Genomic DNA, 263,090 nt, shown 5'->3' on the forward strand with positions numbered 1-263,090 from the left:
CGACCATAGCTCGCGGAAAATACGGGGTCCCGTTCGCTCCCCCAGAGTCAAGCCGCGAAGCGCCGGATTAGTAGTTGGGTCGGTGACGACCAGCGAATACCTGGTGTTGTATGTACATCTTTTGGTGTTTGGACCTTTTTTGTTTGACTTTGAACAATAAAGACATAATACCAGTGAAGCTGTTGTCAACGGAACAATGGTTAAATCGGAAGGGCTTAGTGAATGCTCATTTTCTTGCCATAGTATACGGAGAGGAATTCACCTGCTTTGCTATGTTATTGTTGTCGTGGTCTACAATGATCAAGCAGAGGGGCTTTATTATAGCAGCGACTTGATCTTCGTAGCTTATAACATATATGGAAGTCAAGCAATACTACTCACATTATGAGACATAAAGAATCAATATGTACAGAAGTCGTTCTTAACTTGAGGTGCTATTGAGTTAGGAAGGGCATAGTGTAATAGAACTGATGTTTACATGCAGGCTGGCAAGACCATTTCCCACGCCATATGTTAATTTTGAACTTCAGTTTGTTGGACCAGCTGCCTGGACCCGATCCACTATCGAAAGCTTTAATAAATGACAATGATTCACCCCCTCAGCGCGAGCTATTCTGACCATTATTTTAAACCACTTCCCTCATTTTCATCGGTGAGACTTCTCTCCTCCAACCCAAGTCAGACTGTGAGCAATTCTCCCCTTCATCCAACACTTTCTCAAAACAACACTCCGCATCGCCAGTCATCCAGAGTTCAAGGAATATCATCATTCAAGGTAAGATCATTCTCCCTTCCTCTTACATGATATCGCTTGTTTTCCTCCTGATATTTCTACATATCAACACTGCTTCATCCTCCCCGTCGTCTTCTCATCCCACCAACAACACCCTCTTCCCATCTCCATTCATCCTGATCTTGTATCATCCTTCTCCTTTCATCCTCCACTTCACTCCATCATCATCCCACACTCTACATCGCACACCTCGTTCTACCACTCAAGAACTTCTATTCATATGTTTAGCCTCATTCACCAGCGGCTGTTGACATTTTTTATTCAAGAAGACCTTCCTATCCCTCCTCGCATCATGGACACAATCCAGGTGGCGGAGGAGCCTACGAGCGTGAAGCGTGAGCGCTCCCCAAGCCCAGTGCCTGAGGGGGAGAATCGCGACATCAAGCGCCAGGCGGAGCCGTCATCTGCAGTCGTCCGCACACCTCCAGAGTTCCCGTGGCGAACCTGCCAGAAGCTCAGCGCTGTCGAGCGGCTGAAAATCAAGGAAAAGGCCGTCGCGCAGGCTCAAGTGGATTGCGAGAAGATCCGAAATGTCTTGGAGATGGCTCTCTACCGACTATCAAAGGATCCCGACACCAAAGACGCTGTCATGATGGGTCAGAACATCATCATGGAGTGGCTGAAGGAATATGGTAAGCTCAGCAATCCCACATGCCACTCTTTTGATAGCTTCTAACCAAAGTCCAGAAATTGTCTACAAGAAACACGAAACCCTTCAGATCCTCGTAGGCGTTGAAGGGCCTACCGGTGCAGGGAAATCGTCGTTCCTCGGGTCACTGCTGCGTATTCCGGAGTTGTTTCCATCTGGTCAGGAAGCAGCGGCCACCGCTGTCGTCGGCAAAATCTCCTGGAATGACGTGGATGATCCCGAATGTGCCTTCCGAGCCAACATTGTCCTGCGAAAGAAAGAAGACATCGAGAGTGATATTGAGTCACTGCTTACAGAGCTCAATCGCTATTCATCTCTTATGGCGAACACGTCCGAAGGACAGGACGGCGAAGAGGCTCTCAGTGTCGCCGATCAGAAAACAGAGTGTAAGAACAAGATTGGCTACGAACTACCCAAGATCAGAGCTGTCTGGGGCATCGAGAAGCGCGACCTAGAGAACATGGCTAGTAGGTGCCCTGAGAGGCGATCATACTCCGAGACTGTCAAGAGTATTCTGAGCAGAAACAACCGGGCTCTGAATATGCTCGAAAAGGGCACCTTGCATGTCAGCAGGCCCACCGCTAAGCAAATCTCAGCTTTGATCAAGCCTTACCTGGACTCCACTACTGTTCAGGTGGGATCAAGTGTCACTTATGCGGTTTGGCCTCTCGTTGAGGAGGTTCATATCTACGCCAAAGCAGATATTCTCAAAGCTGGCATTACGCTTGTCGATCTCCCTGGTTGCGGCGATGCGACAACCAGTCGCTCCGAAGTTGCGCAAAAGTTTTCCAATCAACTCGATGTTCGAATGGTAGTAAGCCCCATCATTCGAGCGACTGATGAAAAGCAGGCCCAGTCGCTCATGCAGAGTGGATTTGATGAAGCGCAAATGAGAATTCGTGGCAAGCTTGATGGAAATGGTTTCGGCGTCATCGTTTCCAAGATGGATGAGCTCAAGGTTGACTCGTATATTTCTGGCTGCGAAGAGCTTCGTGGTGATCAGGAAATCCTTGAAAAGGAAGCCAGAATCGATGAACTCAAGACAGAAAAGTCCACCCTCAAGTCTCAGAATGGACGATTGAAAGACAACAAGAAGCGCGCCGAAGCTTGGAAGAAGAGGGCAAAGAATCTGTACCAGAAAGCTATGAAGAAACACAAACAGACACTTGAAGGTAAGTTTATCACTTTTCTAACAGCCCATGCTGATGACCGATCGCAGTGAACCCGACCGAGAGCGATGAGGAAGTCAAGAAACTCCGAGGCACCATGGACACAAAGGACCAAGAGTTCGAAGCAGCGGACAAAGCGCTTGACCAGCACCAGTTGCGCCTGGGCCAAATTGAGAATGAGTTGGCGTACCTGAAGCACTGGCTTCATCATCGCGCGAGCCAGACTCGTAACAGACGAGTCAAGAAGCGCATGCGGGACGACTTCATCACTAGACAGGCTGAGTATGAAGATGTCGCCCCAGGTAAAACATCTCATTCTCACCAAGAATATGTGCTTCCCATCTTTCCTGTATCAACCAAGGCTTTCTGGCAACTGCAAAACAGGGAAGCGCCATTGGAAGGATTTCCCACCCCCAGATTTACTGGAATCCCTGCTGCAGAGCAATGGCTGCATCGAGCCACCTTGAGAAAGCGTGAAAAGCACCTCGACGAAACCCTGGATGGCTACCAGAGCCTCATGGCGATGATGAGAATCTATTCTCAGACAAGCGGCGGCGATGGAAACTTCAGCTTCAGCAGGTCTGAAGTAGAGACTGCACTGGCTGAGACCCATCAGATCTATGCTTCTGTAAGTTATTCCCAAAAAGGAGAAACTACTTGAATAATCCATAACAATGTGTACAGAAACTGTCCGCCAAACTGGCCGAAGCCTGCGTCATGATTCAAGAACTTGATCCCCTTGAGCATCGAGGTCGCGCCATGAAAAGATTTCTGAACGAGGCGAGAAGGATTGTTCAGCGATGGGCATACAAGTTCCCCGACGATACCACGAGCACCATACGAATGCACTGGGGCACATACTATGCCAACATCTGCCGTTATGGAGCAGAGTATAAGAGCTACACAAGCCCTAGGGTGACCTATAACTGGATGAACAGCCTGTGAGTAAATGTGCCTTCTCAGCCTGTTGTAGCAGCACGTCCACTAACCATACCTCATAGCGCTTCGCCAGTTCTGAAGACTCTTGGGAAAGACTGGGACAACAAGATGAACAAGAAGTTGCCCAAGATCCGGAAGCCCATGATGGCCGCTTTCTCCGAGATATTCAAGGAATATCTCGACCAGCTCCAGAAAGACATCAGCACAAAAGTGCCATCCCTTGAAGTGAGCTTCAACAATATGAAACCCATTCTCAGCGCTTCTCAGCGAGCGACGGCGAACAGGATTCGAGGCACCATTGACGAACTGTCTCAAAAGGCTTCCAATGTCGCATTTGATTCAGTCGATTACCTGAAAGAAGAAATGAAGCCCACTTTTCAAGAGTGTATTGAGACTGGTATGTTTTCCCATTGCTGTCTTTGAGATGGGTGATGACTGACGTATTCAGAGGGCATTGGTTCCTATCGGAGACGAAGAGAGATCATCAATGAGAAGGTTGAGCAGGATGTACAGCCCATGTGCAACGAGATGCTGAACCGTCTCGCTGACGGCCTGGCTGAAAAGAAGGCCGAGGTGCCCGGCCAACTGGTCCTCATTGCAGTAGAGGCCGTCAAAAACGTGAAGCAACAACTGTCTTTCCTGGTGAACAATCTCGTGGAGAACTCCTCGAACGGTTCTGAGAGAAACGTCCAGAAAACCGAGCTACAGACGAAAATCCGAGAACTAGTCGAAGCTTGGGAGGATTCATGGGCCGAGAAAGGAGACTACCCTGAGCACATTCTCGATCTGGATCTCAGCATTCCAGAAGAGATTCCGGCGCCCATTGCGTTCGATGAGGAGAACCAGGACGACTTCGATCTTGACATGTTCGACGACGAGGACGTGGGAGACACGGCTTAAGCCCATGATGGACTTGGGGCGAACATTGCGGCGATTAAAATTGGTGCTGGGTATGGGATAATTGGGAAGATGGGCTCCACGGGAGATCTACAAGAATGGCGTAAGGGACATTTGCTTCGGAATTTGCATGGCGAGAATGGGGTTTGGAGATGAGATATGAGGTTGATGATCCTCAACAATATCCCCCTAATTAGCACAGATCAGATTGGCAGATACCCAAATTGAAAATAGGACACTATTCTCTGTCACTCCTTTACTCTCATCGCAACTTGTGCTCAGCGTGCTAATACTCATTGAAGAATCCCCGGAACTTCAACGAATACAGGAAAGAGAAAAGACCAGATTGGCCTTTTCGATAACTGAAGTCTGGTAGCAGTTTAGAGAGTGAAGCGACTTCAGCATCGTAATACTCTGCTTAGATGGAGATGGCCACCAGGGAATGATATCAGGTTCATATGTCTGCGTCCTCTCTCAACCCTCGCGCCTGGGAGCGACATCGGCGGGGAGTTCAGTGATCGAAGTCGAACATCCTAGAGACAGAGGAAGCGCGAGCGGGCGGAAAAAGACAAATACCTCAGGTGCGAGCTTTGAGGAAGCCTTGACTCCAAAGCCTTCCTCCGTTCTTCCATTCAGATACAGGGCATTTAGAAGTGTGATACCCGCTCCCAGTGGTAGTTACGTCAATTTGGATGGTGGGGCCGTTCCGTTGGCGGGGGTCAATCATTACCCCGGAACTCGGCTAATCCATCTCGAACTCCGTTCCCATATCTCGAGCTTCTCTCAACATCGCTCATGCAATACGACGGACGTGATTATATCTACTGAGTCAATCTTCAGAGCTAATACCTCAGACATTGAAACAACCGTCAGGCCTATTTCATCTCACCCGCCACAATGTCTGGCAAGGTCAAGCTCAATCCCACGAAATTCACACAAGCGGTGCGTACACCCAATACACCTTGAGGCGCATGCATTGCGCAACCAATGGCAGCTCATACCACTCGTGTCTTTTTCAAATCTTGGCAGCTAACTCGCGGTTGTGTTCTAGGTCGTGCGCTCTTTCATGGCAGACTCGGGTCTTGAGCCTCGGTATGTACCCCAAGCCACTGATGGAGGCTCGGCATTCGTGATAAGATCCCGATACTGACTTCTCTCGCTTCAGTCTTCTAGGAAAACATGTATAGACACCTAAATCATGAGACTGAGAAGTTTATTGACATGCCGTAGTTCCGCGTCACCAGTGCCACAGAAGGCAAAGTCGACTTCGAGCTTGACATCCAAAAAGAACACACCGTCCGTCTCTCACCTCATCAAATGAGCTCTCACTGACCTCATCCAGAACCGTCTTCAGACAATTCATGGTGGCACACTTGCCAGTCTCGTCGATCTCGGTGGTTCTCTCGCCGTCGCCTCATCAGGCCGCTTCGCAACAGGCGTGTCAACCGATCTGAACGGTACGTAACTTTCTCCATCATGTACGACTCTGCTGACTTGGCAGTGACATATCTGAGCCCCGGAGGCCGCCCGGGAGATGTTCTCAAGGGCACTGCCACACTCGACAAGATTGGCAAGACACTTGCTTTTACGCAGGTGACGTTCACCAATAGCAAGGGACAATTGGCTGCGCGAGGAAGCCATACAAAGTGAGACTAGCCATTATTCGTTTATGTGGAATTTGTGTACTGACTGAACAAGATACGTTACTGGTACTATGGGTGAAGATGGTCCATTCGTTGCTCCAGCTGAGTTCTCAGACGTGGACTAGACGACATCGCAAAGTTTAAACATTCTGTTGATGCGGTAGATTTGAGATGTACTAAATATCATAAAGTATAGAAGGGTGGTATCATATCTGTAGAAGTTGTCCAAATTCATTCACGCCCATTATCTGTCATAAAACGATTCATCATCTGTCCCAGCACCCCTAATGCTTCTCCGGGTATGGCTGAGCTGGTACCTGGGGAGGAGTACCATCAGCCTGGTGGTTCAAGCCCACCGTCTCCTCGTGAGGAGGTGGTGATCTGGGCTGAGACACGGGAGATATAGCATCATAAGCCGCGTACTGAGGTTGCTGGGGTGCATAGTAACCGTTTTGCTGCTGGGGCACGGGTTGCTGAGGACCATACCCCTGAGCCAGATGCTGCTGTTCCGGCTGAGGGTAGTACTGCTGCTCAGGCATAGGTGCAGCATTCTGTGCCTGGGGAGGGACTTGTCCATAACCCCAGGCCGTGCGCTCTCCAGCCTCAACGCCCTTCACGGGCTCCTGGTCCTGCTTTGACCAAATACCATTGTTCTTTGCACGACCGATAAAGAACACCAAGCACAGTACAACGAACTGCGGCCAGATTCCAAAGACGACATCGAGTATGTAGTAAGCGTACTTGTACTCACGGTCGCCATATGCACTGCTCAGATCGGTCCAAGCAGCCGTCGACGCCATGTTGAACGTTGTGCGCAGAAGCCAAACAACTGATGCAGCGATGAACATGTTTGAGCACCAAGTAAGAGCATTGTCCCCCTTAGATTGCACCCTGATCATAATAGCTCGCGTAACGATAGCAAGAGAAATGACAAAGACCAAAACACTAAACGCAAAGCCGATCTGTCGAGACTTGGTGTAACTATCCACACCAACACTAGCATCGTTGAAGAAGACTTCATACACATATCGAATCCGAAGACCGAAGGCAGCCAAGGCGAGAGCGAAGAGGATAGTTGCTGCGATGTATGAACCGAAGCGGAAAATCTTGCCCTTTGGATCGCGTTGGCCTGTCTGGACCATGATGATACCAGTGCCGAGACGTAGGAGGATTATCATGACGAGAATATCGGTGACCAAATCGTAAATAAGCGCAAGAGTAGCGAGGACTTGCACGGTAACTTGTAGAGTCTTTGAGTAGTGCGAGTCGAATTCACTGTCGATTCTTCCACTGTAGTATAATCGCGTGTGCACGACTGAGACGACGTATGAGGCGAACTCGAAGAAGGTATAGCTAAGATTCGTCAGTTATTATAGTTCATCAAATAAGCAGTGGAGGATGTGGAGCATACCCTGAGAACACTAAGAGTGCCAACTTGAGATATGTGAATGCAGTTCTCGCGGGATCCCTCTTGCGGCGGACGAGGCAGAAACTGCAGAAGAATAGAACGACAGAGGGGATCCATGCTCCAAGAAATACCATGGCCCCATGGGCGATCCAGTATCTCTCAAGCTCATACATCGTTGTATGTTGAAGTTGTAACTGCTAAGTGTCTTGATGAATGTTGAGTCCAAGGATGTGTATAAGTTACACAAATGTTCGTATATCCCCGCCAAAACTCGGAGACAACAGTGTCGATAAGTGTCAAACCACACCACACATAAAAATAAAAGAGCCAAGATATAAAGATCAGAAACACAAACTTGAGCGACCGTCCCCCTCATATTTAGCTGCATCACCTCTTTAGCTTCCTCATCACCTTCGAGAGTTTTCAGGGCTGAAGCAATTGGATCAGCACCCTGCATCGAAGCACACAAGGCCAATGGGCGAGCACCCGCGCTGCAGGGGTCCCGGCACTGCCTCTCCGGGCGTTTTAGAGGCTTCGCTATTGGCTTGGCATACATGAGCTCTGCATCTTTTGTAATTTGCCAGGCTCTCAGGCTGTATCTCACTTTATGGTCAGGCGTAAATTTGCAAATTCTTTTAATATTTAATTAAATTATACAGTGAGTTCTGTATTGTTGTGCTGTTGGACAGTGATGGTTAACCGCCGACGTTGAGAAACTAAACTCTAAAGACACCAATTATAGAACTTTCACAGTAGTTTCGGGTGGTCCACAATATTCGTAACCGCCCAGAGGATACGATGCGATGTGATGCTGGCGCAGGAGTGTTACGTACGACTCGGTCACTGGCCCAGCCGCAATAGCGGATTGAATCGTGAATCGGCATCTCAGTGCCGTCTCAAATGGGCAATGACCGTGCGAAATGCCTTACAGTAGTTTCTCTTGGCACGTGGTCTGGAGAAATGTAAACGAGCGATGCTTCTGGGGCTGAGCAGCTGTTGTCTTTTCTAAGCACTTTATCCGAATGTGTCAGCACTGTGATTGATTATAGATGCTCGTATTGTTTGAGGATGAACTTGTTGAAACAACAAGCTAACGACTCGGACGTCGATTGATAGCGATCGCATTTGCTCCGGATATCTTCTGGCCGTAAATTCCCATAATTATGAATCAGGAGAGACTAGAGCCTCCTGTCCTTGTTCTTTTCCCGGGTGTATTTCAGCCCAACCTCATCGCTGCGATGGCCTCACTGCCAAGACAATCCAGCCCTTCCTCTCCAACTCAGCCACGCTGACACTCTCACGAGTCCAACCCGCAGCCTCAATCACAAAGACAACATCCAAAAGAGAACAAAAAGACGAGCACTCAATTAACATGTTCAATTAGTCATCTATCATCGCACTTCCCATCACATCAGCCTCACGAATTCCTCTTCGCATACAAAAACGTCGGCATCAAATCCGCCGCCGGAAAAAGATCCCTCGTCCCAGTCTTTAACCAACAATTCCCCCCCTTGACCTCATAATTCTTCGCCATCTCCCTATTAAACACGATACTATCACACTGCGTCGCATTTTCGTTCCCGCCGTTGATCTCCGTGTACATTGCGCATGCATGCATACAGTCGAATGCCGTGTAAGCCAGTATAGGCACTATATCGTTCCCGGGGTAGTCGAACCCGCAGGTAAATGTGAATACGTAGCCGTCGTTGGTGGTGTAGTCGTCTTTACCGTTTGGTTGGGAGCATGCGTCGGGGAGTGTGAGGTTTGTTACTTGATCTGCTGGTTTGGGCTCGTAGAACTTTGACTCGGTGGTTTCTATGGTGTCGCTTGCGCTGGTTGTGAGGGTTGGACAGGCGGGGGTTTGTATCGCGGATGCTCCTGGGACCTCAGACACTTGTGAACTGTGATTGTTAACATTTGTGCATTTGTTAGTATGGAAGTCTGGATCTCGTACGTTTTGCAGCTGACCAGAGCTGATCCAAGACCTCCACCAACACCTGCTCCAACGACCACGGCTGTGACGATAGCAACAAGTGTGCATAGGCCCAACATACTTAAACCAAAAGGACTCTTCCGCGCCTTGACGACCTGAACATAACCCGACATTGGATCCTTCGAGCCTTGGCTATAAACACCATGAGGGCTGACCTCTGGTGCGTGAGCTGCGCTGTCCGAGTAAACCTCGAGGCCTTCGTGATACCGTGTCTCCGACATCCTTCCAGACCGAAAAACGTTTCCAGATATTCTGATAGAAGAGCCGCACGGCGCGGGTTCAAGCCAGTCCCTTGAAGCTATGTGGGAAGGCCAACTATTAAAAGAAGGCAATTGTCAATTACAAGGCTTCGGGCTCAGGCTCGGTACCGAGCGCACAGCCAAGCCATGCCGGCAGCTGTCACGTCAAACCCTTGATGTATCAACTCGCCGGCAGAATTTGAGTCACTTCGTGGGTATATATCTAAAATGAAAGTGGCATTTCAGATCCTGCAGGATCATTTTGGTTACATCGACAAAACCTTATGAATCTGCTAACCAGATGGAATGGGATGAGTACCCACATGGGCCCGGTAAATCGGCAGTTAGATGTTGATTGTGGTAATCGCCGGGAAGCTTGGTGTATCTATAAGACAAGATGAGACTTGGTCTGGAGCTTGGGAGGAATCTCAAACACTGGTCTGTGAGGAGCGAGATGAGGTGATGTTAGTCAGCAAGGGCCTCGTTGTAGTTACATAGTCGTTATCAGTCAATATCGCGTGATGGGTTTCATATTGAGCTCTTTTGTTCCTCCCGAGAGGAGTAATAGTGAATGCACTGTCGGCACCGAGGCCGCCTCTCGTCCCATTTGCGTCTCCGGCGTTGAATCCACACGGGTTCGGAAAGGTCCCACAAATGCGGCATCAACCATCGGAGGTTTAAGTTTAATTGATCACGGAGCACCATAGCAGATGAACTCCTGTACGAAGTACTAAACGACGATCAACCTTACTGCTTGTACAAGACAATTAAGTCCATCAATCTAGCCACTCTGAACCTATACCCCAAACCTAACCATCCCATTCAAACCTACAACCCCCAAGCCCACCTCAGATCGACGATCTCCCAAAATAAGCATTCTCTGACGTCTTCCCCATTCCCGAAGAACCTAGCTTCCACTTAGAAACGGCCAAGCATCAGATCAATTAAGAGTGACATGTCCTCAACGGCTATTAGCTCACATTACCCTGTTTTCCACAAGGCTGACCGAATGCAAAACACTTCTTACCTCATCAAGACGCAATGTTTCACAAACCCTCTCTCAAGCTCGTCGCGTGGTTGGGTGACGTCACATGCACATCGCGAAATCGAGAGCATGACGACGTCACGACTTGTTCTTAAATCCAGGAACAAGAAAGTTAACAAGATAAGGTATTAAAAAGGCAGCCAAGAGCTCTCCTCCTTACAAAGCCTTTTCTCAACGAAACACAACACTCACTTCCTCGGTACCTACACAATAACAACAACAGACAAAATGGCCATCACAAGTGCTATCAGCGACCTCCTCAGCTCCATCTACGAGCTTCTCGCCTCAATCTTCAACACCGTCTACTCCGTCATCCACTCCATTCTCACCGCTATCCTCGGCTTCGTCCAGGGTTTCTTCAACCTCATCGGCGATGTCGTCTCCGGCCTTGTCGAGGTCACCGGTGGCGTCGGCAAGTTCGTAGCCAGTGAGTTTTCTCCTCCATGTTCCTATCATTTTCCGCGTGCTGACCATGATATAGGCAACGCTGCTATCCTCGCTATCGGCGCCCTCGGTGCTTTCGCCTACGTGAGGTACACTGCCCAGGGACGAGCTGTTGCGAACAAGAAGACTCAGTAAATGCTTTGATGATGGAAACGGCCTTGGGAGGTTTGCTTGGCGATGGATATACACGATACCCTGATGCACGGTGGTGAGGACCTGGTTGGTGTTGGGATACAATGGAAACTGTCTTTCGCTATTGAATTCTACCTTAGTTTAATGAGTCAAAATTAATGCGATGCCTCTCAAACTTTCGAGACCTTCTATGGTAGATCTTGTACTTGGCATTTTAAACTGCGGCTCAACCCTTCCTTGCTGGCTCTGCAGATCATGCATAGCCCTTGTGCTAATCTAGATCACCTTATCCAGTTGCCGTGCTAAATCCGTTTACTGCCTCCGATGCTCACGAGACTTGGGTCTTGTGACCGAGACGAAGGAGAGTCTGTGCATCATTCAGACACAAAATTATACGGTGGAGAACATTCTAACAAAATCACCCGAATTGAGAATAGAATTAAAATAAATGTCATAATTCGTTAATGTTGTAGGTTTTCCAGTAAATACTCCAATCCCAAACTTGTCTAGATCCTCGAAACATAATATCCCAGAATATACACCTCATTTCATATTTATCCCAGTCTTGCGATATATCCTGTGAAAATTTGGTTGCCCTCATAAGCCATCAAGGCCGTATCGTTTTCGTTCAATTCATCCGCCTTGGTAATCGATGACATGTCGTTCAAGTCAGAGTAGCAAACATGGCCCGCATGAGCTTAGGAGGAGGTCCTGTGCAGCCGAGTCAGCCACACGTTCTCAAAAGACGCGAATAACATAAAAGGCGCACCTTTAACGGTACTTAGGTACGCTAATGGACATCCTACCTTTCTTGTCCTTCTCAATACGAGGAGGTTTGCGGTGTTCAACCACCTTCTCCAATCTCTCTTCTCGGATAACAAGCTGTCCGTCGGGCAAGCGCTCGGCGCGGACAATTTCGCCGCTGGTGGAACGGCCTCGAGGTCGGTGAGCCAGCTCACGTTCCAGAGCCTTGATCTCCTTTCGAATCTCACGACCACTTCGGGACCGAGAACGAGACCGTACAACGAGCTCCTCAGCGGGATGATGGTGATGGTGGTAAGAGTCCCAGCTGGAGGAAGTGGTGGTTGTGGTGAATCGAGATGGCGAAACGTCTCGGATGACAGTCTCCTCAGCGTATTCGAAGGGTACTGGTTGCGGAGGAGGGGGAGGGCCAGGCTGGTAGAAACCAGGAGGTGGTCCAGGCTGAGCCATAGGAGGAGGCATCATCTGGACGGGTGGCGGTGGCATTGGAGTTTGTTGAGGAGGAGGCATCATCTGAACAGGTGGAGGAGGAGCTGGAGTTGCGACTGGCATAGCAGCAGGTGGTGCCTGGGCTGGAGGAGCTTGAACTGGGGGAGGCGGGGGAGTCTTGGCTGGCGGCGGTTCCGGGGTTGGCTCTCTGACCTTCTCCTTGGGCGGAGGTGCAGGCAAAGCAGCAGTAGGTGCCTTTGGTTCTCGAGAGGCGGCAATTTCAGCTTCAACTGCAAAGTGTTAGTAGCGTATCAATCTTGCAGACTGCTAACTTACCCTTCTTGTAATCCTCGCTGACTTTGAGAAGCTCGTCGATGTTGTCTTGACCAAGAGCCTTTTGAACAATGATTGTGGTGCCCTGAATATTGTTAGAGGCTATGATTCACGTTCTCAGATTGGCTACAAACCTCTTCAAAGAATGGGTATCCGAGATCAATGAGAGCTCGCTTGGAAACAAGCTTGGCAGGAATGCGAGTCTTGCCCTTCTTGGGATACTCGCTCTTCACTGTAGTGCCACCGCTGCTGCTGGAGGAGCGGCTTGAAGACGAAGAATACGAGCTGCTTCGAACAGACCGAGTTCGAGTTGATCGAGATTCTCGGCTGCGTCCGCGACGGTTGCGAGATCGAGTGTATTCTCGCTCACGAACACGCTCAGGCATGGATCGGTAATCATCGTCGCCATAATAGTCGGGCTCAGCAATCTTGATGTCGTCATAGTACTCATCGCCGTATCTGCGAGGTGGAGGCAGTCCTCGGCTCTTGGGAAGAGGAATAGGTGTGTAAGGAGGAGCACGGTAGTCATCTCGAGGATCTCGGTGATCTCGAGGACGGATATCCTCACGGCGAGCAGGAGGGGGGTACTCCTCGCGATCCTGGAAGATACGTGGTCGGCGGTCAAAGGTGTCAAGCGATGATTGTCGACGGAGGAAACCTGGTCGACGAGGTGGAGATTCGCGGCGAGGAAAGTCTCGCTCTCGTTCTCTCTCTAAAACATCTGTGCGGCGAGCCCAGGGAGGTGGCATATCTCGCTCTCTTTCTCGCTGAGGCTGATAGCGATCATCGCCGTAGTAGCGACGGTCACGGATGTCTTCTTCTTCGTAGTAACCGCGACCGGGTCGACGGTCATATCGCTCATCTGAGTGGTCGCGGCCTCGTGTGCTGCGTGTATAAGAGCGATCATCATCGAAGCGATCTCTGTTTTGTTCGCCGCGCATTCGCTCAAAGCGATCGCGGTCCCAGCGTTCGGCCATTATAACTGTGTGTGGTGTGGCTGCTTAAGCAGACCGGAACGTATAGAGGCTAGTCCTCCGGTGTTAGTGGTATAGCTGATCGCCTTTTAGCGAAAGGGTATCAAGTGCAAGTTAAAGGTGCAAAAACGATGATGGGAGAAGGATGGAGGAGAGAAAGAGAAAGAAGAGATCATGTATTGGAGGGTGGAGGGTGGGCGGGATACTTGATGAGTCGAGAGGGAGGGAAGAAGACCAAGGATTAGTGGTCGGCGCATTCAACTGGGATTGGATGGACCAAGATGGAGAGGATGGATGATGGAGGGTGAGAAGAGGCCGATGACGTTGACAGACTGATCCAAGACCCCGCTTGTCGAGACATTCCAGGGCCGAACTATCCAAGTGGATCCCTCTACTCTCAGTGGCTTGTGACTCTGTCTTAGCGACAATTACAGGGGGCTGAGCGGTACAATTGCATGAGGGAAGAGCCCTGGAGCTCTACACTGTCCAGCTGATGACGACTTGTGATGATATCGAGTTAAACAGTGAGACCGCACAGCACATGATTTACATCAATCAAATCAAGGACCCTTGAAACCCTCGAAGAACCAATGCACGAGATCGGGAGAGAAACGTTACGTGCGTAGGAGTACAGTACACAAACACAAGCTCACACAAAGAACCACCACTGTAACTTGACGCCCACTCGCTTCGATAGTGGTCTCGACGCCCAAGCACAAACCAAGTGGGCCGGCATAGCCAAAAGCCGGATTATGGCACATGAAATGCAGGGACTGGGATTAGTTGAGGCTGTGAGAAAATTGTTAACAGTCAGATAATTCTCGATAACTGATCAAATCTGTAGAACCATATGTGAATTCCCATATACGACAAGGAAACAGAAACATTGCATGTATGTCAAGTCTTGGTGTTTTACTACCAAGGGAATGATCATCCAACATGGGCCGATCCGAGTGTGCACTTCTAAAAATGGCATCTTTATCAGGTTAACCTACCCTTCTCCATCTTGACGTTAACAAAAGAGAGAGAAGAAGCCCACCGGGAACAAAGTTTCTCAAGCCTGCAGGGTCTTCCCCTGAAGGGGAACTAAACGATGGAGGGGAGAGCCTCAAAGGGCGGGCTTCGTTCTGAGACCAAACGGCACAAGCCGTGTTCTGTTTTCTTTGATCATTCATGGTAGCCCAAAGCTCGCCGCTCGGGCTCTGCTGCGTTGCATTTGGGTTCTTGGCCCGGCAGATGGAATTTCCAATGGGTAACTGCAGAATCGAGGTCTGTGCAACTTGTCCATCGGAATGACATATTCTTACCGAATCCTTTTTTTGGGAAATAGCAAACTTGTTACAGGGCCGTGTCAGCTTGAGTGGTCTCCTTGAGGCCCATCCTTGACTGAAGCTGTCGTGCAACCAAGGACCTCGAGTCGCGGGGAGATTCTCCTGTACGATGACGTCGAGAAACCAAGACACAAGCCCTGGCTCGACCCACACAAGCAACGCAATCTCCGAACCAATCATGTCTTTCAGATTCTAACCAAGAGCTGTTGGGCATTGAAACTCGAGATCTCCAGAAGATCACTGAGACTCGGCAGGATCCGACTACATTGGGCAATCACTGCTTGGTACCTGATCAACCTTGGGTTCTCGGCCTCCACGGAATCAGTTCTGATCTGGACTTCTACGGCAGCTGAATGAGATGGGACCCTTGTTCGCCCTACGACGGGGCCGCTCTTTGTGCCTTGGTCTAAGGGACGGACTGCTAGCTTGTGCCCTGCAGATGCCAGCTCAGCTTCACCGTTTTGTTCCACCTTTTCTTTCATCTTGAGTGTTTGGGCTAGTGCTCTTTCATGACCCAGCTCGCTCAGATGTTGTCGAAAGGTGCCTGCGGTTAGTCTTTGGCGTGTCAGAAAAGGTAAAGCCCTGGATCAGGGGATAGGAAATAGTCCGTCAGCGGGCATGTTGAGTTTAAGCCAAACTTATCCAAGTGCTTTTGTCACTCCGGGCCCAAGTCTTGCCTTCCGGCCATCTTTTGGCTGTGTCAAGTTCGACGAGGATATCCTTGGCTCTTCTTTCAGCACAGGTCACCCAGTGGTAACTTGTCAAGTGGCATCACATAATCAGCCTATGATCGCCTCAGACTGTTTCGGGTCGTCTTAGCAAGTTCTGCTAATTATTACTTATAATGTTTGGTCTTTCAAGCGAGTATCATGAAACGGCCCTTCTCATACAGGCATTTGCATTCAGCGTTGTTTCACATAATCTAGTGGATTGCCTATTCAAATTCCGCCTTCAAAACGCCGTCCTTTATTGTGTGCCTTATACGATCCCGAATCTCACCAACCCCTAGCTCTCCAGTTGCACCTATGTTCTCCTTACTTCGCAAGCCCTCTAACATCCCAGGCTGACAGCATTAGCGAACAGGGCATAAGTATCCGCGTGGTTGATGTTCTGCTCAGCAGTCAAGCTTTGGAGGAAGTTGTATCCATAACCGCCATAGTCAGAAGTGCCCTTAATCTGAGTAAGATGGGTCATCTCGTGCAGGTTGGTGTTACCCTGATCCTGAGCATGGCAGGTTGAAGTCGTGGCAGGAAGACGCTCAAAGTACAGATCGCAGTAGGCCATGTAGTTTCCACCAGGAACAGTATACGCGAGAACACCGTTCTGGCACGCGCCGTAAACATCGGTACAGTAGTATCGAGTATCTCCAGCGTTGGTCGATCCACACTCAGCAGCGATCTTGGCAAAGACATCAGCGACAGTCGAGCGAGTCGCAGCGTCAGAGTTCTTAAAATACTCCTCCACCTTCGCAGCAGGACCGTTGGACGCAGCCTCCTGAGCAGCAGAAGCTTGTCTAGCACAGTTCGACAGAGCAGCCTGAGTGACCTGGAGCTTGCTGCCTGAGCAGTCACTCTGGACTTGAGCGCGCTTCTGGTGGAAAGCGGTGCGGACGGAGAAGGCCTGGGGGCCGTCGACTTCGGCGTTGAGGCGGTTGGAGTAGAAGGGGACTGAGCCGATCAACTCGGTGGAGTTCTCCTGGGCGAAGGAGAGGGCGCCGGATGAGAGGACGCTGAACTTGCCGCCTGCGGAAAGATCGTGGAACTCGGCGATGTCGAACTCGACTTCATAGGAGTTGCCGGAGGGGATGCTCTGGAAGGCGGTATCATCGAGCTGGGTGGTGTCGAGGGCGATGCGAACACCGTCAAAGGGGACAGTCTTGCTCTCTGTTGGAGGTCAGCAAGTGAGTGGCTATGGGGATAGTGACTAAGCGAAGGTAGTGGCGAGGATGTGTCGAAACGTTTCCTTGCTGTGCTGTTGAGGCTCGAGTTCCATGAGCTCATTCAACACTCAACACCAAAACAGGTTACATTCTCACTCCATCCGACAGTACCTCACATCCAGAAAGTCTTACCGGCAGAAAAGACCTGAGCCCTCTCAACAGGAGCCGTATCAAGGAATGTTCCAACCTTGAGAAGCTTCAAGTTGCTCTTCCCGTTGTTGGTGATAACAGCCTTAACCTTTGAGTTCCCCTGCATCTTCAACTCAACGTTCAGGGGAGTAGGAGCGCGCTTATCCACCAGGGGCGCAGCGACAGCCATGGAGGCGAGAGCAAGACCAGCAAGCAGCTTCATTTTGAACGATAGACCAGATCGAATGAATGTTATTTAAAAGAGTGAAGAGAATGGAAAAAGAACTAACGAAGGAATGAAAGGAATGACTGCTGTGAAGAGGATAAAGACATGATGAGGGACTCGAGGTATCGTGAATACTTATACGAATGTCGAGTTGATACCCTGCGACTCGTCTGGACTCGGGAGCAGGGGACTTGCGACGATATTGATCCGTCTTGGTGTGGACCGATTCAGGGTTTCGTTTCGGACATGTCAATATGTTTGACACGCGCCATTTCCGCTCTCCAATCTTGGCGATTCTCGAATTAATTATCCGAGAATTAACTTCCAAGATCACCCACCTTCTACCGTCGCCGTACTTTTATGCGATTTTCGCTATTTGAGTTTATCTTCCGATTCACGCAATTAACCTTAACTTTCGCCATTGACTCTGTCCGATGTAACGAAATCGAAGATCTCCCAAGATTAAAAAAGGATCAAAGTCAGGTCCGGGCGTCATGCCCTTTCGAAACACACCATGTAGCATCGTCAGCCAGGATGAGTACGCCCCACAATAGGATCGGTCAAGGCTATAAGAGATCGTCGTAAACCAAGGTTACGAGATTGGAAGGGTTGTTTGTGAATATATTAAAACAAGGTGTTTCCCCGTTTGACTTGAGACGGCTTTGGGCCGTTGAGGAAGGAGATTGTGGTTTGTTGTTTGACGGGCCGTTTCTATAGCGTCATGAGTTGAGATTATTGGATAGAGGTATTGCTTACGGATTTGAGTAGAAGAGTTGGGCATGATGATGTATCAGATTGCTGACGGCATGTGATTTCAAGACGGTAATAATTGTTTCGATGGCAGCTATGATCGCCAACGCCTAAAGAGCCGAAAACATTGCACCTCACGATCTTTCGGTAAACTGATAGATCTGATGGCAAAGAATCTCAAGACGTCTTGGCTTTCCACTACGCTGCATGTCTCCAACGTCTAAACAAGCCCCTCCACACTATCACTTAAGCTTATACCGCAGCCTCCGATCATTTTCATTCTCGCATCTGACAAGATTTGCCAGGATGATCAATTCATCTGCTGCGGCCTGATAGACCCATGATACTTGAAATAACGTACAAAGATCGGCACGGATCATTGACTTGAGAATCTTTAGAGCAGGTGCCAAATCTAATTCAAACAAGCTTGCTTGGGCCAGTTTGAGAACACGACTTGCGTACTATGGTGGAAGAGTTCTATTGGTAAGACGCTCCTGAATAGTTTTGAGAAGGATGCATTCTTGCATGTGAGTCTTGTTTGTTTGCCTTGCCGCGTTTGTCGAGATATTAAGACCGTTTGAAGAACCACGGAAATGATATCGCATGAGGAATATGAGCTGCAGTGCAATTCAAGCTGTCCTTAGATCTTTTCCAGTCAGGCGGCCACACTTCTATGTTGTATTCGTCTGTTTAAGGCACCACTGGGAGAACTGGTCGCTTGTAAGATGTTTCCAGATGTTGTCCAGAGTATGTCACCATTTACCCTGGACTAGTCCGTTAACAGTAGTAGTCGCAACGAGTCCCAAGTCTCGCCAATTCCAGCGCATTTATGGCTGTTCAAGATGTACAGCACTTATCTGTTGGTAATAATTGCATGGTCAAGTGCGATTGTAAAAAGTTTACATGATTACTGTGGTATGATGCTGATATTGAGTACCCCATTCCCAGCAGTAAAGGGAGCACCGTCGAGGGGTCGACAGGCATCCATCCATCCAAACGCCAGCCAGCAAAAAGACATCATGATAGAAACTCAATTGAGAAAAAGAATGATCACGCTGGGGATCGAACCCAGAATCTTCTGATTCGTAGTCAGACGCCTTGCCATTGGGCCACGCGACCGTTTCTTGTTATTGAATTAACTCTCGAAATCGTCGCTTACGGATTCTGCACTCAAACTTTTCTCGCTAGACCCCGGAAGATTGTCCGCTCAAACTCGGTACGCCGCCCACAACCCGCGCCAAGCGAACGAGAGCTAGCGACTGATGGAATCTGCTAAAGAGTAAAAGTCTCCATAGCGGCGTTCAATAGCTCAGAGTAGACCCTGGACTAGAACTGCAATAACAGTTTCTTTGCGCCACCTTTATAAGGGAGGGTTAGGCGGCACAGCACAAAGAATGCAATGCCAATGCACGTGAGATACCGACAGCCCCTGGATCTTGCGTTAGGTTAGGGGATGCAGTCGCGTACCTTTTAGCTCAGACGTAAGGTTAATTATTATCTTAAGTTATTTTAATGGGACGTACTGTACCTACTGAGCTCAGCTCCTCTGCCTGCACGCTCATTTCATTCTCTCGGTGATCAAATCTTCATTTCATCCTCACACTCACATTCACATTCACACTCGCCTCACTCTCCTTTATGCCATCATCTACGTGATACAGGGACTGAAACAATCCCTTGTTCCTTTGACGTCAACTCACTCATTTCCAATTCTTTTTTCATTGTTGCCTTGCGGGTTCCGTTCAAAAACCGAGCTCATGCCATGGCCATCTTCGCGTCCTCAGCTGTCCGCCTACTCATCGGCCTCACAGTCGCACTCACCTTCATCGCCTTCTTCACACCAACAGGCTACATACCAGACGCCGCATTATCATTCAGGATGCCAGCTGCACTAAAAAAGCTCGACGTCTCCATCACCCAGGAGGAGAAGTATCCTGTTCTTATCCGCGCAACCGTCAGGAACAACAATGACGAGCCCGTCACCATCCTCAGCTACGGCTCACCCCTGGACCCCTTGGGCATTTCTCTTGGCATTCTCTACATCACGCCAAAGGGCGACAGCAAACCACTTGACATTATGCAGATTGAAGCATCACGGCTCTGGCCGCCTGCTGATGATGCTCTAATTGAGATTCTGCCTGGCCGAGCGGCAATTTGGGAATTCACCCTCCAAGAACCCGTTGTTCCGATGGACAAGGTTTTTGAGGGGGCGACGGTGCAGCTAAAGGGGACGTGGAATGCTGTGTGGACAAAGGAGAAGAAGAATGTGGACTACACATCATTTGAGGAGGGCACACCAGCAAACGAGACTCTAACAGGGCCATTCAAGTCAAACATCATCGACATTGAAGTCGTATAGACACGATTTGTATCATCATCATCATCATCGTTATTATTATTTGGCGTTTTGGGGTGGCAGGCATGATTAATTGGTTCACTTGTCGCTACGTTAGATGACTAGAGTGATTGACGGGTTAATTGGGAAGACAAGCAAGGGGCGAAAATATTTTTTATTAGAATACATATAATTCAATCCAACCCAACCCAACCCAACAAGCAAAGCAAAGCAAAGCAAGCATTCTTTGTGTCTCCCTGAAATGCCTGCAGTCAGCCTTTCGACGCAAGCCACATTCATACCCTGGAACAGACCATTGACCAACCAAGCCCAGGCACGGACAAGTGTCTTAAATGATATCCAGAGCCACCCAACGCCGGCTGTTGGGTCTAGCATTCATAGATCGTTAGTCTGGTCAATGATTGATAACGTCGGTATTGCTAGCTTGAAGACCGGCGTTCCGGAAACCCCCTTTTCCAAATAAGCGCTATCAACTGACAACACTACCCTGAAGCTGAAGAAGTCATGACGGGTGTTGGTTCTGATGAAGAAATGCTGGTACTTGGGATTATCATACGATGAACTGACAATGCATGCATGTGTAGATTGCCCTTGTGCTCAACCAATCACGAATGAATTGTCGTTGGCACATCCGGACTCCCAGACATGGCTATTTATATTAACCCGGTTGACAGCAACACGGTCCTTTTCCCCCAAGCCTGAGTTCATCGCTTTTTGCTGACATCAGGTTTCAATTGTTATCTCTTGAGAAATGTCACTGAAAACATCTATCTGTTGAGACAGGTTTTGTATTCCCAGGCTGATGGGATACTTGACTGGTTTGGCCCCGTCACACTTCTTCACATTTGACCATTGAATCACCGGTAATTGAAACGATGATCAGTCGACACTGTCATTTTACACGGTAATGTATCGATGCTATCAAGCCGTTGTATCCCGAAACTACAAGTTGCCGACGGACATCATCTCAGTTCCCTACCATGCTCCAGCGTCAACAACATTCCCGTTCTCAGTATCAAGCGTAGTATATCCCAATGTTCAATTTTATTTACTCCCCAATCTACTTTTAACTTTCTCTCGGATATCAATCTCTACTCCCGAACAAACAACCCAGCCATACCCATACCCGTACCAACACACATACTCACAACACCGACCTCACCTCCATCCCTCTTAAGTCCATGCAAAAGCGTACTCGTCATTCTCGCTCCCGTAGCTCCAAGAGGATGTCCCAGCGCAATAGCGCCTCCGTCAGGGTTAACCTTCTCCTTCGCCCACGCATCCTCGAGTCCCAACTCCCTCACACAGTGCAGCGCTTGACTAGCAAACGCCTCGTTGATCTCCCACCGTGACACATCTTCTGTCTTGAGACCGACTTGGTCAAGGAGCTTGGGGATGGCGAGGGCAGGGCCGATACCCATCTCATCGGGGTCGCAGCCGACTGTCACGGCCGAGACGAATTTTCCGATGATGCGGTCTTGCAGACCAAGAGCAGTTGCTGTGCTTCGGCGCATGAGGAGGGTGGCGGCAGCACCGTCGGAGACTTGGCTTGAGTTTCCAGCCGTTGAAGCACCGTCGGGCTTGAAAGCAGGCTTGAGCTTAGCAAGCGCCTCAATGCTAACACCCTCACGAATACCATCATCAGCAGTGACAGTGATACGCTTCTCCTCGCCAACCTTGTTACCCTGCTTATCGACCTCCTGGAATCTTGTCTCAACAGGCACAATCTCCTCCGCAAAGCGACCCTCCTTTCTCGCACGCGCAGCACGACGGTGCGACTCAACAGCCATAGCGTCCTGATCCGCTCTCGAAACACCATATCGCTCCGCAACGTTCTCCGACGTCAAACCCATAGGCATGATACAATCCTGCGCATGACGATTAGGGGAAGTCTTCAACTCCGGCCACACATCCACAGGAATAGCTCTGCTTCCGTAATTCCTCGTCATGCTCTCCATACCAGCCGCGATACCCGTGTCGATCATGCCCGTCTGGATCTGCGCCGACACAGCAGCGATGGCCTGCAGCGAACTAGAGCACGCGCGGTTCACGGTATACAAGCTGGTGGTGTTCTTGAAGCCGACGTGGTTGAGAGCCATGCGCGCCGCCTTGGAGCCGCCGAGCTCGGAGAGCACCACGCCGACTGCTACATCGTCGACGGGGGCCTCAGGGTGTGCTTTGAGAGTGGCCTTGAGGACGCTGGCCAGGAGCTCCTCGGGGTATGCGTCCTTGAGCTGGCCCTTGTAGGAGCGGCAGATGGGAGTGCGGACGGCGGAGAGGATCACGGTGTCGGAAGGGGATTTGGCGAGGACGCCTTGAAGGCCTTTGTGAAGACGGGCCGACATTATGATGGTATTTGGGGTATATGAGAGATTATGGGGTTACAGGGGAGTCAATTGGTAATATGAAGGAGAAAAGAAGAGATCAGAGGTTCATGATGAGAAGTGAGAGAAGTGTTTATGAGCCGGGTAAGTAAATATCCCATTACCCATTACCCTCCACCCCCGCCGAAAGCCGGAACACTCCCGTCCCGTTGCCATGAGCCGAAAGTGGATCCTCGACACCGGCTTCAGACTTCGGGTAATGTTTCAAGTGTGGCTGGAAATGTCGGAGCGTCGGGTAAGATCCCTGCGTGTGGCGTCTATGGCTGTGCATCACTCATCATGAGACATACACATTCTGATTGAGCTTCAATACTGTTGAAACTTGAACAATCTTCCCATTTATACACGAATCCCGCTGTGTCATTCTACCCTCTTTTGATCACGACAACATATATACAAACTCGCCAAATGCAATGCCTTCAACGCCCCCTCTGCCGATGCCGTCGTTATATCGTACCCCGAACTCCATTTGCAATCTGCTTCTGATCTGACATTTCACTGTCTATACTGAATCCCAAGTCCTAGCTTATCTTGCCCATCGACCATTGGCTCAACCACTTTGGACTTCTTCGCTGGACTTGCTTGATCGAGCCGTATCTCCTCGGTAGATGAATGGTTGCCACTGAATTTTCGCTTGTCGCCATCTCCATTTCGGTGGGAAAGTAATCTCTCCTGCATGCGAACTGTCTTCTCCATTGGTCCTGGTGTGTTTCTCAAGGGTTCGGCCACCTCAAAGCTCTGCCGCGGATCTCGCCGCAGCATCTCTGCAGCAGCTTGACTAGCCTGGCTATCAAACACCTCTCCGTCCTGGTCGCTCCGGTTCCGTGACTGAGATGTAAACGACTGAGCTGCGGCAACCGACTCGAGCGCCTGCCTAGCTAGCTCCTCATTATCGTCCGCTGAAATAGTGCTCTCTCGACTCCTACGGCGGCGGTCAGTCTTGGCCACAGGTGTCGTAGGAATGAACTGTCTCTGGGAGTATCGATGAGGCTCCGAGTGAGGTACCAGATCCACCGATGGAAGAAGCCCAACGTTTGTACCCACCGGCCGGTTCATAGGCGTCGTGGGCAGTGACGACATGGATTGCGAGTTGCGGTGGTGTTTTCCGACGCGTGGTGCAGGGCGGTGAGAATGCATCGGTGTCGAAGGTGCGCTGTTGTTATCCTGGCTCATAGCCTGCAACAATGCCGATAGACCATGCTCGCCTTGTGATCTAGATGTCTGCTGCTGTTGAGAGTTCCTATGCCCTTGTGTCACGACAGCGACTTTCTGTCTGGGTGTCAAAACTGCGTGAAATATACCCCCAGGTCTACAGAGCATCTGCATATGCTCTCTGTTCTCGCGTATTCGTCTCAGCAACATATCTCGCTCTTCATGAAGAGCAATGCTTTCATCCTCGCTTTGCTTGATGACTTTCTTAGCCGTTTGCACCCGGCGTTGAAGGATCTCATTCTCTTGTAGCATGGCCTCATACCGAGTCTTCATCTGTAAGTACTTCGTTTGTAATGCCTCGGACGGCTGGTCAAATTCTTTTCGAGCCATTCGGGTGAATTCTGCATTCCGGAGCGCGTCCACCTCGCGACGCATCATCTCGTGTTCCACGGCAGCACGCTTGGCATCATCGTCTGCCTGGATAGACAACAAGTTATACTGTAGCTTATGATGAGCTGTCTCCATCTTGAGCTTTTGTTGTTCTGCTAGAGCCGATTGAAGCATGACGCGAAGCTCGTCGGCGGACGCTTCAAGGACCTGGTGTGGAGCGGGAGGAATGAATTCTGTTGTGACAGGACGTTCGCGTACGTTGTTTGGTACGGTAGCTGGTGGGGAGAAGAGTGTTGACTGCTGGGAGCCAGAGAACTTTCGTTTGGAGGGACCGGGACCAGCTTGACTGGCATGGCTGTTAACCTGGGTCGAGGGGGGCGGTGTAAGTGACGATGGGATAACAGTGACGGCCGGTCGGTCCTCGTTGATCTGGGTTGTAAAGGATTCGTTTGGATCGATGGGCGAATTTGGAATCTCTGTCGAAGGTAATGTCACCGCAGCTGGATCTTGGGGACCTGCTTCCTGAGGTTGAGGTGTGGTAGGGTTCTGTCGCTCGCGAGGATGCCTAACGACGATCGTATCGCCCTGTAAGGTCTGCGTAGCCTGTGTGGCTTCCGTAGGAGAAGTCATGTTGAAGCAATCGTGTTCTGCTCTCAAATAATTCCCCAGGCAACCAAGTCGCGTCAACAGCTCTCGTCGTTCCGATCCGTCAGCTGATGAAGCCGGATCTTCGACAGCGAGTGGTATATATTGCTGGTGTCTTCAATGCGTACATGTGCTTTGCATGCGCGTATGTTTATTATCCTTTCCAAATCAAACTTTATGCGTTGTCGTGCAGCGCAACGCAACGCACGCACAACGCGCCGCGATATGGATCCACAGTAAACAGCGATTGTGACGAGGGAAAAACAATCAATAGAAGAACCTTCAATGGAAGAGGAGCAATGAGGATATAAAGCACAATATACGTAGAAAACGTTGACACAAGTGAGAAATGCTTCGGCTTGTGACGCCGTCGTTTTTGGTTGCTTCCAAGAAATGAGAAGCTAGCTGAGTTGAAGATGAAAGACCCGGGAACAAGGGTTTTTCCGTCGGGCACGCGCCTGTGTGTTTTCAGTGGAGGATGATGCTTGTTTTTAGGCACTAAACTACAAGGGGTTACAGGTGAAGTTCGGTGACCACGGCCTGTGAAACGATCCACAGGCGTTATCTGTCAGTGCCCGAGACATCAAACCAATCGAGCCGAATCAAGCAAACCAAACGAAACAGATAAAGGATGAAAGCCAGTGGAGAAATCTCTTGATATTGAAACGAATGAATCAAAGCTTCTGTCCAAGAATCTGTCAAATAGAATATCCCAATCTGCACTTCCCCAACTCCAAACCTGTAATACCAAAACACCAAACGGTTCGTGAGACCTTAGACAAGAGCAGCCTCAGAAGTCTCCCTCTCCGTTTCTTGCTTCCTCTTTACACCACACTCGGAAAACAAATTCCGAATACCTTTTCCAGCAGCCAAGATCATGTACACCGCGCAAATGACGGGCCAGAACAGAATTATAGAGACCCACCACGCTGCCACAGCGAGTTTTGCCCAGATCGAGCCGTTGGAGTCGAGATACCACTCTGGGACAAAACTACTAGCTTTTCCCCGTGCGTTTAGGACCAGACCGATTATCAAGCCGAAGGTAACCCAACCGCCTGTTGTGATTGCTGCCACGAGCCTGATGGTTGCGGAAGGGCCCAGGGCGTTGTCCCTCAGAACGTTGTTGTTATCTGCCACGTCGCGGGCCATGAGGGCGATGGTTTCTAGTAAAGGAGGCATAGCGGCGATGTTTGGTGATTTTTAAAGCCTTGATGGTGGTTCTAGGTCGTGCAAGTTGTGTAATGTGATGGTATCGTGAAGTGTCGCCTGGGCTGGTGCTCGGGCTGGTCTTGTAGTTTTCGCGCGCATGTATCGGCGTGATTGAGGGATACTCGAAGAATGTTTCACGATGTTGAGAGTAGTGATGAAGCGTTCCCTTACAGGGAGGGATATTTCCGTGCTTTATGGTTGGTGATAAAGTTCGTGTTGATACTGATGGAATCGCCACGTCCATTGAGGCTTCATGTTCACCGTGTCCAAGGTTCTTGCCCCTGATAACCACAAGCACTTTCCAAAGTTGGAGGAAGCTCTCACTACCTGAAGGCAACCAATAAAATACGTCCGTGATGTGTTAGTGAAGAGACGAAGTACCGGATAAATTCATTGGCCTCAGTATCAGATGCTTTTGCTTTTAGTTGTGCGTGACTCACGGTAACTTAAAGCCTTTGAGCTCAGGAGGATGGATTTCATGGTTCGGTCCCTCCTATTGAACCTCATACGTGTAGTAGATAGACTCAAAAATTGAAAGACTCTTTTCGTACTTCAACATTGTAGGTAAGTCAAAGATGGACCGACAATCAAGACTAATCCAGAGCCTTGTAAACTGAAGGCTCGTGGATTCTCCTCAGATCCATTGCCCTTTACTCAAGTTCTCCTCAGCATCAGATCAATAGCACCAAAGATACGGATAAGATCAGCCTGGCGTTTCTTGCCATGCTCGGCTACTCAAACTAGCCTCGAGTCAATCGTGGCTAACAGAAGCTGTGTAAATATCATCGCCTGGTTGCTTCACATGAGGACCGGCTCTCCAACTACTAGCTACAGCATGGTAGGTTTCCATTCCGAAAGCTAAAAGAAGGGCCATTAAGAAAGGAGTGCTGCGGTAAAGGGTTTTCAAGATTCCATGCTAAAGCTTAACAACAAAGTTCGTCGACTTCAGCAAACCTCGACCTGTTGGCGATGTGTTGTGGGCCCACGTACAAAGAATAGAACCACCATTGCAGACAGCGATAGGGAACCAAGAGAGGCGAGAATGTTTAGGACTTTCATCTTAACTGATGACACGCCCCAGGCAAGTTTAGTATCTCTTAGAAGACCTTTAGACTACCTACACCCTATGTTAGCATCAGAACTTCTTTGCTCCCGGACGGCAAGGGGAACAGTTATGACATGCGAACGTAACGGCCTCGATTTAATCGATGACGCAGATAAACGCTGTATTTGGCTACATGAGTATCCATAAGATGAAGAATTTGAACCACTGGGGTAAATGGCCTTTCTTTAGCAGGGTTTCTTATGATAATTGCAAGGATGGGGATGTATGGCAGGCTTGGGGCGTCTAGATGCAAGGAATCTTGCTCAAATAGGCGGCGCAACCAGGTCGAATTATATTAACAAGAAAGCAAGACGGTATATAGTCCCCAGTAATAAAACTAAAATACGTCAAAATATGTACCAAGAAGCGAAAACCACCCATAGCAAATGCACATCAATCAGCGCCAAGTCTACAGCTCATAATCAATCCACCTCAGGCTCATCATCATCTCCTTGCCATGAAGCCATATCAGCGACTGGAACACGCCCCCTGAGCCACCGCAGAGTGGCATCTGTGCCTCGTTCAATCACGTTCCATCGCGGAACTCTGAATCGGTTGCCTGCGACCTCAAAGCGCTCGAGTCCGCCTGGACCGCCGAGAAGACCAATACGCGGGTTCAGGTGGGCGATGTCGTTGTTGCTCACGTCGACGATCTTGAGACCCTTGATCATGTCTGGTTCGAGATCGACGATGTGGTTGTTACTCGCTAGCAAGACGTTTAGAACGGGAAAAGACTCCTTCAGATTTGTTGGGAGAGCGTTGACGCGATTCATCGTCACGTCAATCTTCTCGAGACTTGGTGCATGCAAGAACTGCACAAGTGCTCCAAGACCAGTAATGTGATTCGATGCCAAGTTAAGCTCCCTCAAAGCTGGGAGTTCCAATTCCTCCGTCAGGTACGCCTCGCCAACCATCTGGTTGTGAGACACAGACAGAGCAGTCAATGTTTCGGCAAAAAAGCTAAGCGAGTTGGGCAGGGTAGCAAAAAGGTTGTTTTGGAGGAATATTTGTCGGACACGGTGTTCGGCAGCGACTTTAGAGCAAACGACGGGATGGAGTGATGAAGACTGGGTTTGGGATCGATCTAGAATACCGCCAGGCTTGACGGGCCAGGTCTGGTTCGACAACGTGTGCGATCGAGAGCGGTGGCTTGATACAGTGTGAGATCGGGAACGATTAGGGCTTTGGGGAGGTGTAGCGAAATCATCATCTGACCTGTCATTTTCATCAAACATTGCGTCAGGGTTCGATTGCGTGTTGTCAGGACCCTTAACATCCGCCAGAACATTTAGGATGCCGACTTGAGAAGCTGGCTCTTGGTAGGGAGGTGGTGGTTCAAGGCGGCCAGCGAGGACCTCCTTGAGATCTTCGGTGGTGATGGAGAGGAACTTCTTGTCACGAAGAGGGTTACCGCTGAGTCGAATCATAGACAAGTTATCCATGCGAGACACCTCGGGAGGAATCACTCTGATGTCGTTGCTAGAGAAATCAGCATGACGAAGTTTCTCGAGACCCATGAAACTGTTAGGGATTCCAGAGATATTGTTCTCTTCGACTGATAATGTCAAAAGGCTTGTCCAGGTCGTCATGTCTGGAAGTCCTTGAAGACGGTTCATCGAGAGAGAAAGAGAATGCAGAACTGGAAGGTCGATCGAGGCACCCAAGGGTACGAGTCTTTGCAGTTGGTTTGCGGAAGCGTCCAATGTGTGCAACTGAGGCAGGCAGCCGATGGGCTCCTCAATCAGAGTACCCTTCAGCTTGTTCTTTCTGATATTCAACTCGGTAATGGGCAGTGTGGCAATGCTATCAAAGGGAAGAGACTCAAAGCTGTTTTCGCTCAGGTTAAGAATACGAAGACGCGACATGTTTTCGACCTTTGGAGGTAGTGCAGAGATGTTGTTACCATGCACATCAAGGATTTCCAGCTCGTTCAAGCTCGATAGCACAGGGTTGAGGGGGCCGTAGAAGAGGTTGTTTGCTAGCTTCAAGTCGCGTAGAGAGGTGACTTGTGAGAGGGTGTCCAGGCTGTTATTTGTTAAGCGATTGTTTGACTAAAAGTGTCAGCAAAGAGGACAACTAGGAATGCGTATACAACATACCAAGTTCAAGGAGGTCAGGCAAGTCAACCGTCGAAATCCCAAGGGAACATTGACGAGAAGATTGCCATGCATGTCCAATGTCTCCAGACCAGCAAAGATGTTTCCTTGACTAGCCTGGGCCTCGTCGAACGAAGAGGGGTTGCTGTCAGGGAAGATGAAGTCGTCCAGTTCTTCAAACTCGTTATCCGCGGCAACAAAGCGTGTCAGATCAACACTCTCTGCCCAGCTTCCGTCATAGGTACCAATGCTCTCCAGATCGTACATCTTGAGAACCTCGACAGGAATCTCCTTCAGGTGCAGAGCCGCAATATTGAGTCTTCCAGTTGTTCTTGCACTATTGACACGGTTCTGGAGAACTTTCTTCTTGGGATCTTCGCCCTTCCGAGTATTGAAAGGATCATCATGGTTGACGCCAAAGTCGAAGCCACTATCTGAAGGAACGATTGGTGCTTCTTCTTCTGGGTGTGTCTCGATCTCAGACGCTTGCTTCATCTGCGCACGTTTCGCAGCCTTGGCCTTGGCAATCTGCTCACGCAAAGCGGCTGAAGACTTGCGAGCCGACGGTGGTGTTCCAGGCTCGGCCGAATCCGCTGTCAGAGAGGTGTTGTGAGAACTGCCAGCTGAAGGAATTGTACCATCCCAGGAAGCAGTGGAGGCAGAGTTGACCGACACACGACGGTTAGAGGTTCCATTCAACGATGCCTTGCCAAGAGCAGGAAGTGAAGGCTTCTTGAACAAACCCTGTACGGGAGCCCTTGACTTGGCAGGTCGCAAAGCCATAGACTGCGAGCCCTTGGGAGACATCATGCTAGGCTTACCAGGGCTGGGGCTCCTCGCGTCGGAGAAGGGAGCAGGCTTGGAGGCTCCTGCTCGAGTATTGGGAGTCTTGCTTCCAACTACCGATGACCGTTTCTGAGGAGTTCCATCGATGGGTGTCAGAGGCTTTCTAAAGGCACTCGCGGAACCCCGAAAGCTGCTGTAACCGAGGTCAGACTGTTCTGAACTAGAGCCCGGTCGACTCTCGGCCCTGTAGATTCTGACCGAAGCATCTGAAGCATAGCTAGAACCTGGTCTAGAACCACCACTATCCGCCCGTGAACGTGGTCGTGAACTTGATCGTCCTTGATCGAAGAAGTTCGATGACTTCATCATAGCAGGCGAAGAGGGAATGGAAGCGAGCGTTTCAATGGTTCTCTCGCTCAGGGAGGGCCTTGGCTTGCGAGACCGAGCCCTCAATGTATCTGGTTTATCATCCTCGTCGGTCGAAGCGGTTCGTGGTCTTGACTGGTTTGGGTCGAAGATGTTGTTGGCAGGATCGTACAACGGTGAAGTTGCAAAAGTCTCTGAAGGTCTCCTTGTAAGGGTCAATTGACGAGGAAATATGTTTCCATCGAATTGGACACCCATGGCTTCTCCTGGAGGATCATATGGGGGTGTTGTAGATTGTTCCTCAATAATATCTGCCTGTCGCTCCATCGATCGATGCGGCGTCGAAGGAATCCGCTGAGCCATAGGCTTCGCCGGAGATAGATGTGTAGGCTTTGTGATGAGCGATGTGCGTCTTGTTCCAGTGTTGAGATGTTCTCTAGAAACAGCAGGTCGTAGTCTTTGCGCTCGCTGTTGAAGATCTGGTTGACCAGTTCGCAATTGATCTCTCGACATTGAAGGACGAAGCCGAGGATTCCGTAGCTCACCACCGCCCAGACTCTCCCTTGATGGCGAGGGTCGAACAACTGATGTAGGCCTTGGTAGAGCTGATGCTGGCTTTGGGATACCTGAAGTTGGTCTTGGTACAGGTAGCTTCGAGAGCCGCGGAATAGCGCTCATGCGCTTCTGAGAGGAATCCTCCATGATGAACTGGTCTGCAGGAGTGTCGTGGGGTAACAGTATCGTGTTCAGCAGAAGTCGATGTCTTTAAGAGGAATGCGGTTGGCAAGATTGCCCGAGACAAACGGACAGCTTTTGTTCGTAAGGGGTCCAGAGGGTGGACTTTGTTTATTGGGGGGCCTAGCGTTGGCGGGTGGACGACGGGACGGAAGGGCTTGCGGGAACTAACGATGAGGCGAACGATGAAGGCATCAACCTAGCACAAGCAGAGCAAGAGAGGAAAGATTGAAGATGACAAGTTTGAGACACGAACAAGAAAAAAGAAGAGTTGAAAGAAGGTGACAGTGACAGTTCGCTTAAGCTTGTTGCCAATGTAAAGAAGAAATGATATCTCCAGGGGTTGAAGCGAGTGCCGTGCCTTGGGTTTGGAGAAGAAGATCCCGTCCAGTCAATGATACCCAGTCAGTTCTTCAGTGCCAGGGTCAGTCGGGGTTGGGTTCCAGTGGGGAAGGCTGCGAACCCACTAGATTGCGCTAACCTTTGATGATGTTTAGTGGCTTTTTGCAGGCCCGGTCCGCCCTAGACACGCGTTAATAAGCTGCATTCTCTGTAATGATACACTATTAAAAGTATTTTCTGAGCATGTCGCGTGTAACAGTCTGATCGATGTTGTTTTCGTCTGTTTCCGGAACAATCAGCCATGGATGTGTTCCTGAGCCCTCCCCTACCAACTTGTGGCTAAAGCTTCCGGCGTCCCGTCTTTCATCCCCAGTCCAAGTAAGGCACGGGCGGACCCTTTCCACCGGTTAGGTTGGCCTGGCCTAACTAATCCCTGTAGGGAAGTATGCCCCTGAAGTTTGTCCACTGTGTGCGTGTTCGGAAAGCCTCATTTTTTACTTTTTGTAAACAAAGACTTGAATTTAGTGATGCTCTTTGTTTACACTCGCGTCCCAGGGCCAATGACGACATTGCATTCTCCGCCATCTACGGAATATGGTACGTTGTGGATTGATGTTGTGTTCAATATTAACATTAGGTACGGTCATTCAGGTGGGTTACGAAAGAATCCACATAGCAACCAGGTACCTGGCTCTATCTGCAGGTACAGAGTAGTATCTGCATCGATCCATTGCTCGGAGTCCCATCATCATCGACTAGCAATAAGGAGATAGACTTTAATTAGAGTGAGTGATGATACATGATTGAACTCAAACTTCGCTCTCTCAAGAGCCGTACATACAATTAGGTGGCTGCAGAGTTTTATGTCTTGTGTCTTTTGTAATGAAGCCTCTGATCTCTATCAAGTCAAACGCCGATCATGGATTATCACACCTTGTGCCCCCTGTCGGCAGACCGTATAAAATATTCCGCCACGGGTTTCGTTCTAACCCCTTAGCTTATGTTTCAAGTGCACCTCTTTTATGTATTAGATAAACTAGTATCATTCGTAGTCACAGTCTTGAAGCTTTGGTGACATGGCGTTGGGGAGGCACGAAAAGTCCTAACACTAAATGAAGCCAAAAATAAAAACGAAAGAAAAAAAATAGACAGTCCAAAAGCATTCAGCCTCTATTGTATTGTCCTACGTCTTTTTGTCATATAAGATCGTGGCCTTACGTTTTTGCCCCCTCTTTGGAAGATTCACGATTCTCATACTGGTAATACGCCATGAAGTCTAAATTGGTGATGCCCTCATAACAGTGGCATAAGGTAACACAAAGCACGCAAGCACCCAGAAATATGATGACGACAAGAAATGTTGTGTTTCTACTGTATTTGGCCACGGCCCGATTCTCAGGTGCCAACAAAGTCAATCAAGAATCTTAATTGCATCAACCAAGATAAAGTGAATCTCCTCCCACTTTCATGATGAGGAACTCAGCAAACCTCCCACATCACAAACCACCATCTCACCATGGCTTTGGAGTCCTTTCACCGTATGATGGATCTCCCACTAGAGATTCGTCATAAAATTTATCTTTTGGCCACACCAGACCGTGTTGTTCACACTCGATTACCATACCCAACACCTGGCATAAGAATAGGGCGTTCCTCATGCATCACCTTCATTCCCCCTCTACTACACACATGCTGGGAGTCTCGAGCTTGTTTGGAAAGAACGGGCTACAAGCTGGCTTTCCAGGTCACACCAAATGGGAGGCAATTCTGGTTCAACTTCAAAAGGGATACCCTATTTATCGACAGAGGGACACTGGCCTTGATGAACCAAGGCATCAATCCGTTCCCCCTCGAAGATACCCAAAAGATCCGCAGAGTAGCCTACGAGAAGGCGAGTATCCATCGTCATACGCAAGCCGTCAAGTTGGCTCTTCAGGGTTTCGGAGAAATTGAAGAAGTCTTTCTCATTAAGTGGCAAAGTAAGGTGGTAGATTTTCAAGAGTATTTACGCAATTCCAGCGAAAGCTTTCTCCCCGACACTATTCCCTGGCGACACAGCTATGATACCAGGAACCTCTGCAAGTTTACGGAGATCCAAAGAATTGATGGATATCTCCCGCAACTTCACAATCAATCATATTCGGGGCACGCACTACAGAATCACTTGTCCATTTCTTTTTTTTTAAAGCCCATACCACAAGACACAGATCTCCCAAAGCATCTCAGCGAGCCTTACGAGAAACGGAGTTACAGGCAAGAAGGTTTGGAGTTGGATTTGGCGAGCTACTGGGCAAAATTGGGGCGGCCAAAAGGGAAGATGCCCAAGTTCACACCTGTGCACCTACTCACCGACGCCGACCACCAACATATCCGACAAGTTCGACGCATCAGTTGTAGAATTCTTAAAAGTTATACATTGGCCGAATCAAGTAAGAACACATCATTACACCATGATATATCCATCTACTACAAGATTCAATGCTGACACTTTTAAACTTATCACAGTAGCAGAGCTTTCGGAACTGCCCAGAAGGAGCCTAGCAGATGTTAAGACAGATGGAAAAGACCCATGAGACAATCTCAGTTTTTGGGACTTTCCAACAACGTGAGACTGGAAGTATGCGTATCCCAAATGGAAGGCTGGATAATGTTCTAACTTCTACTCAGTTATGTACCCTCATTTTGCTTTATTGAGAGCAAATCTTACAAAGTTTGCCTGATCTAAGTTTGTTTGATGGTCAAATGGACCATCTGGAAGTATAATTGTAGGTATAGTCTGCGTCAAGCCTCTGATCTAAATATGCCGAAGGATTGGAGTATCTTTATATGCCTCTAAGGCCGGCTAAAGAGTCATCAGCTAGGCCTTTCTCTTACCAGCTTTATGCTGCAGCAATTGGTTAGTAATTATAGTGCAATGTCTAAATTGTTATCCAGATGTGTTATTTGCAATTGAGACTTGTGGCTGAGAGCTCAAATCAGCCGACAGAACCCAGGAACTTAGATCTAAACATACTCGGAGAAATAACTTTCTGAGTTATTCTGCACAGATATCACCAAATAATTCCTGGTAAAAGATCTACTGAGTCAAATTATAGGAAATAGCTTAGCATTTGCCTTTGCCGCAAGAAACTCTTTCCTGGTTTTCTTTCTGCTTAATAAACAACTCTATTGTTCCACCTACTTAGTACTTATGCTTCAAACTCCCCAGAAATAATACCACACAAGGTCGTCTAGCTTTCCCATTTCATCCATTTCCTAAACGTATAAGACATGTCTAACTTCCAAAGCCTGCCTCTAGAGATCCGGCAGGAAATCTACCTCCTGGCTACACCAGCTCGTGTGGTCCACCTCAAAGCTAAGGTATCCGGTTGCAAGGAATCTGATGGCCGTTTGTGGCTCTGGAATTTCAACTGGCTACAAGGTCCATGCCCCCCGAAACAATATTTCTACAGCAATGCTCCAGTCCCAGCCCTTCTTCACACATCTCATGAATCGCGAACGTGGCTGCAGAAGAAGGGATACCAACTTGCTTTCAAGAGCAAGACTCAGGGGCCAAGAACGTGGTTCAATTATGACCGAGACGTCTTGCTCGAAGATCTAGTATCTTGCAACTCTGTACACCTCGACACCGATGAAGCTGCGAGAGTGCGGCGCCTGGCTGTTGATTGCATCACCGATTGTCTCTACGACTCGATAGGATATGATGTGCTGCCCCCCTTACACTCTTGTGAAGATGAAGATACCTGCTTGTATCCACTTATCGAGGATTTCCGGGCCTTGGAGGAGGTTTTTGTGGTTGACTGGAAGCCACATACTTTCCCCAGGGAACTAACAAGGAACCCGAGCTATCCTGTCGAACCTCCCTCGATGCGACATTCTTACGATACAGAGAATCTCTGGCAATGCGTTAAAGTCGAGGATAGCTCGCTGTTCCGGACGATGCAGCATCACGACATCCGGCCATACAGTGGACCGAAAATTGTAAAGCCGCCTGGCTACGGTCCTGCACCCAGGATTGCAGACTGGGGTACTTTCGGCCATCGGAGTGCATATATGCTGCTGGAACTTGCTATCTGCCGGCAAAGCCAAATTCGCTCTGGCCAAAAACCTTCTGTTGGAGACTGGAGGGCGCCTAAAATAATAACTCCGGTGCACTTGATCAACAAACGACAGGAAGAAATCCTGCAGCGGAAACAGAAGATTGCTGTCGATGAGTTGCGGCAGCTGCGGGAATACTGGGCTCCTGTTTTGGAGGAAAGAAAAAGCGAATAGATGCCGGGGGTGGTGTTATTAGTGAACGTGAACTGCACTACCTTTGGGCAAATCGCTGGGAGATGACGTGCTGGATCGAGAAGGATATATTTTCGAGTCCTGAAACCGAAGACTAATTTACGAAGTTAATGGGTTGTCGGAATAGGCTCGCCATGTCACAGATTCATACTTGGCTATACTTGTGATACATGCGGAGGCACGAGCTGAATACAGTGGCCTAAGCCAGCAAGAAACCATCTGAGCTTGACATCAGTTTCTAAATGCCTTTAATCCTGGACCATGTTAGATTTATATATTTATTCTTTATAAACTTCTCGTTTATTTAGTACAAAAGTATCGACGTTTCATACTTAACTATACTTGTTCAATTGCAAGACTCTAAACTTCTGATATGACAAAACCAGACACTGGAGGACTTGGTGGATAATCCTTATGGTCAAAAGGTTCCTCGCCTCTCTCAACCCTCCATCTATTCGTCGCCTCCAGCGGCCCAGAAAAGTCTTTAAATAACCAGCCCCATTTCTTGACAAACTCCTCTGACATTTCCCATCCTGATACATCCCACGGTGGTGACCAAGCAATCAAACCACGTCTTTCCATTTCGTCATCCGGAAAGCCCTCATATAAGCCGCCAATACAATCAGCCCATAAATCATCCTCATCAAAGGTGCCATAAGCTCGAATCAGACAGTCCCGTGCCTCTGGGGAGGGAAACATATCAATCCAATCACAGTGCATGACTGTTTGTTGGAGAACTGTGGGGAGAAGGGCGGAAGGGAGGGAATCGGGGTTGGTTGGGTATGGGACCACGTGGATAACGTCTTCGTCGCCGCAGTCAAGAGGTGTGGTTAGCATGCCGGAGATGAAAGTCCTATTGACGGCCAAGGCTCGGAGGGCGTTGTATTGGAGAAGTGTGATGAGATGATCTGAAGACAGAGGGAAGGCGACATTTGACTGATTCTTCTTGGTTCTGTACGCTAGTAGGGGTTTTCTGGAGTTGTATATACTCTTGGCATGAGATGCTGGGACGGCGGACATGGATTCTTGGTTGATATCCCAGCATTCAACCACTGCTTCAGATTTGACGCCCTCGGGCTTTGACGCCTTAGCCTTCTTTTCCTGGGCCTTCCGCTTTCCTGTCCTATCATCAGCTAGAAGACTAAAGAATCATGATAAGCGACTTACGGTATGCTCTCATGTTCAGCCTCGTCTGTGCCCTCCTTCTTGCTGCAGCATCAGTTGTCCCGGTCCAGTCATCCTCTAAGCTTAGGGCCTGTACCCGGTGAGTAAGTTGTGCCGAATCATCTTGTGGATTCATACCTCAGCCAATTGCGGCATCGAAGTGAGCTGAACGCATGGATCTTGCTGATGAATCGACATGTTGAAACTATGAAGTGTTGATGCCGAAGGGAAATGCAGGCTGCTCACATTGTTGTGTCTGACGGTTCAAGACGTTGGATATTGAGGCGCAGACTAGCAAGGGTAGAGATGCGATGCGATAAGATGATTGGTTGATGTCACATAGCCCAGATTGAAATAGTCTAGCGTCATGCAACCTGCTCACTCGTCCGTTTTTGGGCTTGCATTAGTCACTGATCATGATTGGCCAGGCACTTGTCTTTATGCAGCCTGCTCACAACATTTGACATGCAAAAGGCATGATGGAATTAGCTATGGAGTTAAGCGTCGGATTTTCGCTGGGAATTTCGTCAGAAGGAACTATAAGAGGTGGTCTCCAGTATGGATTCTCAAATCTTTATGCTCATCATTCCAAAACTACTCCAGCTCATCAACACTACTCTCTCAGTTTACCCAATACTGAACTAGACATCCAACACAATGACTTTTCACCCTGATAACCTCCCTGATCTCACGGGAAAAGTCTACATTGTCACAGGTGGCAACTCTGGAATGTAAGTCTACCTTCGATGATCCTGTCCACAGATCTAGATCTCTGACCTTTCTTGCAGGGGACTCTACACAGTTTCCCATCTAGCAAGACACGGCGCCCACGTCTACATGTGTTCACGATCTCTCGATAAGGGGAACAAAGCCATTGCTGAGATCCAAAAAGACCATCCTTCAACCAAGATTGACCTATTGCAAATCGACCTGATGGATCTCGCAAGTGTCGTCGCAGCCGCCAAGCACTTCCTTTCGCTCGAAACATCCCTCCATGGCCTTATCAACAATGCTGGTATCATGGCTACACCATTTGAGATTACCAAAGATGGACATGAAGCTCAGTGGGAAACCAATTATCTTTCCCACTGGGTCTTCACGGAACACCTCATTCCAGTGATGCTGAAAACATCAAAGTCATCACCCCCCGGAACCGTGCGCATCGTTAACCTCTCTTCATCCGGCCATCTAATGTCCCCTAAGGGCGGCATAAACTTTGAAGACACATCGCTCAAAGAGGCGAGTGTCTGGGAGCGCTACGGTCAAAGCAAACTCGGCAACATTCTCCACGCGAAAACCCTCCACAACAAGTACGGTCCTAGCTCAGGTAACGAAGAAGGCGAGATTTGGACAACGTCAGTGCATCCTGGCCTTGTAGAAACAAATCTCACATCGAACGTTCAACATTCGACAGGGAGCTTGCCGATGCTGTCATTGCTGAGATGTATGAAACTGATGTGGACTGCGGATCGAGGGTCTTGGAATAGTCTTTTCTGCGCGGCGAGTCCGGGTATGGAACCTGAGCAGAGTGGAGAGTATATGGAGATCTACCATCGGTTGTTTGAGCCTTGGTGGCAGAACAGTGCGTCGAAGGATGACGAGTTGGCGAAGAAGTTGGATGAATGGACGAGGGAGACTATGAGAAAGGAAGGATGGATCCAGTAGTGGTTTTTGCTATGGTTTAATTGTCAAATAGACTGAAATTTTGCTTATAGACTTTGAGAAGTAATTTCATAATGTCTCACAAAGATATCTATTTTGTAGGGTTTTCTAGCTTTAGGATGAGCTTAGGATAGGTCTAGAATATCTTTGATGAAGTTGCCGAAACGCCTTTGAACTACTCATTAAACTGCAATTTTGTGAGGGTTGGGCGTGAACATGAAAGCATACTTGATATATAGCACGTTTCAAAGTCACACTTTACTATCTATTACTGATCAAACATCTCCAGCAACAGTTCACCAAAGATATCCACATCGGCGGTAGACAGCTTTGGATCAGTAGCAAAGGCCATTGGGTCGTCATTTATGAGGCCTGCTTGACCAGTGGCTTGCTCAGTTGCATACGACAGGCGACGCGGCCTAGCTCTTGATCCTTTGCTCCCCTTCAACAAGCAGCGTAGCCACGCTGGGAAGTCGAATTCTTCCGGCTGCCTGCCTTTGCTGATACAAACATCGACAGTCCAGATCATTCTCAGATACATACTCGGCTGGCTTCTCAGGATCTGACTCCAATCTGTCAGGGAATTGCCGCTGGCCTTGGATATGCACTGGCTGTCGACCTGGGCCAAATTGGCAACGTGCCGAACTATTCGTTTCACCCACTCTACACCGTAGTACTGAGGGAAGAAAACATTCAAAGCCTCAACTAGCACTTTCAGTCGATCTTGATTTGATGCTGGAGTTGACCCGGCTTCCACCGATTCGTTGCATGATAGTTCATTACTAAGCGATGATAATCGCGCAGTAATGGTATGAAGCGTCAATGGGGTAGCTAGGCAAGCAAGGCTGTAATATAACATTAGTTTCAGAACTCAGGAGGAAGTTCTAGTGCTTGTTCGGCTTGTTGGACTTACGCTGATACGGGGAGCCAGCGTGCCAAGCGACGTCGGGTCAACTCCTTGTAGCATTCTGTGATTTTCTGAGCAGCATCTTGCACCTCAAATGAGCTTTGCTGGAGTTTTAAACTTCGCCCCGGTCTTGCTGTATCGCCGCCACTGGATCCGGATGAGAGATACTGCCGCAGAATCTTAGAATGACAAAGAGCAATAGATGCAGTGCTATGTCATTGGTTAGTCTGTGTTGAAGGACAAGACACAGGACAACTCACTGATAGTAGATATACATGAGATTTGTCTGTAGCACAATGGATTTATCTTGATCATTGCTTTTTCCATACGAGTCTTCGGGCGCATTCTCAAAGGGGGGGAACTGAGTAGAGACCCTCAAATACCAGGCCCTCAAGGCGGTTTCGCATTTCTCGAAAGTGAGGTCTTCATCCCCAGCGGATCGCGACTTTGATTCTACAGAATCCTCAAACGGGTACACCAGGGTCAGGACATCAGTCAAAAGAATCATCAGTTCAAGGAATCTTGAGAAAATGCTGATTTGGCGCCGCTTAGTAGCTGGTGTGAATACGCTTGACCGATATATGTCGTCCTGGAGGTGTTCAGCACCCAAAGGGATTGCGTTCTTGAAATCAAAACGGTCGTGTGTGATATTGAGGCTAAAGCGCGTGCAGAGCGGCGAGATACGGTCCATGATGACACAGCACCACCATAAGCGGTGGAGAGAGTTGTGGTATTTTAGTTGTTTCGTGGGTGTCATCTCTATTAGGTCTGGCACTTCTGTGTATCGATCCGCGTTGATACTTCTGGCGTGCTGGATGGCTAAACTCAGCCAAGTCTTGTAGGGGTTTAGGGTCGTATTTGAGGGCGGTACCCAGCCCATCATGAGAAGGGCTGCTTGAGCTAGAGGGAGAGACGATGTTTCCGAACCGAGATCGTACAACAGCTGCAGGACTTCGGTTAATATAGTGGCGGATCATTGGGTTGCTTCAACACCAACCTTTGTTCTTCTGTAGAATTCGGCTCGAGCAGTTCTAAGACTCGAAAAACCAAGTTGCTTGATGACGTAAAGTGACACGAACTACATAGTTTGATACTGTTAGTTGATTTTTCTATATCAAGGGATGTGGCTACAGGACAGACTCACGTTACTACTAGCAAAAAGCATAGCCTGAAACACCAGCAGTGAAATGGTCGACTGCGGGCCTGTGGATTCCTTCTGAGAGTACATTTCCCAAAAATCGCCTTCGTTGAGGAGCGGGAGGAAAGGATGCTGGTGTCTGAAGTATTGCTCTACGAAGTTGTCCAGTATTGGCCGGCTTGGAACGTGCAAGCATCCTTGAGCCTCCATGTAGTTGAGATCTTGTTGAGCAATTGAATGAATGTTGTGAATTTTTAGATACGGGTAGTGAACGAAGAGCACCGTGGTGCTGATGTTGGGCCTCTGCGCCGCCGGCTGAGCCGATGGAATTGAAGGGACTGTCATCCTATGGCTGTACATAGATTCTTGTTCTGATGAGCTTGTTTCTGTTCGGATCTGGTTAGATACTAGGACAAAGATGCTATGGAGTAAATAGTGAGGATGGGTCATTTACCTCTCATGGTCTGACCATCACCATACCCTGATGACAATGAGTGTATCTCTGCGGTCTCTGTCTCGCTGTCGCCGAGGCGATTTTCAAAGAAGGCCGCGTCGTCGAGAGTATCACCGAATGTCAGCATCCCAGGGTCGATACTAGGCGTATGAAAGGATAACCAAGGGTGGTCGTCGAGCGCCTCAGCGGCTGTGGGAGCGGCTTCGGTGCCATTGGCGTTGCTGCTCTCATTAACATCATCATCTTCCAGATGCTCCGACAGCTGCCGGTCGTCCTCTTGATAATCATCCTCAGGCGACCAATTTGTTTCGTTCCTCGGTACCTGCTGATTTCTGGAGTCAAGGTGAGTTAGCAGAGGAATGAAATTAAATTAAATGAGAGAAAAGTGGTCAAGAAGTAAGGGCGATTACTTACAGCCTGGAAGCGCGTCCAACTACCAGACAATTCTTGCAGTCGAGGTGACAATTGGTGCATGGCTGGCCGCGCACGGAGACATCGCAGCGAACCTTTCTGAACCTGCATGAGAGACAAGCTCGAGTCGATCGTTTGCGGCGCTGAGTGCGCTTTGTTTTCTGGTGAGTGGAAAGCGGCGGTGACAAGACGGCAGAATCCATTTTCGCAGTTGGCCGAGTCGAGTCTGAGATGGAAGAGAGTAAATCCCCAGGTGAGAAATTGGGGCTCAGATGACTACCCCGTAGGTAGAGGCAAGCTAACCAGTGAACGAGGATGTGGGGAAAGGCTACCGAATGGTATTGCCGTAGAATGTAGCACTATCATGGCTAGACTAGAATACAAGTTACCTTACCTTAGCTAGATGGAGGAGTCGAGAACTGGATTGACCTGGGGTAGACTTTGCGGGGAAATGGATTTAACGGAAACATTTCCGACCTCTAATGAGTTAAAGCTCTCTCTATCTTAGATATACAGTAGTAACATGCCAATCATAGTTGACTTTAGGGAAGCCACTGGTAGGTTTCCTCTCGGGGCCCCGGAAAGAGTCAGGTTCAGCTGTGATCTATTGGGTACTTGATAGATATATCAAAACGCAACTCAAAATCTCGTACCTCTACTAGCGCCGTGTCCTTCCTCGGTAGAGCAGCTTGTCTATGCCGTGGTAATAGCTGTGGGTCCAGAGTGACACATCTACCCCATATTCTCACTTTAGTCCGATCTGGGGTAAAACCTAAACATGGAGGGACAGACGGAGGGACAGACAGGCAATATGGTAAGCCTACAGCTGGAAACGCGTTGATTCTAGCCAATATCATGATACAGTATCAGTTCAAATCACAATTGCTATCTATATAAGAGCCAATCTCTCTCTGTTTATCATGCACCAAATCCAAAATCTTCGCCTAGCTCACTTATACTGCATCCTCAATTATAAACAACTTGGATAACTACTACGACGTATGATGGCTACTAACCAAGCCTCAACCCTGGATGCTATGTAGGCAGAGTCCTTGGATAACTTTGTCTTATCAGACTAGTAACAACGCTACAGCCGTACGGACCCGGACATTCCCGGGACGGTTAATATGAGCCTTTCTGGTAAAGCATAACACCTCAAACTCTTGATTTCAGTCCCCCTAGCTAACCATATTTCCTAAACAGAGGGTCAAGAGTCGACTGCCTATGGACTGGCTCTCTATCCAGTCCCATCTGATGACCCCAACGATCCTCTTCGGGTGTGCACAGCTTTCATCTACTTTCTGTCCATAAATTCTGACCAACAACCAGTGGCCAAAATGGAAAAAGACCACGCTCTTGCTGCTCGTATCTATTTACTCGTTCCTCGCAAACGGAAGCTTGTTCGGTCCAACTGTATACGTCAACTACCTGGCTCTCAAATTCCACAAGACGCCAAGCCAGACTTCTCAGCTGACCACGTACCCAAACTTACTGTTTGGTTTCGGTACATCTTGAGCCTTTCCCTGAGTTTTCGATTACTGACTTGGAACCCCCATAGGCTCTCTAATCTTCGTGCCAATGTATCGTAAAGTCGGCCGCCGTCCTGTTATGCTGATATCCCTTGTCCTGGTAATACCTCGCTATCCACTATCGAAACAGAAGTTCTATACTGACAGAGCTGCGTTGATAGTACTGTGCCGGTCTATTGGGAAGTGCCCTCTCTAATTCATACGACACACTTCTTGGCTTCCGAATGCTCCATGCTTTCGCCTCTTCTGTCTGCGAGGCTCTTCCCGCGCAGGTTGTCGCAGATGTCTTCTTTCTCCACGAGCGTGGCAAAGCCCTTGGATGGTATACCTGTAAGCCACGTACCACTGCCTTAAAAAAATCCCTACTGATCAAGATCTCAGTTGCACTTACGACTGGCACTCTCTCTGCTGTTGCCGCCAGCTATATGCTTGCGGGGGGCCACTCCTACAACCTCTTCTTCTGGGTCGAGTTTGCTGTCGGCTGTGCCTTGCTATTTGCTGTTTTCTTTCTCTTTGAAGAAACTATGTTCTTCAGGGATAGCCACATCTCAGGCGTTCCATTGAACGCTGACGGTTCAGCGAGGCTTCAGAAAGACGAGGAGCAGCAGAACACTGAGGAGATCGAGATCCAGGCAACGCCGCGAACCTACGTTCGTGACAGTTACTTGCAACAACTCAAACTTGTTAGGAGAACAGACCCAAACTCGCCGATTTTCATGATGATGGTAAGAACTCTCAGCAACTCTAAAACAGCTTCTAACGACTTGTAGATCAGATCATTTACATACTTTGTGGTTCCACCGGTCTTCTGGGTCTGCACAACCTATGGTATGCCACATTCACATAAACTCATTACAGGCACAGCAGCTGTACTAACTACTCACCTTGGTAGGAATAATCATTGGCCTGGCTGCCCTTGCTTTCACTGCCACATTTCCCGGTATTGTAGCGGCTCCGCCTTATTCCTGGCCAATTGTAAGAGTACCAAAACCGATTTATGGACGGATACTGACATGTCCTGAAGGAAAACACAGGGCTTGTAGCCGTGGCAGCATTTATCGGCTACCTCGCTGCCGCTGGGCCATTCAGCTCGCTCCCCGATCGATTCTCCGCCAGATTGGCCAAGAAGAACAACAACATCTATGAAGCTGAGTATCGTCTCTGGTGTCTTGTCGTGGTGATTTTTGTATCTCCCGCATCTCTGATCCTATACGGATACTCAGCCGAGAAGCAGCTTCACTGGTTTGGCCTAGTCTTTGCAGTTGGGCTCTTCCAATTCGGTATGTTTGACAACAGACCATGTGTGTTCTTTGCTAATCTCGTTGTCTTGAAACAGGGGCCTTCTTCTTCTTGACGTATACACTAGCGTACGCAATGGACTCGTATGAAGCAAATGTACCAGAGATGTTGATTGCGATGAATATTGGCAAGCAAGCGATCTCTTTTGGGTTTGGATATGAGGTCATCAACTGGATCATCAAAGACGGGTATGTGACGGTATTTGCGGGAATATTCTGCAGTGTTTTGTTGGTTAACAACCTTGCCGTCTTTGTCTTTTTGGTCTTTGGAAAGCGTCTTAGAGCATGGTATCCGCGAACTCGTCTGGCCAAGATTCACAAGGGAAGCATCCATTGAATCTTAAGTAGTTGCGTTATTTGTTAGCCAGTCGCACGGTCAAGGTTGTGCATCAGAAGTGTCGAATGCGATTGTTCAGTACGGACCAGCTCGTTGTAACATAGGTAACCCGCAGCCTGATTGCCAAGAGATTCCAGTAGCTGGCTTTGATGGCCTCATTCTGAGTACTTGGAGACCTGAGAGCTCCCTACATCTCATTGACAACATTTCACATTTATGTACCAGGATTGTATTCTCCCTGGCCTGCTTCTGTCAATTGAGAGCTACATACCTCTTGTTCTCTTGCTTCCAGCAATACCAACATTCAGTCATCCCCAAGTCCCCTCGCACTGACAAACAATTCTTGAAGGAAGCCACACCTGGATATTGACTAGCTGACCATGCATATGAGGCCTTTTGGGTGTATTTGTCCCTTGGCGGTATGTGGGTTTCGGTCATCACAGTCGATGCGCTTTTAGCTTCGGCATCCTGCGTGCACAAGCATGTTGGCTTCAGAATTGGTCCCATGAGACGAGAACTTAGTACGAGATCAGATAGGAGTCAATAACTTTTGGTCAGTATTCATTGATATAGCGGTGGGCAGCTAGCCATTCAACCATATGTGCATGTGGCTACATTCAATTCAGCTCAGCTACATGTCTACCTGTAAAGTGCACTGATAGATATTCAACGAGTGCATGCGACGCTATTAATTAGCCATTGCATTTAGAAGCCCAAGAGACACCTTGTCACGTAAACCTTCCTGGATCCAACCAGGGAACCCGCGTATCATAGAAGTCCAGGCCGAGGAATTTGGTACGACGACTTGAGCTCCATACCCAGTATAAAGCTGACTCACAACACCATCAGCGACAGACTCTGCAGATATGGTGGTGTCCTTCATTTTCCCCTTGGCGATGAGGTCTGCGATCAACGGAGTCTTTACCCAAGTCGGGTGTATGATGCTACAACCTGTTAGTCACACTGAAGGGCAAACACAAGCCGAAGTATCTTACCTTGCACGCACCAGCGGAGCCTTGTAGATGTGCCTCAATTCCTGTAGCAAGCCCTCGTGGAATGCGAGGAGTCCAGACTTGGTACAACCGTACTCGACGTTACTTGCCTGGGTAGCGAAACTAGCAAGACTTCCAACGTTGACGATATGGCCATGGTTTCTTCGTATCATGGCAGGCAGTAAGTGCTTCACAAGCAGTATCGGTGCGATCATGTTTACGTCGAAAACTTTGCGGATCTTGGACTCGGGACAAGCGAGAATAGACATGGCGTTGCCAATTCCAGCGTTGTTAATGAGCACGGTCGGGTCGCCATGTTCAGAAACAACCTGCTTGGCGACTTTGGAGATTTCGACTGGGTCAGAGAGGTCTGCTGAGCAGAAAGAGACGTTGGGGGCTAGAATCTGTCAGCAGGTTGTTGAAAAGTCGTGATGCTGACTTACGAAGTTGGTAGCTCGGAGCATTCAGATCAACAACTATGACCTTGATGTGCTTCTTTGCAAGCTTAAGGACAATTTCTTTGCCAATACCACTGCTACCGCCAGTAACAACAACGATTTCCTTTGTCCAGTCCCAACTGTTGTCGGTAAGGTAATTGTTGACCTTTCTCCTGGTGAGCCATGCGTTGAATCGTGGGAGAAAGCCTATCAATAACACTGCAGCAGCTCCAGCCAATATTTTCTTGTCTTTAGCCAATTCTGCTACACGGTCCAGGGTGTCCTTGTCTATCTTGGGGAACGACATTTTGAATGGTAGTGTGAATGCGACAATTCCGAAACGGTCGTTAAGAGGGTGATGTAGATCAGAGGAACTCAAAAATAGACAGTTTTATTCGGATATAAAGTTTATCGATTACTGATGTGCATTGTTCTTCTTGAAGCCGAGGGGTGCGCGGCTCAGACGATATATCTTGCCATGGCGTTGAAATGCCGAGGGTCGATTTCCCGAGGGATATCACCATTCACAATGCCTTATGCGTTGGGCTAAGAATCATGCCTTCAACTTGGACCTTGGGGGTAAGTTTATTAAATATACCTATTTGTATGTTATTTCGCATTCACAATTCTTGAATTGACTCTATTCTGCTCGATAGACCATTCACTTAGTATTCTTCTCACTTTTCACTCTCACGCGAAAATGGCTTCTCACAAAGACGTCGATATTCTCACTTACGATGGGCTTAAACTAAAGGGGACTATGTTCTCTGTTGGTCAGAAAAAGCCATGTATCATCATGTCGAGTGGTGTAAGTCAGGCCAGTTTCGTGATTCTGCACTCCACTGACTCGCCTTTCGACGCAGTGGTCAGGACTGCGATCCCATTTTCTGCCCGAGTTTGCAGCACGATTTAACAAAGCTGGCTATGGTGTTCTGGCCTACGACAACCGGTGCTGGGGAGATAGCGAAGGTCTTCCTCGGGAGCAGGTCGATCCGACACTGCAAACACGCGATTACTTCGATGTCTTCAACTTCGCCATCACTCAGCCCGAAGTAGACTCTACCAAAGTCATCTATTGGGGGTCCAGTATGTCCGGCGGAAATGCCATCTGTGCAGCAGCTGTGAATCACGATATCGCTGGGGTCATCTTGCAAGTCCCCTTCATCTCAGGCGAGTGGATCTCTCGCATGCCAGGCGCGTCGACAAGCTTACTCCTCGGCGAACGAGCCAAGGCCACGGCAGAAGGGTCTCCCTCCAAGGTCCCCAACTTTCCTAGCTCTCTTGATGAGCTCAAGAGCGGTACTTCGCAAGCTGTTCTCAAAGACCCAGAGTCGATCCCATTCATTGCTGAAATGGAACAGCGAGGACTTGACTGGTCCAAAACGTGTACTGTGCAGAGTCTGACATACGCTCTGCTCCATGAGCCACTAGCTTACATTCATCGCATCTCGCCGACGCCCATGCTGATGATCGTTGCTGATCACGATGTTACGACGCAGTCTCATTTGCAGCTTGAGGCTTATAACAAGGCACTTGAACCAAAGAAGCTGGTTGTTCTCAAGGGCATGGGCCACTTTTCACCTTACTTTGGTTCGCCTTTTGAGGAAAACGTACAGGCTCAGATTTCATATCTTAATGAACTCTTTGCTTGATATGTCATGCAAGGATTAGGAGAAGTAGCATAGATCAAAGTAGACGAATAAATCCCGAAAATGTTATCGTCAGCGAACACGATTAATGTGTCTTGTTATAAGGGTAACTTTGTGCTAGGAGAGCCTATCAAGCATGATCAGATTCTCAAAGTTTTCCTCTATAGCTCCATCCATATTCTTCGATCAAAAGGAATGGCGGATGAGGATGCACTTCACCTGCTAGCAAGCCCATGGAGTGCTAAGGCATTATCGCTCACTTGCCGCAGCTGATGTTTCGTGTCCGCAGAACCACCTTGTACGAAGAGGATATCTATGGCTCAAACTACATTCACTCTCTGAAATATACAACCAACGAACCAAGGCCGGCGAATCATTCTAACACAAGTCCAAAGCGCTGAAAGTAATTCTTAATCGCCTTCCGTGGAATCTCAATCGTATGGCTCAATCTATAGCTTAGCCGTGGCGCCCACTGACTTTCCCTTCTCTCTTGCCTGCAAAACCCGTCTGAGGATTTTACCGCTAGGGCTTTTGGGAATGGCTCCAACAAACTCCACACCCCCCTGAAGCCACTTGTACTTTGCTTTGTGGCTTTCAACATATTTGCAGATAGCAGTCTTTATCTCTTCGTCAGACTTATTACCTGTTCCAGCATCTTTTACTACAAAGGCTTTGGGCACTTCCCCAGCAAAATCGTGGGGAACAGGGATGACTGCACAATCTGCAACGAAGGGGTGAGAAAGAATATGTGCCTCAAGCTCTGCGGGAGCCACTTGGTTTCCCTGTTGTTTCTGTTAGTCTTGCTTATGTTCAAGGTGGATCGAATAATCTGTGAATACCTTCACTTTAATGAGCTCTTTGATTCGGTCGACGACGACGACGTGCTCGGTACCAAGAGGTGACAGACGTATAACAACAACATCACCTGTTCGAAGCCAACGACCGTCCTCGTCCCACACGAACGTCTCTGCTGTGGCTTTGGCGTTGTTCATGTAGCCGAGACAGATGTTTGGAGATTGGACGAAGAGTTCGCCTGGCTTCTCGAGCTCCGTTACTTCCAATCCATTCTCATCTATAACTTTGCATCGGGTGCCGAGAACGATAGACCCCGATGTGCCGGGGAGAATGTCATGCTGGCTTGTGGAGCAAACAGAAGGACTGCTTTCTGTCAAGCCTGGTAGAGGCAATAGTGTCAGTTGTTGCCTAAGATTTATGACTCGTTGTACATCGTCTTACCATAGCCCTGTCCAACTTTCCATCCTGGCCACATCTGCTGCATGCTCTCAATGGTCTTCGCGCCGAGGGGGGCAGCCCCTGAAGTGACCCATTCTAAACTACTCAAGTCGTACGAGTCGCATTTTAATTTGTTCTGGAGTAGCTGAATGGCGATAGGCGGGACCTACAACAGTTTCTGGGTCAGTCGAATACGAAGTCGCGGATAAAAGCACAACATACAAGCGGCAAATGGTTAACTTTGTACTTCTGTATGGCTGCGAGCATGTGGCCTAGATTATATCTTGGGAGCACCACCACCTCATCACCCCGCCAAGGTAGTATGTGAGAAATGATGACTAGGCCGTAGATATGGCTGAACGGCAATAGACCCAGTCCGACCTGCGTCTCAACCCCAGCTAATTTCCGCCCATAGGTCTCATACGCGACTTGTAAGGCAATGTTACTGATGATGTTGTAGTGAGATAACATGACGCCTTTCTAAAACCACATTAGCATCTGCCCGTTTGCAAAAAGGTAGTCAATTACTGATCACAGGGATTGGGGGCTAACCGGAAGGCCAGAGGTGCCGCTTGAGAAGCAAATATAAGCAACCTGTCGTTTGCCTTGCTCCTTAACCCATCGCAAAGGCTGGAGCGGAGGCAAGTGTCTTCCTTCATCTATCAACGTAGATAGAGCAACAAACGCGCCGTTGTTTGTTTCATCAGGCATGTCTAGGATAAAAATATGATCTTTAGAGATATTCGCCGCTGCCGCTGCCTCCAAGGCCACGGGAAGGAGAGGGACGCAGGTGAACAAGGCTTTTGCACTCGTCGAACGAAGTTGATGCGTGAGTTCAGAGACGCTATATGCTGCATTTGCAGGCGATGCAATAGCGTTGAGGCGATGCAATGCGTGGGTCAATGGAACGTAATCGATCTATGAAAACACCTCTCAGTTAGTAATTCCCTTTTTCATATCTTCAAATCTTGTTGTCTTACCGTGTTCCAAGAGAAAACACAGGCCACCTTGTCCCATTCCGTGCCGTTGGCGACACTCCAATCGAGTCGTTTCGCTATGGCCCTGGCCATGTAGTCGACCCTTTCCTTGACCTCAGCAACAGTATATGTCTGACCCGTCAATCCGCAAGTGTATGGATTACGGGACAGTTTCAATGGTTTGCGGCCATGTTGATCTGAATACATGAATTCTTCGATTGTGATGCTGTCTGGGAGAGACACTCGAGGGAGCGCTCGCGCCCACGCTGGTGATTCGAAGACCATGATGGCGTTCAGCAGGATCAAAGAATAATCTGTAAGACACTGTCATCGAGACTATCGAGACTAGAGATTCCTTTGGGGATACGGCTATATTCTACGTCCAGCCTCTTTGCCTTGGAGTTATCCAGCCCGCGACCCTCGGGATTATCGCCTCGGCATTACGTTGATGCACTGTATTGACTAGCCTCGTGCAACGGCCGCGTTTCCTTTTACCTTGGGAAATTTTCGATCCTGTGATCATTATTCTGTAGTCCCTCGGCAGTGCCGAGTTAGTAGAATACAATGCATACTCCACAGACGTGGTATTTAGTTATGCTTAGTACCCCACATTCGTAGGTAACATGGCATGCAAACGACGATATTACCAATACGAGAGCGAAACTCTATCAGAGAAATACGAAATACACATTACATACAGAAAATATGATTGACGACTCTCCTAAAACTAACGGCGACCATCTTGGTCAGAATGGCTATGCTGCCACACAGATCGGTTCTGGAGAGAACCGGGCCAAGTTTACCCTTAAGGACACTCCTGTTGAGAATCAGCGTCCGATGAGGGTTGTGATTGTCGGAGCTGGTTTTTCTGGTATCTATTCAACTATTCGGTTAGTCAAGGTTGAATTCCATTGAGTAAGGGCCAAAACTAACGACTCGGATAGAATGACACAGAGACTGAGAAATATTGATCTTACTGTCTATGAGATGAATGAAGAAACTTCAGGGGTCTGGTAAAGCATCTAGCCTCCAAATCCCGGTAAACTTAATCTGACTTGAGAAACAGGTGGTTGAATCGCTATCCTGGCCTGGCTTGTGATATCCCTTGTAAGTCTCTATCTTGGGTTGTGGTCTTTTGTACAGGGACTGATGGAATCGATAGCATATTGTTACCAGTTCAGCTTCGCGCCAAACCCCTATTGGTCCTCCCTTTATGCTCCGGGCGCCGAAATCCGTGCATATATGCAAGATGTCGCCGAGAGATACGGTGCCAACCGCTTCATCAAGACGTCTCATCAAGTCACTTCGGCAACTTGGGACTCGGCAAACAAGGTCTGGTAAGTGATGCGAAAAGGACGCGATTGGTCTCAAGAAGGCTGACAAAAGGCTCTAGGAGACTTACTGTTAAGAACGTCAAGACCGGAGAGATATTTGAAGATACTGCAAACATCCTCGTCTCTGCAAAAGGTGGTCTCAATCAGATAGCTTGGCCGGAGATCAAGGGGCTGAAGCAATTCGCGGGTAAGCTTATGCACTCTGGTGCTTGGGATGAGAGGTCAGTACATGTTTAATCTGCGTCAACTGAAAATAGCTTAACAATTGGGTAGTTGCGACTTGAAAAACAAACGCGTGGGAATCATTGGCAATGGATCTAGCGCCATTCAAATCTTACCCGCGATCCAAAAACTGGAGGGCATCAAAGTAACATGTTTCGCTCGATCGCCGACCTGGATTATTCCTGCATTTGGCGATACAGCTATGCAGAAGTTGGGAATGGATCCTTCAGAGACCAAGTGTAAGCTCCTAGACAAGCCCCCTATCTGTGAATGATGGACTAACATGGGCAAGTCTCGCGCCGTCACCAAGAACAGCTCGCAAGACAGCCACAAAAGTTTTACAAGATGAGAAAGACACTCGAAGACGAAGCTGCAACAATCTATCCTTTGACCTTGATGGGATCTGATGTTCAGAAAGGGGCGAGAGAGCTTTTCCAACAGCAGATGCAGGAGAAACTAGAAGGCAGGAAAGACCTCCAGCAAATTATCCCAAAATTTGCTCCTGGTTGTCGTCGTTTAACTCCTGGCCCTGGATATCTCAATGCTCTCCAACAGGAGAATGTCACCTTCATCAGTCAAAAGATCGAAGAGATCACAGAACGTACAATCAAAGTGACCTCAGGGGAAGAGGTTGAGCTTGACGTACTCGTATGCGCGACTGGCTACGACGTCGAGGCGCCGCCGACTTTCCAAATAAGAGGCCGCAATGGCAAGGAGCTCACAGAAAAGTGGAAGCCACATTGGGAGACCTATATCTCACTCGCAGTCGACGAATTCCCCAACTTCTTCCTCATCGGCGGCCCCAACTGCGGTCTAGGCTCGGGCAGCCTACTCAGCATCTTCGAAGCACAGGGCGACTACATCGTCAAAGCGATCCGCAAGCTTCAAAAGGAAGACTACGCTACCATAGAGGCCAAACCCGAGCGTGTAGCTGACTTCAGCCAGTACATAGACGAGTACTTCAAAGGCACTGTGTACACGGATGAGTGCTCATCGTGGTATCGCGCTGGTAGGCTTGGGTCTCGCGTTGTAGCGTTGTGGCCTGGGTCTTCTGTGCAGTGCCTTGAGGTGATGAGGTCACCGCGATGGGAGGACTATAAGTTTGAGAGTGCGGATCCTACGGGGAATTTGTTGAGGTGGATGGGGAATGGTTGGAGTAAGGTGTTGACTGAGGGCGATCCGTCGTGGTTTTTGGACCCTGATGTAGTGGATGCTCCTGATGAGGGAAAGCCTGAAGAGAGCGAGTTCTACCGAAGGCGTCCATTCTCTTATTAAGATAGGGATTAGTTCAATATGGAATAAATTGTTGCGTCGGTAAGACTATCAAGCCTGTTCGCCCTGTGGAGAGCAGATCCCCAAAACTTAGATAAAGATATCAATAACTAGTAGTCTAAAGATATGCTAAGCTGCACTGATCTTATTTAAGTACTTATATTTCCTTGAATCACGGTACTGAAGCTTCATACCTCCATAAGGAAGACACCTGGTGTTCTACAGAGTTGCTGTCTCCCAGTCAGCAAGACAAGAAATGCTTTGCAGACATTTGCATATTCCTCGCAATTAACTTAACTGCTCCTGTATTACTGTACTTAAAACTTCCCAAGCTCATTTAAGTCTTTCTTTATTTAGGTTAATATATATCTACTCTTCGGGGTCCAAATGCCATGTATCTCCAACACGAAACCCTTCGGGGAAAGGGTCTGTGGAATCCAACACAACTTGTTTGAAGCTTGTTATCCATGCCTGTCCTTCGACAGAGGGATAGATCGCAGAATACTCCCCAACCTTGGTGGTTCCCTCTACCCTACCTACAAATTCCGTCCCAGTGATGCCGCGGTGATAAAAGTTCTCGCCCTCCTTCAGCTCTCCTTTTGCGTGGAGAACTGCTAGCCTGGCACAAGTCCCTGTTCCGCAGGGGCTTCGATCTAAGCGCCCGGGAGACACGACGACAGTGTTGTTGGCTGCCTTTCCATCCTTGTACTCATACAGAGGCTCTGTGAACTCGATGATTGAGACGCCGTGAATACCAGGGTTTTCGGGATGTACTGGATTCGTTTGTTCCATGACAGCTCTCTTAATGCGCTCTCCGACTTCGACAAGCTTGGCTCCCTCTGTAGTCTTGATCTTCAGACCAACCGATGCAGCATCTACCAACACGTAGATCATCCCTCCGTATGCAATGTCGGCTTTCACAGTGCCTAGATCCGGTACCGAGATCTCCTTGTCCGTAGCAAACACAAAAGCAGGCACATTATGAAACCTGACACTCTTGCATTTCCCATTCTCACACTTCGCATAAGCAGTAACGAGTCCAGCTGGCGCATCAAGCTTGACAACCGTCTCGGGCTCCTGCATCGTCACCATACCCGTCTCCAACAAACACATCACCATCGCAACGGTATTTGCTCCCGACATCGGCGGGTACTCTTCATGCTCCATGATGATGAAGCCATAGTCGGCTTCTGGGTTTGTGGGAGGCAAGACGAGGTTGTGACACATGGCGGAACAGCCTCGTGGTTCGTTTAGAAGAATGTTTCTGAGGTGGTCTTCGTGTTTCCAGAAATGCATCATCTTTTCGTACATTGTCTTGCCGGGAACATCGCGAACGCCGCCGACTACGACGTCGCAGACTTCGCCGCCGCAGTGGACGCCTACGGTGTTGAAGCTGCGCTTGAAGGGCATGTTGAAGAGGTATAGGAGACTTTGTTGTGAGCAAAAAGTTGCTGGATTGTTAATTAATGAGTTACGGATGAAGATCTACTTTACAGTCAAGCTCTTATACAGTCTCACAACTCGGAATCAACAACCGTAGGATATCGCTGTTTCTATCTGAGGTTTATCGAAACCCTCCATCATTGGCTGCTATATTGAAGTCTGGAACGACCTTCCAGAAAGCTTAGCTTCTCCGCATGCTCGAAGGTTAGCTTAGCCGCTATCAACTAAAGATTCGTGGGGTTTATTAAGGGTCTTATTTGGGGTAAAGTTGAGGGATGTCGGTCGGCGATCCGTAGTCGGATGCAACACCGTCCCGGTTCGGCTCGGATTATTCTTGCCCGAACAGAAGACGAGGAAGATGTTACAATTTACATTTAAATACATGAGGTTATTGAAGAATATCACCGAGTTGACATGTTTGTCATCAAAGATCAAGTAAATTCATGAGTTAAGGATACAAAGAGCTTAGTTCATATAAACTCATTCACCATTCATCATTCATACACTGATGACCACACAACATCACAACCCCAGATTATCACCAGATCATGCTAAAAATCAAGATCGAAACTCCCAAAACTGGCCATTTTGTTGAAGATCTCCAGCTTCACTCCTCATTCCCCGCTTCTTGATGCCTCGGTTGTGGATATAAGGTGGCATTCGGCCTTACTATCGGAGGCTTCAAGCTTGGATACAAAATGACTCGCGATAGCAGCTTTACTATCCCACGACTTCGATTGCTGTCGTTCGTGCCTACATACAGTTACGCCTGATGATTCCGCCTAGTATCTCTCATCTCCTGGCCGTTGGAGCTGGAATTGGCACTCTGGTGTCTGCTCTTGACACGACAACTGTAAAGACCGATAACGGTGTTGTTAGGGGTTTTACAGGCGCATCATTTCCCAGTGTGGCTCAATTCCTCGGTATACCTTATGCCGAACCTCCGGTTGGGAAACGGCGATGGGCTCCTGCAGTAGCCAAAGGACGATTCGGAACATTAGATGCATCGCATCAAGGCCCTGCTTGTCCTCAAGCTGAACCATCCAACAGTGGCCCATGGCGCCCTGAGTTTCTGATCAAGCCTAACAGCACAAGCGAAGACTGTCTGTATCTGAATGTTTGGACTCCGTACAAGGCTCGGGCGAGCAACAAGGGAAAGCTTCCGGTGTTGGTTTGGATCCATGGTGGAGGTTTCACTGGCGTAAGACATATTGCTTCGTTCAGTTCATCGATGAGAGTGAATTGACTGACGTATCGTGTAGGGCGGTGGTAATATTGACTACCAAGTGCCCTCACACTGGATTGCAAGAAGTCAGAAACACATAGTCGTCAGTCTCAAGTGTGTAGAGACAATCCCTTCTGTGTTTTACATGACTAACCACGCACGAATAGCTATCGTCTGGGAGTCTTTGGCTTTCCAAATGCTGCGGGTCTTGACTCCAAGGAACGGAACCTAGGACTTCTAGATCAACGCCTCGCTGTTGAGTGGGTGCGCGACAACATCTCACGCTTCGGGGGAGATCCCAAGAGGATCATTCTCTGGGGTCAGAGTGCTGGCGGCGCTTCGGTGGGATACTATCAGTATGCGTATCCTAAGGACCCAATCGCGCATGCATACATCCAAGATTCTGGTGGTGTCTTCTTGCCCATCAACAATGCTGATTTCACACACTCCAACTTTACCTCTATCGCAAAGGCGTTCAAGTGTGACAAAGACAATCAGGTCGATTGCCTCCGGAAGATACCTTTTAAAGACATCCAAAAGAAGGTCGAGAATACAGCGGGAGTGAGCTTTGTCCCTGTCGTGGATGAGAAAACCAGGTTCTCAGACTACTCGAGCCGACTTCTATCGTCCAAGATCCTCAAGCTGGTAAGCTCTCCATCAGATCATCTTACCTTAAGTGAAAGAGCACTGTACTGACATCCCCAATAGCCATCCATTATTGGTACCAACAGAGACGAATGGAACTTTGGTGGAGAGCCAGCAGAACCTCCAGTCAAACCACCACCTGAACAGGTTCACACAGACAGTACCTTTGGTTGTCCTGCACACTTTGAAACAGCTCTGCGGTCCTCAACTAGCGCCAAGACCTGGCGATACATGTACTCATCAAACTTCACCAACATCATGCCCGGAGATGAGGGTGCTTTCCACTCGGCTGAGCTTCCTTTGATCTTTGGAACTCACGACATCGCGCGGAACAAGTCTGGGCCGTTTGAGTACAAGATCAGTCATGCGATGCAGGATTACTGGTTGGCGTTTATTCAGGATCCTTATACTGGATTGACAAAGAAAGGATGGAAACCAACTGCTGGAGGGTACGATACGTTGCAGACAGGCGTGGAGTTTGGGTATGACAATGAGATTGTCACAAGGAAGTATTCGTTCAAGTCCTTTCAGGAAGGGTGTAAGAATGCGACTGCAGTTGAGCAATAAGCAGCGCCAAATTTAATTATCAGCAAATCTGAGTATATCTCAATTCAATACGATCTCCCAAGATATTTGCCAAGTCATCGCCAAGTCTTATCATTCTAAGACCATGTCTGTGGTGGATATCGGGTGCCGATCCGCAGTCGGATGGACCGGCCGGCCGTGGGGTAAGGAACGGCACCATGAACCGGCACCGACGCTGGCCGTTCTACCCCTGCAACGCCGACTTCGCAGTCATCTACCACGATAAGCATCAGGTTTATATAGCCATACCAATCAATGCTCAGCAAATATACACAGCTCTACTCTTCATCTGATTCCTCATTTGTTGTTCAACACTAAGTTCTCACTGCGGATTTAAGCTCTCAGCCACAAGTCTCATATTGTTCTGCACAGCACAATGGCCAGCAATTTCATCGTCCTTGGCGACTCCGAAATCCGAGATCTTCTCATATCTCTGTCCAAAGAAGAGGTCCTTCGCTTCAAGAAGACTCTAGAAAATATCCTTGTTGACTTCTCTGTTAAAGGTGAAGGGAAATACCAACCAACGCCAGACTTCGTCAATCGGCCAAATGGGCAAAAGACTCTCTTCCGCACATTCACTTCCCCAGACTATGTAGGCACAAAGATCGTTGTTACGCCAGCTCCAATCGAGGACGCAGATGGCAACACGGTGAATCGTCCACTTGGAGGGCTTTTGTCTTTGTGCGATTCAGCGGGTGTGCCGACGGGTGTACTCAATGCAGCTGAGCCCACGGGGTATCGAACAACTTTATCTGCCTTGATCCCGTGGACTTGGAGAAAGAATACGGAGAACATTGTGATCTTTGGAGCGGGGAAGCAAGGGCTTTGGCATACTCGTCTGGCATTAGCTCTGAGAGGTTCCGAGATCAAAAAGATCTCCATTGTCAACAGATCCGTGGGTCGGGCGAAGGATTTGGTCAAGACGGTTACAGAAGAAAACCAAAAGTACTGGAAGTCTTCTGCCACTCTGGATGTTCTGGACCCTGCTCAGTCTGATTACGATGCGGCTCTGGCATCTCTCCTATCATCAGCTGACGCAGTGTTCTGCACCGTTGGCTCAACTAGTCCTCTGTTCTCACTCAAGACCATCCTAGGTGAGGGAACACGAGGCAGATTACCTTTCGTCGGCGCCATTGGCTCATGGCAAGCGGATATGATCGAACTCGATCCAGAAATGCTTCGCCATGCTGCCTCTCGCGACGACTCATACAGTCCTCGTGGTGCGGAGGGCAGTATTCTTGTCGACGATCTGGAAGAAGCAATGGTCAAGTCAGGAGAAGTGATACAGAGCGGTCTTAAGGGTGAAAGGCTACTTCAGGTTGGAGAAATACTGCATTGGTTTGATGAGAAGTCTGAAAGGAAGCCGGAAGGAGGTGTTGAGAAGCTGAAGAAGTGGATTAGTGAAGGCTTCATCGTGTACAAAGGCATTGGTGTGAGTGTCACAGATCTCGCCGCTGGAAACGCCATCCTGGACCTTGCTAGGAGGAGAAATGTTGGAACGACTATCTCTAACTTTTAGCTCTACAGCGGGAATAGATAGAAAACTAGAGTCGCCAATATACAATGCATTTGGTAACAGATATGTTGATCTCAGAAGGTACATCCAAAGCAACATCTGTGGCAGGTAATTCCCTATTGGACAGAATTCAGTTATCTGCCAGGATCAATGATATAGAAGTTCATGTCAGTCTGAAGCAACCCTCCTCGATGCAGCCTATTTTCACGGCCAAGCATGTACTTGGTCCTTGAGAACCCTTTAGCTGCTCGGTAGATTTTGTTGCACTATACTATTCCCCCTTTCTAGACATAATAAAGAAACAAAAGGTTCAATCACAAGCTACTTTATCGGCTTACAATCACATCTGCAATGAGTTGCTGTAGGTAGGTCGACGATCGGGCTGTAGATCGATCGCCCTGGGGTGCATGTATGACGTCGTTTACCGAGCTTTTCCCGCTAAACCCGCGTCGCTAAACGCTAGCCCGAAAATAATTCATCGTGCCTGGAGAGCTCATGCTCAATAGCTTTCGTGAACTTTCAAAGAACTTCAAATCTTAGGCTTTTGGAAACATTTGACCACACCACATTCGGCGCTTAGACGACACCACGACATACACTACCGATTCTTCTACTCAAAGATCCAACATCCCTTTCATCACCCACGCGCACCGAGACAAACCTCCCCCATTCAACACCAGTCGATCATGCGATAGCACCCTTAAATACTGACTGACAGAGCGCTCCCCCCGTCGCCCAACATGTCAGTCAGCCCAGCGCCCTCCCTCCAGCTCGCGGAGTATCTCGAGAAACTCCCCGGCACGACCTTCCGAAAGCTCTACCAACAACCCTCAACCGCGTTCGCCATCTTCCGTCGCATGCTACCGCACCTCGGTTCGTCACCACAACCACTACACCCGCCCAATCTCTAACACACCCCCTAGCAAAGACCTTTGTCATGCGCATTCTCTACTCTCCCAAACCTATACTCCTCAGCGATCTAGACGACTGGGTGAAACCGAGCCATAAGCGCCAGAAGGACCAGGCGCTGTCGATCCTGCGCGTTCTGCACATCGTTTCGATCACGGCACCGTCAAAGGAACGACCGCAGGAAATGCAACTTACTACGAACTTCAAACTATCCCTTCGACTCGCGCTATCAGGCGGTGGCACACATAACTCCTTCGGTGTACCGTCAACACTGCAAATCCCCCCCGAAATCGACATCACCTTTCTCGATCGCTACGCACGAAAGAAATGGGAAGATATCCTGCACTTTGTCGTATCTAGTGTCGGCTACAAGAGCGCCGGCGAGTCTTCTGGACCGAATAAGAGCGTGAAAGAACTCCTCGTCGCGGGCCGTCTCGTCGATCGTAAAGCAAGCGGTAGCGTTGGTATCACACAGGCTGGTTTTACCTTTTTGCTGCAGGAGGCCAATGCGCAAGTATGGACGCTGCTGTTGCTTTGGCTAGAGGCTATGGAGGTGAATAAGATGGCTGGGTTGGAGGCTACAGATATGCTCTCGTTCCTCTTCGTCCTCGCCAGTATGGAACTTGGTCGCGCATACGACACGAATGCGCTGACGGAACAGCGTAAGAACATGTTACCCTCGCTTGTCGACTTTGGGTTGATTTACATCCCAAATCACAAAAGGTCCATGTTCTTCCCGACTCGTTTGGCTACAACCCTCACCTCGAGCAGCAATAGTCTTCGCAGCATTAGTGATGGCGTTGCAGCCGCGACGGCAGCTGCTCTTCAGCCAGGCCAATCTGGCGCACCAGGGGGCAGCGTCACAGCCGCTAATACCGAGCAGCGCGGCAGTGTGATTATCGAGACGAATTACCGTATCTACGCCTACACTCAGTCAACACTTCAGATCGCGGTCCTCGCTCTCTTCACCAAACTCGCGATGCGCTTCCCCGACATGGTCGCCGGCCGAATCTCCCGCCAATCAATTCGACAAGCCATTCAATTCGGCATCACCGCCGAGCAGATCATATCCTACCTCTCCGCGCACGCCCACGATCAAATGCACCGTACCGCAGCTCTGAACAACAAACCCGTTCTCCCCCCAACAGTAGTCGATCAAATTCGTCTATGGCAGCTCGAAAACGAGCGTATGAAGACAACAAGTGGGTTTCTGTTCAAGTCATTCGAGGATGATAGGGAATACAAGGATATCTCGAGATTTGCCGAGGAAGTGGGTGTTTTGGTGTGGAAAAACGATGCTCGGCAGATGTTTTTTGCGAGCAAGCACGAACAGATTAGAGATTATATGAAGATTCGCAAGAAGACGGAATGAGAAGACTTTCGTAAGATGGGAAGGGGGGGTAAGAGATCAACAGCATTGGAGTTTTTGGCGTCGATGGGATGTGTCTAGATGGACTCACTAAAACGATATTCAACTTGAAAGGGGGGCCAAGATACGGTTGGCGTTGTGTGACTGCATTTCAGGCTAGAATCAATACAATTCGGTATCAAGAAGGTTCAAATATGATCCGAGCGAACGAAGACTTTGTGGACTTTATCCGACAATGTTACTAGGATGTTGAACTTTCTGACACACAGATGTCTCGGCTTAGGGACGAGACTCAAGTCCTCTAATAAAAACGAGCTCGAATTGCTACATTGAACTTGTCCAAATACTCTAAATTTATCTAAATAGTCTAAGCTAAGGACTCCCTACACTAAAGTTATCCTAAGCTGTTGTTGAATCTTTCAGATTAAAAGAACAGTCTCGTGATTCCTTTCACCCTTTCGGCGAAATATTGACATCGAAAAGGAATTAGTCATTATAGCTACAGCATTACCTGCATTCCTCCATGCGTCTTCAATCATAATACAAACTCGACGATAAAAACAAACAGCACATGCTTCGACACCTTGCGCCTCCATCAGGAAACAAATCGCTAACATAGAGGTGTACACAATGCCAACTGTTGGCTGTAACATGTCCCTTTCAACTATTATACACTTTAAAATGATCCAAGCAATTATAAGTTAGCTCAGAACAAAAAGCAATTATGTGTGTCCGTGCTTGTCTTCTTCTTCCGACAAAGAGCATCAGTTGATGGAAACCCGCTTCCCACGTCCTCTAACCGCAGGAGCGGGCTTCGTCTTTCTGGCGATTGGTACGCGCGATTCGCTCATAGCTGGGAGGCTTCGTCTTCCTCCTTTGTTGGGGTTTGTGCCAAAAATCTTGCCCATCAGACTCTTGTCCTCCATGCGGCCTCCCTGAGGGAGGAGTTGTGGCTTTCCCACGCGACGAGCATATGACTGCTGCCAGGCTACCAATGAGCGGCGTGCTTCGCTTGTAGTACAAAGGCTTTCGAGGTGTTGGAAAATTCGCAGGCATCTAGCATCCTTACTGCATGGTGGGGTGCGAGGCTTTGTTCCAGTTAGGCTTGTAAGTGCCGATGTGGTGGTGGAGTGGGAGAGGTGAGTCGGACGGGAGTTGACAGCCACGCGATCAGTGGTCATTGCGTGGTATTGAAAAGGATGCCCAGGGCTCGAGCCCCAGGCGTTAGTCTCCCCATTGCTGTATTCTTCGGCTAAGAAACGATCATGCAGAGAAACAAAGCGCCCGGACCAATATGCAGATGGTTGTGATGTGGTGATATGGCTGGGGTCTGGTTGCACTTCTGTCGCCGTGGTGCCGGAACTGCTGCTAGATCGCGAAACTAGAGAAGCTCGCGACAATCCAAGTCGTGAGGTAGTTGATGCGAATAAGCTACTTGTTGAAGATGCAGACGTTTTGCGGGATGATGGGTCATCGGAATCGCGGGAGGAGGAGAATTTAGAGTTGAGTGAAGATCGGGAGATGGATGTTTTAAGATCGCTCAAAACGGCCAATGTTCGTGACTTTGGAAGACGACTTTTGTTCTTCTGAAAGCTGTCCTGGGGAGCATGTTCCAGGAGGACTGGCTTTTTATAGTTGGACGGGGGGACGTTCTCGTCTTGGGCGGTGGTCTCGTAGCTCAAGTCCTCATAGATAGAGTTGAATGAGCTGGTAGTCGGTAAAGGCTTGATTGGAGCAGCATTCGAAAGGCGCTGGTGCGAAGATGAAGTAGTAATGCCAGGCTTCGGGGAGCTCAGCGTTCTCTTTGTTGTAGGCAGATGAAATTTGGTTGTTGGTATGCGGGTCTTTGTTGAAGTTGAGCAAGAGGCTGCATTCAGGTTGCAACTCGAAGTCGCAGTCAGCCCAGACCTAGCGACAGTAGGAGGACTAGCAAGTGATCCTTGTGCCGAGAAGCTAGCAGAGAGTCGTCGAGTTGCTTTCCTAGCTTCAACGTTTTCTTTGTCGGACAATGACTCGTCTGAGCCACTGCAGTCTTTGATGGTGGGAACAATGATGAGGGTTTCACTTCGAGTGAAGTCGGGACCTCGAGAGTTCTTGACGGGTCCAATCGGGCCAGAGATAACAGGACGCTTCTTCTTTCCTCGTGAGAAGACATTAGACGGGGTGGGTAGACGAAGTCGAGAAGAGGATTTCTGGAAGCCAGTGCTGCTGTTTCGAAAAGCCTCCATTGTTGTTGTAGGTCGCTGCGGAAGCTAAAGGTGATGCTGGCTTTGTTGTTGTATCAGAAAACATGGACTCATTTTGGACGCGTTGCTGGAGACGTCTTGTTTGGTTTGTTTTGATGTGTGGAAGTGAAGTTTTGCCAGTGTCAGTGTCAGGTCGACGGGAGCTTTGGACTTTGCCAGTGACGAACAGTTGACAGCTGCCTTGCCTGCTTGCGCTAGAGGAATTTGTACCCCCAGGGCAGTTCTTCCCCTATCTTATAGAGGAGCTACTGCTGTTATTGTCATTAGAATAGCGAGCCGGTTGGGAGCTCATCGTGGTCTTGATATCAAGTGCCTGTCTATTCTTTGTCTAAGGCTTCTTATCCAATGCATTGTCTTCGTGACAACCATCTCAACACCGTCTACCAGTGCCCGTTCGTCTCTCCATGCATACCATTTGTGCTTCCATTACAAAACTCATCATTCCACCCATTGATCTCAAACTCAAACTTGAAATCGCCTTCTCCCTTTGGCACTGCATTGCCATTGCCATCCCAAAGCGCCCGCTCTACCATCGTGACATTACCCTCCCAATCGACCAGAACCACGGTCTGTCGCTGGGTGCCGTACATGCCAGTCTCAAAACCCATGATAGGCGTTGTACTAGGGTCCGGTCGTCCTTCGGACATCAGCTCTTCGGCAGCCGCTTGATCATCTGTCCATTCACCGGGTCCCTTCGCCATGGCCGCTTCCATTGCCTTTCGATGCTTTTCGTCGCCGATCAAGGGGATGAAGACACTCTTCTTGAGCTCGTGGATATATTCGACGAGACTGGCGTTTTCGTTTCTGGGTAGTGTGTCGTGGCTGAGAACATCAAAGAGGTCCGAAACAAAGTCGTCCTTGCTTTTCTTGTCCGACACCGACTTGTCGATAGCTTCGCGGAAGAGCTTTTTGCCCATTTCGATCTTGGGCCATTCTTCTTGTTTCCCTGTCGAATCAAAGGCAGTGTTGCTTAGACCCCAAATCTCACCGCGCTCTTTGGCGACAATGGGCACTTCCTCGACATTACCCGCCCGGTTGCTTACAATCGCAATACCTTGAGTCTGCTTCCTCAGCTTACCGCAAACCATGGAAAATCCGCCGACGCCCTTAACGCCGTCGTTCTCGACCAGTTTGTGGACGCTGTCCTTGAGGCTCTCTTCGGGTGGTGTTCCCAACCAGGCGGTGACCATACCGCCGCGGCTTTTGGCAGCATGAATGGGATGATTCTGGTCCTGAACATCTGTTTCTCGGTAATTGGTGAGTACGGCCATCAGACCGTCCTTGCTAATGCCCATCCATGTTCCTTTCTCTGCTCGTTGAAGATCCCGTGATGACAAGACTGGTCGGCCAGATGTACCGTGAGTCCACCAGTGAGGCCGCGATGTCGGCCTAAGAATGAACTCGTCCCGATTATCGATGGCGATCAATGCATAATCGGGATGCGCAGTAGTGAGAAGGACGATGCACATGACTTTGGTGGCTTTCCACTAATAAATATGTGTGTCTTGCTTTGTTGGAGTGTGTCTCGGAGATTTTGTCTGTTCCTGAAGTGACGTTGAAGGTGGTTGACGCAAGTGACATTCATAAATGTTGAACCCTTAGAATGGCTTACAGTGGGGGGGACCTCAGCGCCTTTAAGCTTAAAGACTCCCTGATAAAAAAGTGCCTTGGCGTGTTTGCCTCGTCATGACAAACACGTCAGTTTTCCCCTAATACGTGTCGTGTTCCTGAGTTGTCCCTCGGTAAGATAGCGTCCCTCACTTGAGTTAGATGCCGAAATGATCTGATGTCGCGGCTCACGGGCTGCGGCGGTCGGTTTCGGGATATCGCCCCTCAGCTCCAGCGAGTTGCGTTGCGGGGAATGGGAACAGCTGAGGCTTAACGTCAGAACGTGGGATGACAATTCCACGTGAAAGACGCCTGATACTTATTGTATGTATATAAATCCTTGCTCATTTAGATCGATCCAGATTGCCGGGGGTCTCCGGGTATCAGATCTTTTCTGTTTGTGACTTTGTGTCTGGCAATTTGTCGCCTTATTTATCGTCATTTGAGATCACACCACCCTCAGCAACGGTATACTTTTTATGTTTGACAATCGAGAGAACGAGCATTCATGGACAGGAGTGTTTTTTGTTTTGTGAAGCAGAATACAGTCCCCTCTGCAATTCAATTGCCAAACATGTAGTTGTTTTTGCTCTACAAACATCACCATTGACCCGACCGTTGCTATTTTTGAGTACAGGCCGGTGTAAGTGCTTATTATTTGAACCTCGACAGAGGTGTAATTGCATGACACCAGAAGCAAGGCATGCCGGCCTTCATGTAACACCACGCGAAATCACACGTGATACTCTAATCCAAGTGAGCTCTTTCGAAACGCGACTGGCAATCCCTCGCAATTGCAAGATAAAGTAAGTGAGGCAGCATGCGGCGCTCCTGGTCCTTGCAGCGAAGGTTTTCAAAGGTGGGCCCTGATACTCTGTAATATGCCACTCCCCGGAGCGTTCAAAGGGGGCGCTCATGAACGGCGCCAGATGAAAGCTTATAGTGAAATTCTGGCGATTCGTTGGTCAGTACCTTTTATGCTTCCGAATTGCGCGCATTTTCAGGGGTAATCGGAAAACTATAGTGAAACCATGATATCTCGTCTAAGAGCCTCAACTCAGGTAGGAATATGGGTCCCCGTCAATTTCGTATCATAGCCATGATTTTCGTATCAAATGGGACTCGGCATATTCCCATACTGAATATCGATTGTCAATGATATAACGTGGTCCGTACTACTAGTAATTGTAGTAATAACATCATGTTGAACAACAAGCCACTCATTGTTATGACCCCGTTTACTCACAAGAACAGCATGCTCGGTCAGAAAAGACTTGGCTAGGCAGCAGAAATTCGCCATGTCTTTCTAGAGGAAGTTAAATGGCTTTCCCAAAGTCTATAGATGCTCACATCCATGAATCTGTGTCTCCAGCTCGGAGTGACAAGGAAATGTACCATGGCTACCATAGCAAGGTAAATGCTCTTCTGTTAGCCAACTAAACTCGACCGCATTACCCCTAATAACTCTGTATATCCATCTCATCGTTATCAGATTTATTAGAGTGAGGGATACAAATATCTCCTCAGTCGAAGCATGCAGTAGCCATCATTTTCGTCTGCCCCTCCAGAGTGACGTTGCCAACTTGCGTATGCCCTCACCCCGAGTCAAAAGCTTCATTTAGTTCAATATTAGACAAGCTTTCACCCCAAGCATCGTAATGCAATGAAAATGTGCTCATGGCTGTATGTAACAGAAGTTTATCCCCGTAGACAGGCGAATATCTTCATACTGTAGTCCCCCCTGACTCACCGATGATCAAAAACTTGCTTCAAGAACAAGCCAAAAAGAACTTTGATCCCCGTGACGTAGGAGATGCCCAATGATCTTAGGGGACTATTCGGGGATTTATTATATGCTTTATTCAGGAAATGCGCGCAATGTGATGGCTTGCTTCTCAATTGGTGATCGCAGCTGTAGCTTCCTCTGCAAACGAAAGTATACCACTTCCTCTTAAAAATAACTTTCCTGTCTTGATGTATCTTCTCGTCCTTTTACTATAAAATAATCAGTCCTTTACCTTTATTCTCTCATTTCTTTACCCTTTATTACCTCAAAACATCTCAAGTGTCTCACTCTCACTCTCAGTCACATAAGAACATTTCAACTTTATCACTTCAAAACATCCCTACCAAACAGTGAGTCAAATCACCCTCATATTCAACTCACGTCTAACCCACCACCAGACATGTCTTCTTTTACACCAATCAACGCTCAGCAGCAGGGCGCTACATACAAACGCTGCCACTTGTGCGTTATCATAGGGTCCCCGGAGGAGCCCTGCACGCACCCAAGGGGAAGCTCTAGCAGCACCAACGGCACCAGCACCAACAGCAGCACCAGCAGCACCAGCAGCACCAGCAGCACCAGCAGCACCAGCACCATCATCAAAAGCAGCAAGGTCAACAATCGGAAGCCATGCCCCAAGTGCAACGGCAAGGAGTACAACAAGAGCAACTTCGCGGACCACGAAAAGGTCCACAAACTGGAAGATCACGGGGTACCAGCCAGTGTTCCTTGCAGATGCTGCAAGAAGGCCGGAAAGTGCATTGTGGCTCCTTATCCAGAGGAAATTGGGACGTACGCCTGCATTAGTTGTCTCAAGTCCCATGCTAAATGCAGCTTCAATGAGCTTAAGACGAAGAAGAGTGAAAGATGCAAACCTGGAGCGCATCCCGCTCTTCTGGGCCCGATAGAGAAGGCGTAATTTTGTTGTCTGCAATTCAGCAGTTGGCGCTATGGTGTTCTGGGAGTTACTGGCTCATAGAGAAAATGTTAGAAGGGATAGGAGGAAAGTGTCTTTGCGGTTTTCTTATTGCCATGTTTTATAGTATAACGCGATCCAATTTACAGACAGATCTCGGTGCTTTCTTGAATAAATTACAATGTTCTAAATTGTTTTCTTCCTCCCTCAAGCCATTCATCTTCTTGCCCTTCTAATCATTCGGTCCAATTTCTTATGTCTACACTGACCTAGCACCACATCGAGTTGGCACTGCGATATGCAGCTTCACTTTGCCGCTTGGCCTGATTCCATAGAATACACCAGCAGTTATTCTAATTCTGTAGTACAATATGTCGGCAGTTGCTCAGGTCCTAGGATCTTACTCTCATTCCATGTTTATGTAGTATTGCTACCTTCTTGATGTTCGTTCAAGAGCAATAGACCCGTACTTCCGATCTTTAAAGATTTCTGAATCTGCAAACCTCGTTTCCAGAGCATCCAGCTACCAAGACATCCGCAGACCTTGTCATAGTAAGGTAGAGTTTTATGTGCACGGTTGTAGAGTTTAGCAATAAGCAAGACGTTTCTATTCATATTCCCCATGTGCTAGACACTTTGGAGCTTGAGACATACTCTAGGAGGATTTCAACTTTATTTAGACCAAGGGGACTTACATGTCTCTACTGTAGCTAAATCTAGCACCGATGTCATACAGAGTGACCTTAACAGAAGCAATCATCAAGTGCAGAGCGGGTACATCACCTACCTACGGGGCAACTAACAGTACTTGAACCTCAGAGCAAGTTACCATATCTCAAACTGTTTAATTTCATTCCCTGCATGATTTTTGACTTCTGGGTCAATCGAGAATCACGGGACTCATCTGGCTGTCTGCCCCAAGACTCCGTCCTCTGGACAAGCTGACTGTACAGTCAACAAGAACTTCTCCAGCTTTGCTGTTACATGACTTGACTCTCGAAGTTTTTATTCTCAAGTAACTACTAACAGGTCTTACAGACCAGCACTTGGACTATAAACATCCCTTAGGAGGTATTCATTAAGATGTGGATCTTGGGGTTGTAAGACTTGCTTGTATCCCTCAATCGTGCAACTCGTGGGTCTTCTCTTGTCTATAGGTACATCACCGCCGATATGGTTGACGTCTATAGACTTTGGCCCTCAGGCATCATTCCCTTGACGTCTAGCGCATCTCTTACACAGAGTACTCTGTGATGTAGAAAAGGGGCATGGTAGTGCACCGCCTTGGTGACTGAAGCGGCCGCTTCGAATACTTATACAAATTGCCGTCGGATTTGGCGGTTATATGGATATCTCTTTACTCTGTATGTACATTCTTAGGAAGTAGATATACACACGGAGGAGAGGTGCGACATGGCTCATGTAAGTGGCCTTGAAGCATTTGTCGGCTGACTGTGAAACCTCAATTATCTTGCTATCAAACATGTCTCTCTGTAGAGAACAAGTACTGCCATTCAAAATGAAAGATAATTCGAGGAAATGTAGTGTTGAAGTTGTCATGGAGGCAGGAGTATGGAAGAGCCAACGCCACATCATCCTCAACTCACGGCCAAGACATGATTTGCGGTCACTTCAATATTGAGGTAATCAGTAAGGGCGGACGTTCGAGACTTGGCGGTGCCTGAGGTATCGCAGTCAAAGCTTCGCAGTGTCCCTTCATCGAAGGGAAACGTATGGGTTCTCACACGCTACTCCAAGGCTTCTTGGTCTGCAAAGTCCTATCTCCAGCAATGCTGATTTGCCCCTTGCCAATTCACTTGTGACTCTCTCCTCAGGACGTTGTGTCCTACGATGCCCTCACATTGGTCGACCCGACAACTGTTCAAGCCTCTACTATCACCAATAATCTTCAGTAAACCTATTCAATCGTCGACTGCTTTACATATAACCACTATACCAACCTCCATTTCAAGAAAGGCGTGTCAATATCACGGATATCAGCCCGGTCTTCCGTCCCATTTGCTGACATCGCCACCATTCACCAGCACCGTGAATGACATTTCACAAGGCTGTGCCTCTTACCCCGCGGTTTTGTATTGGCTCTCGACATGTGGAGTGCTTGCCTCGCGCGAGATATTGCCTGGCGCGACACGTTTCGCGTATCAGGAATCTGAGATATCGCGTGTGCGTCATCGCGAGCTCCCTCTTGCGCGTTGCTGCCTATCACATATCCTGGCACATTAGGACTCTGCTCAAATGACTTGTACCAAGCAGGAGGTAAGGCAGTTGATTCGATGGTCGGTTTGACATATCGGTGTGGCTGTGTCAGGGGCTTCCATGATGTGCTGGCCAACTATTCAAGTTCACGAGCGTTTGCGATAAAGTGTGACTCATTTGTGTAGGCTTGTCGATAACGATTGATTCTTGAGAAAAGAATGAATGGTTGAATTGTTGGGGATTTTGTCAGGTCATGCTAAACGGGGGGCGAAAGATGCCCAATCGCCAAAGAAGCATTGGATGTAAATTGGGTGGCGGGGGAGTCGTTGATGAAATGACAGGATGGACCTGATTTAGGCAGCAGGGGACACGGTCATTCTTATCAGTCACAGACGAGCAATAATTGTCATTCGAATGATTCACTTTTGAGGTTTGATATCGTCCTACGTCACTTGAATTAATTAGGGTCACAAATTGTCACGTCACGTCAGCCCGATGAGAAAATGGAGATGTTCGATGGATGGGGCCGAATAAGGGACCCAGAAAATCGGGAACCACGGGGTCTCATGCAGGACCCATCACATGCCTTCCCTCCCGCCTGCCGCTGCCGGACTCCAGTCCAAACCCGAATCGGATCCCGTTGGCGGACCCGGTCGAGTGGTTGTGGCTGGACCCTCGAAATGCACAGCCACATCCCACGTGGCTAGTACTGGTAGTCATGCAATGGAGGGGTGCGTGTTGAACCAAAAAAAATCACCACTATGATTTTGAGGCCTGCTGGCCAATGTTACTATTCTCACGAGCAAATGATGTGTAAGCGCTGAGGTGGTAATTACCTTGGCAGCAGACCACCTCTTCACATGCCATACTGAGGGATCATGATGAATATCACGAACTAATAGACCTTATCACGACTTTCTCACTTCCTCCTCCGCTCGCCCTGTCATTTCGATTTGCGAATATTCATTCTGTGGTCTAGGGTTGGTTACCTACTGCATAAACAACACAGGGCTTCATGTCGACCCCCCTTGCTCTCCTCTTTGCCATGCCCTAATCTCGCCATTGGTACATAGCCTATGCTTTTCCCAAAACTGAGATGTGATGTGACGTGTGAAGGAGCGGGAACATGTCGTTCTGGTTCCCGAGCTGCAGATTGTGCTAATGCATCCATTGGCCGGATCTTATTTGTTCTACGGCCGGACCCGAAAGGGCCCAGCATCCAAGAGCATCCATCATGTACCCTCGAGGCATGGACAACGCAGACAACACCACCTTCTAGAGAACCGCTGGGCATGAACGCGCCTGAGCCTTGAACTGGAGGGGCTCACCTCACGTATGACTCTTCTCTTCTCCCCTCTCTGCTGTTCTTCTTGTCCACGGGACTACCGGGATCAGACTATTCTAGGCTTCTATTTCGTCACCGACAACTGGAAAAATCTAGCTATAATACTCCATCGTGATGCAGCACAGCAGGGCGTTGGCGCTCCAACAGAAGACATGTCAAAAGAGACCCTCTTTTAAAATATGCAATGCATGCAGCTGCGTGTCTTTGCCCTAATGGCCTCGCTGCACACCTTAAGCGCTCTCATGCATTTGGAGAAGAGATTTTTCCAGTGTGAAGGGAAAAAAGAGAAAAAAAAAAAAGCAATATAGAAACAAGAGTGATCGCCCTTGTCAAGCAAAGTGGAGGCTATAGCGGGCACTGCATTCTAGTTCCGCGATCTTTAAAACGGCGGTGTTGCTGCGGTGTGCTTTTTTGATCGTCGGCGCTTGATCTTGTCTTGTGTTAGCGGAAGGTTACATCTGCAACGGCTTGAAGTCTAGTCAAAATGTAATGTAATGTATATGTAAATGTATGTATATATCTTGAGCATTGTAAAAACACTAGAGAAGCAACTTTACTGCACGCCATGATACTGCAACATGCAGATTTCCTACCGTAGTACACACACAGTTTTTCTCTCTGAGCCTTCAACAACAACAACGTTTCACTGAGAGCCGCGATGGATCTGTGGGATCCTGCATACGTCACTATGCGGCCAGCTTCTGGTCCTTGTATACCTTCAGCCTTGGCCGTTTTGCGTCCACGTCGTGATCTAGGTCTCGGGGAGCTGCAGGGCGATGGAGTCCGTCTTTTTTTTTTCTCTCCCTCGAGTCCTGTCCTTGAAGCTCTGTGCTCCCTCTGATAGCGGCCCGTCTTTGCAAAAGGGCCCCGCGCTGGTGCATCCCCATCAACGGCACGCACCCGAGCAACGGGCACCGTCTTTTGCAAGAGTCGGTGAGGAACAGAGAGAGAGAGAGAAAAGCTGAAAAAAGACCGCCTTGTTGTTATAGCGTCCGCAGTAGGGTTGGCTAGACTGTTGGAGGGGGAGGGGAAACCTGGAAAACTTGTTGCCAAGGACCATTTATTTTTTTCGATTTTATTCTTGGAGGGGCATTGGCTTTGTTGTTTGGACATCGTCGCTTGACGCAGCGAATAGAGGAGAGCTGTTGTGTAAGGATAAGTCAAAAAGCACCAGGGTTCTGCAGACGCATATCCGCCATGCAAAAGTCCTGATCGAAAGAAGAGAAGAGCTCATTCTGTTGTTCTATTGTGCCCCTCCATCACTTACACGCCGGGGGTAGTACCCTCTCCCGCCGCCCCTCTATCGTGAAGCTTGATTGATGGTGGTGCACACAGCAACGTGTCTGCGTATGTATGTCCGCGTCTGCGTCTGTGTCTACTAGACCAGGCAGTGCGTGTGGTGGATGCCAATCGGCTTCTAACTTGGGGTGCATGGCGGGACCGATATGACGGGGCCGCGGGTTTGTTTGGACATCAATACAGCAAACCAGAGGGTATATGCATCGAGCTGCAGACACTGTCAGCGCCAGCATCAAGGGAAGGGATAGCTATGAGTCACCGGCTCATCCACTCGGAGGGCCATTGAGGACAGTACTGGTATCGGTCAAGAAAGATGATGGCGATAACAACCGACAGCGCCGGATGTCGAGCAATGGGACGGATTAGTCATTTCAAAGTGCGGCAAAGCTGTTGGACAGAGAGCAAGGCTGTCGTAGACTCCATCAATAAAGGAAGGCATCTCGCGAAGAAAATTTATCCTTGAAGTAAGAAAAAGGCAAAATATTCATGTTTGACAAGGGTGATCGAGGATTGCATGGAACAAGGATGGCATTGGGGATTGGAAGTCCACCTCAATGGCCGCCAACAACAAGACCGACGACATTATACGCCGCGAGGGCGTGTGCGTCTAGATGTTGAACATACATACCCATCCATATCCATCCATGCATCCGTCAGAAGCTTGAGAAAAAAAGATGCAATTCTGAAGCTCTTTGAAACAATAGCTGAAGAGCAAAACACACCGACCAAGACATACATACTCCAAACTTTTCAGACCTTCAGGCCAGAGACAAACTGTTGATGCCCAAAAATGTCCATCGCAATAATCTTCCTCCTCTGTTGCTCTGTCAAAGCCAACACCAACACCATGTTTATTATCCGTATTCTGAGATAAACACAACAGCAGTCCTAGATAATTTTAAACCTGGACTCGGCTGTGCACCACATGCCGACAGGGAAACTCGCAATGACAAGGGCAAGGCTTCTCTTATTATTAGCGTATGAAACATGGTGCCCAGCAGCAAGCACAGGATAGCGTTGGGCCGCGATTTTTTTTTAATTCATTGCCAGGCCCAAAAGGGGGCGTGTGGGGGGAGTGTAAGTTATAAGTGACCCATTGTCTCTGGCCTTAATCTCGGGCCCCAGGTCAAGGCCAAGGTGAAGGAAGCTCAGACCGAACGCCCGGGTCTCTCTTGTTATTGAGTGTCGACTGTGTACACACTGTACAGGCGCATTCTTGTTGACCCTTTTTCCTGAAGGGTTGTGCTGGCTTGCGCTGCGTTGTCGTGGGTGTTTTAATGTGTTGGTCTTATTGCCAGGACCAAGTGCACAGCCCATCCCGTGTAATCTGGTGGGAAATCCTTGTCTCAGAGCTGCACACTGACCGATTTTTGCCAAATATTTAAGATTGTGGGCACACGCACACAAAAGAATTTTGTCAAAATGGAAAATGTCATGAAAATATCATCAGTCCTGCAATAATATTAGCAACACCGACGACAGACTGGGGTTGAAGCTGGGCAATGTTTGACGCAGACTCCATCCGGCTGTTGTCCGCCATCCGCGAATCCACCAGCAGAGAGCTTCTAGAGAAACTCTCGAGCCTCTGAAAGGCCAGAATCGTCTCCCCGCGTACCCATTACCCATTTGAGGACTCCGTCCTCGTGTCTGGATCGCTCAGCCTCTGTCATTGTGGGTGCCATTAGGGCAAATGTTGTCGGTGCAAAGGCCGCTAGACTTCAGTGACCGAATTCTGGGACTCAGGCACGCGTTTTGCACCATGACCAGGGGGAGTCAGTAGTCTGTCTAGTCAGTCCTCTTGGACGGGAAGTCAGGGTCCCCCTAGACACGCCCGTCCAGACTCTATCCCCCCTGGCAATGACCACAACTGCAAGCTCCGAGGCCTGTTGACTCCGGCTCCAGGAATTCTTATCCACCCCCTGCTTCGTCCGTCCCATCGCCGGCCATTATAACCTATCCATGGTCATTTCAAGGATGTCTGATCAATACCCTTGTCCCCTAGCCCCGGGGCACAGGTAATCTTCGGTCCGGTCATCCCAGCCAGAGTCCATTTTGGTGAGAACGACAACCGGATAAAAGCCTTCTGGGATCCTGGGTGTTGTTGAAAGTAAAGGAGGCCAGAGCGTTGACACTCGCAATCAAACCTCTGATTTTCTTCGGTCCGGATGCGGAGGACAATACCAGGACTTTTTGAATCATTCAACAGTCAGAGTCAAACTGATGTAAATGTCATGAAATGTTGAAACTGTTCAATTGTTTTGTGTCGTATGTGTCATCTTTGTTCAGCGTTCTGACTCAAGGCGTAGAATCGACGGCAGGGGTTTAAATGGCTACAAGCCAGCTGAGAAAGAATCTGAATCACGGACGCAAGATGTTTAAAAGGAGTTGACAGAAAGATGCCGTACCTGCCAGATCTGAGACGGAAATGAACGATCAAGGTATGGGAATCTAAGATGTCAAGAGTTAGGCTCTGCCCAATCAATACCACAGACCGGAAAGGTGCAGACAGAATGCCAGCCGTGACAGGCAAAGCACGGAACTAGGGCCGAGGCCCAATCTCGAGTCTATCGGCATGAAGAAAGGGTAAATCATCAAAGCGACGGCCTCCCTTTTTCGTTCGGCGCATATCGGGATATGTTTCTAGATATGGGAGGCGGATCAAGGGCGAAATATGATTGACATTGCGGCGTAATTTACTATGAACAAGGTATTCGAGTTAAAGGGTGATTCATGCCAAGTATCTTGTCTTTCCGGAAGCGAAGAACTGCAGCATTTCAGTGTGACACAAAAGTCTCGATGTGGAATTGGAAATTTGGATCCGACGGAGTTGAACAGGATGGAAGAATGGAAGGCCTGGAGAGTGAGTGACAGGCGGGCTAGAGAGAGACTCGCATGGGACGCTTATCCCTCCTTGGGTAGAAGGCCTCTTCTTGTGGTCTTGTTTACCACTTGGTTCCGTCAGCATTACCTTAGTGCCGTTGCAGTGGCAGGCCGCATATCGAAAGGAAACGACCCCATTCGCGAGCCACTTCTCCGGTGCAGGGTTTGACATGTGTCGACTCCGCTGCCGCGCTTGCGCTTCCAACTCGTCCAGTACCGAATGCACGATCTTTCCATATCCGTCTTCCGTTTCTCCATCTCCCATCTCCATCTTTGTTTGGCCCCCGCCCGCCGTGCCGTGCGTGCGGAGAAGAGTTGACAAGCCGATCCACTGGTTTTTTGTTCGTTCGCTCGATTCTTCTTTCGTCAGATCACTCTGCCTGCATTGGTGGCAATCACAGCTTTGTTTTCGAACCGCCAGTGACTTTCATGTGAGGGAGCTGATGTGATTGTCACTAATGCAAGGGGACGACTCTTCCCAGCCTCTTCGTTTTCTAACCGCTGTATTTGCCGGCAAATCTAGGACTCGAAATCAATATTACAATGAACAGGGTTGTAAAACTACAAAACTGCTCAAAAAGGAAAGTTGTAAAAAGAAAGAACGAAAAGAAACTCCGTAATCATCCGTATTCGTAAGACGGAGGAACTCATCACATGCACATTGTAGCAACCTCGATGTGCAACCCTCGAATCACTCATCACATTGTTTTCTACCGATTGGCGGTTCCTCAAATTCACGGTGGCTATTTGTGATGGGTGATGCGGAGAAGTAGTGGTAATGATTCCTCCAAGCCTGTCCAAGGCGAACCTGTCACAAGGGAGAGAATCTCATGCATGAGAGCCCTTGGGGGAAAATGCACGACACCCATTTACTACTGCTGGTGATGTATGTACGCGCACGCTGGAACCGCCCAATGAGAAAGTATTGGTGGTAAGCGTGTGATGATAAATCATGATGGTGTGAAGAGCCTCAGGCTGATTGATAAAGGTCGACAGCCTTCCCTGATTTTCCAACAGTGTCATTGTCCGTTAACTCCATTCTCAAGGCGGCACAGCTTGCGGAGTTTTGCCATTCAACCCTCCGCTTGTTGCTTTGTACGAGGCCTTGTTGTTACCTAAATACGTGCCACGCCGTATAATTGGAGGCCAGGCAACATATCACCGAGTCGAGTATCCGTACCAAGGCCCCAAGGCTCGGAAACTGTCTTGTAACTATTGTAGCGTACAGTATGTTTTATGATTCGCCATCCATTCCAGCCTTGTTGACATACATAGAGCCCTAGCAACCAGTGGATATCGTCCTCGGCTGCGCTGCCTTGCGACAAGACCAACCAGGTTTACTCACTGGCTGACGGCGCAACGACTCCAGGTGGTAGCCTACCGGTAGCTTCCAGTCATCGCCAGCCTCGCGTCGCACTTGTGTCAAGCAAGTGATTAAGGGCCAGGCTGATAGTCTCTTTTGCATGGGTTACGAGGGCCACATTCACAAGCTCCAGGCAAAACGACGCGCCTCAAGTCCATCATCATCCTTGCTGGCCGCTCCGTTGCGTCAGCATCTCGTTCGTATTTCCGTATCCTCAGGAAAACTTTCCCATCCATCCCCTTACCCAGCCAGCCGAATACCCTAATTAATCTAAGTTACTTTAATATTCCAAAGCGTGTCCAGGGGGTTGTAACGGTCTACTGAGCGCCCTGGCCAGGCTTGAATCACACCGAGCGAGCTTTGGAGCTGGGCCCCCTGTTGGTTCGGTTGCCGCCAGCGCGCCTAGAAGCCCAAGGAGAAGGAAAAATTTTCACCGGAAGAGAATCGCGGGCATCCGGGCCTGCATCAAGACGTTGGGATTCTTTGGGATTTGGATCCAGGCCGTCAATCTCGCTTACTCCCCGCCGGTAAATTCAACTGGCTCTCCAGTGGGACTACACGCCCTCTGTCTGGATATTCAAGCCAATTTCTGGCCTGGCTGTTGCTCGCTGAATTTCGGAACAAGGGGAATTTGAGAGGTGAGAAAGAGGCGTGCGAGACGAGACATTGGTGTCAAGAAGAAGCAAGCAATATTCGATCAGGGAGCCCGGTACTGCACTGAACCCCGCCTCCCGAAAAGTCCGTCAGGTAAATAATATTTTATTTTTTGGTTCATTAAACTTTTCTGTGCCCTCGTCTCGACTCGTTTTCCTTTTTGTCGAATCCGCACACTCTTCACTCATCCCAGCATTGTTTCTCCCTGCATTTGGTGGCTGGATCAATGTGATACAGGAGGAAACAAAAAGAACAAGAAAACCAGAAAAAAGAAAAGAAACGAGGCTCTGGAGAAAAGGGGAAGTCGAATTGTGTGCGTTGTGTGCGAGTGCAGTGTCCCTCGTGTTGCTGCTTGTCTTGTTGTTGAGAGACAAAGAGGCACCAGTGCACTCAGTGCGCTACTATATACACACCCTGGGACAATTACATGACACTCAGAGCTGAATTGGATGGGAAAGCAGTCAATCAAATTGGCCTGTCAACTTTTCATGCTCTTTTTTGCTCCTTTTCACATGAAAGGCTGCCTCTTTTGCCTACCTATCACAACAATTATCTGTTATCATATTCTGCCCCCTATTCCTTGGATGTGCTTTTTCGCCTCTTGGTTCATGAGCATATTAGCTGACGAGTGATCCAAGACTGAGTCATAGTTTGCGCGTGAGAAGTCGAGTTGAATCATAATTGATCGAACCCGAAAATACCAGTACCCAACCAAAAAAAGATAAAACTGAATTGGGTTGCGGAAGCGGTAGGGCGTTTAAAAAGGAAAAAAGAGACATACATACACAGCCATCCACAAAATTATCGGAAAACCCAGCAAAACTTGGCCGCATTGCAGCGTCTGGCCTTGCAGCGGTGGTCCTGGTAAAGACTGCGTCACCGTTTTGGTTCATTTCGCCAAACAATCAAAGTTGAGGCCAGTGCGCGGCGCACGTTGACTCGACTGGTTGGAGAGAAATTGGCTGTGCACACGTACAGTATGCGCTTTTTGACTAAGCGTCAAACTCTGTCTCTTCTTACACCCTGATTAGCAATACGATACGATACGATACGGTGCTGTACTCGGTCGCAATTAATCGATCAATCAGTCAAGCAACACTGCCTCTTTCTGAGTCATATCAGTCCGAGGTGATTCTAGCACTCGCCAGCGACATCGAATAAAAGCACGACTTTGGACTGATTGACAGTCAAGAGAGCACAAGAGATTCTAAATTAATCACCAAAGACTCACTCAGCATTGCGCAGCAGCACATCACAGCACGGCACAACACAACACAGCGCTGCAGTCGCTGCAACCACTGGAATCAAGTTCAGCGGCGGGAAAAGTGCAAATGCGAAGCCTACATAAGCCAGGTTGCACCCCTGTCTCGCTGTTGGAAGAGTCACTCAATTTCTACCACACCCTCACAAAGCCTGCCTGCGGCTTTTCCACCCCCTGCCCCTATCTGATACCCCCTGTCCTCGCTTTTTTTTTACTCAACCCCCGGTCGGGCCCCTCCTCCCACTAGCGTCCTCCCCTGCCATCACCCGCTAAGGTAGTGTAGGCAGGTTTGGGAGTCGGTGCGGTGCGTGAGGTGTCCACACCCAGAGGCACACACACAAATCTTAGAATATATATCTCTGTTGCGTCCCGCTCACCCTCCTTTCCTCCTCTCTTTCACGTATCTTGGCGATTGCCAATCACTCTAAATCCCCAAACAAGTTCATCAAAACTTATCCAGCACGTCGTTGCATCGACGTCATCGCTCTTTTTCTCAATCAATTACTCATCCTGGCTTCTGGACCCTCGAAGCGTCCAGCGTCTTCTCGACACTACTACCAGGTTCTACGGGATCTGGTGCCTATTCCTCCAAGTTGAGGAGAGATATAATACCCATCGGTCATGTTCGCCGTCGCAAAAGAATCTTCTAACCTCTTTTCCTCCGACTACATACCGAGGTGACGGGCCTACTTCCATCACCTCCCCTTGGGCGTCTCTTCCCCGGCGCATCTTGATCTGTTGAATCTGTTTGCATGCAGTCTTGACATTCCTGACAAGCCAACTCAACTTACTCACTAGAAAAAGAACAAAAAAAAATACACGAGAACAACTCCGAAATTCCGCGAGCGACACGACAACCCAACAACTGCGGGTGCTCGGGAGGAGAGCAGTTGTTTGAACCCTGGAAACAGCGGATGTCAGTTGGACATCGCCACACAATAACATGAGTTACAAATCTCCACGAACTCCTGGATCGACGCCGATCCACGACTACGACAGCGTCTACTCGAGGATGTCGTCCGCAACTCCCACCCCTTCCCCGAGGCCGAACTGGGCCGACTCGACTCCCAGGCGGCCAGCGACGCGAGCGGCTCATTCGCGATTCAACAGCTACTCTCAGGCTAGCGATTTCAGCCCGCGTCCTCCAAAGGACTCGCCTCGCTACAACAGCATTGGGCAATATAGCACGGCAGATGTGAGTCACAAAACTTCTTCGTCGCGCAGGCCTTCCGAGTCATCTCCGCGCTCCAAGCGCGACCGCCGGTTCTCATTTACCTATGTCCGGGCTTCCACCCCATATGGAGAATCCGACGAGGACGAGATTATCGAGGCGCTGGGACATACATATGTGCTTCCAGCACAGTCCCGCTCCAAGATCAATCATCACCGCAAATCCGCTTTCCTACCTCGAGACTTTGATGATGACCGGGGACGGTACACTAATTACGACGACTACCTGCAGGGTGCTACCACCGCCGCTGTCTACGATGACTACTACACACGAGAGCAGGCTTCCACTTTCCAGTCGCCTCAGCCTCAACCTCGACCTCCTACCAGCTTCGGCCACAGCCGTCGATCCTCCACCGCGGTCCCCCCTCCCCGGCCACAGACTGTCCGTCCCGCCAGTTCACACCGCAGCAAGCCCGCCTCTACCCCTTCTACTCCCAAGGCCACTGATGCCGATGCTCGCAAGCACCGCATTCCTGCTGGATACTCACTCAAGAACTGGGACCCTGCCGAAGAGCCCATCCTTCTCCTAGGTAGTGTCTTTGATGCCAACAGTCTCGGAAAGTGGATCTATGACTGGACCGTCTATCACCAAGGTCCTGCCACTCCCATCTCTGATATGGCTGGTGAGATGTGGCTGCTTCTCATTCAGCTCGCTGGCAAGGTCAAGCGAGCTGAGGAGACAGTTGGTCGCGTCCGCACTCCTGACAACCGTGACCTCGTTGAGGAGTTCATCGAGGCCGGTGAACGCCTCACTGAGAAGCTCCGATCCCTCCTCAAGGCCTGTGAAGCCCCCATGCTCAAGGCTGCCAAGCGCAAGCAAGCTGGCCTCGGCAAGAATGCCGGTGTCGAGTTTGTTGAGACCCTCTTTGGACGTGACCGAGAGCTCGACAAGACGGAGAAGTTTATGCAAAACGTGAGGCTCTTCAACCTTCGCTTTGACGCCAACTGTGAAGAAATTCTCCGGAACCCTACCAAATAAGCGGATCATCCATTGGACCCCTGGAATGTTTCTGTTTACCTACCATACCATACCTATGCCTGAGGATCCTATGATACCGGCCAGTGACATTTACCAAAGCTCGCCGGACTGGATACCCATATCCGTTGTATACTACCACTACTACCCGGATCTCCTGGACACACTCATACCCATGACAAGGATTTCCATCTATCTTTTCTTTTACGACATCTCTACCTCGTCCCAAGGAAGCGATTTCTTTTTATTGACTTGGCAATCGAAACAAAGACACCAAGACTCATGGGGCGACCTGTACCACCAGCAATGCACACGCGCGCGCGGAGGAGGGGATCGATATCAAGGGGGCTTCTTTTTCTTCCAATTCGAGATACCCAGTGTTTTTTCCGTTCGGAATGACGCGAGCAGTTGGCGAGGGGGAGCAAGCAAGCAAGCGAGTCATCTTGAGTGATGACAAGGAGTGACAGACTCCGATTTTCTTTTTTCTACTCTTTTTGTTTTGGAGCTTGGATATTATTTTGCGTTTTGGGATTAGCGCGCGTTAGGATAACAAAAGTGATTGACACTTAGAACGGAAGGCTACTACACGGTAATCTGGAGGATTTGACGTCTTTAACGTTCCTCATTGATGGATGGAAGCAATGTCCTCATGCATTAGAGCTATGAGGAGGGGTTGGGGGCGTTAAGGAATGGTTATACCACTTTCAAGATGGATACTTTTGATTTCGATTATTTTAATATTTAGGCAAAAAAATCGCAAACTATCTACACAATTATCTGTTCTCGTGATGTCTGTATGACTGACACTCTCAATATCCCTCCGTGCGTGTACAGTACCGCACTTGGTGAATGAAGTTCCTGATCCTGTTTCGACATGATTATCCCCTTGTGTTTCCGTTTTAACGAACCCCGCGTAGAAGCGAGAGGGGTATAAACGCAAATGGCTTGGTTTGAGGCACTTTACTTCTACAACGTGGGTTAGTGAATGGACGATCCGGCATGAGGTCATGGCCAAGCAAACCCCTGGACAACTAATGCGTCATGCAGTTTCAAGAGCTCTTGAATTGAAGCAAAGCAACAGACATTTACTTTTGTAGGATTGATTAACATGCTTGTGATGTAATTTACTAAGATATTCCAAGATTTGGCGATGAACACCTGACCAGCGATCGTTGCCGTAGACTTGAGAGGCCTTTGTTTCAGCCGGTTTGCACGACTCGCGTTGGGGGGCTTGGGCATTGGAATGTGTGAAACTTTGAAGAATGACTTGCAGGTGCGTGAAGTGGAGGGAGCTAGACGTTGGAATCAGTGGGTTTCAGATCATACAAAGGTGGAGATGCCGTTGAGAAATGGTGTTGGGGACTTTTTGGAATGAATCCCTTCCCTTGACTCGTATCTAAAGTTGAGCCGACGAGAAGCTGAGGCGTTAGACGTACGTTGTTCCGGGAATGCCGTATCTTGAGTTTCTGCTAGACAGTAAACTCTGCCAAGTATGAAACCGTCACAATCAGCCATTTTCTACTTAGTAAAAGTTTCTTTCGCGGGTTGAAGGCTGTTACTGAGAAGGGATTAGTTAGTGGTGGTGTGGGTACAGCGAGCGGCTACAAGGCCAATGAGTGAAGAGGTGAATTACCTTGCTTTTTCCTTTTTTTTTTTTTTTCGCGGTTTTTACCACGTGTGGCATATGGAGGGTAGAGGAGGGGCTAGAGGGAAGAGAGGTTGGGGGCCAGATTGATATGCTGGATCTTGCATCTGAGAGGCACATGTGATCCAATGTGATGTGATAAGACGGAACCTGAGGGGGGGTCTCGATTGAGGTCGCAGTGAGTGAAATATCCCATCCTAGTCTAGAAATGTTTGCATGTTGGGGGTTCTACAGAGCACATTTCCATCCTGTGAACAGCCCCCAATTGTAACTGTAACCTTGATACCACACCACGACGTGATGTGATGTGCGCCGGCGTCTAAGACGCCCGTCATCCCGTGAGGGAGGTTGGGATTATTGCAATGCGTGCAGCCGTGATTACATCCTGGGATGACAATGACAGGTGTGTAACACCCACGGGCTGGATTCATACCTAAGCTGCGAGGCTCAGCCTGCAGAAGGCATTAAGTAAGGTAACCCTGACAAAATATGCACAGCGTAACGTAAGCAGTGCATACAAGGCTGAGCGTGCAGTAAAGAATTAATTATAGAATGCTAGGTTCAACCTCTTAAACAGCAAGATATACCCTGTTGTAGAACTCTATGACACTTGTATGTCTCGGCCCAGTGCCGTGGGATGATTATGTACGACATCGGCTGAAAAATTGCTAAACGTTGCACAAAATGTTGCACCTGTCTGATTTGTTTGTTAGACGCAGCATGTTGTTGTAAGTGAGAAAGTCGGGAACTATCCTGTGAGAGACGGACACGTTTGACGGGTGTATCGATTGAGCTACATATGTATGTATGCGGGTAGATTCTTTCTCAGCCTTGTAACGCTGTGTTTTTTGTCGACGGACACGAGAATGTCTCGTCTCAGGCATGTGTGCGTTAGATGAGCTTGGCTAGCACCTCGAGCGAGTTGATGCTGGGAGGTTGTAGCACAAGTGGCACTGTTTGAGCTTCGTGTAAGTGAATGGCGAGTATCCCCTCTTTTGTAGCGGGCTCAATATCGCGCTCCTGCGAGTCGCCGATGTACACGATATCTTGCGGTGTGATCTCTAGATGATCAAGTACCTTGCCGAAGAGTCCATCGATCTTGGCCACACCGAAGAAGTTTGTGGTCGCGAGAAAGTCGATGTAGTTGTCGATGCCTAGGTCTCTCACTGCTCGCTGCTGTGCATCCTGTGGTCCTTCTGTGATCACCGCGATCTTTCTTCCAGACGCCTGGATTGCTTCAAGGAGAGAAATAGCTCCTGGTTTGAGTGTCAGGTTATCCACAAGAACACGCTCGTAGTCCTCCAGCAGCTCATCGACACTATCGTCACTCAATCCGAAATGGCTCAATGTGGCAGCGAAGCGAGCACGACGGTAGTCATGTGAGGTCTTTCCGTCGGTGAATGCATCAGCGGTTCCTTGCTTTAGAATGATTCCGTATTGGGCTTGAAGCTCTTGAAGTGTGGTTGATGGGTTTCCTCTAGCGATGCGTGTCAGAACGCTCGTGGTTGCTGTACGACTGGCTTTGCGAAATTCATGGAGAGTGTCGTCTAGGTCGAATCCAAACCAGGTTTTTGTCTGTAGAAGGCTATGTAGCTGATCCCCATCCTTCTCGGTCGTAGAGGACATTGCAGTGATATTTCGCGGCGTTGCGAATGTGTGATTGCGAGATTTGAGTTGATTATTTATAACGCCCGCATGAATGGACTGTCAAGACGTGATAAACAGGCACAGGTTTCATCCACTTTGAGTCCTGATCGAAAGTAAAAGTCACTCAATTGACAGCCATAATTAATTCTATATCATATGTCCCCCAATACTTCAATGCTTCCTACTCTCTGACCACCTGGTGGATTGACACCTGAAGGTGTAGACAAAGTATCGGGTAGGTAACTTTTCACTGTAAAGATGATGTTCAACATTGGGTCAATATCATCCTCTCAGGGTCTGTCCTTGATCATTCTCAGGCTCTTTTATGAAATCCGAAGCTATCTTCAAGTCTTCGTCTTTTTTCCCCTCTGTTGATTGTCATGACCTTCAATTGTGTCAATGGGGGTCTTTTGAGGCAACATGTGCGCAAATCCACTATCAAAATCCACAACATTCCAAAGTGCTTATCATTGAACTTATAGTTAAAGAAACATGACCCCCTCTAGTACTTCAATTCCTACTAGCTATGACATTTCTAAAGCATCTTGAACAATTCCAAACAGTCCGCTTCACTCAAGATCAAATTCATGTGAATGCAGCGGTGATGACTAAGCGTGCAGTAGCTGGTCAAAATTCCCCATCACCCCATGCAAGCAAGAGGTTGGGTTGATCAGCTCAACCCGAGGTTCAATAAACAACAAGAACGGCAACAGTTACAACGCCTGGCAAGTCAATTGAGGTCAAATCAACACAGAGATACCCTGAACTCTTCTGAGCTATTGAAAGACTCACCACATCACAATGCACTATGTCAGATTTCTGGGGCCACCCAAGGTGATTAAGAACCGCCGTGGGACCCTGGTTCAGCTACTCTTCACCATCACAACAGACCTCGGCGACTCATTTCTCTTCCCGGAGAGATTCCTAGATCTTCAAGTCGTTGCCATCGCCGCTTCACCCGAAGGAAGCTCAACATGGCTCCTCTCAGATCCCGGACACCTCGACTGGGAACCCGGCATGCGCGTTGCGAAGCCAGCATTGGAAATGCCCGTTGCTCTTGAACGAGCTCTTGAATCTGGAATGAGAGTCCATGTCTGTGTCCGGGCATCAGAACCTTTTCATACCGCGGAGAGCGTCCCACGCATTCTGGCCTTGTCGGCCGAGAAGATGCGGTATCGGAAGGAAGCGGCAGAGAAGGGTGCTGTCATGCCAGCTTGGGTGCCCTTAACTCTCACACCAGCAGACAATGCTGTGTCTATTCGGAGACTTCAACTGAACGACACACCTGAGGGCCTGGGAACTATTGAGATTGAGGAGGAGATCGGTGAGAGCATTGCGCGTCACATCTGGGATGGAGGTATGATAGCTACGTGTGCACTTGCAGGTATCGAGACTGCTCCCGATAGCGAGTCTAGCCAGAACCCCTGCATGAGAACAATGAAGAACATCTTCACCCGCCAGAAGTCGATCCGTGTGTTGGAATTGGGTTGCGGTGTGGGCATCTTGGGTGTTGGGCTCGCCGCTGTGTACCCCCGACTGCAGCCTTCAGGTGGCGACTGCACCATTCTCATGACTGATCTACCAGAAGCTGAGGAGCGCGCCAGATCAAACATGAAGAGGTTGGAGAATTCTCATCTACGCTTCCAAGAGAACCCTGTTCGAATGCTCTACGAAAATCTTGACTGGGAGGAGGGCAGACAGGGTCGCTTTGGACCCGAGGTTCGATCTGGACCTTGGGATCTCGTGATGCTCAGCGACTGCACTTACAATGTCGACATGCTACCAGCACTCGTTGAAACACTCTCAGCCATTCATGCAGCAAATCTGACCTACTTTCCGGAAGGCGAACCATTTACTACAAAAGTATTCCTAGCTACCAAGCCTCGCCACGAATCAGAGGACGTTCTGTTTGAGCTTATGGACAAGGAAAGCTGGTACAGCGTTCACAAGCAAGTCTTGCCGAAGCCTGTCCTTGGTGGTGTGCCTCAATCTGTCGAACTTCATCTATTCGACAAATCTGGGCTCAGCGATGGCAGGGGTGAGATGAGGGGGGAGGACAAGAAAGAGGAAGATAAGGGCAAGAAGCACAAGGGAAAGAAAGAGAAGGAGAAGGAAAAGGAAGCACAAGACTAGGCTGGAGCTGCAAAGGGCCTCAGGCAATTCATCGCAAGGCGACCGCATACCAAAACGTCGACAGCCAATTGTCCAAACAATGCACTCACCGTCACACAGCAACAAACACCTCAATAGGCTACTGCGACGACTTTTGCTCTGAGGCTCGACTCTGCAGACGATGATGGTGCCGAAAGACTCAATGTCATTGGGGTTACCCCGCGTGTTGTGTAACGCCCTCCAGCCCTGATATTTCGAGGATTGGACACAGCGATTGGAAACGAGCCAGTAGGAGGAATGGGCGGGGTGGAAGATGACTTGCTTAATTGACCGGTGTGGTGGTGTGCTGATGAGTTGTCCCTCAAGCCCACGAACGGACCATGAGGCTCTGCGATGGCCTCAAAATTGAGAACCCCCGATCGTGTATTTAGCGACGAGTTTAAAATGTCCACCATTTCTAGCGATAAAAATTGATACTTCATTCTTCAGGCAATCATGGCAGATACAAAGGTCAAGGTCAATGGCCATACCAATGGCAATGGCACGACCGACAAGACAACCACCAAGAACACCAAGCTATGGCAGCTCCTCGCTTTAGCGAAGGAAGTCTCCAAAGATGCCGGCTCAATCGAAGACTTTGAGAAGTCAGCTGAGGAGCGTGAAGCTCTAAAGCAAGAACTCGAAGCCAAACAGGGCGAGAACAAGCGTCTCCGCGAATTCAACGACAAGATCGTGCGAGAGTTCTCAGACCACAAAGCGCAAGCCAACGCAAAGACAGAAACACTCTTTGCAGAATTTGAACAGAAGTACAAAACTTATGAGTCTAACAAGGCAGCCGTTGAAGCCATGGAGAGAGAGGTCAAGGAAGCGAGGGAGAAACTCGCTGCATCAGAGGTGAAGGAGAGAGAGGTTGAGAATTTGAAGCAGAACCTGGCGGCTGCAGAGGCGCATTTGACGAGCCACGCTTCGGAGATTAGAGAGATGAATGCGGAGTGTGAGTTGCAGAAATCGCAGATGGAGGCTCATATTGAGGAGTTGAAGGGGTGTAAGGAGAAGTTGACGCAGGCGCAGAGTGATCTTGGGGAGGGCATCCTGCGAGACTTTGGAACTGAGGAGGTCAAGAAGCTGTGAGTAATCTTTTTATGAGTAATGGACTAAACTAATAAGGATAGGCGATCTGATCTCCAGGAGTTGTCAAAGAAGGTTCACGATTTTGTCAATGAGTATTTCAACGACCACGATGGCGCACAGGTAGCTCTCCACGCTTGAGTTCTCTGAATCATACTGACAATTGTTAGGACTCTGCGAGTGAGATCCAGGAACTTCACGCCCGTTTCCCCAAGATCCCACTCTCAACCCGCACCACCAAAGCAAGTGCCAAGATGCGCTGTGCTGTCGCTGATGCTGTGATCGCGGAAACACTCCTCTCTTTTGTCTTTGTCCCCTTCTACGTCGCCAGTGACATGAGGGCCACTGCATCTAGCATGCTTGGCTTCTTCAAAGGGGATGAGCGACGAGAAACAGTATATCGCTCTCAAATCCTCGGATTTCTCTCTGATTCTGAGCAAACTGAGACGGTTCAAGAGGACATTGTGCGCAAAGCGAGCAACGAGGTGCGAAGCACACTGCACCCACTTGTCGTGGCGTACAAGCAAACTGGCTTCTACAATGCTGTCCCGGCGCTGTTTAGACAAGCTGTTGCACTCTGGGCCGATACGCAGCGCTCTCGCGATATGATAACCGCAGAGATGCCCGATGAAGAAGATTCTCGCGGTGCGCGCCAGTATGATGACTACGACGTCGGCAACGCGCGCAAGACAAAGGGAAGTCCCAAGCCGACGGTCCTCGCGATTCTGTTCCCGCAGTTCATCTGCCGCGATGAAGTAATCGCAGAGGGCGTGGTTCTCAGATCTGATCAAGTTGCTGTTCTTGAGGCGCTGGAGGAAGCAAAGGATAACGGGGGTGTGAACGGTGATACGAAGAAGAAGCCGGGCACGCGAAGGAGATCTTCTGCGGAACCAAAGTCTCCGCTGCGCAAGTGACTCTCACGGCTGTTCTGTATACGGAGGGAGGAGGAGGTGATTGATGTTCGGGTTTGAGTATGATTGTACATGAGGGGGAAAACACGAGGAAACTGGGACTGCATACGTTTGAACTTTGGTGCATTTTGGATGTAAATAGCAAAAAGAAGAAGAAAATCAACCAAAATTTGCGATAATTGCTTTGTTTATATATGTCTGTGATTTTGGTGCAAACAGCGAATAACGCAGCTGTTATGAGCCCAGAGAATGGTGATGTTCACTTTGCTCTCTAGTGTTTGTACTTAGTTCGAAACAACAAGACTGTTCCATATGGACAAGGACGAGGCAATAGTTGAGGATTAATGGTTCATCAGAGAATAGTCAGTGATTTATTCCTGAGCTAGATAATCTGACCCCAGTTGGGTGACTTTAAGCGCATTCATCAACACCAGCTCGCACCTTGCTCCGCCCGCCTCCGATGTAGAACACGCTCTACTCCAGTGTGAAGAGATTCTACCCCTCATCATCCTCTTCGTAGTAGGTGACTTAATTCTCGGTTTCGTTCTTGTCTTCGGCAATCTGGGAGGCACCTTGATTGTGACCAGCAAGGCCTTGCTGGTGTTGCTCCACAAGTTGCTGCATGGTCTTCTGCTGTTCATTGATGGTCTTCTGCTTTTCCTCTATAATCTCCTGTTGTTCGTTGATAGTCTTCTGCTTTTCAATGACAGCCTCCTGATGTTGAATGAGAGTCTCGTGTAGTTGAATGACATCCTGCTGCAGTTCCACGATAGTCTGCTGCAGCTTAGAGACCCTCGTTGCCAGTTGGGTCAAAGGGTTGACAGCTTCGTCGCTGAGGATCATATCATCGTCTTTGTCAGCTACCTCGATAGCGGTAGCTGGTGTGTTCTCGGGCTCGGGGGCAGCCATCTCGTTGCTTTGCTACGATTTGTTAGCAAATATTCAGTAGGGCACTTCCGTGAGATGGAAACTCACACAGTGCAACGCAGAGTTGTATGTGATCTTTCAAAAAGGAGGGTGAAATTGTAAAGTCGGTCTTCCCGTGCAGATTGTATAAGTGCTCAGAGAGAATGAGGTTGTTGGTGGGCGGTGACGATTGTGCTGATTGCTGGCATCAAGGTGCAGGAGTTGTTGACACGGGAGAGTTGCGGTTCTGATGTTTGCGTGCCAGTTTGATTTCTCCGCCCTTCATATTGTTATCATGCAGTAGAGTATATTTTATTCAGATTGTGTGAGGTGTGCCTTCTATTGTGTTCCAAAAAGCTCTCTTATTACAGATACTGCAGTTGCTATGCACTCCTGACAGCTGTTGACAGCTGCGTGCACTAGCAAATGTCTGAGCTTTCCATATAAATAATATGCTATGCCACACCTTCAGAATTCTCTCAATTTTGCTTTTCTTTCTTTTCATCATTATTACTCGCATCGGTCACCCCAACATATCTGATAGGGGTGACCAAGGAGTGCGTGCACCAGTAAATATTACTAAGGTTTCGATATAAATTATATACTATATTCTACATGGAGGATTTTCTTGGTTCTGCTTTTTTCTCTCTTCATCATCTCATCCTCTCTCCTCGCTCTGAATTCCCTCAGATCAATAACCATCCTGTCACCCAACATGTCCGACGGACCTCCTCCCACTCCCTCCAAGAGACAGCGCGCGAAGGCGCTCGAGGACCTGGGCATCCCACAAGACGCCCAGTTCGAGAGTTCTCTGCCTTGTATTCGATGCTTTGGCTCGGCGCTCACCGTAGCGTCGACACTCATCGCAACCAATCCAGAGACTCCTATCGATGTGCCTACCTTCGGTTGCAAGTTTCCCTTCATCAACTCCAAGAAGTGCACAAACTGTGACAAAAACATTTGCATCCGGTATTTAACTTGAATCAAGCTCAGAGATGCTTTTACTAACTGGGTGTAGCGTACCTGCCATGATGAATGGCAACTACATGGATATTTTCTCCATTTTCAAGGCCATCGACAAGATGCTCAAGGACGGGACCGCTCGCTTCCAAGACGCCCACAAACTTGGTATCGCCAAAACAACCGTGCCAGACTCGAAGGAATCGAATTTCCACCAAGTTCAACTCGACTACCCTGCCCAAACTCGGTCAACGCTCTGAAGTCCTTGTCAACACCCATGCTCTCACGCACGATGATATTGTATGAACTTAGGACCTGTTGTGATGAATTTAGGGTCTCTTATGATGAGTTTAGGATAGAATTTACTTATCTACTCTGCCTCTCGTCAAAGTTTAGGATATCTCTCTCCATACTTTTCCAGGGGCCATTGCCTAGACAATCCCAATGCCACTCCAAGCCTCACTTCTGCCTTCTCATCGCACTGGGGCATCATCACAAAACTACAAACCCGTCGCCAGTAATCTTTCCCTCTATGTGAACAAAGTCTTCAAGGATGATTACATTATCTCCCACGCTGGTCTCCTCTGCTGGACAGCCATCCCTTCTCAGCTGACAAACTTTCTGTGTTTGTTGGTATAGTGATTATCTTCTCACGATCTTGCGCGCCTTGGCCATTTCCTCGTCACTAAGAAACCTGCTTCTTCGTTGCCCGGACGAGTTATATCTTGACTCAAGCTCATCCCATTCATCGTCTTCCATATTCGCAAGTGCAAGAATCTCTTGCAAGCGAGTAAACGGCTCTCGAAGGGCGTAGTTGTCCTTGGTGATGACACTTATAATGCCAGAGAAGTCCGACTCCAACCGTAAACTACCAAGTGCAGTCACACGGCCAGAGAAACTCCACGCACGCTTCTCTAACACTGTTGCTAGCTTGTTGGCTGTTAGGCTCATCAATGCTGCGTATGTTCTCGGCGTCATGATGCGCTTTAATGGCCTTGTCAAGGCCAACCACTCGCCTTCGAATCGCGCCGGCACTTGCTCCATTGTGTCTCTATCGACGTCCTCTTCATCCAAGGACTCTCCTTCAGACATATCGTAGACTGCATCTTGGAAAGAGGTTGTAAGGACTAGCCTGGTACTGGGCCATAAGAGCTCGTCGAAAAGTGCTCGGATGCCATCATTCAGAAGCTCTTTAGCTTTGGCAGATAGTGCAACCTTCATAGTATGGAGTCAATCCGCTACTGAATCGGCATCTCTGAGAAATGGGAAGGAATCCCTGAGTGTTTGTGTAGATGCTGTAGCCACACCGACACGTTGAGTTTCTGAGACGTAGCCTCTAGAGCTCGCAATACGCTCTATATATTCTTTAGCCAGGTCGAGAGTGTTCATCAGAATCATGAAGCTCAAGACTTTTTCCTCTGGTGGAAACCCACCCTGAGCCGGTGGTTTGGGATAGCACTCATCCCTCATGCGCCTATGAATGATCCCGATGAAATCCGATTCGAGGACCCTGCTGATAGCCAACATGACAGAGACTGCCAGCTCTCTATTTCCCGTAGAGATGACATGCTGTATTAGATTGTCCACCACGTATATTATGTCATCTACGGCTTGCAGAATGAACGGTGGACTACCATCGTGCGGTTTAGACAGTGAGAGGCCACTTGGTGTAGTATCAATCTCAAAAGCCCGTTCTACCGACCTCCGGAAGAGAAATGTTGCCGTAAGTCTATATGGCTCGATGAGCTTCTCTGAGATCTTTTCATGGAGATCACATTGATCAAGAAATTTCGGAAGCGGTAGCTTTTCTGCTTGGTTGAGAACGCCCTAAAGCCAATCGTCAGTAAATGATAGCATATATATCTTTATTCCCTACCTTGCATTTACTTGCAATGAATCGTTTATAAAGCGACCAACTCCTTAGCATTGTTGTCATTTCCACAAAAAGCCCCTCAACTTTCTTCACATCCAGGTCAAATTCATCTTTTTTCAGCTCGTTGCCTCGAAAGGCAAAACTGGTGCCTCTCTGTACTGGCATCATGCTTTTCGAGAGGAAAGAGAAAGGGTAGCTCTTGATATCGGCCATAATCCTGTCGACCGCCCGCTCGTCATTCCACAAGTCCAAGATAACCCCGCCCTGAACGTCAGCCTCTTTTTGAAGTCTTTCAATGACCTTCACGACTTTATCAGCGCCGTAGTGCCTCTCTACCAGACCACTGTGGCTGTTGATGATCTGTAAAATGTGCTCAAGCAGCCGTGTTAGGTTATTTGCATAGAATAAATCTTTCTGTCTGCCACGTTCCTTGTGTGGCCCCCTGAGAGTTGATCGGGCTATTTCCGCCATACCTTGGCAGATATACTGTCCATAGGCCTCCAGTCCCTTTTCCTCCTCACCACCTCCAAGGAACGGAAATAGTTTGAAGAAGCGTACGACCTTTTCTCCGTCCCCTTTCTTAGTAGCCTCTTCGAATTCCCTCAAGAATAGAGCGCTGAGGCTCTTGCGAGCAGTCTGGATTGTAGCCCAAGGGGGATCTGGAGCCTCAATGCTTGGTACAATGGCTAGAGCGAAGTCTCCGTGAATTACCTCCTCGGGTATATCCGATATGCGTGAGAGGTAGTTGGCGGCAGCCTCCCAGTCTTGAGGAGCACCCATGCTGCCTAAAGACCAGCTATACACGCTTTGAGCTCCAAGACTTGTTCGATCACGGTCAGCGTGGCCTCTACCCTTTTCTTCTCCATATCTAAAGCGCGTATCGTGGTAGATAGTCGCTCAGCGGTGTTAACCGCCGAAGATAACATCGCACTATGAATGCTTCTAGTTGCGATGAGCTGCATATCCAAGTCTCCATGAAGGCTATCCAGGCCGCCAAGCTGTCGGTCGAACTCTTCACTTCCCTTTATTGGGACATCAAGTTTGTCGATGAGAATATCTTCCCGCTCATGAAGTTGGTTCAACACATCTCTGAGCTCAGCCTCCGATGAGACAGTATTCAAATCATAGATCTTGGCCATTGTATAGGGGTAAATTCTAGGCCCAAGTTACCAGACAGGCAGGAGTGGTCCTCGGGCAAGTTAAAACGTCTGAGTTGATGACCGTAGAATTGGCACACGTAAGGTAGCTCTAGCTAATTGTCGGTGAACCAACACAAATTAACAGAGCCCATGCAACCATGTTAGTTGCTTGAATGAGACGTACGCATCACGTGATCATCTTCCATTGTTAAACAGAGGAAAACATCGTCACAGGAGGGGAAAACGTTTGGGTTCGAGCATCGTCTGACCCTGGAGAACGCTTCTGAATGATGTTTGAATAGCTTTTTATCTGTCATGAGGGTAAAGTTATGTATTAAATGAGGTAACTGCTGTTCCTCTCTATATATAGTCTATGGTCAACTTTTAATCGTACCCGTCACACATCCTGCAAAACCCATCACATCGTCTATAATAAACTTCTTTACCCTTTAACGTCGGTTGAAGTTGAGGAAGCGGCTCTGAAACATAAGTTAGCAATCGTTCTTCAAGGTGGTGCTTATGCAGGGCTACTTACCGCCAAGATAATGATAATTAAGTTACTTGCGATGAAGCAAGCAAAGATACCCAAATCTCTCCAACGATCGTTGAAAGAGAGATCAAAGGTGCTGTAAAACTCGTCGCCCACCTTGTACGCGCAATACTCGCAGTCTCTTGTGTTGTCATTGACAAGATAGCCACGACCGCCATTGGCGAAGAAGGGCTCCATGTAATCTCCACAAGTACTGTTAGAAGGCGAAGTGAAGCGGTTGAGCTCGCTTTGCTTGCAGACAACCTCAACTCCGTGCAGGGCAGTTGTGACCATTGAGCTGATCAGACGGGTGAAAGGGTCCAGTTGGTACATCCAGGCACGCCAGAAACCAGGGATCTGAGGTTTGGGGATCGTAACACCACAGAACAAGGCGAAGTTGATGATGATGAATGGATCAAACTGTGCTGAGATGAAGGGCGAGGGGGTGATACTGGCGAGAGCCTGTCCAAGGGTGACTGAGAACAGCTCAGTGATGAGGATAATGAAGAACTGAAATCCTGCTCGAGAAGGCTCGGTCTGGAATCCGGGCATGAAGTAAATTGGGAGATCTGAAACGTGTGAGTAATGGCTCAATTGGATTGTTGGTGTTAAGAACTTACAGAAAGCTACCGCACACATAATAGAGTAGGGCAGTTCAGCTAGGACAACCGACGAGGAGAATACGAAGGGAGAGTACATCTTGGAAGACTGCTCTCTGAAGAAGAGAGCTCGCTTGATGTGGAACATGACTTCGACTTGAGTGATGATAAGAGCGGGCAGAACAGTAACTTGGAACATGATGAAGACTCGGTTCTGCAGTGAGGAACGAGAGTTGTCAAGGTTCAAGTACATCAGACCAGTGACTTGAAGAGGTTAGCTAAAGTATAATTAAGATAGACCCAGGGCAAAACTTACTAAGGGCGACAGCAACGTGGCTGAAGATTCGGGTGAAGATGTAGTCAGGGGATCGCCAGAAAGACAGGAACATGCGCTTGCACACAACCATCATCTGATGCTTGAAAGGAGAAGCATATTCCTTCTCCAGCTCAGGATCGTTGACAGTGACCGCGGCACCAGCAGCCTGACGCTCGCGCTTCAGACGAATGATGGTCTCCTTGACGTCAGCAAACTCAGCACTATCCTCCCAGATATCGGCCCAATCACGGTCTCCAACGCGGGGAGCGCTACCAGCACCAATGGCTTCAAGCATGTACTCAGCAACGTTATCAGTAGGACCAGCTTCAGCACCGTGGCTCTTGAGATAGCTTCGCAGAACGTGAGCATCCTTGCCAATGTCGCCGAAATAAACGGTGCGACCACCGCGCTGGAGCAGAAGAAGGCGATCAAAGTTCTCGAACAAAGCGGCGTTCGGTTGATGGATAGTGCACAGAATAGCCTGGCCTGAAGCAGCGAGCTTCTTGAGGAAGCGGACGATGTTGAAGGCACTCTGACTGTCAAGACCGGAGGTAGGCTCGTCGAGGAAAAGCATCAGCTCGGGCTTGGCAGCAAGCTCGACACCGATAGTGACACGCTTTCGCTGTTCGACCGTAAGACCAAATTCAGGGGTTCCAATAATAGCATCGGCAATGGACTCCATCTCAAGAAGGGAGATGATCTCTTCAACATAGGCGTAGCGCTCCTCCATAGGCACGTGGAATGGCTGTCGGAGTTCAGCAGAGAAACGGAATGCCTCGCGGACGGTCTGAGTAGGCTCGTGAACATCGAGCTGTTCGGCATAAGAAGTAGATCGCTGGAAGGTCTTGCCTGGCTTCATAGCGTCGATGAGGATATCTCCAGAGATAACACCAATGTTCTTGCGAGCTGCGAGGACATCCAGAAGAGTAGTCTTTCCAGCACCAGAGGCACCCATCAGAGCGGTAAGCTCACCTGGGCGGACGTAACCGAAGACGTTGTTGAGAAGTCGGCGTTCGCCTCCTGGCACAGGGACATCATAGTTGAGGTTCTCCCAAGTGAGGACTCTCTCAGACTTGATGGTAATTTCGGATCCCTCTTCGTTGGACTTGTCCTTGGTTCGGGCATCCTTCTTAGCGGTGAGTTTCTCATTAAGAGCCTTCCTCTCCTTGTTAGGCTTAGCATAGACCTTGGCAGCGTTTCCTCCCATGCCAAAGTTGACGAACTCTCCGAGGACGACGTTGAGAATCAGGAAGAAGACAATAAGGGACATGACAATACCCCAGTTCCTCCAAAGATCTCCAACATGGTAAGAGAAGCCTTGGGCAACGTAGTCGCTGCCAGAGACGAGGGTGGTACCAGCCTTTGAACCAGCAAGCGTGCAAACTTGGTGATTGATATCGGTATATTCGGGGCCAGCGGGAATCAGACTGTCTGCTGTGCAGGTCATTTCCAGGGACTTGAACTCATTCATCATCATGGCGGAGAAGCTCAGTCCGAGGGGGTTGATCCAGAAGATCCATCGGAGCCAGACCTGCTCTTGTTCATATTGGATGATATAGCCAGATGTGACTACGAACAATGTGATTACAACAACAGCAAACTTGATAGCCTGATCAAAGCCCGGCGATATACAACCAATGATTCTGAAGAACAGAGTCATCGCAATGTTTCCCGATAGAATCATGAGATAGAATGTAAAGAAGGAACCGGCGTCTCGGACGAGATTGGTCATGAAATACACGATGATACTGAAGACCAAGATCTGCGAGGCAGCAAAAACCTGGTCGACGAAGATCTGAGCAATCCATAAAGCTGACGGTCTGTGGAACGCATAGGCCTTGTGCTTGTTCACAATCGTTCTGCCGGTCATGGTACTAGCGAGCTCCGAAAAGGCCTGGAAAGCGTTGAACAGAAGGGCGACGAAGAGCAGACCTCCCTTGCTGAAGGCACTAGCTGAAGTCTTTCCGAGATTGAGGTAGAGGGTTCCGAGGACAATGGCGATAACGATGCTGCGGAACCATCCGACAAAGAGGTTGAATCGATCCTGCAGCTTGAGAGTAAACTGGCGCTTCATAAGGGCCCAGACCTGCAGATGGAAGCCAACTTGGTAGACTGAGCGCTTGGATGTTCCACGCTTTCCCTCCTTCACAGCGAGCTGGAAGTTATTATGCGTTTCCTCTTCAGATGCGAGAGAAGCCTTATACTCAGCCATCTCGGCTTCCAAGGACTTGAAAGCATCAGATTTCTTGAAGGCCTGCTCAAGAGTCTCGGGGTCGTGAGGGGTGTTCTCCTCGGAGCGTCCAGGGGCGTACTCTCTTTCGAAGGCATCCGTGCAGCCGGTCAGGTAGTCGGCGCTGGTCTGGCGGGGACGAGGGGCGAAACCAAGGCTCTCGAAGTAGCTGCGGGCAGAGGCAGCGGGACCGAAGTAAACCTCCTTACCACCATCGATAACCATAACCTTGTCGAAAAGGTTGTAGATGTTCTCGGAGGCCTGATACAGGGAGACGAAAGTGGTGGTCTTGTACAGGTTGGTCTGGATTCGAAGGGACTTGGCGAAGTCGAGAGCAGTACTGGCGTCGAGACCTCGAGTGGAGTTGTCCCATGAGAAGACGGCACCGCTGCAGATCATAGCCTCTGCGATACTGACACGCTTTCTCTCACCTCCACTGACTCCGCGGACGAAATGGTCACCAACGATGGTGTGGCGGGTATGCTCAATATTGAACATCTTGAGAAGCGTGGTAATAACGCTCTCCTTAAACTCCTGCTTGGACATGTTTCCAGGTCTCAGCTTGGGCATCTTCGTATCAAGAGCAAAGCCAAGAGTCTGCTCAACAGTAAGGGTAGGGTGGTGAATATCGTCTTCGGCGGAGTAAACAGCTTCACCACGGTACTGGTCGAATTCGGTGTTCTTCCACTTTCCGTACAGAACCTCGCCCTCAACTGCGGTGTAGCCCCAGCGCTGGTTGGCGATGGTCTTGAGGAAGGTGGTGCATCCTGAGCCGGGTTTGCCTAGAACAAGGACCATCTCGCCGGGCTTGCAGACACCCCTGAACTTGTCGAGAAGGGCGACCTGCTCAGGCTTGGGACCAAGACCAAGCATTCGAATAACAGGAGTGATAACGTCGAAGAAGTTGACAAAAGCATCGGGGAAGGTAGGCACATAATTCGACATGCCACCATAGCCCTTAACAGTCAAGTCATTCCAGTAGACACCAATGTGCTTGGACTTGATGCCAACCTCCCTCTCGCGATCAAGACCGCCGCGAAGAGCAGCCTCAAGATTAAAGATGGACTCGACCTCATTGTCTTCAGCGTGAGCATTCTTTTCAGGGTCGCCAACACTGGCTCTGCTCTTCCTCCTACTGGCTCTTGAGACGCCAGTAAATTCTCGCTGAAGCTCAGCGAACTCAGCCTCAGCTTGCTCAATGGATACGCCACCGTTGTTTTGCTCAGCTGGGCCGTGGCGTGTCGAGTCGGTATCGATAGAGTTGCGATAAGCAGGATCAGCCTGCTCAGTGTGGTGGTTGGCAGCAATAGCCTCCTCAGCCTTTCCAAGGTCTTTTTCCGCCATGGTGACTTATATCGGTTGGGTCGTGCGTGTAAGTCGTTTTTTTAACTGGGAGCCCAAAGTCACCCGTCGCGAAAAGGAGTAGTACACTGAGATGAGCTCAGTTAAAATGGCGTTTTAATTAGAAGAATTATAGGAATAATGAAATAATGATTATTAGACTAACTTATATGATACAGCAGCCAATGTGTTTGATCACAGGCTCACTGTTAACAAAACAAGAGAGGAAGAGGGCGCATGGGAAAAAGATGCCGACATCCCGCACTATAAAGTCAACAAAGGTGCAGCCAAGCCAAAAAAGTTAAAATGGGTCTATATTCTCCTTTGGAACAATTTGATCCGGCATTACCAATCAACAATACGAAGCGTCCGTTGAAAAATGTCCGCCGGTAGGGGTAGGCAGGGGTAAAGTCGGCTCCACCAGCTGGGAATTGCTTCAGGGAGCTTCCACCTGAGTCAAGTGGACGAGTAAGTCAGCGCCGTGGGGCAGATGTGCAGGATTTGACTCATCTCGGCTAAGAACCCAAGGCAAGGCCGAGGTGGGAAAGAGTCTGATTGGTTTGGTGAAATAAGGTAAAGGATTGACGGGGAAGCTAGGGGGACTATTTAACTTTGCTTACGACTTTTAGGCGTGTATATCCGAAAATCTCGGGTTGTGGGGGTCTCTGAACTGATGAAAAGAGCTATTCTCAACATAAGTTAAATATGATAATAAGTTATTCTTCTTGTTCACAGACATATTCGGATCCAAATGCCGTGTCAAACGCTTTTGAGTTCATCGCTGCAACGCAACATTGAAACCCAACCCTCGGGTATCATATCCACCCAATCTCGCTCTGTGGATCAAAAACAGTGGAAACGCCAAATGCTAAAAAAGGGCAACGGTTAAATCTCGTCCAACTCTCGCCCGGCGCGGTCCCTTAAGTCCGAGAATACAAGTTCTGAGTGGCTGCTTTGATTCAGCACTTTACGATCATTTCGACTCATATCCAAAGATGGAATAGTACAGATATCGGCAAGTCAAGAGGTTATAAGACATGCATCGGCATGACACATTAATTCTTTGTTATATTGCAATGCAATCAGAAAAAACAGAAGTGAGTGATCGGATGAATCTCCCCGCGATGAGATCATCTTACCAAGATCGTTTGGAGATTCACGTTCACGATCACTTTTTCATGATATGATATCTCAGCTTCACATGGCGACGGATCCTTGTCATTCCTCTAATCAATCTGAACAGGGATTAAACGGCGCGACCCACCCGTAAGCACCGTTTCAGGGGACAGTCTTGTAGAGGTCTTGTCCGGTTTACTGCGGTTCTCGACGATCTCCGCCTCTTGTCCGGTTTCTAGTCCGTTCTTCGTCCGCCGCCATCGGCCGAGTGAAACTCGGCCTCCCTTGTCAAAAGAGGTACTGCCGAATAATTTAGAAGATTCCTGGAGTTTTGTGGAATTGCTGCTGTAATTTTTAACTCTGATCTAAACTTTTGTACACAATGGCAGGATCTTGATGATGAAATGCCTGTTCAAGGTTAGTGTGACTATATGATAAGATCTTTAATTCTGGCGATATACGTACCTTAGTACGAGGCTTCCATCATCGTACTCGGTTACAAGCCTCAGTCAGCGACTGTTGCCCTCCTCGCTTCAACATATCTTTTCGTCTGGGATTCTCGACGAATCTTTGGACACGTCCTGAGCTTGGTTGCTAGTGCTCAACCTAGGCCTATCAATTGGGGACTGCTACATTCAGAGCCAGCGTGTGACGTTTGGTGGCATCTAACTAAACAGGTACGTAATGGACTCATATGAAGCAAATGTACTAGAGATATTGATTGCGATAACCTTAGCAAACAGGCCATCTCCTTCGGGTTTGGATATGAGTTCATCACCTGGATCATTAAAGACGGGTATGTGACAGTAAAGACTCTTTCAAACAAAGCTGAAATACTCGTTGTGGTCAATCTACGCTTTGTACAACAAGAATAGCGCAAGTTTTCAGAGATCAAAGTTCATCAAAGGAAGCATGAGACAAGACGAAATCAATCGACCAATCGTCGCGAACAAAGAACGGATGCGTCCTAAAAAAAAACTGCTCGGTTCGTGCTTGATGCACTCAATCTCAAGGTATTTGGAGCCGGTTTCTGGTGACTAATTTATTGTTGAACAGTATATGAGCCCTGTTGCCTTAGGCCCTGATGTAGGGACCTTACGTTTTTGAGGCTCTTGGTACAGTAAGGTAGTTTTGTACGACATCTGGCCAATCGTCGATGGTTCATTACCGACACCGTTCACGATTCGACAATTAACAATGCGTTTCCAGGCTACGATTGGAAACGCAGCTTTGCTTCTATGAAATGCTGACTCCTAGAAATTCGTAAAGCAAAAGGAACGGTGTAGTGGAGAGAAAGTCAACATAATATCACATCATTACTGTTTATCACGCGTTACAAAGGAGACGTAACAGCCGTCTACTGGAGCCTCATGATACGCGTCGTTTCTGGACATGGGACAAACCTGAACGTCTTTGAGGCATTCAACTTTCGAAGTTGCTTGTTGTTTGCCTCTTTGAAAGCTCGACGGTTGGTCGATTTGCCGAGTAAATGTAGCAAGCCGTAGTTTATGCCTTGCATAGCATGACCAAGCTTTGTGTCAGCGGAAGGTGATATGTTCTTATATTCAAGCTCTGAACAAAATGGAAACATGAAGATACTGGTGCTGATGTACGGAAGGTTACATGCGAACAACGCATGGCATGGCTTAGCACGGCTCTCAAGTGGTACGGACAATAGCATCAACATTTGTCCAAAGAAATCTTTTCAACGCAAAAGCATAATAAAACAAGATAAGGGATTAACAGATGTAGAATAAGAGGAGCAGATAGGAAAGATAGGAACTGACAGGACACAAGACCTATAATAAGAACCGGTCAACAATAGCACTTCGTTTGGTAACAAACTGTCGTTTGAGAGAAGGTTCAGGGTTTGAAGCAACATAAACGCAAAAATGGCACATATCGAAACACTTGGACAAGAAACTTCTGGTTTTATCTGCTGCCTAGAATGAGGCTTGTATTGTAAGTCAGTCATGATGATGACCGAAAGACCTGCAAGTCTGAGCACAAACAATGGCGTTGCTGGAGTTGTAAGAGTCACTGATTCTGCGAAGACAATGGCGATTGTTTGTAGGCTTCAAGCTACGCCAGGGACATCGTTACCCTCTTCTTTGCTGCTGAGACCAGGCTGTGTTTTTATGTAAAACAACTCGAACATACTGATATGCTTCTGGGTATCTCATTAGCTTGAGCCGGCTTAGGGGTGTGAGAAGGCTTCGGAGGTTGGGGGCCTGGTGATGTTGGTGAGCGATGCAGCAACTGGTGGTGAATTTGAGTCGGTATCAGGCATCGTCGGCTTTCGGCTGCACAACCTACGAGCTTCGCTTGTGCTTGAGTGGCAAACAAGATTATGGATGTTGTGAATCAGAGTGAAAAAATGGATAACAATAGGAATCAATTGGAAGTGAAAACAATGCGCAGTTGCCAATCAGTCACAGTGTGATGCATCCGTCACCGATTTCGTTTGTGGCAGTGAATCAAACAGGACAGCCACAGTGAATCAGTCTATAAACTGAAGAACAAGAGGCATCGTTTGAGAGTGACTCAATGTGAAATCACCGTTTGGTGCCAATAACCATGGGCCTGAGATTCTGCCTATAAATACCGAAGCTCCCACACCTCTGCCCTTCTCTCTTCTCTTCCCTTTCTCCTCAGCCTTCTTTTCTTCTATTACCAACATCCGCAAAGTTTTCCTTGGCTACGAGCACCTTCTCATTTGACTTCAGGCTTGGTGCCTTTCTATTACTCCCAAGTCAACACCGCTTTGACTCACCACCAGTTCTTACCCCTTCGACACCCATCTCTGCAAGCCAACGGGCTTTGCGTTGAACGACCCGCAGCTCGGATACAAGTTTCACTGGTTCCTTTTCGACCCTTTCTCTTAGTCAGTAGAACTCTCTACTACAGCGTTGTACGTCGCTAGTAAGTAGCCCTTGCAACTCACTCGCAAAGCTAACAAGACTCTGGGACAGTCGTTGCCAAGATGGCAACAACTACCTCGATCGACCGGCTTCTACTCACGCAGCTCCCTACCGACCTGCCGTGGCCCCAAGGAGCGGCTCGCCAGATGTGGGCTGTTGAGCTCAAGCGTGATTGGAAATATCTCGACACGACAAACGATGTACCCGGTGCTTGGAGGGGCAGGATGCCACCAAACCTATTGGTAAACGGCCGCCTCCCACTCTTCAAGAAGGAACCAGGTTATATGTTCTTTCGGGGCAAGTCCACTGCCATGGTATTCTTTTTCAAAGGCACCAAAAAGATCCCAGGTAAGCTGCAGTTTATAACCTGGTGCTTGCATTCACAGACTAACGATCTAATCTAGTGGTCCTCCCTCTTAGTATCTTGAACATCGGGGCCAAGTTCCGTACTTTGGCTGAGCAGACAGTCGAACTACTTCCGGCCCCGGTTTCTTCTTCTTTTGTACCTCAGACACAGAGCGTCACCCACAACAACGGTTCGATACTTGAGCGATTCATCCGAACACTTTGGTCGACATTTGCGACCGTGCCCAATCAACTCAGAGCATTTGGATTCACAGATGAAGACCTCACTCTTTGCTTCGGTGGACAGAATCTACGACACAATGTTGATGCTCTGTGCGCAGCTTTCATCCCTGACGTCTTGAACGTCCTCAAAGACGGACGGTTCTCTCTCAAGAACATACTGGATCTCCGACACATTTCGCTAGACTGGCCTAATCGTCCCACTATCTACCTACGAGTTTATACACACCCCCGAGACCAACCTAACGGGACATACCGCGATGCCTCCCAAGCCGACATTAACCATTATGTGGGCTTCTACGTTGGTAAATCTATCAACCCATGGTACCGACACCTTCACCATGGATATGTCACCGATTCCGAAGCTCGGCGTTCTGGAGGGGGGCACTACGCAATTGCACGAAAGTCACAAAAGGAGCATCGACATATGATCCCTCTTATGACTTTTGATGAAGGCACTCCTCCTCATCTTATCAAAATGGCAGAGCAAACAATGATAATTGTACTTCGAACCTACCACAATGCATGCTTTCAGCCAGTCGACATGAACTCCGAGGGAAGTTGGGTTCAAATGCAGTGCAAAGCTCAATTCATGCATTCTATCTCACGTTTCGCAGTATCAGCGACAGGTTGGCCCAAAATAAAGCCCCGTGGATGCAACTTGAGCTCCCCCATGTTCGAAAGTGCCACTGCGGGACGAAATTATTTCGACTGTTTCCCTATGGTCCCAGGCAAGGCATCAGCTCCTGGTGACGTGTCGGCTCGCACCTTTACCACCTATCGAGTCCGGAAAACGCCGAACACGCTGAACGTGATCCCCATACGTTTGGTCAATGAGCAAGGCACTGGTCGCAGTGTAGTGTTTAGATTCCACGGGGCGGTTTCTCAGTTACCAGGCCCAAAGCCATATGATGCTAGATATGGTTACCTCGTCTTTGAAGTGATGGATGATCATAAGCCACATGATCATGCTTGGCTTGGCGTCCCATCCGTAGGCCAGTATGTCAATTTTGATGAGGCATCTTGCTTTTCCGTCGCATACGAGTGGTTCGACCAAGGACAACAAACGTGGCTCAGTATGCCAATGTATCGTTCGAAAAAGAGCACCAATACGATGGCTGCCTACGTTAATAACCTCAACATTGAAGGAGTTTTGAAACCCTGGCGTGTTGCCATGGATATCCTTCAAGCTTTAGAGGGGCGAGTATACACAGAACCACTCGAGGGGTTCCCCAAGAAATGGAGCATCGTGAATGCCAGAAAGTTGGAGACCAATCACTTGGCCCAAACGTATCGATGGGTCTCTCTGGAGTCGAGCGCTCCTCGTCCTGTACCAGCGTATGCGACTTGGGATGACAATTTCCGATCAGTCAGACGCCTGTTCGGCACGGATCTAACCCATATTGCAACCACGGGGCCCTTCAAGTTCACTTCCGATGTCATGAATCGCGTGGCTAGCGATAACCGACAGAACACAGTGGTCGCACACCAGTGTGATACATGCATATACATCGGAGCACGCATCACATGCGTACGCGATGAGAGCAGGACTGATGTCTGGGTTTGTACATGTTGTTCTCTCTTCCACAGGCCTTGCACGTTTACAGCGTTCAGTGATAAAGAGCAGCTTTGGGGAACTGATCTGCCACACATTCCCGACTCCAGGCTTTCTGAGCACCCGACAGGCCCGCACCGCTTCCTGGCGTACCACAATTCTATGACTGTTGCGCAGCTGTGCGAGGCAACCAGAGTGCCTATCCCTCTATCTGAGCATCTCTTCGAGGAGGCGGAAGGGGAGGAAGGTGGTGGTGAAGGCGAGCAGGATGACGGCGATGTTGACAGTGGGGAAGAGTGAAGTCGATTTGATATTCCTTACGCGGACCCGATTACATGTCAACAGCAATAATACTGTTGACACCAGAGGCCTACAGACAGTTGAAAGAGCTTAGCAGGAAGTTTCATTGTTGATACAGTCAACTTAGATAGTTAATGCCACCAGAATTCAACTGTGAAATGACTTGAATTGCAAACGTGAGATGCGGACTTTCGCTTAATTATTGTAATCGCTGGCGAAATCATATTCTTCATGCTTTATTCCAAAATGCTCGATGATTGCCTGATAAGACGTCAAGCCGTTCGCAGAGTGCTGTTGTTCGTGTGTGTGCGATATGTATCGAGAAGACTGAAGATGGTTTCTCAACGCTCTGACAACAAGGTACTGATACGTTATACTTACGACCAGGGATATCATATGAGCAACTTTCATGCCTAAAATGTCCATTACACTGCACACACTAAGGTTAAGCCCTTTTGAAGCTCGACCCCCTTCTTCATGGTGGCCCTGATCCTAAAAGGGAAGCTAGGATCCTCAAAATCAAGAAGCTGAGATTGAGTGGGATTTATCGACTATCAACAGTTATGGCGGCATTTCCATCATGTACATGGGCTGATGAGGGTCCATTTGTAAGGGAGGTAGGCAATGATACAGCCCGACCGGGTCGTGGGATGACATCCATCGGACCCCGGAAGGTAATTGGTGGGGTTACGGCTCAGAGCTTCACGTCCTTTTACTGTAGTAACGTAATTTAGGTTCTTATTTACTATAAGCTGTTACTTTTATTAATAATTTAATTAAAACTCTGATTTTATAATCTAGTTGTAAAACTTTGGCTTAAATTTGAAGAGTACTAGAGACAAATGGGACAGTGAGTTCTCAACACTTGAGCTCCACCGTCCGTTCGCACGGCCCGGCCCGCACCCGCGATGAAACCTTAGAATTGTTGTTTATTTTCCCAACTACATGAGACCCTCGTTGGATTGACCACAGAACCCCTCGACTTTTAGAGCGTCAAGCGGCCGATTATGAGTGAAGTACACGGGCTAATCAACGATGCTTCTAGTATTCTTTCATACATTGCCATGCATCGAAAATATTTCAACACTTCACATAGAGGACGCGAAGGGGGGCATCATGAATGAAGAAGATCTGAGAAATTTGCCAGTTGGTGGGCCGTGTCTGAGCATCCGGTTTACAATGAGTGCACCTGCGAGGCCTGGCAATGACCGATCGGAGGGCATAACATTGGTTTGTGAACAAAGTCGATCTGATAATCGCAGCAGATGATTATTTATTCCATGATCCAGAGCAGTCAAGCTTGCAGTTCGGGGGGACCAATAGCATCGATATCCACACACTCAATAAGAACTTCACAAATTTGGGGGCCGTTGCGTTCTTTCACATGAGAAGGGATGCAGGAATACATACGTTTCCACAGATACTCGGCAAATTTGGCGGCCAAGCCTTCTCTGTCATGGTGTTCCTTACCAAACACGCAAAAGACACCGACATCTTTGCTCTTCCCCAAGACATATCGGCCAATGCCGTGGAAGGGGAATGGAGGATTGACATTTTAGACACTTGATGTTTTATACACTGAAACAGTGCAAAGAATAGCGGACATTCGCTCGAAAACGCATATAAAAAAGAGAACATATCTGGAGTGAAGAGAATCAGACTGGCCAGTCTCGAAGGAGGAACAGCAGTCTTGTTAACAATAAAGCTACAGGAACAGGGCTTTGGATATTTGATGATTATATAAATACTCAGTATCAGCGTTTTATGTTTACTCGTGCCATCGCGTGTTCTTGACCATTACGAATTTCCTCGAAACTTCCTTCTGTTCCCAAAGAGACCCCCCTTAAGCCAGGGTAAACTCCAACATAATCTCAATTCTGGTGCCTTCTTGACTAGATCTTTGCAGCATTTACCCCTAAATAGAAATTAACAAATCTCAAATAATTGTATCATGGTAGAAGAGGAAACTGTCAAGACGGAGGTCAATATACTTTATTTGTCAGTATTCCAACGATAGAGTGAAGTGTTTCGGATCAATTTCGCTATCACAAATCAGAGTGACGCGCGACGCTTTACCTGGGATCCGATACGACATTTATTCTTCACGGAAAAACAAAGATTACTTCAAGTTATCTCTCATGAATGTCTCCCAAACATGAACTGTTATATCCCATTGGCGGCAACCTGAGTTTCCGGGCGTAAGTGTGAGGCGGGCCGCTCCTTCCTTCCAAAGAATTGACCGGTGTGCCTGCCACCTTCGTCGTTCCTTCCACATGAGCGATGCAGGAGAAATTTGAGATTGGGTAAGGTACCGGAAGACACAAATGTACCTAGGTACCTCTGGTAGGTAGTCTAGAGAAATTGAAACCATTGAGATGAGCCTTGAGCTGGAACTTGTCACCAATTTTACCAGTAATTGTCCATGATCGTACTGAGATCATAGTACCAGACTTTCTTTTATTTTCACACCTATTTTACTATCTTACAATGGCAACTCAATCATTGGTCAATGACCTCGAAGAATGGAAGATTGTCGACGAATCTTTGGGGATGGACCTTCCTGATAATGATGAACCAGACATGTATCAACCACCAATCCCTCCACCACCTCCTTCCTCGCCACCTATCCCAAGTGAGTACTTACTAACATATATCTATAAGCTTATAATAAGCTTATATTTGCTTATTAAAGGGAGCATGGCGCTAATAAATATTATAATAGTGAGTGAGCTAGTGGCTTCAATTGAAGCTCAAGCCAAGCGAGCTGGTGCTGCTGCTCGACGGCATCTTCTGGGGCCCGAATACGCCCATCTCCCCAATGTACAACTTGACTGGTCACTCGTGGGCCGGGATATTTGTCGTGTTGTTGGCATGACATGCCATGGCAAGAGGTTGGGCTCTGGTCATCTGAGGAGGCATGTAAGAAACAAGACACACCAAGTAAGTTTCAAGTCATCTACTCTGCAAGTTACCTAGTTATGAATACTGATTAGGAATTGAATAGAAATACAATGACAAACTTCCTGCTGCGCAGACCGAGCCAGCCTCATCTCTATCTGCTGCCAAACCACCGACCCCTGTCGCGCCTGCCCCTGAGATGGTGACACCAGTTGAGTTAATGGATGTTGAAAGCGGAATCCTCGCAGAAAGAGCCATAAATACCACGCATTCTGCAAGGGAGAAGGGGGATGGAAAATCTGGTGGAAAAGCCACTAAACGTCCCAGGCTGGCCCTGGGAGCTACAATTCCAGATTCGGAGGGTGAGGACGAGGAGGATGTTTTCTACCATGAACCAAGCCCGAAAAGACTTCTCAGTTCCACGAGAACTTCAACGAAGCGACTTTAGTTTACCTCCGTACGTCGCGCCAGATCCGACTACTCGACCTTGAGGCCAAAAGCCCACTGTAGTAAGTTTTAGTTTGCTACGGACCGAGAACGGAAATCTGACTCTTCTAGTACGCATTTCACGGACACAATCAAAGGTGTTGCAACTATTCGGGCCTTTGGGTGGCAACAATTTGACATTGCCCATAGCAACAAACTTCTCGACACATCCCAGCGCCCAGCGTACCTCCTGGCAATGATTCAACAATGGCTCGCCACATTGCTTCACTTCATCGTTACAGGCACGGCCGTTCTTCTCATCGCTCTTGCAACTCAGCTTCGAACCAATGCAGGTTTGACTGGCGCCAGTCTTATCTCTCTTCTGACCTTCAGTGAAGCCTTGTCGAACCTCATCACTAGTTACACTTCCCTTGAGACGTCGCTAGGCGCTGTAAGTCGGTTAAGATCCTTCAGTGAAACTGTTGAGACAGAGAACAAACCTGGGGAAGTTATCAAGCCCCCCGAGACCTGGCCTCAGAGCGGCAGCATACAAATCCAGAAGGTCTCAGCCTCTTATGAGTCCCCCAATAGTGAGCAACAAGAAGCTTCTTCTAGCTTGGCACTATGTGATCTCGAGCTGGACATTTTGCCAGGTCAGAAAGTCGCTATTTGTGGCCGTACAGGAAGTGGAAAGTCAACCCTTATTCTTCTCCTCTTACGTCTCATCGATCCTCTCCCCTCTTGTGATTCGAACATGAAGATCGACGATATATACCTACATCAAATAGACCGCGCTACCTTACGCAAGCGCGTCATCTGCATTCCTCAGGACGCAGTGTTTCTCCCGGATGGCAGCTCTGTCAAAGACAACATCGACCCTTACAAGGCAGCCACAGACGCAGAATGCTTCAACGTTCTCAACACGGTGCGGCTAGCAGGCTTTGTCCAAGATAAAGGCAGCCTCAACGCTGGTATGAGCGCCGATGATCTCAGTGCTGGACAAAAACAGCTGTTTAGCCTTGGTCGAGCGATCCTTCGTCGTAGGGTGCGCGATCGCTTCGCTGGGGGTGAGAAGCGAGGTGGATTGCTGTTGCTTGATGAAGTAAGCAGCAGTGTCGACAAAGTAACTGACAGGGCTATGCAAGAGATTATTCGTGAGGAATTTGAGAATTATACAATTGTCATGGTGTCTCATCGACTTGAGATGGTTATGGACTTTTTCGACAGAGTTATTGTTCTAGATAGGGGTACTGTTGTAGAATCTGGTGGGCCAAGGGAGCTCGTTGAGACGCCGGGAAGTCGATTTGGTGATCTTTGGGCTGTTGAGCATGACGGCAGGTCAGAATAGTATTTGTTCTTGTGGTCGCTTGAGGATGCCATATGGATGGGCCAAGTCACAATATCATGATCCAAGATTTATGACTTCAAGACTGCTGCAGACCATCACATACTAAGTTTGCATGATGTTAGCTAAAATGGAGAACTCATGATTTATGATAGTATTTCGCCGGCTGTATATTATATCGGCTGCCTAGCCATGAATGAAAGGAAGGGAAATTTCCCAGTTACGCCTTGTAAGCAATGTTTCATCACGGGCTCTAGTTAGCCCCCTTATGCAATCCGTCAAACGCCAGGCCATGCTCCCATGTGTGTTGATGCTTTCTTATGCTAATGGTGTTGTATCTCGTCCAATCGTTATGTGTCGTGTATGCTATGCGTCATGGTGTCCCCAGGAACACCCGTCTCACGCGTCTTCCCTAATCGGCCTTTGCGAGTTCAGGGGTTTCCGGGCGTGAATGTTTAAGTAAGGGAAATAAGTATGGAACTTGGGTAAGCCGTTAACTTCCTGAGTCAATGACTTTCGGACTTCGACGAGGAACATCTCGATCTGGAGCAACGTCCAGCCAAGACCATCGCGAAGCGGTTTTCGAGATAGGCCATGAAGAGACAACATAACGACATCTCTTAAAACATGACCACACTCTTGTAGTCGTTTCTTCTTTGCCCACGGACCAAGTGGACACTTGTAGGCTTTGGTTGTGATGTTTTCGAAGCCTGCTTCTTGTAGTTCAGGTCCCACGTGAGTAATGCCGTGCAGATCTGTGCCGAGGGCCATCATTCCTTCGTAGAGATATTTGCAATAGTCCCTCCAAGCATATGGACCGTCGCATGAGTCATCGTCGCAAGCTGCGATGTAGTTAAACTCCTGGATTTCGACATAGCCCCCTGGTTTTAGGTGTCTGCGTGAGAGTCAGCTTGCGAACAGATAAAAGCGAGCGAATGTCATACTTCCAGATTCGTTCCCAGAGCAATTCTCGGTCTTTGATAGAATGAACTGTGTGGCGTATGTGTATGTAATCAAATGTCTCGTCTCCATAGGTCCAGCCAGCTTCGTGCTCTATGTCGTCGACAACAAAGATGGCATTCTCTGGGACCCAGTCTGGCTGTATGGGTGAAAGGTCCATGCCGTGGAATTGCGATTTGGGGTATATATCGGCAACTATTCGGGTCAGCAATGAGACTCCCGACTTGGTATGAAGTTTCTTGAGGTGGATCTCACGGTCAATGCACCATTTTCCGATGCCAGTTCCGAGGTCTAACACCTCTGCCCCTTGTTCCAATAGTTGCTCAATTGGCGCGAAGAAGAGTCTGTCATCACAAAGGTACACAGTCAAATTATGCTTGAGCTCCTCCCGATCCTGCTCGGCCTCGTCGTTGGGGAAAAGGTATTTCCCTGCATGGTAGCTGTGGTCTACTGTCAGCCATTGAGTAAGGACGGTTCGTATTCATCCGTACCTATGGTATCGCAAACCACCCTCTACAATGTGTTGTCGTATACTGTCGGTCAGACTTCGTGTTTCGTCGTCGTCGGTCGCATATTCGCCTTGCTCAATGCTATGTATAAGAGCCGCTTCGTGGGCCGAGCCTACAGCCAAAGGAGATGTCGTCGAAGACGCCGGAGATGGGGGCACCATATAGCGGGACTGATCTTTACCGGCGCTATTTCTGGGGTTGGAGGATGGAGAATCGTCGGATTGACGAGAGAATGAGTTTGGGGGCGAGTTCATTATCGTGAGCGCAGTGGCAGGGGTATGCGCATACCGCGGGTGATGATCGAGGGCCGACACAACAGAGTTTTTATGATGTTGCAGTCAAAAACAAACATTAAACAGAGAGAGTTTGAGCCGTTGAAGTAGGGACAGGAGATAGTCAGGGAGTAGAAGACGCTAAGGTGAGATTGAGCGGGATGGCGCTTTGCTCCGTAGATCGACCTGACGTCAGTAACCTTATAGCGGACAAGGCGCTATAAGCTTAGGGCTGTAAGTCAATGGAAGACGAAGCTAAGCTAATGTATGGTGATGTATTGGCTTTGGTGTTGATGACAATGAGACTTGGTTGGCATCGATATATAAAGAGCCAAAGATGAAGAGAAAGACTGATCAAGGGATCAGGGCAAGTAGAGTAGAGTAGAACAAAGGTCAGTTGAGTTGCTTTTTAAAAAAAAAAGAGACGGTAAACGGTAAGACCAGGCCAAGTTGGGTTAGAGAGAATCCATTCCGAAGAGACTAAAAAGCTACTCCATACTGAGAACGATAGCGAAAGGGAAGCTATCAAAGAAAAAAGAGGAGAAATATGCACGTCTATTAATGAAGTTGGGAAAGGATTGACACTTTTTACAGTTGGTTGGTGTGCTCATGACTAGTATATAAACCTCATAATATCATATCATATCATCACTTCTATAACAATGTCTGTTTGTCTGTGTATCACTGTGATTGTGACTGTGACGGATGACATCGCTACCGAGAATCTGGAAAAATTACTCTCCAAAAATACAGTACAAGAATGTGGCTGTCCCCAGATGACCTAAAGAGGGGACCAGTTCCAGTCTGTTGGTACCGCTCAGAAGCCTCCAGGCAAATCATAACGCCTCAATCCACATTCAAGTCAATCAGGAGCAAGGGTTTTCATGCAGTCGAGTCTGGCGGTCACAGTCACACACACACACACAGACACAACCTCCACCTTTTTTTCCGTTTCCTTTTCGACTCCGCATCAAGGGTTACACTGACATGAGGGGTCTTGGGCATGAATTATTCTGAAGAGAACCTAGATTCGACATTGTTTATCAGGTCAATTAACGATAAATTAATCAGATAAAATAAGATTATTTATAAGCAGGTATTGTTAAGACCACTTGTCATCAAGATCCATGTATACATAACAGCCAAGGCTCTGGGTATTCCAAGCTTGGGTACTGTAGCCAGACCTTGTCCATGAAGCCCATGTCAGGCATCTTGCACCATCCAACGAGAACAAACCGAACCAATCAAGGATCTCGGGCCCTGGCACTTTGCTCCGAAAAAGAATCTTGCTGTTTCTGGACACTAGACAAACAAAAATATGCTGTGATTCTTCAAGTCAGTCTCATTCATATATCCAACTCTGTAGCTCTCTATCGGCTCTAAATGAATGGTATGGTTGAAACGATGTCAGCACGATAAAACACTATCAAGATAAACACCTCGTAAGCATCTTCATTCAAGCTCAGACCGCAATTACGTATCCATCCTTGTCGTACCGACACAAGGGATAAGGCCCGCTGTTGTACAGCATCATGTTCCATTTCTCTGCACCCAGCCATTTAGCATAAGGTCATCTTCACCAGAAACAGGCTTTACTCCGCTCTTGCGACAGCTCTGAGCCCGAGACTACCCGTGCAATTCTTGTTTAAACCTCACGTTTACATATATACCATTTATCAAGCTGTCAATCACCAGACATTAGGAACTATATCATATTCCCTTGACGATAAGAGCTTACAACTGCCATAAACGGTCTTGCATTAATGCTCACCGTGCACGATGCGGGACGGGTACCCTTGAACCCTGGATCGAAGCGTGATGTGATGGATATTAACCGAGCGAGTTGCGAGATGCTATCACCAAGCAGGGGTGCATGCCCATCAGTTCGCATCTCTTACCTTATAGCCCTAAGCTTTATCGATTACCCTCATTTCACTGCTGCTATTGGACACTACTAGGAGTGCCATTCTTCCAGCAATCAGGATACTATCGTGAAATGCGGCTGCCTAGAGACCAGGTATTTATCCATATTAAACTTTCCAGACCGCAACAACATCTGACTAGATACGGGTTGCGAGAAGGACTTCAATCGACATGCTTGCAACATCAACTGTAAAAAGCATTGCGGGCGCTGACAAGGCTGTTGGTCACGTTGCTATCAGTATCACATCGCCAAGCCAACACTTCACGAAAGCAGAGCATAGGAACTTTTTACTCAATGCAACCCAAAGTTTGACACCTCTGGCCATTTAGAACCTGTTTATGAGCACGAGGTGATTGATGTTATAGTGTCGCGGCTAATTGCTAAAAGTTGTCTACTGTCATATTCTCTCTCTAAGATCGAGATACGATGAATCTCCACTACATATCGTTCCAGACACAAAAAGAAATTATACTGCATATGAGAATCCACTTCATGGCTGGCCAATTGTGTTGCTCTACGACAAGCTGTCAGACGGCTTCTCCTGAGGCTGACTTACACGACAGTCCCCTGCATATTCCTCCTGTAAGGAACCGGCTTTAGAGACAGTCTCCCTTACTTTCATGTAAGTCTCAAGATAAACGTATCAGAGATGATCCTATTCAATCCAGCCACAGTAGAAAATCACAATTGTCAGAGAAAAGAAAGAGTAGAGAGAATCACTGTCACATTAGAATCCTCTAAAAGTAAGAATAAAGTCATGAAGCCATATTAAAGCCGAAATACTACTGATTTCTAATCGCCAAAAAGGTACCACCATCGAAATGGACAGCCGAGACCCTAATCTATCGTACAAGATATCGCAGAGCCAGATCTCCCCAAATTATAATCGACTGGTGTTAAGAATAAACCAAGAACGTTAAACGTTACACATATGCGTGTTTTGTTGCTATCAAGAGCAAAAGACGTGATGAATGCTGAGCTTTGCCGGGCAAGAGACTCCGGCATCTATGAGAGAAAAGTCCCAAAATCCGGGGAGAAAGAAGAAGAAGGTTTTGCTTGTTCAGTTCCTTTACAGGACGAAAGCAAGACCGGCGATGGCAGCGGCCACACCGGCGAAGGTCTTCTGGGCAGCACCGGCGGTCACAACAGGGACCTCAGGCTTGGAGCCAGTGCCAGTGGTCTCAGGGGTCTCGGGCTTGGAAGGAGTAGAAGGAGTCTCGGGCTTGGCGGGAGTCTCAGGCTTAGCAGGAGTCTCGGGCTTGCCGGGGGTGACAGGCTTGGAGGGAGTCTCGGGCTCGGGGACGACAACAACAGGAGGCTTGCCGGAGGTGACAGGCTTGGGAGGGGAGACAGGCGCAGTAGGCTTGGCGGGAGGAGAGACGGGCTTGCACTCGCCGTTGGAGCACTTCTCGTAGGTGTAGCAGTCGTCCTTGCACTCATCGAAGTACCATCGGTTCTCATCGACGTCGCAGACGAACTTGCGAGCGTAGTCGACAGAGTAGTGCTGGTCACGCTGGCACTCGTTGCCGTAGCAGACGATGCGCTGGTTGCACTCATCGCCAGTGTAGTCGGCATAGTGGCACTTTCCGCTGTTGCAGATCTTGAGCTGGCTCCAGGTGTCGTCGTAGCATTCACGAGGAGCGCAGAGGCCGTCCTCGCAGACGATCTGCCACTTGGTGCATGTAGGGCAGTGGACCTGAGGAGCACAGTAGTTACCGTAGCAGATGATGATGACATCGGTGGGGATGGCGGGGAGAACAGTGGTGACGGTCTGGGTGACGGTGGTGCCGTCCTCTGTGAAGGTGACGGTGGCAGTGGTGGTGACAGGAGGGAGGGTCTCGGTGACGAAGTCGGTGTTGATGACAGTGTCAGTCTCACCGGGGTTCACACCGATGGCGACGTAGACGGAGAGAAGAACGTTGACAGCGACCTGTCGGCGCATGAGGCGGTCGCCAGAAGAGAGACCACCACAGTTCTCATCCGAGTTGCCAGGGCAAGTGATGTCACACTGGTCAGTGTTGACAGCAGGAGAGGTGCTAAGGTCAAGCTCGTTACCACAGTAGCAGCTGTTGTCGTAGAGACCGAAGAAGTTGGAGCCCAAGCAGGCATCGGCACAACGCTCAGAGTCGTTCTCCTCAGAGGAGTAGGCCTGAGTGAAGCCAGGGAAGCCGTTCTCAGAAGAGAAGCATCCGAGGAAGTTGAAGCCGTCAGGGTTGCCAATGCCGCCAGCAGATGTGCTGGTAGCGGCACCGGAGGTCTCAGTGCCGGTGACATCGGTGCCAGTGGTGGCAGTGCCAGTCTCAATGGCTCCAGTGGTGGTGTTGGAGAAGCGGCCAGTGGTGAACTGGGCAGCGGCCAAGTTGCCCATGGCCAGGGCGAGGAGCTCGGTGTAACGCATTTTTGTGATGGTGGTTCTTTAGAGCGAATGACTGGGGTGTGTAACGACTGGAAAACAGCTCTCGGAAGAGAAGCGAGGGGATCGAGGGTGTTTGAGTTGCTTGATGATGAGAGTAGGAAAGAAGTTGAGCTTTGGACGGAATCAAGCCCTCTCTTTATACATGATCTGGGTCCCCTTGCCTTGGGGCTGAGATTGTATGGGTATCGTCCTAGGACCACAGACTAAGCCTCGCGCCGATAGTCTGTTCTGTCTGGTCCTCGACGAATGCATCGAGCCCCCCCAACGCAAACAAGTCCAGAGTTACTGTGCTGTGACTGTTGAGACATGGCGTTCCCGTCCCACAAGCAAAGAATGCAGTGCCCCTGACTTGACATGTCTCACTCCCACTCCACACTCTGAGGAGCTTGTTTTGGGCCCCAAAATCCCCGCCGCTTGAGAATTTGGCTCTGCAACACCTCGGGTTGTAAGATTACTCTGAATTCCAGATGAGAATACTGATAGCCTCTATCTCACTTGTTGATACGTGAGGCTGCTGACACGGTATTCTGCTGAGACACTCATCCCAATGCCGTGGCCTACCCTCCCTCAGAGGAGTGATTCCACATGTATCGAAGCGCTCTGAATTCCTCCATGTTCTACCGCTTCTTGGATACCGACGGCCCATCGGCATCACACTAATAGCCAAGAAATAATTTCTCCGCATGCGCGCGACCCATTCCTGGATGCGTCGAAAAAGAGCACTCGCTATCAGAGCACGCTTTCTCAAAGGTTCCCCTCATGTGGGATCTGGCAGAAATGTAACGAGGCCTAATCTCCATCACCCAAGAATGTACGTCATTGGTCACCAGAAATAGGCAGAGCAATATCTGGTGTGTTTTGTGGCTCCTTCAAAGGCGACTATACTCGCTTGAGTATCACTCACATAGCGTTTTCAGCAGTTGGAACTTGAGATCGGACAAGGCAAAAGATCAACCCTGTTTCGAAACCGTTTATCAGACCCCTCCCCCTCCCTTCGGCCGCCGCCGGATGCGAGCATTCTTTAGCACAATCCGGGGAAACAGGTTCTTCCATATCTCGAAAGCATTTGTGCTATGAGTGTTTTGTTTTGTTTTGGGTTTCTTGTTCATGTCCACAAGATCGAGACATTAGATTATCCATCCCGGAAGCTAACAGATGTCCCACTAGGGGGAAATTGCGTTCGTGAGAAGTGGAAGAAAGGTTGGTCTTACCAAGGGAGAGCTGAAAGCTGGTATGAGACATGAATCAAGTCTGACTTGTTGTGTTATGCGGGCCGATGGTTTTTGCGGAGGCCGCCGAGCCGGACGGAGGAGGTATAGGGTAGTTTTCGACAGTCCAATGCCAAGTCCATGACACTTGAACAACAGGAAATGATCAGGAAATGCCTCAAAATAATGGGGTGCTTGTTAAAGCTGATGTTTATTTCGACGTTTTTGGTATCGCCAAGCTTAATCTAAGTTTTTTTACTGCAGGAAGAGCTATAGCCAAAGCTTCAAGTTCTCGTATAACCTTGTAAGAAAAATATCACTGGAATTCACGGCTCGTATCAGAGATCAAACCTCAATTATTGATTGGCTAGAGCTCAATACACTTTCTAACAATTTTCATCTAACCCACTTCTTGCTTGGCGATAACTGACTTACATCGACTAGGAATCACCAACTCCACAGTCGATCCTTTGAATGCAGCTCATCCAAGGAACCAACCATGTCAGCATGTTAAGCTTGAGTTGACATGGATCACTCTCTGAGCCTAAACAAGCCGGCATTCGGTAGTCTCGGAAGCTCGCCAGAGCCCTACGACGATAGCCTTGTCTGTTTCCGGAGCTTACAGACTGATACTAACCAGTCGAGTCATACAATCACTTGATAGCTCTTGATTGATAACCTAGTGATGATGATCTTTCTATGACGTGAGGAGAAGCTTTAGCTACCGCACTCGTTCCAAAGTCAATTAATGCTTGGGCTGATAACATCAGGGAACTCCATTTCCAGTATCATCGCTCTCCGGATCAGAACTTGCCGTGCCAAGTCGTTGATATTGCAATCATGTACTACAAGATTTTCATGCAAGGTACAAAACACCCTTATTTGCGCCTCCGTTACACAACAGCACATCAGTATACCTAGACAAACATCTCCAAAGCTCCTTGTTCCTGACGATCAAATTAACGTGTGGCAACGTTGCGCCTCCTATGTTTGATCACCAACTGCAATGCTAAAATTGGAAAGCCAAGTAAAAGCTGCGACAATAACACTTGCTTGTGAGGAATGTTGGCAGCGCGTGCCGTTGGAGCCATTCCCGCTTCTCATCGGAGCCTATGTTAGTGGGCAAAGCAAGAAAAAAACGCCCACGATTCACTAATCTCCCCTGTCTTCGCTTCTGATGCCAGGGAGGGCTTTTATTTGTCGCCTTATGCAAGCCGCTTAATTTAATGGCTTGCAGAAAATTACATATTAAACTTTCTTATTTGACGTGTAGGTAGTTAAACTCAAGTCATCTCATTGTGCCAAGGCTCAAAGTAAGGGAGGGATACAATGTTTTTGTGTTTTGGGTTGGTCAAATCTTGCTCCCTTGCTTGGATAGTCTCACTTATCGAGTGTTAGTAAGTTCTTTACTTTTTCTTCAGTACGATCTAGCACTTTTGGACCCGATCTCGATGAGACCACTGAAATGTAGGAGAAACACACGTGAAATGTTGCAAGCCTTGGTTCTGCGGTATGCTCCAAGTGAGACACCAGACTTTGCCCCTTGGTTAGTTGCTTGGGCATTGTCGTTCCTGGGCTTTGAAAAAGATTGTTGCCCCTGTTTCCTTTGGAACAAAACAATTCTTATCAAAAACATCAACATTGATAGCGGCAGTGTAAGCATCATCCGTGTTCTTACCTTTTAGCAATTGAACTCACAAACTGATCTCTCTCCTTTTCATCATGACTGACAGATCCTATTCTTCAGATACCTGATAAGATACATGAGCCGAGATGTCATGAGCAGTTATTGTCAAGGCCATTTGCGCCTCGCCTGTTGTTACCATTCTTCGAGACTCCTCAGTGACATGCCCGCATCGGCCAACTGAGTTACTACATTGGCCCATGCTCAATCATATGCCTTACTTGCCTTGCGCTGTCAAGTACACACGACATTTGATATGCGATTCAGACATTCTCCTGCTTCAGTTCTGTTCATGATCATGACATGAACTCCAAACATCGTAACCCTAACCCTCCCCTCATCTCAACAGCCGTGTCCATCAACCGAAGATCTGCGGAGGAGGAGGGGTCATATGGAGACATGCTACTCTCAACGCAGTCATCATTGGGCCATTGATTGGTCCGGGTTTGCTTGGAGAATTACCCCCATGTCATGATGCCCATGATAAAAAGAGCCATGATGGCTACTCCCGCAGCCATGAAACCGCTCAATTGAACTCTCCTCGCGCTCAAAATGACTGTCACAAAGCTCCCCTTCCACGCCGACCACATCGGCTCTCTCATCCGCCCTGAGGCGCTGTCTCGCACCCAGGAGCAGGCCGATGCTGGTCAGGTCACTGCTGAGCAGCTCGCTGCGACGCAAAAGGCTGCTATTGCTGATATCGTGAAGAAGCAGCAGGAGCATGGAGTTCGCGCTATTTCCTCCGGCGAGTTCGATCGCAAGTACTACTTCTCTGGCTTCTTTGAGCGTCTTGGAGGTTTCCGCGAGGTTGAGCCTGTTCCCTGGGATCTTGTCCGTCTCTCTGCGCCTCCTATTGCTGCGCTGAAGAAGGCTGGTAAGCAGTATCCCATGGCTGCTCTCTGCGAGTCCAAGATCGAGTACAAGAAGAGCCCTTACCTTGATAACTGGAAGATGCTCCGCGAGTGCGTTCCTCGCGAGCAGTGGGCTGAGTGCAAGTTCACCATGCCTCCTCCTTGCTATTTCCACCTGCGACTCGCCTCTGGAAAGTGCTACAGCCCTGAGGCCTACTCTAACGATGAGGACTTCTTTGCCGATTTGGCCAAGGCTTACCGTCAGGAGTTCAAAACTTTGTATGATGCGGGCGTGCGAAACATCCAGATCGATGACCCCACCCTCGCTTACTTCTGCTCCGATGAGATGCTCCAGTCTCTGAGAGATGAGGGTGTTGACCCTGACAAGCTGTTCGACACTTATCTCAAGGCTCACAACGATGCTATCGCCGACCGACCTGAAGGTCTCCACGTTGGACTCCACGTCTGCAGAGGTTTGTTTCACACTCAGTGATATCGGATCCACTCACTTACACGCCACAGGAAACTTCTCCAAGTCCATGCACTTCAGCGAGGGTTCATACGAGAAGATCGCCGAGAAGTTCTTCACCGTCCTCAACTACGACACCTTCTTCCTCGAGTACGACAACCCTCGTTCCGGCGGTTTCGAGCCCCTCCGCTTCCTCCCCAAGCACAAGAACGTCGTCCTCGGAGTCATCACCACCAAGGAGCCCGAGCTCGAGGATGCCCAGGTCATCAAGCACCGCGTGCTCGACGCTGCCAAGATCATCGCTGATGGTCAGGGTCGCAGCCTCGAGGAGGCCCTTGAGCAGGTCGGCATCAGCCCCCAGTGCGGTTTCGCTAGTGTCGCTGTCGGCGCTGAGGGTATGACCGAGGAGAAGATGTTTGCCAAGCTCAAGCTTGTCAACGATGTCGCTAAGGAGATCTGGCCTGGCAAGGCTTAAAAGTTGATGTTTTCGAATGTTGTAAAAGAAAAGCAAAGTTGTACATAGGCTTGAGCATTTGGGAGTGACTGATGCATAGCGCGGTGTTGATGGTGGTGTTGAAATGAAGATGAATGACCGCCCATAGCACTCTGGGTATGCTATGAGGCTTATGTGCTCATATGAGTTGTGCCATTGCGCAAGGCGAAGGAAAAACTGGTGATGCCATTTGAAGGCTATCTATCTCAACATGGAGGTGCTTGAACAGACATCACACTTCAATAAAAAAGTCCAGATATTTTAAGAAATTTTTATTGAAAGGGGTATGGGTATTCTTCCTCCATCCCGCATCTGTGTCCATCATATTACAGTGTCTAGTAAAAACTCATATGTACATGTTCGGCAATGCCATGCCGTCTATATGCAAAGGCTCAGCACCCTCACAAACTCTAGTAAATAACAAAAATCCTCCAGTCTCATACCCAGTACAAGATATTTATTTTTTCCACTTTTTTTTTACTCCTTCTTGACGGTCTTCTTCTTGAAGCTCTTCTTGGGCATACGCGCAAGCCAGTAGATGAAAAGTGCAGCACCCATGTTGAAGATGATGTACACCCACAGAAGACCAAAGTTGCGCCATCGGTCGGCGTAGTCAATGTTGACGCCGGCGAGGTACGTGTTGGTGTACTGAACAGTGCAGAACTCGCAGTTGGAGGTGGCATCGGGGTCAACGAAGTAACCGCCGACAGCCTTGATATAGTCACCCATGTACTCAGTACAAGTTGAACCATTGGGTGGTGTGATGGGTACGAGTTCGTTGCTAGCGCAGGTGACTTCCGTATTGGCGACACCTGTTGCTAACATGCCTCCGACTAGATATGTGAACGGGGACACGTAGTACATGAACTTCCAGAAGCCGGGTAGAGTTCCCTTGGGAGCGAGGACACCACAGAAAATCAGGCAAAGCATGAACAACAGGTTAGCAACGTTGGCACCACCCTCAGCTGTTTCGAATCCAGCGATGATCATAGTGGAGAAGGTAGCAGTAAAGATGAGGAAAGCCAATAGTAGCAAGAACATAAGGGCACCACGTTCGGTAGTTTGACCGGCATCAGAAGCGTTGTTGTAAAGACCGACAGGGTAGTACCAGCCAAAGAACATGATAACAGCCATCAAACTATTCCAAGGCAATTCGACGATAATCTGCGCTAACATGAAGATCTTCCATGAGTAGACCTTGGAAGGACGTTCACGAACCTCGTAGAGGGAACGCTGAATGACGAATTGAGGCATAGACTGTTGTACGAGTTGACCAAAGATAGTAAGCAAGTTGAAGATGGCGAACATCTGGTTCTGAAGACCCTGGATACTGTTGGGGGCTCGGAAGAAGACGAAACCGATGAAGAGAGCGACGAGAGAGCAGAGAGCAGCCTTGGAGTAGATGTAGACGGGAGTACGCCAGTACTGTTGGAAAACACGGAAGAGGACCTCCTTGAGTTGGACCATGAAGGGAGCAGCGAACTCGCGGTAGCTACCGTCATCGACATCGGTATCCTCAACGCCCTGCTTCTCACGCTTGATACGCTCAAGTTCGGCCTGGACTTCCTGATATTCGGGGCTGTCACGCCAAGTCTGGAACCAGTCGAGTTCGGTGTGAGATCCGGGAGCAGCACCAATAACTTCCAACATCCATTCAGCGGGGTTAGCCTCAGGGGGACAGGAGTGTCCACCGTAACGCTCAAAGTAGCTGGTCATGGTCTTGGAGTTCTCGCCGATATCACCAAAGTAGACAGTCTTGCCACCCTTGGCAAGGAAAAGGAGTCGGTCGAAGCGTTGGAACAACATTGCAGAGGGCTGATGAATAGTGCAGAGAATGGCTTGACCGGCGTTTGTCAACTTCTCAAGAAGATCCAAAATAGCCCAAGAGGTTTGAGAATCGAGACCAGATGTAGGCTCATCAACGAAGAGCAGCAGAGGAGGCTTGGCAGCAAGTTCGACACCGATAGTAAGACGCTTACGTTGCTCAACGTTGAGACCTTCACCAGGAACACCAACCACGGCATCGGCATATTCTTCCATATCAAGGAGCTTGATAACCTGTTCCACATAGTCGAGCTTCTCCTGCTTAGGGACGTGAGCGGGCTGGCGTAGGAGGGCACTGAAGTTGAGGGCCTCTCGGACGGTCGAGGTCTGAAGGTGAAGATCCTGTTGCTGAACATAACCGGTCTTGCGCTGGAAGGACATGTCTCGAGGGTTACCATCGACCAACATCTCGCCTGTGATAACACCCATAGATGTACGGTCGGCCAAACAATCAAGCAGAGTGGTTTTACCGGCACCAGAAACACCCATCAGGGCTGTCAGGGTACCAGGCTTGACCCAGCCATCGACATTATCCAGAATCTTACGGGTTTCGTCCTTGATTTTAACCTCATAGCAGACATCATGCCACTGGAAGACCGAGGTCTGTTCCTGGAGCATACCGCCATCCTTGTGGGTTCGGCTTCGAGTGCGTTCAGCAGTGACAACGGGACCAATGTGAGCCATAGCAGCCTCAGGGTCGCTATGCTTCTTCTCAGCATTGGCAACGGCAGCAGGCTTGTGACCGCGTCGGTAGACAAGGACTTCACCCTTGGACTTCTTCTCAGAAACGAGTTCGGCGGCAACCATGTAGGTGAAAGTGAAAAGAATGATCCATGCGATAACGATACCAAAGTTGCGCCAGCGGTTCTCCCATCTGTATCCAAACTGCAGCTCGGCGTATCGGTCACCGTTTACAGCAGCTCTTCCAGGTTCAGCTCCAACAGCACTGCACACACGGTTCTCCGTTGCAACATCTCCGTATCCAGGAACCGAAGGGCTAGGAACGAACTCGTTGCAAGTGTAGTCGCGGTTGTGGAATTCGTTGACGACGACAGCCTCAAAAGCGTAGGCGATAGGGTCGATCCAGTAGAGCCATTTGCACCATCCGAGCATGTAGCGCTTTGGAATGACGAAGCCGGTGAAAATGACAAGATCCAGAATGAGAATGGCGGCCGGGACAAGAGCCTGGAACAAACTGCGAGTAGCGGACGCAATGGTACGGAAGATCATGGACATGACCAAAACCACAACGAAAGACATAAGGATGAAAAAGAAGAAGGCTCCTGGCTCGCGTTTTAGGTTTGTCATGAAATAAAGCGTAATGTTGAAAACGATCGTGTTGGCGATTTTATAGGGCATGTCGCACAGCATCGAAGATATAGCTTCTGCAGACGGATGATATAATGCATAACGACTGTGTTTTTCAACAATTGGACGTTGCGCATACAGGGCCAGAATCTGAGACTGTTAGTATTGGTCAGGAGTGAGATTGGAATAAAGCTTACCTCGAGAGCACTTGCGAAAGCGTTCATCAAAACAGCAAAGAACAGGAGAGCACCACGCTGGAAGAAACTGCTTGAAGTTTCATCCAGGTTGAAGAAGACGGAACCGATAATAAGAGCCATGACGAAGTTACCAATAAGAGAGCCAACAGTGATACCAGGGTCACCCTTGAGTCGCAGCCATCCACGCCACAAACAAAGCTGGATCTGCTGGGAGTAGGAGAGAGTGTAGGGAGACTTAACACGCTGTCGCTTAGCCTGCTGAGCTTGCTTGGAAGCACGGAAAGCCTCAGCGTCTGGGCCGTTGATGGGATGAGCGACCTTGTAGTCTTCAATCTCGGCCTGCAGAGCCTTGTACTCGGCGCTGTTTCTCCAAGCGGTAGCAAACTCATCAGGGGTTCGAGGAACCTTGCCCTTGAAACCGTCACGAACGATTCGCTCGTTAGGAGCAGTCATGGAAGTGAGGAAATCAGGGGTGGTCTGGCGGGCAGGGCACTCGAAACCCAGGTTGATAAAGTACTGCTTAGCAGCATCAGCGCGGCCAAAGAAGATTTGTCGGCCCTCGTAGATGACAGTGGCCTTGTCAAACAGGTCATAAGCGCTCTGAGGCGATTGGTAGATGGACACAATAGCGGTGTTGTTGAAAAGCTCGGTTTGAAGACGGAGGGTCTTGCAGAATTCGATGGCGTTGGCGGAGTCGAGACCTCGAGTTGAGTTATCCCAGCACTGCAGAGGAGCACCAGACAAGGCAGCCTCAGAAATGGTAACACGCTTGCGCTCACCACCCGAGACACCACGGATGTACTCGTTACCGACGCGGGTATTCACGGTGTGAGAAATACCAAACATAGCCATGACAACATCTCGGAGGTGATCGGCAAAGTCGTTTCTGTTCAAGCCCTGAGGAAGCTGACGGGGCTGTCGAGCTCGAGCAGCGAAGGTGAGGGTATCACCAACAGACAGCATAGGGAAATGAACATCAATCTCGGCGGTGTAGATAGCCTCACCACGGTGGTGGGAGTGCATCTCCTTGGCGGTCATACCTGTGGCACATTGTGTTAGATACTGGTTACTTGGGCGCATGTAGGTACGGGTTGTGTTGCACGCAACAAGCCCATTGCCGATCGCAACAGAAGATCGAGTCCGTGAAACCCAAACACCCCTTTTGTGCGAGATTTGCAATTCGACTCACCTTGGTAGTTGAAGTAAGACCCCTCATCGACGTAGATACCATTGAGTTCACCAGCGATGGTCTTGAGCGTGGTGGAGCAGCCAGCACCGGGAGGTCCAAGAACGACAAGCATTTCGCCCTTATGCACAACACCATCAAAGTTGCGCAGAATATCAATGCGCTGTCGCTTGCGACCAGTGACTCTTCCAACAAGGTCGCCCAGAGAGAGCCACACATTTGCGACATCGCCCTGGTAATCGCTAGCACCACCATAACCGTAGACATTGAGGTTCTGGTAGCAAACACCAGCAGATCGGAAGTTAGCGCCGTCTTGGTGAACTAATTCCACGACAGACTTTGCCCATTCGCGAGCGTTAAAATTGGGAGAGTTGGGGTTCAGAGGTGAATCCTCGCCAGCCTGGAAAGGATTCTGTCCGTTAGGGTGAGTGGCAGAGGCGTGCGAATAAGAGCGAGCGAGGGCCTGAACAATAGAGGTTCTTCGCTCCATCTCTGAGTCTTCGTCTTCCTCATCTTTACCTAGAGTGTCGGCAGGTGATGATGAGGGCTTCTCGTTGATCGCTTCGTCGTCGGTTTGCTTGTCAGCAGCAGGCACATTGTTACCAGTTGAGCCTGCGCCTGGAGCACCCTGCCTTGCAGCAGTGGCGTCGTTATTAGCGTTGATCCCGTAGAGCGCCGACATGATGAATTGTGACGGCTGAATCTACTTGGGATTCTCGCAATTGAGTTTCGAGGTTGGTGAGTGATACCCCAGTGACTGCAGAATTTCGTATCTCGTATCGGAGTTGTGAGTTGGGGTGTAGAATGTTGTTCAATATGCGAATTGGTAGTCGAGTAGCTATTGTAGGAGACAAACCAACTCAAACAAAACAACAAGAAAAGAAACGGTATTAATAAAAGGTAGGTATTAAGGATCGACAATGAATAGACAGCCGATCACAAGGGAGTAAGCAGCAGTCCCTTAAAAGAGGCGTGTAAGAAAGAGGACCCTGGACAGCGCAAGGCAAAACCAAACAGGAGGGAGGTCAGGAGAATATGTAAAATATGAAGGAGCTCTCACTCTCTCAGTTCGTCATGTCCTCCGACGGTAAGCTAACCTAACAGAACAGAGCATGGAGATAAACTCGCGTGGATCGTCCAAGCAAAGGTCCACCTGTCGACTAAGCCCGAAACTGAAGGGTAGACGACAAGGAAGGGGTGTGCACGCCCAGCTAAGGTACCTCAGGTAGGCAATTCTAGCGCATCGTTTGGAAGTGGAAGCGGGTGCGGCTGCAAGCCTCTGTAGGGGTTGTTTCTCACTGTCCGGGGCCGGGTTGGCTACTGGCTGTCAACCATTTACTGGCGGCCGCTCCAAGTATGTACCTACCTCGCTCGCTCTCTAGTGATTGCTGTATTTAACCTCTTTTCTTCGCTTTCAACCTCAAACTGACTCAAGATATCGCCATCATATTCCCAGTCCTCATTTCTTGAGAGTTGATATTGGACAAGAGGAAAATAGAGCCTATTCTGTCGGGAGGGGGAAAAGGCTAATGTGTTATTCCCACCGAGACGCCGAGATCTCAAGTATCTGACCGAGTGGCAGAAGTCGATGGATCATCAATCAATTCCCAGTTCTCAGTCCGCAACAGTTGATCATACTCGTCAACGTGTCAACGCTGTCACCAAGTCCGCAGTTCTTATCCACTGCGCCTCTTCATCTCTCCGGCATTGAGAAACAATTTGCCCTTTCGCACAATACCAACAACCCGACCCGATACGCAATGACTATTTAGGCAATCATAGAGGGGTGCGCTGTTGAGTCAAAACATCCATTACAGTGCCTGTTTACAGCGTGAGAGTGAGGGTGAGAGAGACAATTCTTGGCGGATAACGGGTGTCTCCAAACTCCGACACTCCAGGCCATTTAAGCGAACGAGGATCCCGGGAATTGGAACGAATTGCATACATTCCCCACTACTAACTCCGCGTGCTTAGTGCTCGTACCCCTGGATGTCATGTTATTCGTCGTATTGCACTCGCATTCAAAGGATTCTGACTGGTAGCGCAGCTGTGAGCCATTTGTGATTTAACATTGCGTGCGTTAGAGGCTCACATCAGCCACAACCATGAGAATTCGACGCACTCTCTGGTGATCATCAAACGTTCAGTATTGGTTCTTGAATATTCGCATTCGACCTTTTCCTGAAACAAGACGCTGGAGAACTCTATATCTCGACTAACACAGCTAATCTCATCTTCAACCACGCTGCATCAAACCCTATTTGTCGCGCTTAATTATCCACCAAGAGCCCTACAAGATCTAACTGATGATAATATCGTCTCCCCTTGCAAGGACCAGTGATCAGAAACTGTTATTTCCAACAAGGAGAGATCTCTCCGATCTTCTCCGCAAAGATAAAAAACTTTGTTTCCGTATCCCAACTTCAAACAGGTTGCGAAACCGCGTATTCATCATTCGGGTCGTTGCTAAAACCCGTCGGCCGATAGCCAATTACTCACGTTACAGCGGATGGAAGATCCCCCAGTAAGACGCCTCTGATTGGACAATGCGCAATATGTTGGTGGTGACAGTCTCACGTATTCGAGTTCTGCATCGAAAAATACACTCCCTTTTACCTGAGCCTTTTTTTCTTCCTTCTCGATCCGACAGGATGGGTAATGCTCATAATAAGGCTTGGCCGTCAGCACCAGGATTCTTGCTGTTGATTTAGATCCATCAAGAAAACACCAACGCACGGCTAATGTTCGTTGTTAGTGGTAGCGTGAGCTTACTCCGTATTTCTATCGGGGTCTTCCAAGGACCCGACAACCCGTCCGCACCCCCGTCCACACGGCCCGCTAGTCAGCTTGAAATGTCAAAGGCTTTTTTTCAGTTGCTGAGTCAATTTTGACCCCTTTGTTACCATTGTGGGGGTTGCGATCCTTGATGAGACTGTAGCAGTGGCCAGTGATGACTGTTTCTTCTGTTGCAATCGAACCTACGCGTATATCAAGCAGGGTTTTCTTGGTTTCTAGTGAATGCTAAAAATTGATGGTTTTTTGCTTCTTATGTATGGCTACTGACAGGGGAGCATGCGAGCAAGTTCTTTCAACGATGCAACGTGTGCTAGGAGCATCGAGTCGCAAACAAGCCTATTTAATCTGAGATTCATCTCGTTGACATGTCCAAGTTGAGCAAACATGGCTGACCAGACCTGGGTACCTTGATGCATGTTCAAGTCGTAAAGAAGTCATTTCCAGATAATTCTATTCCGATCGGTACAATCGAGATCCGATCACGCTTGACGATCATGTCTCATTTCCAGCCCATTGTTACCTTGGCACTCAACTTCTGCCCGCAAACTCTCTGTGCATGCTACGCTGAGAGTTTGTATCCGATCTCAATCGGCTCTACAAAGCAAATACAACCTCAAATCTTCATCTGAAACCTCGCAATCATTCTGCCATCTCAACCTCAATCTCTGACTGAACACATGGTGCAGCGGAATGTCCAGACCCATACGTCTAATTACACCTCACACCACGCGCCACGAATCCGAAAGCGAGACCGTAAGATGAAAAAGACCCTCAAATCTTACACGATTAAACGGTCCCTGCAGGCCCAACGTTGCTCAAGCAAGGGCTTGGTCGATCATTAATGAGTGAGGTCCACTACAAAGTCCGCTCCGCATCGTGAATGTGCTCCAATGTGCTCAACACGCAAGCTGCGCATCCTGGTGCCAAGCCATAAGATTTTAAACATTTCGATACGTCTTTGTCTTACGCTGTGATTGATATGCAGGTGGACGATGCAGGGGTAGGAAGCTGACCGGATAATGTTGGTCCGTAAGCCATTGGCCGCGTGTGTGCTTACTGCAGAATGTGCTCAGTGTGAATGCGTGTGCTGTCATGGTATTTTGGCTGCTTGGAAAGTTTCCGCGTTGAATCCTTCGGAGACTTGTATGGACATTTTGTGTTATCCGTGATAAATCGACAGAAACCCAACATAGCGCGTTACAGTGTGTAGAAAGACAGACAATTGATTGATGGAAATACAAGGGCCAACCCAACGGGTTCTGAGAAATAAGTGAAAAGACCTTTCAGCCGATTTCCTATGACGGGCCGTACTGTCAAGTCGTCCCAGAGCACCTTCTTTTGGGGAGAGATACCAAGGCCATCTCTGCCGTCGATTTGCTGATTTCGAATTTTGTGCCTGCGCGACTGAAGTCCCCATCATCAGCCCGAATGGTGTAGTTCCAAAGACCCCTTGATCGGGCGAAGAAGACATGACGATGGCACCAAAGCACCTCGTCACTCCCCTCAAGTAGCGGGCCTATTGGCAAGCTTTCTTAAAAAGGTTATAGGTTTATATCATCTTCTGGCTTGCATAAATATACTAGGAGAACTGTAACCATGTTTTGTAATAAGTTATAAGAACCAGAACAGAACGTATTACCTTGATGCTTCCACGAGATATTATAACAGACTGTATATAAACACTAAACTTAAAAAATAGCATATTAATAAGATATTCAATATAATATAGAAGCAGCAAGTATCATGTAAGTGAAACTTTATAAGAACGTGTTTCGTTTCTCATCATGAAACATCTAGCTAACCTAGAGCTGATAGCGCTGAATCTGCCTCAGAAGTGTTTCTGGTCAGTAGAGCTGAACAACACGTTGGGTATCTGCTGTAAACTCACCCTGAGCTAAACGGGAGTTTAAAAAGTCAGATTGAGCTTAGAGCGTGGCTCTAATTTGTACGGTAGGGGCTCAAAGTTGTAGCAATGTGATACAATATGAGCAACAATCCTGTTGAGGCAGCGGCCGTGGTAGCTAGCATGCTGGAACAAGACACTTTGCGAGATGGGTTCTGCACTCTCATGAGGAATGTCCCTTCCAAACCGCAACGGGCTATAACACTCCTCGAAGAGAGCCACATTCCCAAAGTCTTTATCCCCCGGCGAAAACTGATGCTGGAGTGTTTGCCATCGTTTCCTGAGCCAAAGGCTTGGGCACTGAAGCTTTAGGGAATGATCACCTGCGATCTCCCAGAAAAGGCTCGAATGATAAGCTATTTGGTGCTCGAACTGCGTCTGTTAGAGATATCTAAGCATCGCTTTTTATCTTTCTCGGGGTAAAGTGGTGACATGCCAGCAAATACTGTATTCAATACTTGAGAAGCAGCCCTAGTAGTACCAATATGTAATAATTTACTTGCTCATGAATAAGTAAGTGAACCAATCTAGTTGCTATACATGACTTGAAAGGATATTATGCTAGCATACCGTAAGTAATAACTGTTATCATACACCTCTATCTGGCATTTCTCTCATACGGATTTCTCTTCGACACTTCAATACGTCCTGATGGGCAAGGATAAAATAGAACAGGATCAAGCTTACACACCATCTTTGATGGTAGTTCAAATTCTGTTATTCATATTTTACAATGTTTTATTCGAACAATGATCTATGAGCGAGCGCTTTTATAATATTGATACATGGCATCACGATTCTGTTTTAGAGCAATTTTCATCCCTTGTAGGGGCTGGGGCCAACCATAAGCTCGGGCTTGACAAGAGTATCAAACTCCTCCTCAGTCAAGGCCTGGAGCTCGAGAGCACTCTGCTTGAGGGTCAGACCCTTCTTGTGAGCATTCTTGGCGACCTTGCTGGCCATGTCGTAACCGATTTTGGGGTTCAGGCAAGTGACGAGCATGAGCCTATAGACCTGGTCAGTGCTTATTTCGTGTCTGTGATGAATATAAACTTACGACTCCTTCATGATGCTGGCAATCTTCTCCTCGTTAGCAGCAAGACCAGCAACTAGGTTCTTCTCGAAAGAGCGCATGCCGTCTGTCAGAAGGCGTGAGCTGTGCAGGAGGTTGCGGATGACCAGAGGCTTGTAAACGTTAAGCTCGAACTGGCCATTCATGCCACCAATAGTGGTCGCAACGTGATTGCCCATAACCTGGGCACAGACCATGGTCAAAGCCTCACATTGCGTGGGGTTAACCTTTCCAGGCATGATGCTGCTGCCAGGCTCGTTTTCGGGGAGGTTAAGCTCACCAAGGCCACAGCGAGGGCCACTGCCGAGGTATCGAATATCCTGAGCGATCTTGGTAAGAGAGGCAGCAAGGGTGTTAAGAGAGCCGTGGGCCTGGACAATAGCGTCATGGGCAGCCAGAGCCTCAAACTTGTTAGGGGCAGTCTTGAACTCAGTGCCAGTCATTTTGGTGACCTCCTCAGCAATAGCCTCAGCAAAACCCTCGAAAGTGTTGATGCCGGTGCCAACGGCGGTGCCGCCCTGGGCGAGCAGACGCAAGTCAGGGAGAGAGCTCTCTACACGCTTGATGCCAAAGTCGAGTTGAGCGACGTAACCAGAGAACTCTTGGGCTAGAGTCAAAGGTGTAGCGTCCTGGAGATGGGTACGTCCGATCTTGATAATCTTCTTGGCCTCAAACTCATCAACCTTCTTCTGCAGGGCAGCACGGAGGCTGTGGAGGGCAGGCAAGAGCTCGCCCTCAAGATCGAGGACAGCAGCAATGTGCATAACAGTAGGGAAGGTGTCGTTGGAAGAGGCACTACGGTTGACGTGGTCGTTGGGGTGGACGGGCTTCTTGCTACCCATAGTTCCGCCGAGGATCTCGATGGCTCGGTTGGAAATGACCTCGTTTGCGTTCATGTTGGACTGAGTGCCGGAGCCCGTCTGCCAAACGACAAGAGGGAAGTGGTCGATGAGTTTGCCATCAGCAACCTCCTTGGCGGCCTGCTGAATAGCAGCACCGATCTTGGGGTCTGCGAAAGTAATAATTAGCGTTTTGGTACTTAGAGTAGACAGTGTCCGTCTCCGTTGAGGTTAAACGGTTTGATGTACAAGCTCTACCCCGCCAAAGGGTATAAGTCATGCCCTCTAGGCGGAAGAGTGGAAAACAAGATATTACCACCAAACAGCTCTATATGAATTCAATTGCTACTCACCAAGGCCATATCGCATGTTGACAGTGGCGGCAGCACCCTTCAGGATACCAAATGCCTTGACAATGGGTGGAGGCATGCGATCCTGGGGCTGGTTGATGCGAAAGTTCTCGAGAGATCGTTCGGTCTGGGCTCCCCAGTATCGGTCGGCGGGGACCTGGATCTCGCCAAAGGCATCGCTCTCTGTTCGTGTCTGAGACATTCTGACTGAAGTGCTGTGAATAGCTCTGGAGAGTTGAAGACCAGCAACCCGAGTCTTGTTCTGAAGTCGCAGTTGCGGGGCAAGCGAGCATGTGGACGCAGCTGCTTGGGAGACCCGAGGCAGAGCTGACTTCATAAGGCCCGAGGCGGCAGCGCGTCCCGTGACGGTTCGAAGCATGATGGGCAGATGGCTGGCTGGCGAAACGCTATTCCGAAAGTTGGGGCAGGCCAATTGAATCGACTTGGCTCGACTGAAGGTGGTCGCAGGAGGATTCTTCGGGGGGCAGGGGCCGGAGATGTTGCACAATTGCAAAAGGGGTTTTCAACAATCGGAGAGAAGGCCAGCTACTTGTCTCGTCGCTCTCGGTTACTGATTTTAACGGCTCAACCAACTTTAGACTCCGGAAGCACTGGTCAAACGGAAAAAAGGTCGAAATACTGGCCGGTTATTTGTCGGAGATCCTTCACCGGTCAACGATATCGGCCTCGCTCCGGTCTATCCCGAGCAGTTCCTGGTTTCGATATGTTGATCTTATTGGATGGCGGTGTCTAAGTCTGGAGTTTAATTCAATTCTAGGGTAATTAAATATTAAACTTGGTATTATATCCTATATATATACCCTCCTTTTTCTTTAGCTTTACTTTGCTATATATTACTGGCCCGTTCAATAATCAATTAATCAACTAATTCATAATTATGGCTTCCTTTCTAGCAGAATCATCGTTCTCAAAATCCAGGAGCATCTAGACATGCTTAGTGAGCTTATTGACATCAATAGCATTGCCGGTGGGAGGTTCATGAACCCTGATTAGGATGTATTCCACTACGAAAAGGTCAAGAGTAAAGGGCTTACATGTCGCAACCCCCTCCACCGATATTGCAAGAGAGACATCGCAAGCTCGAAGAAGCGCCATATGCGCAGTTAACCGGGCGCAATTCTAGAGGCTTCTGGGCGGCAGGCTTTTCCATGTCATGCGTAAGCTTGTTTAAGGCGGTCCTAAAGTATTTAAGACACCAGCGATCTCCAGCGGAAATTGCAGCTGTTCTCTGGTGGCATTAGGTAATGGCATTTTCTCGCGATTCTGGCGCAGTTGCTCAGACTGGGATGACATTCTGGGCGATGTAGTGTAGGAATATGTAAGAGAGGAATAAGAGAGGAATGGTGATGAAGAGCTGATGAAGCTAAGTAGATACCCTGGAAGATACTGAGTATCAAGAGTTAGATCTGGGAGAGAGAAGTGTAAGAATAGTGGTCAGCATAGAAATCACGAGATGATCAGGCGTTGCTTGAAAAAGCAGTATGTTAATGGAGATGTTCTGATTTATATGGGCAATCGTGAGCTATTCACTGAAATATCACAAAGGACTACAATAACAATTCATTGCTAGTCCTCAAGAACAACAATAGTTGGACGTTTGAAATGCAGAATTGAAACATAAGAGTGGTATTTCGTCATAAGGATATCTATGTTTTTTACAGAAAGTTGATTCCCACACCGACCTGCAGCCCCTTCGTTGAAGCCTCTCCTTTCCTCAGAGCCAAAGGCAGACTGAAGTTGAGCTCGAAGCGGGCAACAGGATGAGCATACACAAGACCAACACCAGCCGCAACACTGGGAACACCGTTGAAGAGCTCACCAACTGCGTTCACCATGCCATTTCGGACAGCTGTTCCGGACAGCTCCTGCGTGGAACCACTGCTGGAGGACTTCTTGCTGTCCTTGAGAGCAACAAGACGCCCGCCATTTGCAAAGAGCTGGAATCGTAGACCGGAATCGGGTCCCTTGTAAGGAACTGGAAGAAGCATGTTGACACTACCAGCAGCAAAGACATCGCCCCCGACAGAATCAGAACCATCATGTGGACCAAGACCTCCGAGCTTGAAACCTCGAACATCTGTTGGTCCTCCGAGTTGGAAGCGATCGTTGATTCGAGTAGGTCGAAGTTTTCCAGCAAACTCATAACCAAGAGGCAACGGACAAAGCAAACCAAGTCTCAATCCACCACCAATGGAGATTCCTGTTCGCTCACGAATGCCTGGCAAAGGAATTGGGATCGCACCGCCGACTTCGACCTCGCCCTTGGAAAAGGCAACATCACCAGCAAGAGGGCCAAGACCAGCTACTTCAAGTCCAGATCGGAGCATGTATCCGCTCTGAGGAAGCTGGGGGTTATCACGCCTTTCCCTGTAGAATGTGTGTTTGACAGAGCTCTTGATAGAGTCACCAGCATCTGCACGGACTGTTGGACTGGCGTTTTCGGCCAAACCAGTAATCTGCCTCCAGATGCCTGAATACTCAACGGACTGTGTGTCGCGTTGTTGATTGAGCCACGAAAATCGCAGTGTACCGCCTTTGAGCACCTCCTCATGAGAAGCCCATGGTTTTTCGGCGGCTGAGGCCACACCCTCAAGCGATAACCTCATGTCGGGGTTACTCTTGACGGGTGCAGTAAGGGTGGCGCTATAAGCTGAGCGTGTACGTGTGCCAGCCTTTGCATTAAGCGTCAACATCTCAGCACCACCAAACATGTTTCGCCATAATAGCGAACCATAAGCAGAACCCTCTCCATTGCCGACATCAGTACCAGTTTGGAGCTTGAAACGAGACAGTTCCTTAACTCGGATATCGACGTTCACATCGGTGGGGGAGGTAGAGGGATCGGTCTGTTGGGCAGAGGTCAGGTAGACTTCGGGTTGAGGTTGGAATAATTCTATAGATCAGTTAATTTGGTGTTGCGGTGAGAGCTACTGGAAATCATACGTAGTCCATCGAGCTTGTTGCTTGCGATACGAAGACTGTTGATGACATCGCCAACAGTCGAGCTTGCGTTCGAGGCATCGGCAATGAGGGGTTGGAAAATGGGATCGAGGAAGTTTGTTCGTGTGTTGACCGCACCGTGGATTCGAAGCTCGTTGATCGTCATGGGCGCCAGTTGCTGGTCACCAATCTGCGCAACATTAGCTTATGATCTGAAGCTAGGATCGGTAAGGGAACATACCACCTGAGCCAGACGCCGTTGCTTGGCTTCATCTTGTTCTTTTTGGAATTCGGGCTTCGATTCTGCTTCATGCAACAGAGAACCGGTGTCGGAATGAAGCTTGTTAAAGGGGTCCATGGACTGATTCATGTTAGATGATGGGTCCTTATGTCTCAATGGTGGGATGGAATTACCGGACCCCCGGTTGACCCAGGAATTGCAGCCATTTTTGGTAGCTCAAGAGCCGAGTTTTTGCTTGCAATAGCCTCACGATGTCGATTTAAAGAGTATCGGACCACCAACTGGACCCTGACAGCCCAGCTTCCAATTAATCACCGGTACGTACTTCCCGAGCTCCCGCAGGTGGACCCGAGACCTGTGGCTCAAAGTAGTGGCGCTCCAACTTCGTCATAGGTTGGATGCATGTGATACACAGCCACAAACTATCCGGACCTAGCGGGACCACTGTGCCTGGCAAAGGGTGCCTCCTCCTGCGTTCCTCTCCATTCATCTCAACTTATACACTCTTCATTTGCGCCCAAGCATAAGATATCGCTGCTTTTGAGTTTTTAGAGATACCTTTCTCTTTCACTTCACCCGAGTTTCGTAAATACTCGTTACTTTCCTTTAATTCGTTAATTACTTCGGCCTCGACTCTACTCACGCGACCCGCAATCTGTCCCGTTCGTCAACTTCTAATCCAACGTCAGTCAGCATGGCTAGCAAAGGTGCCACCAAGCGTGTATGCACTTCTACTCCCACCACTTGAATGTGCAATACTAATTATTGGACAGTTGACACGCGAATACAAAACTATCTCAGAGAACCCTCCTCCTTACATTGTCGCTCATCCATCCGAGTCTAACATTCTGGAGTACGTTACGTCACGCCCAACAATTGGTCGCGAGTTGACTTTGCTAACACAACTTAGATGGCACTACATCATTACCGGACCTGAGGACACACCTTACCATGGCGGCCAGTATTGGGGAACTCTCATGTTCCCCCCAAACTATCCTTTTGCTCCTCCCGCCATTCGCATGCACACCCCGTCCGGCCGATTCCAGCCCTCGTCGCGACTATGTCTGTCTATCTCCGATTTCCACCCGAAGTCATTCAATCCCGCATGGGAAGTCTCAACTATCCTAATCGGCCTTCTATCATTCATGACAAGTGAAGAGATGACGACTGGCTCCGTTTCCAGCACCGCCGCGGAACGACGCTCCCTCGCCGCTCGATCACGCTGGTGGAACTCGACTGGTAATGGCACACATAGCAAGACGGGTCCTGTCCAGAGGGGCAACATCAAGGCTGGTGATGGCGGCGCCAAGTTTCGAACAGAGTGGCCAGAGGTGGATGCAGAGAATTGGGAGTGGATGACCAAGAACAAGGTTGACCCTGTCAGTGGCACACGATTAGACGCTGATAACAGCGGATCCTGTCGACCTCAGCTTGGTATTTCAGGGACTAGCGGTCATCAAACACAAGCAGTTGTTGATGTGGTCAACCAACAAAGAGATGCCAGCACAGGATGGATCTATCGCAACAAACTTCTTGTCGCTGGTGCGGCTTTCTTCCTCTACGTCCTTGTCGCCAGACTGGTTAGCGGAGAGGAGTGATCAGGGAGAGTTGTATTCGGGAAGCGCTTCATGTTCTTCTAATTCTAGTTTTTGTTTTATTACGGGCGGACTGGCGGGCGCAATAGGTTAACAAGCCAGACACCAGGACTCGCGTCCTGATCTGGCGTTTCAGGGCATTTAATGAGCGTTTACTTGATGGGGTTCAGTTTGATTGTCGTCAGCTCATTTGCCTGCAGAGGTTGTGATTTATCGGGTAGAGACTCAAATACATCAAACAGGTAGATCAACATGCAACAATGCTCCTTTTGTATCAAGTGCGTCCCCGTCCGCGAGAATCAGTTGAGGCGGCACGTAAAGCCAAACGGGAACAAGCAGGCAGCCGTGATTTTGATAGGCAACTGGCATAAGCTTCCGTAGACAAACAAGAAGCCCGGCCTATTGTAACCCTCAAACAAGGCTCCATGCAATCAGAGTGCAATGTCGGAAGCCGGCTGATGACTGTTCGCCGTAGAAGCTCAACCTCTATTTGTTGGATACTATCCGGCGGACGGGAGTATTGTTGGCTGCGCTAGCCCACTCCAGGCCCCTGAAGTTTAGCGCAAGTCTTAACGCGGGCACCTACGGCACGGCGGGGAGGTCTGAGGTCTGGTCTAGTCTGGTCTACCTACAAGAAAAATTGTGACGAAAGCCCCAATTTTTGTTAACTTGCGACTCGTCTCCATCGCTTGGAAGCCGTTGGAAGCACCTCCTCGACATCATCATCATCCGGGTTTCCAGGTTGGTGAAATTCTCACAGCATAATTCTCCCTATTCATCTCCTCCTACAGAACCCTATCTCCTCTGAACCCCGTGCTTTGCTGCCTTTCATTCTTTAATTCACCCTCCTAACGGTACACACCCGTCATCGAAACCCGCTCCTACTTGAGCTCTTCCTCTCCGCACAAACAGCTGCACCTGGACCCTCATCTCTAGTGCATCGCCAGTTCGCCTCCGATCCACGGCCAACTACCTTACCCTTCAGCCCAGAATCGACAAAAGGGCACTTCAGTCATAACGAAGACGACTGCTCTCCATGCCTCTTCCTCTAGATCCGTAGAGCCCCCCTCCCTCCGAATCCTCTGTTGAGGCCTGGCGCTGGCTAGCTGATCGCCCGCCGATACCTTCCCCGCCGAACCGTCAACGATCTCGTCCATGAAATGGCGCCCCAAAACGGCAACATGAAGACTCGCCGAAATGGCGGGAGCAAGCTCTCTCAGTCCTCCAAGCCTGTCATGCCTGCTATCCCACTGCCTTATGTGAAGCGTCAGGCCGCTTCTGCTGCTGCTCGTGCCAATGCTGTCCATGTTTCTTCGACTGTTGCCTCCACCACGATCCAGGAACCGGATGTGCGCTCCCCCATTGAGGTGAAGCATGTAAATGGTAACGTCCCTGCTGAGGCTAAGAAGCATGATCCTGCGGCTACGGCTCCAAGCACAATTGCTAGTGGAACTTCGACCTCGACCTCCAAAGCCGAGGAGGTGGCCGAAACAAAGGTAGACGCTCACAAAGAAACAAAGAACGGCGCTTCTGATGAAACCAACACCCAGGCTTCCTCTTGTAAGTACTTCAGACGTGCCTATTGTCAAGATGCACTCCAAGACCCTTCACTTACACATGATTCTTTCATTGCAGCCGCATCTGGTTCTGAAAATCCTACCACCATCAACGAAAGCGACAACATCCACAAAAACCCTGTAGTCTCAGGCCATTCTGACCAGCCCACTCCCAAGAACCAGGTCGATGTTGAAGCTCGATCAGTCGACAAGGTTTCAGTCGGAGTGAACGAGAAGCCCAATGGTGTTTCAAGCAAGGCCGACATCAAAACTCTGTCCGGTAGGCAGCCAAACTTTTTTCAGGCCATTATAAATACTCACAAGTCCAAATTTTTAGACAACCATCCACCTTCGAAGCCCAACAAAGGCCGACCTCCTTCTGCTGTCCCACCGAGCCGATACCAGATGCCCCCTTCCTTTCAGCCTGCTGCTCGACCTATGGGACCAAACATGAACGGCGATATGCGTGGCCATCGCGCTCCTCTGGTTAACGGCCCGCCTATGCACCAGCCTCATCACAGCAACGGTAGCATCCATTTTGGCGCTTTCCACGGTTCGACGAGCTCCTCTCCTGCTCCTCCATCCGGTGGTATTGCCCCTCCTCCCGGTATGACAGGTCCTGATGGCCGACCCTACATGACCCCCGGTGCCAACGGCTTCCCCCCTATGATGCCGTATGGCGCAGAACAGGTTCCGGTCACTACTTTCGATAACTACGGAAGACCTACTATGGCTTATGGACCGATAGACTCTTTCCCTCCCATCCTTAACAATTTTGGTCCCCCAACCCCACACAGCTATCATGATTCACAGGCATCAGGTCCTCCCGATGATGGTAGTGTCTACAACCAGTTTTCTGCAGCTCCAGCGCGAAATGGTGTACCTGCTCCAGAGGAAACTCAGTCTCCCAACCAGGCAGGTAGAATGTTTGGTGGTCCCGAGTATCCGCGAATGATGCCGAATGCCGGACCTCCCCCGCACATGATGTCTTCAATGGAGGGTGCTGAAGGTCTGATTGGTCATCTGGTGCAGCAGTTCTCATCTCTTGAATTTGCTGATTGCGTTTTGGAGCTTCGATATGCGGATGAAAAAGTTCCTCCAGTTCGCATTCCAGGCCACCGAGTGATCCTTTCTCGCAGTAACGAGCTCGCAAACGCTATCGCTAAACAGCCACGACCTGACCCCAATGTTCCATCTCTTCCCACCATCCTTCTCGAGACCAAGAGCAAGTGGATTCGCTCTGATCCGTTCTATATGGCCATTCACTGTCTTTACGGAATGCCACTCTTGGACCCTGCTGCTGGGGGCATGAAGCAGGCTGCAGCTGATTACAACCAGTTGATTGAGCGCTTCGAATTTGCTCTTTCGTATGCTGCAGCCGGTCATCTCCTCCGTTGGGATTCGCTCATGCGGCGCGGTTGCGAGGTTGCTGTACAACTTCTGAACTGGCAGACAGTTGAGAAGGCTTTGGAGTTTGCCCTGGAGGATCACCGAGACGAGGGGTCTTATGATGTGTTCAAGTACGGCGATGGATCTCGGGTTATTCTCAACGAGATCGTCTCTTTCATCGCAAGAAACACCAACCCTACTTTCAAGATTGACACTTCAGTGACCGACACGTCGAGCTATGCTCGTCTTCCACAAACTGCTCTGACAAGCAATGCCAGTACCCGCAAGCTCTCACCCCCACCCATTGCCCGGGGTACATCCGTGCATCTTGGCAAGGGCAAGGGACGTCTCTCTCAGCAGATTTCTGGGATCCAGTTTGGCGACCTTTCTTTGACCGACGGCAAGGTCTCGCCAGCTTCGGATGCTTCAGGCGGTTCACAGCAACGAACTCCTCTCAATGCAGTGCTTTCTCGAATTCTCCTTAATCTTCCATTCGAAACTCTCAAAGCACTGCTCGAGGCTGCGACTAACAAGGCCAACGGGTGGCTAAATGCAGAGGCAATCTACCGCGTGGTCAAAGACACAGTAGCTGAGAGAGAGCGACGCCGGCTTCAGATCGTTGAACTGGTCAAGACCCAGCAGGTCACAGCCTGGGCCGTCATCGCCCAACAGCTTTCCAGTCCTGAACCGAGATACGTCGGTCTCTGGAGTGCGCTGGGCTGGCGCGAGGAGATTCTACCTATTGGACCTTCCGAGAGCCCGACCCTTGGTCGCACTTGGGTTCCCTTCGTGGGCCCTCAAGCAAGCACTCAAGCAGCTTACCCCTAAGCAACTTGGTTCACGCTACTGATTTTTCAATTTCATGAATGATATTGGGGGTTGTGTTGATGCTGGATAATCGGGAGGGCGGCTTGCAGAAACATGGCAAACGAAGCCGAGGCTGGTTTCTCAGTCTCTCGACAAAAGCCAGTACTTTTGATTTCGGGATGAAAAGGTGGCGTCTGTGATCCTGCTTACTAGGGAGAGGATATGATGCTCTTTGGAGAGTTTTGGTTGATGAATGGCGTTGGGGGGCATGTCAACATTGGTTGCTTTAAAGCGAGGAATGTTTTTAACGAAGGGAAACTTTGGTGGGAGGCACGGGAAGGAAAAAGAAAACAAAAAGTATTTAATGATTCCATATTGCTAGGACTGGTGGTTCAATCTCACTTGTCCTGAGTCTGGCTGGCATCACAATGGCCTGGAACTGGACTAGACTGGACTAGACTGGACTTGACTGGGCTGGACTGATATGAAGGGGTTATGATGAATGATAGTTAGTGACTTTGGAAGTTAAAAAGGACGGTAGTTTCGGCATCAACTGGAGTATGCGTCGTTATGTCTCTCATTTGGGAGACAACATTAGGTAGCCTCTTTATGACTGGTTTGATACCCCAGACTGACTTATGCGTTCCCCGTGAAGTGCCTTATGACGGTATGACTTTTTTTCATGCGCATAGTGGGCGTGCTATCGGGAGTCCAGCCTTTTTGGGTAGTTCAGAATGTTGAACGTGCTGTTGGATTTCATGTGATGGTGATGTCCGGCTGGAGAAGGGCAACTTAGCTACCGAGGGCGGGGAACCCCTGTAGAGGGACCCCATAAGCAACAACATCGCGTGTCTCTATTCGCTAATTGAGCATTGCTTTAATTAACTGGGATAGCCTTAGCAGGGTCTCGATATTAAAAGATAGTGGGCAAGGTCAGCTTAGACCAAGAGCCGAGGTCGAATTCTCCACTTTACGTCGTCTTGCTCATTTCCAAGTTCTTGTGATTTCATCCCTTCCGTGCCTCCCACCATTCGTCGTCACTTTCACTTCACTTCATCAACAAACAAAAGACTTGATGTGAGAGCTTCGATCTGGACCCCTCAGCACTGACGCTGTGTAACCAAGTCCAGGTCATTTTCGATTCAGATAAATTGGTTTCTTCATTTACTTGATGCCTCTCTTCGGAGATACTGCTCGAATGCGCCGCTGGAGCTCAGCTCGTGGAACCGCAGACACGCCATAAATTAACAAGAACACGATCCTTTTATCAACCACAACAACAACATCCGCTCCTTAATCACAATGGAATCCTCCATCTCTTCCAGCGACGCCTCGAGCTCGCGATCTTCAAGATCTGTCAACGACCCTGTTCTTCGAAACACGTTGCGATACACCATCTCAGCCCACGAATATGCAAGTCTGCACAAGTACATCCTCTCTCGATCCCGCGTGCTGCGTCGCGCAACACCAACGCCAAACCGTGTTGAAAAGGCGCTGCAGCCGCCAAAAGGTGGTGATGATTATAATGCGAGAACAGTGCGACATGCGCTTAGGGTCTTCGTGATGACGTTCCTTGGCATGAAGGGATGGGATATTGTCGCGAAGAGGATGGGTAAAGAAGAGTGAGTAGCTCATTGATAAGGCATTTGCAAATGGCTAATGATTCGACAGACCTAGCACTGGCGGCAAAAAGAAGCCATTCTACAAATCTCCTGCCCTGAGACTGTCTATTTCGCTTTCCACCATTCTTCTGCTTTACAGAATCCTCTTCCGCTTCTTCACTCGACTGCGTGTGCATCTCCTCGACCCTCAAGTCGAGCCTTTCCGCGCGCGCAATCCCCGAACTGCAGCGATGCTGACATCCCCTTCTGCGCCCGCCATTGGTGCCTCATTCGCTGGTCTGGCTCTTGGCATTTACCCAGCACAAAAGATGCGCGTCACTATCGCCATTTACACAATCTTCCGTGCTTTGGAGTTTGCCTACAACTTCTGTGAGGCTGATGGTCTTATCTGGGGCCGAAAGAACGGCGTCAAGAGGGAGAGGCCTTGGTGGTTCGGAAGCTGGATGTTGCAGCCATTTGCTTTCGGGCAGCTTCTTCATGCTGCTGTTTTTGATCGCGACTGTTTCCCCAAGCCTTTTGGAGATTTGATCTTCAAGAGTTCATCGGCTTACTTGCACCCGCGCCCGCAGGATTGGCCGTCGAGCGTTAAGTGGCCTCAGACTTCTGAGATCGTTGACAGCTTGGCTCAAATGGCGCGCCTGAGCTGGCCGTAAGTCAACAAGCCCTGAAAAGAAAGAAGACCTCATACTGACCGTCATAGTGCCTATGTTTCTCCCACTCTCTTCCCTGGCAAGGAGGTTCTTCCTCCTAGCCTCAGTGCAATTGCGCCACTGACATCTCGAGCTCATCCTCTCATCACATCCCTCTCATGCGCCACTTTACACCCAGGCGACCCATCTTGTGCACGAACTTATCTTACTTTCTGGCTTCAGACCTTCCCGCCATTTGCTCGCTTCTTCGTCGCAGTCTTTTCAGCGCTCACCGTCATTCCTCGATTCTCCAGCCTTTACCACAACCCTCTGGCTACCCTTCAGCGCATCATTACCAAGGCCCTTCGCATGTCTACCTTTGCGACAGGTGCACTTTCCACAGCCTGGGCTTCGATCTGCTTCTTCCAGCAATGGCTCCCACGCCACGTTCTTGCTACTCAGCGTGTCTTCCTTGGTGGTTTCTTCGCTGGTCTCTGGGCTTTCGTTGAACGACGAAATGGACGTGGACTGTTCCTGTACAGCGCCCGGGCCAGCGTCGACAGCCTCTGGAAGGTTGGTGTGAAGCGACGTTGGTGGAAGAGCATGAAGGGCGGTGATGTCTGGGTCTTCATGCTGGCACTCATGGTCACTGGTGTTGTCTACGAGAAGGATGCTCAAGCAATCCGCGAGACTAACTGGCGAAAGGGAGTCAGCTGGCTCCAGGGTCAGGGATGGAGAGATTGGGGAGCTGAGGATGATGAGGATGAGGAGAACAAGGATAAGGAGGAGTGATGTTTCATGGATGATGAAAGCACAGTATGGTGTTGGGCGCATTTGCGGTTGTTTATTGGCATAGGGTGGAGGGTTATTTATGTTTGCATTGATTAATAGTCTGATATCCCGCATAATGGCAGTATTTACCTCATGATAATTTCATTTACAAAACTCTGCACCTAAGCCAGTAGATGTTCTAGACGCACGAAATGTGTTGAGTGTAAGAATGAGATGACTATGAAGGTCAGTTTTCCCTGCAAGACGCAGCTGTTGCCGGATGTCGTATCTGTAAGAGTTTGTACTGTGATTTTCAGGCTGCAAGTAGACTATTGAAGGCATGAGGAAGACTTTTCTATATCTTACATCGAGATCACTGAGGTTTCTCTTATGATCAACCTCTACTTCTCACTTCTCTGTACACGACTGTCGCTCAAATAAACCGGGGTTGAGAGGATGTCAATAATAGAGCCTTTGCAATGAGTTAGGGAATCACTGTAGCTCTAGAGCATTTACGGCAGCACCGGATTGCTTGAGAATGAGTGTCGCTTTCATCGGAAGGTTTTACGGATAGGAATGAACATGATATGATCCGAGATAGTGCTAGTTACCGAGGTATACTACAGCTTATCAGTAATCATGGCCAACTTGGACAGCGAATGATTGAAATGATGACATATTCTGAATCTCATGTAAGAGAAATTCAGTTATTTTCTTATAAAAGATAAGCCGAGTGGCTTTAATGTACAGCGCCAACACTATAGACGGTTCAGGTGTTGACAGAGCAGAGCAGACTCACAACTTCAAAACCCACCGGGATGATAAATGCGTAAGTAGTATCCGTCACAGTCGATGGGGCATTTTACTAAAGAACCAGAACCAGAAACTACCTAAACATAAATAACTCTCAATTTCCACTTCCTCCTCTCTCATTTCTTGTACCATCATCTCACTATCATTTCTATTAGTCCTTCTCGGTCTCACTACCTTAGTCTCCGTCTCCGGATCCGGGTGTCAAAAGACCAAACCCCCGCCGCCCGCCCGCCCGGACCTCCGCATCTCCGCCCCGGAGCTTGTTCAATCATTCAATCATTGGTCACACAGACTGAATTGCGTTCACTTCACAAACACTTAACAAAATGGCTACACCTGCCAACACCGCTGCTGAGGCCCTCGCTTCCGAGCAGACATACTTTGCTCAGAACCCTCCTCCGCGCAATTTATCAGCCCACACTGCTCTCGCCGGTGGCTTCATCTCGTCTCACGCTGCTGCGGGCCGTCGTGTCGTCCTCGTCACATCGGGCGGCACTACCGTCCCCCTTGAGAAGCAGACTGTTCGGTACATCGACAACTTCAGCGCTGGAACTCGTGGTGCTACGAGCGCCGAGTACTTTCTCGAAGCTGGATATGCCGTCATCTTCCTCCATCGTCAGTTCAGTCTGCTGCCGTACTCGCGACATTACTCGCATGCCACAGACTGTTTCTTGGACTTTTTGACTGAAGATGGGAGTGGGAGAATTGGTGTGAGGAGCGAGGTGCAGGATAAGATGCAGGAGGTGTTGAGAAAGTATCGCAAGGCGAGGGATGACAATATGCTTCTCACACTGCCCTTTGTCACTATTGTCGACTATCTCCATGAGCTGCGAGAAATTGCCCGACTCATGCGTCCTCTAGGCCCATCGGGTCTTCTCTACCTCGCCGCAGCCGTGTCGGACTTTTTCGTTCCTCCAGATCGTATGGCCGAGCACAAGATCCAGTCAACCAACGCTGTTGAGCAGAAACGACCAGACGATGAAGAGACTTTTGATAACTTTGACTCATCGCCTTCTGTCCCACGCTCAAAGCGTCTCGTCATCGATCTCGACCCTGTCCCCAAGTTTCTCAAGAATCTCGTAGATGGTTGGGCCCCAGAGGGTATGATTGTGTCTTTCAAGCTTGAGACGGACCCAGCGCTTCTTGTGCGCAAGGCTCGCTACAGTCTTGATCGATATCAGCATCATCTCGTTATCGGAAACCTTCTATCCACCCGCAAGTGGGAGGTTGTGTTTGTGAGTCCTAAGAGGGAAGATAACTGGGTGCGTGTACCGAGAGAGGGCGGCTGGGGAGAAGCTGAGGGCAGGCCACTTGTAGCAGAGGAGCTGCCAAGTCAAGAACCAGATGTTGAGATTGAATCGCTCATTATTCCTGCGGTACAAGAGCTTCATGGAGAGCATATCAAGGCACAGAAACAGAGGTAGGCCATGTCCTCGGGTTCAAGATAAATGCGGAATACCTAGATAGGAGGCTCTGAATAAGGAGGTGAGCATAAGTATACAAACAATAACTATTATATTTCCCTACGGACTATGGTATCTATGTACAAAGACTTGCAGCAGTGGTATTGACATTCTCAGCTCTTTTAGCACCCAGAACTCCTTTCCCAAGATAATAGCAATACTTTTAAATGATGTCATGATTTTGTGTCCAGTCCTCGATAAAAGACGACAGCCGTTCAGTCTCGAGGGTAGGTTGCGTTAAATGTTTATGTGCTCGATAATTGTTCAAAGGGCAGCCTTCCAGTTGTGCCAGCCCAAGAGGGTGACCTTGGCCAAGAATAGTGAGATCATGGATGCCACATAAACAGCACCAGTCAAGATGATAAGTCCCCAGTATTCACCACCATTAGCTTGGACAATACTACCACCAATGGGAATACCGATCAGACAAGCAAAAGACACAATTGTATAGGCCGTAGCATAATAGCGTCCATACTCTTGCGTCTTGCACAGTCGACCGATACAGACAGGCGCAATAGCAATGGATGTTCCTGACGAGAAACCGAACAGCACGGTGAAGATAATGACACCAGCTGTGGTTCCACCAAGAGGTAGCCATACGCAGAAGCAGGCCACAATGGCAAGAATCACAGCCAGGATGCTGACGTTAAAAGGACCGATCACATCGGCATAGTAGCCAGGCAAAAGTCGACCGATGACCGAACCAGCGTTGAGGATAGGAATGAGGTTATACGAAAAATCCTTTCCAAAGCCCTTGTGCAGTGCATACGTCGAGATGTAGCCGAGAGGAATGAAGAGAGAAAACTCCAACATGAAGACACCAATCGTGGTGAAGAGGAAAGGTAGACTCTTGAAGATGAGAAAGTTGGGGTGCGCGGTGGCGTCCTTGGCGGGTGGAAGTCGAGATTTGAGAAGACAGATACCGATCAAACTGCAGCAAAGGCAGATGAGAGCAATGACTCGAGTGGCCCATCCGTAACCAATCTTTTCGATGAGCCTCGTCAACATGAAAGGGTAGATGATACCGCCGATTCCACCAGCAGTAGATGCAACGCCAGTAGCGAGTCCACGCCGAGCCTTGAAGAAATGGCCTACAGCAGCGATCGAGGGTGTGAAGAGTAGTGATGATCCAAAACCACAGAGGAGGCCAAAGGCAACGACAAAGTGCCACAGTTCTGCAACAGTCAGCACATAAAAACCAACAATGTCAATGAGGACTTACCAGATGCAAAACTCATAAAGATCATACCGCCAACGGTGAATACAGCACCAGCAATGACAAGCCATCTCGGACCATACTTATCAAAGACAGGACCAATGTACACACCGCAGAAGAACGCGAGAAAGGTGTAGATAGAAAAGATCCAACCGACGGTTCCCTCGCTATACTCTGTGAGTTGGTTGTCGAGAACATAGGCCTGAAACGTGCCGAGGGTGTTCATTAGTCCAAGCGAAGCGAATAGAGAGAACCACGAACCAGCGACCACGGACCACGCCTCCAGGCCGCCCTCGGGATACGTTTCCTGGAACGACGCTGTCGATGCTGCAGTCGGTTGCTTCTCTAGATCGGCTCCTGACTTGGCGTTGGTTTCGTTTCCTTGGTCGAGCTGGTTGACATGGTCGTTGATCTCGTCGTCCTCGTAGAGGGCACGAGATGTGACTTGGTGACAATCCATTGTTTTGACTCTGAGCAAATCGTAATGTTTCCTTTCCGTCTCCAGATACCTAGCACGCTTTTTCTTTCTTCCTTCTTTTTACAATTGTCGTAGCATATCAAACATGTAGTTGACAACTCGGGGGCGAAAACAAAAGATCGGACATGCTTAAATATAAGAATGATCGGATTTCGGCGTGGCCCCGGGTCGAAAAAGCCAGGCCCGCTTTCGGAGTGCGGCCTGAGTTGCCGTAGTGGTCGAGTTTCTCATTGACATGAGAGTAATGAAAACTCATCATTTGTTCGTCAAGGTTCTATAGCTCCACCCTTAACACGGATATATACGGTCGTAAAATCAACTGAGAGAGACCTGCAAGACCTGATGGGTCTAAACCCAAAGCATGTGTAGACGCCTTCTCAAGACAAGTCCCATTGTTAATGCAGCCCAATTTGCCCATCTTTTCTCCTCGGAAACGAGCAATCATTGACATTATCGGTCAAGATGGTCAACGCACTTGATCCTCCGTCATTGAATTGTGGGTGGTCAGATGGGTCCTCTCTCTACCCCAGCTTTATCCCTATGCCGCTATCTTAACCGGCCTCAAACCCCTCAAGCTCGCTGTTGGTCTGAGTCAAATCGCTCTTCTGATAGGCTTGAAAAGTCGTGATTGAATGGCTTCGCCCAATTATATCCTTTTTGAGAAGCAATTGGGTCGGCAAATTATGCATTACTATCTGTCAATTGCATCAATGGCACCGTAACTTAGCTGGCTGAACTAACCTCCTCTTCAGAATCAAGCCTCCTCGTCTTCCACATCCTCCATGGTCACATGCCGTGATGATTGGCCTTGATCGGGTCGTGCTTCCGAGCTGCGATCTGCCGTCTTGAGATAGCCCTCTTGTTCCAGTCGATCTGCTTCCTCCGGCTCTATTAACCCTCCTTGACCCTGGCCCTTGTTCATCTTCATCTTGACTGCTGTAGGCACAAATGCCGAAACAGCCTCTTTTCTGAGATCGCGCACCACAGGCTTGGCTTCGTATACTGTTTTCGCTTCCACGACTGGCGCTTCCCTCTTTTGTTTGTCCTCGGCGTCCGGCCTAGGATTCTCTGCCTCTCTCCTTGCTCGTCGTTCGGCATACCATTTGTCCATGACTTCTTTGGGAATCGGTGGTGGTGTATCTCGAGGCATAGGAATACTCTTGACGTCGTCCGGGACTTCTTCGTCGCTTGTCGTAGCATCGTTAGAACCTCTGCGCCTCTTCCCTAATACCCTAGATCCTGAGTCGTGATCTCTGTTCCATCCTCGACTGAATGTTGGTGCTTTGTCGCCAAGCGCTTCTCTGGCCTTATTCACTGCTTTGAGTTCCTTTTCGAGCCCTTCTAATGTTTGTTCTTCGTGGCGAGTCAGCTTGCCGCCGCTTGATGTGATTTTCTTGAGGTCGTCGATCTGTTTTTGAATGCGCTCGGGGTTCTTTCGCGATAGCTTCTCGTTCAAGCGTTCTTGTCGCTCATGCTTGCCTATGATTCCGGTTAGAAGGCCAAATGCGATCATCAGATTTCATCTTACCTTTCTTGAGAGCCTTCGCCTTGTCAGCTTTGCGCTGAGCCTGCACAGGGTTGTAGTTCTTCTCCTTTGGCATTGTGAAGTATCGGAGGTTGGTATTTGTGCGAGGCTTGAATCGAGACTGCCAATTAAATTTTCAGAAGTCCCAGTTGAAGGCCAAAGACACGAAATAAACAATTGCTACAGGATGCGAGAAGTATTGTAAGCTGAGTGCGATTTGTTCAAGATGGTTTGGTCTGGCTAAAGCTTCCTGGTCGCGATCACTTGGCTCCACTTGATGACTAAGATTAGTTGTCATGATAAAAATCACAACAGCTTTCGGTCAACGATGGACTCAGAAATGATGTCACGGCGATCTTCTACTTGCGGCTGAATATTTTTAGATCTTAATTTACTGGCGTATGCAGGGTCTGGACATTTCAGATTAGCTCAAAGCTGCTGTTGTAGTGTGCAATTTATCGTTGAATGCTAATATTCGTATCACAAAATCGCCCCCAACACACTGATCATTCTTTGCATACATAGTAATGAAAGTTGAATAGTTCCTTTGATGTACATATCTGATCAGCATGTGTGTTGCCAAGTCACAGTGATCATCATATATCCCCTGTTGTGCCCATGACAGTTGAAACCAGAAATAAGTCATAATTATTCATAGCAGCAAAAAAAATGTACATCCAAAAACAAAGCATAAGTAAATCCCCAAAGAAATTTCAAGCTGAGTTAACAGGTCGAAGATTTCATGGCATGCTATATAATCATACCATAGATCATCCTTTCTCCTTTCCATGCATCCAATTCCGTTGACGGAGGTAAATCAAGCGCCGGAATCCCTTGGTTTTCCGATCCCCTCCTGTCTGTTGTAAACGCCTTAATCATTGTAGCTGTGTGCTGGGTATGCCGCCGATGTTTGTAGTGTACAGCCGAATCTTTGTTCATAATAAACCTGGTCTCAAATTGGCAGACCAATATGCTTATCTTGGTTTGGGTCACTCGACTTTATTTCCACACCCAACTGTTGGGCGACACAACTACTGGAGACGTCTTTACCCATATATTTTTGCAGAATGGTGTCAAAGTCGGTCTCAGCAACCACAGGACCAGTGCCAGAGCACTTGGCCTTCTTGGTAAGTTCGGAGCAGAGGCCGTCCAGGTCAAATTCACCATTCTGTGCCTTGGGGCAAGCTTGGAGTTTCTCCCTGTAGAAACGTGTTAGAGACAGACCATTCCTGATTCCAAAGGTTGATACATACCACAGTTGATTGCAGTTCATGTTCTGCTTCTTAAGAGGTTCGTCATCGGACTCCTTTTGAGCATCAATCTGATCAATCAGGTTCGATGGCTTCTTGGCCTGGCCATTGAGATGAGCGCTGGGGCTGTTGGGAGCCATGTTGTAAGGAGTAAAGAAATCGCTTTCAAGAGCATCATTGAAGAAGTCGTCGAAAGATGGGTTTGCCAAGACGTTTTCTTGAGGCTCGCGATAATCACCAAAGAGCTGTGGGTCAAACTGTCCACCGTTTTGTTGTGACAGCCAGTCGAAGTTAGTGCTGTTGAGATCGATGTTGCCGAACTGGCTGGGGTTGTTATTGTTGTTGTTCTGGTGAGTCTGCTCCTCGCCAATGGTAGTCATCGTATCAACGGGCTTGAAGCCCATGGGAGACTGGTTGAAAGGCTCAGGCGATGTTCCGCAAGAAGAGCTGGGGCCAGTGTTTGAATGAGATGAAGCAGATGGAGAGCTGGAAGCGCCATTGACGCTGTAGTTTGCGGAGTCGACGCTCGCACGAGAGGGGTTGGTCGCAGAGCTTGCCATGGAAGGGCTGAAGACACCCGAGAACTTGGCCAAGTCATCCTTGAATTGTTGAGCGGTTTGCGCGCTGTTGTTGACGCTGTTGGCAGTTGGGCTTGGGTATGTGATCTTTTGCTGATTCGGGCTTGTAGGCGATGAGCCAGTCTTACTGACAGGTGGCCCTGGAAGCATGCCAAACTTGGGAAACTCGAACTGGAAGTTAACATCGCCGAGGTTGCTGACGGCAGCGCTGCCGAAAGGAACCTTTTCCCTTGGCAGTAACTTGGTAGCTGACATCACTGTGACCTTTTGCTTATACTGGTTGAGCTCAGCTGTCATGCGCTCAACCTGTGCCCGAAGCATGCCATTCTCATGGTTGGCAGCCTGTGAGGCCTTCTCTAGCTCTTCAACCTTTGTCTCAAGATCCTTCAGGTGCTTCTCCTTGCGTTCTCTGAAAGCACGCTGAGCAGCTCGGTTTTGAGCCTTGCGCTTCTATTATATGGATTAGTAAGTGATACGCTTTATATGTAATCAATTGATAAGACGTACCGAGCTGGGCTCGGATGTAAGAGGCTTACGACCGGGCTTCTTAGGGACCTTGTCGGTACTCTCACGGCGCTTGTGATCTCCACCAGGGCTATCTTCGTCATCCTCGTCGTCGGGGTAGCTGCGCTTCTCTGGCGTATCAGTCTCTGGGGAGTCAGACAGAGCGACAGAACCAGAGTTATTGTTGGGCTCCGTGGAAGCAGCGGGAAGGTCTCCAATCATGGAAGGCTGGTCCTCGCTGGCGAATGAGAAGTCGAAGCCAGAATCGCCAAAGTCATAGTCGTAGTTGTCGAGGAAGGGACTCTCCTGGTAACCTGTAGCGGTGGCAGACTTTTGCTGGCCAGCAGAATTGCGGAACGTCGTGGGAGAAACTGTGAGAGAATTGTCCACGGGAGAACCAGAGAGCTGCTGCTTGTTGGAGTTGAGAGCAGCGAAGAGCAGGTTCTGCTGTTGCGGGGTCAAGAGAAAGTTGGGTGGCAAAGTGCCTCCAGTACCGGTAGAAGCCATCGCGAAATATGAAACGGGCAATCGAAAAGAGGCGTAGCGGTGAGAAACGATTTGAAATCGAAGCAGACGAAACTGATGCCGCGCGGGTTGAATATAGATTCAAGCTCTCTGCCAGTCCAGGCTCACGCAGGAGGGGACAAAGAGCCAGACCAGAGGCTGTCTGTAGGTGCCTGAAGCGGCGACGTCGGGGACCTAGACGAGCGGGGCGGTACTTCTGCTGGCTGGGTTATGATACTGGCATATAACTAATTGTCAAGCGGCAGTGAGAAGTGAGGCAAAGTTGAATGATGGGAAGAACGAGGTTTTCGGATTCAGGCCGCAAAGGACAGGATAGAAATTGAAGCTACTATGGTATGTAAGGTAACAGTATGTAAGATTGATGATGAAATCGGTGGTTTCTGGTGTCAGGCGGAGCCAAGAATGGGCGAGGAGGGGAAATCGAGTGAGATGGATGGCTGCAGTAGTAGGTCGAGCGGGGGCAGCTGAGCGGGCGTTGGAGTTGAATCGCACTGTAGGTACTGTATCTACGCGTACCCAGAGCCTAGCAGGGCAAGCAAAGGGCAAGCAGACAAGCAGGCAAGGCCAAGCAAGGGTCCAATGCGGAGCGCCCGACTAGAAAATTTGCTGCCTGAGTCACAAAGATTCCTTCTAGTTGATTCTTCCATCAGCTCACTAGACCCTGAACAGGAACCATTCTGGGTGGGGGTCAGCGAGTTTCCGAGAGAGGCTGGGTACAGGAACGTGAACTCTCGACAGTGCGAATAGCGTCAAAGTTGCATTTGTCAGCCGGGGCTACCGGTCCTCGGGACCCATGGATATCTTACAACAGAGGAGACGAAACAAAAAGCCCATCGAGGCCATGCCAAAACGAGCCATGAGCATGTTATTGTCCGTCCGTCTCTTCTCTCTTTCCTATCGTCTGAGGCTCTGACTCACAATAAAAAAGCCGTTTGGCCATGAGCTTTCATCCATTGGCATGCTGCCTGTGACCGACCTAGCGACTTATACCCGGACGTTTTCGGCAGATATTATTATTTGACATGCACGCCCTTCGACGTTGTGCACGAGTCTCTCGAGTGTTCTCCCCCTTTCCCGGCCTTGTCTTGTTAGACAGTGGCGATTCCTCCTGAACGGACGGCATTATGCTCCTCCGACTGCGACAGAATGCCGTTCACTTGCTGTAATGGCTGACCGTGCTATCTGTCTCAATTACAATGCAGAAGTGACTCGAGACCATGACCTTGGTTATGGTTCAACTGACAAGCCTCATGACCTCATAGTTAATTGTCTCCGACTCTGCTGCAGCCATTGCCTTATCCCCGAGCCACAACCACGCGGTCCTGTCGAAATTCTCCCCGCCCCCGAATTTAGACCAAGATTCGGAGTTTGCCACACGGCGCACTCACCTCACTTTCGACCAATCAATGGAGATTATTCGTCCCAATAGGTCAAGTCCAGTTATCAATCGCTGGAATTTCTACGATATTTTTGTATCTCAACGGCGGCCAGAAACAGGTCTCCGGATGCGAAAATATTTAAGAAACAATTGCCCGATTGTAGCCAATCACACTTTGAAGCTGTGTAACGATCCAGCTAAAAGTTAGCAAGTTCGGAGCTCAGGTCGGACGTAAGCATCTGCGGCGTAGTGTGGTGCCTCGATCTGATATGCATGGATGTTTTGGAATCATCCAGGACCCTTGTTCCATTTGCATGAACTTGCACGTGATTACTGTCTCAATTCTACTCCCATCTTGAAACATCCGTAACGTCTTGGCTTAACCTATACTTCAACATCACAGCATGTTTAATCACATGTTCTTTGGGGTGTTGGTAGTTCTTAAGTCCTGCAATTCCCTAGAGCATGTCGCATATATCAGAGGCCGTATTTCTTCATCGTGTCAAAGCAATGCAATATGCTCACGAATGTGGTAAAGCTGAAAGTAGTTTACTTACACTTAAGATCTCTATCCTAAGTGATGAAAATAAGTTTAGTCTATCTTAGAAGGTATTTAGACCAGTAAATCGGCATCTGGTCAAGGTCGGGTTTCCTTACTGCCAGGGCGTCTTGGCGCTTATATCAGTGCTATGGCCAGCACTTGAGCCGCTGTTGTTTGAGATGTTGAGATTGTGGCGGCTGGACGTTGCCCAAGTATTGAGTGGCACTTTGCCTGATGGCCGTTTAAGAGGTCTTAATACGTTGTAATCAGATTGCATGTGGTTGGGCCTACCTTGGGAGACAAGAACTTAGGATTTCTATCCTAAGGGATGAGGAGACTTAGGTAAGTTTAGTATATGTTAGTAGATATTTAGGTCGGGTAGCTTGGCACCTGGATTAACGGCCCATACATCTTCAGTACACGATGCAGTGATGATGATTTGTGCTTCCAAAGTGAGACTGTGCCTTTCTTGATACAAAGCGATTCAAATAGGCGTTCCATGCTGATACGAATCGAATTCACTTGGCGGGTTGTCATGAATATAGTCTAACTTTGTTGCCATCAGCCCCGATATTGGTCCGCGAGAGAATTCATAGCCTTGCCCACGGCAGTTCATTTCAACACTCAGTCGTCATCCTCTCCATCTGCCATCTCCTCGGCTCAGTTGGAGTCGGTTCCATCCTCGAACTCATTGCGGAAGCTTTGGCAGGCATGAACCGCTTCAAGAGCGGAAGTGGCCTAAGTGATGATATGCTGTTGGGCAGCCTCCATAGTGCGTGCACCGACGCAAGGGCAGTACTCCGTTTCGCCCTCTTTGGGGGAATCCAGATTAGGTTCATTCGGCGTTTGCAGATACTTCTGAATTCGGGCATCTAAGAGAGACGTTGGCCATCGGCGACCTCGAGTGAAAGGAGCTTGTCAAGGATGGCCTCGTTGTGTGCCTTGCCCATGGAAACTGATGATCTACTAGTCTAGAGCTCACGGCTCATAGTCACTGTCATCCAGGCTGGAATCAATGCCCATAACCTCCCTCAATGACCGACAAGCAGACAGACTCATCGTCACTGCCGTCGTCGCCCGAGCCCACGTTCATGAGCGGACTCCAGGACTCCCGTCATTGACAGATTCAGCATCCTCTCCACTTTCTTCTGAGCCAGCATTGACGTCCTGGTCGTCGTTGATGAGGTCTCGGGGAACCAAGTGACTGTATAGGTGGAGGATGTCAGGGAAATAAGCCTCGGCCTGTGCGTTCATGATTGCAAGATACGGCTGTCGGGTGTAGTCGCCCCAGAGCACAGCATTGTGGAGAATAGTCGACGAGAACCGCTTCCAACGGTGTTCAAGCTCTTCGAATCCTTCAACAGTGTGCCAAAGGTCTAGAATCGTTGTCACCATCCTCGTCGACACTGTCACTATCACTGTCTCCGTCGTTTTGCTGGAGAAACTTGGTTTCGCTGGCCTTGATATCAGACGGGGCGTCATCCATCGCGGCGTTGTTGATATCATTAGGCCAAAAAGCCAGGCTCATGGGGAAGCTTGTCTTTATCGCAGACTTTGAAGGTCACACCAAGATACTTGGTCGAGTTGCAGCGGAAAGCTGGACTGTAGACAGCCTGATACGGATTCTCAGATTGCACGCAGAGCATCATCTCGAGGTGACCCAGAATCACTTAATCAGGCTCGAGGTAAGGTTGTTTATCCTTGATTCAGCTGTTGTAGAGACTTTTGAAGTCGGGCATTTTAGAGAGACGTTGGACATCGGCGACCTCGAGTGTAAGGAGCTTCTTGAGGATGGCCTCCTTGTCGTTGCCGGGTGATCCATCCTGTAGCTTGTGGACTTCGGCCTTCAGGAGCTTGCACTTCATTCTGACCTTGTTCTCTCTGTGAGGAACGGAATCAAGAGAAGATGGACATGGTAATACTTACTGTTTGTTCACTGAGAGGTTGGTGTTGTTTGATGTACGCGTTGGGTGTCGGCAATAGAAACTACTACGATAATAATGTTCAACAATCTTGCGGTTGTGGAAGTTTCTTCTTAGGTTAGGATACACAGGAGAGAGAAAGATGTGTGGGAGAGAGAAATAAGTGAGGTAGAAGTCAGAATGCGTAGCGTAAGGTAATGTGCACACCTTGGGTCACTGATTCACTGTCATTTCACTGCCACTGGCTAGCATTTTTTACCACTACCTATCTAAGGTGTTGATTCACATTTATCCGTTTCCTTTTGACATATTTGCCAGTTGCCTTAGGTAGCTGTTTATTCTCTTACAGCCACCCCTTGTTGATCTTCTTTCTCTCCTTCATCCTGCACACATCATCGTGAACCTCCGCAGACTTTGAACCTCGACAAGCGATTATTTTTACAACCGAACACTTCTTTCTGCCTCTATAGTCTCATCTATGCTTTATTTTACTAAAACCGCTCTTACGATCAGAGTATCAACGAAATGGAGAACCTTCTGCGCCTTTTGCCGGCAAGACCCATGGCAAACACGCTCGAAAGACAGGATCTCTAGAAACTCACCCAAGTGAGCTCCTCCCCTAGACGTATGTATGGGAATGAATTCTTTCAGATCACTCGCCTGTGTGGCACCATGTCCCACGTCCCCGAGAGACTCGGGAAGTTCCTTGATCAACAGGAACATCCTGGTGTGTTTCTCCCCAGGTCAGCGATTAAGTATGCTTCAAAGTCAAACTTCAGCAACATCATAATCTTGTAACGCTCGCAGGGTCCTTGAAATTCAAGTTGAAGCTGTACCAGTCCTTGACCCCCGAACTGCTCGCGACCAGCGGCAGGGTTTCGATGACGTCCGCTGCTTCCCACGAATCGCACAAGCCATCAAAGAACCCACAGGGCTCGTTGGGATATATATCGAGTAGAAGGCCAATGGCAATTCCCAATCGAAATACGCAGACCTGGCTCAGTTGTTGAGGCAGGACTTGGTAGAAACAAACCTCCGCGATGTCCGCCTCATCGGTAGTAGCCACGATTTGGGATCCCGCAAGGGGCTTCTATTAACCCTCATGAAGATGTGTGGTCCCTCGCAAGCTCGATGTGTCGACTTCGATCACTACCCTGGCATCGCCAACTTCTTGGCCTCTCTTTCTGAAACTCAGAGCCAAATGCCAGCTTTATATGCTGGTAATGAAGGGCGAAGTTTCATTAACGGGGCATCTCATACCTAGAATCGAGGTGTTCGACATCTGTCGTTATGTGTTCTGCTTCTTACAGCAGTTGGTTCTTGTCAACAGAATCAAGCATAACAGCGTTGTCCAGAATGGAGTATGTAGCGACTAAGATGGGCTATATTATCTCGTAGGTAACCCGAACCCCTGGACGGATCTTTTGAACGTCAAGATCGATACTAATAACTGAAACTTTGCAGGATAATGCTATACTCACTCTTGCGCGGATGGTGAAATCTGACTTGCGCCATCTCCGACGCTTTGCATTTTCTTTCACGTCGGGATTTGGTCGCACCGTTATCTATCGAGACGAAGACTACGACAACATCAGCGACGTCTTCCTTAACGATTACGGGGACCCGCAGATCAATTTCATCAAGTCTCTGGTCGTCGACATGATGGGCCATCTTCCCCAGCTCGATGAGACGTGCATTCTTCCCACCAGGCAGCACTTATATCAAGGAAACGAGTGCTGGGAGACGGTTTCATCAACAGGGAGGATCTGTAGTATCTAGGGTTCCCCCCTGCATATTCCAATTGTCCCTTGAGCACCAGCTCATGCTCCCGCGAGGAGACCGACGTCAGCTTCGGCTCAGCATCGATGAGGATCATTGAGGTCATTCCGAATATAAAATTAGGGTAATATTACTCTCTTGCTTGAATTTGAGCTGTTTCAATTGCTATACTTCGCCTCATCTGTCATCTCATAGGCCTTTTATCTTGAACATTGATACGGCAAGATGTGGAGGAAAGCTCAAGACTTTTTTTCTGAGTGCCAGAAAGCAAAAGACCATGGTGATAAGTTTATAATAACTTGGCTAATCTTAGGATAACTGAGATACATTTAGGATGAACTTAGGGTGCCCATTACTGAGATCTCTGCCTCACAGTGGGATGCCATGCACGGAGCGCTGTGCCGTTTCACTCATGCTGGCGTGTATTAAGTCCTTGAAAACACAACCCTTGAGAACACCCATGAACTACTTGGGAGCCCTGCCTTCCGGTAATTCTGCGTTCGCATGTTTGAAGGAATCGAGGGTCTTTCTTTCAACACGAACTACGGCTCGACTCCTGTTTTCCATCACCGACTCCAGAGCATCTACAATCTTCCTTGCTTGTTTCTAACTCTTCTCTTGCAAGCCTGGGGCAAGGCCTTACGCGAGATTCAATGCGTGGGAGCATATCGTGGATGGGGAGCAGTATTGGATTCCTCCTGTGTTCCTCCGCGTTAGCGAGCCATCTGCTCTTGCAGCCAGAACCCAAGATAGCTGCTTAGTGTCTAGATCGCCCCACTAATGGTAACGGGACTTCGAGATTCGTGGGGATAGTTTGGTTGAAATGCGTTATATACAGATATCACAGGAGCGACATGAGACGCAAGGCAGATGGAATGCAAACAGTAAGCGAGGACAAATAAGTATATACACCGTGTGCTTCAACCTCCTCTTCTCTCCAGTCCGAGCCCAAAGTCTCATTTCGAATATCCTTCCATACCCCAAGGAGAAGGCAGAAAGCGAAGTTGTCAGCCGTCAGCTCTGCCAGCTACATATGAGTTCAGAGAGAAAACCATCTCTGTGCCGGGCATCGAGCCTGGGACAAGATGAGCACTGCATTGTGGAGGAACTTGCGGTGGTCGCCCAATTGAAAATGAAGAGGGGCGTAATGGTGACCACCGTGAATTTCGGGGAAATAAGGCTTGCGTGTGTCAGCTTCTTATGCGAGATATCATGAGCAAGAAGCGCTTCGTGTCCGCGAATGACCCTGTTTATGAAATAGATCTTGTCTTCGCGTGTCAGTCGATCGGACAGACCCTTGGTGAACTCCAGGTTGCCGGGAATCATCATGGTCTCTGACCAGATAACTTGACGTCAAAATGGCCTTTTCATTATGGTCTGCCGTTGCATGGAGTCCACGTTGTCATCGTCTGTTTGCGTCGGGGCTGATTCTGGTCGTACCATTACAACGGGATGCAAATCAGTGGCAGATGTTCCCACTACCACCGCATAGACATTCTCAATCCCGTCACTGTCTGTCGATGGCCTTAATAGCCTCTCAGCCGCTGCGTTCCTCAAGGCATATTTTGTCAAGCAGCTTGTTGCAATAGAAGCTCTTGGCAGTACTTGGAAGATCACGATAGGCGCAGCTGATTTCCTCCATCCATCAACATAATCCTCGGCTTGGCTGTCGTTGGGAGCTTGGCATTGTTGAGGGTGCCAGAGGGCTTCTGCCTGTTCCCCAGTGATGTAAACGCTGATCCCCTTTCCTTCGTAGTCTCGATATTGACTCAATTTGTATACTGACGTCGAGGAGGAAGTGGAGTCATCCTGCTCTGACAATGAACTCTCCTGTGAACGCGGCGGCGCTTCCATCAACCATCGCTCGTCATACATCATGTCGGATAAGGAGTATTCCCGACCTGGTGAGGAGCCAGCCTCAATGGTCTCACGGTATCTGCCCTCCGGCCCCTGCAGTCGGATGATATGCTTCGTCATGTTGTCGGGAAGGGAGATCTCTCCGCTTTCAGAGAATAGACTGAGTGTTTGGTTCGATGTGTTGTGCTCTACCAGGCTCAAGCGAAAGATACTGGATACTTCTGGAGATAAGCAGCCAGGGCGTCGCTGTAGGCTGTATGCCAGATGTGAGTGTTTCTTTCCAGCTCTGGGATTGGAAAGCAATTGACGCCTCCTGTGACCTGTCGCGGAGAGGAAGGCAGGAAAGTTATGCTTGAACCTGTTGAATCCGCCCCAGGAGACTGGCCTCGCCTGGCCTCCTCGGGTTCCGCGCGCAGTGCCAAAGGGTTGGTGTCGGGTAGAGCCTCGTTAGCCCACAGCTGAGTTGTAAACATTAGTGAATCCGCGAGGCGATGAGGATTCTGGTCACGCTCTGAGAGGAGCGTTCGATCTATGTCCCCTTGTGCCTCGTCTTCGCCACTGAGCACATCGATGACTACGCCGACTCCGTGGTCTTTTTCGACATGTATTGGCCGTGCTGTAGTGGAGGTATTTGATAAACCGCTTCCCAACCAGCTAGAGGAACCCACAAGAGGCCTGGGTGTGTTTTAACTGCTTGCCACTCGACAATGTGTGCAGTCGCTTCAACGAGAGCCGGTACACGAACCCACTGACGTCCGTTAGGGCGTTGGACTCTGTATTATATGTGCGCTCCGAACTCGGTGTGTACCAGACGATTAAGTGCAGTGCATGTAGTGATAAGGGTTTGTGGCATGCTCAGGTGTAGATACACACCATAGATCATTGCGCTGGAGGAAGACAAGTCAGCGACCGAATTGAAGATGCAAGGATAAGTAATTACCATTGTATGAAGATCTGTTTGTATTGGCCATAAACGTCGATGAAGTCGATAGAGTGTAAGCGACGAAGGCGAGGATATGAGAATCCCGGCTAGATTGTGAATATGATAACTCAAGGAACCTTGGGATTCTTTTTGACAAGTTTAGGATAACTTAGAAAAATTTAGGGCAATCCTCCCTAAGCTTAGGATAAACTTAGGCAGGCTTATGATGACTTTACCTAATTCTTATCTTCTCCTGGCCCAGAGTCTACACCTGTGCCGCCAGATTTGAAGGATAGAGAAGATAAATCCTATCGGCGGATGAGATGGCGAATCTATCGTCGATTCCAAGGCATCTCCCCTCTTCGATATAGGCGAGGTGGTGTTGTCTTTCCCGTAAGTATAGAGAACAAGACCGCAAGATCCTTGCCTTTGCCATCCATTGCCTTTCCAAGCTGCTCGATGCGGTTGAGGCTTTCACGAGTCCAGAGTCAGGAGGGACCGGGAAGACTGATGAATTATTCGTCACCCGAACTGTCCGATTCCGTGGCCTTTTTAGAACCGAACTGAATGCTGCCCCTAAGCATATCTCATGAACCATTGTGGCCGAACTTGGTGCCCACTTCACCGGTTGCCATCTGCAGCGTCGACGGCCATCGGGTCGTAGTCGAACCCCGTGCTTAGGAGACCATTTCCGATGAAACAAAGTCGCGTTGCTATGATTGTCAGTATTGAGCCCCATATATCTAAAGTGAGTGAATGACATACCGAGACGTCGATCTCTGGTACAGGATCTCGAGTCCCCGGATCTTTAAGTCCTTTGGGCTGTTGTAGTTCATTTTCTTATTCGTGCCAAGGACACCACAAGATGCATTCTACATACCATGGATTGATGAGTCGCAAATGAACCATGTTGCGATCTCTTGAACGGTGAAGAGTTTGGATCCTTCAAGTGATAGAGACTGGGTGTATCTAGTAGTCATCAGCACGTATTCGTCGTGATGGCACTCATCATTGCGAGCGCCAAAGTGGAGGATAGTATGGAAAGGGGGCGGTGTTCAGTTGAAGTAGGCTCACCTGTGAGCGGACAACTATCTTGCCAACTTCCTCATCCCTAGGAGGCACATACTGTGCTTATCGCAGTTTCCGACCGTATGTCGAATGGCTAAGCATTTGTAGAAGAGGCTTTAAGTTGTGATGCCAAGTGCTGGCGTACGTGTTGAAGTGAAGTGGCCGCCTGCGCATACGCAAAATGGTCTTCCATCTTCTCATATTTCGGTCTTATATCTTGCCATTCATCATCAGCCTCCAAGCCCGAAGCTCTGTCGTTGGTGGAGGATATGTTGAGTCCGAAGTTGCCTGCTCCCGTTATCCCTCCGCCCTGTTGGTCTGGGTGTCTCCCTCATCGTGACTGAGACAGATTAGGTAGACGCCAAGCAGAGGAGCGATCACAAACACTCACTAATTTTGGTCAATTTTGTCGATGTGCCGGCGGTGATCGTTCGACATCTTATCCTCCTCCAACTGGTGAGCATTCTGATATGCCTCGGTTGTCGGCAGCTTGTCAAAATTCCTCTGTTGACGAGTAATGGCTTTGCGATAGGCATTCACGTTTCTGTTCCTCGTTGCCTTTTCCTTCGATAGCTGGCGCGATACCTCCTCGCCTGCTTCGCACTCATTATGTCAGAAAGCTGTTCCTGGGCTTTCCGCTTTCCCACACCTGAGCCAGGTGGGCGACCTTAAATATTTTAATGTCAAAGAACAGACTGCATCGCGTGTTTTCTACCTCGTTTGCGTGGCGCCATCATTACGAGTGCCCAAGGTGGTGCAATGAGAATATATTGGTGATGGAGGAGAAGGGGTTTGAAGTGGAGGAGAAGAGTTTTGAGGGTTGAGAAAGATCGAAGGGAGAATAGGATGGTTGCGCTGAAATTCGGTAGCCTACGGTACTGCGAGTGAATCACGCTGAAATTCAGAAGTTATGCCACATTTTAATTTAGATATCTGAATAAAAACTCCAGACTCTTCAGATCTAACTCCACTCTTCATGATCAGAGCTTGCTCCTATCTCACAACTCCTTACTTTCAATACGTGGATTTCATCTTATCAATATCTAATTTTCCTGATGGGTCGCCAGTGTCACAGATCGAGGAACGCCATCCCTGTCTTGACTAATCTCCATCGGCGGTTCGTCATTGGAGTCGGACATCTCATAGTCACTGCAGAGGCAGTCATTTGTCGATTTCTTGGTGTCATCGTCTTGAATTGTCTGCATCGGCAGTCCGTGGGGACAACAGGTCAATTGTCCGCTCTGAGCACATTCGGTAGGTTGTTTGGCACCCTTGAGTTGTTCATCTCGACGATCGGCATCTGTTCCTTTGTTAGCAACACTATACTTTTATAGTAGGAGTGTACAACTGCTTACTTGCTAGGGTGCAAAGGAATCCAGCGCGTCGCAAGAGCTTTCGCTTCCTTCTCTCCTTTTTCAGAGTCCGGGACTCTGAAAAGACGCGGCGGTCAGGTGTGCTGTCGCGGCACAACGTCGAAGGGGCACTGGGACAACCTTTGTTGCGGTTGTCGGATACCCTTTTGGACTTGAGCAGTGTATAATCTTGAAGTCTTTTCACAATATCCCTGAAAGCTTCGGCATCGTCTTCTGTCATCTCTGCTCGTTTGGAGCTTCTGGTCCATGCTAAGAGGTCATCAGTACAGAAAGGAAGTTGACAACTCCGAGACATACTAGTGAAGGCTTCTACCAAGAAGTCTTCGGTACAGACCTGCAGGGTCCTCACGCCGATCGTGTCATGTGCAGAGGAGGAACATGGCCTAGTCCCGACATGATATCGTCGACGAGCCGAACAAGCCCGTCGGAAGGAAACGAAGGCTTGATGTGATCTTCCCTTGCTGCTATCATTCGAGCACCTGCGCATTCAAATTAGTGATTGCGACAACGAAATGAATGTCCCATACTGACTTGTCGGCAACCAAACCCGCTTTTTGGGTTGCTTGAGCTTTCTCGTGGTCTGGGGGAGCAGACCTCCGATGTGCTCCTCGATCTGAGGCACTGGCGAGCCCGCATCATCCATCTTAAGGTGAAGTCAGGTCTGAAATGAGATAAGACGTAAGAGCAGATGCTAATAGAATGAAATTCACGTTTTGATTGCTATGGCTAGAAAGTTGTGTTGATGAAACGTGGTTTTGGCCCAGTGCTCTGAGTGTTAAAGCAGAGTAGAGTAAAAGGTAGATGAGTTGATCAAGAATGGAGGAGAAAAGAAAAGTTAGTCTATCAGTCTAGGGCTATCAGTCAGTGCTGTGATTCAGAGAGGCATTATTTGGCAGCTGCCAACAGCTGCCACGCTCTTGTTGCTTTGTATAAGTAGCAGCCAATATATATATAAAGTCTGTATCGTCTTTGGTTTTCTAAACCATTGAGCCTGGTGCATTGGCATTCATCGTGTTTTCGTCAAATCGAAAGTTCACGGCTAACAGGGCGGACCAATGGGCATTATACCTTGGTCATGCTGTGCTCCTGGGCGATAAACCTCTGTATTATTCCTTTCTGCCTGGCATTCCTCAGAAAACCAGTGACGGTTCCGCTTACAGAATCGGCACTGAAATCGGGGGTGGTTTCTGTCCAGTCGAGAACATCTAAACGATTCCCCCGGATCAACGTCCTTGATCCCAGCATCTGCAGCACATGTTTATAATCCCGATCTCCGATGGGGGACATTGGCTTCATGCTAGGAGTGTCAATAGTTTCGGGATGGATCCTTCGGTATTGCGACCGCGAGGAGAGGTAATCCAGAGAGCCCTCTCGCAAATATCCAGAGAACCGACGGGTACTGCTCCTGCGAAATATAACAAGACGTCTACAGTCGCCTTTGCCTCTGGCTACCAATGATTCGTGTTGAGAATACACGATGGAATGCTCTTGCGACTCTGGTCGTTTCGCGGAAAGGCCTGCGAGGCCCTAACGCTTCGTCCACCTGTTTAACCTCGTGTGAGAGTCATGGTGATAACTCCATGGCAAAGGTTCCAGGTACCTGGGGGCCGATCTGGGACTTGAATGCACGCAACGGTCCTCGTCCACATTGTAGGAGTGGTAGCCTACGACCGGCTCAGGGTGTGGAACCTCAATGTGGCCAGCAATGAGGAATGCGTTGCACTCTGTGGCATGGACAAGGTGGCCGTCATAGTGAAACGCCACAGAGACGCTACAAAAGTTGTTGTTATATAGTTGAGGAGATAGAGGAAGAAATTGTTCGTCATTGGGTCTGTATCCATGTGAGTATTGTGAGGCAGACCATCCCCACTCATCAACATCGCGGCTGGGATGAAACCATCGTGATCTCTGACTTCGCGCTGACTCGTTATGTCCTCAGCTAAGATGTTGGAAAGTTTGGCGACTCTCCTGGCAAGGCATGTCAATCTTGGCGTACAGTTGTCGCATACTAAGTGGGTGAATTTCTCTAAAGTTGAATATAAATTCGGACTCGCTTGGATGTCCATGATGATATTCTGCAGGCTGAGGATTTCGTGCAGGATACCATTACAGACCACTTTGATCCGGTACCGAAGGGACTTTTCAAAATGTAGCTTGGCCTTCGAATGTGAGAATGTTCTTAGTACCCCCAGGAACTGACCAGAGTAATGCATTCCTTGTCAATAGGTTCTAAAGGCCTCTTCTGTGTATACAGCATTAGCGACAGAAAAGTCGAGGGGCCAGATGAGAGTTTGATAGGGGACCTACTCTCGCTAATACTCTACATATCTATATATGGGAATTTCTCGTGTTATATGTATCGACACTCTTGCAAATGGGGTTATCATAAAGTTGGCTGATTCTGACCAACTCTAAAGAACAACTTATTAAACCCTAGGCCCCCGGAACTCGCGATGTTCTCGGACCGAAATATATGTGACAGAAGACCGGTGTGGAAAGGGCTTGCTTCTTGAACCGCCAATGTCTGGCAAACACAGCATCGGATCCATGCCTGAAGCCAGAGGAGAGCCGTATGGCTCTGGGGACACCGAGAGAACTGCTGTCGCAGGCTCCTCGAGAGGTCTTGTGGGACTTTTTTATACGTCAGCATTCAGTGACTTGACACATCTTTGCGGTCCTTACTGATATAGCACAGGGCGACTCGCGATCTTCACATCTGCCCATACTTGGACAAGAATCTCTGCCTTGTTCGCTGTATCTGGCATCAAATAATATATGGCTATATGATAATATGAACAAGAAGCCTTGAATAGTATGAATAGAGAGGACATATTTATAGTAAATAAGAAACAGGGGAAAGAGGCATGCGAGCTAGTGAAGAAAATACCAGAATCTTCAGCTTGCGAAGGGGAATGGTAAAGGCTGGCAAGCAATACGTATGCAAATAGTTTGCAAACATTACAAGCTGTGTCGGGCATTCCATGAGAAATTTGCATCCCCCCTTCGCTTTCGTCGCCGGCGTCACCTTTATTCGCAAGCATTGATATCCAAATATGGCTCACGAAGCTGCATATCTCATATTCGTAAGGTTATGAGGGAGAACAAGTATTCAACCTAAATAGACGTCGGCCTGCTGCCTTTTTCAGGTGCTATTGACAAGACTGATATCCCAACTGATTAAATCCGAACCAAAAAGTTTCCTTCGATGCACCTGTCTGATGGATCTCTCTCCGTGAAAATACTGGACAAATGAGAAGATCAAACATTGTGATGATCAACGCTGACTGGTATCTTGAACAGTCAAGACATTGTCATCCTCAGCATAGGCATCCACCTTGTACTTGACAAACTCGCGGGTTGCTACATTATTAGCAAACAAAAGATCAAGCTCTTCAAATGTCTTGTTCTTGGTTTCAGGAAGACGGAAAAAGGTCCAAATGAAAAAGACAAAAGAGCAACCTCCCCAGAAAAAGCCAGTCTTGCCACGCCAGTTTCCTGCTGTCGGGTTGAGCATATAAGGGTTGACGACATTGCAGATGATCTGAGCAATGTAATAGGCAATTCGGCTGACACAAACAGACTTGTTTCTCAGTCTGGTTGAAGAAACTTCCGAGATGATTGCGTAACAAACAGGTCCAACAGTCATGTAATACACTCCCAACCATATGAGCATCATGCTGGCTTGCGCGTAGTTTCCTCCCTGGGAATCCCCAGCACCGACGCTGATGAATCCAACAATCATTAGCACAGCCGTGAGCAATCCAAGCCCCCAAAGATACAATGTACGTCGACCAAGGGGGAGCAGCCACCATGATATGATTGTGCCCACAGACGCAATCCCAAGACCACCAACCGACATTCTGAAAGAAATCGACTCAGGCAAGCCAGCCTGCACGAAAAAGAAAGTCGGAGTACCACCCATGGAAGATCCACAGAAAGGCTGGGCAGCAAAGGCCATACAGGCAATCTCGGTTCTGCGTCGGTCAACCCCACGGAAGCAATCCAGATACGAAGTACCTTGGTCGATGGACTTTTCAATCTCATTGGTATGTATCATCATGGCAAGGGCCTGCTTTGCATGACCAGGAGTTGTTGAGGAACTTAGCCGGGTGATTGATTTCTCAGCGTTTTCGTAATCGCCGATCCGGACGTAGTACCACGGGGACTCGGGGGCGAAGAAAAGAACGATGAACAAAGGGACAGGCCATACCCATTGGATTGCGAAAGGGATTCGGTAGGACCAGTGCCCGGTCGTATTCGAGAAGCCGGCTTGTACTCCAGCCGAAATCAGCTGTCCTATGGCCCAACAAAGGTTGACATAGACAGTCAGGTATCCTCTTAATGCCATGGGGCAGACCTCCGATGCATATGCAGGAGCCATAGTGGCAAAAACGCCCCATGGGATGCCACAAAGGAACTGGCCAACAAGAAGAACAGGAAGATTCGGTGAGAAGAACGAGATAAAGATGCAACCACATATGGCAACCAGGGAAGTAAGAAGTACTTTGCGGTAGCCGAACTTATATGTGAAGTAACCATTGGCAAACGCGCCAATAATGGTACCGACGCTCACGGCATTCGAGAGTGCATTCTGCCAGGAGGCTGTGATTTGCCAGGAGTTGCTTTTGGGCTGGTAGCTTCCATAATGCTCTCGGAAAGATGGTTGGGCGAAGAAGGATGAGATAAGAACGATATCGTAACCCTCCATGATGATCGAGGTCGAGAGAAGGACCGACCACATGACGGCCTTGGGATATTTCCGAATGGCTTGCAGCAATGTAAGGTTGTGTTCCTCTTCTGCAGCTTGCTTTGCGATGGATGCGTCTTTGACCGTATCATAATTTGGCGCATGGTCATCTTCGCTGACCCTAGCTACCTTGTCGTCTGTGATAGCAGCCATGATGCAGGAAAATATGCAATGGAGGCCTGTATGTACCTGAGGCCAGGATAAGACGACATTGACTGCAGGATCGGCGGCATGAGCTTCATTTATAGGGAAACAACGAAGACCACAGACGTTGGTCGCCTGACGAATCCCCGGCGCGTCGTCCCATATTGTCTACGAAAATCCCGGTTTCTTGATGATCAACCGGGGATTGTGGGGAAGAATCTGGGGGATATTCTGCCAAGGGTCTCCGAAAGCTTATTGTCCTAGCTCGCGTTGAAGAGTATGGGGTTCCAGTGGGGGCATAGATGGGTACGGATCTCGTGGTGTTCTGATCCCCCCCGCCGGAGCTGCACTTCTGTTGAAGCTCCGGCGGGGGAGGGGAGACACTTTTGTCAATGTCACTGAAACTTTGACGACATTCAGCCTCGTATTTGGCTAAATAGCGGACTGCATTGCTGTAACCTCGATGAGGACCTCAGCCTGCATGTCCGGGTTGATCCCGGATTACGCGCATGAGTGAATGCCTGCCGGGAACTTTGATCCGGGAATTGTGATCAAACGTGTTGTTTATAAGATGTTTCTTTTGTTATAGCAAATGTCGGATATCTTTGGGGATTGTGATTGGTGGAAGTGAAGTAGAAGAAATGATATCTGATGGAGTCGTACTTGAGGTATCGGAATTGATTGAATTGAGACCGGCAAGGTCAACCTCAGGAAGGTGCCCTGTAGTTACATCAACACATGTAGGTCGGCTCAAGATAAGAAAATATGGATGTTACTATAGCGAGCCAGCTCCTTCCATCTGCTCATTCGTTGATGATGCATTTCGAAGAAAACGGAAAGTCAGGTCATCAATGCGGAACAAGAAAGATCCATCCCGCCACCTTCGCTTGTCTTACTCCGCACTGCGACATCCTCGAAGCTCTCAACTACCTATCCAACGACACCCATCATGAGAAAATGATTCACGAATAATCCTCATCGCAGCGTCGTAAGTGTATAGCAAGATGCAGAACGATGGTGACAATAGGCCAATGGACAACGATGGCGAGGCAGAAGCCGTGCAGTGTCACCTCTGTAGGCGCAGCTTCACACGCCAGGAACATCTAAATCGCCATCTGAGAGTCCATACCCATGAGAAGCCATTTATCTGTACGAAATGCAATAAATCTTTTGCACGCCTAGATGTTCTCCAGAGACACGAACTCACACACACACGCACAAATCCCTTAACACCAGTCGAAACAGTGTCACTTAGAGCATGCACAGAATGTGCGTTTGCCCGCATGCGCTGCTCAAGAGACGCGCCATGCACAAGATGTAAAAAAAGGCGTTTTGTTTGCGTCTACCCTGAGCCCAGGACACAGCCCCAGAAGGGGAAGAAGAGGAGGGCAAGGAAGAAGAAGGATTCAAATCTTCAATCACCCAAACCACTACCCGCAAAAAGCTCGAACGAAGATGCGGAGGGCGAAGATGGTATCCAGGCACCAGAGCTATTGGCAACGGCACCAGTGGAAACAGAGCCATTGGGAACCGAGTCTGTGGAAACGGAACCTGTGGATACAGAGCCAGCAGACACAGAGCCCGTGGACGCTGAGCCAAGAGAAACAGAGTTGGCTATGAACAATAGCGTAATCAATGATGCCAACAACCTTTCTTGGAACATCAATGGTTCCAACGCTTTCACGGTTCCTCCAGCAGATGGAACTTGGCCACCTAATGATGAATCAATTGCTGTTGCACCACAACCAATGAACCCAATGCTCCAACTCGATGACATGGGAAGCTTTCAAGAAGTACCGGATCTCACTACGGCTATCCCCAATATCAATTGGCTCTCGGACAGTCAATTTGCTTCATTGTGGGAGAATCAATTGCCGATTATCCCCGAAGGCCTTGGTTCAATGGCATACACATTTCCCTCTGAATTAATCGGGCCTAATTCTGTCTCTTCTTGGGTCCCAGAACAGCCCCTGGACGTCAATATGAGCATCACTGGCCCAATGGAAACACCAGCCATCGAACTGGATCAGACATACTACCCAACAGTTGTGGAAAGCCCTTACGACGAACATGCAAGTAGTATTAACGGTTCGAATGCATCATCCTCAAGCAATGGAGCCCTCTACGTGGATGGGACAGCAGCTAGGGCCCCGTTTCGTGGTCAACTACTCCCCCAGCAAACGAACTTACAGAGCACTCGCCCTGAACAGGACCCTCGCCTCCCCGAAGCAGATGGGCCAGACTACAGTTATCTAAAATCCTTAGTAGCGAGTATGCGAGAATCATCTGATAACATGTCTGTACCAGAGGCTCTCTATTCCAAACTATCGTCTGTGATTCAGAATGATATTGGGATCGATTCGTCACTTGATTTAGACGTTCAGATCCCCCCTCTGGAGAACATTAGGGCCTTTGTGCTGATTTATTACCAATGCTTTCACCCGACCTATCCGTTTATACAAAAAAACTCCTCCGTCTGGCAAATCTCAGACAACTGGATCCTGTTACTGGCTGTAGCAACCACTGGCGCTCGATATGCTGGGAGTAGGTGGTCATCGATTATGTCAGAACTTCTAGACAAGTGCTTGAGGCACAGGGTTGACTCCATAATCAAAGAAAACACCGGTAGTGCAAAGGGGATTTGGGTGCCAGGCAACTTCCAATCGCATGGCCGGATGGACCTCCAAACACTTCAAGCGTCTATTCTGAACATAATCTCTCGAATTCATAGTGGCCAAGAACTCGTGATGGACTGGGCTCTGCATCAAAGGCTCGCTCTCGTAGAAGAATGCAGGAAAATGGATCTACTTTCACAGACCTCACCACAAACTACTGACACGCCAGTTCAAGATGGTGACATAGCTGTCACGTCATGGATGCAAACTCAGTCAAAGTTGCGCACCGGCTTTATGATATGGGTAAGTTTAGCCCTACTCTTCAGAGGCACGTTCTCATGGTTATCTAGATCCTTGACACGATCGTTTCCTCCGAATTTAACTGTCCTCAAGTATTGAAAGTACACGAGCTGAAAGCAAGACTTCCATGCCGAGAGTCGATATGGAATCAGCCAACCATTGAACAAATACACAGTAGAGACGCGCATCAGGGTTTGTATTTTGACTTCCAGGCGAACGACATCTGGCTTATACTGACTTTAGAACTTTCGGGTAGTCACGGTACTCGAGGCACTTCATCTTCTTTACATGGAAAAGCGGCAACCATCCAACTTAACGGAGTTTGGAAACATCGTCTTAATATACGCAGTGTGTGCGAGGACCAAGGAAGCAGCCTACCAGTATGGAACGGCTTTGTCACGATGGACTCCAGTTGCTCATGTTGAGCCACGTAAGGAATCTGTTTGCGTAACTGAAACGTGGCCACCAACTCTTGAAATGGTCACAAGATGGAGAAACAGTGCCTGCGACGCCTTTGATATCTTGCATTGGAAAGCGAACGGCAAAGCGGCTAATGCTGGTGGGACAGAGCACCCGACGATTCTTCACCTCCACCTTTCCCGGTTATATATCTTGACACCTACGAAGCATTTCCAGAGGGTCGCTGCATCTGCAGTCCTACGACAAAATGGCAGCAAACTTCAGAACAATATGGAATACTCGGAAGCGTGTAATCACATTCAACGTTGGGCCAACATCGACCAGTATAAGGCAAGACTGTCCATAATACATGCTGGCGCTTTGTTGTGGCATGTCCGTCGATATAGTAGCAACGACTTCATAGAGCCCCACGCTATTTACCTTGCTACCCTTTCGATATGGGCTTACAGCGTGTTCAATACCCCTAGGACTGAGTCCCAGCAACAACGTGATGATGAAGTATCAAGGTCGGTGCCAGCTTCTGGGGATCGTGAATCGCAGGGATCGGTTGGAAATAATGAGGTAGAGAGCGAGGAGGAGCCAGATCCGACGTTTATTCATCTTGATCGACCTTGTGATGATGAAATGGTTCAAGTATACATACGTCTAGGGCATAAGATGGCTGGCCACTTACACCGAGTTGGCAATATCTGCAGCCCCAATGCTCCACCGAAGATTCTCAAAGAAGGTATAAGGATGTTATCACATGCAAGAGCCAAAAACAAGGAATGGGGGATCGAAATTTCCTATGTTATGGGTTTGACAAGTCTGTTACATGGTACCACTGCACAAGAAAATGGTCGTGCAAGCGGAACGCGTGTATTCTAATAACTTTCCTCTCAACTTTCTCTTGTCATATTGAGATGCCCGCTATATCAGAGGGCTCTACGTACCATGGATTCCCAGCGATCCGAAAGTCTCATGCTCCTCGAACAAAGACTGGCATTTGAGTCAAAGGACAGTCAACAGTGACCGTTGTTCCGGATTCGTAAGAATCATCACTGTTGAAAGAAGACCACTTTTCTCCATTTGAGAGCTTGGGTAGGTAGACCTCCGTCTTGGTTTGACCTTGTTTCAATACAGGACAGACCAGATACTTGTCGCCATAGAGGTACTGAGTCGAAATGTCCCAGGCCTTCTTATCGTCAGGGAACTCATAGAACAGAGGCCGCATGACTGGTGTTCCCTTTTCATGTGCTTCTTTCATAAGCTTTCGAGTATACGGTCGAAGGTCCTCCCTGATCTTGATATACTTGACACAGATATCATAAACTTGAGGGCCATAATACCAGACCTCGTTAGGTGCTCCACTGCGACATGTTGCACCACCGGTCGTTCCTTGCTGTGGTTGTTGAGGCTCACGATCACCATGGAGTCTCATAACAGGGCAGAATGCACCCCACTGGAACCACCGCACAAAGAGCTCTCTGAAGCCTTCATCGTTGGGGTCGCCGCCATGAAATCCGCCGATATCTGTGGTCCACCAGGGTATGCCCGAAAGACCCATGTTGAGGCCAGCGCATAGCTGGTTGTGGAAGCTAGACCATGAAGAAGCAATATCTCCACTCCACACAAGAGCGCCGTACTTTTGGCTGCCAGCCCAAGCACAGCGAAGGAGATTGACGATGTTTTTCTGGCCCGCTGCTTCTTGGCCTTCATAAAAGGCTTGGGCGTAGTTGACGGGATAGATATTTCCGATCGTCCCGTTGGAGCCTAGCCAGTATCGATAGTTGTCAAAGTCGTATGCTGCATATTCCGGTTCTGCTTCATCGAGCCAGAACGTCTTGATGCCTTTGGAGTAGTAGTTCTTGTTTACTGTGTCCCATATATATTTCCTTGCGTCTGGGTTTGTGGTGTCAATATGTACCGTCTGACCCTGGAAGTCGAGGCCGATACGGACACCTCTATCAGTTCGGATCAAGTATCCATGCTCCAGCATGTACTGGTAATTTTCAGCTGTTTTATCAACAGTTGGCCAGATAGAAACCATTAGCTCGATTCCGAGATCCGTGAGCTCTTTCACCATGGCATCTGATAGCTGTTAGCAATCTTCTTCTGTATCTGAAGTTGGACTCACCAGGGTCAGGCCAGTAGTCTGAGTCAAATTTCCAATCTCCTTGCTTGGGCCAATGGAAGAAATCAATGACTATGAGATCAATTGGAATTTCTCGGCGTTTGTATTCCCTAGCCACCTCCAGGAGCTCCTCTTGCGTTTGGTATCGGAGCTTACACTGCCAAAACCCAAGTCCATACTCAGGCATAATGGGAACTTTGCCAGTAGCATCTGCGTATGCTTCCACAATCTTAGCTGGTGTGTCCCCTGCGACAATCCAATAGTCAAGGATTTGAGTTGAGAATGCTTCGAAGCTCATGATGTTCTTGCCAAACACGGCCCTTCCTATCGCGGGGTTGTTCCACAAGAGTCCATATCCAAGTGAGGACACGGCAAAGGGAACGCTGGCTTGAGAGTTGCGGTGTGCAAGCTCAAGATCGAGTCCCTTCAGGTCAAGCCAAGGCTGCTGATACTGGCCCATTCCAAAAATCTTCTCATCTGGACTGACACTCTCAAGACGCATTGTGAGGTGATAGTTGTCCGTTCCCAGTATTCCTTTGAACTCGCGAGCCTCCACTTCCAGAGCACTACATTTTGGATCGAGAAGATCCCGTCTATGACGAGAGTATTCTTCCAGAATTAGTTTTCCGTCTGCTTTCTCAATGACCAATTTGCCTTGGCGGGAGATGCGGGCTTTGATGTTGCCATTCTTGATGGACGCAGACTCCTCAGAAATAGAGATTTCAGGCGTCACTTCTGCAAGCTTCTGAAGGGCCCAATCTTGCGATGGCATCACAGAAGCTTTGGTCGCCCTCACACGGAATGCATTTGGACCCCATGGCTCAATCCAGAGTTCCTCGGCATCATACTTGTAGCGGAGGCGAGTCTTGTCGTTAAAGAACATGATGATTTCCAGCCTTCAGATAGCAGGAGAATGATACTGCCTTGAGATGAGAGTGAGGAGAAAAGAAAACTGATGAATTCTATGTTTCAAAAATCTTTGAGTTCCTCATTCTCATTCTGCTTTCATGTAATAAGTATCTCAACTGGTGATCGTCATGTCGTGTAAGCCAATCGCTTCCCCGCCGGAGTAATGAAGTCCTCCAGTCGGGCATCAAATCGATTGACAGCGTTCGTGAGGGGAACCACATGCTAGGCATCCCCCGCCGGACCTCTAATTTATTCGGTTATACTTTGGACTATGTTACGTATGGTCGCATTCTGACAATTGATCTATAAAGACTAGAGACGCTAGAAAGCTTACGATATTTATCCTAAATGGCAGAAAGACTTAGTATACTTTAACTAGTGTAGATCTAGTAGACCTTTAGACTAATATTCGGCTTGTGGGTTGAAGGTCGGAAGGTTTGTTGTGATCAAATTGTACCGCAATGTCATGCTTGTTTGTTACTGAGACATGAAGAGTAAATCCGCTGACGCGGTCAGGTAAACGCAACGATGATTCTGGGGATTGAAGAATGAATTATAATCCTCAGAGAAGAAGATATTGGCGTTTAAGCAACAGAATAGTGGTATCGGATATAGATAATAAGGCAAAGTGGTATCACATCTTATACCCAATCTCACAACTGAAGTAAAAATGCCTCCTTAAGAGGTATTGTTTTTTTACGAGCTACACAATACGGAAACTTGGCCCGTTCAAAGTTGGGGAGCTATGAACATCAAGGGTGAACAAGTCGTGAGGCCATTCAAGTTCTAGGCTTTCTCACTTACATCTCTAGTATTGCCAACCCCCATATGTCATTCGCCAAAATAACTGGCAAGCAAGCCAAGGTTGACTGCAAGTCTCTGAAAGGATTTGTTAGTATTTGGTATTGAGAGCTGTTGCTCAGAATTGACATATGTGATACATTCACACTCTTGTTCCGGCTAGGTAGTGACCCTCAACTTGCGGGGAAGTCAGTCGCATTCCTAGGTTTCCTCCACGACTGATCAAAGACAGGAGAGAGATAATTCAGAAGGAGTGGTCTGGTATTTACTATTGCAAAGAAACACAAGTGCCCTCTGAAGAGTTCAGGAGAAGCTACAATAAGGACTGCAGCTGAAATGATTCGATGTACGTGATATGAATATTTGACACAGACCCTGGAGGGAGCTCATAATCCACATAAGAAGAGTTCTTGACTCTTACTTGGGATCCTGCGTAAGATCCGAGGCATAGAGAACATCCAGTGATGGTCGTAAAACTGAAGGTATTCACGCCAGGGTATCGAGAGTGATTGAAATAATGAGGTAGATTTAGGATATCTTAGGTAAATTTAGGATAGCTTTAGCAACCTTCGGACAGTTTTGGTAAGCTGAGGATAGATTTAGAAGAGCCTTATGATCACATACCCACTTCAAAGTCTAGGGTGCTTTTTGTTATCAAGAGAAAGGATTGCGAGGCTCTGGTAGCACGATAAAGACAGGTCAAAGTTGTTTGTTAACAAACACCGACTTGTCCATCAACTCCAGGTAACCACTGGTAGGAAATCTCCTAAAAGCCTGGATAGCCAACAGAGTTATGCTTTCTAATCAAATTGCGATAAGTCCTCTACACTTCATCTTCAAAATGTCTAATTTAGAGCATCGTCGAAGCATTATAGGCAGCCAGTGGTTCAGCCTCAACGAGTCAACCCTGTCGCCAAATGATAGTTACGGACAAATCCTATGCTTGATTGGACGTTTGCCATAAATCTAGACGGTGGGAGATTGGGGCCGAGGATGTGAGAGAACCTCTCGAAAGGGGATGTAGGATATCAAGGACAAATATATGTAGCGCCCGGGGTAGGGGAAGAGTACAAGGTGAGTGAAGATATCAACAGGCGGGACTTAAGAATAAAAGAAGAAATTTTTGAGGTATGAACGATTACGAGAGAGCCATAAGAATATTTCATTGGGTTTAGAAGAGCAGCAAAGACAAACCAATAGGGATAAATCTGTCTAGATTTTTATTGTAGACTCTCGTTTTTTTCTTACTTTTGTCTGTTATCCGAGACCCAGAAACGAAGTCCCAGGTCTTCTCTAGCTCTGTGATTCACGCCCGTTGTTGATTTGTCTACAACTTTTGGAATTGTCCGTAACCTACTTCGTGACAGCCTGGTCACTGGCAGCATCGGTCGACTGAAACAGCGCGAGCAAACTCGCAACATATTGCTACTCTAGGTTAACGAGGACGGCATTGAAGGTAAAATGTTTATTCCTTGAGTTACAACCATCCACAACGCGATTTAGACGAGAGAATGAAGGATTTGTATTCTGACAGCGATAGCGTTGCTATAGCGCTGGTAGCATACTGTCAAACCCCGGTGATGTCTGTTAGTGGTAAGTAGTTTGCTGATAGAATAGACTTTCGTTCAATGATATTGTCTGAGACCCTAAGATCCCGTTGTCTGTTTCGTTACATTGAGTCACAGGTCCTTGACGCTTCATGATTCGCAACCATTGACGGTCATTGTCACTGCCCAGCCTGAAGCTCCTGCTTCTGCAGCTGGCAGCGTCCAAGCCTACTCTACAATAGTCTACATACATGAAAAGCAAGCCAGTCTTCCAGTTTTCTTCTCCTCTTTCTTTTATCCTCGATCAACACTCTTTCCGTATAAACCTATTACTAAGCTTCATCACTCCAACGGCACTTTAGCTTCGCTAAACTTGACTGAGAGCTTGGATTCTTTACATCAAATCAAGGCTATTTTTTCATCCATCTACAAGCACTCTTATACTCAGTTCGTCCAAGCTTCTTCCTCCATTGTCCGTCTCATGAGGAAGCTGACCATGGCAGACAATCGCTCGATATGCCTTCCACCCCAGAAGCTGGAGTTCGGATCACTCTTTACCAGGCTCTTTCCGACCTCCACGACATTTTGAGGGCTAAGGATGAGATCATCGCCAAGTTGAAAGACGCATCGCCCAGCTGAATGCAGAAAAGGAAGACCTTCAAGCTCGTCTTGCGAAACAGGACAATGACGCCGATATTCTAAAGAATCTTATCGATGATCAAGCCATTAATATCCGCGACCTCAACTCTAAGATCGGTCGGCAAGGGAAACAAATCCAAGATCTCAAGTATGAGCGACATGTCTCCCACAGTACCATTGATGATCAAGCGTATGAGATTGGCGAGTTGAAGGCTCAAGTCTCGAAACAGGAAAGGGAGCTCAAGGACCAGGGCAGGGAGAATGAAGATTTGGAGACTCAACTGGTCATTTTCCAAAGGGTCATTGATGAGGATAACATCTCGACAAGTTCTGGCTCTTCTGGCACGGATTATGACTTGATGGATCTCTCGAGCGATGAGGAGGAAGAAGAGCAGGACATCGACCCAGACAGCGGCCTCTCTTTCACTACAGACAGTAATTCCTTGGACAACTTCGGCGCGGCCAACATCGAATCAGATAAAGGCAAGGCTATGGATTACAGCTAAGATGAATTCCACCAGTAGAGTAAGTATCTCTAAAGCCTAATCAATCTGCTTTTCCTTGACTATCATGTCTCAGTTCTACCGCCTGGGCTCCCATAAGGCTTTCTGGATCAATTATTGGATAATTCGAACTAGCCAGCGTATATCAGTCTTGTGCTTTGACACTTGGGGACGAAGGACACTGGTGATCTGGGACAAAGGTGGTTTTGCATAATGGGAACCGGAAACAAACAATAACCCCATGTTCTAAATGTTATGTTGTTCTCATTGTGGTCTCGTGATGGATAGTGGGAACATTGTCCGTGCTTGGTGAGAGTATGATGCACGGCATCAATCCTACACTAGGTACGATACAAGCCAACCTCACCCACAAGAGATAGAAGATAGATTATTCAACACGATATTCAGTGAGCGTGACGGGTTTCTAGGCTCTCCGTTCTCGTGGCTTTCTGATCAGAATGTTGCAGAGAATTCAGCGTCTGCAAAGGAACATGGGACAAACACTTCACCCGCAAATATTTCAATAAGCTACAGATGGAAAGATCAGATTTTAATCGTCTCTACTCCTCTCAGATCGTGCCGAATGGAATTGAAGCGGACATTGGGCCATTATTCTCAAATCAAGAATTTTCAATTCATAAGTGACCTCTATATGTGCTCCTGGTCAATCGCAGTACGGACAATGCTACAGACAACACCACGGACGGATCTTGCAAAAGATGATACGGAAACTTTGCGATTTGACGCAGTAGAATGGAATTTGGCTTCATAAACTCTGTGAACCTATTGACTTTCACTAGCTGACAGAGAGCAGGCTCGTCTCTAATAACAAAATTGTCTGACCCCTTTTTCCTATGCCGCATGATCAATTGGTCGAACGTGATGTAATTGTCGGCCACTATACCATTTGTCCTTATGCTCTGGCACACACCAGTATGCGGTATATACCTTCCTAGTAGAGCCTACCATCTTCATAAACTCTTAGCTCTTGGCTCTTTGGCTGCCGTACCATTCAACGTCTGGCAGCAGATAACTCTTCCACGACCAATCTGAGGTGGTCGATTTCCTTCTGTAGCTTCTGTTGCTTGGCGGCAGTGTCAGACAATTGAGTGATCAAAGCCGTGACGTGTGGTTTGCTGTCGTCTGGGCCGCGCTTGTAGGTCAGGCTCTTATCGAGCTCTTCTCCGCAACGAGTGAGAACGGCGTCGACAATGCCCTGGCACTCCTGTCGCAGTTTCTTGACACCATACACGCCGACCAAGATGAACCACCGTTCGTACGTGATATTAAACCACTTGGGCTTGTTGTTGACAGCATCGAACATCTCCTTGCTGAGCTGGTGCCTGATGGGCTGTTCCAAAGAGTCTTCCGTGTGCCGGAACGCACCGCTGACGAGCATGTCACGCAGCTCTTCGCCAACCTTTGGGGGCATATCTGGGCTATGCTTGTTGAACAGCTGGACGAGTCTGACTGCACTCTTGTAGTCCACTTGGTTATGTACGGAACCTGACGCTAGGTCATGGGTAGACAGTCGAGCAGTCTGGACGGAACGGGGCCAGGAAGGCTCACGTCCGTTCACAACGTCTGTGTACCATCAAAGGTCAAGAGATGTCAGACAAATGAAATGCTTTGAAAGGACAATCGGCGACTCTTACTCGAGATCATTCCTTGGTTTCTTTCTCCTTCGGTGGGATGCTTTTCGCTGAGTGTTACGCCATGGGCTCGTTCATAGTGTTTGCGTAGGGATCGTTCGTCATGATACCCATCCTACTCTTATTAGCCTTCGGAATAAGTACGATGCTCTGAGGATAAGACTTACGGAGTCGCACAGGATCCCGCTGATATCCTCTCGCCATCGGCACCAGACCTCGCCAGGGACGAGGCGGACAGTACCATTCTGTGTTGATTAGTTTCGTTCCGAGAAAGAATATTAGAAAGTGACCACGAGCCTGGAAGTCGAGTGGCGGTAGCTTTTCATCAGGGCGACCACCAGTCAGACAGGTGTAGCGCTCGTAGTCTTGCGTGTCTTTGAAACCCATCGTGATATGCTGGCGCTACAAGGCTGTTGAATGTCTGCAACGTGAACTGAAAGACTTTGAGGTAGTAACATATAAGATAGCGCGGAGTCTTTGGGTATGATCAGGGTATATGATATAGGTCAAGCGAAGGATAAGGCTGGGGCTGCTTGTTCAAGCGAAGATGAAATGCTTTCGTATGTTGAAGTTACCTTATCTGAAATGAAGGAATGAGAAGTAATATTCAAGCCAAATGGAGATTAAAAGCGGCGATGCTTGCTCAAGTGAAGGTGGTCGGTTGACTGGTGGGAAAGTTGGTTGAAGGAAGAAAGGTTTCAGAGGCGATGATGTGAGAAATTTATAGGCGGGGCGACTGAATTGTCCGTGTCAATACACACAGCTATCTCTCTTGAGTCTTTAGGATCTTTGGGATCCTTAGGGCACTGTGATTCACTGACTAAACGATGACCCATATGCTTTCGGCCCATGACTGAATCACTGTCAGATCTCAGATCGAGAGGCCATTGACTTTACAAGAAAGAGGTCTATGAAACTGACAGAGGCTGACTGGTATATCTCCTATCCTCCGTTCATCTCTTCAAGCCATGGTTCGATGGGCTTCATTCTTCTTGTCCCTCAAGACATTGAAAGCACTCGAAGACAAAGGCTGGGCGCACTCTGCTCACAACACATCTTTTAGAATCATATTTCTCCCTTGAGCTTCACCATTTTCGATATTTCATGGTAATCAAATCAAAACAGCACAACATTGCTTTTTGTCTTCTCGAATCGCCTGGAATGACAAATGCTCCCCTGCAATTGTCAGTGAACTTCGTGATATACTATCCAGAGTAAGAAATGGGGGCTAATGATATCGCCCACCTGCTTGGGATCAGTTGTATGAGGTTACATGGGCATCTATTGGGTAATTCGTTAAATGTGTTTGGGTACAGACAATACCCCAGTCTGGCACCATAGAGGGCATTGCATTGAGCTACAGAAAATAACACCTTGAATATAAAACCTTAAAGCCCTTTCCTAACTCATAGATACCCTCATTCAGATCTCAGTCCGGCATCGACATTCTGGATCAATCTTAGTAAGGAGCCGCGTTAATGTCTACATCTGTTCCCAGTAATGCCTGGAGATCGATTTTGGGGAGTTTTACACGACAATCCTTATATTAATCGGTTTACGGACAACAAAGCCGCGATGGAGTTGTCTGGATATCCTTTTATGATACTTCACGTAGTAAGGAAGGACTTCTCTAGGGCTTCATCTTAGAATCTTGTTACGGTGTAGAGGAATCGTAGTCAGAGGTTGGCATCTCCTGTGGCAAGACTACCAGAAATTCCTTGTCTGCAGCCCATCCAAGGCACTACACTACGCTTGCACTTTACAAGGTCAATTGGGATAGCTCTTGGAAGTGAGGTCCCTCAGGTGGTCAAAGAGTTTGCAACACTAGAGGCAGTCTGAGAAACCTATCTGCTGATATGTTATACTTTCACGGAGAACGTTTGGAACAGAAACTTGTATCAATCCAAGCAGGCGATCGCATGAAAGATTTTAGATGAAATGGTCCAGGCCAGGCGAATGGCCGTCTTAGAAGTAGCTTCAATAGGCCGTTAGAAACTACTGTGATGCTGACTTGTCACTGTGATAACTAAGGGCAGCCTGCGCCTTGAGCGGAATTATATAAAGACTGGCAAAAACACCGTGGCTTCTCTAGAAAGGCTCAAGTTTAGTTAGCTATATTTATCACCTAACTAAACTCCATCGGTGGTGATTATGAGAAGCTCAATTTTAACATTTAGGAGTGATTGACCTCACTAAATGCCTCTGGTACTACCCGTATATTTAGTGAGAACTTTCTTTCCTCAAGTGTGTAAGTATAAACACTTCGTTTCAATGTAGTGAAACATCACCTCTGACTGAGGCGCACCAGGGCGTTTCAAGTCGTTAGCGGTCGTTTGCATTATATCTCCCTCTTTTCCCATCTTCGCCTCGCTCTTCTGATGCTATCATACAACCCAAACTCGTAAGTAGTTCCTCCACTCTGTTGATAGAGTGGCCCATCTCTGTCCAGCAATGAGGATAGAGATAAAAGTATCCCAGTGCCATGAGAAGCAACGGCCGTCTCAAAATGAGTGTGGATAAACGTCCCGCATGGTACGTAAACTTCAATTGGAGCTCAACAGGCTTTTCCCATCCCTGAACCAGGCCTTGCCGCATCAATTTGGTTCATGAAATGCGCACGAGTGCCCCATTTTTCATATTCTTCATTTCGGTGATGTCTCTAGAGCAAAGCGAGGTTCCATGGTATGTTGCAAAAAGGATGTCTTTAGTCTGATTCTCTGCTCTGGTCTCAGTCATTCCATGTCGAGCTCCGCATATTGCACTCCAGAGTCAAGAAATTGTTATGCTGCCGTCTTTTGGCCAACAACGGTGGGTCGTTCTTCAGTAGTCGAAGCTTTTTCTGTCCGTCTTTAGAGTCAGTCTGACTGACCAGTCGTCCGCCTGAACTCAAAGCCGATCTGCTTCATGGCTGGATGGTCCGGTAAGTTATACCAGACCTGAAAGGTTACGGCGAGGATAAATTTATCCGTTCTCTTGTATAGCTCATCTACTCGGACACGGCTTTCGGTCAATGAATGTCTCTGTGCCCATGACTGAATGTCGTGTAATGCTTGCCACCCACCATTGGCAATTTGAACTGACAAAACGACATCTGCTGCCTCTTCACCCAATTCTTGGCAAGGAGCTGGTATCAGGTATAAGTTTCTGTTCTGCCGTAAGGGTTGCAATAGCAGAGACGGCCCATGATCTCTAGGGTGTCGGATGAAATGGGGCAGGGAATCCAGCTCCATTTCCCAAGTTTCATCCACGGCGAAACTCTTGGTTGCCAGGCGGCTGTAGAGCTGTGATGTGGATAAGGCATGGCCATTTCTATGAGCGTACTTCAGTTCTCGTACAAGATTTCTACTGAAGCCGCGTTCGCAACCAAGACCATCGTCGCACTCGCTTCCCCCCGAAGCGTAGGAGTAGATCAATTCTTTGTGGTGACCTATGTAACCGCCAATCTCAATAGGACAGCAGCAGTCGAATAGGATCAAAACGTTGGCGTCCCAAGGGTCGATCTTGTCATGTCTTAGTGAAGGGAAGACGAACTTTTGGCCTTCCCCTCCGTGGCCAATGTAGTGCAGGATAGCTATACAATCCTCGTCCATTCTGTTGAATAGAGCACGGAGAGCTGATGTCAATGTTGCTTGCGGGTTTTTGTCTTGCTTCTTGATGACGAGACCGACAGTATCGTAACCATAAGTGTTGTCGAAGACATCGCGGACTTGCTCGCTGGTGCTTCCGATATTCGGGTGACTATCCTTGTCTGCCTCGAAACATACACACAGCGCCCGGACTCTTTTCGGTTTGATCTCAGTGATATCTTCTTCGCCGTGCAAGTAACAGGCTTTGATGATCGCGGCGCTGAACTCCTCCGATGTCATCGGCCTCGAAGGCATCGACTCAAGACCTGGAACGGCCATGGTTGGGCTGATACAAGTGTTGAGGAAGAGATGAGAACTGGGTGAGAAAGAGAGTAGTGAAGATTCTGATGCAAGATCTTTTTTTACTTTAACTTTTTGTTTGCCTTTGACCTCCTAAATTCAGGCAAAAACATATTCGCGATACATGCTTCGCTACTCGTCCAGCTGGGCGGAGATTGAGGATAAGGTTATCAGCATCGACTGAGTTTGCTCGACAAAGCTCTAAAAAGTCTCTGAGGTCGAGTCGAAGATAATTTTGGGTCTCCTCTAACTGAGAATAGGAGGGAGGGTTATTGATGATTCCAATAAACAATTATTGGGGGCTGATGTATCATGCATGTTGCTTATCTTTATAAGAGTTATATGAAAGCCGACAGAGATGTAACCCAATCGCGGCTTATCGCGGGGGACCGGGGGCAGTAAACAAAGCGAGCATGCATACTCCAAATAAGCACGAGGTGCATCTCGATTAAGTTTGACAGTGGATGCTAAGATATGTGACTTTCTTCAAGAAGTAGACGAAAAGGCTTCAAGATAGCTTACTACCAGCCCAGCTTGAAGTCCAAGGAAATTGATACACGATAGCACTCCTCAGGGCGATAGAGCGTCAAGCATGATAATTGCTTAAAAGGAACAAAATCACATCTGCGTTGGTATATATATAGTCTTTTGTAGCCTGGCACATTATCTGTATATGTTGTCAAACAAATATCGCTTTATCTTTATATCTTTGCCTTTGGGCTAGGTTTAGCCCGCCGAGCAGGCTGGCCTATATGCTTCTGAAATTCCTCCGAAACGGTCGTCTTCTCTTCTTTAGACTTCTTCGCCCACTCTTCAAATTGTCGCTCATCTGCCCACCACCTCTCGAGCTCAGCCTTGATCCAGTCGGCTGCGGCACTTGCACACAAGCGCGGATCTTCCATGGGAACCAAATGGCCGTTCTTCTCTCCGACAACCTTCTTGACTCGGCCCTTGGACGCGCCACCGCTGCCACCAATACCGGTTCCTGTAAGCGCCATCTTCTCGTCTATAAGTTCTGGTGGTGAAACATCACTCTTGCCACCAAAGACGTAGAGGACGCTGGGTCGTACGTTGGGAAGTCGCTCAACGGTATTGGGTCCCTCGGGACGATAGACGGGATATGTTGACCATCGACGGTTGAGGCTGGAATCGAGATCGGGGGTAAGTTCAGGGTGAATCACATCTTTGCCCTCAGCATCGTAGGCTGGCCAACTTGGGCGCAGAAAAGTGAAGATCTCCTGATGTTTTGTCGTGGTCAAAGTTACGCTCTGTTCGCCAGGTACGTCCCTGATACCAAAGTCGATCCATCGCTGCAGCACACGAGGATCCCAAGACTTGTAGAAAGGGCTGCGGCTAAAGGAGGCCACTGCTTCGTCGCGTGACGGCCAGACTTCACGACGGTACATACTCGCTGCTGCGGGACCAGCGCTTCTAGCGTCAGGCGTGGAGGCGAAGTGGGAGATAACTGGGTCAAGCAGAACAAGTGATGTGAAGACGCGAGGATGAAGAAGGGCAACGTTTGTGAGCGCGTTTCCGCCAAAGGAATGACCCATTGCCATTATCGGTGGTGGAGGACGGAATGTGTTTATCATGTGGAGTATATCACGGGCATAGTCGAACCAGCTTGCTGAGAAGATGTTAGCATTGCCTGGTGATATGAGAGAGGGTGATTCTTACGATCATTGCCAAGTGCGTCTTGGTTTATGAGACCGCTTTTGCCTTGCCATGCTGTATCTGCTATCCAGATGCTTCGAATCCGGATACCTCGGCGTTTTGATTCATGATAGAACTCCTCCCAAAGGGGCTCATATAGTTCCTATACAGATCAGTAAATGTGTGTAATATGAGTATTCATGGGCTTACCTTGGGAAATCCATTGGCGTGTCCTCCGATGACAGTCACGTCACCTTTTTGAGGGTTCTGGTTATCTTTTGGTGTGTACTGCTTTACGGAAAGGTATAGCTTCTCGTCTTGAGAATGAGCTGTAGCGCGGGCGTATTCTCGGATATGTGAAGCTTCAATTGTATGCTCTTGAATGGTGAAAGGAAAGGACGACATTGTGGCGAGTATTTGACACCTCAGCTGACGAGCTCAATTAGGAATTCTAGTAGGTAAGGTACAGTTGTAGAGAGCTGAAGTTATATACAGGCACTCGAAACGAGGTTGAATAACAAGCCGGCCTCGGTAACGTCTGTGGAGCCCACGGGAGTTGTGGGGGTGGGGGATACCTCGGTACCTGCGGCCGGGAAGTGGTCGCCGTCGATCTCTCTTTGTTCTAGCATCGTCACCTGCCAACACCAAAAGCATCATCGTGAATTTTGGCTTAGCTTATCAAGATCTCATGCAGTTGCTATCCCCGGGCAGCATTGTCACTTGATAATATCAGGAGAAGCTTCAAACAGGAGTCCAATTCAATTTTAGGCGGTCAATACCATGGCGCCACGACTACTCCTTTTCGCTGGCGCACCGCCTCCTTCATCTCTCACAACACAATCTTGTACAATAACACAAATCGACGACTCCTTCGCTGAGTTTCTTGGGCTAGCCCCTCAAGGAACAGCTCCAATATCATCTCCAAGTCTCGCCCCGTGGCGTTCTCTGCCGCTGAACAGAAAACCGCTTCACACAGGGTTCAGCCAGACCCATAATATCAGCGTCAACCTCGCCAACCAATCCGAATTCTTCACCACGGCTGAGATTTCGTTTAAGGAACAATCTCAGTCTTTTGGTGATGAAGATCCAGAGAATGTGTTGTCGCAGTTCTATGATCATTCCCTAGCTTTACACAATTCCATTCCATCATCACAGCTTGATAGTTTCGAGGAGACGACATTTGAGGAGACATCGTTTATGACGACTTCGTCGACGGCACATTTGGATACGAGAGACACTGTTCCTTCTCATCTCTCTGACTTGGAGGATATACCGCCGGCTCGGAGGATTCTAGCTCTCAATCCCCAGACTGTCACCCTCAACATTATTGCCGGCATTATATCCATCGCACAGCCACGGACTGTCACAACGCGCTGGGGTCGCAGCCTCTCGTTAGTGGAGATTCTCCTCGGCGACGATACAAAGACAGGTTTCGCTGTGACATTCTGGCTTGCGGAAGAGAATAATGCAGCTGCTGAGATTAGTGCCCTTCGGCGCCAGGACGTAGTTCTCATGCAGAACGTGGCACTTCACGTGTTCAAGGACAAAGTCTATGGTCAGAGTCTCCGTAGGGGCATGACCAAGGTGAGTCTGTTATGGAGAAGGGATGGATCCGGGCTTTATTCGACGCGAGAGCTCTCCAAGCGCGGCCAGATGCACCCGCAGTTACAAAAGGCCAAGCAAGTAAAAGATTGGGTGCTCAAATTCGTAGGAGCTGATGTCGGAGTAAAGACGAGAGCTAGAAAAACACGGGTTTCATGGGACAGACCACCAGATGATACACAATGAGAAGTCTTCGTACTGTAAGACCACTTTTATCAACCTTCTATGATATTAGACACTTATTACTGCCAGCGCCAAATGCAACCGAGAGAAGAGAGACATCCGAGGGTATCTATGCAAAATTCCAATCGTCAAATTACGCTTCGATCCCACGATCCATTCAGACAGGCACAGCAGGCTCGGCCTTTCTGTCCTCACCGTCTGGGCCCTTCTTGACAGACTTCCATCGGAAGCACAGGCAAGCAATCAAGGCACAGGCAGCACAAGCAAGAGAGGTGTAAAAGGTGTCTCGGAGACCCTTCATGTACGCATTGAGGACAGCGTCGAGCGCATCAATGCGGCCCATCTTTCTCAGGGTATCCTCAATCTCTGAAGCTCCAGTGTTGATGAAGATGGTCGGGTCGATACCAACGTTATCAGCCTTTAGGGTGTCAATGAGGCCATTTTGGAAGACAGTTTGGCCCACGGCCACGAAGATGGCGCCTCCGAAGGCTTGTCCGAACTGAACAACAGCGGTGCCAACAGGAACCCATTCCTGAGGCAAGACAGTTTGAATGATAAGGACACCGATTTGGAAACCAGCACCAATGCCCAAGCCAGCAATGACTTGGTAGCCAAACCACTCCTTGAGAGGGGAATGCACATCGAGGGTTGTGAGCATGCCACACCCGACAGTGTAGAGAACCATGCAGGGGATGATGACATAGCTGTAGTAGCCAATGGCGGTGATGACACCTCCAGAGACGATAGAGCAGAGGACGGTCGCGAGCAGGAGAGGGAGAATCTTGATTCCAGCCTGGACGGCGCTAACACCCTGGATGGCCTGGAAGTAGAGAGCTGAGAAACGTTAGTTGAGGGTACAGCAGAGGTGGGGTTAGACTTACAGAGATAGTAGATGAGAGGGAAGAAACCGGCACCAAAGAACATGGCGAAGATGATAGCGGACAAAGTGTCCCGGTTCTTGAACAGACGAGGCGGGAGAGTTCCCTCATCGCCCTTCCAGAACTGGATGCCGATGAAGATGGCAATCATGGCTCCAAAGCCACAGAAGAGACCGATGATACGCGAGTTGTTCCAGGGATATTCAGCACCACCCCACTGCAGAGCAAGGAGCAAGCAGATAATGGCAGGGATGAAAATGGCGGCGCCAGCAAGGTCGAGCTTGCGAAGGCGATCCATGAAGGTCATGTTGATAGTGTTCGAGTCATTGCGGTTAACCTTGACAAAGAAGAAGACGATGAGCATGGCCAAGCCGCCAATGGGAAGGTTGATGTAGAAACACCAGCGCCAGGTGGCATGTTCAGTAAAGGCACCTCCAAGAAGAGGACCAGCAACGGAGGCGATACCCCACATACCACCGATAAGACCAAAGGCAAGAGGACGCTTTTCGAGAGGCACTGAAGGTGTGGTTAGTTATGGTCACGGAGCTAGTTTGCTGGTTTTGACGTACTGATGAGGGAGAGAATAACGATAGATCCGGAAAAGAGACCAGCCGTTCCAATCTTGAGGCGCCGTTAGTTAGGGTTCATGGGAATCGTGTAAGACAACTTACTCCTGCAATGGCTCGGCCGACAATGAAAGCGACAGAAGACGGCGCAACAGCAGAGATCAAACTTCCAATCTCAAAGATGAAGACGGCAGCGAGATACGCAATCTTGACATTGAAGTACTTGTAGATAGTTCCGTACATGGGCTGCAAAGCAGTGGTGGTAAGAAGGTACGAAGATCCATACCATCCAATATCCTTGACACTCTGAAACTTCGCTGTGATGGCGCCGAGTGCGGGAGCGATGATGGTCTGGTCAAGAGCAACGAGAAAGATGGCGAGACAGAGAGACGAGACGATGAGGGTAAGCTTTGCAGCGCCAGGGTACTGGGGCTGCTCGTCAGCGGCATTGTTGTTGCTGGCGGTCACAGAGCCAGCCTGCTGCTCTTTGTTGTCGGCTGAAGTGTCGAGGATGTTGTTGGATCCAACTTCGGTCTTCTCATCAGACGAGAGACGAGTCTCTTCGACCATTGCGTTGGTGGGCGCCGTAGCGGGTGTAGTCGTAGCCATGGCGATGTTCCAAGATTAAAGTGCTGTAAGGAGAGAAGAACAAGAAAGAGAAGAATTGGAATAGTTTATGTAGGAAGAATTAACGGTAGCGTAAGGTGAGGTAGAGTAGGTTGTTATGGTGGAGAGTGCAAACGGCCCCAGGCAACCAAGCGTGATTGTTTCGGGAAGGGAGAGGAAATAATGCAGCCTTCCAGTATCTGTTTGCTTCTTCCGTCGTTTGCAAGCAAAGAGCGAGGATAAGGTAGGTAGCTTACGAAAGAAAGAAAAGGGTTTGGGGATGGACGAGCTGAAGATAATAAATAATTAGGTCCCTACGTCAGGATCTGTCACTGACACTGCTCATAGGTGCCCCTTGCCATGTGATGGATGGATGCGAAAATCAAAGCACAAGCTTATCCCCCTTAGTCTCATTCTCGTGGAAAACTCCAAAACATCGAAATATCCGAGCACCAATATTAGATGCAATGTGATTACGATAACGAAATAAACGTCGTGGAGACTTAAGGTAGACGCGGCAAGGTATTCGTCCGTGTACCGGCCGGCGACAGCTGCAGCCAGTCAGCAGCCCAAGACATACACGATCAGCGCCTTTTTGCTCGGTGTCCCTTGTTTCTCCAGTATAATCGGGCTGACTCTGGTTGCGAGTTTGATACGATAGGCGAGCTGAACTGTCATGCACTCGCGTGGGTCGGACAAATCACCAAGGCCGATGTCCGAAGGGTGGCTTATGGTAGAGTCATTGATTTTAGATCCTTCTCTCGAGTTGTGAGGTTTCTCACGTTTGACTCCTGGTATCACAAGGATATCATGTGCGGTGACATCGATGACCGTTATAGACACACAACTCTTGAGCTTGATAGATGCTCATCTTACTCTGGTATTCACACTGATGAATACTGTACGGCTCCCTTCTCGTAAACCTCTACGAAAAACCCTTTAATGACCCATCTCCACAAAGCACGCTAAATATACAAGCCCGATCTTTGACTCCCGGTCCAGTGGCATAGATCCCGTGCCAAGGGCTGATCTCCCATTCTCAACGTGGTCTCGACTCTCGACCACTCTCTTCTGCCCCAAGATTGGCTCGTTCCCTCAATTTCCACTCCCTCGTAAAATGCTGCCCCGTTTCATATTGTTAGATCCACTTTAGGAGCACGTACCCACGTCCTACGGTCTACCGTGCATTTTCGGATACAACTCAATTCTCCGTATCTATCTCCGGATGCCCTCGGATCATTGCACTCTCTCGCGGACTTGCACGCGCTTTGTTCGAGGCCGACGACCGAACGAACGGACGGACGAGAGAGAATTTGTTTGTGCGTTGACTTTGACTCTGACTGACTCCATCTTCACACACGTTTTACACGTTACACGTTAGACCGGTAACGCCCTTGCATTGTATTGCCAGCCGTGAAACCTTGTCGTTTCCTTATCCGCACTCAGGGCCTATACACAGCGTCTTGTCATACAGCCTCTTCCTGTCGTGAACAGCGACAAACCCTACACATGCATTTTGTGAACAAACTGGCATCAATAATCGTAATTTACGTGATAACCTCATTTAATAACACCCACCATCTATCTGACCCTCTAACTAATGCTTACATTGCTGACTTGATATGCGTAAATATATGTATAAAAGCTTATGCTCGCTCTTCGGACTTCTCGTCTTCGCTCGTCTCCTCTGCGGGAACCCACACCAAAAGTCCATCCTCGTCGATCTTCATCCCTTCTGTCGGTATTATGCGTAGCACCTTTTGGAAATACTTGTCTCGCACCGTCAATTTCGGCCTTATCCATACTCCGTTGACGTGCGGTAACAACCGATAGGTTGTTGTCCGTCTCGACTGCGGTAACAGGTTCAGTGTTGTTTGCTTTGAACCTGAAAATGCAAAGTCCTCGCTCGGTTCCATGCTGAGACCAAAGGTAAGGAAGTGATTGGATGGGTTCTCGACTGTCATGTCCAGTTGCATCAACCCTGGCATGCCATCTTCTGCTTTAGTGGCGCAATACACCGATGCCAGCACTCGCGGCTCTGTGCCCAAAACCAGATATTTACCAACGGGCATGGTTGTAGTGTTGACAGCTCCGTCGCTGCGGTTCTGGCGTTGCCATCGAATGACAAATGCCAATTCGAGTGTTACAGGGTGTCGATCTTCCATCGTGAGCTTCTGGGCTATCAGATCGAACTGTGCCTCGTGCATCGTTTTGGGGGCAACAATGATGCCTTCATGTGACACATCCGATCCCTGGCTCACGTTGCATCTTGCACCACCAACGCATGAGACCACAGTGAGATCCATGCCAAGGACCTTCAAGTCCTCTTGGGCAAACGAGGCATAGTGGCACAGTAAGCACCACTTCTGTGTGAAGCCTCTGGCAACACCATCTTCCGTATCTCCCAGTCCCTCAGAGTCAAATAGACTCGGCCACGGTCCAGGGTGAAGTCGTGGAACCAAATCGTAATTTGCTTCAAATGCATTCACAACATTGACCTGGACTGTCAATAATTGCATGATCGGCGTTGCAACGTCTGAGTCTAAGTGGTACGACGTCTTCAAGTGCAAATCGAATGTCGTGGGGCCAGGTGCTGCATCTATATGAAGCACCATCTTGACCGATGCTGTGCTCTTTATGGCACCCAAAGGAAGTCCCAATATCTTGGCCTCTTCTGTGGTTGCTTCGGCGCTGCCCTCATTACCTTCCGTCACCACTCGGATTGCCGGTATTTCTTTTCCAAAGAGGTGAATATCCAGTTTAGCAGTAGCGGATTCGTCTTCGGCATTGAGCAATTCGACCTCTAACTCGATGGCCTCGTTTGCGTAGTACTGGGCTGAGGGTTCCAAGAGCTTGATCTCCATCTTTGGCGGTCGAGGTTGAATACGGATTGTGCCTGCTTCTGGGCGGCTACTTCTGGTTTTTGATGAGCCCTGAATGTACCAGCCAACAATAGGATCTGTGTCGCGAATTCCGATCTTTGCGTCCAGGTTGAAGCTTTCATTGCTGTGTGAGAGCGTTACAGACGAGGCCGTAGCAGTTCCTGGCTCCCTCAAAGGAATTCTCATTTCGAACACTCGTGTTTGGCCAGGCCGGAGTGTCAAGTTGGAAGTTCCTTTGAGCAGTGTCGGCAGTTCATCCTCAGACCCTTCGGCATAGTCCTCTTTCAGCGATAACGGCAGAATGGATATCTGGGAGGTCGAGTCCTCGTCCTCTGAATCCCCTTGCTCCAGTAATATTGGTCTGAGACTCCCACTGAACTCAACCTTCAATGACTCAAATGCGATCGGAGCAGCATCGAGAAACGTGTGCGATGTGAGCGCAAGCTGTGCCGTACATGTCTCGCCAGCCTTGCCCTCTTTATTCCGAAACACGAAAGATGCTGAAATGAACGAGCCGGTCTTTTCGTCGCTCAGACTAATTGATGACTTCTCCTCTGTTGTAATTCCTTCGAGTGATCTGGTAATGTCGTAATGCCACTGTGGCTGCCGCACGAACCCTGGTCATGGTTAGATATTTCCACGCGAGATTATAAACCGGATACTCACTGTTACTCATGAGCTCCCAGTCCGCAGCAACCACGAGGTCGGCACGGCGAGCTCCAACAGCGATTCTTCGCAAAGTCAAGCACAGGTCCTCTGATATATTGAGCCAACCCTCCGATCTGAACGCCACGTCCTCCCAGAATGGTAGTAGGGTCTCCACAGCATTATCCCATTGTTTCAGATTGGCGAACTCCCTTGCGCACTCCAACGATATCTCAGCCGTTACGCGCTTTTGCTTTCGAGCTCGAAATTGTGAGGTCGCCTCATTGAGACAATCAATGATCAGTTGTGCATGATTTACTCCTGTACCCGATAATGGGTATTCTTGGTACGGCTCCGGGCACATGTACGTATCGTATGCGAATGCCTTGCTGGCCACCGCTGATGCAGGAGTTGTATCCGGCGAATTCCTATCCTCCTCGGGCATCTGATACGCAAGCTTCCGGCGAGCCACAAGATGACGTGCCGCTATACGATACCAGTAGCCTGTATGGTGCAGCAACTCCCATGGTGACACTCGCTCGCCTAGGACAGACTTATCTGGCGGGACAAACAGTGCTCCCGTTGCTGGCGCCAAAGCTGGCAGACCTACTCTTTCAATCAAATTTGCCATGACTGTAGCCCACCGAGCTTCCCAGGCCTGCCATCCATAGTTGTTGGTCCCTCGTCCGCGTCGATCGACAAAGTCAGCAATCCGATCTCGATGCGAATGCCACATTCTAACAGCCAACGAAGTTTGGCCCAACCACAAGTGACATCTTAGGCACCGGATAGCTATGACATCCGCCAACAGTCGCGCCTCATTCCAGCGAGGGCTCCAACTGGGGATGATGTCCAGCACATCCTGTCCAAGAAGTACCTCGTACGCTTGTTTGAAAAACTGCAGGGCCGCATCTGTCTCCTGTCGAAATTCTGCAAATATGGCCGACTTAAAATCGTATCTGAAATTCCAGTCTGGGAGCGAAAGGGTCTGGGATGTCCCGGTGGTAGGTGGCACAGTCGGTTGAGGTGCTATTCCACGAGATCGCTTCTTCCTGGCATGTCGTCCAAGATCCCGGTAGTATTCCACGGCTGAAGTGTAAAGCACGCCCAGGACATTATCAACAACCTGCTTCAAGTCGTCCTGCGACTCCTGTGATGGGATGTAAAAGACCGACTTTGGGTCCAACGCTGTCCCTCTCCGTATGTTCTCCAGTCTCTCTTGAATCCCGTCGGCCAACGACAGGGGAGCGCCTTCGCCGTCCGCAAGCAGAACAATAGCTAGCCGTGTCCTGTATCCTGAACGCAATAAAGCACTCTTGAGGTTGTTAATATCGGACTTAATATGATTATCTTGAAGCGTCATGGAATTTGGGTCGTTCGTGAGGGGGTAAAAGCATAGGTACACGCTAGGAACGAGGTCCTGATGCTTCTTGATCCATTGCGCATCGATGTGACCATCCGGATATAGTGCCGATACTGGACTGAGCGGGGAGAATGGCGAGTGTAGAGTTGGGTGTTCGCTAAGCGGTTCGATATCTTCTGGGAGACGAGCTCGACGAGGTGGTAGCAGAAACGACTGTCCCGCATGTTAGAACAAGGCTTCGTGTAGCACCCCGCGCCAACCTACTCTTCCTGTAGTCCTAATGCGAAATCTATATGGCTCATTTCGCTCGAAAGCACTCCACGACTTTGCGCTCGCATCAACATCCTTGAAGTATTCCGCCAAAACCTCTGCATCTTCGCCCCCGATAGGTGGTAGCTCTGATCGGAGAAGGATGCTCTGTTCCTTCAGCTCGGCGCTCAATGGGAGCTCGTTCGTCTCGGAACTAAGGCCGGCAGCTACTAGAAGGGGGACATTGTGGTCCAAACTTCCCGTCGGATACCCATCCATGGTGGATATTTTGAGATGTCGAAGGCATGGGTTCGCGACGGCGAAAGTGAATTGAGCTTAGAGCTGATGTCGCCAGACGACGTTAGCCATCCTTGTCCATCGCAAATGCCCCTCGTTAGTGTAGCAGCCCACTTACATGGCTAAAAGACATGGAAGACACCGCCCAGTGATAATATGCCGCTCTTTGAACGCAGAAGAAATATAATTAATGTTTTCAGACTTTTCAAGCACCTTTAGAATCAAATCGACATGATATTCACCTAAAGACTGTCCCGGCAGCGATCATATGAATGGCTGGTTGTTAACGGCACCCCTGCAACACATCACGGCTCCTCCGGAACCGGAACAACGCCAACCGCCGAATCTCCAAAACTTCAAGATTCAACCTTGCAAGTTGCGACGCCAGCGCCAATTGACCTCGGAAATCCCCCATACGCACCGCCTCCGACCGACGAATTGCCCAACGAGTAATCCGATCGTTTCTGTCTCTAATCTCTCGCCATGAGACCTACACAAGCCCTATCGGTCGGCCGATACCGCCACATCAGGCTCACAACCAAGGATGTTGGAAAGGGCTTCTACAAGGGTAACCGCACTGGTTCCATGGGTCGACACACAAAGTACGGAGGCTACGTTATCGAGTGGAACAAGGTCCGAACATATGCTGTGCCACCGCTGAAGGACTTCAAGGTGAGAAGGGACGCATATTGGTGATTCGAACGGAAGACTAATCGTGGTGGAATAGCTTACACCTTTCGTGAGCCGACAAGTCAAGGCGGAGCCTGGTGACTACAAGGGTCTCGATAAGGGTCCTCAAGATCCTTACTTCTACGTTGAACAATGGAAACGATTCAACGGTGTGGATTAAACGAACAAAAAGGCGGCGGTCATAGAATTGGATGGTTTCTCAACAGAAGGCGAATCTAGAATGCCAGCTGGAGACTTGGGAATCTCTGGCAAGGCTGTATATACCCGTGTACATTGTACCACCATGTATGATTATGGACTCATTCGATCAATAACGAAAAAAACAGTTGAATACTCCTAATTTCTGTGGAATGATGACTATGTATGTTGATTACAAACGAAACAAATTGATCCTAACGATTGTGCTTTGGCACGGGATATCCTAATTGAACAAAACTGCACAATTGACTGTATCCGACCTTGCGCCAAAAAAGAACTCCTTTTTATGAATCCTCCTCTTTCTTAACCCGGGGCAGCTCCTCTTGAGCCGTGACAAATGTGTCCAAACCAGGCCGCTCCAAAGGCGTGGCAACCAAGCCTGGTTCGTCAATTGTACCATTCTTCTCTTTCTCAGTTCCGTTCTCTTGGTTATTCTCAACTGGTTCTGAAACCTGGATATTTGGGCTCATGGGCCTCGAGGTGGGCATGGCGGTAACATTCGACTGCAAGGTCTTCATACTGGCAGTGTCTGCCTCCCTTTTAAGACTGAATGGAACTGCTATGCCGTCAAGGAATGGTCGCTTGCCTGCGATCTCAATAGTTGGCGCGTCCTGAGACGTAAGCTGGGTTGACTGAGAAGGCTGAGTTGTTTCATCATCCTGAAAGCTTGGACTCATAGGTCGTGAGCCTGGAAGTTGCGTGACGTTGGACTGAAGCGTCATCATACTAGCCGTCTCGGCATCCTTATTAAGACTAAACGGCAGTGCGATACCATCGAGAAACGGCCTCTTGCCAGCTACGCCAGTTTCCGGCGCATAGTCAGGACTGAGTAGACTGGGCTTCGCAGCTTCTTGCTCCTTTCGCTGCTCTATGAGATGAGCAACTGGCATATCCTCGGTAATGGGCTGACTACCCGTCTGGTTTTCGTCCGTAACGACCTTGGTATGAGATCGGCTTCGTGCTCGGTTCGGCTGTGACCGTGATCTGTCCTGTCCTTCGATATCAGCAAAGGAGCGCGCTCCTTCGCCCTCAGCACCAGTGGCAACTCTTGTTTCTGGCTGTCCAGCTGCCTTCTTCTCTCGCTCAACGGTCATCTCGTCGTGTTTAGATCCCCACAGTGACCACATTGCCAGACCCCAGCTCTTCTGTTGTTTCTTGCTTCCTTCTACAAGCTTTGAATCAACACGGCGTCGGCCTGCCAATGCAGTTGGAGGAGGGCATTCACCAGGACCATAGTCATGGTAGCCGATGGCCATGTCGCTCACCATCTTTTTATGGACCTTGGCCTTGTTTGATGCATATCTATGATCCCACTCTGCCTTCTTGGCAAGCCACTTCTTAACTGTTCCCTCCTTTACAACCCCAACCAAAGCAGGTTCCATACAGCATGATGGCAACTCAGCTTCGGAAGCCAACGGGAGAGTAGCACCATGCCGAGTAACTCTTTGTCGAATCATGTGGTTCTTGAATGGTGGGAGAGGGTCGCCAGCCTTTCCAACCTGGCCAGGCTCTGAGTGAAAGTCTGACTTTTCTGTTTCTGGGGTTTTAGGAGGGTTTTCCTTGGATTCGCTATCGGAACCAGATTCAGATATGACAGATATATCATCATCGTCGAGAATTTCGATGCCACGTTTCTGAGCTCGAGCGAGAGCCCATGCGCCGAACTGGGCAACAGACCTGTACATGTATTTCGCGGGACGGGTGAAACTTAGTGTTGGTGCCACATGGCAAAGGTCATCCCAAACCTGGAGTTGAACATCGGTGGGTTTGTACTTTTGCAACAATGCCTTTCCCTCTGGGGTGAGAGCTTCTTCTGGGGGCGCATATTTTTCAGGGTTGGCACATTTGTGAGCCAAGTATATCTGCTCATCTCGTAAGATTTCCCCTCCTCCTACCATGATCAGAAGTGGAGGGAGTCCTCCGAGTGTAGGTTGCATGACTGGGCTAACAAGAGGATGTGCAAGAAGCTCGTTGGTGGTATACATCTAGGGTCATCAGTTTCTGGTCAAACTCATCTTCTACGAAACCTACCTGAATCTGGTCTTTCAGCTTGACGGGTTGCCCATCAATAGTGACAGAGAGGAGCTTTTCCGGGTTGATGGGAATTCCACCATTGATCCACTCCGATCTCGATGAAGAATCTGACGGTTCTTTCTTTGCAACTGGCGCTTGCTGCTTCTCCTTAAGTTCATGCTTGCCAGGTGTCTTCTTTCCATCCTTCTTCTTTTTCAATGCCTCTTCTCTCAACATCTTAACATCATCCTCGTTCGGCGGTGGCCATGCTTTAGACGGCTTGTGGTGAAAACCTGCCTGTGGTATATAATCGAAGGGGGCCTCGCCCGCAACGCTGGGGAACGAGTGTGTCAGGTCAACCCATGGGCTGATGAGAATAGCGCCAGCAGGCAACGGGAGTCCTTGATCGCGTAGAATACACAAGAGAGACATGACCATTCCACCGCCCGCAGAGTCTCCAGCCAAGACAATTGTTTCTGGATCTTGAACAGTAAGCAGATAGAGGTAAGCTGCAAGACAATCGTGAAGACCGCAAGGGAAGGGAAACTGCGGCGAAAGACGATATCGAGGTGCAAAAACGCGTGCTTTGAGCTTTCGAGCATGTCGCTGCATTTGATATCGATGTTCGTCAACACTACCAAAGTAGTATGCGCCTCCATGGATATACATCATGACGCGCCGCGTCTTTCCTCCTTTTTGCTTTCGCTCGTAGGCGTCTGCGCGCATCTCAATCCATTCGGCGTCGAGAGAAGTCGCAGGTTTGCGCCATTGCCACCACTTCTCGCCGCCGATTTGCTTGATACCATCTGGACCAAGTTTCTTCTGAAGAAATTCGGCGGCGCGTGTCAATTGATCTTCGGTGATGGTGACATCTTCGACTTTGACCCATTGGGGATGTGGTACCCATTGCGTGGTGAATGCTTGGAGTTCTTCAACAGTGTGGTGTGATGCATACTCGAGGAACGATCGGATCAGATGGAGACCTTCATCGTAGGAGAGATGCGCAGTTGGACGTTGTCGCAAAGGCTTCCTGTTAAAATACTAGCGGTTGGAAGTTAGTTTCTTGCAAAAAAGAAAGTAATCCCAAAGTATCAGAGGAATTGGGTTTCGTCCCCTCTACGGGCTTAGAGGTAGATTACACAAACTGATGCGTGTACGTACATGAGAGAACAAAGTCGAGACGACAGTAGGCGTCACAGCGAATGACACCGAGGTGGTGTTGAGCGAGTTCATGGCTGTCACTCACTCGAATCACCGAGTACAGACAGTACTTGTATACACAACAGAACAATCAGTGGCTTGGGGCTATTAAAGACGCGCCATGTGCCATGGCATGGAAGAGTTCAGTTCAATTCAGCTGGGAGACAGGCACAGCTGAACCCAAGGGCCAACCTAACCAATTGCGAGTAGGGGTCTCATGATGTCATTTCTTTGATGAGACGCAACCAATTCCTACCCCTGACTCCACGGAACCGGGGATGGCTGATGATGGTTCGACGGACATAACGATCTTAAACCTTTATCCTGAAGGGACGAAAGGACATGGACAAGCTTGGAATACCTTAGCTTGTGATACTAGAATGACCTCAAAAGGCATTTGTTCAATTCATCTAAGTATATCGACCAAGTATCCCAAGTCTTGTTGCTTCCATTGCTATAGAAACGGTATGTGTCTCCCTTCTGCATGCAGCGAGTGAGTCGCTGGATGAAACCTGACTTGAATTAAAGATGGCCTGTGCTTTTGGTTTGTGGGGAGATTTGCAGCCAAGAATCAAGGTCGAGAGTCTGAAGAGCTATACAGACCACAATATAGAGTTGGAAACTTGGCTGAACCAAAAAATATCGGTGACATCAAGACTCTTACAATTCGTATAGATTATCTTTATCGCGTTTCTTATTAGATAATCCTTTTGATATTAATACCAGGGACAAACCAAAATTAGGTCGCTCCCTGATGATCAAGGGACACACAGGATTGAATATGTGGGCCGCTTCTAGGCCGCAGCGGGTCTAATCGATAAAACACCAAATTTTTTATGCAGAGCCATCTTCTTCAAATTGCCCCTCCAAACCCCGCCAAAACTATCACCACAATCATGGCCTCTACAGAACCCGCACAGCTGCCTCCGGCGGGTGAGTTTAAACCCTGACTTCAGACATTCGACAGAAGCTAATCTCAAACTTCTAGCTGAACGCCAATCCGAGTTCGAGCAAGCCGTCGCATACGCCCTTCACCTATGGCCTGCCCTTACACTCTCAGTCCAGAACGGCTGGGGTGGTCCCGACTCTGCCGACAAGCGCGATTGGTTTGCCGGCGCCGTTGCCGACCTCTTCCCAGAATATACCGATACACCTCCCAAGAATGGAAAGGTTCCCGAGGATCCTGATCTAGAGGAGGTTGAGACTGTCCTGCTCCAGATCATGGTTGACGAGTTCGAGGTCAACGTCGACGACGACTCGGGTACAGAAGTTGCTGGAAATATCCTCCGTGCTCGCGCGAGCTGCACTCTCGGAACCTTTGACGAGGTCAAGACTCTGCGCACACGCTGGTTGAACCGCAAGGGGACAAAGGTTGAGGGTATGTTCAAGAAGGCTGAGGATGCCGATCAGGACACAGACTGGGAGAGCGATGAGGACGATTCAGAGGATGACGAGGGTGGTGCTGATGTCGAGATGGACGAGGCTCCCCCTCTGGTTGCGGCTCCTAAGGAGAAGCCCCAACCTCAGGTCGACGAGGATGGCTTCACGATGGTCACCAAGAAGAAGAAATAAATGCAACAAAGACATAAAAGCAAAATGGAAGAGCAATGGAACATTAAAAACGAGTTTCTGGCATTGATACCCACAAGTTACAGGCTCTGGTTCTTTCAACATGCCACAATGGTTTCACTAATTCCAAACGCCAAACTGCACAGCGACAATCCTATCCTCTCGATCATATACTGGAATTTCCAACGTCTATTCCCAGTCCTCATCGCTATCTGAATCGTCTTCGTCACTATCATCTTCCTCATCACTGCTCTCCTCCTTCTTCTTGGCGTCCTTAGGATCCTTGGGGCTATTGGGAGTCTGTGTTGTCTTGCCAGATGCTGCACCGACAACATCGTAACTAGCCTCACTGTCTGCTTGTGACTTCTCGTCGTTTGACTTGCGGGGCTCAGTTGGCTTCAAGAGGGTTTTTGCAGGTTGGGTAGTGGCGGCAGTGGTGGCAGTGGTGGCAGTGGTGGCAGAGGTAGCGGTGATAGCGGTGGTGGAGGGGGCAGCTGGGATAGTCTTGGGCTCATCCTTGGGTTCAACCTTGGTCTCAGTCTTGGTCTCAACCTTGGACTTAGCCGCAGGTGTACTGGTATCATCGGAAGCGTCAGAGTCATCCTCATCTGAGTCATCATCACTCCAGGCGACATCATCTTCAGCGGAGGCAGCTATTGATTATTAGCAAGGCACTGTTGAAAAGCCGATTGACTCACCTTTGAGAAGATCTCGTCGTCTAGTCTCAGCTGTCTCAATACCATGACGAAGGAAATAATAGCGCTTCCAGAAGTCAATGTAGGGAACCTGGTCAGGAACCAGCCTCTCCATAGTAGCTCGCAAGTCGGGGAATTTCTGTAGATCATCGTTGATTTCAGGTGTTTTCTTATCAGCATCAAAATCCTTTGACCAAGCTGCATAATCGGCACTATTGGGATCTTTTGTGAAACTCTCCGTCGATGTGTGAATAACGTGCAGTTGAGCATCAAATCTTGAAGTATGAATCACACGTTTGCCTTGAGCATCCTTACTCTCGAACAGAACGGTGCCGCTCTGGTCGGAGTCCTGTGGAGGTGCAATACTGACGGCATCACGAAGGAAGTTCCGGATATTGCCGCCAAACTTGATAAGGGCCTCATCAGCGGCATCCTCGGCTTTCTGAAGGTCCTTTATCCTCTTGGCAGCTTCAGCTCTGAGGCGAGCCAGGGTGTTCTCGGACTGCTTGGCCTCTGATGAACCATCCTGTGATGCCCTAGGTGTGGTGGCCTGATCAATCTCGGCGTCCCTGGAGCTTGAGCTCTCGCCGCCAACCACGGTGTTGAGTGAAAGATTCCTCGTATGGTTTAGAATTGTTGATCGAAGGCCAGTAAGTCCCTTTGATGCATCTTCACCTACTTCCGCCAACTCCTTGGAGGCTTGTGTATATACTGATTCGCCCTAAGCTTGTTAGACGGGCAGGGTTCAAGAGCTGAGACCTCGTACCTGCTTCACAACATTACCAAAGAAGCCACCAATCCTGGCACCCCATGGACTGTTGGAAAAGGCCTTATATGCGTCTTGGAGGTCCTCGTTCAGTGTTGACTGAGGTTGAGGACTCTTTGGCTCCTCCGTCTTCTTAGCGTAGCCATCTTCTGTGATATGATCATAAGCCAGATCCATGGCGGCCCGCTATTGTATCGTTCTTAAGCCGATTTGAGGCAAGGCTATGATTTAATGTCCCGGTATGAGGCTCTGTGAGCCTTTTAATCCGTTAAAGGTTAATTTATTCGATATCTCCTGTCGTCTTGATATCCCTTGGACTTGAAGCCTCCTTACCGCACCTGTGGCGGGGTCCAATCGCTGTTGGGCACGGGCCAATGCTCACGTGAGCTTCCTTCGACCTCTCCTGTCCTAAGTCTTTGCTACCCTGTAGCGACAACTTCTGCTAGCATTTTAGAAAATCCTTACGTGTTCTATTAACTGTCATTATCTAAAGTTATCTTTTATATAAATGTTTAATTAATTTGTCTCTAGAGACTAATGTTGCGGACTATTCTCAACAGACAAGAAAGTGTTTTCTATAATGAGGTTGTTTAGGCTCATGTCTTCCTTGGGCGCCATCGCCACAGTAAGCTTTACTCAACTCCTCACTTACAACTGTCACAACCTTATACGAACGAGTAACTCGTTAACAGCATTCAAACCAAGTTCTGTTGTCAATGACGACATATGAAAGCTTATAGAGAAAACACTTACTGGCCAAGCCTCATGATCATGGAGTTGTCCTCTCACATCTTGGTCAAGAACAAGAGCAGCTGAATCAGAACGTTATTCTGAATTGACCTTGAGTGATACCCCGCAAGCAGAGGGTCTGTCCGCAATCAATTACTTGGCGGATGCTTCTCGGTTGAGCTTAAACTTCCATTTCAGCTCACAACGCACTCGTTTAATCGGTGCCTGTCATTCAAGCTGTCACTGACGTATCTATTGCGCAAGACAAGACTGCAGACCTGGGGGAACCCTTGTTTCAGAACCCTCAGAGGATTGAGGGTGTTGATACCCTTAGAAAGTCCTCAAGGATGGACCCTTAATCCGTCATATTCCCGAACTTTATCTTATCGAATTTATCACACAGCACCCGCGGTTATCGATGATATTGTGGCATGTTGATCCTAAGGCAACCGATGGCAATGCCTTGTTTACCAACATTGACGTCGATGTATCTCGATCGTCGGCTTTACGCGGGCAGAATTTCCGTCTAAAAAGATCAGTTGACCTCGATCGCGATCTGAGAAAAAGCCTAGAACGAGCCACAGCAGACGCCAAAATGCAGCTCGACGTGTTTGGATTGGCTCCAGTAAAAGGGGCATTGGATTGGCTTTGATCTTGGATTCTCACAAGACGTGCTTTCGACAAAGTGATGCTGTCATTGTGCATGAAGACATGTGGTTTTTAGCCAATCATATAACCGTCCCTGAGCCAGGGGATCCATACTGGCAATCCTCTAGCTTTGGAGCCGCAAGTTGCCTGCAGTGATCATCAAGCTTCCCGTTCCTCGGTCTATTATCATCCAATGAGATGGAGGGAATCACAAGTCAGTCAAGACCACTCCCCGGATCGAAACAAGAGTGGGCTTTGCAGCGCTGGGCAACATATCTTGGCTTTTGGTTCCAAAATGGACATTTCCATCCTTGCGATGACGTAGTATGCTATGCAGCTTTGCAATCCAGACTGCTCCAATACCTCAACTGACGTCACACACGATCGCGATCTGAGAGGCAGCTGCAGTGCCCCTCCATCACAAGAGTGCATTTTGCTAGAGAAGTGGCAGTGATTCACTGTGGGGAGCTATCAGGAGCTACCTCCGGACCTCTCTCCGGCCTGCTCCTCGTTTGCACACGCGTGCCTGCATCTTCAACGTGAATCACGGGCAAGCAACCTTCTCTGCAAATACCTCTCCAAGCACTACTTAAACCCCTTCTCCTCCCACCTCAATCTCTTCTTCTTTCATCATCACACACTCTCATCTTCAATCAACACAAACAAACACTCAAACAACAACCAACCCAAACCACCAACCACTATCACAATGGAGTCCCTCAAGCAAGCCGGCAACTACGTCGCTGAGACCGTTCAGCAGGCCACCTCTGGTGCTTCCAAGGAGGCCAACAAGGAGGTTGCTAAGGACGGCAACGTCCCCATCTCCACCCGGTAAGCACCTCACATCCCATCCAGACTACCCACGGGTGCCTCAACACCACGAGTACATCTTGAGCCTCACTCAAGCACACTCAACACAACTACATCTCATTGGAACAACATCTTGCTAACATCTCTCTCCAGTGCCACCGCTGCCAAGGATGCCCTTGGTGACAAGATCGACGAGACCACCCACGACAAGAAGGCCGACGCAAGTCTTCCCTGAACTACAATCGATTAGACTATACAATGCTAACCGAATCCCACAGGTCCACAAGGAGGCCATCTAAGTTTTTCACCTCAGTCTCCAGTATTTCAGGATCGACATGAGAACAACATGAATCGACATGAATCGGAATGGCGTTGAAAGGGAATAGCGTTGGGACTACATAGGCTGTATTTACCTACACCTAATACAAACAGTCAAACATCGGAATTATTTGAAAGTGCAGAGCGAAGTGAACAACTTGTGATTTTATACTCGAAAGACAACCTCCCCTAAACGCAATGGGCGTCAGTCATGAAGACTTGATTCGATTTGAATATGTCAAAGGCGAAACAAGTATCAGAACAAATGAAAGGACATAACTTCATATCGTCCCTTTCCACGTTATCTTTAGCTTCGGAGTCGAGGATTGCGCCAGCTGGGGCGGGAGATGTAGAACACACCTCTGCACCAAAGACTGGCTAGACTGACGAAGCGTGCTTAGACATTGTCGAATGTAAGGATTTGGAGCAAGTAAACATGCGACCTAAGTTTAAAAAGATAAAATAGACTCCACAAAAGGTATCCTAAACTCATCCTAAATTTCCAATAAGTTACCTAAATCTCGTCATCAGTTAGGCTCTAGGTCCCGAATCTTATTCCTCCCGTAAGATGTGTCCTCTCACTACCTTAGTAGGATGTAGTTCTTCAACGCGTACCATAGTGGAACGAGCTAATTTGTAACTTACTGAATTCTCTCTTATCACTGTGCTTCGTCTCTTAGCAACTTTATATCCACAGACTTTACCATCATTAGCCCTATGTTGGTTCATATTATGCTGTCCGTGAAAGCTTCCTGGAAGTTGACAATGGTTATCATCCTCGTCTCAGCCTCTTGTACCTCATGCACCGTTTGCGCTGAATCTACGTCCGAGTCATAGCTCTTCCAACTCATACTTTCGTGCCTCGAATCGGTCAGTCTCTTGTGAGGCAGACTACCTGCACGCGACCAATGTTTCAACATGACATTCTGCCACCACTGGTATAAACAGCATGATATGTGTTGCTTAATATCCACCTCGGCCTCCCAGCAGGGCAACTCTATCTCAGACGACGGGTTCAAAAGACTACAGTACACACACCACGCGATGCTCAAAGAAGAATGGCTTGCGAGATGGAATACCTACCACAGATGCGAGCTGACGCCTTTTCAAATGCTATTATCACGCCACTCGAGTTATCCAAAGACGTCCCTCGGTTCTTAAAAGACACTCGTATAGTGGAAACTTCGCGGAACCTAGAGGAACCGCAGCAATCATCATGTAATTTGGAGGGTTGGACAAAATTTGGCAGAGCCATGATGCCCTTTCGAATTTATCACAAACTGAACTAACTCTTCTTCTTATCCAGGTCATTGCGACTTCACTTCCGAATTCGTCAATCGACAACCTCGCTATTCTAGGGATCAACATTGCCTCACTTCGCCACGAAGGCACCGTTCGCGACACAGTCTGCTTGTTTCAGACTGGTCTTATACGCCTGGAGTACAGAACTCTGCCACATCAGCTATCATGTTCATCACTGATGGCTCGACATTATTTCCCTATGATCCTTGGGAAGGTCAACATCGATATCCAACCAGAGTTCGAGCGACCTCGCCGAACAGATGGCTGAGGTGTTTGCTCCTCGCTAGAAGCAAGGACCTAGAATAGCTATTCACTGCCTGAATATATGGAAAGTGATGATCGAATGAGTTCTGTAAGCCTATAGACCTGTTAGGGAACAAATGTTAAATAAGAGTCTGAGGAGAGCAATAATTATGACTTCCTGTGTATCAAAATAAATACAGATCTGGCGTCATCTTCTATGACAAACCAGCAGGCTGAATGAAGGGGAGACCCTAACAATGTGAAGACGAAGAACTTGCTACGCGATTGTTTGGATCGGTTGCCTCTTAGTCGTTGCACTTTCGCATGCATCTCACTGAACCTGGATGTCACTCTCTTCAGCAAGATGGCGGGAGACTCGGGCAAAGCGCAATGTGATAACTTCTCCAACAACAATAATTTGCCACAAGAGACTCCTAAATGCAACAAATGAGTTACTCCCACTGTCGTACGAACATATGCTTTTTACAAAAATCAATTGACAACCGAGAGCTACCTCACTATTTTCCATGTAGAACAACGATACTAAAATCGCTATAAAAAAACACCCTCGTGTTTCCATCATTAGCCCAAAGGGAAAAGCAAAACAATACCCATCTATCATCTCACCAAACAACGACCACCCAGAAAGCAACGTATCTTGCCTCCAGAAGCCCACAGACTTCCGAAAAAGCACTATGCGCAAACATGACGAGTCACAGCACCTTAGATATAGTACATGGAGTTGATCAGTCTGGGGTGGACTGCCTTGCTGTTCCCGCCTGGTCCAGCACTGATGACACTTTCACCGTCAGTCTCCTCGAAGAATTCAGGTCGATGAGCTCGAGCGCGAGTGCAGACAATGTCTGCATAGTAGGCGGGAGGGCAAATGCTCACAGCCTTGGTGGCACGTCCGAAGAGGTAGCAAAGCTCGTGAGTAAACTTCTCAAGTTCATTAGCAGCCTCGTTCTTGAACTTGGCTTGGAAGATCTCGTCAAGCAACACTGTGTAGTGCGCAGGGCGGGCAGTACCCTTGATGCTTGCGTGGGCGGTGAGGTAAAAGTCCCAGTAGCGAGCCTCCGTAATACCTCGGTCGACGACAGTGCCGTTCTGGATATTATGATTCTTCTCCATGGCATTTTCTTCCGAGGTAGGGTAGAAGCGAGTCTGGTGTCGCTTGACAGAAACGATGATAGAGATCTTTGGCAGCTTGTTCTTCGGGTATTTGCCATTGCAGGCAATCCGGATTCGTGGCAATTCAGTCTGAAGAACTTGGGCGAATTGACCAGTGGACACACCGTCGCGAAAGATGACAATGTTCTCTGGCAACTCCTGTCGGTTGTGCTTTTGCCAAAGCTCAAGGCGGGACTTAAACGCCTCAGTCAAGGTCTCATCAAGCATCTCCTGCTTGGACGACTGCTCCCAGGAATAAGCTGGCCATTGTCCCATGTCCCGGTCGATAGTTGCCACCAAGCCAACCAAACTGGGTGCAGCATCGCTCTTGTCGGCAGACATGTTGGTTGGATGTGTCACATCGTAGCCAACTACCATTGTTTTGCCCTCTTTGATGAGGCCGACCTCGTTCAGAAGTTTGTGGTTTACACCACCAGTCTTCAAGTTCCACTTGAGAGCAACATTTGCGAAGTACTGTGGGTTTTCTTTGCGCAGCTGGAAACCCTGAACACAGATAGTATGAATCCCGTAGGTGCAGTCGCCTAAAGTCTTGATCTTGCCATAGATTTCCGAGGCAGTTGAGTCAAGAATCACAAGCATGATCTCAATCTGATTTTTCTGAGCCCAACCGAAAACCTTTTCAGCATCGAAGCTGTCAACCGCCAGGGAGGGTGGTGGAACGGGGTCGTTGACAGCGATGTTCATTGTCTTCTTCATAAACTGAGAGAACGCGATGACCGACTGTGCTGCCACGGGCTCAGATCTACCGTTGGACAGGAGGTTGACGTAACTCCATTTTTTGACAGGTTGGCCGGGCTTGACAACCTTGACATCTCTGAGATTCCAAGACCCGTTGCGCGGGTCGATAGCTTTAGCTCTCCTCTGCTGGTCGAGGTATGCAACTCGAGGCACGGTGAGAACACGTCCTTGGACTGTGAGGAGCTGCCGACCGACTTGGATACCGAAATTAGCCTACAGGAGTTGAGTTAGTATTTCTTACATCAGCACTTCACAAAACATACCAGTGTGTCGTCGTCGAGGCCTAAGGTTTCTCGGGCATCTGTAGTAATTGAGAGGGCATTGGCGTATGGCGTTCGGCAAGCAAAGTTGACCATGTCTGTTGACTCGGCACCATTGAGCTTGGCCTTTACTGACTGTCCAGGCTGGATCTCGAGGAACTCTGCAGGGACAAATGTAGGCTTTGCGGCTGTGCCAACATTGAAAAGGGGGTAGTTTTGCAGATTAACGTTGTACTCTAGATCACGCGTTAGATCAGTACCGAAGGGAGAAGGTGCAACTTACTTTGTTTATAGAAATCCGCGACGGTGATGTACCGGCCGTTACCCTCATCTTCGAGCCAGAAGCTCACGTCTCCCGGTCCAACCACAAAATCTGTCGTGTGGCGGAACTTAGGGGGGTTCTTGTCGCGACATTGTTTTTTGATGTCACGGATCGACACTAGGCCATGGATTGCCTTAGATCTTCGAACCTCCTTACTCCCGTATTTGGTCTTTATCCAGACGCGGGTCTTGGGAAGAAATTTGCCGAGTAGTTTCAACTTTCTGGCCATCTGAGGCGATTGAGTCGCATTTACCCCAAAGCCGTCGAAGAACTTGGCACAGGGACCGTCGATCTTAAAGACGCCATGTGTGACGTTGACGTTTAATAGAAGGCGGCCAGTCGCGAGGCGAACAGACTGGAAGTAACCGCGCGCAGCTTTCAAGGCTCTATCTCTGCCCAGGATAACCTCATTATAACGGTTATCGCTACCAAATGCAAAAAAGCGTGAGCTTCCCACCGCGCTGATCTTGTCGAGCTTAGACCTAGGACCAAAGCCGAAAATGACGTTCAGGGCATCAATGACATCAGGGAACTTGGGGTAGGTCATGGCCTGTGAAGGATCGCTGCCGTCGTCTGAAGCGCCAGTCTTGGAGTTGACGTATTTGAGCATCTCGTCAACACGAGCCTCCACGGGGCCATTGAACACAACTTCAAAGACATCGGTTTTTTCCGAGCCTTCTGAGGCGGGCATGTTGAACCGTATAGCGTTGTCTTGCTCAAGGTTGAGCTTGCGCAATGAGATGAGCTGTGACTTGAACTCCGTCGCGACGAGCAAGTTCTTGTCCTTCTTGGACAGCTCATTAAGAGCTTCTTTGATGACAAGGTAGAGTTTACGGCCCTTCACCTCGCGAGGGCCAGATTCACGAGGCTTTCCGGGTTTGCCGCCCTTACCCTTAGTCTTAGGGGCTCGCTCCTTCGCCTCTCCCTCACCTTCAGGTACAATCTCTTTCACGTTCATCGTGTACTTATACAAAACCGGAGCTTGGGTTTTGACTGCATAGTAGTTTGCCCAAAGTGTAACTGGAGTTCCTTTACTGCCAAAGGCAGGTCGTGGAGGGAACTTTCCGAGATTCTGTTTGTCTTCCATTGACAAGCTGCTCATGTTCGATGTGAGTTGAGCGACCGATGTGACATTGCTTTTCACCACTTCGTCTTCAAGCTTTGCAATGGCGCCATCTGGCTGGGGAATAGAACCCCCCATGCTGCATGGCATGAGTTAGTATTGATCAACGACAAGACATTGGGTATTAGATAGAACATACGTGAAGACAGCAGGTCCTTCGGGCTGGCCACCGTAGCCGCCACGACCACCTCGTGGTCCTCCTCTTCCACGATCGTAGCCTCCGCGACCGCCTCTAGGGCCGCTGAAGCCGCCTCGGAAGTCACCACGGCCTCCATCGCCACGACCTCTGCCCTGGTAGCTGTCGCCTCGTCCTCGTCCACCTCGAAAGTCAGAGAAACCAGACGGACCGCCGCGGCCACCACCACGGCCATCTTGAGGTCCTCCACCGCGACCTCCGCGACCTCCGCGACCTCGCCCACCACGACCACCTCGGTCAGCCATGGGAATTGAGGTTTGGATATTCAAGGGCTATAGGGCAGCAAGATGTAAAGGGCAGCGAGCGATGTGTAGAGAATGAGGATGTAGATGACTGGTTGTTGATAGAGAGAACCAAGCTCCAAAAGACTATCACTTGATGATGATGATGATGATGATGCTGGGCAGGTATGAGAGTATGTGAGAGCGCAAGTTGAGGAGGAGGAAGAGGAGGAGGAATTGGGCTTCTTTATGTGAAATGCCCAGGGCGGGATCGAGAGGCTCTTTGCCAACGTGAATCAGAGCCCAAAGCAGTCACAACCTTGTTTGCTGTGACACAGCCTGAACAAAAGGTGGCATAATCACTGTCTCTACCCAATTGGCAAAGAGGCTTCTCGGCAACAGTTGCAGAAGAGGTCAAAGAGGTCGGTTGTTGTGGGGGACTGGCGGGAGAACTATCACGGCAGCTAAGGGAGCTCACCCGTTTCTGGTGGGGCACAGCTGAAGCTAATCGACACTAACAAGTGCGCGGGGGAAATAATTGAAGTGGTTCAAATTGAATTGAATTGATAGAGAGCAAACAAAAGAAAACATGCAATTCACACAAAAGGGAAGAGTCAAAGAATATTTCGCTCTTTTTTCTCCCTTCATGCGCAAGGCTTTTTTCCCGTAGCCTTAAAATGGTCGGCCTCCCAAGGTTGCCATGACATGACGTTATTCGTCATGTCTTCGCTCGTTGGGCTAACGAGGCTTTCCAGCTATGGTCAACTCTCAATGATAACCGTTTACCCTAGAGAAACCCACTCGCCTCCATCTTTTCACTATTGGAAACACAAATCACTTGCAGGTACCATATGCTCGGATCTTGTGTTGATGCAGTGCAGAATCCCTCTCAATTATTTCGGTTGTTACCGAGATACATGGCATGTTTGCTTCTTTGAGGTGGACCACCAAGCCACGATACCAAATTCAGCCCTGACCGCCTGATTTCAAGAGCAAAGGCCAATGGCAGCACAACGAGCTCTTACGTTCCGCTGTCATATGATGCATTCCCAAAAGCAGTCAAGGCAACTTATCTTTGGGTCTACGGCTGAACGCAGGACACAATCATAACGACCCCTGCGTTGCAAGCATCCACTCTGATAGTAACCATTGCACAGTCGCTGTTGGACAAGATTTCCGCGAGCCGTCCCATGCTCAGCCATCATCAAAGACCTTACGATCTGTGCTCACTTCGCTGGATCTTGGTACGCCTGAAATCAGCAATTCGTCCACACAATTTGCGATTTGCGAGACCAGCCCTGCGGGCTCGGATAACCAAACATACAACACATGCTATATGTTTGAGTTTGAGCAATTGCACCCTCATCACATCGCACAAGGGGATTGGCCCACTGAACCTCATGCATTGCTAGGTTGCCTTATGCTGAGCCTCTGCCTATGTTAGCCTGCAGCTTGCATATATGTGCTGTGTAACTTGAACCATATCATGAAACTCAGAACCGAAATGACTCTCCATTGCTCTGTTGAAGACCTCAGAATCTTAGACTTTGACAACACTGCCATTCTCCGTAAGAACTTATGTATTGAACTCCTTATTCTCGGTATCCTACACCGATTACAGCTGGAGCAATGCTCGGCTTCCCGCATGATTCTAAACTCCAAGCAAAACATACTGGAATCTATCATCATGTTCAACCATACTTTGATCAATGTAAATAGTTGCCATGCCGTCCATCATGTCAGTGCATGCTTTTTCACACCGACAGTCGGATAGACACAGACAAACTTCAACAAACGGGCAGCCTAGGAACAGCCCCATTAACCACCTCAAGACTCTTCTTATGATCCTAGTACATATAGAACAAATCAAGGCACCAACCATCCCATACTTCAAAAGCCCCGGGAGTGGGAATAGCACCAAACAACCTAAAAGATACCATGTGCACTGGTCAACGCGGCTTCTACATCTGCCCCTGCAGACGTTCCCACTGCCCCAAGAAAGGGATAGTTCCTCACAGACTTATCACTCAGGGGCATGTATGCAAGATCGAAATTGACACAATTGCTTGGGACATATGCGAATGGTGGATTGCGAACGGACCTCCGGAACAGGTTCTCAACCGATACCTCAAGCCCAGCTGCCAATATTTCACATGGCACACCCTCCTGGTTCCTACGGCACTCTGCTCTGAGTGCCAAGTCACATGTGTTGAGGTCAGAGAGGAGCATGGAAGTGGTGAAAAGAGATCGCATCGAAGAGGAAGAGACAAGGGTCGGTAGCTAGGGCGTAAATTCTTTGTTTTGGTCATTTTGACGCCCAAGTTCAAGTGTATCTTAATACCACTCTAAACTTCTCACACACCACCAAAGTGCGCCATGTAAATATCACTTGTCACATTTGGATTTGTGATATAGAAAATGCCTGGGGGCGCAGTAGTAAGCAGTGACCAAAAGACTTGGCAGAAACTAGATGTTCAACTTCCCAACCTGGGGGAAGTACCCTGAGAAGATTGGACGGCATGGCTTTATTCTGCGTTTCGCTCCATACTCATCAAGAGATATTGAGAGGCTATTTGAAATATATGTGTGGAAGACAGTCGCAGCAACTAGATGTCAACGTTCGGTTGATAGTAGTTTTGTGGTTCAGTCATGTGAAGGCATCATCTGTGCTTCTCGTAGCCGCGATATAGTACATCCAGGGATACAAATGTACACATATGAGGTCGATATCAAAGACAAAAGACGGAAGCATCTTGACCAACGTTGCACATATGGATCACCGGTGTGCTACGTGGCAACCGCAAGCATACCATGGTACAAGGGGTCTGTTGGCGGAACTCAACGCGAGCCGGTCAGGACAGATTGATACTCGCGTGGCTGACATTGATATGTATGAATCAACTGATGATTGGTGATATGCAATTCGGCAAATTTGATAGCTGATCTCCTGACTTGATGTATCGACTGATATGTCGCAAACAGAGGATGCCGGGGAGAACAGCCCTTTAGAGCAGCGTAGCACGTATCAACGCTGATGATTAACGAAAGAACTAAACTCCAGGTTTCTGAGGGAACACGGTCGATTAGTTGGAAATGCTCTGATACTATAGGGGTGGTACTTGCCATCTCCTTCACTTCATCTCAGATCCAACTGACAAATTTATCCAATATGCCACAATACGGTCCCTTACTCGTTAGCGCCCATGAATGAGCAATGTGATCTCACACGAACAACTTAGTTCATGATTTGACATGCCCTGCAGTCGCAACCTTGAGAATCTCATCTTCCAAGCCTGAGACATGGTGGATCTCAATACCGGCATCTTCGAGCGTTTTGCGACCAGTATTCTCCCCAACAAAAGTCTCAGGCTCCTGAACGCCAACATAGACCTGCTTGATCCATGACTTTTGGCGCAAGACTCTTTCGACGCAGGGGAGTTTGCCGCTCAGCCGCTTGAAACAGGGTTCAACAGTGGTGTATAGAGCATGGGGGGTGTTGAACACATCTGATAGCTTCTCCTCTGTCGTTCCATGCTGCTCAGCCAGCTTCAATAGGCATGTCTCTTCTGCATGGGTGTTCCCGGGAAGTTCAAGAGTGTATCCTTCGGCAATGATGCTGTTGTCGCTAAGCCGCACAATTAGAGCTCCCACACGAAAGTTGGTGGGCTTGGGAGGGGAATTGTTGGCCAAGCCTAAGGCACGCCCCATTGCGGCCTTGTGGTTTCCAGGTTCTATGGTAGTCATATCGTTTAATGTGAGGCACGTACGGATGAGGTGTGACGAGATGCCTAGATGCGGGAGCCATGATCCATCTTGAACGGTCGGCGGTTGTAAACTCCGATCGCCGAGAGCACTTTAGCATTGGCCCCACACTTTACTCATGAGCGCGTTGCAACGCGTCTCCCACTGCAGCAACGAGCTCGAGCTTAATCCAACTTGCACTCCAATACACGATCAAGCAAAATCGACGATATCGATACGATGTCGGACCACGAAGATGTGCTGGAGAGCGAGCCTCCCACTATTGACCCATATGAGGTTTTGAGCCTCGAAAGGACTGCGACGAGCGATGACATCAAGAAATCTTATCGAAAGGCTGCGCTTAAGAACCATCCAGGTTTGTCAATTCGGTAACAACAGAGACGAGCACTGCTGACCCTATGGCTCTTCAGATAAGGTGCCACAAGATCAGAAAGACGCCGCGCACGAGAAGTTCCAAGCTATCGCGTTCGCCTACGCCATCCTCTCCGACCCCGCCCGTCGCAAACGGTACGACGAGACTGGCTCGACCTCCGAATCGATTGTAGACTCAGAAGGATTCAACTGGAGCGACTACTATCGAGAGCAATATAAAGAGTCTGTGTCGGGCGATGCGATCGAGAAGTTTTCCAAGAAGTACAAAGGCTCTGATGAAGAGAAGGGAGATGTTCTCGATGCGTACGAACAGTGCCAGGGCGATATGGATGCGCTGTACGAGAGAGTCATTCTTAGCGACGTTCTGAAGGACGACGAACGTTTCCGCGAGATCATCGATACAGCTATCAAGAGCAAGAAAGTACCCAGCTTCCCAGCCTACACAAAAGAGTCGAAGAAGAAGCGAGAGGGTCGTGTGAAGCAGGCCCGGGCTGAAGCTACGGAGGCTGAAGACTACGCAAAGGAGCTAGGTGTGCACGACAAGCTCTTCGGCGGCGACAAGAAGGGCAAAAAGAAGAAGGGCAAGGGAAACTCAGAGGACGACCTGGCAGCGCTGATCCAAAAGAGACAGCAGGATCGCTCAGAGAGCTTCCTAGACCATCTCGCCGAAAAGTATGGTGCCAAAGAGAGCAAGGGCAAGGGCAAGAAGGGCAAGAAGCGACCTGTTGAGGATGAGCCGTCAGAAGAGGCCTTCCAGGCGGCTGCTTCTCGTCTGAAGGGTTCGAAGAGGTCGAAACGGTAGACTACCGGGAGATAACAATATCGGATTGCGGTAATAGCCATTGGGTCAAGAATTTTGGTGTTTGGGCGTACCTTAGGTTAAGGCAAAGATGCACTACTAGGACAAGGACAGAATTTAGAGACTGAGAAGAATTGAACGATTCATATCAAGTTTGCAAGTAGACTACAGAGTGTAGCGTGGTTTCCGGTGACTTTCTTTCAACAAGAAAGAAAGTCAGTCCTCAGTCAATGAAGGTAGTATAAAAGTCATGGACAAAATGAGACAAACAGACATGAATCAAACTTATTCTCCAAACGAACCTCAGACCTCATATCTCCAAGGCAAACTTCCCTGCAAAACATCTAACTGCGATACGTTCTACAGCAATACCCAGTCTTGTTGCAGCAAGTATTCCCAGCAATTCAATGACTTCACTAATACCGTACGCGACGATGCCGTGACATTGTCACGGGCCAGTCTTTTTGTCCACTAAGCTATGGTGGGGCTTCTCAAGCCACCGTGAATATCGCCAGGTCTCACTTCACTTGTTTAACCTTCTCTCAAACGCGTCACCACGACAAGATACGCAAGAGCGCGATTCTGTATGGCAATGCTTAATGATGGTTTAGTCTCCATCTAAGAAGAGTGCTATCATGATGCCATGAGCGAATCCGCCAAGCCCCCAATCTATCCTCGGTATTGCTTTCATCTTGCGCCAACCGTGAACCAATGGTGCCTCTTTCGTGTAACCGATATCCATGACCTTGGTCAGTACGAAGGGTTTGAAGGTACGTCTAGCTGTCAAATACTTCACTCTGTTCTGGACTGACGACTTCTAGGCGAAAACTTCTACTTCTATAGGAATCTGCCCATCAAATGGGTGCGCATAGTCGGATTAGTCGTCGCCATTGACGAATTCGCAAGCCGACGCGTGTATACAATAGACGACAGTAGCGGCGCATGCATCGAGTGCATCATTTCCATACCAATCTCTGGTGAAGATGAGAGTCGCGCGACAACAGGAGATGCTGCTCCGAAGAAAGCGGATATTGACCCGCCTCAAATCCCAGACCCATTCCCAAATATTGATGTCGGATGCGTTGTCGACGTTAAGGGAGGCCTATCTACTTTCAGAGACGAGCGACAACTCACCATTGAAAAGATGACCAAGGTACGAGGCACTGCGCAAGAGGTTACTCTCTGGGAAAAAAGGGTCAAATTCAAGTCCGAGGTTCTTGAAAAACCATGGGTTCTACGAAGCAGCGAGATCCGAAGATGTCGAAAGGAAGCGGAGCGGAGTGAAGAGGAAGCGGAGAGGAAACGAAAGCGCATCAAAGCAAAGGTAGAAACTCAAGTATCGAAGCAGACATCAAAGTCCGCGGGCCATACTGAACAACCCATCCGGCAGCAGAAGCCGCACAAAGAAATGCGGCTGGATCTTCGGCAGATTCTTGAGCAGGGTGGAAGAGGCAAATACGATGCGCTAGGGTTATGAACTCAAGATGTCCTGATTGCTGGCGCACTTACTACGGCATTTTAGCGGGCGTTCATTCTTAGATTTGGACCAGAAAGAACAATAAAAGAGAGTTGCCAAGTAGTGATTGGCATGGCCAAGCGCATTGTGCCGTGGTCTGGAATGCGATACGCAATCACTATGATTGATAAAAGTGTGCTAGAGGCTAGAGACCCATCCATGGCCTTGGGGTCTTTGAGACAAGCCGGAACGGTCGGTCACTGGATCATGTCTCGGTTTCTAACGAACTCCTCCGTCCTGGTGTCTGGGTAAATGTTACCACAAGTCAAGTGTTGTCTCAACGGTCTCTAACGTAACATATGGAGTCAAGTGATTGTCTCGGTTCAAAATCGAATTGCCTTTTTCATGAATGTAACATCAACGATGAAGCGGTTGGAGCCGAGAGTTTGGCCACCAGACAGACGACAAATGACATCGTATTCATCAGGCGAATATTTGTCAGGCGAAGGTATAGCAAGGCTGGTGATGTTTCTGCTGAGAGACAATTTTCTTAAGTCAAGTAATAGCATGAAGGACGGGTTATATGCAAAACAATAAAAGATTTTAGCTATGAAGCCACCTAGCCATCAACGCTCAAGGCTGAGACTTGATTCGGGAACGCAAGCCATGAAAATAAATGAAGGACACAAGTGGCGTCCACTCACAAGGTTGAAAACTCACCCAAACCACCGGAGCTGAGCTCTGAAGCAAATTTGAACGTTTGGTTTTGCAGGGTGTGGCGAGCTCAACCGAAGCCATCCCTTGAATAGTCTCCCAGGCTAACTCGTCGCGAATCGATAGTTCCTGGAACTAGGAGCACCCTGCAGCCCATGCCCAAATGCGGCGTGCGCTAGGCAATTAACTGGCCCCTCTACTGCAGGCACATGGGGACGCCACAGATGAGCATCTAGGCGATTTCCCCTTCGAGGTGCATCACGACGCGCCATGGATCACATACCCTGTGTGTGAGACTGAGAACATGCGCCGTAGACACTTGATCTGGAATGCGAAAAAGGTCCCCGCCTCGACTGTTCACGATGCTCTTTCCTGGGCTTCAATGATACCCAAGAGACAGAAAGAGCAATGCTCCAACAGAGCACATGGCCAAGCTTCTCTGGCATTGGCTCCTCGAGGGGAAGAAGATAAAGATGGAATTCCTCCAGCCATTTTCGTTCAACTTCAACTTCAACCCCATCATCAACACAACCTCGGAATCCTATCTATCACATTCGCATCCTACGCCATCCTAGAGAATCCAATTTCTGAAATCCTATTACCCTTCATCGCTTACGCCATCTTGGCTGGCATCTGCTAAGTCTCGACCAACCCGTTGTCAACCCTGGTCCGCTAGCTCAGCATTTCTTTTGGTGGTCAATTCTAGGCTTGGTCTAGCTTCCAGGTAAGCCACATGCGTTTCTTCGTTTGTGCCGCCGAGACACAGTCCACTTCATTTCATTCTCCGATGTAAGTGCATGCTAGCTCCATCAGTCGTGGTGCCACTGGACTAGTGGTTTTCCGCATTCGATGGCTTCAAGGAAAGGAGCAGGCCCTGGGCCGTAGGGCGACTATATTATATGAGCCATGGAACCCCTACCCTTCAGCTTGCTCTCCAGCTTCATTCAGCCTCATAAGTCTTATCGAGGTTGTGATCTTCTTGATCAAGGCAGCATTACACTCCCTACTTGCCCATCATGAAGACCAGCACCATCTTGCCCGTATGGCTTCTCTGGCTAACCCAGGGACAAGTCCTAGCCCTGCCCCAAGGCCAAGACGACTCTGCTGATTCCTGGGACGACTCTAACGAAGAGTTCAAGCGAGATATCGAAACATCTGCTTTCCAGTATTTGACAACCTACGACAAGGACGACATTATTCCCGTCACCGAAAGCGTCAAAGTCAGTACCAGCAAGGTTGGAACTACTGCCACAGCCCAAGTCCTCCCAACTCTTTCAGACATTGAGCCCCATACCGAAGGTTTCGTTGTAACAGAATTATACAATCCTCTTCTTACAGAACCTGCCGTTATAAGCACTTCGATTCCTAGCCCTACAAGTCTGCTTAAGCCAGTTACATCTACCACAACCAACGCTGTACCCTCAGGTCTTTCCAAAATGGCTGCCGCTCCCAACATCTTCGCCAACCCCATCGATACGAGTGCTCCTCCATCGATGTTCCAAAGGATGTCTACTCACCCTGTTGCCAAAACACCCATCGTCAATCAAAACAGCCCTATTGGCACGAACAAGTTTTACTCCAACTTCTACCTTGGTGATCAGAATACCCCCGTTTATACTTACCCCTACTCGCTCACATGGGGCAAAGGCGCTGGCCCGGCAGCAAGCTGGGGCATGTCTATCTCTCACGTCGAGGCGTCACAACGTACATATGGTAACGTGCAATCTAATGGAGCCGTCGAATATTACATCAACCCTGTTGGTATCCAGTCCATGATCATCTCGGCAAAGGAACTTGGCAAGAACACCGTCTTGACTATGGACTCTATGACCGCTCACTACGCCAAAGCTTATCTCAGAAAGGATAGCAAGTCAGCAGCAACTATCACCTTTCCCCTTTACCAAGGTAGCGTCTTCACGACTGCGTACTTCAGTGGTGGTACACCTTGGATTCAGACTGGCGTCTACTTCAGAACTATGACACAAGTGACAAAGGATCCCAAGTCCAACGTGCGCAAGTACAACTTCGTCCTTGAAGATGGAACCACCTGGCGTCTGTACGCTTACAAGACCAAGGGTGACCCTCTTACCCTCAAGGTCACCAACAACGGTCTTGCTGCCTCGACTAAGCCGTTCTATGGCTTCATCCAAATTGCGAAGGATCCCAAGGTTGGTCAATCCGAGGCAGTTCTCGACAACGGCTGCGGTATCTATGCCACTGGCATGACAGTCAGCGGCAACACTGTTGGAAAGCAGGGCACGTACAGTTTCACATGGACCAAAGCTGGCCACGCTTCTGGAAAGCTTTGGATCTTTGCTCTTCCTCACCACGTCAGCTCATTCGATGCTACAACCAAGAAGGAGATGAGGACGTACTCGCTCCAGACACCCACCAAGGGTATTGCTACTGCTGTTGGCGGAACCACCTGGACGATGGTCGAGTCTGCGCTGCCCGTCGACATGGGCTTTGCCCCCTGGGACCCAGCGAAAGGAAGCCGTGGTCTGACTGCTAATGCGAAGAAAATCATTGCACCCATTGCCAAGTCCGAGGTCTCGCAAGACATGGACGCGCAGGCTAACACAGACTCGATGTACTATTCTGGAAAGGTAACTCCCTCGTCAAGTATCCATAAGAAATATACTAACACAGTATAGGCTCTGGCCAAGTTTGGTTCCATCATCTATGTCATCAACAACATGCTAGGAGATAAGGCTCTGGCACAGGCTGGCTTACTCAAACTTCAGAAGGCATTTGCCAGATTCGGTTCCAACAAGCAGAACTATCCTCTTGTCTATGAATGTAAGTTATTTGTCAAAGCTGGGTATTACGTTAGCTAATCAGGTTGATAGCCGTCTGGGGCGGAGTCGTCTCATCTGCATCCTATAAGACAGGCCAAGCAGGATCCGACTTTGGAAACACCTACTACAACGATCACCATTTCCATTACGGCTACCACGTCCTCGCTGCTGCCTACATTGGCGCTATGGATAGCAAATGGCTTGCTGCCAACAAGGCCTACGTCAACTCTCTTGTTCGTGACTATGCGAACCCGAGCAGCAGCGACAAGTACTTTCCCGTGTGGCGAAGCTTCGATTGGTACCACGGCCACAGTTGGGCTCATGGTCTGACTGCCATGTATGATGGCAAGGACCAAGAATCGAGTTCCGAGGACATGATGTCTGCTTATGCTCTGAAGATGTGGGGAACCGTGATTAAGGACACTAACATGGTCGCGAGGTAAGTCGGGCAGCCCAGGCATTTTGATCGCAGACAACTGACAACAGAACAGAGCAAACCTCCAGCTTGCTGTCATGACACGAGCTATGCAAGACTACTACTACTACACCACGTCCAACACCGTGCAGCCTAAGAACTTCATCGGCAACAAGGTCGCGGGTATCTTGTTCGAGAACAAGGTGCACCACACAACATGGTTCAGCGCAGCCATTGAGGCAGTCCAGGGCATTCACATGATTCCTATCCTCCCCGTGTCCAACTTGGCCCGAACCGCCACATTCGTTCAGCAGGAATGGGACACTTACTTTAGCAAGGGCCGTGTCGACAAGTTTAACAACCTGTGGAAGGGCATCATCTACGGAAACTATGCAACAGTCCAACCTAAGACTGCCTGGACGTTCTTCACCAAGTCCAACTTTGATGCCAACTGGATCGATGGCGGAGCATCAAGGACATGGTATATGGCATATGCTGCGGGTAAGTCTACAACAGTAAAACGCAAGAGTACAATGGCTGACAATCACCACACAGCTCTGGGCCAGATTTGATGAGAAATAGAAAGTGAGATGGCTGCGTTACAACCGAAACGTCAGCATCGGTGCTGAGATAAGCACCTTGTACAAATATTGAACATACCTTGCATAGACATGGCGATACCTCGACGGGAACATTTGTTTTGTATAATTCGACTGGGCAGAAAGAACAGGCTTTGAATGTGTTAGAAATGGAGGAGGAAAGCAAGAAAGACAGTTAGATATTCCCTGACCTCACCCAGATTAGACAAACGGGAGGCAGATGTTAGACCCTAGACAGGGCAGGTTAGAATTTCATTGGTTACCTTTAAGCTGTGTCGCATATCGGAAGTTGAAGCTTGAAAAGCACCCAAGTCCGATGAGTCTGAATACGTATTCTGTCACCTGTGTTGATGATCCCGGAACTCGGATACGTGGGATCAATTAACCCACGTGCTGGCACTGAGGAGGTGACTATCTGGCCTGGCTTGATTGGGGCGCAGCCATGACGACCCTTGATGAAGATTTGCGCCAAGGGGAAGTGAGTGAGATGTGGATGATCGCCAAGAAACAGATTGTTCAACACCGCCTCGAGTTTGACCAAGAAGAGGAAGAGAGTGACAGGTTGGGAGGTGAACAAGCTTGGAGAGTACCAAGTGGGAAATGATTATGGGGCAGTTTGAAGTCTGCATATGCCTGAAACATTGAGTGCGACAGTCGTTTCTTTTTAACGTGTTTGAGAGGATGATAAACTGGATAGAGTGGCCATCTGCACACCGAAGAGATAACACTACATGAGACAAGACTTGAGTTAAGCATCAGTGCAACCGTTTTTCTTGCTTAACGTGAAGTTACATATGACGAGTTGTCCATTGGCGTAAATCCCAGCGACACGGCAACGTCGGACAAGAGTGGACAGGACCGAGCGGTTGCGCAAGGCGAAACAAAAAAGCATGGAATTATGGCGAAGTCTATCATGTCGTAAGCCGATGGGCTCCGGCGCAAGTTACATGACGTTTGATCTATAAAGCCACTCATAATGATGTATCTTGCATATGCGCAGTTATACGATATTTGTCCGCCAAAAAAAAGCAGGGGTCGCAGAGATGCCAAGAAGGAGGAGAATTGCGAGGCGTACAGCTATTGACGATTTTGGATTAATTCAGAAGGTGAGTTAATTTCAACAACCAAATCAATTACAATGGTAGATACATACAAGGACAAAGACACAGAAAAAAGCGCTTGCAGATTCAAAGTTTTAAGCTTTTTTTTTGCTCAGCCACCAGCTAATCTAACCTGTTTCTTGGGCCACTGCGTTCGAGTCGATAGCTGGGAATCGGCAGTTTCTCGATGGAGCTTAGAGTGGTCGCGCCGAATAATTGAGCATCAGTGACAGGACAACCTGGAGCTCTCCCTAGAAAGTGGAGAGCTTGGCAGCTCAGTCAGTGGGTAGCTCAGCGGTTGATGGCTAGCTTCTCTTGTCAGCCGCCGGACGTGATTGGCTGATGTAACCCTGCCGATCCGCTTGGGAAGACCCATGTCCTACGTCAACTCGCTCGGTTGCTGCTTCCATGGCCAAGCTAAGCTTTTTTCCCTTGCGTAACCGGGCAGACCATAACCAAGGAAGGAGGCCTCCTGGGGCAACGCGGGTTGTTTCTCTTCGTTCCTGCAACACAACCACCACCTCCAACAAGACCAGACCATCATCATCATCAACAGCATCATCACCTGTCGTCTAACTCCCTAATTGTTGGAGATTCTTCAGGGCTGTGTAGCTTAAGGACGCCCGCTTTCTCTTTACCCTTCGACGCTATTCTTCCCTTGGACTGTCTAACGTACACACTCCGTTGAGCGGGGACAATTGAAGAAAGAGACAGACAACACACCCACTGCCTGCCTCTATTCAAACATTGTCGTTGGATTGGATCGTCATACGCTTCGTTACCCATTTCGTTTCGTTCTGTTTCGCTCATTCCAGACCGACTCACTCAATCAATCCCGTGGTCGTTCAACCTTTAACCGCATACACACTCACGCATCAATCAATTCCATCATTGGCTGTGACAGAGCTCGACGCAATCATGGTTTGTAAGTAAAATGTCTATATGCATCTGCATCTGCATTTAGCCTTTTCTTTTTGCTTTCCTCGATCATAAAACATCACTTAAGCAACCACGGTCTCCTCAAAGTCTATCTGTCTATTCCTCCGCCACGCGCAAAGTAAAACATACATCCAATACCCTCGTATCATATCCTCATCTACACAGCTTTCCTAAAGCTGCTCCATCTCCATCTCCATTATCCCATCCACATCTCCATCTCATCACCGTCACCATCCCTGCATCTGAGCACAGAGTGCCACACACCAGCCAGAACGAGACAAAGTGCAAGATTAGCTTCTTTCACACGGGGGTCTCAAAGACGGCGCCGCCACTCACGATATTATATCCCTACGTGGTTGTTGCCCTCTGCTACTCCGTGCCCACATCGTTTTATCCTTCTTTCAACCTCACTTCTACGTCAACTTCAATTATCTCGGCTCCTACTCCTTTGGCCACGGAATCGGACACGGGCCTTGCCACCTGGTACAAGATATCGAGTGAAAGAGTGAGTCTGCTCGCGACGCGATAATGCCCAACACGGACTTTCTTCCCGTCAGCTCGAGTCCCCCCGTTCCTGTGTCTTCCCTCCATCTCCAAGTCTGTCGTTATTGTCCTCCCTCTCTTGGCAAGCGCCGTCAGTTCGACCTAAGTGCACTGCCGTGATCGCCGTTCTATCTACGCGCCAGTTCAGACATGATCTTCACTTTGTATCTCTGCCTCTGTGCATGCGCATCAAGGATGGCGCAGCAGGGTCCGCTCCTTTCCATGCCGAGCACAAACAAGCTCAAAGCATCCGCCCCATGCAGACATGGCCAAGCAATCTAGGCTCTACAGGCCCAGGTCCCAATGTCAGCCTACCATGCAGCCTACCCCAATCTTCTGAGACTTGCCCTTTTGAGGACTTCTTTGTATTCCGTCGCTTATTGCTTAACAACCGTCTACTCCGCCTTTTGGTGCTTCTCGTTCGTTATATCAAAAGACTCATCCGCTGACCATGTCGGTGCCTTGATCACCACCAACAGCTCTTCCATCTTTCAACCTCCAGATCAGACGATCAATGTCTGCCAAGCCTCGCAACCATACAGCCGACGAGAACAGCCCGCTCCTCAATGGCGGTGCCTCGTCGGCTCTCAATGACACCCTCGGTCATGGCAATGGCAACGGCCATATCAGTCTCAGCCGAGACTCGAGCACCATGACGTTCCTCTTCGACTCGAAGCATACACCCGGCACCGATAACAGCAACATTGCCGTAAGGAGTCTGGCTTACTCCTGGCACATCATCAAGGTCACCCTTCTCAGCAGTATGTTTGCGCTTCTGGAGGGACGGTCGCATACACAATTGACTCTGTTTCTTAGACTATGTCAACTTCCTCCTGGTTATGGTGCCTCTTGGTATTGTCGCTGGTAAGATGGGCTGGAGCTCCACTGCTGTTTTCACCATCAACTTCTTCGCCATCATCCCGCTCGCTGCTGTTCTGTCATTTGCGACAGAAGAGTTCTCGATGAAGCTTGGCGAGACTCTTGGCGGACTCCTGAATGCTACCTTTGGAAATGCCGTGGAACTTATTGTATGATGCTCCGCGCTTCACTTCATACTCCCGACTAATCGTGCTTTTAGGTCAGCATTGTTGCTCTCCAACGAAACGAAATTGAGCTCGTCCAGGCCTCTATGCTTGGTAGCATTTTGTCCAACCTACTTCTGGTCATGGGAATGTGCTTCTTGTTCGGTGGTATCATTCACCGGGGCGAGTCGGGCAATGGCAGAGAGCAGTCATTTTCTTCAGCCACTGCACAGACAACTTGCTCCCTTATGACCCTGTCTTCGGCCTCGCTCGTCCTCCCTGCTGCTGTATGTCAAATTAAACCCTGCTCGAAGACTCGACTAATTTTTATAGCTCTACGCAGTTCTTGACCAGAGTGGTTCCAAGGACAAGGCCCAGAGCATCCTTACACTCTCTCATGGCACTGCCATCATTCTTCTCCTGCTCTACGTCTTATATCTCGTCTTCCAGCTCCGAACACACAGCAACCTTTTCGACGCAGAGAACCAGAACGAGGACGGCGAGGAGGTTGAGCCAGAGGAGCCTACTATTGGACCTATTGCCGCTATCGCCGTTCTCTGTGTCACTACCATTTTTGTCACTCTCTGCGCCGATTATCTGGTTGACAGCATTGATGATCTTGTCAAGACCTCCGGAATTAGCCGCGGATTTATTGGTCTGATCTTGATTCCTATTGTTGGCAATGCTGCTGAGCACGTCACTGCTGTTGTCGTCGCCCTCCGTGATAAGATGGATCTCGCCATGGGTGTTGCAGTTGGTTCTTCTATCCAGATTGCCCTCCTGGTTACGCCCTTCCTCGTCATTGTTGGCTGGATCATTGGTGCCCCCATGACTCTTCACTTCGAGACTTGTGAGTTTGATCCTTTGCTTTCTGCGTAATATTTACTGACAAACTTCCCAGTCCAAACTGTTGCCTTTGGAGTTTCTGTCCTCGTTGTTTCGTATATTGTCCAGGATGGCAAATCCAACTACCTAGAGGGTGCTATGCTTATGGGTCTCTATATTATCATCGCATTGGCTTTCTATGCCACCCCATCCGATGTCTTGGACCCCGGCAACTAAATGCTTGCATTCCCCTGATGTCTTAATCATCAATCAATCAACTAATGTTTTTAAACATGTTCTGACTACCATCGAGTGACTTGTCTCCTCGAGAAGCTTGTTATGGATAGCCGGAAATGCCACCGGAAACTGTGGCTTCAACGATCTGCCAAAAGACAGTCGGATAACCGAGTCAACTTTCATATTTGTATTACTAAGCGGATGCAGACCGCTGGATAGGACTGCTTCACAGGAGTCCCAGACACTCCATCATCAAACTCTGGAATGAAACAGGAGAGGAATGAGGAGGTTCAGTCGCATTCGCGAAATTTCATTGTGTCAAAAGAAACGAGGAATAGGAAATGGCCTTGCTGGTCTCTGTGCTTATTGGATTTTTCTTGCTTATATCATTGGACTGCGAGGTCGGAGATGGAATTCAGGCACGTAAAGGTTGATTGGGTAGTTAATCAATATTTTTAAGATTGATCTACTCTTTGTCACTGGTGAAGTAGTCGTAACAATGTCGCCAGTCTGTAAAACACCAAGGGGTCAAGTGATATCTTTGGAGATTGCCTGCCAGTGGAAAAACGGCAGATGGACGTTAGACCTATTGAGTGAAGTCGTGAGCTGGATGCTGATCCAAGAATGGCGAGTTTGAAGATGAACTTGAATGAAGTGAGACGAGCCGGCGTGGACGAGATGTGTTGCTCATCAAATAAGTTGGCGCAATCAACATTCATCACATATCTGTACAAGATGGCAGGAATGTTACCATACTCCTCAAAAGCTTTACTTAGACCATCCGATATGTCTTACAGAACTAGGATACAAGACATCACACAGGTCACCACTTCAATAGCAGAGGATATAGATGAAATATGCTTTTGATTCTCAAAACGCCAATGTATGTACCTCAGAGTATATATCGAAAATTCTAAATAGTAGGCTTGGACATGGGCGCAATAATGCCCTGTTTCATGAGCACACGAGGCTTGGTGCTGTCCTGGAAGGTCTCCTTTGTCTGCCACTCTGGTCCAACAGGTAGACGCAGCGAGCGCTCGTACTGTTGGCGAGACTCGAAGGGGTGAGGAAGCTGAGATGCGAGATAGCGGTCGTTCTACAAGTTATTAGCATGTTGTAAAGACGAATAGTGAAAGTGAGCTTGTTTACCTTCTTGATGCGCTTCTCGTTAATAATGACCTTGTCAAGCTTGGCATCCTTACGATCCTTCTTCTTGATACCATCAACCTTTGTTAAGAAACGGCCCTGGTGACGCTTCTTCTCCTTGGCGCTCACGCCATCACCAACCCATGATCCCCAACCTGGCAGTGTGTTATCGACGACCTTGTCGTCCTCTTCCTCAGCGATAGCTGTCTTTTCATCTTCAAAGGCACCGACCACGTCCTCGCCGGCAAAGGCACGAGCAACCATTTCTTGATCGCGGATCGCCATAGGCAGATGCAGGTCTGTCTCGGATTCGACGTCTGAAGCATCCTCAGCCGTTTGTGTTTTTGACTTGGACTTGGACTTGCTAGGCTTGGAAGCGACAAGGACGTTGGATGTGAGGTCGAGATCACCGATGTGTGTGCTAGATTGGCCCTTCTTCTTGCGGCGTGTCTCGCCGCGGGACCATGCGCCTGTGGTTCCTGAAGAGGCGGGTTCGGAGAGGGATGTAATGTTGGGAATAGCAGGGTTAATGCCAGCACCATTGGTGGTTATTGTGACATCGTCGTCATCTTCATCATCAGCATCCTCAGACTTGCGCTTCTTAGACACCTTGGTAGACTTCTCGAAAGCAGGCTTAAATGGCTGGCCATCTGCAGCACCATATTGGCGTCGGCCCACTTCCTCGAGCTCATCAGCAGAACCATCAAACTCCTCGCCATCAAGCTCTCGTCGGATCTGCTTGATGAGAGCATCGTTCGCCTCCTTCTTGGCGGCCTCGGCCTTCTGCATGAACTTCATGCCCATTAGACCCTTCTGAGGCTCATCCTCTTCTTCCTCAAGAGCCGCCAGCTGTCGACGCAGAGAAGCATCGCCTCCGTCGGAGTCACTGTCTGACTCAGACGAATCGTCAGAGTTACCAGCACGACCCTCCTTTCTCCTTCGAAGCTCCTCGTCCTTGCGCGCCATCTCAGTCAGACCAGCGCGGAAGTCATCGTCCCATACGGCTCGCTTTGTCTTGGAGCCGATCTTGGCCCACTTGCTCTCCTTGTGTCGCTGGCCAACACGCTCAAGCGCGCGCCGGCGGTCTTGTGCTTCACGCTCTTCCTCAGAGTCAATCTCGCCAGCCTCTTCCATAGCCTCTTTTGTAGCCATTTCATCGCGTTCACGCTGCTTTCTGTGCACGCGGTGATATGCCTTGCTCTTGATCTTCTTGATGCGCTTGGCTCGCTTAGCCTCTCGAGAGTTAAGTTCACGTTCCATACGCTTGCGTGCAAGAGCCTCCTTGCGGGTGAGCTCATTGCCCTCTTCATCATAGTCCCTCTCCTTTGGCTTTTGTGGTTTTTCCATTGTGAGACCGCTCTGCTCCATGATGGACATGATAGCAGACTCGAGCTCGTTGCTGGGTTTTGACACATTAAGAGGCTGTATCTCGGTAGTATCGAGACCGGCAGTCGCTGAATTCTGAGGTAGAGGGAACATAAGATGCTCAGCTCTTCGGTTTTGCTTAACGGTGTCGTTCCATCGATCCAGGGTTTCATTGGTCTTTTCGTAGGCTGCACTTCGATCAAGTTGGTCCTGCTGTCTTCTTGCCAAAGGCACAGCCAGCTTCTTGGAAGCACCGGGACGCTTCTCCTTCTCCTCTTTGCTCATCAGCTTCATAGACTTCTTCACATTGACGTCGTTGATGCTCGTCATTCCTAAATCAGCAAGACTGATCTTGGCTTTTGACTTGGGCTTGTCGTCCTCGTCGTCCTTTTGACCTCCATATCCCTTGATCATGCCTTGAAGAGCCTCGAGCTTCTCCGGACTAGCTTCCTCATCATCGCTCTCGTCATCATCACTATCGTCGTCTTCTTCCGATTCGTCAGATGCATCGTCATCAGAATCTGACGATCCGGAGTGATCTTTCTGCACGGGTTCATCGTCTGACTCCTCGAATTGGTCCAGAGCTGTTGCTAGATCGATAGCATCTGCGCCCAGTGTTTCGCCCTCGTCGTCTTGGGAATCGTCCTCTGAGTCATCATCCTTTTTAAGTGTTAGACAAGGATCAGATTTTCGAGAACAGAATACACTTACCTCACGTTGTGTTGTTTTGCTACCACGGAACGTGTAGCCCTCGAACTTGTCTTCATCGCTGTCGCCAAACGCATCGTCACTCTCAATCTCCGAATCCTCGTCGTCATCTCTTAAACCTCCCAGTCGCCATTCGTTTCCTTCACTATCGCTACCATCATCGACATCGTCATTTGTTGGCCGACTAGGTCTCTTGACCTTCTTTCTCTGTGGCTCCACCTCTTCCTCCTCGTCCTCGTCCTCTTCTTCATCGCGACCATGCTTTCGCTCGATTTCAGCGTCTAATTCTCTCGCTCGAGGCGTTCGCTTCTGCTTCGGCGCAAAGTTCTCCTGTGCGATACCGAATGCATCGAGCGCATTCTTCTGTGATCTCGCCTTGGACTTTTTGTTGCCAGCCTTGGCTTTGGGAGCTGCGACAAGGGGTCGCCCGTGAGCCTGTCTTCCGCCCATTTTTATAACCAAGTACTGGTATCCAATTTATCGAGGTGTGGGCGTTGCGCGGACCGGCGTGAAATGGTTGAATAGCGTCGACACAGCTTCTTCAGAGCAACACTTTTTTCCAACTTTTCTGCCGTGTAAAAAAGTTTGGCGGTGAGATGACCCTTGGCGGGGCACTATACATACCCATGCGTGTAATGGAGTGTAAATGGCGTGTGAGATAAGCCTATCATAGACGTTGTAAATTGCTGATTCTAGTGGGGTCGATCCCACTGAAGACTACCAGGGCCTTTCCAGTTTCCACTACGGACCAGGTCTAGCACCGAATACCGAGTCACATCGGATGTCGAATTTCATGGCCAAGGTCTCGTATGATCTATAAGTGAGCCACTTCTTCTTCGTCTTCGTCGTCCAATTCGATTCCTCCCAATCTCGCTCGTTCAACCTCTGAAAATTGGCTTCGATCATGGCGTCTTCCTTTGCCCCCGGGCTCCGGAGGTTACTATTCCAGGCCACGGCCACAGCGTCTGGTCCTTCAAAGTTCTTTGTCTGTAACCAATGCCTTCGAACTGCTCCCCGGAGCATGCCCTCACGCGTTCTCAACGTTGTCCGATCACGATCCTATGCCGATTCCGCAATCAACAAACCAATTGGAACTATCGCCGAGCAGGTCTCTGCCCGCGCATCTCCCTCTGTCTCTCAAGCTACCAAGAAAGCATGGCCTGAGTCAAACCCCAAGGGTGTGGGCTACTGGCTCCTCGGCAGCGCTGTTAGTGTTTTTGGTATTGTCGTCTTTGGTGGTCTAACTCGTTTGACCGAGTCTGGGTATGCTTCTCTATGCCCGCTACAGACCAATTGAATAGCCAGCTAACGTCAAAACAGCTTGAGTATCACTGAATGGAGACCTGTCACCGGTTCGCTTCCTCCCATGTCCAAAGAAGATTGGGAGTCCGAGTTCGAAAAGTACCGTGCATCGCCCGAGTTCAAGCTTCTCAACCCTCATATGGACCTCGGAGAATTCAAGAAGATCTACTTTATGGAATGGTTTCACCGTGTCTGGGGTCGAGTTATTGGCCTGACCTTTGTCATTCCTACCGCCTATCTCGTCGCCCGCCGCAAAGTTACACCTAAAATGGCATTGAATCTTGCTGGAATCTCTGCATTGATCGGTTTCCAGGGTATCATTGGCTGGTGGATGGTCAAGTCTGGTCTCAAGGACGACCTGTTTGCTCCTGGTTCTCACCCCCGAGTCTCCCAGTACCGCCTCACCACTCACCTTGGTACCGCCTTTATCTGCTATTCTTGGATGCTTCTCTCTGCTTTGACCGTTCTCCGAACTCGTCGCTGGCTCGCGAACCCCGAAGCAGCCATGAAACAGATTGGTGCTATGAGCCAGCCCGGTCTCCGCACTATGCGCCGTGTTGTCTTCACCCTTGCTACTCTGACCTTCATTACTGCTATGTCTGGCGGCCTTGTTGCCGGTCTCGATGCCGGTCTGATCTACAACGAATTCCCTAAGATGGGTCTTGGTCTCTTCCCCCCCCAGCAGGAACTCTGGGACAAGTTCTACTCTCGTAAGGAGGACCAGTCTGATCTCTGGTGGCGCAACATGCTTGAGAACCCCAGCACTGTTCAGATGAACCACCGAATTCTTGCTGTGACTACCTTCTGCTCCATTCTCTCGCTCTTCATTTACGCACGCACGAGACGTGTTAAGGCTATCCTCCCGGCCAACATCAAGAAGGGCGCCGATGGCCTTTTCCACGTTGTGTCTTTGCAGGTTGCCCTCGGCATCAGCACTCTCATCTATATGGTGCCAATTTCCCTCGCCGCAGCTCATCAGGCGGGTGCTCTTGGTGTGTTGACCATGGCTCTGGTTTTGGCTCACAGACTACATATTCCCAAGCCCACTCTTCGTCTCCTTGAGCAGCGACTGAAGCAGGCTGCTGCCAAATAAACGAGTTGGCTACGTTGTAAGATGCCGAAGAACAGCATGTATATTATTCTTGTACAATATGGTACCCAATAGCATCAATATAATAAGGAACCGGAAGGCTAGTACGCTGGCCAAACGACACATATAATGAACATCTTGGACACACTCGACTCTTAGAAGAATCCTCAACATGGTTTATAAAACATTTTATTTTCTTTCTAATTCCATCAGACTGGAAGTCTGACCATTCTTATGTCGTTGTCACAGCGTAAAATCATGCATTCCAACTTATCAGTTAACCCAGTAAATCCCATTTTCCCATTTTACTTGTGAGCTACTCAAATAAGTCAGTATTCTGTCCTCGGGTTCAGGGGTGGTCAGACTTACCAATGCCCTCCTCAGGCATGGGCTCAATGCCAGCAACCTCAGCGGCAAGCTTCTTCTGCTCCAGCTTATCATCCTTCATGAAGGGGAAAGCAAGAACCTCACGGATGGTGTAGTTGTCAGTCAAGAACATGACCATTCGGTCGATACCCATACCCCAACCGCCAGTAGGAGGCAGACCGTACTCAAGCGAGGTACAGAAGTTCTCGTCAATGAGCTGAGCCTCGTCATCACCCTGGTCCTTCTGGCGAGCCTGCTCCTCAAAACGCAGACGCTGGTCAAAGGGATCGTTCAACTCAGTGTAGGCATTGGCGATCTCCTTCTTGCAAACGAAGGCCTCGAAACGCTCGCACAGACCGGGAATCTCACGGTGGTACTTGGCAAGAGGACTCATGACTTGAGGGTGACCAGTGATGAAAGAGGGGTTGACACACTTCTCCTCAATGAACTCACCAACCAGCTTGTCAATCATGCGGGCGTTGGTGAGAGGAGGTGTGCACTCCAGGTTCATCTTCTTGAGGATCTTCTTGAGGAACTCGTTGGTCTCTTGTGTGTGGAGCTGGTCACCAGGAGGGAACTTCTCTCCGGTAGCCTCCTCCAGAGTGGGAATCATCTCATATCGAGGCCAGGGCTTCTCCCAGTTGACCTCGTACTTCTCGCCGGTCTGGGTGTGGAAGGTGGTCTTGTAGCCACCGGTAAGGTACTTGACAAGGCCAGAAACCATGTCCTCAGTGGTGTCCATCAGGTCGTTGACATCGGCGTAGGCCTCATAGAATTCAATGGTAGTGAACTCAGGGTTGTGGGTGAGATCAGCACCCTCGTTTCGGAATTGACGTCCAATCTCGTACACGCGGTTAAGGCCACCAACAACAAGCATCTTGAGGTACAGCTCAGGAGCGACGCGCATGAACATTTGCATGTCGTACTCGTTATGGTGAGTAGTGAAGGGCTTGGCGGTGGCACCGCCAGCAATCTGGTTCATCATGGGAGTCTCAACCTCGACGAAGTCACGCTCGTCAAAGTATCGGCGGATCCAGGTGATCATCTTGGATCGAGTAATGAAAACATTACGGGCCTTCTCGTTGCAGATGAGATCGAGATATCGCTTGCGGTATCGCTGCTCAAGATCCTTGAAGCCGTAGTGGTCATCAGGGAGGGCATGAAGACAAGGAGTCAGGAGGACGACCTCAGTCGCGAAGATGGACAGCTCACCCTCCTCTCCCTTCTCAAGCTTGGTCTTAGGGGCAGTTCTGCAGTTCATTAGTATATGTTCTGGGTCTAGGATAGTCAGTAACCTACCGGCCGGGGTAGCCAATAACACCAATGATATCACCTCGGCGGAGGTGTTCGTGCTGAGCATCAAAAGCGGGAGCTCCCTCTCGCACCTCTTGCGCTTGGCACATAATCTGGACCTTGACGCCCTCAGTTCGGACATCGTAGAAAAGAAGCTTGGAGCCGGATGCTCGCTTTCCGTGGACTCGGGCACCGATCTGGATAATCTTGTCCTTGGCGTGCTCGCCAGACTTGAGGTGTCCGAACTCCTTGACAAAGTTTCGCAGATCGTATGTGACATTGAACTTGTGAGGGTAAGGATTGGGGCTCTTGGTCTCGCGGAGCTTGTTGATGTTCCTTGATCGAATCTCGAAGTACTGGTTAGGAGTGAGGTCCTTCTCGGCAGCCTCAGCACCGCCAGCAGCCTTCTTGGGAGCAGGAGCAGGACCACGCTCAGCAGCCTTCTTCTTCTTTTCCTCCTCCTTCTGGCGGGCCTTCTGACGCTTCTTCAACTCGGTCTTGGAGACCTTCTCACCAGTTACCTCATCGAGGTGAAGGTTGGCGACCTGCTCGGTCGGGGGGGCAGCAGCGTCAGCCATGATTGTGTCTCGTTTCGCGGTGGGGATAATTGAAATGGCAGATCTCCAAATCAGGCGACAGTTCCTGATTTAAGTCTCTGCTGCCGGCAAATTGAGTCAAGCTGTGATGGATGTGGTGAGTCAGTGGAAACAGTCAGGGCATTGGAGGGGCAGAAGAAATCCATTGGTTTGGGCGCCACAATCGCGGGGTAAACTTTCAGTCAGGCAATCCATTCATTCTTGAGTGTGAGCACAGCCACAGATAAACTCATTGGTAGAAATGTCTAAATACGGCAAAAGACCACGAGAACCAAGCAATAGAAGTAGTAAGCTCTCCGAATTTGGTCATATTATTGAATCATGAGCAGGTTGTATCTAGCTCTGAGTCTCCGTCATTACTTATATACATTTTTTGTTAGCCAATCAGCTATTGCGATTCTCAACTTTAGCCGCCCAACTGAAATCATTGTTTTATTCTAAAAACATGGCATCCCCGCGTACCCCCTGCATAGCCATGGCCATGTCTGCACCATGCATTGCTCCATTTTGCATCGCCATATTCATATTTGGCATCGAACGACTCATGTTAATGGCGTTTCGGTTGATAGGGCTCCCAGCTCCGTTGGACATCATAAACTGTGCTGCAGCTCGTTGTTGTTGTTGCTGCATCTGTTGTTGCTGTTGTTGGGTAGGCCGCGTTCGTGGTACTTCTAGAGTTTGTTGTTGCTGGACAGGTGGTTGAGGCTTGACTGGAGATGCATTCACCATGGCGAAGCTATCATCATCCTCCATCTCGGCATCGGCATCTTGATCACTGGCCTCGGCGATTGATGACGGACCAGTTGTCGAGGCCGAAGTAGTGGCATGCTCGCTCGGGGCACCGTTAATGCTAGTTGTTGACTGACGTTTGGGAAGCTGTGGGCGTTGCGGTTGATGTTGATGTTGCTGCGGCTGCTGTTGTGCTTGAAAATGTGGCTGAGATGGCGTCTGGATTTGTGGCGTTGGTTGAGTGCCGTTGACAGTAGCGGAAGAGGCTTGATTCTGGCTGGCTTGGTCCAACGTCCTCTGGGCGTTCATCCCAGCAGCATTGGCCCTTGAAGAAGCAATAACACTCTTCCAGCGTTCAATGGATCTGGTCACGAGAGCACCGAGGTCGAGTTGGTTATCCTCGATAGAGAAACCTACAGCCCTTCCACCCTTGACAGCTTGCTCGTAAGAAAGGGAAAGCAGCTCCCTTTCAAGCGGAATTGTGACTGGCGGGGCAAGCCTGAACTCCTTAGGTTGCTGTAGCTTGTTCAGTTGCTCAATTTGGGATTTGAGGTTGGCATTCTCTTGCTTAAGTCTGTGCTGCTTCTCTTTCATTTTCTCAGCCTCCTTGTGTTTTCTTCCCACACCCCGGGCTAACTCCAGGATCCAAAGCTCTTGCTGCCGTTGAATTGGGAGAGTCTCCCATACCGCGTAGGCTGACTGGAGGTGTTCATCGATTTGCGCCTCAAGTTGTTCGGCCATTTTCTCAGCCTTGCGGATCGACTCCCGAGGGTTTCGGAAATTATTATTTGTCGAAGGGGGATATTTGAACTCGTCCATGACGGCGGTGGTAGCAGAAGCACAGGTCACCTTCCAAGCCTTGAACTCTCCTGCGAAGTAAGTCCGCAGAGCCTCGTATTCGCGGTGACCTGGCGATTGGACTGACCAAGATGTGGAGGTGGGGTGTTGTGTGGACGAAAAAAGAGTCGGTGGAGGCTGTAGGCATTGAAGAGTGAGGGCAGGGAAATCGAGAGATAGGGGATCGAAATCGAATGGCATCGAGTTGCTGTCAAGTTGTACCCTGTTCCTCTTGTTAGCACTACAGAAGCAAAATGAATGTTTAAAAGAGACGTGAAGTCATACTTGGCTGCTCTCCAAGAGCTGAGGAGCTCCCTTAACGCGAGCTCCGCGGCACGGGCTGTATCCATGGCGTCTGAAAGTTTTTGCTTGACATCAAACTGGGCTTTTTGAATGGCCTGTTTGCTAACAGTACGTTGCATACCAGGGCGTTTTGGTGGCTCGGGTGCGGCATCGCTCTCCCAGCTGCCCCGTTTCGGGATGTCGTTCATAACGCCCGTCGCCTCCCATGTCGGCTGAAAAGCTGGCGCATATGTCATGGTCGAATCAACAGAGAGCTGATTATCCTTGGAGAGAACTGGAGACTGAAAGTCTTCATTCTCGGGAAGGGGTGTATCCTTTATGACGTGTGCCCTGGGCGTTCCCACTGGAGTTGAGGCTTCTCGCCTCCCGCCAAGAGAACCTCGGGGCTGTCGTCTGGTGATGCCACCGCGAAGCTTTCTGATAGCATCGACATCGTGAATTCCATCGGCGGGTTTAGGGTTCTTCTCCTTGATATACAGATCGAGATGGCGACCGAGCGAAGAAGAGGTGAAAGCTTGGCCACAAAAGGGGCAATTCTTGTCCTTAGGGGCACCAGCCTTGGGTGTTCCTGAGTCGGCCGTTTGGGGCGTAGATTCGGGCATTTTGAGAATAGGTAGGTATCAGAAGGGCCCAATATCGAAAATTAGGGGGGGAAGGATACGAAAATACGGTGGCGGTTGGGGAAAGGTCTCGGTAGGCAGTAACTACAAGAGCGTAAAAAGTGGCTGCAGCTCCAATTGGGGAGCGTTACAGGCGTCAATCATAAGTATAGTAGCGAGCGAAGGTTGAAGAGAAAAGAACGAGCGTATTGGGGCCGAGACCTCCGGGCGTAAGGGAATTCAATGGACGTTCATGCAAAATTACAGAGCATGAAGTTTGTTGAAGGAGTGAAATGAGGCGGTGGGAAGCTTGTTCTGAAGCTGAGAGAGAGTCTAAAAGAGCGGACGGGAAGGGAGAACAAGAAGGAAATGGAGGATGAAAGGAAAAGAAAGATAGAGGTTCGAGAGGTTAAGGCAATAGAAGGAAGTTTAGAGGCGGCGGGAGACTAAAGGGGAAGCCAGGTCTCTTAGCATCGCTAGGTTTAATTGTTCTTTGGTTTTTTCCCCCTCTCCATTTTAAAATAAAGCCTCCTCGCTCCTCTCCTCCTCCGGGCTGTTCAGGGGCGGATCCAACCAAGACCCCCAGGCCCCAGATTGGCGCTGTTAGCACCAACGGTACCCCTGACGCTTAGTGGCCGTCCCGCCGTCTGGATGTCTCTCCCGCTGCTCGCTTAGCGCTGATCGGGCTGCTCTAAGAGGTCCGTCCTAGCGCCGTCGGGAGGTGCAACTGTCGCTGATGGATGCTCCAGACGCTGTGGTTCCTGCGAGGGCAGGGCGAGCACTCTGGTCCCAGGGGGTTGCAACGGTGAGATCTTCAGAAATGATGTGATCTGTAGAGATCAAACTCAATTGGAAATAACTCTTAGAAGACAATGTTTTCGAGAATGTGTGAACTTGATCAAAAGTCCCATTGCCATCTCAATTTGGGCATCGGCATTGGTGGTGATCGGCTCAGGGTCGCTAAAAGGGAGGAGGATATGCAGCTATAAATACGACAATCTCTCATTCTAAAATTATGGCCGCCTTAGCTAAAATTCTATTAACTGCTCCGTAACGGCGTAAATAACTCTCCATTCCCATGTGACTGAATTACGGTAAACTCAACACGACCGTTGGTTATTTCACAAGCTCCACTTGCATTGCTGTCAATCAAAGTTTTAGAAAGGCTGATAGCTTGTTAAGATCCAGCCCGTTATACGATCTCATTTTCATACGAAAGCGAAAATCATGTATGGATGTGTCTATTGAATCACCACATACATAATGCCTTGAGATCGGCCTTAATCCCATAGATCGTGGATCTGGCGTCTGCTACTCTGAGCCTTACATGACATCCCTTACATCCACCGTCTGGTTGCCTTTGTCAATTGGACTTTCAGCCCGCCATTGATGACGCCTCAATCCTGCATATCGTAATAGAGTGGGTTCAGTTGGTTCCCCAAGTGCAGCCCCTTTATGTAAGCTTAGTGCTAAAGCAAAGTCAAAGCAAGGAAGCAAGTGTCGGGTATGTCTCAACCAAAGACAAATGATAAAACTGGTACAAGGTTCAAACATCTGTCGATCCAAGCAGCCAACGACATCTCATCTCTGAACCCCGAACAAAGAAGACTGAGGTGGCCTGGGGAAACAAATTCTGAACCGACTGGACGCTGCCATCGGCAGTCCTTGAGCGCTAGGCGCCCGAACTCGCACAAAGATTGGCCTTCAAGTAGAAGCATGGGTGGCACCGACCATGGGGTTGCTATTAGGCGTAGGATCCATGTCCGAGACACGACATAGGACCAGCAGACGGTGAGCTTCTGCAACCCCCTTTAACACTGCAGCAGCACTATCTCACATAGAGATCAGTGAGCCACTCAGTCGTCATTTACTTGCAATCTTTAATTACAGCCTGCAGCTCCTTACTTCAACTGACGCAGCGCAACTTGCTTCTCTGGAGTTGGCTTTTCATCTGGTAAAACAATCCTCGGCAATTCTCATCCGCACTTCCATCCGTGTTTTCACGGTCTCAATTTATCAACCCCATTCGCCTGTTCAGTCCAAGGCCGGGTTTACTTTCTACGTTGAGAAGCTCAGAGACTCTGGTATAGAGCAGGAAACATCCAGTGCATCGGCAAAGCTTAATCGGTGAGCTTCATTTGTTTGTCTCTTGTTAACCCCTGACTTGAGCCGCAAGCGCGACAAGATGGCAAATAGCTCTACTTAACCTGGGACTATCTTGTTCTCAGCCCACCGGGTACATGATAGCCGCCAGTGTACCAATCAACTACTGCTTTGTTACTAGTTGCCATCCACTGCAGTTCAAGCTGGCGTTTGCTGCCAAGTCATCGCGAGATGAACAAAAAGAAAGAGGGCTGATTGGCATCAAGTTGTTGGCATACTAGTCTGTAACAATATCTCCTTATTTAGAAGTAGCATCTTACTTGCGAATTCAGCCAACTTTGCTTTTGTTTGATTCTACGGAGTAGAATTGGCCAACTTCTAATCATCGGTTTTATTTGTCCTCCAGTCACTTTACAGGGGGCGAAATAGCTGACAGGTAACAGTGGGAAGTCCAGCGATGGAGGTAGAACAAACAAAGTGTAGCCGGCAATTTGGCGAGAATTGTAACACGCCGATGAGACAGAGTCGCACGGGACTAGCCATGAAGTTTGGAAAAGAGAAGCATTCCATCAGAGGTTGTCGTCGGGTCACATGCTCTGCGCCACAACTCAATTACAGCCACAGAGACAGCCTCCTCCAAAAGCGGGTTATAGCTCTACAGCGAAGCGCGACTACCTCACCTCACAGATCGTGATTTCTTCAGTCGCGGAATTGAAGTGCAGCCGTCGCTTGTTTTCGAATACCATCAACACTGTAATTTTACAGCCATTTACAAAATATTTCAACGTAGATTAGCACACGTGAGTCAGAAACATCAAAAATGCCCCCTGGTATGTTACCATTGTTATTTTTGCGTGATTCACCTCCGCCGACGCCTGTCGCACGCGACGGGCGATGGGCACATGGCGATCGCGTCTCCGATTCCACCACAATATAGCCCTTTTTTCGGCGCAATTGGTATCCTGCCGTTGCTAACTATTGCGCAGCTCTTAGTGACGAGGAATCCTCCGACGTTGGGGAGTTCACCACGCCTCCTCGCGCGAGCAGCCGCAAGAAGTCCACCTCGGCTGCTGCGGTCGATGAGCTCGACGATATGAAAGCGGGACCGGCTTCCGACGAGGAGGAAGGCGATGAAGATGAAGACTTGGAAGAGGATGAGTAAGATATCAGTGAGCCTATCGAAAGGGCTATAGCTCACATGCTGCAGGTTTGTTGTGGAAGCTATCAAAAAGCACATGGTCTACGACGACGTAGGGAATAATAGCCCAATTATATATCACATACTGACCGTGACCGCAGGGAAGTCTACAATTCCAAGTCAAGTGGGAAGGCTACGAGGCCAAGAAAGACTTAACATGGGAGCCTGAGGAGAATCTTAAGTAGGTGATGGAGTCGCATGACTTGCTCAAGGCCTTGTCTGACATGCTCTCCCCAGAGAGTCCGCCCAGGAGATCCTCGACGCCTACTTCGAAAAATACGGCGGACGCGAGAAACTATTTGAAGAGCATGAGACAGCATCAAAAACGAAGAAGCGCCGCCGCGCCACCACCAATGGTACCCCCAGCACAACGTCTACGGCCAAGCGATCACGACGTGAGCACCCGGCCAACTCTGCCACTCCGGCGACAGCGAAGAGTTGGAGTCCTCCAGCAGGGTCCTGGGAGGAGGAGATCGAGACCATTGATGCATGCGAGGATGAAGGCAGTGGCAAGTTGATCGTTTATCTTATTTGGAAGAACGGCCGCAAGACCAAGCACGACACCGACGTTATTTACAAGAAATGCCCACAAAAGGTCATTGATTTGGAGATTTGACGATTTTGCTTTTGCTGACGAGAGGTAATACAGATGCTCCGCTTCTACGAGCGCCATGTCAAGATCATTAGAGATGAGAACAAGGCTCTTGTCGATGGCGCAGAGAACTAGCGAGACTTGAACAAGAAGGACGGGGGAATCGGGGTGAGACGCAGCCGTATAAGGTATCCGTTCTGTACTGATTATCGATGTGACTGTGGATGGAACGGCGTTATGGGCGATAGCCATTAAGTCGCGGATGGGCTTCTATTTTTTTGATATTTGACTTTTCATGCGTCTTCACGCGGAATGGGAGCGGAATACTGGTATTCAGACAAGACTTGACAACATATCACATCATGGAGAAACACGGCGCACGTAGCATGTGCATTTGAAGCCTGTATTTTTACGAGAGAGCGTGTTGGTTACGCAATTGAGTCACAATGAATTAATTGCAAGCATTGTGCAAGCATTGGGTTCATTCATGTGAAGATGTCAGACTCGTACCTTGCATTCCGTGGAAGTGCGGCACATCAGGCAGGGTCACTTCATGATCCTTGGCCTATAGTCAGTCGGACGCGTCTCGACGCGACAACGGTCAATTAAAAAAAGGTCCTGAGGTGACGTTTTCTGCGAGGCTGGGAAAAGTCCAAAGACGTTCCAGCGTGTCAGAGGCCCCTGAAGGTCTCCACAGCGGGACCCTTGCAGCGAGCTTAGCTCTCCCCCCCCTTCCCAGCCTTGCCATTTACTGGCTTTTGGGCTGTAAGAAAAAGACGGTGGCGGGGCAACGACTTATAATAGAGTGAGCGGTCGTTTATGAGTGAGACTGCGCATTCCAGTTCCTGATCTTGTTTATCTTTTTTCTAAGAAACGAACCTTACGACTTATTTTCTTGAATAAAGAAAGAATTGAGAGATTTTTGGACATTTACGACTGTAACGACTCTCCATTGTACGACTTTTGTGACTGATTGGTTCATCTGGTTGCACTACGTTGACTCTACTCCAACCTCTTGACTCGGACTTTCAACTCTACTCATACTCTATCACAACAGAATTCTTGACTGGGTATGTCTACCCCATGAGCCTCAGCAGTCTAGTCTAATTGGACCCTTGAACTAACTGTCTCAGATTGAAACATCGCTCTTGAATCCATTGTTCGCAACAAAGACAATCTCAACTTATTGCAACACTACGACCCAAAGTCTCACCATACACAACATCAACCTCTCTCACCGATTGACCCACTTTCGACCGCCAACATGAAGAAGAACGACGTTATCGCCATCATCATTATCATTCTCTTCATTATCTTAGCAGCCGTGTCCTTCGGTATCTGGAAGCTCGTCTCTATGGCCAAGAACCACATGAGCGTGACAGGCAGCGGCACATCAAGCAGCCACTCCAGCCGCGACATTGCCGACTAGTCCCATCCCCTTATCACGCTTTATACCCAGTGGTGGTTCTTTTCCCTTGTTTATACTTTTGAGCACAGCGGTTTCGTGGTTATTTGCTGCCACTTGTTTTGGATACAACATAAAATCATGGTGGAATGTGGGCGGGTTGGTAATATCTGGATGGTTGATTTATGAATCACTCATGTTTGGGTCACGGCGCAATATCATGGCGACATTGAATGGGTTATGTGTTTTTGGAATATGTTTATGACCTTTTGGCATATGGGCAACGCATTTTGTATGGAAGATAGACTTGGTTAACGATTAGGAGGCCTAGTATGGCATGTGAATGAAACAATACATATATGTATCGCTTACAACAATGATCAGTTGTGCCGTTGTTCAGAGGCTTCAGTCATAAATCATTCTGAACGTCAACGCAAAACATTGCTCTTTGAATCATCACATACTGGTCCTGATCAACAACGCCTGGTGGTTTATTCAGACCTGACTTGTCAGTGACACATAGCTCTAAGTGCGTATTTAAAGAGAGGTCCATAACACACAAATCCTCCCTTCTTGGCCTCACAGTTTCTTCAACTATTCATATATATCAAACATATCCTTAGGAACACTCCTATTCAAATCACTACAATGGCGAATCCCGGGTTCCTGATGCCAGATCTTATCGAGAAGGCCTCTAAGCTTAATGTCGATGATTTTGACACCAGCAAGAGGACTAGCAACATTTCACGTTACCAGGAATTCCCTTATGCTCACTTTTACAGCTTCAAGAACACTCGTGATCCTGATGGCCTGAAGAAGACCAGCCCTGAGTATCATGAGCGTGTAAGGAAAGCCCTCAAGGCCCTTGAGGGAAAGTACTTTGAGGTTTATCAAGACTACCAGGCTTGGAGGAACGAACTCATTCTTATGATTGAAAAGGATGATCAGCATAGCTGGAACAGTTTCATAATGGACCCTCGCGACTACATGGAATTTGGCGAGGGAATATTGGAGGACCTCGAGATTTTCCCTGCCCATAGCAACGGGCACTACCCGTTCCCGAGTCATAGAAGTCAAGATCTCTTCAGTCAAACAGTCGTCAAGAAACGAATGCGATTGGCCGAAATCAAGGGGCTTATCGAGACCGGACGCCGTGAGCTAGCCCGGCTGGAGGGCTCCGACTCATTCGTCCAACTTCGTAATGAGTTCGTCAAGTATCACGAAGAAGTGGCAGCTAACTGCCATTTTCGAAACGTCAGTGATGAGTCGAGTAGTTACGCGTCTTCTAGTTCAGAGCGACTTATTGAAGATTAGAACGAGACTTGCTGAGGGATGAGGAGAATGACATCGTCCATGAGAATACCCAAGGATAGAAATTGACGCCTCTCGGGTTCTACAGCGCAGGCTAAGCTCTGTCTAGACAGATTAGCAGAGCATTGATCATAAGGTTCGGGAGGGTTTAGATTTCAAGGTGAATCCAGCTACGAAAACAAAATGGTATGGCATGTTGCCGTAAATCTCTGTAATGGATACAGATTGGGTTCTACTTACGTGATTTAAGTGCCTTCGACATGAAGCCTTCCACGGATAAATTGTTCGAATATTAGAATCGTGTCTTTCAAACTGTCACTGTTCAAGGACGACTCAGGTGTGACTTATTCGGTGCAGCTTACCCTGTCGAGAAGATTCTTATTTCTGATTGGCCTAGCTGTTGGAAGTTCGCTCAATGAGGCAACTCTCACTTTTCATAACCCAAACGAAATTGTGAATGTCTTTCGGATGTCACTGAAGGCTAATTCGAAGTACCGTAGAAGTACGGGTTTCTAATGGCTTCATTCAGTTTGGAGGCACGAGAGTTACATACATGACGACACATGATCAAGACAACTAAGTGGTAGATAACTCAGAGGCCGACTTGCAGCATTCTATTCATCGGTAAGAAATCTAGCCTAGGCCTCTCATCCCTTCATTTATGTACAATCATATATGCGTATCTGAAAACTTTGTTCGAGAAGTTGTCACCATGACCCTTACTTGCGGGCAACGGGAGTAGGAGTTGGGGCCACGATGGGCTTAGTAGGAGCAGCGGGAGGGGGCTGAGGGACAGCAGGAGGAGTGGAAGCAGAAGGAGGAGGGACAGGAACCATGGGAGGAGGAGTAGGGATAGGGGTAGGTCCGGGAGTAGGAACTGCTAATAATCAGTATAGCTCAACTTCTCTCATGCACTAGTCACTTACCACCAGGCTGCTGGCCGTTGCCAGGCTGGGGCAGCCAACTACCAGGTCCTCCATTCTGACCACCGCCGTAGTGGCCATGGTTTCCAGGCTGAGTGCCGTTCATAGAAGGAGGAGGAGGGAAGAAGCCTCCAGGGGCGGCCTCTGTATGGATATCAATATGCTGGTCGGACAAAATGAACAAGAGATATACTCACGAGGGAAAGGAAGAGCCATGGCAAGGGGAGCCGCGGCGGCAATGGCAAAAGCGATGAAACCAGTCTTCATTTTGGCGGTTTGTTCAAGGTAGTGACAGAAAAGGTTGCTTGATCTGAGGGATGAGAAAGAATGGTAACGACTTCAAGTCTTTTATAACGAACGAGGCCAGCTCAAACAACAAGGATGTAAGATAAGGATAGCTTAGTAGGTCACAGACCAGGACGATGTTGTCAAGAATAGAGAAGAAATGATGGGCTGGGAATACACAAGAACCTGTTTTTTGACGAGATTGTAGGCGGTGTTATATATCTGTTGCTACAGCGGACCACTTTCCCCCTTGGTAGCTCTGCACATCCTTACCGTGATGGAGGAATATACCGAGAGACCCATGAGTGATCAGCCGCAAGTTAAGTTAGATCATGGAATGTGAGAAAATGAGAGGCTAGGATCATGCGTGTGAGTTGACTGACTCTCCACAGTGCCGGGAGTCTTGAGCTGAGTGAACCGGTGTGGCCGATGGAGGACCGGTAGTTGGGGATAGTCTGTATCTCTTGATGAAGCTTACATGGGTGGGTACGGAAGGGTAAAAGCTTGTCTCGTCTTGGATGTTTCTTTGCTGAATGCTTGGACGGTATTGATACATGGCAAGCTGTGGCATTTTATATGTATATACTACGGAGACTTATGATTTTATGCTTAACGACTCTAGTTGTTCATCAATTACTAATTTTTATACTAATATCGTCTTTCTTTATTTAGATACCTCAATATTGTTGCCTGCAATATTCTTGATTCACGATCAACACAGTCACAGTATGACATCTTTTGCAAAAACAAGAGTTATCCGTCTCCATAATTGAACCCACAGCCTTCTAACAAACGACGCGTAACGCAAAGAAACAACGTGAAAACCCATCTCCACCAGTCCCTACGGAGCACCTACGGAGAATTCACCTCCAGTAAAACACATGCCCCACAGCCTATCCCCTGACAGTCAGCACCGTTAGGTTTGTTTCAAGTCTCAACTCTCCCTATTTTCTCCACCACCAATCATTGTCTAAAATACAGTACGTGCCATGACCGAGGCTCTTTTGTTCTGCAGGTACGCGCAGATCTCTTCTCCAACAAGGTCCTCTATGCAGTATCGAGGAGGTTGACGACGCGGCCTGCAGAGCTTGACGCTGGGGTCGAGATCCAGTGGAATTGACTTTTGAGGGATGAGATAAAATTGTGGGATTTGTGAGAGCGTATCTTTGACTTTATTTTTACGGTTTCATCGTTCATGTTGACGAAATCTATGTGACGGTAGATGCGCAGTGCAACGGGACAAGGTTGAGTCAACAAAGTTCGGTTGTAACCTCGATATCGCCAATCCTTCAGAAACCAATCGTCGTCGCTGTCTATGTCGTATACTCTATACAGATCATCGAAGCGGTTTATCGCCATGTAACAAAAGTCTAGCCTCCCTGCTTGATGAACCTCCCATCATGTTGAACCGTGGGTATTTTCTTCCTCAATCAACCTTTCTTTCCGGAACATTCCATCTCTTATCACTTCGCCTCTCACCAACTCATGACGCCTCGGCCACGATCAAATCCACCTCGTAGCTGACGCTCAGGCTTGACCACCTTGCCTCTCAAGACTGTATATCGGATCAAGTTCTCACAGTCTTCAGGCATGACGCGTGCCAACCAGATGCCCTGCGATGCGCCCACACTCTCCTCTGCTGGACCGTTCGTACCATTGCCGTTCTTCTCAACGCCATTTGTGCCATTCTGCTGCGCAGGAACCGGATCATCCAGACCAAACGCATTCGGCCGTCGGTAGATCATGACGTTGGCAGAGTACTTGTGTCCTCCCACATGGCTGATGTAGTAGATACCAACACCGCCAGGCCTCTCATCATGCAAGTCTCGATACAGACCCAACGGCCTTAGCTGGCGCTCAAACTCTTTCCTCAGAATCGGCGCACTCTGTGCACAACGCACATCGCGTGTTCGGTGACTGCACATAAGAATCACAGCGTTGTGAGGGCAGTCCTTCAGAGACACATCCGGTATCCCGGCGGCCGGGTCGGGAGACGGAAGAGAGGCCGGGAGCGGCGTGGGGTGAAGGGGAGAAGTGCTGGTCGGTGCCCGGTTGATAACTTCGGTGACAATCTGAGGCACACTGAGAGGGTGGACATTGTTAAGAAGCTTGAAGGCTGGCAGTAGTAAAAGAGTTGTGGGCTCAGAATAGTCATCTGTGTCATGAGGCGTCGGCATATTGGATGCCGAAAGCTTGAGTTTCTGTGATTGTTAGCGCTTCAATCATCAAGATTCATGAGTGATGATGTGAGTGAGGCAAAATACCCTCGTCTCATACATCAACTCATATGAGATAAAGACTCACCCCATTCGCAGGCTCGGCGGCCTTAGAAAAAGCCTCCATTACACTCCCCTTTTCATCCGCCACATCCCTCACCCAGTCCGTCTTGCCTGTTCCAACAAGGAGGTGCGTACTCCAAGGCTCAACAAGTCCATACAGCACATCCTCCTCCTCAATCTTGAAGCCTCGGGGATACCTCACGGAGCAGTTTTCACAGTCGTGTAGGCATTCCTCGCCGTCTACTTTTGGATCCGTCTTGGCGAACAGCTCCGAAGACGAGGGCTTGGTGTCCTGCTTTGCAGATCCTCCGCCGAGCACGGAGCCCATGAGGTTCTTTAGTGAGAGGGCCATTCTCTGCTTTGCGGGCTTGTGCTGCGGAAGCCAGGACGGTACAGCGGCTGTTATGGAGGTTGAGGGGGAGGTAAGGGGAGGGGGATTGTCGTGTGTGGATGAGGATGATAGGGTCATGTTGTAATAAGAGATCCAATCTTTCGGTAGATTTTAGGGCCGTTGACGTCTCCAGATGCCGTAGGTTCGGTTCGGAATGGGACAGTTTGATTGGCACTGATCCACTTGATTAATTAATTGGTAATGGATATACCAGCAAGCTTTTGGAGATGTTACTGATTGATAATCAGATGATCGATCAGATAATTAATTGTACTCCGTACGCTGTAGCCAAATAATTTACCTGCCTAGGTAGGCAGGTACCGAAATGGAGGATGATTCAAATGGTGAGATCGTTTCTTTTTCTCTGCATTACCAAAATCGAGTCTCCTATGGCTTCAAATAACCCAAACATTTCGCTTTATTCCTTCGCTCTTTTGTCTCCCCCGTCTATCTCCGATCACCGAGCCTGACAGCCTGGTAACATGGCCCATGGGCACGTCATTAGATTGCATCGGCTCCCACAAAAAAAGTTATCAGATCCTGTCATTTTCAACCGTCAGGGTTCATCAAACCCCGGTCTCCAATTTCCAGCTCTGACGAACCCCAGAATTAATTACAACATTTGTGCAAACACACTTCTTTGGACTGGCCCGTAGCCCCAGGTTTCTCATTCTTTATAGAATAATTAAGGTTTTAATTAAACTCAAGATTGAGATGTAACGGTCGTGTCAAGATCCGAAAACTAGGTATCCTCCTTCAAAAATCTCTGTCCTCGTGTCACTCAGGCCACTCATGTTCCTCAAAGAATCAGCAAAGGAATCATGCTATGCGGTAGCCTATTCAAATAATACAAAATGTTTAGCTATAGCTGCTTGTAGCTTTCCCATTCCCAATGGTCGCCTCTGCCTGTCATGCGCTTTTCAATGCTTACGCGTTCTTCTTTCTAGCCTCATCATATCCCTCCTCTTCACTGTCGTCATCCTCGTCGTCACCCTCTGTCCTTTCTTGATCTGTCTTATGTCGCCTATTCTTCATCGCCTCTCGAATCTTGCGACTCGCCTCATCAAATCCACCTGAAGAGTCCAAAGTGGTGAACCCACTGATAGGGAACCCACCAGATCCGAACCCACCCCCGCTGCTGCTTGATCTCGACCTGCTACGGGCTCTGGAAGGCGGCCGTGTAGAGAAGATTCCCACGTGACCAATATTGCTGAAGGAATCGTTGCGCGGGAGAGCTCGGCTAGACTGTGTCGTGCTTCGTCGCGACAGAGCTGGTGGGGTCTCAGGCTCATAGCCAGTACTTGACTGGTCGCTGTCTCTGCGGCGATGTGCCTTGGTGGTTGTGCTTGAGCCACCCTCGGCTTTGTACAGGTCAGGCACAAGTCGTGCCCTTTCAAAGTCATCAAACATCTCAGGCCCCAGCGTGTTGATAACATCTGTTACCTGAGCGCTCAACTCGGCTCGTCGTTCTCGTAGCTTGTGGATGTTGTAGTTGGAGGTTGGTGTCAAGCAGAGGAGTAGTGGGCGCAGAGACTTGAAAATATCCATACCAACCTCACCAAAACGCAGTGATGCAAAAGTGATACCAACCATAAAGGGCCACAATGCGAAGTAAACCACCAGAAGCGGTACTCCCTCAGGAACATAACCCCAGAGACGGTCTTGCCACACCTTGAAAGTTATAATGGCCGAGTAAATATGATAGAGAGTGGGTGCAAACCCGATTGCCACAAGGATCTTCCAAGTCGCCATGACATCGCGGCCGCGAATCTTGACTGTAGAGCCCGCCAGAGCTGTCTTAGCCTTCTGTCGGCTGATGATCTTGGTCGCCACGAAGACAGGCGAGAAGAGAATCAGACCTGGCAATGTACAGATGAAGAGGAAGAGTAGTTTGATTGACCGGTAGATGAAAAGGAATATGACCTTGAGCATATTCATCTTGGCATACTGAACTTGGTGGTCTTTCAGGTTGAGGTACCGCAATTGAGAGTTGTATTCTTTGACAGCGGCAGACAAGGACGTAATGCGCTCATCGTTCTTGTATCGCTCATATCCCATGCATAATCTGCGGTTAAGCTCGATCACTACAGGAAGTGGGAGTTTCTTGCCGGTAGGGTTGTAGAGTCGGCGAGCGGCCTGGATGACCATGAGTGTGTCGTAGTCGGGTGCAGAGACGGTGACAGAGTTCAGAGCTTGATAGACTGTATCAAGAACTTGGCCGATGGCTTCACGACGCTGGTTGTTGCAGTAGAGCTCAACGAGGTGACGAGGAATTTCAAACGGAGCACCGAACTCAACAACCGCACGCGAGCGGAACTTGTGAGCATGGAAGTAATTCATTCCCACAGGGACAATCTTAAGGCCACAATCGGGATCTTGGGCCAAAGTCCCAAGGGCCATGATGGCGACACCAGCCTTGAGAGGTAGAAGTTCAGTGCGATCGTGGCTACCGCCCTCGGGGAAGATACCAACACAGCCGCCATTGCAGAGCCGAGAAAAGACGGCCTCGTAAACTTTGGTTTGGTCAATGTGAGGTGCCAGCTTGAACTTGGTGCCCTGGTAACCTGGAGCAGGACCCTTTACGTCCTTGTTGGTGAAGTTCCCATCTTTATCGATATCGTCACGGCCTGTGAGTTGTTGCAGAGCGATCTTGCCCTTAAAAGGTCGCTTGACACGGATCTCTTCGGGACCGATAATCTGAGAAATATCGACGCTGGCGCCACTGGTGTTCTTAGTTGAGGGGAGGAAGAGCATGCCCTGAACCTCGCCCTCTCCCTCTCCGAATTTTGTACCGACACCTCGAACAAGGGTTGGGTCGTTGATAGGATCGGGGAGGTAGATGGTGCCAGTAGCTGGCTTGGCAGCATCTTGAGCGCGACCGACGGGAACTGAACCAACTTGTCGCGAGCCCCATCCGATGAAGCCGTGGACTGATTTTTGGGCAATGAGGAGGGACGCTCGCCGCTTAGCTTCGTTACGGAGGGTACGTTGAAGGATGATCGCATCGACGAACTATTGCGAGTTATTAAATGGTCCTGCCTTGTGCAACATATCCGTGGTGCGCTCTATCTTTAAACACGAGCTCCCCATATTATACACAACTAACCTGATTGGCATGTGGCGCTGCGACGAACAGAACAGGTCCAGTCTGAGGAACACGCCAGGCACCTCGAGGCACAACTTCACGGAAGAACATATCGACGATGTTGCCAACGGTATAGAGGAACATATCGTACTTCCAGTTCACCATAGGATAGAGCTCCTTCTGCGGGGTTGGGTTCGTCGAGGACTGCGGCGCTGCCGCGTCCTTTGTCCCAGCATGTTTAGACATTACGGGCTTGCGTTGAAGAGCCCAGCGTTATTAGAACAGGCGCGCGAAACGATATTTCGAAATCGAGCTGTGGATAGATGTTGGACAATAAAAATTTCGACAGAGCTAGACAAGCGAGTTGTGGTCGATATGAGGGGCGGCGGGCCTCAGTTATGGGAATGGACGGTCGGGCGGAAATATGACGAGAGATAATATATACAAATGCTCGGAGGTGTTGGTTTTATAAAGAGGTCTGCATTCCTGGGAGGACAAGGGTGAAGGATGTGAAAGAAGATGCGGGATGGAGATGGAAATGGAAATGGAAATGGAGAAACAGCTGGGGCTGCTGGGGTTGGGAACAGAATGTACTGCACCTCAAGGAGGGGAAGGTACCTTACCGTACGTGATGGAGGGAGAGGTGTCTGCCCAGTAAGGAAAGGCCGGTTTTAAAGCTGACAAGCTATGATCTTCATAGGACGAGTTAAAACCGACGGCACTTTACATTTCGCTTTGGCATGTCACAATTGGCTCCTTTTCTCGAGTCTTTTCTTTGTTACTTACTCTGTCCTTGTCGTCTACGAGCTTCCTTTTTAGTTGCAATCGCCCGTCTGCGAACCCTTCTGACGACCGAGGATATATACTTCCAAGCCCTATGGACTATAGTCTGCGGCGCAAACCCCGTACCAACCCGTACTCGCACTCGGCGCTTTTCCCCTGCAAACTGTTTATCATCACTCCACTTACATTGGAGATCCGGTGCGGTACGGTACGGGATGGTGCAGGTTATAAGGAGCACCAGGGTTTTTGCGCAGTCAGTATAATAGCATCAAAGACATTGTTTAACCCGAGCATGCCGGTCACAAGCCACAAATAACGGTTCTGCATGAACAGTATGACAATATTTACTGTCAAGAGCTCCAATCTCTATCATTAAACTGCATCAAAAACAGAGATATGTGCCGTCCCGTTGCCCCCTTTGCCCTGCCGAGAGATCACAAGCCCGAGTCACCTATCGATCAATCAATCACAAGTTAATTCACACCACTATCGTCACCACCCCAGCCACTGATGGTTTGCTCAACCCCGGAACCATCCGCTCCATCACGCTACAGTGCCTCTCCATATGGGTCCCTTACCGAATTCTCTTTGCGAATTTCCGAGAAACATGAACAAGGAAGAGAAAAACGCATCCGTGCACCTGTATTCACATGTTAATTGTTGACTCTTCATCGGAGTCTCAATCATTACAGCCACAAAAAGTCTAGAGATTAAGATATGTTGAAAACAAGTAAAAGCTGCTTGGCGCAAATCTTGTCTATGGCTATTAGCTAAGTCCCAACAAAAATGCCCAGTCAAGTGGTATCAATGCAGTTGAGGCCTCTAATGCATGCACCATCAAAACGAGGGTGTGCACTACCTTATATATAGCTTGGGTACCTATGAAATTGCCGTGCCTCCCAACCCGTAAGACCGTCTGCTCATCCCGAGGCCGAAAGGATCTTCAGATTTTGATAGAAGAGAATAGACGAGCGGCGAGATGCTGGGCTGGGTATTCTAGACCTTTGTACAGCTGCATAATGCTACACATCTTACAACAAACCCCTGCTTCAATATGCAACTGTGATGCGTTATGCTGTAACTACTGAGTAGTCACTTTTCATATTTTTGTCGTAAGCATAGGGTAGATATCATTTCTCACCACAAGGAAGTACACCTTATACATCATGAATGGTCATGTGCTGAAAGTTGTCACGATGCTTCAAAGCTGTAGTTGGTATTAGTAGTAATTAAAGATAATCAGACGTCCTCCCCCGCTTTGTTAAATCCGAATCAATCAAAAGCAACGCTGGGAAATATCCAACTCCAATCCAATGACCTTGAGCACTTAGCGTTTTCCCCGTCGCCGGCTCTTCTTCTCTGGGACACTTGCGCTGCCGCCTTCAAGCTCACCCTCCTCGATCTTGCCCTCATTTTCCAACTCTTTCAATTTCTCTTGCCCCGATATAAACATGCTCAGATCGCGATTCATCTCTTGAAGGTCAGCATTCTCTCCTTTGAGTTTCTCCAATTTTTTGACTATCGCTTCGTGGTCGCTGTTGAGATGCTCAATCCGCTTCATCAGTCCCTCGTTCAAACGTTTTTCCTCTTGAAGAGATTTGCCAAGGTTGCGTGCTAATGTTTCGCTCTTGCTTGCCTTGTTGCGCTCTCGAGCAAGTTGCTTCTCTAGCTCTGGTATCGTTTCCTGACTGAGGGTTGTATACTTTTCATCGAGCACTGCCAGCTTTTCCATGGCCTTTGAGGCTTGTGCTGCAGCTTCCTCGGCAGCAGCAGAAGCTTTCGAGGCCTTATCGACGGTCTTGCTGATCAGTTCTTCATAGTATGCCCTTTGAGATTCCAGTTGACTCGTGACAAGATGCGTGTATTCGAGACCAATGCTGTCCAGCTTGGCTCGAGGAACAACATCCTCTTCCTCCAGATGACCGACTGACCTATTTCTCGAAGGAAGTTCCACAACCTTCCCATCACCTTTATCTCGTATCAGTCGGTGAACCCACATGTCCCCAGCGTAGTCCCAGACATGCTGCGTTTCCAGCTCCAGAGCAAAACAATGGGCTGTCTCTTTCCAGTGATCTTTTGCATGACCACCTTTGTATCGGCCACAGCCCACATAGCCGCAAATTAAACAAATCCATAGATCATCTGTGCAATCGCAGATGCTGCAGAGATTCGAGACTCCAGACCCAAATGGCTGCGAATGAGGCCCCGAAGGGTCTGATTCCGAGTTAGGTGAGGTGTTTGTGAATCGACAGACAGGACACCCAGCACCTTTCCAATTTTGGAGGCATGTACAGTGGAACACATGAGAGCATGGTATTGTCATCAACCCATTTGTCTCATCCATGCGTTCCAAGCATACAGGGCAAGTTGGCAATTCCACGAGATTCGGTGTCGGAGGGGGAAACGGCCTGAGGCTGCTTGACATGCCAGCCGACGAGGATAAGGGGGAAAGAGCTCCGCTTGATTTCCTTCGTGTTGGTGTTTCGAATGTTATACTCTTGACGAAAACAACATGGCAGATTTGAGGCTGTATCATTGTTAGAGATTGGGGTAGAGAAATGGAGGTTTTGTAACTCACTTCCACGGTATTAAATACCTTTCCATCAAACTCTCTCCGCCATTGCTTGGCTCGAAAATTGTTTCGGAACTTGAGCAAGACAAGATATCTATTCATCCGCGATGTCATAACCATACGGCAATGGCTGATATCTCCCCTCCACTTTTCTCCGACGAAACCCATCAGATCACCTGGCGACATATACGCCGGAACTGCTGGTATACAGAGGGTTGTGCAGTCAGTATCCTTTGAGCCACTCGCTTCAGTTTCTTGATGGGCCGTCTCGATGAGCCCGGAAGTCTCGTCTTCTTCTCTGTAAAAGTGCACAACTCCCCAGCCAAGCTCAGTATTCTTTGTCTCTAGAGGAAGAAACTCGGCTTTTGTCGCTGTACCGGCTCCCCCAAACGTTGGCCCTAGTGAAGGAGCCGCAGAAGGGCCACTTCGGGTCGCCTCGCCTGCCATTGCGTGCCCAGTCCTAAGGTCGACCGTCTCGAGGCTAACACGGCCAAACCGCCAGTCTCTAACTGCGTTTTGTGGATGTATCGCGACACTTGAGTTCGGGGGCGGAAAGCTATTAGCTCGCTCGAGCCACTGTCTTTCGGTTACAATCTCGATTTTCCGTCCAGAGTCTTTGACCGATGGCCTCGCGGCTGCGCCACAATCTATTATACCGAGATTCGACGAGGGTGAGTTTTGCCCTGTAAGAGTATATGGAGTTGCGTGGTTCGCTGGGTAGTGCTGGGCATCTATAGATCTCGAAACTTTATAAGTGGTTCGTCGGTCTGGTCGTGGGTGGGATGGAAAGTCGTCGAAGACACCCGCTTCAGTAGATGGAAGCCAAATTTCGTCTTGAGCTTCAGCTGCTGATGCTGCAGCGACCGGATCAGGAGTCGGATAAAGCTCGAATTTGAGGTGATAGAAGTAAGACGGCATAGCCTGATATATCAGTCTGCGGTTGAACCGCTCGCTCGAGAAAGATGCACAAAGTCTTGGTCGCAAACTCAAGTTGATCTAGGCATATAGAGTGAAGTGTATCGTTTGTTGCTAAGGAGGCCAAAATAGATGATGGTGAAGCGGGCGATACTTATAAATCATCGTATGCCTGGGTGTGACAGTGACGACGACGAAGAGGAGGCCTGACTTGGTGGGTACACGAGTATTTAAAGAGGAAAGATCTAAACTTGCGAACTTACGGCTCATGAGCTCTATGTAAGCCCCACCCATCATGACCCGGCTGCACTGTGGAGTACCGGGCAACTGAGGGGCAACTCCACACAGCGTCAACACTTACATGGCAACACATGGAACATCACAATCAACAAGATAGAGTCAGAAGATATGACAAATAGTCAAGTAGACTTCAATAGTCTATTAGCACCTTGCAGAATATTTGTAAGGGCAAAAACTACATAATAATCATGACAGGCCTAGAAGTTGCCTGATCTCGAATTCAATGCCAGTCCCTAACGCCGTCGTAAAATCCATCCCTCAGCGCTCGTTGGAATCGCCTACTGGCCACCGCGAAGTCGGAGAACGAGGTGGAGAGTTGACTCCTTCTGGATGTTGTAGTCGCTCAAGGTGCGACCATCTTCCAGCTGCTTACCAGCGAAGATAAGACGCTGCTGATCAGGGGGGATACCCTCCTTATCCTGAATCTTGCTCTTCACGTTGTCGATAGTGTCGCTGGATTCGACCTCAAGAGTGATGGTCTTGCCAGTGAGAGTCTTCACGAAAATCTGCATACCACCACGAAGACGGAGAACCAAGTGGAGAGTAGATTCCTTCTGGATGTTGTAGTCCGAAAGAGTTCGGCCATCCTCAAGTTGCTTGCCAGCAAAGATGAGTCGCTGTTGATCGGGAGGAATACCCTCCTTGTCTTGGATCTTGCTCTTCACATTATCAATGGTATCGGATGACTCGACTTCCAGAGTAATGGTCTTTCCAGTAAGGGTCTTGACGAAGATTTGCATACCACCACGGAGGCGGAGGACGAGATGAAGGGTAGATTCCTTCTGAATGTTGTAGTCGGCAAGGGTTCGGCCGTCTTCGAGTTGCTTTCCAGCAAAGATCAGGCGCTGCTGGTCAGGAGGGATACCTTCCTTGTCCTGAATCTTCGACTTAACATTGTCGATGGTATCGGATGACTCGACCTCAAGGGTGATGGTCTTGCCAGTGAGGGTCTTGACGACTATGAGGACAGGTTAGAAGCAGTTCGTGTGGCGATGAGGTCGATGTAACTTACAAATTTGCATACCACCACGGAGGCGGAGGACAAGATGGAGGGTGGACTCCTTCTGAATGTTGTAATCAGAGAGGGTGCGGCCGTCCTCAAGCTGCTTGCCGGCGAAAATCAAGCGTTGCTGGTCGGGGGGGATACCCTCCTTGTCCTGAATCTTGGACTTGACGTTGTCGATAGTGTCGGAAGACTCAACCTCGAGGGTGATGGTCTTGCCAGTCAGGGTCTTGACGAAGATCTGCATGATGACGGTGATCTGTCTCGGAAGTGATGTGGATATATGGTAATCGGATGAGAGAAGGTCTTTGTTATCGCTGGTCTTGAGCGAAAGTAAAGTCTTGTGTGAGAGATGTTTCGGGAAGAAAAGAGGATGAAGTTAGAAAGAGGTGAGAGAGGTTTAAGTACTGAGGGGGGAAGGTTTGTTTGATAATCAAGCGGGCGGGCAGGCGAGAGGGGGCGCAGTGACTGGATTACGCTTGCCAGTGACGAACGGCACCGGCAAGGCAGCGTGGCAGACACTGGAACCCAGAAGGCAGGAGCGCAGCTTCCGGGGGCGGATGATTCATGCTCGAGAGCGAATGACGGTTGCGACTAGGGAAGGCTCCAGAATCCGGCCAGGCTGCAGAGCGCCACAGCAAGTCCTAAGTACTTTATATTTATGTGACCTCACGTGCTGATATAAAGTACTCGAGACCTGTCACTTATCGCCGTGAAGTGGGTCCAAAGTTCGCCAAAGGCTGAAAGTCAGACTGATGTCAGGAGCGGTGTTTGGATGTCATTCATGCTCTAGCATCTTCGAGGAGGATCTCGAGGCGCTTAGAGATTTAAAAGCAAACCGTGGCCCCAAGTTCAACCCAAGGCTATATCTGAGGTGCCATCAACAACCTGCAACCACTAGCTAATCAGTCAAAGAGTGTTTACCATAGGCCGACGCAGTCACTTATCCATTACCGTCTCATTCACCATCTCACCGTGATTCACATCAGCAGATACCCACGGTCTAGCGCTAGGATGCACGAGAGCGGAGTGGCGGAGCCTGGAGCGGGCATGTCGCCACTTTACCCCGGGAAAGACAAAAAAGCGATGCTTGCTTGGATGTCCCGAACAGATGCAATTCGACCTTCGCAAATTTGTCTAAAAAGAATGGCTAACTATCGAGGCCTTTTCTGGGAGGTCGCAGGTGATCATTCCCTAAAGGTTCGGTGGCCAAGCCTTTGGATCAGGAACCGATGGCAAACGCTCTGGATCAACACGCCGAGATAACTCAAAGTGGATTTGACAGGATACGGAGCAGGTCTAGCACCATTATTAAAGACGGGAGAGTTGATATACCTCTACGGACACCTCTCTGGCATCGAGAATCCAGCACTCACGTCACTTGCCGTCTATAATGATGAATTTTTACAGCAGAAAATCCAACAATCTCAGTCCAACATCCAGATCAAATGTCCCGGTGGTCACCGACTTCTGCCGCCCGCTGAATCCGGTCTTGTCGGCGCTCGCGACGTCATCAGCCAGCGATTCTGGCCCGTGAGGACCCTGTCTCGACGACTACCCTGTTCGCATCAACTTCTTGAACTTGCTGCAACACAACGAGGCTGGTAACGTTTCGAGTTTGGATTGATGGCAATGCCTTGAATTCGAAGGCATTTATTGCCCAGCCGTGGCCATCTTGTTGCTTTCATCTGGGAGCAACCGTCTTGCTGTTTCGTTTGATTCGTTATCAAAGCTAATAATGAGCTTATCTCAAACAATCATTGCTTAACATGGCGTCTTATCATGACCCCGCCTTTGTGGTGTTGGCAAGGAACCTCGTGAACCACCCAGGCCCCCGATTCCGTGATAGCTCGGGCCTCAGGGGGCAAGAAAACACCAAACCTTGATGTAAGGTGTCAAAATTAACTCAGCAAAGTGTCCCTTAGACTGAGGCTAAATTTACCTAATATTTTCATCACTCACGGGCAAGGTCCTGAGTTTTCTTTCCTTCCCTAGCTCGACAATGTCTGAGGGTGTCTAATGCCATCGGTCCGGCCAAACAGCCATGGTGTTTCACTTCATGCCATGGCTGACTGTGTTTTTCGCTTTCCCTCCAGCCGTTACAAATATGCGCCTGGATTAGGAAATATCTTGGTGTCGAATGAGACATTGTCTTAGTAGCTTCTGAAGTTGTGACTTCAAATGATTCAAGCAGAACATTATAGGAATGGAGTGGCCTTAGGGGGTATCACTTGAGAAAAAAATCTCAAGGCTTCTTGCTTCCCCTTGAGCGGCCCCTGACATGAGTTATCTGATCGTTCAGAGATCTCATGCCATGCACTGGTCACTCATTCACAGATTCCATTCGGTTCAGACTCAAATCTCAAGGGTTTAAAAATTCCATTCGATATACTTGTGGCAGCTCTGTAGCACTTGCCAAGCATAGAGCCTTTTTTGTAACTATCCCAATATCCCTTTGACAAATTGCTAAAATAAAAAACACGATTCGCTCTGCTCTTCGTCGTCGACTTCGCTCTGCTTGTCGCGAGTCTAGCCCACTTGAGCTCACCAACGCCCTCCAAAGACACTGTAAATCACACACACCTCCCATATAGGCTTATCAGCCATGCGAGTTCAATCATTCCTCAAATGCCACATCGTCAAACATGATCCCGTAATAACACCACAAAATGGGTGAGGTTCGCTATCATCTGTATGGTACGGTCGTTCTTCTCTTTCTCCAAGACTTTAAAACAATAAAAACAATAAAATATGATAAAAAGAACTAAAACGCTCTGTCTTCTTCAGTCATACAATCATAGAAGAAAGTCATAAGAAGGTCATAACACATTTTCCCGTGTCAGGTAGCTTCGTGTTGTCGGGCGGTGACCAGCCGTGATAGAATGTTAGAGTCATGTTCGTATGCTCAAAAAGGACAAATCTGGGGTCGCTGTTGACCAAGATTGAAAAGGCCTTGTCAACGCTTTCGCTGTGATAAAACAAATGCAACAAAGGAAAAGAGGGCTCCTATAGTGCCCTATCATATGTTTTGACAGTGTCATAGCATCGTGACTTGAGTAGCAGTATCTTAGTTGGCCCGGATAACAAGCTTCGAGAGGAACTTGTTGGACAGGGAGTCGAAGTCGTAGCGGTCAAACTTTGACTCCTTGCGGGTACGAAGATAAGCCTCTGTGATGGTCGTTAGTACGTGATATAAGAACAATACTGTCAAGATGTACATACCGTGCTTGATGACGTGCTGTCTCACTTCAGTCATGGCCTCGCAGACCGAGGTGTTGTTGTGGAGGAGGTGGCCATGCTTGCGTGTGTCCCAGTCGGTGAAGGCAGGGAGCTTCTGGGAGATGGCGTGGAAGAGACCCACAATAACACCAACAGGTGTTGTCTCCATGTCAGTGCAGAACTTGTTGACGGCAACAGGGTCGGGGACTCGGTAGTGGCAATCAAACTGCATCTCCTCCCAGACGGCAAGGAGGATGGAGGCAATCATGAAGATGGTAGGCCAGTTCTTCATCTTCTCACCACTGTAGACTCCAGAGTACAGGGCAGAGAGCTCCTCGAGGATATCCTTCTGCAACTCACGCCACATGTCGGCGAGAGCACACTTGATCTGGAAGTTGATCATGACGGGGGCGACAGTACGACCGTAGTACTTGGAGTCCTCATCGTCAATCTGACCATCGAGGTCAACCTCGGAACCCTGGTTCTCAACCATGGTGATGTGCATGGTGAGGTTGTAGGCAAGGACCAGCTTAAGCGACTTTCGGATAACAGGCATCTTCTCCTTGACATAGTAGCGGTGAGCGGTCTTAAGGATCTCGGTGATAAAAGGTGTACCCTCGAAGTGGTCATCAATGAAGTCTTCGAAAGGACCATCAATGTGCTTGTCAAGATACTCAGAGAGAGCATCAAGACGAATACCCTCGGCACCAACGTCAAGCTTCTCAGTGCGGGTCTCGAAGTCAATGGGCTCCTGGTCGGTAAGTGTGGACTCAACCCAGTCGACCGAGAAGCAGCTATCATCGGCAACAAAGACCTCGCGAACCATAACGGGGAGGGCGAAACCGTAACCGTGGGTGATCCACATAAGGGTCTCCTTCTGGGCGAAACCCTTGACGTTGTAGACTGAGACACCACGGTCCATGTGTCGCTCGTAGTCGGCCTTCCAGTCCTTCATGAAGTAACCAATATCCTTGATGTCGATACGAGTGCAAGGAACCTGCCAGAGACGGGCGTGAGAAGGCTGGCAACCAGCACAGGGCTCACCCTTGTCGCAAGTCTTCTTGAGGAATTTGCATCGGAGACAAGCTCGCAATTTTCTGATCTCACTAGCCTGCTTTCTCTGCTCAGGCAGAAGAGGTCCCTTTCTGCGGCCAACCTTTTTCTCAACGGTACCATCCTTCTTGCCATTGGAAATACGTCGAACAACATTCTTAGTGGTGCTCTTAGCAATGGGGCTCTTGCGAGGACCCGAGTTACGGCGGGTGGTGCTGCTAGAAGATGGAGAGACAGATCCGGCACCACTGCCGGGACTATGGCGGCTCGAAGAGGGTTCAGACTTGATGGGGACAGTGGCGACAGCGGTGGTAGCGACAGTGTTGGTAGCAACAGGTTCATGGGTATGTGTGTGAGCGTGGGCGTGAGCGTGGTTGTGAGCCTGGCCATCGTTGCTGAAGCAGTTGCGGTGGTTACCAGCATCGACATAGCCGTCAGACTCGGGAGAGAATGGAGAGTAGGGAAAAGGCGCAATCTCCTCGAAGCTTCCAAACTCCATGGAATTGGCGCCGTCGGAGGAATCGGAATTGGTTCTCAAGTGAAGGGTCTGGGAAGGGTTGAATATAGCAGCGCCCTGCGCATGAGCTTGTTGGAACTGATCAAAGTTGGGCTGATTCCAATCCACCATGGCCCAGCCCTCGCCTGAGGATGAGGGAAGAGACAGAACCTCGAGGTAGGTACCGGTAGGAGAGTTGCTTCCGACACTATCAAGCCGAGGTAATCCATCCATCTGCAGAGTATTCTGAAATTCCTGCCAATCCCCCATTCCGGCGTTAGGCCATACGGCTTGTGTGTGGTCGTCCATTGGCAGTCCGTTGAATGTTGATTCGAGGAGATTGGCCTGGAGAGCTGCCTGTGTAGTCGCGGGAAGATAATCCAGGGGGTTGGTCGGCTGGAAGTTTGCAGGGAAGGCATTGAAGCTCATGAGGGCAGCATCTTGGATGAACTGTGTCATATCAGCAGCAGCGAGGTGCTGCTGTTGCTGCTGCTGTTGCTGAAGGGCCCAATCCGTCAGGGGGTTCACACTTTGCTGAAAAGGAGATTGTTGTAGCGGCGAGTGCTGGCTATGAGGACTGGCGGACTGAGATGGAGGAGAGGACTGATGCTCCTCCGGGCTCATCGAGGCATAGCCGTGAGAGTTGTTTGAGGACATATCGAGGGGAACAGCCCAGTGTCGGGCGTCCTGGGGCATGATGTTTGAAGCAGCCGAAGGACTCGAATGGGTCGTGGCAGTCGAGTACGTTTGGTAAGCAGCGCGATTTCGAGTATCGAAGGTCGTCAAGTCGAGATAGGCATCACCCCCGCCGTTGTTGAAGTCGTAAGTCATTCTGGGCAAAAAAACAGAAGGGAAGCGGAGTAGGAAAAGGCGGATGATCGATAATATTCTAGGAACTGAGCGGACGACACCGCTCTTTCGTGAAGTCCCTTGTTGAGGTGAAGGGAGGAGGTCTGAGGTTTTGGAGCAGCTGGAGAAGGAGGAGAAGGCTCAACGGCGGGTAGATCATGGGTTAGTCTCGCTGCTGTGGGCGGTTTGTCGATGGGGGAAGAAGCGGTGAAGCCGTCGGGACAAGCAGCCAATGGCCAAGCCACCTGAGATGGAGGCGCCCACCCACTAGAGTGGCCGCTACATAAGCCTATCCGCTGGCGGCGTCCGCTCCAGTGAAGAGCACACGACCCGCTATGGATCGCATGGATCCCGCCTAGCACCTCACAGGCTCACACCCCGGGAACCCTTGGGTTACTGTACTGGCTGTTCAACTGCTGCAACCCTCCTGCGCCTCTTCTGGGGTGTTGCACATTGACCAATTGTGGAAGTGGGATCGATGGCATGACAGAACCTGGTTCATCTGTTAAGGATTCCTCGTTGGCGCCATGTAAACACAAACAGGTTTACCCCGAACCGAGTCTAGCCAACCACCTTAGTAGCCGCGGCCGCCGCCATCGTCCAAAAGCCATGATCCAAGGTCTCGGCTGTCAGAAAGTCAGTATGTAATCTGAGGTCAGTCAAGAATCTCTGAGTACAGACTCTTATCTCAGTGATTATGCTGTTGATTACTGTCTATACCACCCTCAGCTCTAGCATATACCATCCTGTGATTCTGCGATAAACGCCTTCCACAGCATATGTATCAATTCCCTCACGGTGTAACATGAACTCTGGCTCCTCACCAGACCCCGATCCAGTCGAAACTCGATAGACTTCCCATGAATCAAGACTCAACCTATCGCCAGCGATCAAGCCCTAGTCAGGACCCAAAGGGCCCATAATCCAGCCATTCTCCCCCCACCGAGATAGTAGCTTATAGGCCATGGTATACTATTTTTCACTTGGCTGCCCGCTTGTCAGAGAATCACGATACGTAGCGGGTCTGTTGTGCCAGCAGATCCATTGTGGCCATAAATCGTGCATGAAATCCAGGTACCCAGCTGTCTATTCCTGAGAGGGTGGCTGGCCTACGATTCTAGTTGATAGATGCGAATTGTCTAATATCCATATCATCTAAGCTCTCTTTGTGATCTCTGTGATCCAAAGATGAGGCTGTTTAGTCACTGTCGTGATAAGATTCAGATCTGCTTGACTTGCGCCATCTTATTTCTCTAGTCCCAACCTTGTGTGAATTGAGGCCACCCCACCGAGGCCCTTCAAGTGTCAAAAAAGGGCCCGGACCGGATATCATACAGTGCATTTGGCACTTCAGTAGCTTTATTGCGGCTCACTTTGGCCGGGATACAGTGTGTTGTCAGACTGTCCACAAGCTCGATAGTCTGTCATCCTTTGCCTTCCCACCAGCTCACCTTGCAGCAAAGCATCGTTACAGCACAGCATTGGTGGTGGTTGCATTGATGCACTGCAAGCAAATGGATTTATCGTGGCAATGACGAGATAAGCACCAGTAGGATGCACATATCACGAAATGTTCATCTGGCCAATCCCCTTCACTTCATGTTCTCTGCATATTATTACCTATCCCGTTTGCCTGCACGTCGTGCATCTCGATACTCCACCGTCTGCTACTATGTGGTGCAGTTGCAGTTCTACTATAGCCTATGTAGACAACACAGCAGAACTCGCCGCTCGCCCACTCCGAGATGAAGCGAAATCAATCTGAAGACATCGCCGAGGTCTGCAGGTCATTCTCAACCTGTATAGGATGGGCAACACGGCGGTAAGCCACATGCTGATGGTAACACAACCATGGCGGCATGGCCCTTTCAGAATGTCTCGAGGCTTGGAATGCTGCACCATAATCCTGCACGTGCGATGGTTTGACTTGCTTTGTACCCCCGGTACCAAGGTATGAGTTGTACGGTCCGAGCCATGTCACGCATTACACTGTCTGAGTGAGGAGTCTCGGGATTTTGACGGCCTTTACCAAAAGAATGAAGAAGAGAATCCGCAATGGTTTGACAGACAAAGAAAGCTGCCACAGGGCATCGGACGATCATTTTGACGGTAAAACTCCAAGATGGATCATCTTCAGCCGTCTCACCAACCATCAAAAGGCAATGGACCGAGAGTCATTGAATGCTTCACAACCCTTGCCATGGACATGGCCTCACTGTTTACAAGAGGACAAGTCTAGCAAGTCCAGCTCCAGCTTCGCCGAAACACTAACCCTTCAAGACCAAGACCCGGACTCCACCTCAGGGTCTTCTTACAAGGGCTGGCTGGTTTAGTTAAGCCGTCGATCCCCTCAACCACCCCATCCGCTTGGCTGTCTGGTGTGCTCGTGATTGCCAGCGAACACGTCCAGGATCAGTACAGAAACATATCCATTCAGCCCATCACAGCCAATAGATAACCGGTATTCAGCAGACTCTGGTTTATGATGCTCTCGGAAGATGCACGGTATGTCCCGCGAACCTGAGTTAATGCGGCAAATCGTTCGTCAGTTTTCCAGTTCTTATTCAACGTCGTGGTGCGTCGTTTATTTGCGGATATCTTGCTGATGTGGATGATCACGATGAAGAGCATCCATCATTGTCCATTGATTTCTAGGCATGTTGCTTCCACATGCAATGCCTGGCTGGGCTGATAAAGTCGCTGTAATTTAGATGGGAATATGTAGTTGGTGTTGGGTACAGCTCAATTGATGTCGATATTTCGCTCATTAGGCTTTCAATAGTTGTTGACGCATACCATACGTGCTTCCTCGACTGACAAGGCTACCCCAGGCTTGCATTGGCGAAGGCACAACATCACAATGCTGAAAACAGAGAATCGTCAATCGTCGATCCAGTAATCAATTGCATTGACAGCAAACAAGATCAGGAGCCTTACAAGCCTTGGTTCCTACCTAGTGTCTTGACTAGTAAATTCTGCACGACAAGTATGTAAAGCATCAGGGCGAGCGAGAAGTCCACTTCAGGCTATCAGCGATCTTGATCTAGCCTGGGCATCTCCCGCGTTAGGCGTGCATACATAGATAGATATATCAATCATGGAGGAGACAAGGAACTGCCGGTGATACAAGTGTATCAGGGCAATGCACAGCCTGATGTTGTGTCTGGTCAGCCACGTAAAGAACGCTGGCCAGCCTCTCCGGAGTAATGAGGCAAAGTCCATATGGTGTCTCTGTGTAATGTTTCTCAAGCTTAGCAGTAGCACGAGGCTTCAAGACATGGCGCACTGTCTTCTCTGCGACCTGCGGCCAGACCGCAACGCACGTTCATGCTGGGAGGTGGGCAGTGATGTCAGAAGCTCCCTCGATAGAGTGGGATGAGACAATATCTAACACTAACACACTAACATTCTGAATCTCATGAACTCGAGGGAATGTAAGCTGACATGCTCCGTATCAACCTCTGACTCCCCCCTGATAGCTTCTTTAGCTGATTGTTGATGTGTTGACCGCATCTGATGCTACAAGCAGGGTTCTCTTCAACACCCTGGCTATTCTCCGTGTGCACGTCTCATATTGTGGTAGTGCCCCCTTTGGTATGTCTCTATATTGAGTCTAGTCCCAGATGGATCGACGGCCTTATTCACGGAGAATCGATGATGCGTGGTGTAGCGACGGCGTCTCTGATAATTCATGCGGATTAACTAGTTTTGTTTCTCAACAGAATAGCACGAGTCAGGATGTTTGAGTCTCTTTTGAGAACAAGGCGCGCGCCAACACTTGATCGGCTCATTCACTGATCAGGATTCATGTTGACTACAGACTCTGCAGGGCCGAACAGGTTATCAAGGCAAATGGCATGCTGTTC

The 263,090-nt window shown here is 48.9% G+C and overlaps 86 protein-coding genes across 86 annotated transcripts; 35 read left to right on the forward strand and 51 right to left on the reverse strand.

Annotated features, from left to right (window-relative positions):
• Positions 1 to 1,085: 1,085 nt before the first annotated feature.
• Positions 1,086 to 4,450, forward strand: FTJAE_2839 (gtpase slip-gc; the record flags this gene model as incomplete). The annotated part of the gene is made up of 6 exons (XM_037349074.1): positions 1,086 to 1,425; positions 1,481 to 2,614; positions 2,662 to 3,239; positions 3,296 to 3,552; positions 3,613 to 3,947; positions 3,999 to 4,450. 6 exons carry the CDS (start codon positions 1,086 to 1,088, stop codon positions 4,448 to 4,450), a joined length of 3,096 nt encoding a protein of 1,031 aa, XP_037209956.1.
• Positions 4,451 to 5,344: 894 nt separating this feature from the next.
• FTJAE_2840 (thioesterase family) lies at positions 5,345 to 6,215 on the forward strand (the record flags this gene model as incomplete). The annotated part of the gene is made up of 5 exons (XM_037349076.1): positions 5,345 to 5,389; positions 5,678 to 5,743; positions 5,790 to 5,904; positions 5,949 to 6,093; positions 6,146 to 6,215. The coding sequence occupies 5 exons, from the start codon at positions 5,345 to 5,347 to the stop codon at positions 6,213 to 6,215; spliced, it is 441 nt and encodes a 146-aa protein (XP_037209957.1).
• Positions 6,216 to 6,374: 159 nt separating this feature from the next.
• FTJAE_2841 (uncharacterized protein) lies at positions 6,375 to 7,671 on the reverse strand (the record flags this gene model as incomplete). The annotated part of the gene is made up of 2 exons (XM_037349077.1): positions 6,375 to 7,443; positions 7,502 to 7,671. 2 exons carry the CDS (start codon positions 7,669 to 7,671, stop codon positions 6,375 to 6,377), a joined length of 1,239 nt encoding a protein of 412 aa, XP_037209958.1.
• Positions 7,672 to 9,054: 1,383 nt separating this feature from the next.
• FTJAE_2842 (uncharacterized protein) lies at positions 9,055 to 9,712 on the reverse strand (the record flags this gene model as incomplete). Its single annotated transcript, XM_037349078.1, has 3 exons — positions 9,055 to 9,059; positions 9,119 to 9,399; positions 9,453 to 9,712. The coding sequence occupies 3 exons, from the start codon at positions 9,710 to 9,712 to the stop codon at positions 9,055 to 9,057; spliced, it is 546 nt and encodes a 181-aa protein (XP_037209959.1).
• Positions 9,713 to 11,003: 1,291 nt separating this feature from the next.
• On the forward strand, positions 11,004 to 11,354 carry FTJAE_2843 (uncharacterized protein; the record flags this gene model as incomplete). The annotated part of the gene is made up of 2 exons (XM_037349079.1): positions 11,004 to 11,202; positions 11,257 to 11,354. 2 exons carry the CDS (start codon positions 11,004 to 11,006, stop codon positions 11,352 to 11,354), a joined length of 297 nt encoding a protein of 98 aa, XP_037209960.1.
• A 661-nt stretch (positions 11,355 to 12,015) lies between these two features.
• On the reverse strand, positions 12,016 to 13,852 carry FTJAE_2844 (component of actin cortical patches LAS17; the record flags this gene model as incomplete). Its single annotated transcript, XM_037349080.1, has 4 exons — positions 12,016 to 12,062; positions 12,158 to 12,832; positions 12,879 to 12,960; positions 13,010 to 13,852. 4 exons carry the CDS (start codon positions 13,850 to 13,852, stop codon positions 12,016 to 12,018), a joined length of 1,647 nt encoding a protein of 548 aa, XP_037209961.1.
• A 2,378-nt stretch (positions 13,853 to 16,230) lies between these two features.
• On the reverse strand, positions 16,231 to 17,471 carry FTJAE_2845 (uncharacterized protein; the record flags this gene model as incomplete). The annotated part of the gene is made up of 2 exons (XM_037349081.1): positions 16,231 to 17,063; positions 17,252 to 17,471. The coding sequence occupies 2 exons, from the start codon at positions 17,469 to 17,471 to the stop codon at positions 16,231 to 16,233; spliced, it is 1,053 nt and encodes a 350-aa protein (XP_037209962.1).
• A 2,515-nt stretch (positions 17,472 to 19,986) lies between these two features.
• On the forward strand, positions 19,987 to 20,583 carry FTJAE_2846 (uncharacterized protein; the record flags this gene model as incomplete). Its single annotated transcript, XM_037349082.1, has 1 exon — positions 19,987 to 20,583. One exon carries the CDS (start codon positions 19,987 to 19,989, stop codon positions 20,581 to 20,583), a length of 597 nt encoding a protein of 198 aa, XP_037209963.1.
• A 1,088-nt stretch (positions 20,584 to 21,671) lies between these two features.
• FTJAE_2847 (acetyl acyltransferase) lies at positions 21,672 to 22,925 on the reverse strand (the record flags this gene model as incomplete). Its single annotated transcript, XM_037349083.1, has 1 exon — positions 21,672 to 22,925. The coding sequence occupies one exon, from the start codon at positions 22,923 to 22,925 to the stop codon at positions 21,672 to 21,674; it is 1,254 nt and encodes a 417-aa protein (XP_037209964.1).
• A 534-nt stretch (positions 22,926 to 23,459) lies between these two features.
• FTJAE_2848 (uncharacterized protein) lies at positions 23,460 to 25,136 on the reverse strand (the record flags this gene model as incomplete). Its single annotated transcript, XM_037349084.1, has 1 exon — positions 23,460 to 25,136. The coding sequence occupies one exon, from the start codon at positions 25,134 to 25,136 to the stop codon at positions 23,460 to 23,462; it is 1,677 nt and encodes a 558-aa protein (XP_037209965.1).
• Positions 25,137 to 25,925: 789 nt separating this feature from the next.
• FTJAE_2849 (uncharacterized protein) lies at positions 25,926 to 26,330 on the reverse strand (the record flags this gene model as incomplete). Its single annotated transcript, XM_037349085.1, has 1 exon — positions 25,926 to 26,330. The coding sequence occupies one exon, from the start codon at positions 26,328 to 26,330 to the stop codon at positions 25,926 to 25,928; it is 405 nt and encodes a 134-aa protein (XP_037209966.1).
• Positions 26,331 to 27,887: 1,557 nt separating this feature from the next.
• On the reverse strand, positions 27,888 to 31,415 carry FTJAE_2850 (receptor kinase 5 precursor; the record flags this gene model as incomplete). Its single annotated transcript, XM_037349087.1, has 2 exons — positions 27,888 to 29,516; positions 29,565 to 31,415. 2 exons carry the CDS (start codon positions 31,413 to 31,415, stop codon positions 27,888 to 27,890), a joined length of 3,480 nt encoding a protein of 1,159 aa, XP_037209967.1.
• Positions 31,416 to 35,060: 3,645 nt separating this feature from the next.
• Positions 35,061 to 36,062, forward strand: FTJAE_2851 (uncharacterized protein; the record flags this gene model as incomplete). The annotated part of the gene is made up of 1 exon (XM_037349088.1): positions 35,061 to 36,062. The coding sequence occupies one exon, from the start codon at positions 35,061 to 35,063 to the stop codon at positions 36,060 to 36,062; it is 1,002 nt and encodes a 333-aa protein (XP_037209968.1).
• Positions 36,063 to 36,440: 378 nt separating this feature from the next.
• Positions 36,441 to 37,442, reverse strand: FTJAE_2852 (uncharacterized protein; the record flags this gene model as incomplete). The annotated part of the gene is made up of 3 exons (XM_037349089.1): positions 36,441 to 37,198; positions 37,248 to 37,335; positions 37,383 to 37,442. 3 exons carry the CDS (start codon positions 37,440 to 37,442, stop codon positions 36,441 to 36,443), a joined length of 906 nt encoding a protein of 301 aa, XP_037209969.1.
• Positions 37,443 to 37,901: 459 nt separating this feature from the next.
• FTJAE_2853 (reductase) lies at positions 37,902 to 38,909 on the forward strand (the record flags this gene model as incomplete). Its single annotated transcript, XM_037349090.1, has 2 exons — positions 37,902 to 37,975; positions 38,033 to 38,909. The coding sequence occupies 2 exons, from the start codon at positions 37,902 to 37,904 to the stop codon at positions 38,907 to 38,909; spliced, it is 951 nt and encodes a 316-aa protein (XP_037209970.1).
• Positions 38,910 to 39,174: 265 nt separating this feature from the next.
• FTJAE_2854 (cutinase transcription factor 1 beta) lies at positions 39,175 to 42,019 on the reverse strand (the record flags this gene model as incomplete). Its single annotated transcript, XM_037349091.1, has 7 exons — positions 39,175 to 39,751; positions 39,820 to 40,023; positions 40,074 to 40,756; positions 40,811 to 40,891; positions 40,958 to 41,358; positions 41,406 to 41,737; positions 41,820 to 42,019. The coding sequence occupies 7 exons, from the start codon at positions 42,017 to 42,019 to the stop codon at positions 39,175 to 39,177; spliced, it is 2,478 nt and encodes an 825-aa protein (XP_037209971.1).
• Positions 42,020 to 42,820: 801 nt separating this feature from the next.
• Positions 42,821 to 44,980, forward strand: FTJAE_2855 (uncharacterized protein; the record flags this gene model as incomplete). Its single annotated transcript, XM_037349092.1, has 11 exons — positions 42,821 to 42,855; positions 42,910 to 42,956; positions 43,020 to 43,093; positions 43,146 to 43,320; positions 43,375 to 43,445; positions 43,507 to 43,675; positions 43,727 to 44,070; positions 44,116 to 44,173; positions 44,238 to 44,320; positions 44,370 to 44,625; positions 44,682 to 44,980. 11 exons carry the CDS (start codon positions 42,821 to 42,823, stop codon positions 44,978 to 44,980), a joined length of 1,611 nt encoding a protein of 536 aa, XP_037209972.1.
• Positions 44,981 to 45,668: 688 nt separating this feature from the next.
• FTJAE_2856 (retinal short-chain dehydrogenase reductase) lies at positions 45,669 to 46,716 on the reverse strand (the record flags this gene model as incomplete). Its single annotated transcript, XM_037349093.1, has 3 exons — positions 45,669 to 45,924; positions 45,976 to 46,369; positions 46,416 to 46,716. 3 exons carry the CDS (start codon positions 46,714 to 46,716, stop codon positions 45,669 to 45,671), a joined length of 951 nt encoding a protein of 316 aa, XP_037209973.1.
• A 393-nt stretch (positions 46,717 to 47,109) lies between these two features.
• FTJAE_2857 (uncharacterized protein) lies at positions 47,110 to 48,061 on the forward strand (the record flags this gene model as incomplete). The annotated part of the gene is made up of 2 exons (XM_037349094.1): positions 47,110 to 47,217; positions 47,273 to 48,061. 2 exons carry the CDS (start codon positions 47,110 to 47,112, stop codon positions 48,059 to 48,061), a joined length of 897 nt encoding a protein of 298 aa, XP_037209974.1.
• A 446-nt stretch (positions 48,062 to 48,507) lies between these two features.
• On the reverse strand, positions 48,508 to 50,553 carry FTJAE_2858 (phenylacetyl ligase; the record flags this gene model as incomplete). The annotated part of the gene is made up of 6 exons (XM_037349095.1): positions 48,508 to 48,840; positions 48,898 to 49,232; positions 49,295 to 49,457; positions 49,514 to 49,771; positions 49,844 to 50,209; positions 50,272 to 50,553. 6 exons carry the CDS (start codon positions 50,551 to 50,553, stop codon positions 48,508 to 48,510), a joined length of 1,737 nt encoding a protein of 578 aa, XP_037209975.1.
• Positions 50,554 to 50,973: 420 nt separating this feature from the next.
• FTJAE_2859 (uncharacterized protein) lies at positions 50,974 to 53,099 on the forward strand (the record flags this gene model as incomplete). Its single annotated transcript, XM_037349096.1, has 7 exons — positions 50,974 to 51,158; positions 51,213 to 51,281; positions 51,335 to 51,375; positions 51,431 to 51,605; positions 51,662 to 51,823; positions 51,876 to 52,063; positions 52,117 to 53,099. The coding sequence occupies 7 exons, from the start codon at positions 50,974 to 50,976 to the stop codon at positions 53,097 to 53,099; spliced, it is 1,803 nt and encodes a 600-aa protein (XP_037209976.1).
• A 366-nt stretch (positions 53,100 to 53,465) lies between these two features.
• FTJAE_2860 (proline racemase) lies at positions 53,466 to 54,506 on the reverse strand (the record flags this gene model as incomplete). The annotated part of the gene is made up of 1 exon (XM_037349098.1): positions 53,466 to 54,506. The coding sequence occupies one exon, from the start codon at positions 54,504 to 54,506 to the stop codon at positions 53,466 to 53,468; it is 1,041 nt and encodes a 346-aa protein (XP_037209977.1).
• A 731-nt stretch (positions 54,507 to 55,237) lies between these two features.
• On the forward strand, positions 55,238 to 58,513 carry FTJAE_2861 (esterase; the record flags this gene model as incomplete). Its single annotated transcript, XM_037349099.1, has 6 exons — positions 55,238 to 55,284; positions 55,326 to 55,740; positions 55,802 to 55,878; positions 55,932 to 56,409; positions 56,473 to 56,947; positions 57,333 to 58,513. 6 exons carry the CDS (start codon positions 55,238 to 55,240, stop codon positions 58,511 to 58,513), a joined length of 2,673 nt encoding a protein of 890 aa, XP_037209978.1.
• A 737-nt stretch (positions 58,514 to 59,250) lies between these two features.
• On the forward strand, positions 59,251 to 60,791 carry FTJAE_2862 (transcription initiation factor TFIIH subunit 4; the record flags this gene model as incomplete). The annotated part of the gene is made up of 2 exons (XM_037349100.1): positions 59,251 to 59,383; positions 59,434 to 60,791. 2 exons carry the CDS (start codon positions 59,251 to 59,253, stop codon positions 60,789 to 60,791), a joined length of 1,491 nt encoding a protein of 496 aa, XP_037209979.1.
• Positions 60,792 to 61,552: 761 nt separating this feature from the next.
• Positions 61,553 to 63,016, reverse strand: FTJAE_2863 (uncharacterized protein; the record flags this gene model as incomplete). Its single annotated transcript, XM_037349101.1, has 1 exon — positions 61,553 to 63,016. The coding sequence occupies one exon, from the start codon at positions 63,014 to 63,016 to the stop codon at positions 61,553 to 61,555; it is 1,464 nt and encodes a 487-aa protein (XP_037209980.1).
• A 398-nt stretch (positions 63,017 to 63,414) lies between these two features.
• Positions 63,415 to 64,503, reverse strand: FTJAE_2864 (T10; the record flags this gene model as incomplete). The annotated part of the gene is made up of 1 exon (XM_037349102.1): positions 63,415 to 64,503. The coding sequence occupies one exon, from the start codon at positions 64,501 to 64,503 to the stop codon at positions 63,415 to 63,417; it is 1,089 nt and encodes a 362-aa protein (XP_037209981.1).
• Positions 64,504 to 66,500: 1,997 nt separating this feature from the next.
• Positions 66,501 to 67,314, reverse strand: FTJAE_2865 (uncharacterized protein; the record flags this gene model as incomplete). Its single annotated transcript, XM_037349103.1, has 2 exons — positions 66,501 to 66,566; positions 66,877 to 67,314. The coding sequence occupies 2 exons, from the start codon at positions 67,312 to 67,314 to the stop codon at positions 66,501 to 66,503; spliced, it is 504 nt and encodes a 167-aa protein (XP_037209982.1).
• Positions 67,315 to 79,306: 11,992 nt separating this feature from the next.
• FTJAE_2866 (vegetative cell wall gp1) lies at positions 79,307 to 80,572 on the forward strand (the record flags this gene model as incomplete). The annotated part of the gene is made up of 1 exon (XM_037349104.1): positions 79,307 to 80,572. One exon carries the CDS (start codon positions 79,307 to 79,309, stop codon positions 80,570 to 80,572), a length of 1,266 nt encoding a protein of 421 aa, XP_037209983.1.
• A 2,533-nt stretch (positions 80,573 to 83,105) lies between these two features.
• Positions 83,106 to 83,840, reverse strand: FTJAE_2867 (hydrolase-the HAD superfamily; the record flags this gene model as incomplete). The annotated part of the gene is made up of 1 exon (XM_037349105.1): positions 83,106 to 83,840. One exon carries the CDS (start codon positions 83,838 to 83,840, stop codon positions 83,106 to 83,108), a length of 735 nt encoding a protein of 244 aa, XP_037209984.1.
• An 822-nt stretch (positions 83,841 to 84,662) lies between these two features.
• Positions 84,663 to 85,994, forward strand: FTJAE_2868 (UPF0665 family; the record flags this gene model as incomplete). Its single annotated transcript, XM_037349106.1, has 1 exon — positions 84,663 to 85,994. The coding sequence occupies one exon, from the start codon at positions 84,663 to 84,665 to the stop codon at positions 85,992 to 85,994; it is 1,332 nt and encodes a 443-aa protein (XP_037209985.1).
• A 474-nt stretch (positions 85,995 to 86,468) lies between these two features.
• Positions 86,469 to 88,015, forward strand: FTJAE_2869 (rna polymerase; the record flags this gene model as incomplete). Its single annotated transcript, XM_037349107.1, has 3 exons — positions 86,469 to 87,100; positions 87,146 to 87,224; positions 87,272 to 88,015. The coding sequence occupies 3 exons, from the start codon at positions 86,469 to 86,471 to the stop codon at positions 88,013 to 88,015; spliced, it is 1,455 nt and encodes a 484-aa protein (XP_037209986.1).
• Positions 88,016 to 88,540: 525 nt separating this feature from the next.
• FTJAE_2870 (uncharacterized protein) lies at positions 88,541 to 88,921 on the reverse strand (the record flags this gene model as incomplete). The annotated part of the gene is made up of 1 exon (XM_037349109.1): positions 88,541 to 88,921. One exon carries the CDS (start codon positions 88,919 to 88,921, stop codon positions 88,541 to 88,543), a length of 381 nt encoding a protein of 126 aa, XP_037209987.1.
• A 712-nt stretch (positions 88,922 to 89,633) lies between these two features.
• FTJAE_2871 (uncharacterized protein) lies at positions 89,634 to 90,138 on the forward strand (the record flags this gene model as incomplete). Its single annotated transcript, XM_037349110.1, has 2 exons — positions 89,634 to 89,887; positions 89,937 to 90,138. The coding sequence occupies 2 exons, from the start codon at positions 89,634 to 89,636 to the stop codon at positions 90,136 to 90,138; spliced, it is 456 nt and encodes a 151-aa protein (XP_037209988.1).
• A 382-nt stretch (positions 90,139 to 90,520) lies between these two features.
• Positions 90,521 to 92,890, reverse strand: FTJAE_2872 (conserved oligomeric golgi complex component 4; the record flags this gene model as incomplete). The annotated part of the gene is made up of 4 exons (XM_037349111.1): positions 90,521 to 91,066; positions 91,121 to 91,705; positions 91,755 to 92,619; positions 92,676 to 92,890. The coding sequence occupies 4 exons, from the start codon at positions 92,888 to 92,890 to the stop codon at positions 90,521 to 90,523; spliced, it is 2,211 nt and encodes a 736-aa protein (XP_037209989.1).
• A 449-nt stretch (positions 92,891 to 93,339) lies between these two features.
• On the reverse strand, positions 93,340 to 97,908 carry FTJAE_2873 (ABC1 transport; the record flags this gene model as incomplete). Its single annotated transcript, XM_037349112.1, has 4 exons — positions 93,340 to 93,369; positions 93,426 to 93,988; positions 94,040 to 94,282; positions 94,335 to 97,908. The coding sequence occupies 4 exons, from the start codon at positions 97,906 to 97,908 to the stop codon at positions 93,340 to 93,342; spliced, it is 4,410 nt and encodes a 1,469-aa protein (XP_037209990.1).
• A 4,096-nt stretch (positions 97,909 to 102,004) lies between these two features.
• On the forward strand, positions 102,005 to 104,382 carry FTJAE_2874 (uncharacterized protein; the record flags this gene model as incomplete). The annotated part of the gene is made up of 2 exons (XM_037349113.1): positions 102,005 to 102,290; positions 102,347 to 104,382. The coding sequence occupies 2 exons, from the start codon at positions 102,005 to 102,007 to the stop codon at positions 104,380 to 104,382; spliced, it is 2,322 nt and encodes a 773-aa protein (XP_037209991.1).
• Positions 104,383 to 106,869: 2,487 nt separating this feature from the next.
• Positions 106,870 to 109,054, forward strand: FTJAE_2875 (multidrug resistance; the record flags this gene model as incomplete). Its single annotated transcript, XM_037349114.1, has 5 exons — positions 106,870 to 107,014; positions 107,105 to 107,301; positions 107,387 to 107,642; positions 107,729 to 107,789; positions 107,839 to 109,054. 5 exons carry the CDS (start codon positions 106,870 to 106,872, stop codon positions 109,052 to 109,054), a joined length of 1,875 nt encoding a protein of 624 aa, XP_037209992.1.
• Positions 109,055 to 109,450: 396 nt separating this feature from the next.
• Positions 109,451 to 110,774, reverse strand: FTJAE_2876 (methyltransferase; the record flags this gene model as incomplete). Its single annotated transcript, XM_037349115.1, has 3 exons — positions 109,451 to 109,946; positions 109,996 to 110,451; positions 110,503 to 110,774. 3 exons carry the CDS (start codon positions 110,772 to 110,774, stop codon positions 109,451 to 109,453), a joined length of 1,224 nt encoding a protein of 407 aa, XP_037209993.1.
• A 3,011-nt stretch (positions 110,775 to 113,785) lies between these two features.
• Positions 113,786 to 115,114, reverse strand: FTJAE_2877 (Neurofilament medium polypeptide; the record flags this gene model as incomplete). Its single annotated transcript, XM_037349116.1, has 1 exon — positions 113,786 to 115,114. The coding sequence occupies one exon, from the start codon at positions 115,112 to 115,114 to the stop codon at positions 113,786 to 113,788; it is 1,329 nt and encodes a 442-aa protein (XP_037209994.1).
• A 3,462-nt stretch (positions 115,115 to 118,576) lies between these two features.
• On the forward strand, positions 118,577 to 119,819 carry FTJAE_2878 (methionine synthase II (cobalamin-independent); the record flags this gene model as incomplete). Its single annotated transcript, XM_037349117.1, has 2 exons — positions 118,577 to 119,348; positions 119,398 to 119,819. The coding sequence occupies 2 exons, from the start codon at positions 118,577 to 118,579 to the stop codon at positions 119,817 to 119,819; spliced, it is 1,194 nt and encodes a 397-aa protein (XP_037209995.1).
• A 495-nt stretch (positions 119,820 to 120,314) lies between these two features.
• FTJAE_2879 (ABC1 transport) lies at positions 120,315 to 125,034 on the reverse strand (the record flags this gene model as incomplete). The annotated part of the gene is made up of 3 exons (XM_037349118.1): positions 120,315 to 123,119; positions 123,167 to 124,206; positions 124,356 to 125,034. The coding sequence occupies 3 exons, from the start codon at positions 125,032 to 125,034 to the stop codon at positions 120,315 to 120,317; spliced, it is 4,524 nt and encodes a 1,507-aa protein (XP_037209996.1).
• Positions 125,035 to 129,867: 4,833 nt separating this feature from the next.
• On the reverse strand, positions 129,868 to 131,691 carry FTJAE_2880 (fumarate hydratase mitochondrial; the record flags this gene model as incomplete). Its single annotated transcript, XM_037349120.1, has 3 exons — positions 129,868 to 130,057; positions 130,109 to 131,132; positions 131,316 to 131,691. 3 exons carry the CDS (start codon positions 131,689 to 131,691, stop codon positions 129,868 to 129,870), a joined length of 1,590 nt encoding a protein of 529 aa, XP_037209997.1.
• Positions 131,692 to 132,988: 1,297 nt separating this feature from the next.
• FTJAE_2881 (uncharacterized protein) lies at positions 132,989 to 134,720 on the reverse strand (the record flags this gene model as incomplete). The annotated part of the gene is made up of 4 exons (XM_037349121.1): positions 132,989 to 134,226; positions 134,277 to 134,463; positions 134,515 to 134,634; positions 134,688 to 134,720. The coding sequence occupies 4 exons, from the start codon at positions 134,718 to 134,720 to the stop codon at positions 132,989 to 132,991; spliced, it is 1,578 nt and encodes a 525-aa protein (XP_037209998.1).
• A 488-nt stretch (positions 134,721 to 135,208) lies between these two features.
• FTJAE_2882 (ubiquitin-conjugating enzyme E2 J2) lies at positions 135,209 to 136,112 on the forward strand (the record flags this gene model as incomplete). Its single annotated transcript, XM_037349122.1, has 3 exons — positions 135,209 to 135,235; positions 135,288 to 135,367; positions 135,425 to 136,112. The coding sequence occupies 3 exons, from the start codon at positions 135,209 to 135,211 to the stop codon at positions 136,110 to 136,112; spliced, it is 795 nt and encodes a 264-aa protein (XP_037209999.1).
• Positions 136,113 to 137,290: 1,178 nt separating this feature from the next.
• FTJAE_2883 (topoisomerase ii-associated) lies at positions 137,291 to 139,882 on the forward strand (the record flags this gene model as incomplete). The annotated part of the gene is made up of 1 exon (XM_037349123.1): positions 137,291 to 139,882. The coding sequence occupies one exon, from the start codon at positions 137,291 to 137,293 to the stop codon at positions 139,880 to 139,882; it is 2,592 nt and encodes an 863-aa protein (XP_037210000.1).
• A 1,281-nt stretch (positions 139,883 to 141,163) lies between these two features.
• On the forward strand, positions 141,164 to 142,904 carry FTJAE_2884 (uncharacterized protein; the record flags this gene model as incomplete). Its single annotated transcript, XM_037349124.1, has 3 exons — positions 141,164 to 141,483; positions 141,533 to 142,132; positions 142,184 to 142,904. The coding sequence occupies 3 exons, from the start codon at positions 141,164 to 141,166 to the stop codon at positions 142,902 to 142,904; spliced, it is 1,641 nt and encodes a 546-aa protein (XP_037210001.1).
• Positions 142,905 to 144,022: 1,118 nt separating this feature from the next.
• Positions 144,023 to 145,120, forward strand: FTJAE_2885 (phosphopantothenate-cysteine ligase; the record flags this gene model as incomplete). Its single annotated transcript, XM_037349125.1, has 1 exon — positions 144,023 to 145,120. One exon carries the CDS (start codon positions 144,023 to 144,025, stop codon positions 145,118 to 145,120), a length of 1,098 nt encoding a protein of 365 aa, XP_037210002.1.
• A 303-nt stretch (positions 145,121 to 145,423) lies between these two features.
• Positions 145,424 to 146,835, reverse strand: FTJAE_2886 (monocarboxylate transporter 2; the record flags this gene model as incomplete). The annotated part of the gene is made up of 2 exons (XM_037349126.1): positions 145,424 to 146,334; positions 146,382 to 146,835. The coding sequence occupies 2 exons, from the start codon at positions 146,833 to 146,835 to the stop codon at positions 145,424 to 145,426; spliced, it is 1,365 nt and encodes a 454-aa protein (XP_037210003.1).
• A 772-nt stretch (positions 146,836 to 147,607) lies between these two features.
• Positions 147,608 to 148,454, reverse strand: FTJAE_2887 (uncharacterized protein; the record flags this gene model as incomplete). The annotated part of the gene is made up of 2 exons (XM_037349127.1): positions 147,608 to 148,332; positions 148,382 to 148,454. The coding sequence occupies 2 exons, from the start codon at positions 148,452 to 148,454 to the stop codon at positions 147,608 to 147,610; spliced, it is 798 nt and encodes a 265-aa protein (XP_037210004.1).
• An 876-nt stretch (positions 148,455 to 149,330) lies between these two features.
• Positions 149,331 to 151,217, reverse strand: FTJAE_2888 (AP1-like transcription factor; the record flags this gene model as incomplete). The annotated part of the gene is made up of 3 exons (XM_037349128.1): positions 149,331 to 149,577; positions 149,632 to 150,656; positions 150,714 to 151,217. The coding sequence occupies 3 exons, from the start codon at positions 151,215 to 151,217 to the stop codon at positions 149,331 to 149,333; spliced, it is 1,776 nt and encodes a 591-aa protein (XP_037210005.1).
• Positions 151,218 to 154,243: 3,026 nt separating this feature from the next.
• Positions 154,244 to 154,640, reverse strand: FTJAE_2889 (uncharacterized protein; the record flags this gene model as incomplete). Its single annotated transcript, XM_037349129.1, has 2 exons — positions 154,244 to 154,509; positions 154,568 to 154,640. The coding sequence occupies 2 exons, from the start codon at positions 154,638 to 154,640 to the stop codon at positions 154,244 to 154,246; spliced, it is 339 nt and encodes a 112-aa protein (XP_037210006.1).
• Positions 154,641 to 154,659: 19 nt separating this feature from the next.
• On the reverse strand, positions 154,660 to 155,019 carry FTJAE_2890 (uncharacterized protein; the record flags this gene model as incomplete). The annotated part of the gene is made up of 2 exons (XM_037349131.1): positions 154,660 to 154,823; positions 154,878 to 155,019. 2 exons carry the CDS (start codon positions 155,017 to 155,019, stop codon positions 154,660 to 154,662), a joined length of 306 nt encoding a protein of 101 aa, XP_037210007.1.
• A 729-nt stretch (positions 155,020 to 155,748) lies between these two features.
• Positions 155,749 to 156,855, forward strand: FTJAE_2891 (uncharacterized protein; the record flags this gene model as incomplete). Its single annotated transcript, XM_037349132.1, has 4 exons — positions 155,749 to 155,831; positions 155,884 to 156,030; positions 156,185 to 156,437; positions 156,541 to 156,855. The coding sequence occupies 4 exons, from the start codon at positions 155,749 to 155,751 to the stop codon at positions 156,853 to 156,855; spliced, it is 798 nt and encodes a 265-aa protein (XP_037210008.1).
• Positions 156,856 to 158,208: 1,353 nt separating this feature from the next.
• Positions 158,209 to 159,595, reverse strand: FTJAE_2892 (uncharacterized protein; the record flags this gene model as incomplete). The annotated part of the gene is made up of 3 exons (XM_037349133.1): positions 158,209 to 158,872; positions 158,932 to 159,304; positions 159,586 to 159,595. 3 exons carry the CDS (start codon positions 159,593 to 159,595, stop codon positions 158,209 to 158,211), a joined length of 1,047 nt encoding a protein of 348 aa, XP_037210009.1.
• A 2,150-nt stretch (positions 159,596 to 161,745) lies between these two features.
• On the reverse strand, positions 161,746 to 162,718 carry FTJAE_2894 (uncharacterized protein; the record flags this gene model as incomplete). Its single annotated transcript, XM_037349134.1, has 4 exons — positions 161,746 to 162,002; positions 162,058 to 162,314; positions 162,425 to 162,554; positions 162,607 to 162,718. 4 exons carry the CDS (start codon positions 162,716 to 162,718, stop codon positions 161,746 to 161,748), a joined length of 756 nt encoding a protein of 251 aa, XP_037210010.1.
• A 2,631-nt stretch (positions 162,719 to 165,349) lies between these two features.
• FTJAE_2895 (maltose permease) lies at positions 165,350 to 166,975 on the reverse strand (the record flags this gene model as incomplete). The annotated part of the gene is made up of 1 exon (XM_037349135.1): positions 165,350 to 166,975. One exon carries the CDS (start codon positions 166,973 to 166,975, stop codon positions 165,350 to 165,352), a length of 1,626 nt encoding a protein of 541 aa, XP_037210011.1.
• A 1,297-nt stretch (positions 166,976 to 168,272) lies between these two features.
• FTJAE_2896 (transcription factor ZMS1) lies at positions 168,273 to 171,168 on the forward strand (the record flags this gene model as incomplete). The annotated part of the gene is made up of 4 exons (XM_037349136.1): positions 168,273 to 168,283; positions 168,324 to 169,510; positions 169,811 to 169,884; positions 170,125 to 171,168. The coding sequence occupies 4 exons, from the start codon at positions 168,273 to 168,275 to the stop codon at positions 171,166 to 171,168; spliced, it is 2,316 nt and encodes a 771-aa protein (XP_037210012.1).
• A 91-nt stretch (positions 171,169 to 171,259) lies between these two features.
• Positions 171,260 to 173,297, reverse strand: FTJAE_2897 (alpha-d-xyloside xylohydrolase; the record flags this gene model as incomplete). The annotated part of the gene is made up of 2 exons (XM_037349137.1): positions 171,260 to 172,371; positions 172,418 to 173,297. The coding sequence occupies 2 exons, from the start codon at positions 173,295 to 173,297 to the stop codon at positions 171,260 to 171,262; spliced, it is 1,992 nt and encodes a 663-aa protein (XP_037210013.1).
• A 2,338-nt stretch (positions 173,298 to 175,635) lies between these two features.
• FTJAE_2898 (uncharacterized protein) lies at positions 175,636 to 176,816 on the forward strand (the record flags this gene model as incomplete). The annotated part of the gene is made up of 2 exons (XM_037349138.1): positions 175,636 to 175,717; positions 176,287 to 176,816. The coding sequence occupies 2 exons, from the start codon at positions 175,636 to 175,638 to the stop codon at positions 176,814 to 176,816; spliced, it is 612 nt and encodes a 203-aa protein (XP_037210014.1).
• A 1,009-nt stretch (positions 176,817 to 177,825) lies between these two features.
• FTJAE_2899 (uncharacterized protein) lies at positions 177,826 to 178,852 on the reverse strand (the record flags this gene model as incomplete). Its single annotated transcript, XM_037349139.1, has 2 exons — positions 177,826 to 178,397; positions 178,633 to 178,852. The coding sequence occupies 2 exons, from the start codon at positions 178,850 to 178,852 to the stop codon at positions 177,826 to 177,828; spliced, it is 792 nt and encodes a 263-aa protein (XP_037210015.1).
• A 2,468-nt stretch (positions 178,853 to 181,320) lies between these two features.
• FTJAE_2900 (uncharacterized protein) lies at positions 181,321 to 182,370 on the reverse strand (the record flags this gene model as incomplete). The annotated part of the gene is made up of 1 exon (XM_037349142.1): positions 181,321 to 182,370. One exon carries the CDS (start codon positions 182,368 to 182,370, stop codon positions 181,321 to 181,323), a length of 1,050 nt encoding a protein of 349 aa, XP_037210016.1.
• A 722-nt stretch (positions 182,371 to 183,092) lies between these two features.
• On the reverse strand, positions 183,093 to 184,449 carry FTJAE_2901 (host-specific AK-toxin Akt2; the record flags this gene model as incomplete). The annotated part of the gene is made up of 3 exons (XM_037349143.1): positions 183,093 to 184,018; positions 184,069 to 184,207; positions 184,255 to 184,449. 3 exons carry the CDS (start codon positions 184,447 to 184,449, stop codon positions 183,093 to 183,095), a joined length of 1,260 nt encoding a protein of 419 aa, XP_037210017.1.
• A 375-nt stretch (positions 184,450 to 184,824) lies between these two features.
• On the forward strand, positions 184,825 to 185,832 carry FTJAE_2902 (nucleic acid-binding OB-fold; the record flags this gene model as incomplete). The annotated part of the gene is made up of 1 exon (XM_037349144.1): positions 184,825 to 185,832. The coding sequence occupies one exon, from the start codon at positions 184,825 to 184,827 to the stop codon at positions 185,830 to 185,832; it is 1,008 nt and encodes a 335-aa protein (XP_037210018.1).
• A 154-nt stretch (positions 185,833 to 185,986) lies between these two features.
• FTJAE_2903 (major facilitator superfamily transporter) lies at positions 185,987 to 187,882 on the reverse strand (the record flags this gene model as incomplete). Its single annotated transcript, XM_037349145.1, has 4 exons — positions 185,987 to 186,663; positions 186,711 to 187,223; positions 187,277 to 187,328; positions 187,379 to 187,882. 4 exons carry the CDS (start codon positions 187,880 to 187,882, stop codon positions 185,987 to 185,989), a joined length of 1,746 nt encoding a protein of 581 aa, XP_037210019.1.
• Positions 187,883 to 189,525: 1,643 nt separating this feature from the next.
• Positions 189,526 to 193,297, reverse strand: FTJAE_2904 (uncharacterized protein; the record flags this gene model as incomplete). Its single annotated transcript, XM_037349146.1, has 3 exons — positions 189,526 to 191,378; positions 191,428 to 192,982; positions 193,034 to 193,297. 3 exons carry the CDS (start codon positions 193,295 to 193,297, stop codon positions 189,526 to 189,528), a joined length of 3,672 nt encoding a protein of 1,223 aa, XP_037210020.1.
• A 501-nt stretch (positions 193,298 to 193,798) lies between these two features.
• On the forward strand, positions 193,799 to 194,165 carry FTJAE_2905 (50S ribosomal 27; the record flags this gene model as incomplete). Its single annotated transcript, XM_037349147.1, has 2 exons — positions 193,799 to 193,987; positions 194,043 to 194,165. 2 exons carry the CDS (start codon positions 193,799 to 193,801, stop codon positions 194,163 to 194,165), a joined length of 312 nt encoding a protein of 103 aa, XP_037210021.1.
• Positions 194,166 to 194,487: 322 nt separating this feature from the next.
• FTJAE_2906 (acetyl-hydrolase) lies at positions 194,488 to 197,449 on the reverse strand (the record flags this gene model as incomplete). The annotated part of the gene is made up of 3 exons (XM_037349148.1): positions 194,488 to 196,188; positions 196,235 to 197,257; positions 197,378 to 197,449. The coding sequence occupies 3 exons, from the start codon at positions 197,447 to 197,449 to the stop codon at positions 194,488 to 194,490; spliced, it is 2,796 nt and encodes a 931-aa protein (XP_037210022.1).
• An 863-nt stretch (positions 197,450 to 198,312) lies between these two features.
• FTJAE_2907 (uncharacterized protein) lies at positions 198,313 to 198,988 on the forward strand (the record flags this gene model as incomplete). The annotated part of the gene is made up of 2 exons (XM_037349149.1): positions 198,313 to 198,349; positions 198,405 to 198,988. The coding sequence occupies 2 exons, from the start codon at positions 198,313 to 198,315 to the stop codon at positions 198,986 to 198,988; spliced, it is 621 nt and encodes a 206-aa protein (XP_037210023.1).
• Positions 198,989 to 199,174: 186 nt separating this feature from the next.
• FTJAE_2908 (DOS1) lies at positions 199,175 to 200,623 on the reverse strand (the record flags this gene model as incomplete). Its single annotated transcript, XM_037349150.1, has 3 exons — positions 199,175 to 199,638; positions 199,684 to 200,401; positions 200,447 to 200,623. 3 exons carry the CDS (start codon positions 200,621 to 200,623, stop codon positions 199,175 to 199,177), a joined length of 1,359 nt encoding a protein of 452 aa, XP_037210024.1.
• A 1,909-nt stretch (positions 200,624 to 202,532) lies between these two features.
• Positions 202,533 to 202,868, forward strand: FTJAE_2909 (glucose repressible Grg1; the record flags this gene model as incomplete). Its single annotated transcript, XM_037349151.1, has 2 exons — positions 202,533 to 202,654; positions 202,787 to 202,868. The coding sequence occupies 2 exons, from the start codon at positions 202,533 to 202,535 to the stop codon at positions 202,866 to 202,868; spliced, it is 204 nt and encodes a 67-aa protein (XP_037210025.1).
• A 2,351-nt stretch (positions 202,869 to 205,219) lies between these two features.
• FTJAE_2910 (putative argonaute like post-transcriptional silencing QDE-2) lies at positions 205,220 to 208,571 on the reverse strand (the record flags this gene model as incomplete). Its single annotated transcript, XM_037349153.1, has 4 exons — positions 205,220 to 206,638; positions 206,689 to 206,921; positions 206,969 to 208,209; positions 208,270 to 208,571. The coding sequence occupies 4 exons, from the start codon at positions 208,569 to 208,571 to the stop codon at positions 205,220 to 205,222; spliced, it is 3,195 nt and encodes a 1,064-aa protein (XP_037210026.1).
• A 3,216-nt stretch (positions 208,572 to 211,787) lies between these two features.
• FTJAE_2911 (RIB2-DRAP deaminase) lies at positions 211,788 to 212,291 on the reverse strand (the record flags this gene model as incomplete). The annotated part of the gene is made up of 1 exon (XM_037349154.1): positions 211,788 to 212,291. One exon carries the CDS (start codon positions 212,289 to 212,291, stop codon positions 211,788 to 211,790), a length of 504 nt encoding a protein of 167 aa, XP_037210027.1.
• Positions 212,292 to 212,528: 237 nt separating this feature from the next.
• On the forward strand, positions 212,529 to 213,483 carry FTJAE_2912 (uncharacterized protein; the record flags this gene model as incomplete). Its single annotated transcript, XM_037349155.1, has 2 exons — positions 212,529 to 212,664; positions 212,720 to 213,483. The coding sequence occupies 2 exons, from the start codon at positions 212,529 to 212,531 to the stop codon at positions 213,481 to 213,483; spliced, it is 900 nt and encodes a 299-aa protein (XP_037210028.1).
• A 640-nt stretch (positions 213,484 to 214,123) lies between these two features.
• FTJAE_2913 (ob-fold nucleic acid) lies at positions 214,124 to 214,957 on the forward strand (the record flags this gene model as incomplete). Its single annotated transcript, XM_037349156.1, has 2 exons — positions 214,124 to 214,250; positions 214,302 to 214,957. 2 exons carry the CDS (start codon positions 214,124 to 214,126, stop codon positions 214,955 to 214,957), a joined length of 783 nt encoding a protein of 260 aa, XP_037210029.1.
• Positions 214,958 to 216,666: 1,709 nt separating this feature from the next.
• On the forward strand, positions 216,667 to 219,435 carry FTJAE_2914 (glucan 1 3-beta-glucosidase; the record flags this gene model as incomplete). Its single annotated transcript, XM_037349157.1, has 5 exons — positions 216,667 to 218,256; positions 218,305 to 218,449; positions 218,500 to 218,887; positions 218,940 to 219,364; positions 219,419 to 219,435. The coding sequence occupies 5 exons, from the start codon at positions 216,667 to 216,669 to the stop codon at positions 219,433 to 219,435; spliced, it is 2,565 nt and encodes an 854-aa protein (XP_037210030.1).
• A 3,123-nt stretch (positions 219,436 to 222,558) lies between these two features.
• FTJAE_2915 (Ca2+:H+ antiporter) lies at positions 222,559 to 224,128 on the forward strand (the record flags this gene model as incomplete). Its single annotated transcript, XM_037349158.1, has 5 exons — positions 222,559 to 222,805; positions 222,861 to 223,072; positions 223,123 to 223,353; positions 223,400 to 223,916; positions 223,968 to 224,128. 5 exons carry the CDS (start codon positions 222,559 to 222,561, stop codon positions 224,126 to 224,128), a joined length of 1,368 nt encoding a protein of 455 aa, XP_037210031.1.
• Positions 224,129 to 225,041: 913 nt separating this feature from the next.
• Positions 225,042 to 227,797, reverse strand: FTJAE_2916 (antigen LSA-1; the record flags this gene model as incomplete). Its single annotated transcript, XM_037349159.1, has 3 exons — positions 225,042 to 225,224; positions 225,278 to 227,299; positions 227,351 to 227,797. The coding sequence occupies 3 exons, from the start codon at positions 227,795 to 227,797 to the stop codon at positions 225,042 to 225,044; spliced, it is 2,652 nt and encodes an 883-aa protein (XP_037210032.1).
• Positions 227,798 to 228,251: 454 nt separating this feature from the next.
• Positions 228,252 to 229,742, forward strand: FTJAE_2917 (cytochrome c oxidase assembly subunit 15; the record flags this gene model as incomplete). The annotated part of the gene is made up of 2 exons (XM_037349160.1): positions 228,252 to 228,610; positions 228,668 to 229,742. The coding sequence occupies 2 exons, from the start codon at positions 228,252 to 228,254 to the stop codon at positions 229,740 to 229,742; spliced, it is 1,434 nt and encodes a 477-aa protein (XP_037210033.1).
• Positions 229,743 to 230,044: 302 nt separating this feature from the next.
• FTJAE_2918 (lysyl-tRNA synthetase) lies at positions 230,045 to 231,976 on the reverse strand (the record flags this gene model as incomplete). The annotated part of the gene is made up of 3 exons (XM_037349161.1): positions 230,045 to 230,055; positions 230,109 to 231,355; positions 231,405 to 231,976. The coding sequence occupies 3 exons, from the start codon at positions 231,974 to 231,976 to the stop codon at positions 230,045 to 230,047; spliced, it is 1,830 nt and encodes a 609-aa protein (XP_037210034.1).
• A 424-nt stretch (positions 231,977 to 232,400) lies between these two features.
• Positions 232,401 to 234,465, reverse strand: FTJAE_2919 (uncharacterized protein; the record flags this gene model as incomplete). Its single annotated transcript, XM_037349162.1, has 3 exons — positions 232,401 to 232,412; positions 232,457 to 233,783; positions 233,846 to 234,465. The coding sequence occupies 3 exons, from the start codon at positions 234,463 to 234,465 to the stop codon at positions 232,401 to 232,403; spliced, it is 1,959 nt and encodes a 652-aa protein (XP_037210035.1).
• A 2,920-nt stretch (positions 234,466 to 237,385) lies between these two features.
• FTJAE_2920 (chromatin-associated swi6) lies at positions 237,386 to 238,490 on the forward strand (the record flags this gene model as incomplete). The annotated part of the gene is made up of 6 exons (XM_037349164.1): positions 237,386 to 237,395; positions 237,552 to 237,723; positions 237,773 to 237,815; positions 237,865 to 237,944; positions 238,001 to 238,358; positions 238,413 to 238,490. 6 exons carry the CDS (start codon positions 237,386 to 237,388, stop codon positions 238,488 to 238,490), a joined length of 741 nt encoding a protein of 246 aa, XP_037210036.1.
• A 3,300-nt stretch (positions 238,491 to 241,790) lies between these two features.
• On the reverse strand, positions 241,791 to 242,261 carry FTJAE_2922 (uncharacterized protein; the record flags this gene model as incomplete). The annotated part of the gene is made up of 3 exons (XM_037349165.1): positions 241,791 to 241,948; positions 241,998 to 242,138; positions 242,192 to 242,261. 3 exons carry the CDS (start codon positions 242,259 to 242,261, stop codon positions 241,791 to 241,793), a joined length of 369 nt encoding a protein of 122 aa, XP_037210037.1.
• Positions 242,262 to 243,754: 1,493 nt separating this feature from the next.
• On the reverse strand, positions 243,755 to 245,027 carry FTJAE_2923 (sucrose cleavage protein; the record flags this gene model as incomplete). The annotated part of the gene is made up of 2 exons (XM_037349166.1): positions 243,755 to 244,480; positions 244,584 to 245,027. 2 exons carry the CDS (start codon positions 245,025 to 245,027, stop codon positions 243,755 to 243,757), a joined length of 1,170 nt encoding a protein of 389 aa, XP_037210038.1.
• Positions 245,028 to 245,876: 849 nt separating this feature from the next.
• FTJAE_2924 (glycerol-3-phosphate O-acyltransferase) lies at positions 245,877 to 248,280 on the reverse strand (the record flags this gene model as incomplete). The annotated part of the gene is made up of 2 exons (XM_037349167.1): positions 245,877 to 247,961; positions 248,056 to 248,280. The coding sequence occupies 2 exons, from the start codon at positions 248,278 to 248,280 to the stop codon at positions 245,877 to 245,879; spliced, it is 2,310 nt and encodes a 769-aa protein (XP_037210039.1).
• A 1,864-nt stretch (positions 248,281 to 250,144) lies between these two features.
• Positions 250,145 to 253,854, reverse strand: FTJAE_2925 (RING and UBP finger domain protein; the record flags this gene model as incomplete). The annotated part of the gene is made up of 5 exons (XM_037349168.1): positions 250,145 to 251,031; positions 251,177 to 251,312; positions 251,396 to 252,323; positions 252,887 to 253,562; positions 253,617 to 253,854. The coding sequence occupies 5 exons, from the start codon at positions 253,852 to 253,854 to the stop codon at positions 250,145 to 250,147; spliced, it is 2,865 nt and encodes a 954-aa protein (XP_037210040.1).
• A 2,820-nt stretch (positions 253,855 to 256,674) lies between these two features.
• FTJAE_2926 (C6 finger domain protein) lies at positions 256,675 to 259,206 on the reverse strand (the record flags this gene model as incomplete). Its single annotated transcript, XM_037349169.1, has 2 exons — positions 256,675 to 256,775; positions 256,830 to 259,206. 2 exons carry the CDS (start codon positions 259,204 to 259,206, stop codon positions 256,675 to 256,677), a joined length of 2,478 nt encoding a protein of 825 aa, XP_037210041.1.
• Positions 259,207 to 263,090: the final 3,884 nt, after the last annotated feature.

Source organism: Fusarium tjaetaba, assembly GCF_013396195.1.
Source record: "Fusarium tjaetaba strain NRRL 66243 chromosome Unknown NRRL66243_c0000059, whole genome shotgun sequence".
NCBI lineage: Eukaryota > Fungi > Ascomycota > Sordariomycetes > Hypocreales > Nectriaceae > Fusarium > Fusarium tjaetaba.